Genomic DNA, 288,358 nt, shown 5'->3' with positions numbered 1-288,358 from the left:
GCCTCACTTACAGTACTTTATCCGGGGTCTTCTTTTCTACGCTAGCTAAAGTCACTCCTTTTTTTTTATTTGTAATCCAAAGGTCATGGAGGATTAAGCTGAAATGCTCCTGGCGTAACTTCAGTAACTTATTTACAAACGCTGAGGCGCCAAAGTAGATGGGCCTCAAGCCTGCTCAATGTCGGTTGCTTTGCTACGGCTCCGTGGAACTACAGGTTCCAGTGAGGCCTGTATGTGAGTCTAACTGCGTGCAAAAGTTAAAAAACGGTAGGCCGCATCCCGCTCACCAACTGGATCAGAGTTCCACGTGATCACATTGGTCTGGTGACTGTAGCTTGCCTTTCCGTCAGCTGGGCCAGATGCTCTGTATCAATCCAATTCTCTGCTGAGTGTCTTTGGACCTTCTCAATCCAGCTACCGTCTTTCAGGTCACCTCACAAAAACAAACAGGCTCACACCCTGCAATAGCTGTCAGCTACTCTCTCTCGGGGAAACCTCTCCACAGATCTGCACAGGCAGGCAGCGTGGTCCCAGGAGACCTAAAATGGTCACTCGGGTCCCTTTTTTTTTTTTTTTTTTTTTTTTTTTTTTTTTTATCCCCTACCTAGCATCCACTGCGTAAGTGTTCATGGGTAGGTCACACGGACTCCTGGGTAACAAGGTCAACCTCCAGAATCCAAAACAAACAGTCACTTCCTGTACAAGTCTTTGGACTGTTCTGAGGTCATAATAAACAGGTGCGTTACCCATATTTGGTCACTAGTGGTATGAAACCACAGTAATGTCCATGTACCTTACATTAAAGCATGCATAATCACATCAATAATCAAAGATGTCAGCGCTACATATGGAAAAATTTCCCCAGGATATTTTTAGGCAGCAAAAGATTAATTATGTTAAAGTCTTGATTAGATAAAAAAAAAAAAGATGATAAATATACAATGAATTTGATTTTAAAAGACAAGCCCTGATTTTCGACAAACAAACATAAAACATTGCTCATGCCAAAAAACACCCAAAGGGAAACATGATTTGCCAGTTACATTTACCATATTACTATCCACATGAATACCCTAATGCATTTCAACCCTTTTTTTGTTTCTGGTCTTCTTCAGGGGGATTTCAATTCTAGGAAAATATATCAAAGTTCTAATTAAGACATTTAAAAGTATACAAAACATTGTTACAACATTTCAAATTATGCAAAAGGTATATCTCCACACACAGGTATATTTACCACTGGGCAGATGAAAGCGTGCAGGATGTTTCGCACAAACCAGATTGCTAAAAAAACTGTGATAACATAATCTCTGCACATCCCCCTCCATGACCTCCAGGTGAATCCACAGTCCCCTGGGCTTGCAAGGGGCCACGCTCTTGTACCTGGGGAGAGGGCGGGTGGTAAAGCACCTGCAATGGGATATTCAGAAATCTCACTAGATAGTCCTCAAATGTTCTGTCAGTGTCAAGTACTGCTTTGCGACTCTAGACTGGCTGGTACTAAATCAAATATGAAATCCATGTTTGTTTGAGTTGCCTATTTATTTTATTACATAGTTTATTAATTTAATTCATTTGTGAAATTGGTTTTAATTGACATTAGAAAAATATAATAAATTATAAATTAGAATGAAAAGGAAAATTGGGTACTGTTACCCAATTAATAAAAATATAAAGTGGATGTGCATGAGGTAAGATGGTGTAAGTGATGATGAAAAGGTGTTGGTGTGGGAATGTGATCAAGGCGTGATGCAAAACACTAGAAAACTGGTGTTAAAAAGAATATATAATGAATACTGAAAATGTTTGAAACTTTAATAGTGGGCATATGGTGCATAAGGTAGTGAAAAAGGCCATTTGTTCAGTGAACAAAAATATGGAGTACCAAACCAACAATAGGTGTGTGTGTGTGTGTGTGTCACTATATACAAATAAGTGTTTAGGGGTGAAACCTTATCTATATTAAATTAACAGTATTTGTAAAAAAAAAAATCCCAAAATAGGAAATATGAGTAAATGAAGTGATCATATGGAGTGTCAAACAAGCATGAAGTGTATGACACTAAATGGGAAAATTCAAAGTATTTGCAAAGTAATATACTCTTTTAAATTCCATATACCTAATGGCTTTACTCTCAAACAACCCCAAAATGGCAAATGTAAGTGAATGAAAAATACAAAAATCAGCCGGTCTGGTGTGTTCAAAACACTGCTTACTTGGTACTCCATTCTTATTAGGCATATTAGCAGCACTCCAGAGATGTGGTGAGAAAGGGGTCTTACTTGCCCCTTGCTTGCAAGTGCTCAACCCCCCTCCACTCCTCCTGCACTTTTTGTAAGACAATAAGTTTGCTTCTTAGTGATTTATCCGTTATGGACCATCATGTCCTGCTCTGTCCCTTTCATTAGGGCCACTGTGGGTAGCCTCTTGTGCCGGTGGTGTCCCTTGATCACAGCTGGACTGTCAGTGACGTCACGTATGCGCGGGTTCCCCAATTGCAACGGAGGTGACAGCAATTGCCGTGGCTCGCGTCTTCCGGAACACCGAGGGGACCACGCGGACGCTGGAAGGGCTGGCAGGGGAGGGGTTGAGCAGCTGCTAGCAATGGGCAATATAGCATAGATAATATATAAATTTACAGCTCCCAGGCGATCTTGATGTGATGTCTAGAGTGCTGCTAATATACCTATTAATGATGGAGTACCAAGTAAAGGCAGCGTTTTGAACACACCAGACTGGCTGATATTTGTATCCTGTGATATTTGTAATTTTTAATTTACTTATATTTCCCATTTTGGGGTTGTTTACAAAGTATTATACTATTTTAATTCCATATACCGTATTTATCAGCATATAACACGCACTTTTTTTTCCCCCTAAAATCAGGGGCAAATTGGGGGGTGCGTGTTATATGCTGATCCCCCCCCCCGCTGCTTCTATCTCTTTCTGCCGCTTCCAGGTATTTTCGGCCGCACTCTGCGGCTTTCGGAATGCCGCTGAGACCGACCGAGTGTGTCCAAAAATAGCCGATAACGACCGAGCGGCGCTGAGATACACAGGACATCCGCTCTGTATCTTGGTGGCGCCATTTTAAAAGGCAAAGACAAGGCTGCAATGGAAGGCTGCAAATGACTGACAAGGCTGCATTGATGGGCATTTAAATGTAACTTTTTTTTCCTTTAAACTTCCCTCCTAAAAGTTTTTTTTTTTTCTTCTTTTAAATTCCCTCCTAAACTTGGGGTGCGTGTTATACGCTGATAAATACGGTAGATATGGCTTTACTCTCAAGTACTTTGCATTTTCCCATTTAGTGTCATTCACTTCATGCTTTGTTTGGCACTCCATATGATCACTTCATTTACTCACGTTTCCTATTTTGGGATTTTTTACAAATGTACTGTTAATTTAATATAGATAAGGTTTCATCCCTAAACACTTTTAATATTTGTATATAGGGTTACACACCTATGGAGTGCCAAACAAAAAACGACAATTTTTCGTTACCTTATGCACCCTATGCCCACTATTAATATTTCAAACATTTTAAAGTATTTATTATATATTCTTTTTAACACCAGTTTTCTAGTGTTTTGCATCACGCCTTGATCACATTCCCACACCCTAACATCTTTTCATCATCCCTTACCTCATCCACTTTATATTTTTATTAATTGGGTAACAATACCCAATTTTCCATTTCATTCTAATTTATTATATTTTTCTAATGTCAATTACAACTAATTTACAAATTCATTTAATTATGAGTTGCCCATTTTATTAAACTAACATGAATTTCATATTTGATCTAGTACCAGCCAGTCTGGAGTCGCAAAGCAGTATTTTACACTCATAGAACACTTGACGACTATCTAGTGAGATGTCTGAATATCCCATTGCAAGTGCTTTGCCACCCATCATCTCCAAGTCCAAGAGCATGGCCCCTTGCAACCCCAGTAGACCGTGGATTCACCTGGAGGTGGCGTACGGAGACAATGGTATCGCTGAACGCAAATGTTTAGATTTCTAAAAAAGTTTGTGCGATACATCCTCACTCTTTCATCTGCCCCATGGTAAATATACCTTTATGTGTATGGAGATATATCTTTTGCACAATTTGAAATGTTGTAACAATGTTTCGTATACTGTTAAATGGCTTAACCACTTGCTGACTGCCTCAGGATGATATACGACGGCAGAATGGCACAGTAAAGTACCGGTACGTTACTTGCCTCCTGTGGGCAGAGGGTGCGTCTTGCCCCCCCCCCCCCCCCCGGGGTGCCAGAGGCGGTTGGCATCGTTCCACTGATTCATAGCCACCCCCTTGCAATCATTCCCGGCGAATGAGAATCTTTCTCTGTTGCTGTACTGTAAGTAGAGGAAGTGATGTAATCTCTCCTTGAGTCGGTCTTTTCCTTCCGGCGCCGAAGAGAGAAGACATCCACGCGAGTTGCACCGACACTACACATACAGTAGAACACGCAGGCACATTTTGCACCCTCTGTCACAGTGACACCAATAGCAGTTTTTTTTTTTTTTCCTGATTACTGCATTGGTGCATTGTGACAGTTATAAGTGGTAGGGCAGTTAGGGTTGGCCCCCTTTTAGGTCTAGGGTACCCCCACCTAATAAAGGGTTAACCCCGTGATCAACCCCCTGTCGCCAGTGTCACTAAGCGATTGTTTTCTGAACACTGTATTAGTCACAGGTGTCGCTAGTTAGGGGCAGGTAAGTGTTTAGGTTCGCTGTCAGCTTTTTATAGGTACCCCCATATACTACCTAATAATAAAGTTTTTAACCCCCTGATTGCCCCCTAGTTAACCCTTTCACCAGTGATCACTGTATAACTGTTACAGGTGATACTGGTGAGTTTGTTTCTTAGTGTCGGCGCCCACTGTTTATTACCTAATAAAGGTTTAACCACTGATCACCTGGTGGGTGATATAAGTTAGGTTTTAGGGTCTGCGTTGCCCCAGGCAGTGTCAGGTTGGTGCTAGTACCGCTAACACCCACGTACACAGCATACACCTCCCTTAGTAGTATAGTATCTGAACGGATCGATGTCAGATCTATACTAGCGTCCCCAGCTGTTTAGGGTTCACAAAAATGCAGTGTTAGCGGGATCAACCCAGATACCCGCTAGCACCTGCGTTTTTCCCACCCCACCCAAGTGCAGTATTGATCGATCGCTGTCCCTTACAAAACACTAAACACACAACTGCAGCGTTAGCAGGGATCGGGCCTGACTCTGCAAAGTTTTTTTGGTAGCATTTTGATACAGTCGCTAACAGTCAGGAGCTTTTTTTTTTTTTTTTTTTTTTTTTTTTTTTTTTTTTTTAACCTGCGAGTCTCACTAGTGTACCACTAACTTTAGAGCCCAAAATGGCAAATCGAAGGTACACTAGTGAAGAGGCCTACACATTTCTGAGCATGGCAGATAATGAAGAGAAGGTCACTTATCTGTCAGATTCAGGCTTGGAATAAGATCCTGTACACAACAGCATCTTCATGACAGATGGCTCTGCCAATGGAGTTGTGGTCCCTGCCAAAGTCAGGCGTACCAGACCCCGATCTTCTTCTGTTGTTGAGGTGCAAGAACCACAGGTCCCTCGTATGGAGCAGAGCAGCACTAGTGCCGCTCATCCTTCTGGTGAACTGGCAAGCACCATCGGCCTAGTACACCCTGGTCGTAGTCAAACCAGCAATGCAGTATCACGTGGTGATGGGGCGAGTCCCATAAGTTCAAGCTGGTGAGGTGGCAAGCACAAGTAGTGTCCCGCTGCCACCAAGAAGACAAACACAGGCCCGTTGTGCCCTTCCTGCTGCATTTGCCAATCCTAATTGGGAACCCACCACTTCTGCAGAACCCATTACTTGCATACTTCCCCATTCACTGGCCAACCCGGAATTCAGGTGGAAACAGTTGATTTTACGTCACTTGATTTTATATTTGCTGTTTTTCCCTGAAGAACTCTATAGATCTATTGTGGACCAAATCAATTTGTACGCTGGTTCAACACATTGCCACTATTCCCCAGTCCTCCCTTGCCAGAGATTGGAAACAAATTATGGTTTCTGGGCCTTTCCCTCAACATAACTAAAAAGAGTGAGTTGTGGTCATATTGGTCCACTGACCCAAATCACCATATGCTCTTGTTCTCTGCTTCCATGACCAGGGCATGATGCAAGCAGATCTTGCTGTTCATGTATTTCAATGATAATGAACTCTGTCGTCCTAGTGGAGGCTCTACAAAATTCGGGCCCTTGTAAACCACTTCAACCAACGTTTTGCAGATTTGTTTACTCCCCATCAAGTTGTCGGCATTGATGAGTCCCTGATTACGTTTTCTTTTTTTTTTTTGTACTAATTTCTCTTTATTAAATTTTTAAAGGATTTACAATAGCTTTCACAATTCACAAGAACTCATCATCTCATGCATATATAATAAAGCCAAAGCCATATACAACACTCAAGTTACCATAGGCATAACGGCATAAATATCCCCCAACCCCCCACCCTACCCGCCCCCCACCTTGAACACACGCTGCACGCCCCAGCCACCTCAATCATGGTTGGCTGGTTGGAAGATTATGGACGCCGTCGGGGTCAAAAGAAAAAAAGAAGGAAAAGAGGGAGGGATGCACCCATAGGGCAATCCATCGAGGGGGGTGCAGAAGAGAACCCCCCCCCCGACCCGACCATGAGCCGGGCCAACGGATACCAAATCTATCCCTTAGCAACCCCACTCAGGGGGTAACCCATATCCCTCAGCCAAGGATTCCATAGCTCCCTGAATTTCATTAAATTATTTTGCTTTATAAGCTTCACACGTTCACACCAGATTGTAGAATTAATTGCGTTTACCCATGATTCTAGTACAGGGGGGATTTTAGCTTGCCAATTTATTGCTATTAGTCGCCTAGCCTGGTACAGGCACCTTAATATGGATGTCCTTATTAGGGAGGGAATTCTACCTTCCTCTAAGATCCCCAATAGGCAGGTCTTGGCTTCTGGTTTCAGAGTGGTCTTAAAAACCCTATTTATTCTGTGTACAATTTCTATCCAGTACCTGTACAGTTTTGGGCATTTCCACACCATATGGAGGAGATCACCTGATGCCCCACATCTGGGGCAATCATCACTGGGTTTCCTACCCATTTTCCACATCTTTTGGGGGGTATAATATGCCCTATGGATAAGAAACAAGTGAGACACTCGCTGTGATGGAGATATAGATACTAAACTCCCCTGTTCAAGTGTCTCCTCCCATTGCTCCTGAGTTATCGGTCCTACATCCCCCACCCATCCCCGCCTACTCTTATCTGGTCCCTCCCCCTTCAAAATTTAGTCCCTAAGTTTTATAGATAGCCTAGAGATCTGGCCTTTTACTTGTCTACGGTCGATGAGTCCCTGGAACAAAGGAGTTTCAGTCCTCTCAATAACTAGTGACCCGTACTGTGCTTGAATTCCATGCCTCAATTGCAAATATTTATAAAACGTCTTATTAGAAATACCAAATTCCTGCCTAAGGTCTTCAAATGATTTCATAAGATTCCCTTCATATAGTTGCACTAGCCTGCTAATACCCTGCCTCTCCCATTCCAAGGATCTATCTATGCCATTTAATTCAGCCAGGTTTCCATTATTCCATAGCGGGGTATAATCGGTCACTCCCACGTATCCCATGAGTTGCTTTACTGTCTGCCACACTTTCCTCACTAATACATTGGTAGGGCACCTATGGGCAAATGAATTGGCTTCCAAAACTCCAACCAAGGATTTATGGGGTGCTTTGTCAATCATCAGTTTGTGGTTTGGGCACCCTCCACTTTGGAGCCCGGCCCCAGCTAAATGCTGGAGCTGGGCTGACAAAAAGTATGATCTAGGATGAGGTATCGCCACTCCTCCTCTCCCAACGGGGAGCTGCATTGTCTGCAGCCTAATCCGGGCTTGCCCTTTCTTCCAAATTAGGTCGCGAAACAATGATTCCAGTTTCTTGAACCATTTCTGGTTGATCCAGACTGGAGAGTTATGCAAGATATATAAAATTTGTGGCTGCCAGATCATTTTAATTAAGTTGCAGCGCCCCGCCACGGAGAGAGGGAGGCAACACCAGTTGTTAACCTTCTGTTTCAATTTCATCAATAGTGGTGCTAGATTCTCGTTGACGTACTGATTTACTTCTCCAGTGATCCAGACACCCAAGTACTTCAACTTAGACACCACCTCTAAACACCTAATAATAGGCGGTAATAAATCCCCAGGTCTGATCATAGGCAGAAGGGCTGATTTGCTCCAGTTAATTACCAGGCCTGATTGTTGCCCAAACTCACCCATCATCTGCACTACATTATTCAAAGTAGCATTTATGTCCCCAATAAAGAACAAAACATCATCCGCGTATAGGGCGATTTTGTCTTCCAATCCACGTCGGAATCCCTGAATGTCCGGGCATAATCTCGTCAGGACAGCCAGGGGTTCCATAGCCAGTACAAACAGGAGGGGAGACAGTGGACATCCCTGTCTCGTCCCCCTCTCCAACTGGAACGCTTCAGAAAATGCAGCTCCCATCTTAATTTTTGCCCTAGGTCCATTATACAGTAATTTTACCCATCGAATGAATAAAGGGCCAAAACCGAAACGCTCCAGCACTCCCCATAAATAACCCCATTCCAGGCTGTCAAAGGCCTTGGTGGCATCTAGGGCTAATATAGCTCCAGGTCCATCATTGTCCCTGGGTGTTTGTATATTAAGAAAAACCCTCCTAATATTGGTGCTGGTTGTCCTGCCCGGGATAAACCCGGACTGGTCTGGGTGTATTAATTTATGGATACAGTTATTTAAACGGGTCGCTAAGGCCTTAGCTAATATTTTAACATCGGAGCATAACAAAGATATTGGCCGATATGATGAAACTTCCTGTTGATCCTTCCCCTCCTTAAGTATTAAGGTGATATTGGCCTCCAGCATGGAAGCGGGGAGTTCAACCACTTCCAATGCATGGTTTAGCATTTCCAGGAGTTCCGGCAGCAGCAATTCGCCATAGCGTTTGTAAATTTCTATTGGAAGCCCGTCTGGGCCTGGGGATTTATAGTTAGGCATTTCGACCACTGCGTTTTTTAACTCTTCTAGCGTTAGTGGTGATTCAAGGCTCATTTTGTCATATTCTGATAGAGTTGGGATTGCTGTTTGATGTAAAAAGTCGATAGGATGGCCCTGCGCAGCTGATTTATATAAATTTTTATAATAGTCACCAAGTACCTTCATAATAGCCGAAGGGCTGGAGACCAGGTCGCCATTCGGCGTTTTAATCACTTGTATTGCTGTAGAGGAATTATTAGTTTGGACCAAAAGGGAAAGTGCACGACCCACCCTCTCCCCCTCGCCAAAATAATGTTGGCGTTGAAATATGCGTCTATTCTCTGCCTTCTTCAGAAGTGCCATTTTATATACTTGTTGGCTATCCACCCATACCTTCTGCCTATCAATCGATGGATCCTCTATATACTCTCTCTCCGCCTGAGTGACATTGTTTCTTATTACATTCTCCTGTTCTCGGGTTTCCCTCTTGATTGTCGCAATTTGCTGTATTAGTATACCTCTAATATAGGCTTTTAAGGAGTCCCAAACTATTCCAGGTGCCGCTGAGCCCTTATTAATTTGGAGGAATTCCCTGATCCTATCCGCTGGGTAACTAGATCTGCCAAACAATTCCAGCCAACCAGGGTTTACCCTCCACTCTCCTGGGCCCCTTCTATCTCCCATACACACAGTAATAGACAATGGGGAATGATCTGAGATCCCCCTTACACCATACTCTATGTCCTGTACCAACCCTGATGCTTCCTTATTCCCGAGAACCATATCTATTCTTGATAGGGTATGGTGAGTATTAGAAAAACAGGAGTACTGCTTCTCCTGGGGATGTCGCATTCGCCAAAGGTCACTCAGTCCTACTTCTGATAGGAATCCCTGCAGTCGGCCTACTCTATTCCTATCAGGACAAGGGAATCTATCCAAACTCCTATCCAATGTTTCGTTGAAATCCCCTAATATTACCCACGGGACACCTAGTTTATCCAGGCTAAACGCAAATAATTTATACATAACCTCCAGCTTAAAGGGAGGAGGTATGTAGATATTAGCTAGGATATAATGTTGTCTACCAATCAAGCAATACAGGAAGACAAACCTGCCCTCCTCATCTATAGAAGACTCTTTACATAAAAAGTCCGTTCCCCTCCTTACTAAGACACTCACTCCCCTAGAGTATGAAGAATGGAAGGAGTGATAGTATGCCTGAAATTTCCGGTTGTTTAGCTGCAAAGCTGTATTTGGGGTTAAATGCGTCTCCTGTAAGAAGAGCAAACCAGGTCCCCTCCCCTCTGTTTCTAGCATGACCGCCGCCCTCTTATTTGGGTCTCCCAAACCCCTCACATTCCATGAAATAATACTCACTCTACTCATTGAAGTCGGTAATTGCTAGACCAAAAGCGATAAATGGCGGGGGGAAGAGGGCTGCCCCCCTCCCCCGGAGACACCCCCTCATGCCCCCGCGTCCACCACTCTCCCAATACGTACAGCGTGTGTTCAAAGACCTACCCACCCAACCCTGCCCATCAAGGCGTCCCCTAGGGGTCTCCATTGTGGCCCTCTTACTCAAAACACAACCAAAGCCCAAGGTGCCCCACCAACCCCCCACGACCAACCCCTAAGCCTACCCTCCCTGACTCTAAGGAAGATGTCATGAACTTATTGTGGCATAAAAAATGGACCCTTCTCTTCCCTCAATGGGTAAGGAGGGGAATGGAGAGAGAGGGAGAGGGAGAGGGAAAACACACCCACTCCCCATACTTCACTCCTAACGATCAAGTACAATGTTATTTATGTATTATTTATACTATAGTAGTATCCACATTTTGTGCCCCCCCCCACCCCATAATAAGTGCCAAATAGTAATATAGCACACTTTGTCATATCTATTCACCTCCGAAAAACAGTGCTAATACTTAGTGCATCCCTCTTCTTAAAAAGAAGGGGGGAAAAAAATAAATAAATAAATTAATAGAAAAAAGAGAAGGGGGGGGGGGCAACAGCTCCCCACCATTACCTTCCTAATAATCCTATCTAATAATATTTATGCTATAATAGTGTCCTCATTTTGTTCCCCCCACCCCCCCTCTCCAACAATAAGTGTCAGTTAATAGCATAACACCCTTTATCTAGTTAGTTGCATCTATATATAAATACAATATTGCAAATTAGTGCAAATTAATACAAATTAGTGCTTCATTTTGTACAAATTTCATCACAAGAAGGAAAAAAAAAAAAAAACCTGTAATTTTTTAACCCCCGGAGTTAGGGGGAGCAATCCCTCACCCTCCTCAATCCATTCCTCAACCCAATCTCCTCCCTCCCTTAAAATTAAACTTATAAACATAACAGTCCTAAATAACTCTACAAATCCCCCTTATGTTCCTCCAACCACCTTTCGACCTCAAGTGGAGTATTAAAAAAAAAAAGTTGACCCCAAGGCAGTCATTCGTAGTCGGGCAGGATATAGTAGTGCGTAAGTTATCTTGTATTTTTGAAGAATACGTTTGATAGGGATAAACTCGGCCCTCTGCTTCTGCAGGTCCGGTGAAAAATCCGGATAAAATGATACTCTAGTCCCCTTATAAAAAAATATCCCTCAATTCTCTAGTTCTTCGCAGCAGGGTCATTCGATCGTTGTAGTTGACAAATTTCAATATTAGTGGTCGAGCACGTTCCTCCGATGATCGGGCTCTCGAGGGGACTCTGTGAGCCCTTTCTAAAGCAAAAAGTGGAGAGAAAGAAGTGTCCCCTAAAAGCTCCCTAAACCAACTCTCCAAAAAAGCTATGGGATTAGAGCCCTCACTTCCCTCTGGAAGGCCAATCAGGCGCACATTGTTCCTGCGATTTCTGTTGTCCATTTCATCTATTTTTGATGTTTGTGTAGCTATTTGTTTCTGTAGTCCAGTTATTTTTTGTTGTAATGGGAGGAGCTCATCCTCCACCACACTTAATCTTCCCTCAAGTACAGTCGTTCTTTCAATAGTGCTGCTTAGTAATTGACCCATAGAGTGTAATTCGTTTTTTATGTTACTCAGCTGTTTATCAAGTCCAGAAATACAATCCTTACATTCATTAACCGCTTGCAATATATCTCGCAGTGTGGGTTCGCCTTCCCCCAACACAGGGGGTTCTAATGAGTCTACTGAGCTATATATTGCCTTGCCCTCCTCTGGGGTTAGGTTATTCCCCTTTCCTCCTACAGTTTGGAAAGGAGAAGCACTAGCCACCTCGCCCCAAATCCAGCTATTCAAAGTTGTCCCCTGTGGCTTTGTTTGTCCAGCTGGCTGATGATGTCCTCTCCTACTTGGGGAGGTTACATGGGCATAGCGTTCAAGTTTTGTGGCTGCTGCTGCCGCAGAGGCCTGATTTAGTTTTTCTCTGGCCGCTCGGGTTTTATGGTTCCCCTCGCCATACGGCGTATCCTCCATAGCCCTTTTACTAAGCATGGTCTACGCCCTGGTATTGATGTAAACTTAACCAGCAGTGTGACAGGGCCCAAAAAAAAAAGGGGGGGGGGGAGGAGAAGAGGGGGACACTATCAGCGGTGGCGAAAAAGGAGCCGAGCACTCTATCGAAAAGGAGGAGGGGGGGACACAATGCAACACAATGCAATGGCAGTCTCTCTTCAATTCTGCTCAGTTTATCCTCCCTATAGTCAATAGAGTCAATATATCATAATGTCCACAATCCAGGGATCCAGCAATCCGGCTACTTAGAGTAAGAGAGGGAGAGAAGGGATTTCACCGGGGGAGAGGGGTTTATTAAATCATCTCTCAGCGCTCAGACCTTCCAACTTCTGACAGCAACATCAAAAAGTATCCACAATCCTATGTCCACAGTCTAATCCCAGCCTTTTCTCTCTCTCCCCCCTCCTCACTCTCACTCTCCTATAGTACCGTTTAACTAAGCCGTTACCTTAGGGCTATTCAAGTGCTCCTCTATTCCTGGATCAGGCAGGGCTCAATGCAAGGGCTGAAATCCACACTGACCTAGACTCCGTAAAGGTGGCTTCCTTTGGCTTGCTTCAGGCGTCCCCACGCCGCTTACTATGCTGCTATACCTCTCGGGATCTCGCGATAGCCCAAGCCGGCAGCGAGATCTCCTTCGGCCGCACCAGCTGGTTCCGAGGCGATGGACGCTGCTCTCCCGACCTCCGCTGCCAAACACCACTCGGGATCCCGCAATCACCCGAGGTGCCCTCAAGCACCGCCCCGGCTTCTTCCGCGGGGATGAACAGCGCTCTCTCAAGCCACCACCCGGCCCAGAGTTCTCAAACCTCAGCAAAAGAAGAGGGTAAGGTGGTCAGGATACGGAGAGACAATTGCTGAGTTCAACACACATTTCTCAGCAGCTTTTCTCATCAGGGAGGCGGAGGGAGGCACAGGTGGAGCACCTGAACATTCTCACACTCACTCACACACCATTACGGCCACCCCCCCCCCCCCCCCGATTACGTTTTCTAGCTGCTTGTCATTCAAACAGTACCTTCCCAGCAAGCGTGCCAGATAAGGGGTCAAGATGTATAAGCTCTGTGACAGGGCCACAGGCTATACATGTAGTTTTATGGTTTGAGGGCAAAGATGGTCACGTAGAGCTGACAAACTGCCCTGACTACATAAGAAGTGATGTAGCAATCTGGCTATATGCTATGCACACAGCCACATCTACTGTGCTCATATAAGCACCCGTTTCCATCTTAATGATATAATTCTTTAGCTTACCTTCAAACCCACTCATCCAAGTATTCAAACATGACACGCATTCCTACATCCTCATCTCAGCCTGACTGCTCCTCAGCCAGGCCCCCCTGGTTCCCCATTAAAGAGACATCACCAGAATTCTTACATTCTCCAAATGGTCGGCATGTCTGTGCTCTCTGACCTCGACCAATCTTTTATTTACCTTTCCACAGGAAGCCACACCCTGGATGGTTTGCCTCCAACCAGCTGAACACCTCCTACAAAGGTTGTGACCTCACAGCAGCAACACAGGATGTGAATGTCCATATAAGGACAATACAATGCAATACAATACAATACAGTAGAAAGTACCAATCACAGACATGTATACATTCAAATAGTCAGTGAGGCAAACTGACTAAATGCTTTCAATGATGGAAACCATACAAAACCAATGAATGAGGACTACATTTCCATTGATAGAAATCCTTAATATACATTGTTCCAGAGAACAATGTATAGCTAGATTATTCTATACCTCCTTGTGGATGGAAGGTTATCCACAGATGTGCACTGCCCATCTCCATGTGCTGATCAGACACAACAGAGACAATGAGTGCACATCCGCACACAACCAATCCTTGCAGAGCAAGCACATGCCCCCAGACGATCGTCTGTACAGTGTACAGGGGCCCTTTTGCTGGCGGACATACCCCCACTCCACAAACACCTCTTTCCAATCCCAGGAAGTTATCCACTACCTAACGGATCTCAACCAGCATCAGTCGGCTCTTTTAGAGCGGGCTAGGGGAGAAAGAACACAGGGGGACTCTTATGACAATACTTATAAAAATACATCTAAAATTTTCCACAACAGAAGTGCTGCCATGATTGTGTGGAACTTGGTGTCACTCTTATTCGGAAAGGGGTACCACTTGTACGTGGACATTTATTACACGAGTGTGCCACTTTTTAGTCACTTGTTTGATCATCAGATTGGAGCATGTGGCACCATGCGATTTAATCGCCAGGGCTTTCCGCAGTGGCTTGTAGTTTCCTGTCTTAGGCTGGGGGAGAGAGCCTGCTTGAAGTGTAATAACTTGCTTGCTATGAAGTGGAGGCATAATAATGTTTTCGTTCTTACCTTCCTTCATGCAGGCATGACGGCCCAAATTACTACAGCGACTGGTGTTGTGGAGAAACCCCTCTGTGTCCACGAATATAACCAAAATATGGGAGGGGTAGACCTCAACGACCAGTTGTTGGCACCATACCTAGTTACCCGTAAGGCCAGATGCTGGTCCAAGAGTGTCTGTATACTTATTTCAATTGCCTTTGCTGAACGCTCATGTGCTATACAGAGCTTCAGGACAGACTGGATCCTTCCTTAAATTCCAGGAAGAGATCGTCAGAGCCCTTCTGTTTCCAGACGGTGATCCACCTCACCTTCCCCAACCAAATGCAGTAAGCCAGCTGCATGAGAGGCATTTCCTGTATGTCCTCCTGAGTACCCCTACTGAAGCGAAACCCACCCCCGCCCCCCCAAAAAAGATGTTGTGACTGCAGCAATCGTGGATATAGGCGTGACGCTTGCTATTTTTGTCCCTCCTGTCCTGACAATCCTGGTCTTTGCATTGGTGAATGTTTTGAACACTACCACACACTAGTTGAGTTTTAGCGTAGGGTACAGCACTGCACAGACTAGGCACACTTTCACAGGGTCTCCCGAGATGCCATTGCATTTTGAGACCCAAACTGCTGGAACCATTACAAGTGTCAAAAAAAAAAATAGTTTTGTTTTATTGTCCCTTTTTTCTTCTCTTTTATGTTTTTATTAACTATTTTTTGTTTTCAGGTATGCCATTCAGCTGCAGAGTGGATTTATTTATCTTGTCACATTTTCCTATTGCAGCAAGCGAGAGAAAGAAGCGATAATGTCGCCTCTCTACTAATAAAACCGGCATGGGTTCATACCAGGGCCTTACGTCTGGTATGGACTTTAAGGGGAACCCCTACGCTGAAAAATCGCGCATGGGGTCCCCCCAAAATTCATACCAGACCCTTATCCGAGCACGCAGCCTGGCTGGTTAGGAAAGCCCCCCCCCTCCCCCCGAACCATACCAGGCCCCATGCCTATATAAGTTGTTGCGCACCTCGCACATGGTATTACAGCGGGAGAAGAGGGAAGAAGGACCGAGAAGACCAGGCCAACGCTAGTAAAAGAGCTGGAAGAAGATCACGGAGGAGCCTGGCAGAAGAAACAGAGAATGTGGGGAAGAGGCCGGAGAGAGCGGAGAAGAACCGCAGAATGGGACAAGAGGCCGGAGAGTGCGAAGGAGTCAGAAGAGACCCCCGCAGCTGCCTAATAAATTACTTTAAAAACCTGTCTAGTGTGTTTTTTCTTATTGACACCTTTTTTCCCCAGGTGAATGGGTAGGGGTATGATGTACCCCATACTCATTCACATAGGGTGGGGATCTGGGGGCCCCCTTATTAAAATTACCCTCAGATTTACAGCGACTGCACTTCCAAGTGCACTTGCAGTGCAATTTCAATTGTAGTTAGCACTTGTATTGCAAAATGAATGTGCCTTTTGTAAATAACCCCCATGGTCTTTTGACATGTACCTGCCTACTCACAAACAAACTGTGGTTTTGGAATAAAAACACATATTACATTATTTGTGGAAAATGAAATGTCCATTTATTCTGGATAAAACAAAATAAAGAGGAAGGCAACACTGGAGACACCTTTGGAGCTTGTAAAGCCTTTTGTCCCCCAGGGCACACATTAAGTCACTGGCCAACAAAATTGGGATTGTGCTTAGTCAATAAAATACAGAGCACAAAATGGTCTAGGAATCCCACAGACCATAGGGCTTCCCCTTTAAGTCAATACCAGGTGACGGGGCCAGCGAGGTGTCAATCTCGCCAATGGAGGTGGCGACATTGACTTCCTGTGCTAGTCCCCTCTACCTGGAGCCACGTTCAAAATTAACTGACTTCTCCGTGTGTGGGCAAGTCCGTTCATTTCAGAAGTGCGGCGGACTCCCGCCATAGTCTGGCAGTTTGTCCGCCGGAAAAGTCCGGTCGTGTGTGGGCAGGTCCGCTCATTCGGAAAGTCCGGCGGACCTCCGCTGCAAAGTCCAGCAGGTTTTTCGCCGGACTAGGTCCACCGTACTAAGTCCACGGATAGTCCGATTGTGTGTACGTGGCATAAGTCTCCTTATTTACACAGGAACAAGGTGGTTCTCCATTTGTGTCTTCGAAGGAGGTATCCACTTTCACCTGAATGAGGACATTTGTACTTCCATTCCTGTGTCTGCACCCTTCACCTCCTAAGGAGTTTGAGCTGCAATGTTTGGATGTGGCCCAAGCAGTTTGTGCATACATGTCTGCTGCTATAGCCTCTGAATTCTTTTGCAATTGCAGACTGCCCATGAAAGAGCCTGGCGACCTGCTCTGCCACTATTTCTCAATGGATCCGGCAGATGGATGTCCAGGCTTAGGCCACTGTGGCACACTATACAGTACCAGGGTGATTTAGTACCTCCTGGCCGTTCTAAAAGGCATATATGTGCAAGGTGGCTACCTGGTCATCTGTACACACCTTATTACCATGTTTTTTTACAAAGCTGATATTTTGTCATCTTCAAATGTGTATTTTGGCCACAAGATTTTGCAAGTGGATTTTTTAGGTTTCTTGTTCCTCTTTGTGTGTGTGTGTGTTTAATATGGAAAGTAGTGTCCATCAAACTCAGAGAAAGGGATCTTACGGAGTACAAAAATCCAATTTTTCAAAGCATTTGCAAAATGTAAATCTCTACTACGTTCATGTCTATGTGGTCAACTTGCTTGATAAAGCCCCCATTTTAAACACACTCTTGCAAATTTTTCCTTTTACTGTTTATATTTTCTCTGTTTGTTTTCGAGATTGCTTTTGGTTTCAAAAGAAAGCGCCACCTTCACATATCACTGAATTGACAGCGAGAGAGAAATACTGACTTTATACTGCCATCTGGTGGAGAAATAGCAGTTGACATGTACTAGTGTATTGGGAAGAATGAAAAACAAAAGGATTTTTTTTGGGGGGGGGGGGGGGGGGGTGTTAATGTGTATAAGTAAAATATTTGTTTGTGTTTTCTTTAATCTGCTAACAATTTTTCACGCGATGGGCTCTCTTCTTGTCGAGCTTTAATTACATTGTCTCATTCTTACCCGGTACTAAGAATGTAAGGGTTGATGCCTTGTCACAACAATTTTACTCCACTTCCAAGTCGTAGCCTGTTCTGGTTCCTATGATTCCTCCTGATCGTATCTTGGCTACGGTTCACACCAGTCTTACTTCTCCTTTGGGTGACAAAATTCTTGCTGCTCAGGTCCATGTTCCTCTTGATAAACCTTGTGCCCGCTGCTTTGTCCCAGAGAGTCTCCGTACTGCAGTGCTCCAGACTTACGATTCTCCCAAGGCAGCTGGCCATCCTGGGAAGAATCAACTCATTTGGGCCATCTCCCAACAATTCTGGTGGCCCAGTCTATCGGCTAATGTTACTGCTTTCGTAGCTGCCTGTCCCGTGTGTGCTCAGAGTAAGACTCCACGACACCTTCCAGTGGGCCTCCTACAACCCATACTCAATGGAGAGAGGCCCTGGACTCCCCTGTCTATGGATTTCATTGAAGAATTGCCAAACTCCCAAGGAAACACTGTTATCCTTATGGTGGCGGACCGGTTCTCAAAGATGTGTCATTGTATTCCACTTAAGAAGTTGCCTACCTCTAAAGAACTGGCTTCCATTTTTGCTCGGGAGATCTTTCGCTTACATGGGCTACCCAAGGTGATTGTCTTGGATAGTGGCAGTCAGTTTGTCTCCCGGTTCTGGTGAGCCTTTTGTGCACAGTTGGGAATCCAGCTTGTGTTCTCTTCTGTGTATCACCCGCAGTCTAATGGGGCCGCAGAACGAGCCAATCAGTCCTTGGAGCAATTCCTACGTTGCTATATTTCTGACCATCATAACAACTGGTCTGACCTATTACCTTGGGCAGAGTTTGCTCACAGCAGTGCCTTGAATTCTGCCTCCCAATTGTCTCCATTTATGGTGAATTATGGTTTCCAACCTTCCATGTTGCCTGACTCGTTTGTTCCGCAGAGTATTCCTGTGTTAGAGGAGCATCTCTGTGGTCTTCGTTCTACTTGGGTACTAGTCCAGGAGGCTTTGCATCATGCTAATGATAGGTACAGACTTCATGCTGACCGCAGACACCTGCCTGCGCTTTCCTACCAGGTTGGGGACAGGGTCTGGCTGTCATCTCGCAACCTCTGGCTTCGTGTTTCCTCACTGAAGTTTGTACTTCAGTTTATTGGACCTTTCCGTATCCTTCGCAGGATTAACCCAGTAGCTTATGCGTTGGACCTTCCTCCGAGTATGCGCATCTCAAATGTGTTTCATGTCTCCTTATTGAAACCGTTGGTCTGTAACCGATTTACCACCTCGGTGCCACGTCCTCACCCTATTCTGGTTGAGAACCATGAGGAGTATGAGGTAAAATCCATTGTTGACTCCCGTAGGTGCAAACAGTACCTGGTGCATTGGAAGGGATACGGTCCGGAGGAACGCTCCTGGGTTTCATCCTCTGACGTACATGCCCCTGTCCTCCTCCGCAAGTTCCATAGACGGTTTCCCCTCAAGCCCGGTGGCCCTTCGAGGGAGAGGGGTCATTGAGGGGGGTGTACTGTCAGGGCTGGCTTAGCCCTTCCTCCTCTGGGCTGGCCGCTCAGCTGTTGGCTAATTGCCAGCTCTCTTCTGTTTCCACAGTTACCAGCTGTTCCCGATGATGCTCATCTGACCTGCCCATTTAAAGCCTTCCAGCTCACTTTAAACTTTGCCTTCGCATTGGTCACATCACAAGGAACCATCTCCTGCTGTTTGTTTCAAGACTGGCTTGCTGACATCTCTCCTGGCTTCTTATCCTGCTTGCAGTTGCTCTCCTTGGATCCCTGGCTTCTGGCCTGGCTGATTACCTGATCTGGTTAATGAACTTTGGACTGGCTGACTGCCCGATTTGGCTACTGGACTCTGGCTATGCTTGACTACGCTTTTTTTCTATTTACCTTTTTATTTTTTATTAATAAACAAGTGTGATTTGATTGTACTTCTGTCTCAGTCTGTTTCATGGTTTCTGACAAATAAGCTATATAGGGATGAGAGAAGGTGCCTGGGCGTTTCCTGAAGGGAACACAGATCTTCAAAACCAGTATATGTATGGTGTATTTGGGAGGAGGAGTGTAAATGTTTGGTGTATGTAGACATATTTAGGGCAGTGAGTCAGTCACTAGGACCCTCCGGAGGAACCGGAGTCCCCTGTGAGAGGTGTACAAAGGAGTAAGCTTGAGGCCATTCAGAGCATTTGAAGGAACCCAGGGTTGATGCTCCTACCCCCTGTGGAAACGTGGGATTGTCAAAAAGAGAAGTCAAGGGACCAAGGTCACAAGAAAGAGTGGTGTGAAGGCCCCTATTGTACCAGAGTTTAAGGGAGGCCAAGGTTAATAGGCAGAGGGAGGGCAAGCGAGTATAGTCATGTTTATAACCCCAGAGAAGGGCCCGGAGGTCAACAGGGGAAAGGTCTTGCTCTATTGATACTGAAGCCTTCTGAAATGGGTGAGGAAACCACTCCAGGACACATGCCATATGGGCAGCTTTATGATACATCTCAAAATCGGGGAGGCCTGCCCCACTCTGAATCTTCGGGAGAGTGAGTAGATTAAACTTAACTCTTGGGGGGACAAGAGTGTGGCCAGAACTTTTGCAAACAGCTTAAGATCAATGTTAAGTAAGGAGATGGGCTGATAGCTACTACATTGGGATGGGTCTTTGCCTGGCTTAGGTATAATGGAAATATTGGCCGATAGAAGTCCTTTAGAGGGGAGGTTGGAGTTTTCAACCGAGTTAAAAGCTTTCATTAGAAGGGGTGCCAATTGGGGGGCAAAAGTTTTTATAAAACCGGGGTGTATATCCGTCAGGCCCAGGGCATTTGCCTATTTTCAGCTCTTTAATGGCTTGTAAGAATTCAGAGGTAGATAGGAGCTTATCGAGCTCTAGAGCGTCTGATGTGTCAATGGATGGTAGTGCTGTCTCTGCGATGTAGTCCCGCATGGGGTCGCCAGGGGCGGAGGGCTGAATGTCCGGGGCTGCGCAATAAAGGGGATGGAATGACGAGGCAGTCTAGGTGTATAGTCCTCACCAGGTGTTTACCGCATTTGTTTGCCAATGTATAATAGTGATTGCCAGTGATGTAAGTAACTCAGTTAAAATAAACCGAGTTACTTAACGCAGTTACTTTAGAGGGTAACAAGTAATCTAACTGATTACTCTTCCCCTCATGGTAACTCAGTTGCCATTACTTGTGCAGCCTTACCGCAATTACATCTACCGCCCGGGAGGCCCACCGTAGCCACACTGCCTGGCCGTTTGTTCCACCGCGGGGAGGGGGTCTTTCGACTGCTGAGCTGAAAAGAGGCTGAGGCTCAGAGAGACTGTCTGGACCGCCCCATCCCACCCCGCCTATCCAGAGAGAGAGGATGTAGGGAGGTGGGGCAGACACTGAAAAATGAAGTCAGCTGACCAGCTGCCACCAATCGATTGAAGGGGAGTGTCTCACTCTATCCCCATGAGGAAAGGCATTCCTGGAGGCATTCAAGTAAGTGACTGTCTGACGATTCGAATTGCAGTGCATTCGAACCATTCCCAAGTCCTCCACCACCTCTGCTTCTTACTGATCCCATCCCTACCCACCCACCATCACTTCTACAACAGAGGAGATGGGGGGGGATAGGGTAGCGATGAGATCAGTGGTGGCGGGGGATGGGATCAGTAAGAGGCAGAGGTGGTGGTGAAAGAGGATGGCACCACCACCGCTGCCACCCCCCCCAAGTACCACCGCTGCCTGCCACCCCCCAAGTACACCACCGCTGCCACCCCCCAAGTACCACTGCTGCCCCCCCAAGTACTGTACACCACCACCATTGCCACCCTCCCAAGTAGACCACCAGCACTGCCACCCCCCCAAGTACCACCGCTGCCACCCCCTCAAGTACCACTGCCACCACCCCTGTCACAGTTACTTTGCTGAATAACTAATTACTTTTCCAATGTAGTAACCAAGTTACTAACTCAATTACTTTTTGGGAGAAGTAATTTGACCAACACTGGTGATTGCGCGCTTTATCTCTAGCAATCAAAGAGTGCGAGTCTAGAAGTTGGAGTAGGTCTCTACGGCATTAGAGAGCTGGATGAAAGTAGCAGAGTCCAGGTCTCGTTTGTGAATGGGTTTGAGCTCTGCAATCATGGCAAGGAGTCTGCGTATGTCGTCAGCTCTAATTTTCTTGAGGCGAGAGCCATGTTTTATGAGAATTTCCCGTGTCACGCATTTCAATGTTTCCCATTGGTTGAGGGGGGAGGTTGTGTCCGAAGAGTGATCAACTATGACATTTTTAATGGCTTTAGAGACTTCGGCGACGCATACGGAGTCCCGTAGTAAATTTTCGTCTCCAATTCGTTCCCCTGCGAATCACAGGAGGGCGGGCCGAGGTCAGGTAGACTGGGGCATGGTCTGACCAAAGTATGTGACCGATCGACACTTGGAGGGGGTGTCCAGTAAGGATTGTGAGATGAGAAAGTGATTTAATCTACTGTAGGAGTTGTGTGCAATAGAGAAGTAACTGTAGTCCCTCTCTGTGGGATGCTGGACCCGCCAGACATCCACCAGATGGGCAGGGGCGGATCCAGGGGGGGGCAACGGGTCAATTGCCCCCCCCGAGAATACCGGCAGGCTGGTTCCGCGGGTCCAATCGCGGCCGGTTCCGCGGGTACCAGCGGGCCGGTTCTGCGGGTCCAATCGCGGCCGGTTCCGCGGGTACCCGCGCGGCCGGTTCCGCGGGTACCCACGCTGAGTGGACGGTGAGGGGGGGGGGGCAGCTGGGCGGCTTTGGAGGGCTGCTGGCCAATCAGGAAGCCAGCAGGCAGGGGAGCAGGGAGATGACATCATCTCTCACTGCCCTGCATCCCTCCAGTTCCGCCCTCACTGTGTAGGAAGCTGTGTGCAGCAGAGAGATTGCAGAAAAGTGACACAGTAGGTGACAATCCGCAATGTGTGGCAGGCTACGTGGCAAGTGGCAATCCGCAATGTGTGGCAGACTACGTGGCAAGTGGCAATCCGCAATGTGTGGCAGGCTACGTGAGAAGTGGCAATCCGCAATGTGTGGCAGGCAACGTGGCAAGTGACAATCCGCAATGTGTGGCAGGTGATGTGGCAAGTGGCAATCCGCAATGTGTGGCAGGCTACGTGGCAAGTGGCAATCCGCAATGTGTGGCAGGCAACGTGGCAAGTGACAATCCGCAATGTGTGGCAGGTGACGTGGCAAGTGGCTATCCGCAATGTGTGGCAGGCTACGTGGCAAGTGGCAATCCGCAATGTGTGGCAGGCAACATGGCAAGTGGCAACGTGGCAAGTGACAATCCGCAATGTGTGGCAGGTGACGTGGCAAGTGGCAATCCGCAATGTGTGGCAGGCTATGTGGCAAGTGGCAATCCGCAATGTGTGGCAGGCAACGTGGCAAGTGACAATCCGCAATGTGTGGCAGGTGACGTGGCAAGTGGCAATCCGCAATGTGTGGCAGGCTACGTGGCAATCCGCATCTGGTGGCAGGCGACGTGGCAAGTGACAATCCGCAATGTGTGGCAGGCTACGTTGCAAGTGACAATCCGCAATGTGTGGCAGGCAACGTGGCAAGTGTCAATCCGCAATGTGTGGCAGGTGACGTGGCAAGTGGCAATCCGCAATGTGTGGCAGGCGACGTGGCAAGTGGCAATCCGCAATGTGTGGCAGGCAACGTGGCAATTGACAATCTGCAATGTGTGGCAGGTGACGTGGCAAGTAGCAATCCGCAATGTGTGGCAGGCAACGTGGCAAGTGACAATCCGCAATGTGTGGCAGGTGACGTGGCAAGTGACAATCCGCAATGTGTGGCAGGCTACGTTGCAAGTGGCAATCCGCAATGTGTGGCAGGCAACGTGGCAAGTGACAATCCGCAATGTGTGGCAGGTGACGTGGCAAGTAACAATCCGCATTTGGTGACAAGTGACGTGGCAAGTGACAATACACATTCGGTGGCAGGCGACATGGCAAGTGACATCCTCAGGGTTCCCACTGATTCTGCAGTATGGTGAGTTGAACCATTTAATTTTATATTACAATGCATTAATAGAAATAATGCGCTTCAATCATCCTGACACCATAACAACCATGGTGCCGTAATGATTGAAGCGCAAATACCAGCCATTTCCCATATAAATTGCCCCCAAAAAAACATATTTTATAGCAGTGCCCCTCCCGAGATTAGACTCTGGATCCGCCCCTGCAGATGGGAGGAGTGTAACAGTGATTTTATACATGTCAGTGTTGAGTAGGGAACAGAGGACTTACCCGAGGATGTGTCTGCGGACGGGGACAATGTGACATTAAGATCTCCGCTAATGATGAAGGATGGATCCTTGAAGGAGGACAGTCTGGTGAGGACAGAGGAGAGGAACCGGGCCTGGGCTAGGAACATAGATGTTAGCCACTGTGAAAAGAAAATTGTTTAGTTTCAGTTTCAAAAATATGTAACGACCTGCATCATCTATGAGGGAATCTAGTACCTCTGGGTTAAAAGATGTATGAAAGTCAACAGTTATCCCTTTGGATTTAGGCTGGGGATTAGTACTATGAAACCATTGTGGGTAATACCTATTGCACAGGAGTGGTATAGCACCTGGACGAAAATGCATTTCTTGCAGAAGCTAAATTTTAGAACGCATTTTATGAAAGTGATAGAGTGTCTGGCTCCGCTTCTCAGGCGTATTAAAATCCCTACAATTAAAGGGTGCTAAGGCTATTGGTCTGTCATTCACCATAGGGAGTCTAAGGGGGTGTGGAACGGCACCTGTATGGCGGATGGGTCAGGAAACAGATTCTCTTGAGGAGGGGGACAGAGATAATCTGTATTCAAGGAGGGGGGGGAAGGGGGGGAGAGGACAGGGGGATGTAGGTAAAGTAAAAAGGCAGATGAGGAATGAAAAAAGAAGAGTGAAAAAGGGCAGATGACAGAATGGCCTTATATATGTAGTACAGATAATAGCAAGCATGGCCACATTTCCTCACTTCAGAAATCAAAGAAGCAAACAATGTGAAGTTTACATGTAGTGTCTGTGGGGAATGACATGACGTAATTACGTCACTAGTCAGGGCGCATGTGTACATTGATAGACCCTTGGATTGGCCCTTGTGCTGCTGGCCACGCCCAGTGGCGTGTGACGCTGTCCATGTGGGAAGTTGGCGCCAGATTGAAAGGCTCTTCCTTCTTCCACATCTCACACGCCCCCTTCTGTTTATTTAGTCTCTGCACGAATACGCAATATGTGACGCTCGTATGCACACGCCCCACTTCGCCGGCATGCACCTATAGGCGTTCATTAAAGTTTGCTGTGTTCTGCAGCATGGAACGCATAATAATGAGTAATTTGGCGCCAAGCTTTGAAAGATACCTCCTCCTCACACTTTTGCCCAATGATATGCAAATATACACGCCCCTACTTCACAGACTTGAGCTTTTCTCAACCACTCCCACATCTAACCACATGACACACGCACTTAGTGATTGGTTCAGTCCTTTCTGTGTCATCTCATGTTATGACAGTTTAGATTATCTGATCTAAACTTTACTAAACTGATCATCACGTATCAAGTTTCACCATGATTACTTATACACATCTCCAGGTCACACATTGCTGGCATAACAAGTAAGAGACATTTAATGATAGAGCTCTATTAGATATCACCGCTGAGAATTTCATAGCTCTGTTTTTGTTATAATATATACAAATCAGCTTGCTCTTGGGTTGGTATAGTGCAGCTTATGTACAATTGACAGTGCAGATCTGATCGTTTGTACCATGACTGGATGTGTTTTTTTGTATGCGCTCTGTATGAGCACTAGGGCTGTTTGCAATTCATAAGTCTGATGAGACTGTGAACTATGCAAATACAAACTGACAGTCTCTGGTAAATGTTTAATGTATTTCATGTATACTAACAATGCAGGTGTTACCTTTATGTATTATTGCTTGATGTGTCCCTTGCATATGCTTCATAAGTGATTAGTATTATGTTGCATCCATATATCTGATTAAGCTATGAATAATGTAATCTATTTAGTGTTATCCATGCGTGAGCATGGTTGCTTATTTTTATATTTTTTATTTATTTTTTAGATTTTATTGTCATCAATACCCAGCTAACATTCTGCATGTGTGGTATTTTGAGATGTTATTTGCATTTGCTTATAGTGTCTGAATTGGTATACTTTGGTTTGACTGAATTGTATACTGTCGCTTTAAGAGGTTGTCTGAGATTGGATGTCCCGCCTCTTGATAGGCGGAACCTCTCTCTCATTCTCTATATATTTGTTAGCAATGTGGTGGGTTCCAACATGCCCCAGTTGAAGACACATATGTCGAAACGCGTCGGGCGAGCTGTTGGTACCCCACATTGCTTTTAAGTTCATTTTGTTTTTTTATGTGATCACTAAGTCATTTGTTACCTCTTGACTTCAATAAACCAACGTTTTTATATCGTTTGACCCGCACCATGTGGAGCCTTTTTTTCTTTTCCCTTCTTTCTATGGTTTTGGTTTAAAACCTCACAAACACCCCCCTCCCCATTCGGGGGAGGCTGGAGTATTGGTCCAACGGGCTGCGTTTGAGCTTGACCATTTCGACCTTTGATGTTCCATCTGAAAGGACCCATCTTTGAGTCTACAACCGCCTGGAGCTCCATCACCAGCTCAACTGACCTCTCTCTTCACACTCTTTGGTCCTTGACTGTGACCCCAAGCCTTCTAGACTCAGCCGTCATATGATTGCGTGAGTCCAACTGTTCCGGTAAGAAGTATTTATCTACTATTGTTACAATCAAGTCTACCTGCATGAACATATTCGTCTAGCACACCATTCTCCTTCCATGTGACGGTTTGGCCACTCCTATGCCATCAACATAGTGGAATGAGTGCCTTATGTTGGACTTTTACTTTCAGGCATCTAGTTCTGTGCGATTCTTTGTCCTGTTATTTTTTTAATTTGTGTTGATTACACTTATTATTATTGAAGCGCTACACTGTTTTTATTATTCCATCTGTTGAACTTTGTTTGTTATTAGTGTTGGCGGCTGTTTTGGCTGTTGTGGCCACTTTTTACAAACCATAGCGCAGTGTTTTCCCCTTTTCTACTTACCTTTGTGACTTATTATCCACTGCAGCTTCTTTTCGTTTTCAGTTTTGTTGCTCTCTATATAATTTTTGGCAATATTGTTTTTCGTACACAATGGATATCTTTGAATATAGGACCTCTAGATCCTTCAACACTGATGGTGTGTTTACATCTAACTCCACTAATACTGAAGTTAGTGGTCTCTTCACCAGACTCAAGAACGTGATGGTCTCAGAAGTTCACCTTCAATGGGACATCGCCTTCTTGAGGCAATATATTAAAGAGAAAATGGTCCCTCGTGGTTTACGTTGGGACATACATCCTCAACAGGGGGAGGTTGAGTTTGATGCCTGGTTCATCTTCTTCAATGAGATGGGTATTAAATTGTTAAATTTCTTGATAGATAAGAAGCAGGCCAGGCTACCCCTCATTGACAAAGAAATCAAAGATATCAAAGAAAAACTTATACCAGCATTGGGTACACCAGAGTATAATACGTTATCCTCCAATCTAAGAAACCATCTGGAGAAAGAGGAAAAAGATCAACGTACTAAAAAACAAAAAAAGTATAATCGTGATGTTAACGATTATAAATCCAATGCTGTTTTTAATTGGCAGAAAAAAATTGGTTCAGAACCGGGTAATGATCCGCCATCAGATATTATGCAACCCGAGGCTATGGAGACCGAAAGAAGGTTAACATATGAACCTCCCCCACCCCCGCCTAGGCCCAGCGGACCTCCTAGAACAAATAACTATGCATATAGATCCCCTGCCCAAGCCCAATACCCCAACCTCCAAGGGAAAGGCTCTAAACCTTGGCATAAGGGTAAAGGGAGAAATAATCAGGGTTATGGCCCAGATAGACATCATGGAAATAACAATGGTGGTCACCAATACACTTCCCGTGAATATAGTAGAAATCGGAGGGATGACAATTATGGCCACAGTAGGGAGGACTACTCACATAGTACTCCAATTCGCACTTATAATCGTTATCTACCCCTTAGGGAAGAGGACCATTTTGATTCTCAACGCGACCCTCCTCCTTACATGACTTACAATGATGAACCTCCGTTTAGACCCCCATATAACCGCAACCATCCATCAGGGCCCCCTTATTATCAGGATTTTCACAGGGATACCCCCATACGTGGAGGAAACCAAAAACCAAACGAGGCACCAGAGGGGGGAGGCGCATCCAGCACAAAAAGAAAAAGGACACAGTAGGTGCGGGCATTTTTAATTTAAGCACAGCAATATTATCAGCAAGTGAAAAAAGTATTCTAGATAAGGGCCTTAAATTCGTCCCACCTAGAAAACTCAACAAATTTAACACATTCATTGATGTGCATAAGTTCATCCGTAAGCTACACATCCAGAGACACTTTTTGTCCCTTCCAAGTGTAACCAATAAAATTTCTCATCCTACATCAGTTAGACACTCTGGTTTGAGCAATCCATCTTTGTTCAACCCAGGTATCTTACCTCCATCTATTAATGTTTTTAAAAATCTCGTTTTAAACGATTTAGACCAGTTACCCATAAAAAGGACACATCAAGACCCTTCTATAGCACAGGGCCTTAAATCTTTATGTGAAAGGAAAAATCTCATCATTCGCCCTGCAGACAAAGGGGGGGGTATAGTGGTCTTAGACAAATCTCGTTACATAGGGGAAATGAATAGATTATTGAGCGATGTCACTACTTATAGCCCTCTACCAGGTGACCCTACCCTTAAATACAAAAAAACACTTATACAGATCATAGATGAAGGTTTTTCTCTGAATATTCTAAATAAGAAAGAAAGAGAATTTATGATCCCACTGGCTCCACGCATTCCGACAATATACCAACTTCCTAAGATACATAAGGACTCTGCCAATCCACCTGGCCGCCCTATTGTGAGTGGTATAAATTCCATCACCTCGCGAATAGGGAAATATATAGATTCCTATTTACAGCCCCTAGTAAGGAATATACCTTCCTACTTACAGGATACATGTGATACTATTCGACTACTTGAGAATATTGAGTACCATGATGATCTTATTCTTGTTACAGCAGATGTTTCTGCACTATATACTTGTATTCCACAAGATTTAGGCCTTAGAGCTGCTGAATTGTTTCTTTCCAGGGATTCTACACTTCCTGTGATACACAGGAATTTCCTTATGCAGCTATTAGAGTTCGCTATGTCTCATAATTATTTCTGGTTCCAGGGTACCTTTTATACCCAGAACAGAGGGGTTGCCATGGGGGCCAAATATGCACCCAGCCTGGCCAATCTGTTTATGGCCCAGTGGGAGGAGGATGTCGTCTATGCCCTTAACAGGCCTGAACTGGTGCTGTGGGCTAGGTATATAGACGACATCCTCCTCCTATGGAGGGGCAGCCGGCCCTCTCTTGACTCCTTCATGGCAACCCTCAATGCCAATGATCGTGGCATTCAGCTGACCTTTGAGGCCAGTACAACTAACATCCACTTTCTTGACTTAGAGGTTACTATAGTGCAGAAACGCCTGGTCCTGAAGACTTTCTTCAAACCAACGGATCGGAATGGTTATATTCCTGTTGACAGCTGCCATCATCGTCAATGGCTTAATTCCATCCCACGCAGTCAGTTTCTCAGGCTCAGGCGCAACTGCACAAATGTCAGTGACTATATTTCCCAATCTTACACCATCCGTAAGAGGTTCTTGGACAAGGGTTATGATCCACGTACTCTTGATGTCGAGATCCAGGCAGCTTTACACACCGACAGGGCCTCTCTTACACAGAAAAAAGTCAAAACAGTAACAAGTGATAAATATAAATGGTCTTTCTTTACAACTTTCTCCACACAACACAATGACATAAAGCGAATTATTAACAGGCACTGGAAGGTACTACAAAGTGACAAAATTTTGGGTGGAATGATTCCAAATAAAGCTGGAACTATCTACAGGGGAGCTCGATCCATACAAAATGATATCGCTCCTAATGTAATAGATATCCCTAAATCAATACAATTTTTCCCCCAGAGTAAGGGTTACTTTCCCTGCAGAAAATGCAATGTCTGCCTACATAATATGCTGGGTAAGGGCAAAAGTGACTCCTTTACATCTTCATCCACTGCACGTAGATACCTCATGAAACACTTTACCACTTGTGTCACGAGGTACATTGTTTATTTGATCACCTGTCCTTGCAACCAACAATATGTTGGCCGCACTATTCGTAATTTCTCCATTAGAGTCAACGAACATCTTAGTAAAATCAAAAAAGGGTGCGATAAACACCCTGTTCCGAGACATTATCTTGAAAAACACAACAGAGATCCTACGGGCACCCGTTTTCAAATCATTGACAAATTTGTCCCAAACTGGAGGGGAGACTCATGCCTGAGGGGGGTTTCGCGTCTCGAGACATTTTGGATCTATGAATTGAGGTGTTACTCCCCCTTTGGCATGAACACAGATTGGGACATTAATAGCTTTATTAATCAGGCCTAATCCATCTTATTATGGATCACTAGTGCCATATATTATCATTTTTATCATTGATTTGTTTTATACTCCTAACTACTCCTTTAGTCCTCCTTTTCCTCGGTATTATACACCAATGTACTTATTATCCATTCATCGGGCACTTTACTTTTCACTTTCACTTCCTAAATCCGCGCTCTCTGTGACACAGTTCTCAATTCACTGTACACACCTTGCGTCCCCATCATATATTTTTTCTTACAAAAAATTTTTTTCTTTCACATATCTCCCTTTCAGATCTCTGCTTGAATCTGGTTATATGCGTTTATTACGCATTTTTCTAGATCATGTGGGATCTGGGATCGAGTTCCTATCACATTCTCACTTTTATGTCCAACTTCACTTTTGGCATTAGTTGAGAATATGCCATTTTCATTATATTTTAAGGTCCTTCTTTTTGGGTTTCTGGTACCTCAAAATTTAAATTTATATCTTTCAGGTCAATATGTGCGCAATTTGGGCGCTTTACATCTGACCCATGCGATTATTCCCAATTTTCCACTTCACATAACCTTTGGCTATTAGTGGCAAAATTTTCACAGTAAGAAGTATAATCTGACTGTTTAGTGATATTTTCCTTTTTTTTATATTTGTGTACTTGCGTTCCGTTATTTGCGGTATTCTTTTGCCTTTAAAAGCGGTGACACTTCCGTGGTTACCACGGTTACGTCGGGCTCTATTATTGGATGTGACGTGATATCGTCACATCTCCCATAGTCCCCGGGATCATCTCGTTGCCCCCACCCTTGATCCATCACTGCGCATGACATGACGTAATTACGTCACTAGTCAGGGCGCATGTGTACATTGATAGACCCTTGGATTGGCCCTTGTGCTGCTGGCCACGCCCAGTGGCGTGTGACGCTGTCCATGTGGGAAGTTGGCGCCAGATTGAAAGGCTCTTCCTTCTTCCACATCTCACACGCCCCCTTCTGTTTATTTAGTCTCTGCACGAATACGCAATATGTGACGCTCGTATGCACACGCCCCACTTCGCCGGCATGCACCTATAGGCGTTCATTAAAGTTTGCTGTGTTCTGCAGCATGGAACGCATAATAATGAGTAATTTGGCGCCAAGCTTTGAAAGATACCTCCTCCTCACACTTTTGCCCAATGATATGCAAATATACACGCCCCTACTTCACAGACTTGAGCTTTTCTCAACCACTCCCACATCTAACCACATGACACACGCACTTAGTGATTGGTTCAGTCCTTTCTGTGTCATCTCATGTTATGACAGTTTAGATTATCTGATCTAAACTTTACTAAACTGATCATCACGTATCAAGTTTCACCATGATTACTTATACACATCTCCAGGTCACACATTGCTGGCATAACAAGTAAGAGACATTTAATGATAGAGCTCTATTAGATATCACCGCTGAGAATTTCATAGCTCTGTTTTTGTTATAATATATACAAATCAGCTTGCTCTTGGGTTGGTATAGTGCAGCTTATGTACAATTGACAGTGCAGATCTGATCGTTTGTACCATGACTGGATGTGTTTTTTTGTATGCGCTCTGTATGAGCACTAGGGCTGTTTGCAATTCATAAGTCTGATGAGACTGTGAACTATGCAAATACAAACTGACAGTCTCTGGTAAATGTTTAATGTATTTCATGTATACTAACAATGCAGGTGTTACCTTTATGTATTATTGCTTGATGTGTCCCTTGCATATGCTTCATAAGTGATTAGTATTATGTTGCATCCATATATCTGATTAAGCTATGAATAATGTAATCTATTTAGTGTTATCCATGCGTGAGCATGGTTGCTTATTTTTATATTTTTTATTTATTTTTTAGATTTTATTGTCATCAATACCCAGCTAACATTCTGCATGTGTGGTATTTTGAGATGTTATTTGCATTTGCTTATAGTGTCTGAATTGGTATACTTTGGTTTGACTGAATTGTATACTGTCGCTTTAAGAGGTTGTCTGAGATTGGATGTCCCGCCTCTTGATAGGCGGAACCTCTCTCTCATTCTCTATATATTTGTTAGCAATGTGGTGGGTTCCAACATGCCCCAGTTGAAGACACATATGTCGAAACGCGTCGGGCGAGCTGTTGGTACCCCACATTGCTTTTAAGTTCATTTTGTTTTTTTATGTGATCACTAAGTCATTTGTTACCTCTTGACTTCAATAAACCAACGTTTTTATATCGTTTGACCCGCACCATGTGGAGCCTTTTTTTCTTTTCCCTTCTTTCTATGGTTTTGGTTTAAAACCTCACAAACACCCCCCTCCCCATTCGGGGGAGGCTGGAGTATTGGTCCAACGGGCTGCGTTTGAGCTTGACCATTTCGACCTTTGATGTTCCATCTGAAAGGACCCATCTTTGAGTCTACAACCGCCTGGAGCTCCATCACCAGCTCAACTGACCTCTCTCTTCACACTCTTTGGTCCTTGACTGTGACCCCAAGCCTTCTAGACTCAGCCGTCATATGATTGCGTGAGTCCAACTGTTCCGGTAAGAAGTATTTATCTACTATTGTTACAATCAAGTCTACCTGCATGAACATATTCGTCTAGCACACCATTCTCCTTCCATGTGACGGTTTGGCCACTCCTATGCCATCAACATAGTGGAATGAGTGCCTTATGTTGGACTTTTACTTTCAGGCATCTAGTTCTGTGCGATTCTTTGTCCTGTTATTTTTTTAATTTGTGTTGATTACACTTATTATTATTGAAGCGCTACACTGTTTTTATTATTCCATCTGTTGAACTTTGTTTGTTATTAGTGTTGGCGGCTGTTTTGGCTGTTGTGGCCACTTTTTACAAACCATAGCGCAGTGTTTTCCCCTTTTCTACTTACCTCTGTGGGGAATGGGCCCAGCAGGTCAGGTAGGAAAAGAAAAGAACCATAACAAAAAAGGCCACTAGGTGGCTCTAAAGGATCAATAGTAAGGAATAAAAAAAAACCTTCCATCGAGGTAAACATCAGTGTACTCCACAGTGACCATTATGGCACTGAGGAAGCAAAACCACAGAACAGAGCAGCCCCTTGCACCCCGGCTCCACAGGGAATCAAAAAGTTAGTCATGACCTTCTAGAGAACAAAGTAGCAGTAATATCAGATTAAACATTAAAGGTCATAAGAGGTATATAGTAAAACGAGCAAAATGGATAACATATAATCAAGCTTGGGGTTATTATTATGCATTAGGCCCCAAGGGGAAGATCTGACTGAGCATATCAACAACTTTCAAACCTTTATGAGAACAAAATAAAAGGACCATTGCAAAAGAGTGTGTGAAATCAAATTCTGGAACATATGGATGTACAGTAGAACATAAGGAATTATGAAGTCACACGCCATCTGTAATGAAAAAATAAAAAAAAGAACACAACAATACCAAAAAATAAAAAGAAGAGGAGTAATCAGTAGTCAGTCAGACGCTCACAGGTCTAGGCATGGCTCGGGGGGGGCTGGGGTCCCTGGTAGAGAAAAAAGAAAAATAGGGCAAAATAGCCCTCTTAGATAGTTCAATCATTAGGATCCTGTTGCTGGGAGGATCTGGAGTTACATTTGTGGCCTTGTTTCTGCCATTGCGGGGTAAAGGGCAGACACGGGGTGGTCGGTGAGAATGGCCAATCTGGTAGTGCGACTTGAGGAAGTTCCAGTGTGCTGAGGAAAGAAGGTAGGTCTCCCATCGTACGAAAGATTGCGGTTTTACCCTCATGGTGTACTCGCAGGTGGAACGGAAATCACCATTGGTACTTAAAATCTGTTTCGATTGAAGGAGTTGTGTAAGAGGCTTCAAAGCTTTCCTCATTGCCAGTGTTTAGAGGGAGAGATCAGGAAGAAGCATAACAGGTGCGTCATTAAAAAGGATTGTGTGCTGTGTACTGGCAGCCCTAATAATGTTCTCCGTTATCTTGTAAAAGTGGATCTGGCGCAATGTATCACGCACTGTTGGCAAGAGAGCTGCTGCAGCATGACCGTGTGGGTGTTAAGGATTCAGTCATGCGTCTGCACAGAGTCATGCAGGCCATCTGCAATGCCCTCAATGTCTTCAAAGCATGTCCCCATGTCCTTTTCTAGGTCAGAAATCTCTTTCTTGTAAGTTTTCTCAATCCTGTGTACACAGTGCTCAAAGTCTGCTTTAGCTGGCAGGGACCTAATGTAGCTGTGGAAGGATCTAATCTGAGCCTCCATATCCCAGCCTTCCCCTGATCCCAGTGTAGCACTGACCCTGTCCCCTTGGCACAGCTGTGGTGCAATAATAATACAATACAGTGTAAACAATATAATGTACCTGTGTCTATCCCTCAGGATCCTCTGGCTCCACCTGGTGGGGAAAGACAGTAAACCACACACTTGTACTCTTAAACAGGAATACTTTCACTAAAAATATAGCAAATAGGTGGTTACAGAGTTTGCACTGTCGTTCCAACGTAGAACGTCAGCACAGCATAAATCAACAGTCAAATATAAAATAAACAGCATGCAGGTATGTTACTATCTAGACCTGGGAGCTCCCCTTATTTAAAGTTTAGCGTGAGGCCTCACTTAATGTATTTCTTTCTTTGCAAGCTTAAATAGTTTCTCAAATAATTATAATCCAAAGGGGGTATGCAGAGAAAGTTAACTTAGAACACTCCAGGTGTAACTCCAGAAACTTGTAATCACACTTAGATACCAAAGTGTAATGGGCCTTGGGCCTACTAAGTGTCAGTTGCTCAGTTGCACTTCCGTGAAACAACAGGTTCCAGCAAGGCCTATTAGTAAGTCTAAGTACATGTAATAGATTAAACGGTGGGCCGCAACCCGCTCACTAATCGGATTAGAGTTCTGAGTGATGGCTTGAGTCCTGTAGCTTGCTTCCGCTGACTAGGCCAGATTCTCTGTGTCACTCCACCGACTGGATCCAGCTCTTCGCTGCTCCAACAAGCATCTCCGATCCCTGTCGTCTGTTAACCAGCTCTTGGCTCCGACCAGTCACCCAGCAAACAGTCCGGTTTGCACTCCGCGGTGACTATCTACCAATGCGGCCAAGAACCTTACACACAGTTCCACACAGGCAGGCAACGTGGATCCAAGAGACCTAAAATGGCCGCTGCAGTCCCTTTTATACCCTACCCAGCACTGCATATCAAAGTGTTCATGGGTAGGTTACACAGACTCCTGGGTAAATGAGGTCAGATGACCAAAGTAAACACAGTCACTTGCTGTTATCTTTCAACACCATAGAAAAGAAAAATAGCTAAGCGTATCCTTCCCCATTAGTCCGTTTTTGGCTGGTTTACTGGCCGTTATGAGATCCGTGGAGCTGAGGGAGCCAGGAGCTGTGTGCAAGCATGTCTCACCTCTCCATGCGTCAGGCCACGCCCCTCTGGTACTCCTGTTTAGTACTGGGTTCATAGACAGGTACTGGGTTTTTCTTTGGTCCGACTCTCCGCTCTGTATGCTAAAAAAAGAGACAAGGGCTCGGATCCTCAGGGGGAACTCGCATACACAGGGAGGGATGCTCTGCCTGATGCCCTTGCGGGAGTCTGGATGGCCTGTGTCCTGCCTGAGTTAATTTCCATATATGGACTCAACCAATATTCGACTTTTGCTTGAACAGGTATACTGGGGAAACTACAAGCCTGTAGTTGGGGACTAGGGATGTTAGGGGGAATGTTTGCACTTTAGCTTGGACTGTCGATTTTCGTCATCATGTTAATTTATTTATTTATTTTCTGTATGTCTACACGTATGTTTATATGATGAAATGATGACGCGTTTTTTGTTTTTTTTTCTGTGGAAGGTATAATATCACAAGTTAGGGGTCAGGAGGAGGTCTAATTTTTTATAGATTTTTTATTTTTCCCCTTTGCTTCCATTCTCAAAGTTTGTGGAAGGTATATTATCACATGTTAGGGGTTAGGATGAGGGTTTTTTTTTTATTGCATGTTTATATGTATGTTCAGATGATGATATGGGGTGCTGCCTTTTTTTTTCTCCTCTTTTCTTTTATCTCTCCCCGTCCTCCACCTCTCCCCTCCGTTTAACATGTTAGATATAATAGGGGAGGTAAATATAGAAGGAAGAAGAAACACTAGAAGAGGGGAAGCACGTACTAGAAGGTAACTTGTAAAAATTTACCCGGGCGGGGAGATACCAAGATCAGGGGGTGGGGGTAGGGAAGAAGAGAGGGGAAGGAAAATGATAATTTACTCAATTAGGATAGGTCCGATATATAGGACTGGGACTCTCCGAGGCTGCAGAAGGGGGGAGAGGTCGAGGAGGGGAGTTTTTTCTCCTTATGGACGACTCCCTCAATGGGTAGATAACCCAGATGGAAACACCGGGTTGTGGGAAGGGGTGGGTGGGGTGGATATTTGGGATCTTTTTTCCTTTTTTTTTCTCCTCTCTTTTCCTCCCACCCCCCTTTTTTTTTTTTTCCTTTCTCCCGCCCCCTCTTCACCTCCGTCGCCACATTTATGGAGTTATGTAAAGAGATATGGCAGGATCCATTAACGTAGTATCGTATAATGGAAGAGGCCTGAATTCAGCAAAGAAGAGAAGTAGGCTCTGGTTAGAACTATGCCAATATGCAGCTGATGTGATTTTTATACAGGAAACACACTTTAGGGAGGGAGACATACCAAACTTGCCTCTATATGTATTCAATCAATGGTTCCATGCATCATCACCGATTAGAAGACCAAGAGGGGTGACAATAGCATTTAGAAAGGCATGCCAAATCAAGGTTGTATCCTCCCAGGCGGACCCCGAATGACGATATATTTTTGTAAAAGTAAGATTGAATGGCTATTGCTATACTTTTGCATCAGTTTACGCGCCGAATACAGGAACAGTGAACTTTTTGATAAAGACTTTGAAACTACTGGAGGGTTATAGAGCGGGATTCCTGATTTTGGGGAGAGATTTTAATTTAGTATTGAATCCAAATATGGACAGGTCGACAGGTAAAACCCCCATATCCTTCAAAGCTCTAAATCATTTAAAACAGCTTTTACAATCCCTCCATCTGCTAGATGGATGGCATGCAACACATAATGAAATAAGGGACTATAGCTACTACTCTACAATACATAATATGTATTCTCGTTTAGATCTCTTTATGGTGGACCAATTCTACTTGGAAAGGATCAGACAATGTACGATAGAGTCAATAACAATTTCAGACCATGCTCCCATAACTATGACCATATACCCAGTTTCAAAAGATTATTTAGAGCGAACATGGCGGTTAAACGAAAATCTGCTAGACGATAGGCATACAATCGAAGCAATAACACTTAAAATGAAAACATATTTTGAACTGAATGTGCCTGGAGAAACCTCTGAACAGGCGGTGTGGGAAGCCCACAAATCTGTGATTAGGGGAGACTTGATAGCTCTAGGGTCTAGGACTAAAAAAGAAAAACAGAAAGAAATCACATATTTGTTGGAAGAAATTAATGATTTAGAGACAAAACATAAAAGATCTCTAGGCTTAGTAGATGCTGAAAGACTGATAATTCTGCAAGAAAGACTGACACAATATATGGACTGTAAAATTCAGAATAAGTCTAGATTTTATGCCCATCGGTTCTATGAACAGGGTAATAAGTGTGGACACCTATTAGCCAGACAGCTTAAAAAACAACAGGACTCCAGGCACGTTCATAGTTTAATAGTACAAAATAGGAAAATTATGGAAACCCAAGCTATAGCGACAGAGTTTCATAGATTTTATGAATCTCTTTATAATATCCAGTCTAGTTTACTGAACGTCACCGAGGAACAACGATCAATGGAGATTATATTATGTCTTCAGGAATACCCTCCTTATCAACGGAAGTAAATGAGGAAATAAATAGGCCAATTACGGTTAAAGAGGTGAATGGTGTAATAGCGAACCTGGCAATGGGGAAAAGCCCAGGACCAGACGGCTTCACAAACTTATATTATAAGAAGTTTGTGTCAGTTCTGGGTGCTCCAACGTGTAAATACTTTAATGCAATTAACACATCAAATACATTACACCCTGAAGCCCTATTGGCCTATATTACAGTGCTTCCAAAAGCAGGAAAAGATCCACAACATTGTTCCAACTATAGACCAATATCCCTGCTAAATTCGGATACCAAAGTTCTGGCAAAGATTTTTGCACAGAGGTTACAAGACCATGTTGCAAGACTAGTTCACCCTGATCAAACAGGTTTCATGAAGGGCCGGGAGGACTGAGACAATACTATAAGGGCCTTAAATAGTCTTTCATGGATGGAAAATGGACCGGATAAAACATCCAAAGTAATAATTTCAATGGACACCGAAAAGGCATTTGACAGGGTGAGCTGGGGTTTTATGACTGAAGTCTTGAAACTAATGAGGGTGGGGGAGCGTATGATGGGCTGGATATTGGCATTGTATGTAGCACCAAGAGCCACAGTTAAAGTAAATGGTACCTTGTCAAAACACTTTCAGATACATAACGGAATGAGACAGGGGTGTCCCCTGTCCCCATAATTATTTGATATGATATTAGAACCTTTCTTATGTAAAATAAGAAGAAATTTAGAAATACGAGGGACATTTATACAAGAGCATAAGGTATCGGCATATAAGATTGACTTATTATTCTATCTGTCCTCACCACAGGCCTCTTTAACAGCATTAATGGTAGAAGTGACTAAGTTTGGAGCATTATCTAATTTGAAGATTAATTTTGAAAATTCGGTAATCCTGAGAAGTCGTGTGCCTTTTGACATGACCAGGACTTTGCAGAATTCCTACCCTTTTGTATGGAACAAAAAGTCTTTGATGTACCTGGGAATACATATCTCAGCAGATCCTAAGCTCTTGTATGATCTGAATTACAATACTTTAATGGAAGGGGTAATAGAGGAACTGAATGGATGGAAAGGACAGTTTCTAACTTGGTTCGGAAGGGTGAACGCAATAAAAATGAATATATTGCCCAAAATAATCTACACTTTATATACAGTGCCAATACAACTCCCACTGAGTTTTTTTCAAAAATATAAGGAGGGCCTTTGTTTCTTTTGTATGGAATAATAAACGACCAAGACTCACATACAAAATGATATGCAAAGGGAGGCCGGAAGGTGGTATGAGATTACCTGATATTAGGTCAGACTACAGGGCAATGGCCTTAGTTCATATTTTAAATTGGTATCATGATCAACCTAATAAAATTTGGATAACATTAGAACAAATAATGGCAGGAAGGAAATGGACAGGACTACCCTGGATTCCGAAGCCAAATCGAGGGCTTTCAAAATGGACGTCAGCATTAACTCAAAATACATTAATTTTTTTTTGATAAACTTAACCAATCAGGAGAATACGCCCCTTGGATATCCCCCTTTGCCCCATTGGAAGGGATCCCTTGGTTTATGCCGGGGGAAGGTGAGGGATCAATGGGTCCATGGGGGAAAGATGAATATACGTTATGGGGCAAATTTGCCCTATACGGAACATTATTGCCATTAGAAGTACTAGTACAGAAGGTAGGACCAAGACCAATGGCTGAATGGAGGTATCAACTGGTATGTTTTTATAATAAAATTAAAGACATGATAATGCCTATGAACACGCTGACTATATTTGAATCAAGATGTGTGAAGATAGTCAGGGCTGGCCATCTACTATCACAAATGCATACACTAGTACTTGGGACCAAGAAAAATATAAAATTATACTACATTAGAGAATGGGAAAATTAATTAAATTGCAGTTTCACTCCGAGCCAAGTTAGAAATCTTATTGAATCCACATATAAAACATCCATAAGTTCACAAATCCAGGAAATGTAATATAAATTTCTAACTAGGTGGTATAGAACCCCAGTAAGAATGGCACAGATCTATCCAACAGTATGGTGGCTGTGCCCTTTGGTCAAGGGCTTCTGGCAGGAAATTGCCCCTTGGGTAGAGAAATTATCCCCTGGAAGAATTGAACTAACGCCCTTAAACTTTCTATTCCATGGGACAATGACATCAGCTAGAACATACAAGGAGAGTATAAAACCACACTTATTAAATGCTGCAAACCTACTAATACCCAGATTATGGAGACAGATTATACGACCAACTTTGATAGAATGGAAGAAAGAAGTCGATAGGATAAAGGAGGCTGAAAGATGGAGATATACGGTACAAAATAGAAAGGAGGAATTTAATGGACAAAATGGGAGCTCTACTCACTAGAGATTGATTAAAGTGAGTTTCCTTCTTTTCCTTTGGAGTGGGTGTGGAGGAGAGGGGGTGGGGGGGAGTGACGGGAATGGAGGAGATGAGTATTTTAATTTTTTTGGGGGGGAAGATATAATATGGTATATGTAAATGAAAAGCTGGAAACGGTATATTGTTTTGAATTTTGTTTGTTTTAAAAAATTAATAAAAAATTTGTATTATAAAAAAATAATACACCACTATATACCCGCTACACCAAGGAGACATTAAATCGGCTTCTGGTGAGTCTGGGTGTAAAATCAGGGTCCTCAGGGAGTGAGAATTGGCTGTGTGAGCTCACCTGACTGTGTAGAGCTGATTCAGAGCGCGCTGGGGACGGCGGGGACGGCGCCATGTTGGATTCTGGCCAGCGCTGTGAAGAGGATCTAAAACGTCCAAAATAATCATCTAAATCACTCCCCCCCGGACGGTGTCCGCCACTGCCTTGAACTTATCCTTCCCCATTAGTCCATTTTCGGCTGGTTTATTGGCAGTTATGAGATCCATGGAGCCGAGGGAGCCGAGGGAGCCAGGAGCTGTGTGCAAGCAAGTCTCACCTCTCCATGCGTCAGGCCACGCCCCTCTGGTACTCCTCTTAGTACTGGGCTTGTAGGCAGGTACTGGGTTTTTCTTTGGTCCGACTCTCCAGTCTGTATGCTAAAAAAAAAAAGGACAAGGGCTCGGATCCTCAGGGGGAACTCACATACTCAGGGAGGGATGCTCTGCCTGATGCCCTTGCCGAAGTCTGGATGGCCTGTGTCCTGCCTGAGCTAATTTCCATATATGGACTCAACCAATATTCGACTTTTGCTTGAACAGGTATGCTGGGGCAACTACAAGCCTGTAGTTAGGGACTAGGGATGTTAGGGGGAATGTTTGCACTTTATCTTGGACTGTCGATTTTCGTCATCATGTTAATTTATTAACAAAGTAAAGCTTTTGAAACATTGCCTTTGCCTAGTCTGAAGTTACTAAATGGGATGCAATGCAAATAACCAGTATATACACAGTGGAGAAAATAATTGTTTGATCCCCTGCAGATTTTGTAAGTTTGCACACTTACAAAGAAATGAAGGCCACTCCCCAAACTTGGATACCCTACCGTAGCATGCACCACTGGAAAGAACTTCCTAGTGATAGCCGAAGAGGACATAAATGCTCAATAGCACAAGCTTGTGATACCTCCCATAATGATTGCACTAAATGCCAGTGCCACCCAGTGGCAGCAGTAGGGAACTGCAACAATCCTAAACATGGGGGAGAAACCAAATAATAAAAAATACAAATTGCCCTGAGCAAACTACTGACCAAGAGAGCTATATTTATTGGACAACACTGAAGACAGGGTGGCTACATAAGGGATTGTTTAAAATCTCTGGCAGGCTATTATTACTGTCTTCCTGTCCAAACGACAACCCCTCCTCCTGATTTCTTTCTCTTGCTGTCACAGGGATAGGAAGTGAGGTGAAATCTCCACAACTTAAAAGAAGAGAAAATGGGGTGGAGTTGGAACTTAAGGTTAGTGTGTAGATAAATAATTGTGAGATGCAAAAATGTATTTTCCATGGTGGTTTTCTGCTGATGCAGCACCACTTCTTGGTGCCTAGGTTCACGCATTTAAAATGCGTTGCCCTTTAGCAGATACACAGGGATGACATGCATTCTTAATGACACCCCCACGCATCAGTAAATGAAGTGTGTTCTGTGTGACTGCCCTGCGGATGCATTTCAGGAAAAGGGTCTGTAACCTTTTCCCTGCGTTTCCCGCAGGTAAAGAAGCCCATTCAACTGAATGGGCTGCTGTGCCCACATATAGATGCACCTGCACAAAATGAGGATTTGTGAACCTAGACTTATGGAGACTGAAACTGGTCTCCCCCACAGCACCACCTCTGCTTGTAGAAAATTCAGGACTCCAGCCTTATTGGTCCATAATATTTACCTGTCATCATGGCAGTATTGCTAGGCTTAAAATCGAACTCCTGGCACCCTAGACCTGGCTCGTCCTGCCATGTGCATCATTTAACTGGCGCAAAAGAAAGTGTATACATAACTGTAGCTCCGGCTCCTGACAAGCACGTGCTATATGTTTTTGAAAATTAATATTCCTCAAACCACAGTTGGGTTTTAGGGCACATTTTGCTAAATTATGGTTTCAGTGCCAGTCTAGCTAGATAGTTCTCCTTGGCTGCAGGTGTCGCTGTCACCGCTGGCAAGTCGAGAATGCAGTTTGGCTGGGCGTATTGAATGCCATTCTTCTCTCGAAGCCAGCCCAGTGGGAGTGTACTCCTGCTGTGCCTTCTGGGAGGGGTTATTTAAGGTACTGACATCACGTGTTTTGGGGCTCCGGTCCAGAAGATATTTTCTGTCTGTTTGGTCCTGGTCCTCCTGACCAGCCCTCATGGCCCTCCTGGCCTGGGGTGCGGATCCATGCAATTCCAAGCCTCGGGCGGGATAGCCCATGGCGAAGCAACTGCAGGGACAGGCCTGAATGGATATCGGGCCTAAGGATTCAAGAGTGGTTCGGTGCTGCCTCATCTAAGGAGAGGCCCAGCATTCTTGCAGTCCAAAAGTACCTGAACTTTCCCTTAACCCTCTACCCTCAATTGGGAGATTGTTTTATCTTTCAAATATATAACCCAAAAGAAGATTCTTAGATTAGATCAGAGCACTCCAACCACATGTACCAGATTCCAATATCATCTGCTAATTATTCCATGAATGTATTATGGCTCTAAAAATATTTTCCTGTAATGTTAAGGGCTTGAATTCCTTAAGAAAACGCTGGCTAGCCCTGCGGGAATTCAAATCCTCAGGGGCTGATGTGATAATGGTTCAGGAGACGCACTTCCGCCCGGAGGGCTCATTTAAATTTGCCTCCAAGCCGTACCCTACTGTTTTTATGGCCTCCAGCCCATCTGGGAAGGCTGGAGTAGCCATTTTGATTAAACGTTCATGCCCTATACGGATCCTTGCTTCGATCCTAGATCCCCAAGGTCGGTTTATACTCCTGAACTGTTCTCACCTGAACACCTCCTTTACCTTAACTAATATTTATGCCCCTAATACGGGACAAATTGGCTTCCTCCCTAGAGTATTGGATCGGCTGCGCTCCTTCTCTCAGCCTTTCGCAATCATAGGCGGGGATTTCAACATGTGTATGTCCCCTGGTAGGGATAGATTAGCACTCTCTCAACAAACCCCGTCCCTCCAAACTCTTAAACTGTCCACCTCCTTTCGCAAACTAATCCGCTCCCACAATCTCTTTGATGCATGGAGAGTGAAACATCCCACCCATCGCCAATACACCTTTTTATCCCCCCCACATAAATTGTATTCCCGACTGGACCACTTTCTAATAACTGCACCCTTGCTACCCAATGTGGTATCTTCTGAAATAGAGCCTATCACGTGGTCTGATCACGCTCCCATCACTCTCAATGTGACGCTCCATAACGCATCACCTAAAACTTGCCACTGGAGACTGAATGAGTCTCTATTGCGACATGCTGAAACCAAAGATAGACTGCTCAAGAGATTGGAGGAGTTTTTCCATCTCAATGTAGGCTCCATTTCAGATATATCTACTGTGTGGGAGGCCCACAAGGCAGTTTTTAGGGGGGAGTGCATCTCAGCTGGCTCACGTCTGAAGCGGGACTCTGTTAGGCTGAGGGTGGAGCTTGTGGCCCAGCTGCAGGTCGCGGAGGCGCGGTTACTCCGCTCCCCTACGGTGGATCGCTTGCGTGCAGTGACTACTATTCGCAACCACATTAAGGCTATAGACGCAAAAGACATTTCAAAATCAATGTTATGGTCTAAGCGAAAGTTCTATGAGTTTGCAGACAAACCACATAGGATGCTTGTCCACAAACTTAAGCCCCGGCCCTTTTTATCCATTCCTGATTATATAATGCAATCTGACGGTACACCAACGCACTGCCCTCAGACCATGTCCGGAGTATTCAGAGAATATTATAACAAACTTTACAACTGCCTGGACACGGGCACACAGGATCAGTTCCCACAAGACAGGTTGGACTCCTTCCTATCATCTATTCACCTCCCAAAACTCTCACCAGAGCAACGCTCCTCCTTAAACCAACCTATCTCCAATGACGAACTAGTTGACGTAATTAAACATCTCCCCACACATAAGGCCCCAGGACCAGATGGCCTTCCATACTCCTATTATAAGACGTTTCTAGAATCCCTGTCCCCACACCTGCTGACCCTATTCTCCTCACTGCTCCAGGGCACAATACCACACCCCTCGTTCCTACATGCAGTCATAACCACTATCCCTAAACCAGATAAGGATCCTTCCCTCCCTGACAATTATCGTCCCATAGCCTTATTGAACTCTGATTACAAAATCTTTACCAAGATTCTAGCGAACAGGCTCTCTCTACTGCTGCCAGCGTTGATCCATAGAGATCAGGTGGGTTTCGTTCCCACAAGACATGCGGGGGACAATACCCGCCGCACAATTGACCTTATAGACCTGCTTACTAAAACTAAAAACCCCGCTTTGATACTCAGTTTAGATGCCCAAAAGGCATTTGACCGCCTTAGCTGGCCATTTATGTTTGCGATACTAAACCACTTTGGATTTTCAGGCCCCTTTATTCACGCCCTCCAAGCCCTATACTCGAAGCCCACCTCCCAGGTACAACTCTCCTCCCATCTGTCCCGTCCGTTTTCCCTTAGCAACGGTACGAGACAGGGTTGCCCTCTATCGCCATTGCTCTTTATCCTCAGTCTGGAACCCCTAGCTGCGGCTATACGGGAATGTTCAGATATTAAAGGAGTCTGCCTCCGCAACGCAGAATATAAAATATCCTTATTCGCGGACGATGTCCTCCTAACTCTCACCCACCCGCACACATCCCTACCACACCTTCACCACCTACTATCCACTTTTGGTAGCCTCTCGGGTTTCAAAATTAATGATACTAAAACCGAAGCATTACCTGTAAACATAACCCCGTCCCTCTTATCTTCGCTTCAAAGTAAGTATAATTACCACTGGTGTCCTCACTCACTTAAATACCTGGGGGTTCGCATTACTGCTTCCTATGATACTTTATATAAGGCCAATTTCCCCCCCTGTTCTCAGAAATTAATCGCTTGCTGACATACTGGACATCTCTCCCCCTATCCCTGTTGGGCCGAATTAATGTCCTTAAAATGTCTATCCTCCCTAAGTTATTATATTTGTTTGAAACTCTACCTGTGGCTATCCCTATGTCACAGTTGAAATCCCTTCAAAGGAGAAGCCTCCGTTTTGTTTGGAATAACGCTTCCCACAGGTTAGCGGGGACAGTGGTCCTGGCTCGGAGGAATAGGGGGGGGCTCGGAGGCCCAGATTTCATTAAATACTATTATGCCACACACCTGAGAGTTCTTACCTCCTCGACCTCCCGGAAGGCCCCAAATAGATGGTCAGAAATAGAAATGAGTGTTACAGCCCCGGTACATCCTTGCTATATGCTTTGGCCTTCTACTGCCCTTCATATGCCCCAATTACGACACATATGCCTAGCTCCCATGTTGTTCACGTTGAATATCTGGAAAAGGTGCAATGACCGCTTTTCCCTATCCTCACCGTGTCCACCGCTTTTAAATATCCTATTTAACCCAGACATCCCAGATAGCCTGTCCTATGATCGTATGCTACCATGGACCCAAGCGGGACTCTTTCAACTCCGACACTTTGTTAACCCGGCGACACGCCATTTATTGACTTTTCCCACCTTGCAAAAGCAACACCAGATCCCCAAAGGCTTCTACATTCATACTTAAAGATCAGACACTTTTTCTCTATCAGGTCCCCCTCTCTGACTCTGGACAAACCCACAGACTTTGAGAGCCTATGTGCTAAGGGTTCTTACGAACCCAGACTGATCTCTACTATTTACACGATATTACATGACGCCATACCTATGACGGTGAACACCCACCACTACATGAGGAAATGGTCTCAGATTCTACAACACGATATTTCCCTGGTGGACTGGGGGAACATATGGGAGCACACTTCCAGAATATCTCGATGTGTGACCCACAAGGAAACTGCTTACAAAGTTCTAATGCACTGGTATAGGACTCCAGATATTCTACATGCCCGTAACAGGTTAATTTCGAAACAATGCTGGAGATGTGGTGGGGAAGTCGGCTCTCACTACCATATTTTTTGGGACTGCCCCCTAGTCCACCAGTTCTGGCTCCAAGTCCAAAATCTGTTAGAAACACTGGCTGGCACTCCTATTCCCCTGACGCCCATGCATTATCTGCTAGGCCTCCCTTTCTCTGGTATTTCTAAGGCCTTGCGCAGATTTTTGTCCTTTATCTTATTGGCTGCTAAAAGGGTCATACCCAGGTTATGGTTGTCCACCTCTCCACCTACACTTCCGCAATTGATCACCACTGTAGCTGACATACGCAGAATGGAACACTTGACGGCCGTAGTGGAGGATAAGATGCAGAAATTTTCTAAAATTTGGTCAACATGGGATGAGTCTACATATGATAAACCTGGATACATACATGTCCCCGAGAGAAGGTCTGAAATCTATTTTTTATTTTTTCCTTAAAGCTCTCTTTGATGTTACATAGTCTGTTTACAGATTCTGTCTATAACCCCCTTAAAGATACGGTGGAAGATCACTACTTTAATCACATCGCTATGCCTCTATATGTTTAGATTTTGTATGCCTTGTAATCAAAGTATACCTGCATTCTTGATACGTTAATATTCATATCTCATGTATATTTTCTTCTGTATGATGTTGAAAATTTAAAATAAACAATTACAAAAAAAAGAAGATTCAGTGTATCAGTTTCTACATTACTTTGGGCCATCTACCACGGGAAACCCTACATGGAGACAAGGTCAAGATGGTAAGCATAATAAAACCAGCAGCTCCTTCGGGGGTCAGTGCTTTTTTCTAGGCATGTGTGGTTCAGTCATTTGGTGTCCTGGATATCGTTCACCATCTTCTGCCTGTGGCTGGATTCTGAATGCTGCAGAAAGCAGCATAATGATGGGGGACACTCTGCAGAATTCTCTTGTGAATCTTGGATGGGAGCAGCTCCTTGACAAGCTCTGGGCTCACATGAAGTGGTTGGAATGATGCTGGGTGTTACTCAAATCAGAAGAGGAGCAGCAGAGCATCGCTGGATCAGCAAGTCTACAGGAGACTGTGACAGACAGAAGGCGATTGTTTAAAGCCCATCTCCAGGCAACTAAAATATATCCCTTGAAGTGTGGGTGCACCTCCACTGCAGGTGTTAATTGCTTGCTTATGTCTAGGGCAGTGATGACGAACCTTGGCACCCCAGAAGTTTTGGAACTACATTTTCCATGATGCTCAACTAAACTGAAGAGTGCATGAGCATAATGGGAAATGTAGTTCCAAAACATCTGGGGTGCCAAGGTTCATCATCACTGATCTAGGGGAGCAATAAAAGCAGATTTACTAGCCCCATCATCCATTCCTCCCTACAGTAGACCAGTTCCCGTAGTTTCTTCTACCCTATGTTCTAGCAATCTTATGTCTTGATGTCATCAAGACCAAAGCATTAAGAAGTAATGACAAACAGAAGAGGGCACCTCCACCTAAATGCAGAATGTAATAGAAAATATCATAATAAATAAAAGTTTTGTACTCACTGGTACACAGATGGTAGTTTGCATATCATCCTCAGAAGTGTGGGTATCAGAGGAGCTGCAGAGATTGGCAGGTAAGCAGCTGGAGTTGGCAGAATAATGTTAGAAAGCGGCTGGGTGGTAGAGCCTGAAGAACGCTTAAATGCTACATGATGGAGCGTCAAGTAGGCTGAGAGGTCCCGGAAGCCACCACACAGCTGAATAGCTTGCGTTCCATCATCTAGCATCCAAGTGGTCTTCAGGCTCTTCCATTTAGCCGCAGACTGACTGACATCTAGCTGCTTCCTACTGCTCAACTACCAATCTCTGCAACTTATCTGGTACCCAAATGTCTGAGAATGATATGCACACTACCATTGATTGCAATACTTTTATTTATAATGACATTTTCTATAACATTCTGCATTTATGTGGAGGTACCCTCTCCTGTTTGTTTTCTTTATGTGTATTAGGCAGGGCTTTTTTTTTCTCAGAGAATATGTGCAGGAACTCCACCTTGCTGAATCAATTCCTGTCTCTGCCCCATCTCCGAGCACCGTTTCTTGATTCCACCCCCCATCCACTTCTCAGTATTGCTCCTTTTAGAGAATACAGAACAAAGTATCATTTTGTGGTGCTAAGTAATTTGTATGGAATTCGTTAATATTAATAAAAGCAGTAAAATAGATCCTCAGCAGCAATAGACCCTCCCCAGCAACAACAGATCTTGCAGCAGCCAGCATCAATGGACCCTTCCCTCAACAGCAGATCTTTTTCAGCAACAATTGACCCCCGGGCAACATAAGCCACCCCCCCCCCCAACAAACCAGCAACAATAGGTCTCTCCAGCAACAATAGATCCCCCAGCAGCAATAGACCTTGCAGAACACCTCAGCACCCCTTGCCATTACATACAGTGCTGGAGGGGCCTGCGTTCCCGCTGAAAAAAAAGCCTTGGTATTAAGTACTCGGGACCTGTTTTGGGAAGCGGCCATCTAACTTATCTTACATTCCTTATACACTAATTCACACTTCCTTACCATCAATTGGCTGTCATTAGGTTTTCCTGTAGCACCATTGTTTTTTCAATTTCTTTCATTGGACATGATGATGCCAAGGGATAGTCCACCACCGGGGGCGGGGCGCTATCTGTCAGAGGAGTGGAGGATCAGGTAAGTAAAAAATTTTCTCTTCTCCCTTTGCAGTTTGGGCGCAGGATGTTTTTTTATAGTTGCCCAGATTTGGGCTTTGAGCTAGAGTAGCATTTTCATCTTTTTAATTTTTAGGTTTTTACTAATCTTATGCCCTGTACACACGGTCGGAGAATCCGTCGGAATGCGTCTTATCGGACCGTGTCATCAGATAATCCGACTGTGTGTGGTATGCATCGGACTGATTCCATCCGAATCTCCGTCGGACCCAATTTTCCAACATGTTGGAAATATTTCCCGACCAACTGGGCCGGACGGGCCTAATCCGATTATGTGTAGAGCATTTTGATCGGACCAAGTGCCACGCATGCTCAGATCAAATTCCTACATCAAAGCTATTGGCTACTAGCCTGAATGTAGTCCCATCGTAACGAAATTACGTCATCACGTTCTGAAAGATCGGATTTTTCGCCAACTTGGACCGACCGTGTGTATGCAACAGTTTCGGACACAATCCGTCGGACTAAATGCGACGGACAAAATCTGACGGATTTGGTTGGCAAAATCTCCGACCGTGTGTACGTGGGCTTAGAGTTAGGCTTTAAACTAAAGCTTTGAAACCTAACTTTAGCCACTCTAATTTTGATTAGAGCGGGGAAGGTTTTACCCTAACTTCCTGTCCCGGAGACAAAAAATAGGGGGATGAACAGAATACAGCTGGTGCACTTATCTCTTCTAGCCTCAGCCTTCATAGATTTATTTTTGGTGCTATGGTACAGGTGTGCTTTAAAAGGAGGAGTGGTGGCGGTAGCAGACACATGGGACTGTTGTTACAGGATTAGTGAAGTGACTTGGAAACATAATTTAGAATAAAGGTTCCCCTGCATAGGGGAATTGTACATGAGACTGTGCCAATGTGTCTGCTCCACCCAGCTTTGTTGCCAGTGTCTATAGAAACCACAGTGATCTGATCTTATGGCACAGCAGAAGGAGCAAACCAAGCATAATTCACCACATCGCATTGCTTCTCATCAGGTATGAGTTCAGGAATCTCTATCAGTCTCTTAAAGAGCATCAGTTTCAACTAGGCTTATGCAAAGGTCTGAATATTCAGCCATCTGTTAGAACAGACTTTCACCGTAGAGTTTGACTATTCAGCTCAAGAGTCTGACAGGTGCTGCCTGGCCCCACACCAGGGGCGGACTGACCATTGGGCCACTCGGGCACTGCCCGAGGGCCCCATGCCACTAGTGGGCCCCAGCAGCCTCAGTAAAACCAGGGACAGTATGTAAAAATTGGTGTTTTTTTTTTTTTTACATCTGTCTCTGAAATGTCCCTTACCGCCATCCTTTTGGTCTAAAAATCCTGAGATTATAGCTGTCCCACCTCTCCAGTACCTTCTCAGCCAATAGAAACATGTCTGTGTATACTGTGTGATTGTATACTGTGTGATTGTATACTGTGTGTGTGTGTTTGTTTGTGTCTACTGTGTTGCCCCATAATCTCTGATTGCCTGGGGGCCCCATAATCTCCTATTGCCCGGGGGGCCCCATGAGTTGTCAGTCCGCCCCTGCCCCACACACTGGGGTTGAATTACTAAAGGCAAATGGGCTTTTTACTTTGTTAGGGAATTTACACTTTGCAAGGGAATTATTCTCACAACTTAGTGAATATGGTGAAGCTCTGCTACCGTCTATCATCCAAATATGTGCAGGCATGTGTTTATTTTCCTTGGATGTGATTGGGTATTCTTTGCAAAGTGACATTTTAATACATCCACTGAGTACAGGGGAAATTATCTTTCAAAGTGCAACTTACCTTGCAAACCGAATAGCTTATTTACCTTTAGTAAATTAACCCCAGAGTCTCCACTCCTGAGAGTATGCAGTGGTGTCAAACAAGAGTCCCACAATGAGGAGGAGGAGTTGAAGGAACTCTAGAGATTTGTTATTTGATGTAGTTATGACATCTGAGAAGCTGGAAGCCAGTATGTGGTCAGGCAGTTGACAAGGTAGCTAATGCTAATTTTAGGTGTTGCTTGGTCCACATTTGGGAATACACAGATTTCTTAAGAGACAGAATCACACAAAGCAACCAATCAAAATTGAGTTCATGCCAGTCCAAGCTGATTCTGATTGCTTGCTGTGGGGTACTACACCGAGCAATTGCATTTAAAGCTGAAATTATGTAAATTTTTACATATCTACATCCAGATTGGACCAATGTAAGTATATATATTCCATACCTCTGGGATGCCTGTGAAGGCTGGAATTACTGTAATAGGCACCATTACTACAGCAATCGCCACTAACTTTCAGGTCTCAACGTGAGCTGCTGCCTTGCTGTTTACTGAACGCAGGAGATCTTTCACTTGGTATGGGCGCCATTCAGAGAACAGATTGCATTTTCTCAATGAATGCAAAGTGTTCTCTGACTGGACGAGGTGGAAATTGGGATGTCACCGCGTGTAAAACCACCGATTATAATAACATACATAAATAATTTATATTTGTGAATTTTGGGCGTATCTCTTACATTATTGTAATTGCTCTTAAATTTGTTAATTTGTGGAATCTTCTAATTATTAGTTTTACTTGCTGGCAGGTGTGAAATTATACTCCTTTATATGGAAGAGCCCTGAGGCCATCCTAAAAAAAAACGATTTTTTTACAGAATTCTAAGTTTGAAAGTCAGAATTCTGAGAATTAAAAGTCAGTTTCAAACTCAGAATTTTGACTTTTAATCTCAGAATTGTGTTTAATAAATGTTAGCATGGCCCAAACCTGGAATCTCAGAATTCTGACATTCAAACTCAGGATTCTGTAAAAAAAATAAATAAAAAATAATTAGTATGGCCCCAGAGTCATCCTAAAAAATCATTTTTTTTACAGAATTCTGAGTTAGAATTTCTCTGAAATTAAAAGTCCGAATTCTAAGATTGAAAGTCTGAATTCTGACCTTTAATCTCAGAATTGCATTTATTAAATTTTAGCATAACCCAAACCTGGAATCTCAAGCCGCGTACACACGGGCGGACTGTCTGGCCAACTTAGTCCGTCAGACAATCCGACGGACAGTCCGTCATACTTTCGAATGAACGGACTTGACCACACACACCACTTTTTGAGCGGACTAATACGGCGTACTAAGTCCGCCATACTATCCCCCCTACTTTTGAAATGAACGGACTCGCCCACACACGCAGAGGAAAGTCCGCTCATTTCGAGCACGTCTCCAGGTAGGTGGGGCCCACGAAGGAGACGTCGCTGACCCCGCCGCCTGGTATGGACTTAAAGGGGAACCCCAACGCCGAAAAAAATCGGCGTGGGGGTCCCCCCCAAGTCCACAACAGACCCTTGTCCGAGCACGCTACCCGGCCGGCCAGGAAAGTGGGGCGAGCGAGCGCCCCCCCCTCCTAAACCGTACCAGGCCACGTGCCCTCAACATGGGGGGGTACCCTGGGGAAGGGGGGGGCCGCGCGGCCCCCCCACCCCAAAGCACCTTGTCCCCATGTTGATGAGGACAAGGGCCTCTTCCTGACAACCCTGGCCGTTGGTTGTCGGGGTCTGCGGGCGGGGGGCTTATCGGAATCCGGGAGCCCCTTTAATAAGGGGGCCCCCGGATACCGGCCCCCCACCCTATGTGAATGAGTATGGGGTACAATGTACTCCTACCCATTGACCTGTAAAATAAAAGTACCAAAAAAAACACAACACACGAGATAAAATACTTTATTGCACAGCTCCGGGGGTCTTCCGTCTTCGGGGGTCTTCTCGCCGGACTCCTCCGCTATCTTCTTGTAGCTCTTTTGCTAGCGGAGGAGTCCGGCTTTCTTCCTCGCCGCCGGCCTCTTCTCCGGACTTCGTGGGTCTTGTCCCCCTCTTCGGTTCTTCTGCCGGGCCACCGCGCCTTCTTATAGCTCTTTTACAGGCGGTGGCCCGGTCTTCTGTCGCCGCCGCCTTCCGTTCTTCTTCTTCTTCTTCTTCTTCTTCTTCTTCTTCTTCTTCTTCGTCTTCTTCTCCAGGAGATGTTGCCTCGACGATCTCTCCGGCCGGAATGCCAGGGACGCACTGCGCGGCCACTTATATAGGGACAAGGGGCGGTGTCACATGGCTTTATGTCACATGGGTTGGTGTCACATGGTGACCCCGCCCCCTTAAGGTGTCATAGTCCTCATGTGACATCAACCCATGTGACCAACCCATGTGACATAAAGCCATGTGACACCGCCCCTTGTCCCTATATAAGTGGCCGCGCAGTGCGTCCCTGGCATTCCGGCCGGAGAGATCGTCGAGGCAACATCTCCTGGAGAAGAAGAAGAAGAAGAAGAAGAAGAAGAACGAAAGGCGGCGGCGGTGACAGAAGACCGGGCCACCGCCTGTAAAAGAGCTATAAGAAGGCGCGGTGGCCCGGCAGAAGAACCGAAGAGGGGGACAAGACCCCCGAAGTCGGGAGAAGAGGCCGGCGGTGAGGAAGAAAGCCGGACTCCTCCGCTAGCAAAAGAGCTACAAGAAGATAGCGGAGGAGTCCGGCGAGAAGACCCCCGAAGACGGAAGACCCCCGGAGCTGTGCAATAAAGTATTTTATCTCGTGTGTTGTGTTTTTTTTGGTACTTTTATTTTACAGGTGAATGGGTAGGGGTACATTGTACCCCATACTCATTCACATAGGGTGGGGGGCCGGTATCCGGGGGCCCCCTTATTAAAGGGGGCTCCCGGATTCCGATAAGCCCCCCGCCCGCAGACCCCGACAACCAACGGCCAGGGTTGTCGGGAAGAGGCCCTTGTCCTCATCAACATGGGGACAAGGTGCTTTGGGGTGGGGGGGCCGCACCCCCCCATGTTGAGGGCACGCGGCCTGGTACGGCTCAGGAGGGGTGGGCGCTCGCTCGCCCCCCTTTCCTGGCCGGCCGGGTAGCGTGCTCGGACAAGGGTCTGTTGTGGACTTGGGGGGACCCCCACGCCGATTTTTTTCGGCGTTGGGGTTCCCCTTTAAGTCCATACCAGGCGGCGGGGCCAGCGACATCTCCTTCGTGGGCCCCGCCTACCTGGATACCCGCTCGAAATGAGCGGACTTTTCTCCAGGCGGGAAAAGTCCGCTCATTTCAAAAGTACGGCGAACTGGCATACACACGGGCGGATTGTCCGCCGAAATGCGAGTACGACGGACAGTATTTCGAACATTCCGAAATACTTAGTCCGCCGTACTGCACGCTGAAAAAGTCCGCTGAAGCCCACACACGAGCGGACTGTCCGCTGAAATGTGTTTCGGCGGACTAAGTAGGCCATACAGTCCGCCCGTGTGTACGCGGCATCAGACTTCTTTCTGACTTTCAAACTCAAAATTCTGTTCTGAGTTTGAAAAAATAAAATAAAAATTAGGATGGCCCCAGGACTCTTCCATACTTTTTAAATACTTTAAAACAGTTGAAAAAAATAATTCAGTTTCTGTTTTATGATGCTCCTGTCAAGTGGTAATATTTAAAAAGTGTATGTATGTATACAGTGTGTTTATACATTTTTATGTCCATCGTAAATACCAATTTATTATATTATTATTTATTTTTAACTTATTTTATCGTATTCTAATAATTTTATCGTATTTTATCGTATTCCCCCTTAAGAAGATATGAGGAGACAGCCAAGGAGCAGAATTCATGGTGGGAATGTGACATTGTGGAATGTAACATCAGATGAAGAGATTAATGAACAGGAAGAAGCAGAGCTGACTTCTACATTGGAAGGGATACCATTCAGTGAGTGATCATTACATAAATTCATTTTAGGGTAATAGATTTTTCTGTCATAGGGTAGCTACGCTCACTCCTCTAGTGAATCCATGGTGGGAGCTATGATTGTCACTCAGGCTAGCACACACTTCTCCATCTTAATCTCCATTACATGGGGGGGGGGGGATTAGTAGTATACAGAAGAAAGATAACATTGGCGTTCTTTCAGCCAGTCTGGTGACCCAGGCATTCTTTTCAAACAGCACAGCTTTGTTGGTGACCTCACTCTTTTGTGCTGCAGTTAAAGACTACAGATTAATCAGTGCCCTGCCCTCTGCCAGCTGATTGGACAGTGAATGGGGCATATCGCACTAATGGTCTCCCTTTTGCTTTATTGGCCTTATTGGCTTACAGGGCTGTCCTTACCTCTTCCATTAGGAGTTCCACTCTGCAGAAGATTGCAGGGAGTGAATTAAAAAACAGATTCAGCATCATACAGAATTTTTATAGACAATCGGTATATTTTTAATGAATACATAACTGGATTGAACATATTTATATCTATACAATTTTACTGGTGTTCATAGATTTAAGATAGCTGGGAAGTTTCCTGGTGGGTAAAGATGACTATGCAATGTTAGGGTATGGTGCTAACCACCTTGGCACCACCCTTATCTCCAAGGAACAATAATGATTTTCATTAAAGTGTAACTTTACTTTTGTGGGAAAAAATTTGCAAATAAAAAAATAATACTATAGTATATACAATTGCAGCTGAAAACATATTGTAGCTGCATTTCATTACAAATTACCTATCCTTTTCAATCTGCAGCTCTTTAGTTTTCTGTAAAATGCAATGCAATATGGCTACCTGGAGGTGTTCTGGACACAGAATGTCATTTCCTGCTTGTGTGATTGGCTCACTGATTTTCCCCGAAGTCTGCACTACAATACAAGTTAGATTTCTGTCATCCCAAAAATATAATTTGTGGTGAGATACTCCCAATAGGAAATCACATCTAAGGGAATGCAGGCCCTGCAATTTTCCATATTAGAGCTCTGAAGTGCAGCAGCTGATTGATAAAAATAAACCACTCCCATTAGTTACTTTCCACATGGACACATATAAACACACAGTCATTTCTTCAGAATAACAAAAGGTAGGACTCTGCAACAAAATTTGTTAAAATCCTTGTACTGTAAATAGATCACCCAGAGGGGATTTGTTTTCTCAACAAAAGTGGGGTTACTATTTAACCATTACAATACAGGGCACTTTCGCCCCCTTCCTTCCCAGCCCAATTTTCAGCTTTCAGCGCTCTCGCACTTTCAATGACAATTGCGCGGTCATGTTACGCTGTACCCAAATGAAATTTTTATCATTTTGTTCGCACAAATAGAGCTTTATTTTGGTAGTATTTATTCACGACTCAGTTTTTTTATTTTTTGCGATATAAGCGAAAAAAGAGCGGAAATTTGAAAAAAAAAACAATATTTTCTTCTTTCTATTTTAAAAAGAAATCCAATAAAATCAAATTTTGTCATAAATTTAAGCCAAAATGTATTCTGCTACATGTTTTTGATAAAAAAAAATCTGTTAAGTGTATAATAATTGGTTTGTGTGATCACGGACATATGTATGCAAATGATTATGTACAGATGTGTGCAGGTGATCACGGACATATGTGTGCAGATAATCATTGGGACATGTGATTTTAGTGGGACATATGTGGGGGACATGTGTTTTTATTATTTGGGGACATGTGTTTTTATTATTTGGGTACATGTGTGGGGACATGTGTGTTTTATACTAGACTGGTGATCAGTGAGTAAAAAGCTGTAAAAAACAGCTCATACTCACTGATCACCAGCCGGCTGCAGCGATCTGCTCTCCTCTCCTCAGCGACCACTTCCGTGTGAGGAGAGGAAAGCCGATTTCCTAGCAACCGGCTGTTTGTTTACATCACATGACGGCTGTGATTGGACACGTCCGTCATGTGATCAGGAGGGCCAATCACAGAGCCCTCCTGCCGATCCGAGATGCGCCGTGTCCGGGTGAGACAAGCGCATCGGGATCTCGCCGCTGCGCTGGCATGCGCGTGCGATCACCCACCCCCCACCTTCTGAAGGACATTCCTGAACGTCTAGTCAGAAGAAGAAGGCTCCCACCCGACCGTATATATATACATTGGCCGGGTGGGAAGTGGTTAAAGTCCTTCTAAGCCAAACAATTCTGTAAGTGAGATCCATGGGCCCTGGTATTGCCTATAGTCATATGATGTCTATCTTGAGAACTTCAACCTAAAGACAGTCATAGACGGTTCAAATCTTGGCCGGTTCAGCAGGGACTGGCCAAGATTCAAACCATGTATGGGCAGGCTGATTGTACAACTAGTATATTGGATTTTTCATGCGATTATGGCCAGTGTCTATAGCCACTAGCAACAATCACTGTGTGTTCCCCTGGCCGGGATAGCTCCCCCTGCTGGGGAGGGGAGGCCACAATAGCTCAACAGGAGGCATTCCCCCATCAACACAGTGTTTGTAGGAAAGAACATCTCTCCATCTAAGGCCAGCTTTAAACTGGCTGTACAATAGTAGCTTTTTGGTTGAAATTTTTCAGTTTAAGATCATTAAATTTTCTATTGGTTAGTGGGGGTCAAATCCACATTCATTTTTGTCCACAGTGATTAGAAATTTCAGTGAAGCAGGACAGAAAATGTTTCCTGAACAAACAAATTTGTAATAGATAATGTGTTTTTGGTTTGGGAAACTTAATTAATCCCAAAATTGAATGTTAAAAGCAAACATTTTTAAGTACTTTCAAACAATATTTATCAAGTCATCTGATGAGCATTTTCGTACATTTTGTAAAGATAGTGAGCTGAAACACTTATGCCCTGTACACACGGTCGGACTTTCCGACGGAAAATGTGCGATCGGATTGTGTTGTCGGAAAATTCGATCGTGTGTGGGCTCCATCTGACTTTTTCCGTCGGAATTTGCGACACACAAAGTTTAAGAGCTGGATCTAAAATTTTCCGACAACAAAATCCGATCATTTAAATTCCGATCGTGTGTAGACAATTCCAACAACAGTGCCACGCATGCTCAGAATAAAGTACGAGACAAAAGCTATTGGCTACTGGCCTGTTTATAGTCCTGTCATACGTCTTGTATGTCACCTCGTTCTGAACGATCGGATTTTCCGGCAACTTTGTGTGACCGTGTGTATGCTAGACAAGTTTGGGCCAAAATCCGTCGGAAAAAATCAGACGGATTTTGTCGTCGGAAAGTCCGACCGTGTGTACAGGGCATAAGTTTGTATAACGTGATTTATGTTTTAAAATGTGTGCACTACATTCAGCTGAAACTGCACTCTTGTCTACAGGAAAGCATTTCTTTTATGTTGGCACCCCAAAAAGGATCCAAGAGATTACTAAGGAAGAGAGGTTCCTACAAAATGATGAAGTTCAGGTTCCACCTGGTAAGAACAAAGTTAATTGCCAAATCCTTGGGGGAAAGGGGAGATTTGGGACTGTATATGAGGCATAGGACCCGTAGGTACAATGCCTCCAACCCTGTTTGACAATTCAGTAAAGAAGGAGGTTTGGGACTTTGTATGAAGCATACAGCTGGGGGGGGACCATGATGCAAATTGTGTCTGACCAGTTTATTATGTAACTGTAATTACTAAATTTCAATACATTGCACATAAAGAGTATAATAGAATAAAAATGTACTCCATCTATGATGTGTACAACCAAAACATCATAATACGATAGCATAATAACCCATATTAATAATAATAATAATGTCAGACAAATAACCCATGCATCACACAATACATATATAAAAGTGCATGATTGTTGCAACATATTGCAATAAAACAGAATAAAATTGATGGAATGATCATGACTGTAAACATGATAGTGGCATCAACATATGTCGACACGTTTCATGGATGACCTCCACTCATCAGGAGCAGATGCTTGATATAAATGTATAATTAATAAGCTGTACACATTAATAATCATTCTCAATTTAAGAGAAGGGAGAGGAAAAACAAAAGTAGGGAAAATATCCCCCCCATACTTACAATATAGCTATGAGTCTGAGTGATGAGAGCTGCAGGCCACTACACATAACCGATGTACATGAAAACTGATGTTAATGTGCATAAAAACTCACTGAAACGGCCATGAAAACTGATGTCGCTGCAAGTTAAGTGTGCAGTTTTTCCATCAGTTTTCCTGCATGAATAGTGTGAATGAGCCCCTACAGCCAAGGAAGCTGCTTCTGTTTGACCTGTAACTGCCATGGTGCTGCACATGTGATCAGTTATGACACTAGCCATTTGATTGGTTTGACAGTTTGATCGAGGACTAAAGCAAATGTGACAGTTAGCAATCCCAGCATTCCAGGAACTGTTTTTTTTTTAAAATCTGTTAAATCAATGGGTTTAGTTCCGCTTAAGATTTTACTGCTGTTCAGGGGCTCTGGGCTTCAGCAAAATGACAGCCTCCAGCAAGAAGATTCAGGAGCAATGCGGGAGGCAATTTACAGCACAGACTCAATTCTGTAGCATAGTTATTATTATAGCATTATAACATTATAGTATATATATATACATATATATATATAATTATTATAGCATTATAACATTATAGTATATATATACATATATATATATATATAATTATTATAGCATTATAACAGTGGCGGCTGCTGGTATATTACTATTTTTTTTTGGGGGGGGGGGTGCAATCTGCTTCCTGAGCCAGGATTGGCTGGAAGAAGAAGCAGAAGGACAATAGGGAATATTAATTTGCTTTGGTCACACAAGTAGGTGGGCTCACCCTTTTTGAAGCCAATTATAGCCTCAGGCTCTAATTATGTGCTTCTTAAAAAAAAAAGGCGTCCAGCGCCTTGCATGTAAATTAAGGGCCGCACCTGGATGGGCCGCCCCTGATATAGAATATACAGTGTTTCTTGTTAAAGAACATTATTTTGATCAAATTATTATTGGTGAAGTTCCAATTCAAGAAGGTTATCCAGTATTCATGATGATTCTACTACAGTATTGTGTGCCCCCCCATTCTAAGGACTGCAAGACAGTATTTTCTGATAGATCAGATCTAACTTGTCTAGGGGAAGCAAATTTGGCTAGGAACAGGAATTATTTTATTTTTTTCTTGTAAACTAAAGAATTATGTTGTGGTTGTGTATCTTGCTTTGTGGTTTCCATTATATATATTGAACCGTCTAGGCAGTTCAAAAGATTTATGAGAAGATTTGTGCTAAACTTTATCAAGCACTCTTATCTCTTGCAATGCAGCTTTATCTTTGATGGACTGCTAACCATTCTGCAAGTGAACATTTTGTTAACTACACAAGATCATTTTTCTCAGTACTGTTAGGTGATACTTGGGGACCCAAAACCAGTGATTTTCATCAGAGGGTTTATTGTAGAGGTCCTTGACAATTTTTCTGTTGAGTATTTATACTCATAATTAGTACATATACACTTGATAATAACCAGTGTTGATCATAACCTATATATTAGTATGTAATAAAGTTCATTACATCTTAAAGGGAAACTTCAGTTAACAACAAAAATTAAAATCAGCAGCTACAAATACTGTATCCAGGGCTGATATTAGAAACCACTGGGCCCCATACAGACAACCTGACATGGAACCCCATACAGCCAACGCTTCACTTATGAATGAACACAGTAAGTGATCGGTATCGGTCACTCATTATGTTCATTCAGAAAAGAAAGGAAGGGGCTGGTAAATATGACATATTTACCTAACCCTTCCCCCATTCTCAATCTCAAAGGATCCTATTGTGTGCTTGCAGTTGCCAGTGGAAAGAAGAGAAGGGAAGCCAGCAGCGCTGTGGGGGCAGGGGCACACAGAGGAGCCTGGGTAGCAGGAGGAAATGCATGTAGCACAGGGAGGGTGATCGTGTGGTGGGGGGGGTGGGCGATTCCTAGAACAAATCCTTTGTATGGTTTTCGCTGCAGCAGCTGAGCCAACAGGAGGAAGAGGAGAAGAAGCCAGTTTGGGAATTGGTTCCAGTAATTGCCCCCCTGCTGTACTGATTATCCTGGCTGCCCACATCTGATTCACCCTGCTGTTTGGGCCCCCCTTCTGGCCCAGGCCCCGTACAGGAGGACTGGTGGTACCCCCTTATCTGTGGCCCTGACCAGCGGTGGCCCATCCATAGAAGGCGCACAGGTGCAGCCTCCCCTATCCATGCGTCCTGCCACCTGATCTACATATCAATGGTGCCGGGCCATGGATTCCAATGCAGGGTGGGTTTTATGTTGAAGCACCTGATTAGAGCCAGAGGCTCTAATAGGCTTCAAAAAGGGTGAGCTCAGAGCACAGAGCATTGCACTCTGAACCCACCCAGTTGTGTGGCCATAGCGATCTGTTTCCTGATCCTATTGGATGCCTAGCGCTTTGGTGGAAGACACACAGTGGAGGGCACCTGCGCTGCCCGCTCTCCAGGAGAGCACACCAAGCCCCGCCACACAAGCAGGTAAGTGTCACACCACCCACAGGTGTGGGGGGGTTGCTGTTTCAGTGACGTGCTACGTCACCAAGGGGGTGATGTTTGCCACCTCTCCAAAAGAAGAACCCACCAGCTGCCACTGGCCCTGGCTGTACATAAAAAAAAAAAAAATTTTACACTGTCATTTTACATTTTTATGTTTTTAATCTCTGTTACTGTTGTCACAAAGAATGTTTACATTCCCTTGTGACAGTAATAGGCATTGGCAGGTACTCTTTATTCTTTATGAAGAGATCAGGGTTCTATAAGACCCCAAACCCCTCTTTTGCACTTCAAAGTATTCAAAACGTCAATATCGACCTTTTTGAATATTTTATTTTTTAAAACTAGTGCCTTTAACCACTTACAGACCGGACCATTTTGCTGGTCAAAGACCAGACCACTTTTTGCGATTCGGCACCGCGTCGCTTTAACTGACAATTGCGCACAAAATTGATGTCCTTTTTTTCGCACAAATAGAGCTTTCTTTTGGTGGTATTTGATCACCCCTGCGGTTTCTATTTTTTGCGCTATAAACAAAAATAGAGCGACAATTTTGAAAAAAACGCATTATTTTTTACCTTTTGTCATAATAAATATCCCCCAAAAATATATAAAAAAAATGTTTTTCCCTCAGTTTAGGCCGATGCGTATTCTTCTACATATTTCTGGTAAAAAAAAATCGCAATAAGTGATTATTGATTTGTTTGCGCAAAAGTTATATCGTTTACAAAATAGGGTATGGTTTTATGGCATTTTTATTACTAATTTTTTATTATTATTTTTTTTACTAGTAATGGCGGCGATCAGCGATTTTTATTGTGATTGCGACATTGCGGTGGACACATCGGACATTTTTTAAACATTTTTGGGACCATTGTCATTTATACAGTAATCACTGCTATATAAATGCAGTGATTACTGTGTAAATGACACTGGAAGGGGTTAACCAGTGGGTGGCAGTGTAGGGGTTAAGTGTTCCTAGGGGTGTGTTACTAACTGTGTGGGGGCTGGGCTTTCATTTAGTGAACACTGATCTCTGCTCCAATCACATGGAGCAGAGATCAGCGTCACTAGTTGCTAGGCAGAATGGGGAAATGCTGTTTACACGGCATTTCCTCCATTCAGCTGCCCCGTGAGATTATCGCGGGTATGCCCGCGGCAATCGAGTCCGCGGGACCTGTGACCGGACTCACGGGGGTCCCGACCGATGGCAGGGCGGCATTGAAGATTGGATGTACCTGTATGTCAATATGCCTGCCCGTGTGATTCTGCCGACGTACATCGGCATGCGCTAGTCGGGAACTGGTTAAGATGCCAGTAATCCAATGCTTTGTTTGGGTCTTCGGCCAGCCATTGGTTGCTGGTTGTGGGAGGCTGGTTGCTTGAGCCTTCCAGTGAGACAGGAGAGCCTGGGCAGGCACCGGAAGGCGACGGTCCCCTCCCGTTGCTTTTAATAACAGCCGAGCGGTTGTCATTACAATATAGCCGACCGTCTGCTCTAAACAGCTGTATGCAGCTGTATGCATCACCCTGGTAAAACCCCTTAAAGCAATATCGGTCTAGTCTGAGACCGATACCGGCTTTTCAGAAAATGGCGATATCGGCCTTCCTGAAAATCGGCCGATCTCTAATATAGTTGTATATAAAATGCACTGTCTATCTTTCAAAAAGTGTTTCCAAGTGCTAAACCTTTCATCATTCAATTTCTAAATTGCTGCCTTTTATAAATTTCAAAAGCCAATATAAAGGAATAGTAATAGTAAAAATAAAATCACTTGTGCGTTTAACTAATCATTTTTTGTATAATTCTTCTATAAGGGGGTGTGGCAGGAGGTCCTATGCCTACAAACTTTTGCTGATAGGTGTCCCTCATCCCCATCTCAAAAAGTTGTGAGGTATTTTTTAACTGATAGCCATTTGGGATGGGAGAGGTGTGTGGCCACTGGGCTATCTCTTCCTATTTCTGCAGCATGCTTAGGGTCTGGATGGACTGGAGCCTGCACCCTCACCAGTCAATGGCATCCAACTCATCAGACCTTCATAGCCTGAGACAGGACCCTTAAAGTGATTGTAAAGTCACATAGTTACATAGTTAGTAAGGTTGAATAAAGACACCAGTCCATCCAGTTCAACCTGAGTGAGTGTCTACAATTGCACACTCACATCGGTCCCTACCCTCAAGGAGTCCATGATCCAAGGTCCCCATTCATATACTAGGGCCAATTTTAGACAGAAGCCAATTAACCTACCTGCATGTCTTTGGAGTGTGGGAGGAAGCCAGAGTACCCGGAGGAAACCCACGCAGGCACAGGGAGAACATGCAAACTCCAGGCAGGTAGTGACGTGGTTGGGATTTGAACCAGCAACCCTTCTTACTGCTAGGTGAGAGTGCTAACCACTACATCACTGTGCCGCCCAAGTCAGAAGTTTTTTTTTTTATCTTAATGCATTCTATGCATTAAGATAAGAAAACCTTCTGTGTGCAGCAGCCCCCCTCAGCCCCCCTAATTTTTGTTGTGCAGAGTATTGAAATAATGTACTGGAAGCTTCTTGTATACAGCAATACACTTTACTTTCATGGAGGATTGCAAAGCATGTCTTTACAGCATGAGAAGCATGAAACAGGAACAAGGAGCATACAAGTATACTGTGAAGAAAAACAAACACTTCTTCTCATCACATTACCATAGAATACATACTATAATAATACAGCGCCACCTGCTGCATAGATAAGTATAATGCAGTATATAGTTGACAGTACTTTACATGCTGTTGTCCTTCCAACACCCCTTCTCAACAGCATGTGCTTTGTCAAATTATATTCAGCTTCTTCTGGAAATAACTGACATTCCTTCAACAAAGGCTTGGTGAGTACATCAACATTCATCTCCTCTGATGGAAAGTATTGAATGTCAATAACACCTTGCTCTTGGTTATCCCTCGGTAGGTGATACTTGACGTTGATGTGTTTGGTCCTAGGATTGACCCTTTCTGATTCCGTAAGCTTTATACATCCCTGGTTGTCTTCAAAAATGGGAACTGGTTTTGGCATGTCTATCCCAATGTTCACAAAGAGTGGATGAATCCATAATGCTTCTTAACATGCGTGTGCTGCTGCAATGTACTCCGCTTCAGTTCAGGATAGAGTGACAGTTTCTTGCTTTCAACTAGACGGTATTACGGTTCCTTCCCCATACTGGAAGATGAATCCAATTGTGGATTTGCAGTCTGTGCAGTCCCAGGGCATTCACATATCCGACCAGTTTTTGATCTGATGTTGCTGGTAACCGTAACTTCATCTGAATTGTTCCCTTGAGGTACTGCATCACTCTCTTCACTGCGTTCCAGTCACACTGACAGGGAGCCAAAACATTCCTGCGTAGTATGCCCACTGCTGCAGCTATGTCTGGTCTTGTCACAGTGGCAACATATAGCAGCTTACCAATTGCCCTGCCATACATATAATTGTTGGGTAACAAGTTTTCTGCTTCATTGCTCTTTAGATTTAGCCTGGTTCCATAGGAGTTTTCACTTCCTTTGCATCTTGCATATGGAATTGTTCCAAGATTTTGGAGATTTTCTGAGGTTGGTTAAGAGGATAACTTCCGTCTTCTTCTTCTCTCTCTCTATTTGGATACCCAGATAGTAGCTAATGTCTCCTAGCTCTTTGATTTCAATATTTTCTTTCAGCTTGTGAACTGTCTGACTGTAATCCCCTTCTTGTTCAAAACAAGTTATAATTTTATCAACATAGATAAGGATGTATCTCCATCTGTCTCCTTGATTCTTGGAATAGAGACAGGGGTCTGCTTTACTTCTTCAGAATCCCTCTCTAGTAAGCACTTCATTTACTCACTCATTCCACATCCTTTCAGATTGCTTAAAACCGTAGATGCTCTTCTGAAGTTTACATGCAAGGCTATCTCCTTCTTCAAACCCTGGTGGTTGCTCCATGTAGAGGTCTTCCTTAATGTGTCCATATAGGAAAGCAGTTTTACCATCTCAGTGTTTGACTTGTATGCCTTTCCCAGATGCAACGCTAAGAAGCGCTCTGATGGTGGAGTGTTTTATGACGGGAGCAAATGTTTCATCGTAAACTTCACCAAATTTCTGGCAGTAACCCTTGGCAACTAGTCTGTCTTTTTATGTGTGAATATTCCCTTCTGCGTCTGACTTTACTTTGAAAGTCCACTTACTTCCTATAGTTTTGAGGTAAGGAGGGAGCTCTGTGAGTGTCCAGGTTTTATTTTCTTGAAGTGACTTTGATTATTCTTCTGCTGCCTTTCTCCGTTTATTGGCTTCATGTTTTGGCAGTTTTTCTATGTCTTCCAAGGATGTTGGTTCAAGTATGCTGTGTGTTTTGACAGGGTATGACAACTTGCGTGGTGGTATCCCCTTTGTAGTGTGAATGGATCTTCTGATTTCAGGCAGTTCAACAGGATCTGGTAGGGAACTTGATTTAGGTATTGTGAATTCCACCTCTTGTTCTGACTCCTGCACAGGTTTGTGTTGGTAGACCTTTTCTTCTGTTTTTTTGGATATATTCACTTCACAGCTTATATGGATCAGTGTTTCTGGTGATGGGCTTGCATCAAAATAAACTCTATGGCTTATTGTCACTTTGTCAGTCTTTGGGTGTAGGATTCTGTAAGCCTTTGCTGACTGTACCCTACTAGAATGCCCTTGATGGCTCTGTTCTCCAGCTTGTATCGCTTTTCACTTGAAATATAAGAATATGCTTTACATCCAAACACTCTGATGTGCCCTATGTTAGGCTTTGATCCATGCCACATTTCAAATGGAGTACTTTTAATGGCTCTTGAGGGTAATCTGTTCTTTAGGTAGGTTGCGGTCATGACTGCTTCTCCCCAGTACTTGTGAGGTAGGTTGGCATCCAACAACATGCATCTGCCCATTTCTATAACAGTACGATATTTCCTTTCCAGGAGTGTATGGTGATGTTGTCTGGTGTACTATTCCTTGTCTCTTCAGGTATGAGGCCACTTCTTTGCTTATGTATTTTCCTCCATTGTTGGTGCATGTTATTCCTGGTTTACATTGGAATTTGTTGCTAGACATGGCAACAAACTCTTGAAGTTTCTCTGTTTCATTCTTGTGTTTCATAAGATAAGTTGTTGTGCCCCTGGAATAATCATCAATGAAAGTCAGTAGATATCCGTTCCCGTCTGACGTGGGAGTTTTCATTGGAACGCATACATCACTGTGCTTGAGCTGCAGGGGGTGGGTGGTTTTTCTTTTGAGAAGCCTGTGGAAGGGGAGCACATGTGGCTTTTGCTTCAATACAGCGCTTGCATTTCATGAGCACTTTGGAAGGCACTACTGTCAATCTTCTGACAAACCTCTCTTTAAAATGTCCTGTATAGCTTCTGGACTTCTGTGCCATAAGTGAATGCATTTGTTGTGTAGATCATTAGAGACTATATTGGCTTACTGGTCTGTGGTGATGGGCCTGTATACGTGACCATTAGTGATGGACGAACTTCCGACGGGACGTTTCGCGAACGCGAAACGCGAACGGACACAAACGTTCGCGAAAACGACCGTTCGCCGCGGGCTCCATTGACTTCAATGGGAGGCGAATTTCGCAAACCTTTAGGTCGAATTTGCGGCCACGGGGTAATTATTAGGGGGTAGCACGTAGTCCCACCACCTGGACAATAGCATAATACATGTATGAGGTGAATTTGGGATCGATAACTACAAGCATTTTTTTTTTATTTGGGAAATTGTTCTGACAATTCAGGACTATGGAGCTAATGAAGGCAATGGAGGAGAGGGAAGGTCAGGGACCAGGGTAGGCAAACAAGAGGGTGCAGGAGATACAGAGCACTGACAGCAGCACCGTAATACAGAGCACTGACATCAGCACCGTGACATACAGCGCTGACAGCAGCTCCGTGACATACAGCGCTGACAGCAGCTCCGTGACATACAGCGCTGACAGCAGCTCCGTGACATACAGCGCTGACAGCAGCTCCGTGACATACAGCGCTGACAGCAGCTCCGTGACATACAGCGCTGACAGCAGCACCGTGACATACAGCGCTGACAGCAGCTCCGTGACATACAGCGCTGACAGCAGCTCCGTGACATACAGCGCTGACAGCAGCTCCGTGACATACAGCACTGACAGCAGCTCCGTGACATACAGCGCTGACAGCAGCTCCGTGACATACAGCGCTGACAGCAGCACCGTGACATACAGCGCTGACAGCAGCTCCGTGACATACAGCGCTGACAGCAGCTCCGTGACATACAGCGCTGACAGCAGCTCCGTGACATACAGCGCTGACAGCAGCTCCGTGACATACAGCGCTGACAGCAGCTCCGTGACATACAGCGCTGACAGCAGCTCCGTGACATACAGCGCTGACAGCAGCTCCGTGACATACAGCGCTGACAGCAGCTCCGTGACATACAGCGCTGACAGCAGCTCCGTGACATACAGCGCTGACAGCAGCTCCGTGACATACAGCGCTGACAGCAGCACCGTAAGCAGCCCCAGGAGGAAGTCAGCACAGCACAGGGATGGTGTGATCCCCTCATAATAAGAACCCCCAGGAGGAAGTCAGCACAGCACAGGGATGGTGGGAGCCCCTCATAATAAGAACACCCAGGAGGAAGTCAGCACAGCACAGGGATGGTGGGAACCCCTCATAATAAGCAGCCCCAGTAGAAATATGACACCGCTCAACCTCTTCAAAGAGGAGGGTAGGGGCATATAGTACGGTGTGCTTTTTTGGGTCAGGGAAGTGAGCCAAATGAATTAAGAAGGTCTGTGTGCTTGATTCCAAAAATTGTTTATAGACATATACATGGTCTACTGATCACATGTGTTGAATTCCTCCGAGATCCATGCCTCATTCATTTTTAGAAATGTGAGGTAGTTAACACTGTGGTGAGCTAGGCGAGTACGCTTATCGGTCACAATCCCCCCTGCTGCGCTGAACGTCCTTTCGGACAGGACACTGGATGAGGGGCAAGCCAACAGTTCGATTGCAAATTGGGCAAGCTCTGGCCAGAGGTCAAGCCTGCCCACCCAGTAGTCTAGGGGTTCATCACTCCTCAGAGCGTCCACATCGGCCGTTAACCCAATGTAGTCGGACACCTGACGGTCTAGGCGTTCCCTGATGCTGGATCCGGATGACACCTGTCGATGGGTCGGCTGAAAGAATGACCTCATATCCGAAGTCACCAACACATCTTCAAACCGGCCTCTTCTTGCAGGCGCTGTTGGATTGGTACCCGCAAATCCTTCTCTGGGAGTGGGAATTGCTCCTCTGCCAGCGCACGCAAAAGCAGAATGCAGCATTTCTCGAAGCAAGGCCTGGAAGTGCTGCATTCTGACAGCCCTCTGCGACGGCGGTAACATTTCCGCCATTTTGTGTTTGTACCGGGGGTCTAAGTACGTTGCCACCCAGTACTGGTCCTTGACCCTCATGCTTTTTATACGGGGGTCCCTATTAAAACACTGGAGCATGAAGGCCCCCATTTGCACTAAAGTGGAAGCGGTGTGGTGGCCTGGCTCCTGCTCATCATCCAGGATAATGTCGTCCTCTTCATTCTCCTCTCCCCATCCTCGCACAACAGGGATCCCAGAAAGGTTTAAAGCATGCTCTTCTTGCTCCTGCTCATCCGCCCCGGCACCATCCTCCTCTGACTCCTCATCAGACTCCTGTTGTTGACTTGTCTCAGATAGAGTAGCCCCCCCTGGGAATTCATCCAGCATTGCGACTTCCTCATCTTCCCGCTCCTGCTCCTCCACAGCCTGATCAATGACACGACGCAATGCACGCTCCAGAAAGAAGGCATAAGGTACCATGTCACTGATGGCGCCATGGCTGCGACTGACCAGTTTGGTGATCTCCTCAAATGGCCGCAGAAGTCTGCATGTGTCGCGCATGAGCAGCCACTGGCGCGGTGAAAAAAAACCCAGCTCCCCAGAACCGTTTCTTTCGCAGAGTTCATACAGGTAGACGTTAACTGCACGTTTCTGCTGGAGCAGCCTATCAAGCATATAGAAGGTTGAGTTCCATCGCGTCGGGCAATCGCAAATAAGACGTCTGACCGGCAGATGGTGTCGCCGCTGAATGTCAGCAAGGCGAGCCATGGCCGTGTAAGATCTTCTGAAATGGGCCGAGATTTTCCTTGCCTGCCGCAAGATGTCCTGGACCCCAGGGTATTTGACAAGGAATCGCTGCACGACCAAGTTTAAGACGTGTGCCATGCACGGCACGTGCGTGATTTTGCCCTGTTTCAATGCGCTAAGCAGATTGGCACCGTTGTCACACACCACTTTACCAACTGTCAAATTGAGCGGTGTTAGCCACTCATCTGCCTGTGAACGCAAAGCTGAAAGGAGTGCCGGGCCAGTGTGGCTCTTTGCTTCCAGGCACAACAGACGCAGCACGGCATGGCAACGTCTCACCTGGCATGTGGAATAGGTTCTGGGGAGCTTGGGCGGTGCAGTGGAAGAGACGCTAGCAGCGGAAAAGGAGGAGGCAGCTGAGGAGGAGAGGGAGGAGGATGGAGTAGGAGGAGGAGAAGAAGAGTCAGGCCTGCATGCAATCCGTGGCGGTAAAACCAAATCTACACGGGTGCCACGGGTTACATGCTTGACGGCCGTCAGAAGGTTCACCCAGTGGGCAGTAAAACTGATATACCTTCCCTGCCCGTGTTTGCTAGACCACGTGTCTGTGGTCAGATGTATCTTGGCACCGACACTGTGTGCCAGAGATACATTCACTTGCCGCTGAACATGGCCATATAGCTCTGGGATGCCCTTCTCTGAGAAATACTTCCTTCCTGGGACCTTCCATTGTGGTGTTCCAATGGCCACAAATTTGCGAAAGGCCTCCGAGTCCACCAGTTTATATGGCAGTAGTTGGCGGGCTATGAGTTCTGACAAGCCAGCCGCCAACCGTTGGGCAAGAGGGTTATCCGGCGTCATCATTTTTTTACGCTCAAACATTAGGCCCACGGAAGCCTGCCTTTTTGCAGAAAAATGTGAGCTTGGCGTGATGGAAGGTGGAGTGGAGGACAATTGTGAGGAGAGAGGAGAAGGAGAAGTAGAAGACGAGGCTGGACGGTGAGAGCCTGCAGTGTGGCTTTGTGTGTTCCGTTGCTCCCACTGGGCTCGGTGATGGCTGCTCATGTGCCTTCTTAAGGCGGTCGTCCCTAGGTGAGTATTGGGCTTACCGCGACTAACGCGTTGACTGCAAAGATTGCAGATGGCAACGCTATTGTCAGCAGCGGACACGTTAAAAAAAGCCCACACTGCGGAGCCATGTGCCGGTGTCCTGGGAGCGCCAGATGTGACCGTACATGGTCGATGACTCGCTCCTGATACATTTGCAGTCTGCTTTGTCCCTGCTGTGCAATGTAAGTCATTGCTGCTTCTCCTCCCTATCTGCTGGTCCATATCTCCCTCTGAACTCCCCTCCTCTTCCTCTCTTGTGGGCACCCACGTGACATCACTAGACACGTCATCATCAACGTCACCTTCCCCACCGCTATAAGTAGAGTAGGCAGCAACACCGGGGACCAACCTCCTCCTTGGGCTGATCTGGGTACTGGCGTCAGACTGCTGAGTAGCGCTTGTTGCTACCTCCTCTTCCTGATCCAATACCAAGAGTGGCTGCGCATCAGAAATGTCCTCTTGATATGGATCGGAAAATAATTCCAGTGACTCAAGCGGAAGGTATGTGGTGGTGGTGGTGGTGGTCGTGTTGTTGGTGGTAGTGTCTTTGGGGGTGCACATAGCAGAGAGTGAAGAAGAGGGTGCAGATCGAGAGGATGAGGAGGGTGCAGAAGAGTAAGGCTGAGCGAGCCACTCAACCAAGTCTGGTGCATCCTTTAAAGTAATTGAACGCACCTTCTGCAACTTCCCACTTTGGCTCAAGCCTGTTGCTCCTGCCCTACCCCTACCACCCCTGCGGAAGGGCCTGCCTCTTCCTCTGCATGTCATTTTTTAAATGACCCTGTGACAAAACTCTTAGTCCCTATACCGCTGAAGGACTGCTGCAGTATAGGTGAGCGGTCAGCAGTGGTGCACGTCAACCCTATCTATTGTGGACCTATAGCGGTCCTTACAGAACAGCAGACTGTACCGCACTCAAGCCTATGTACCGTAGCACCCTATACCAAGTTACCAGTCCTTATAAGAACTTTTGTGGACCAAGCAGGTTGTGTATTAGTGTTTAGCAGACTGTACGTCAGTCCCTATACCGCTGAAGGACTGCTGCAGTATAGGGCAGCGGTCAGCAGTGGTGCACGTCAACCCTATCTATTGTGGACCGATAGCGGTCCTTACAGAACAGCAGACTGTACCGCACTCAAGCCTATGTACCGTAGCACCCTATACCAAGTTACCAGTCCTTATAAGAACTTTTGTGGACCAAGCAGGTTGTGTGTTAGTGTTTAGCAGACTGTGCGTCAGTCCCTATACCGCTGAAGGACTGCTGCAGTATAGGGCAGCGGTCAGCAGTAGTGCACGGCAACCCTATGTATTGTGGACCGATAGCGGTCCTTACAGAACAGCAGACTGTAACGCACTCAGGCCTATGTACCGTAGCACCCTATACCAAGTTACCAGTCCTTATAAGAACTTTTGTGGACCAAGCAGGTTGTGTGTTAGTGATTAGCAGACTGTACGTCAGTCCCTATACCAATGAAGGACTGCTGCAGTATAGGGCAGCGGTCAGCAGTAGTGCACGGCAACCCTATGTATTGTGGACCGATAGCGGTCCTTACAGAACAGCAGACTGTAACGCACTCAGGCCTATGTACCGTAGCACCCTATACCAAGTTACCAGTCCTTATAAAAACTTTTGTGGACCAAGCAGGTTGTGTGTTAGTGTTTAGCAGACTGTGCGTCAGTCCCTATACCGCTGAAGGACTGCTGCAGTATAGGGCAGCGGTCAGCAGTGGTGCACGTCAACCCTATCTATTGTGGACCGATAGCGGTCCTTACAGAACAGCAGACTGTACCGCACTCAAGCCTATGTACCGTAGCACCCTATACCAAGTTACCAGTCCTTATAAGAACTTTTGTGGAACAAGCAGGTTGTGTGTTAGTGATTAGCAGACTGTACGTCAGTCCCTATACCAATGAAGGACTGCTGCAGTATAGGGCAGCGGTCAGCAGTAGTGCACGGCAACCCTATGTATTGTGGACCGATAGCGGTCCTTACAGAACAGCAGACTGTACTGCACTCAGGCCTATGTACCGTAGCACCCTATACCAAGTTACCAGTCCTTATAAAAACTTTTGTGGACCAAGCAGGTTGTGTGTTAGTGTTTAGCAGACTGTGCGTCAGTCCCTATACCGCTGAAGGACTGCTGCAGTATAGGGCAGCGGTCAGCAGTAGTGCACGGCAACCCTATGTATTGTGGACCGATAGCGGTCCTTACAGAACAGCAGACTGTAACGCACTCAGGCCTATGTACCGTAGCACCCTATACCAAGTTACCAGTCCTTATAAGAACTTTTGTGGACCAAGCAGGTTGTGTGTTAGTGATTAGCAGACTGTACGTCAGTCCCTATACCAATGAAGGACTGCTGCAGTATAGGGCAGCGGTCAGCAGTAGTGCACGGCAACCCTATGTATTGTGGACCGATAGCGGTCCTTACAGAACAGCAGACTGTAACGCACTCAGGCCTATGTACCGTAGCACCCTATACCAAGTTACCAGTCCTTATAAAAACTTTTGTGGACCAAGCAGGTTGTGTGTTAGTGTTTAGCAGACTGTGCGTCAGTCCCTATACCGCTGAAGGACTGCTGCAGTATAGGGCAGCGGTCAGCAGTAGTGCACGGCAACCCTATGTATTGTGGACCGATAGCGGTCCTTACAGAACAGCAGACTGTAACGCACTCAGGCCTATGTACCGTAGCACCCTATACCAAGTTACCAGTCCTTATAAGAACTTTTGTGGACCAAGCAGGTTGTGTGTTAGTGATTAGCAGACTGTACGTCAGTCCCTATACCAATGAAGGACTGCTGCAGTATAGGGCAGCGGTCAGCAGTAGTGCACGGCAACCCTATGTATTGTGGACCGATAGCGGTCCTTACAGAACAGCAGACTGTAACGCACTCAGGCCTATGTACCGTAGCACCCTATACCAAGTTACCAGTCCTTATAAGAACTTTTGTGGAACAAGCAGGTTGTGTGTTAGTGATTAGCAGACTGTACGTCAGTCCCTATACCAATGAAGGACTGCTGCAGTATAGGGCAGCGGTCAGCAGTAGTGCACGGCAACCCTATGTATTGTGGACCGATAGCGGTCCTTACAGAACAGCAGACTGTAACGCACTCAGGCCTATGTACCGTAGCACCCTATACCAAGTTACCAGTCCTTATAAGAACTTTTGTGGACCAAGCAGGTTGTGTGTTAGTGATTAGCAGACTGTACGTCAGTCCCTATACCAATGAAGGACTGCTGCAGTATAGGGCAGCGGTCAGCAGTAGTGCACGGCAACCCTATGTATTGTGGACCGATAGCGGTCCTTACAGAACAGCAGACTGTACTGCACTCAGGCCTATGTACCGTAGCACCCTATACCAAGTTACCAGTCCTTATAAAAACTTTTGTGGACCAAGCAGGTTGTGTGTTAGTGTTTAGCAGACTGTGCGTCAGTCCCTATACCGCTGAAGGACTGCTGCAGTATAGGGCAGCGGTCAGCAGTAGTGCACGGCAACCCTATGTATTGTGGACCGATAGCGGTCCTTACAGAACAGCAGACTGTAACGCACTCAGGCCTATGTACCGTAGCACCCTATACCAAGTTACCAGTCCTTATAAGAACTTTTGTGGACCAAGCAGGTTGTGTGTTAGTGATTAGCAGACTGTACGTCAGTCCCTATACCAATGAAGGACTGCTGCAGTATAGGGCAGCGGTCAGCAGTAGTGCACGGCAACCCTATGTATTGTGGACCGATAGCGGTCCTTACAGAACAGCAGACTGTACCGCACCCAAGCCTATGTACCGTAGCACCCTAGACAGACCAAGTTACCAGTCCTGATAAAGAGCTTTGTGGAACAAGTGAGTTGTGAATGATTAGCAGACTGCAGCAGAAGGGCAGCAGTCAAGTATAATATTCTTTCTATATTTGGAAGAAAGAATATTATACGTGTACAAGCCTATTACCGTACCACTGATACCAGTCCTGAAAAGAACCTTTGTGGAACTAATAGTAACAGCAAGTCTTTAAAATTATCCTCACTGCCTGACACACTGCTTCCTGCCTGTCCCTATACAAATTGGCAAAAAAGAGTAGGCTGGAACGATTAGCTGGAACAGCTCTTTTGTGGACCTGATAGTAACAGCTAATGATGATGATGATGATGATGATGAAGAAAGACTAATCTGGCTGAGCTGTCCCTAAAATAGCAGCATACAGCGCTCTGTCCCTTTATCTAAACTGACAAAAGAAACTCAGGCTGCTGACCTAACACCTATACCAGTCCTGAAAAGAACTTTTGTGTACCAAATAGCTAGCGTTTTCTCTGTCCCTACTCCACACAGGATCCTTTCCCTACAGTGACAGAAGAAAGAATGTAAAATGGCCACCGGATCGGGTGTATTTATAGGTTAGGGGGAATGTCCAAGTGTCCATGAGCTGTCATGTCTCAATTGGTTGTCCTGTAACACATGATAAACGTGTCACGAAAGGTTAAAGTTCTTGTATACATTAAACACGTAAGTCCGCCGGGGCGAACGACGGAAAAAGGCGTTCGAACCCGCGGACGGCGAAAGTCGGAAATTCGCCGCGAAACGACCGCCGGGCGAACCGTTCGGCCATCACTAGTGACCATCCAGTTTTCCTTTTGGGAGGAATCACTTATTGTGAATTGTGCATTCATCACCCTGGATCTTAACTGTAGGACATTTGTTTGCAAGACTTTTCACTGATAGAAGGCTGCCTTCTAGTTCTGGAAAATACAGCACTTTCTTTACAAGGATACTATGCTTGCCTCCTTGTGGTGTAATGCGGTTCAGGAAGCCCTGGCCTTTACATTCGGATGTGATGCTTTTACCGTTTGCTATGAAAACTTTGTATTTTGCACTGTAATCAATGTTTGTGAAGAAGGTCTCACCGCTTGTGGCCTGAGTCTATGCACCAGCCGTGTGGCTTTCCGCTTTGTGTCACTTTAAAGGTGCCACTCCATGAAGTGTCTGCAGTTTCCTTTGTGATTGCTTTGACTCTTTCTTTTGTGGATAGCTCTAGCTTTCGCTGCTCGGTTTTCCAGATACAACAGTCCTTTTTTAAGTGACCGGTCCTTTAACAGTGAAAACAGGCTCTGCTTTCTTTGTTGTGCTTTGTGAGTTTGTACATCTTAAGAGCTTTGTCATCATAGTGCGCGTTTTCTATCTTTTGTCATATTCATTGATTAATTTGCCCTTGACATATTGCAGTGTCAGCTCCTGCTTGGGTCTAAAGCATTAATAAGAGCAGTATATGTCTCTGGAAGCCTGCAGAGGAGCAGGGCAACAGTATGGGTATCTTTTGATGTCCTCTGATAGTTCATAGTTACCCTATTATCTCTAGCATAGCTTTCACGTGGTCACACATTTGCTGGCCTTCTTCTTCTCTCATCTTATACAACTTTCTTAGTAGAAACAGCTTACTGTTGAGGCTTGAATGCTCATGCAGTTTTTGTAATAAAGTCCATATACCCTTGGCTGTTTTCTCTGTTCTTATGTGGATAAGCTGGTCATCTTCCACTAGTAAGCTTATAGTTGCTTTTGCCTGTCTATCCTTCCTGCCCCAGTATGGTAAAGGAAAGAATTGCACATAGAGAATGGATAAACTTCCTACACACCACTGGACATATAGTGTGAAAATATAACAAAACAATAGTGTGGCTCTAAATAATGAACAGTTAAACATACATTGATAAAAAATACAGTGAAAAACAACCAGTCTGCCAGAAGGCAAAAGTGGGTAATAGCATGAAGGAGTAGAAAATTATTAAGATGACATCAAACTAAATAAAAAGGCATCCTAAAGAAGTCCATCTTAGGAATTAAACAAATATGTGAAAGTCCTTCTTGTGCTGTTCAACTTGGTCATAAAGGTGTAATCAAAGTGATAAGGTTGGCAAGCTTACTGGACACTCGTACCGTACAGCACGTGTGTCAAATGGGCAGTCTCAGCCGATTCCACCACAACAGGAACAATCCTTGGACATGAAATCCACCAGATATTGAGCAAAGTGTTTCAAGCATCATGGAAACAAACTCCAAAGTGTGCGATAAATCACATTAGATGTTGTAGTGATCCATGGTGAAATGCATGAAAAACAGATAACTGCACATAGTGTGACTCTGTATGGTAGGTTTATTAATAAAAAGGGGGGTTTAAACTTACAGCAAATCCAATAAAAACAAGCTTGTCAGTAAAATGTAGGCAAATGCAACGATTCCATGAGCGTCAATCAACGCCTTTCATCCTATTGGACATCATCTGGGGCATGTCCCAGTCCTTTGTCTCTCCATTTGTGGGTCTGTCTATATTCAGCACTTGGATAACCCCATTGCAAGCTGCTTGCTCTGAGGGGTACTCGGAAGGAGGGAGGGGCCAGGAATGACGGCGGGGGACCCGAGAGGTGAAGGGTCTGGGCTGTTTTGTGCAAAACCACCGCACAGAGAAAGTAAGTATAACATGTTTACAAGCCGACCTCAATACACTGTCTAATTGGGCGACTATGTGGCAGATGAGGTTTAATGTTGATAAATGTAAAGTTATGCACTTGGGGCCTAAGAATATGCATGCATCATACATGCTAGGGGGAGTACAACTGGGGGAATCCATAGTGGAGAAGGATCTGGGGGTTTTAGTAGATCATAAGCTCAATAATAGCATGCAATGCCAAGCTGCGGTTTCCAAAGCGAGCAAAGTCCTTTCTTGTATTAAGAGAGGTATGGACTCCAGAGAGAGAGATATAATTTTGCCCCTGTTCAAATCATTAGTAAGACCTCACCTGGAATATGCCGTTCAGTTTTGGGCACCAGTTCTCAAAAAGGATATTGGGGAACTGGAGAAAGTGCAGAGAAGGGCAACCAAACTGATAAGAGGCATGGAGGAACTCAGCTATGAGGAGAGATTAGAGGAACTAAATTTATTCACTCTTGAGAAGAGGAGATTAAGGGGGGATATGATCAACATGTACAAATACATTAGGGGTCCATATAGTGAACTTGGTGTTGAGTTGTTCTCTGTACGGTCAACTCAGAGGACACGGGGGCACTCTTTACGTCTAGAGGAAAAGAGATTTCATCTTCAAGTACGGAAAGGTTTCTTCACAGTTAGAGCTGTGAAAATGTGGAATAGACTCCCTGCAGAGGTGGTTCTGGCCAGTTCAGTAGATTGCTTTAAGAAAGGCCTGGATACTTTCCTGATGGTACATAATATAACTAGGTACTAACATAGGTAAAGTTGATCCAGGGAAAATCTGATCGCCTCTTGAGGGATCAGGAAGGAATTTTTTTCCCCTGTTGTAGCAAATTGGAGTATGCTCTGCTGGGTTTTTTTTCTTTCGCCTTCCTCTGGATCAATTGTGGGCATAAAATTGGGTATCTGGATTGTACGATTATATTTTATTTATTTGTTTTTAAGGTTGAACTGGATGGACTTGTGTCTTTTTTCAACCTGACTAACTATGTAACTATGTTTGTTATTTTTTTTATTTTTTTAATGATTGCCTCTATTATCACTTTAATCCAACCTAGTTTTGCTTCTTAAAATAAAGTATATGGGATGTTCAGTTAACAAGTAAAAAGGCGCAAATGCCACAGTACCTCAATATTTATATAGTTCCTTAATTGTCCAATGGGGTATAGGAAATAATATCTGTGCAACCCGTACAGTCAGGGCTGCCTTAGACAGGACCAGAAGCCAAGTCCAGAAGAAACTGACTCATTCATTAAAGACTGAGACACTGCAATATATAAAATTTTGTTCTTTGGTTTACATAGCCTTTAACACGTTTATTCAATTCCAAAAGTCCTTTTTAATATTTTTAAACCTGAATATTTCTTTAAAATAATACTTGGTGATAATTTCATCATAGTCCTTGTTCAGGCAATTTTTTTTATGGGATTGCAGCTGCCTCTTTATCGTGCTCCTGAATTGTCCGTTTTGATATGCGCCCCTGGAGAAGTCTACAAAAGGCTGTGGCCACACATACTGCGGAGACATATTCCACCATTGTTCCTAACAGGAATGAGGTTCTGGGTCGCCACTACCATGGGGAGTTTGTAGATCTAAAACACTTTAATACCGGGCACTTTCACCCCTTTTCTGCCCAGGCCAATTTTCAGCTTTCAGCACTGTCACTCTTTGAATAACAATTGCGTGGTCATGCAACACTGTGCTCATATGACATTTTCATATTTTTTTACACACAAATAGATCTTTCTTTTGGTGGTATTTAATCACCATTTTTTTTTTTTTTTTTGCTAAACAAACAAAAAATACCTACATTAAAAAAAAAAAAGTCTCTTAGTTTCTGTTATAACATTCTATAAATAAGTATTTTTTCTCCTTCAATGATATGAGCTGATGAGGCTGCCACTACTCACATAAGAGGACAGACCTCCCATGGTCTGTACCACCTTGCCTAGGGTTTCAGTCCTGCAAAGAGCCCTTCAGATCAATACTGCAGAAGATTACTGTGATGGGAGTCACTTTGGTTGGGGGGCCCTTGGAACCCAGAATCCCTTGGAGAGGTTGGGAAACCCTTGTTTCAGCTCCCCATGCACCTCCTATGTGTAAGCTACCTTGTGTCCATTCGGGGCACAGGGTGACCAAGAACCCTCAGTCTGATCTGTACTAGTCAGACTCACTGTACAACCACACTGGAATACTGCATATGTGTGTGTGTATGTGTGTGTGTGTATATATATAATTTGTATGTTGTCTCATACTGTTGTGGCCTGTTTTCTGGGACGTTTGGAGTGTGGCTGTATTCCATTGTTCTATTGTTTGAATACCTGTGTGTTTCATTATTGCTGATTGGACAGTTTAACCCGCCCTGAATCCAAGGGAGGGGGCATTGTCCCTGAGTGGATATCTGTTACATGTGTTTCAATAAACAGTTCCAGGTTCAAGCTGTGTAACTGAGCTAGTCTCGTCTGGTTCTTAGTTGCAATATATGGGCTGTAATATCTGATATGTGAAGGTCCAGACTGGGGGAAGCAGTATATGATGAAAGCATTCAAGCGGAGTGTGGGACATTTCTTTACAATTACATCTTAGCAGCTCTGGGGGTGTCTGGCTCCCATGCCCCATCTACTAGGCCCCTTCCACACAGGCATTTATATAGGCTCTAAACACACACACATAACACCATGAAAGGAGGGTCTATTAGTCCAAAGTACTAAGTCTGGTGTCTTTCTGTTGCTCCTTTCTTCTGTTATCAGCATGATCACTTCTGACAAGTTCTCAGACAACTGAGATAAAACCAGCCTGAAATTTGTGTCAGGGTGGGTGCTATAGATTAGCAAAGAGCTTGTCTATTCGCAGCACATTCCTTCCTTCCTTTGCCTAAGTGGAGTGGTGCCTTTCCTCCAATCAGCTGTCACAGTGTGTCCCAAGACTTCACTCCCAGTGCTGAACAGGAAGAGAACAGTCTAACACGGTCTGCATTTCTAAAGAATGTAGAAAGCTGAAGACAGCAGATATATAGTACATGTAAAACTTATGTAGGGAGATTTGTTTAATCTCTGTGTATAATCTGAGGCTGTTCACTTCACTAGGAATATGTGAGGGTTTGCATCCACTTTATCACAACTTTCCCTTTACCGTGCAATAATCGGAACAAAGCCATCTAGTGGCAGGCAAGCTAAATGCACCTGCCAACATGTTTGTAGTATTTTACCATATTTCTGGGAAAATGGAGTCGGGGCACTGGGAGGACCTCTTCTCTATTGTTGGATGATTCCTTTATATGTCTGAACTGTTTGTTGTTTGTGTATAACATGCCTGAGAAATGGTCCCTGCAGGCTACTGAAATGTTGCTTTTCTATATGATTACACAAGAATAAAGAGCTTTGCACTTTGAAACAAGCTTATCAGAGTGCTGGCAACATATTTCACTCATGTTGTACACCGTGACCAGTTGGGAGTCCTTGCAGTACCCTTTTAGTAACATGGTAGATTACAGTAGGGTGTGCCAGAATACACCATGTCATAAGAACTTGTCACCTGTTCCTCTTCATGACAGAGTTAAACTTTTTCCACTTTGAGATACAAGGGCCGTTGAGCGATTTGTGGCACTCGGTTCATTATCTTCCGTAGCAGAACCAAATGTTAAAAACAGCTTTGCTGAAAAAAAAAATGGTTCTGATGGGATATGCTGCTAGGAATACCTACTCAGGTCTATGATTATCTACAGCAGTTTCTCCTCTAATATCCAAGCCACCAGACCGCAACTTTCTTGTAAAAATTAATGAGCTGAGAACTGTAAATCACTGAACTGCAAACTCTTTATCCCATGAGGAAGCAGAAAGAGTTTAAATCTTTCCTGAAGAGCCTTTCATTCCATTTATCTTACTCTTATTACCAATCTGCTAGTAAAAGTGAGATAATAAATGTGAATGGGAGTTATATTTTAAAAAAAAAAGAAGCAAATCCTCCTCTAAGTCCCCTCTAGCAATTGGTGGATTGTGTAGAATCTCTGTATGGAGATCCTATTCATTATCAGCAATGCATTAGACGTGGAACAAGAAAGTTTGTGAGATGGGAGAAGATAATGATTTAAAGAATGCATAGAGCTACCTAACAACTTTCTTCTCATTGTTTCATCTTTAAAATCTGAATGTTCTCTGAGATGTCATCAATATTCCCCCCAATCTAGGCTTGGCAGACTATATCATTCTGAAAGGATAATTCAGTTTTGCATATTCCTAATAAAGGGAGCAAAAGAAGAAAAACTATGTGTTCGCTAGTTTTTTTTTAAAGTCACACACTAGCATGAATGTGTTTGATAAAGTCAGTAAGAGAACCTTTTTTTTTGCCATGTCCTCATTGGAGAGATTTACGCTCACTTTCTGTACACCAGGGAAAGAAGTAAAAAGTTTTGGCAAAAACTGTGTTTAGGGAAAAAAAACTCTAGCCTAATTAAAAACATTAATCTAACATCTAATTGCAGAGTTTTTTAGATTTTAGAATTTTTGGTTCTCAGTTGCCAATGGTGTAAGATCTGAGATTATGCCCATGATGAATTGTGATCTCCTTACCCCGACTCCTCTAATCTCCTGCTCCAAGATCTGTTGTGACCCTGTGAAGCCTGCAAAAATCCTACAAGCTCCCTACAATAGAAGAAATAATATAATCATCTCCCTGGTGGCCTGTGCATCTCCCTGCCCCCTCTGTTCCAGCACTGCAGCCTCCGCCAAAAGTCTTCCTTTAACACTGTCAGGAGTGCCTAATGACAGAACGCCATCATCCTACCCCTACATCGCAGGACAGTGTTGACAGTGGGGTCGCTTGATGGAGTCACAGCGCATGGAGGTGTACACAGGCCTCGGACATTCACAGAATAGTCATACACTGAAGATTTTGATGGGGCTGCAGTACTGGAACATAGAAAAGGTAGGAGGTACAGGCAGAGGCGTAACTAGAAACCTCAGGGCCCCGATGCAAGAAATCAGGAAGGGCCCCCCCCCCCCCGAAAAGCATGATTTTGATACTATATTTTTTTCCACTGTAGAACAAAGTAAAACATTTCTGTGCAGCCTGTGTCCCGAGTGAAACCTGTGGGGGATGGTGGTCCTGGAGGTGGGTGGCGGTGGTGGTCCTGGAGAGGGGTGGCAGTGGTACTGGAGGTGGGTGGTGGTGGTGGTACTGGAGGGGGGCTGATGGTGGCACTGGAGGGGGGTGGCAGTGGTGGTACTGGAGGGGGATAGTGGTCCTGGAGAGGGGTGGCAGTGGTACTGGAGGGGGATGGTGGTCCTGGAGAGGGGTGGCGGTGGTACTGGAGGTGGGTGGCGGTGGTGGTACTGAAGGTGGTAGCGGTCCTGGAGAGGGGTGGCGGTGGTACCGGAGGTGGGTGGCGGTGGTACTGGAGGGTGGGTGGTGGTACTGGAGGAGGGTGGTGATGGTACTGGAGAGGCATGATGGTCCTGGAGAGGGGTGGCGGTGGTACTGGAGGTGGGTGGCATGGTGGTGGTACTGGAGAGGGGGTGGCGGTGGTACTGGAGGTGGGTGGTGGTGGTACTGGAGGTGGGTGGCGGTGGTGGTACTGAAGGGGGGTGGCGGTCCTGGAGAGGGGTGGCGGTGGTACCGGAGGGTGGGTGGTGGTACTGGAGGAGGGTGGCGATGGTACTGGAGAGGCATGGTTGTCCTGGAGGTGGGTGGCGGTGGTACTGGAGGTGGGTGGCATGGTGGTGGTACTGGAGAGGGGGTGGCGGTGGTACTGGAGTGGGTGGTGGTGGCACAGTCTGGAGGGGTGGTGGCCTGGTGGTACTGGAGGGGGGTGGTGGCACTGGAGGGGGGATGGTGGCATTGGAGGGAGGGGTGGCACTGTAGGGCGGTGGTGGAACAGTCTGGAGGGGGGGTGGTGGAACAGTCTGGGGGGGGTGGTGGTGGCACAGTCTGGAGGAGTGGTGGTGGTGGCACAGTCTGGAGGAGTGGTGGTGGTGGCACAGTCTGGAGGGGGGGATGGTGGCATTGGAGGGAGGGGTGGCGGCAGTCTGGAGGGGTGGTGGTGGTGGCACAGTCTGGAGGGATGGTGGTGGTGGCACAGTCTGGAAGGGTGGTGGTGGTGGCACAGTCTGGAAGGGTGGTGGTGGTGGCACAGTCTGGAGGGGTCTGGAGGGGTGGTGGCACAGTCTGGAGGGGTGGTGGTGGCACTAGAGGGGTGGTGGTGGCACTAGAGGGGTGGTGGTGGCAGTCTGGAGGGGTGGTGGAGGCACTAGAGGGGGGGTGGTGGTGGCACAGTCTGGAGGGGTGGTGTTGGCAGTCTGGAGGGGGGGTGGTGGGCTGGTGGTACTGGAGGGGGGGTGGTGGCACTGGAAGGGGGATGGTGGCATTGGAGGGAGGGGTGGCACTGGAGGGCGGTGGTGGCAGTCTGGAGGGGGGGTGGTGGAACAGTCTGGAGGGGTGGTGGTGGAACAGTCTGGAGGGGGGGTGGTGGTGGCACAGTCTGGAGGGGGGGTGGTGGTGGCACAGTCTGGAGGGGGGGTGGAGGGCGGGTGGTGGCACTGGAGGGGTGGTGACACAGTCTGGAGGGGTGGTGGCACTGGAAGGGGAGGATGGTGGTGGCACTGGAAGGGGGTGGTGGGCTAGTGGCACTCGAGGGGGGGTGGTGGCACTGGAGGGAGGTGGGGGTAGCGGCACTGGAGGGGTGGTGGTGGCAGTCTGGAGGGGGGTGGTGAAACAGTCTGGAGGGGTGGTGATGGCACTGGAGGGCGGGTGGCACAGTCTGGAGGGGGGGTGGTGGCACTGGAGGGAGGTGGGGGTAGCGGCACTGGAGGGGTGGTGGTGGCAGTCTGGAGGGGGGTGGTGAAACAGTCTGGAGGGGTGGTGACGGCGGGTAGGTGGGTGGTGGTGGCACTGGAGGAGGTTGTGGGCTGGTGGCACTGGAGGGGGGTGGTGGCACTGGAGAGGGGGTGGTGGGCTGGTGGCACTGGAGGGGGGGTGGTGGCACTGGAGGGAGGTGGTGGCACAGTCTGGAGGGGTGGTGGTGGCACTGGAGGGGGGTGGTGGCACTGGAGGTGGGGTGGTGGCACTGGAGGGAGGTGGTGGCACAGTCTGGAGGGGCGGTGGTGGCGAACAGTCTGGAGGGGGATGGGGTGGAACAGTCTGGAGGAGGGGATGGGGTGGAACAGTCTGGAGGAGGGGATGGGGTGGAACAGTCTGGAGGGGGGGATGGGGTGGAACAGTCTGGAGGGGGGGATGGGGTGGGACAGTCGGGGGGGGATGGGGTGGAACAGTCTGGAGGAGGGGATGGGGTGGAACAGTCTGGAGGGGGGGATGGGGTGGAACAGTCTGGAGGGGGGGATGGGGTGGGACAGTCGGGGGGGTGGGGTGGGGTGGAACAGTCTGGGGGGGGATGGGGTGGAACAGTCTGGGGGGTGTGGTAGAACAGTCTGGAGGGGGGGGGGTGGTGGCACTGGAGGGGGGGTGGTGGGCTGGTGGCACTGGAGGGCAGGGGGTGGCACAGTCTGGAGGGGTGGTGGTGGCACTGGAGGGGCGATGGTGGGCTGGTGGCACTGGAGGGCAGGTGGTGGCACTGGAGGGGGGTGGCGGGCTGGCACAATCTGGAGGGGGGGTGGTGACTTACCGCCAATCAATCGATGATGATGATCGATTCCCCCTCGATTCCCCCTCCTCAGAATCCTGCAGAGTGACGTAAAGTTCCTCCACGAAGCGTGCCTCCGCTCCTCCGGGAAAGCCTTGCTTCAGAGAGTGCCTTCACTGCATTGGCTGAAGGTTTTTTTGTGTCCGCCCCGCCTCCCTTACAGACGCTCTGGATAGGCGGGGGCGGAGCCAACCGAGCACTTCTCTCACGCTGGCGAAGGACGGCATGAACCCGACATTACGCCGCACATGCACACCCCCGGCCGGACAGTCAGGTGGGCCCCTCGGGTGGAGGGCGGCGGGCGGGCTGCCGGTGGGCCCCCTGAAGTGGCCGAGAATTACAGGGCCCAGTCGCACTTGCGACTGTTGCGACCCTGATAATTCCGCCACTGGGTACAGGCCACCGGATAAGTGAGTATATAGGATTTTTCAGGGAGCTGTTAGCGTTTTTTAAAGATTTAAAGCCGAGCTTCCGGACTGTTAAAAAGAAAACAAAAAAAAAAAAGTAGAACCCCTGCACTGCAAGGGTTAAATGCTTGTTAAGTCTTGCTTTAGCCCTTGTACACACGATCGGAGATTCCGATGACCAAATCTGTCTGAGTTATTTCGACGGATTAATTCCGGACGAGGCCCGGAAGTGATGTTGCATACACAGGGTCCGAGCAAGTTGTCGAAATTTCGGGTTGACAAGAACGCGGTGACGTAAGCCGTGTACGGCGGGACTAGAAAAGGGAAGTTCAGCACCATGTCCGGCACCCTTTGGGCTCCTTCTGCTGATCTCGTGTGTATCCCGTGTTAGTAGAAGTTTGGTGAGAGATGATTCGCGCTTTTCAGATTTGTGATTCAGTTCGGTACTGCTCTTCAGTTTCTGCTTGTCTTTGCGTATCTGATAATCCAGTGTGTGTAGTTAGTAAGTATTTGTTTCTCATTGTGGACTATATCTTGGTATAGTACGCTTTTCATTTGCATTGCTTATTGTCTGCTTGCTTCTGCTATTCAGTTCGTTCTTTCAGGCATTGCTGTTTATCGGTGCTTTCTGTGGTCCGTTCTGACCAGCCGACCGTTTTGAAACCATGTTTCGTCTACGTACTCGTCGTAGAGTTTGTGCTGTGCAGGGGCTTCGTGTTGGGGTTCTTACTTTGACACAAGCCCGGTCCATGAACAGGGAGGGGAGGCGTTTGTGGACCAAGAATCCAGCGTGACCAGTTCTCGCACATGCCTTTGCTCCGTGAGATCCGGGAGAATAATCCTGATGATTTCAGGAATTATCTCCGGATGACGGACCCCGTTTTTCACCGTCTGCTGGCTTTGCTGACCCCTTATATCACCAGGCAGGATACCTGCATGCGGCAAGCCATCACTCCGGAGCAGAGGCTCATCGCCACGTTGCACTACTTGGCGACTGGGAGAAGCCTTCAGGACCTCAAGTTCTCTACAGGCATCTCCCCCCAGGCTCTGGGGATCATTATTCCAGAGACCTGTTCTGCCATCATTCAGGTCCTGCAGAAGGACTATATGAAGGTAAATTTTATCCTTTAACATCACATTCTATGTATTTCATGATTGCTAATGTCTTGCATTTCTTTCCTCATTCTCTAATTACCATCATTGCAATATGCTCTAATTCATATACTCGGCCCCTTTGTCCTCATGCATATTTGGCTCACTAACTTCCCCACCATGCTCTTCTTGGCCCATAAAACTATAGTCTAGTCACTTACCAATGTCTTTTGTCAGCTCTATAGTATTGCTTTCCTCTAAACACCCCCTAAAATGTCTACAAATGTTATGTGTGTGCTTCAATTCATGCAGTCACATTTTTTTTTTGGTTGTGCCAAACTCATTAGGAACCCCCCTCCCCCCAACTGCTAGCTCAGCTGATAGCAATCCTCTATCTGCTGACTTTACCAAACCCAATACACACTATATCTACCTTTTTGATGGTCACATTTATGGATGAATTCACCAAAGCATGCAGTGCAAGGGCCTGCCTCAATACTTTCAAATGCTATATTTTAAAAAAAAATTCCCCCTATTATCTTGATATGTAATAGCAGAATGTCAAAATGTGCTTCCATTTTGTTTTCTTTTTGTTATTATGACACTTATTACCTGTCTGGTGGGCTGCCAATAGTGTAAGTAAGGAGGGGCTTCCCAAAGTATCACACATTATTTAGCTATTCAGCTCTCAATCAAGTGGAGAGGATTACCTGTCCAAAACATCCCCCCCTCCTTTTTTAGCAAGGGCCTATCAGATGGGGGGGGGTGGGGGGGGGTGCTGACTTGATAAGGGGACCTTATACTTTAACCTTTAAATACTCAGTTCCCAAAATGTTATACTAATCTTGGCCAAAAATGTTTGTGTCTAATCTGCTTGCAATGTTGATTTTTTAAATTACTAATTTTTGGTCTTGTTTCACTCCACAGTGTCCTTCAACGCCACAGGAATGGCAGACTGTGGCCTCCCACTTTGCCAGTCGTTGGGACTTTCCCAATTGTGGAGGAGCAATTGATGGGAAGCACGTCCACATCGTCCCACCACCCAACTCGGGGTCGTACTATTTTAACTACAAGGGGTTTCATAGTATCGTGATGTTGGCGGTGGTATCTGCAACCTATGAGTTTTTGTATGTGGACATGGGGCAAAATGGACGGATGTCGGATGGTGGAGTGTTCTCCCGGACGGAGTTCTACTGGTGTCTCCAGAGTGGCAGTCTGGGCCTGCCACCCCCAGAGGAAAATCAGGAGGGACTCCCGTTCGTCTTCGTCGCGGATGAGGTGTTTGCCCAGGCAAACCATCTGATGCTGCCTTTCCCGATGAGGACCCTCACCCCGGACCAGAGGATTTTAAATTTCCGCCTGTCCAGAGCCCGAAGAGTGGTGAACACCTTTGGAATACTGGCCAGCCAGTTCCGCCTTTTTTTAACACCTATCCACATGGCGGAATACAAAGTATATCACATTGTGCTGGCCTGCTGTGTTCTTCACAATCTTCTAAAAAGACATTCTGCAAACTATGCGGTCTCAGTTGTCCAACAAGAAGCAGACTTGCTGGAAAATGATAACCTCATGGGCCTTGAACCTGCTCATCCTGGCTTGCCCCCCCAAAGTGCCCGTGAGGTTAGAACCCAATACATGGAATACTTTGTGGGTAGGGGAGCAAAGACAATGTCTAAACGGCATTTTAAGAAGACATTTTTCTTTGAAACTCCTTCATTTACTGCTTGGCTTGCTTTTAGGTGTCTCCTATGTAAATTTATCTTTTTTCTTGTTGTGTCTTTTTCATCAATAGTGCAAACCCAAGTTCTGAGCGAGATGAGGGGACAGTCTCTTCTTCAGATAAGCTTATTATGTTGTGGGTCTGCTACACACACACCTTGTTTTTGGTAACTAATGTATGTAGTGCATTACTGACCAAAATCGTGCTCATTTTCAGCACCATGGCAGGAAAATGGCATGATTGTGAAAATTAACACATCACTGTGGGTGTTATTTACTAAAGGCACATCCACTATGCACTACAAGTGCACTGTAAAAGTGCACCTGAAACTGCACTTGGAGTGCAAAGTGGAGTTACCTTTAGTAAATAACACCCATTCTCACCGAAAACAACAATTTTACTCCAAATACATCATTTGCGCAATGAAAAAGGAAGCCACACATTGTTCATAATTTGAATTTTTAATGAAAGCACACTCACATGTGCATTTAGAAAAGGGTTTTACAACAAACCAACAAATTGGGTGTATCAAAAACATTATTTCAGGTAATTTTTGTTTCCTTGGTGTTTTTGTGTAAATGGGCATGTATTAAAGCGTAACATACAGAACTCAGGAACTTACAAAGTTCAACTTTGAAAAGTGAAGACAATATCAGACATGAGTATGTACAAACTGGGCTGATATTGCCTTCATCACATGGGGTGTCACCCCTGGAAAATCCAAATGTGGAAGATGCACACAGTGTGTCAACATGTGCTATCTCCCATCATGGGGGATCAATGTACATGTTTTGGGGCTGCAACCCCTTCATCTCAGCCACTTTCCACAAAACACGTCCATTGATCCCCATGATGGGAGATAGCGCATGTTGACACACTCTGTGCATCTTCGAAATTTGTATTTTCAAAAAATACAAAAGTTGTGGATTAAAAGCCAAAAAATAAAACCCTAGCTAGTTTGGGCTGTTACACACTCTCCCCAAAACATCAATGATGTTCTTCATTTTATTTTTAACATCATTGATGTTTTGCTGTATATTTTCTAAATCCCGATTGCACCCCATTATCTCCCCAATCAGGATCTGGGCACTTTCACTGGTAAAATGGGATTCTTCTTCCACATCACCTACAAAACAAAGCAAAAAAACACACCATGTATTATAAATATGATGACATACATTGATGAGCTTACCGGAAGCTGTGTTCTCCGACACTCACCTGTTGTGGTGACAATTTGTCCAACTTCCACGATCTCTCCTTCCTCCTCCTGCTCCTCTGCTTCTGGTTTTAGAATTTTGGCTTCTTTGGGAGGGGTGGGGTCCCTGGTGTCATCATACTTGCCGAGTCTTCTCTCCCCTATGAGAATGTAAAAAAAGAATAATTAGCACACACAGAGGGCAGAAAAAGGAATATGAAACATTGCTTGGAAGTGTTGTACAATTGTGTTTTTTGGCCGAGTTCCAAGGTGAGAACATTATTGTGGACACTTTGTTAAGCTGGAATACTTACCTGCAGAACGATGTTTCTTACGAACGAATGAAACCGTGAACTTGAAAGTGGCTATTTTAAAATGCACAACATGAAATCAAAGCACATGGAGCATGTATGCAAGCAAGAATAATCATATGAACACACGACAACTACTTACTTTTTTCAAGAACACGCTTGATCCTTATGTACTGCTCATGCTCCCTCAGTTTCAGGTCTGACCAGCGTGTCATGAACCAGATGTGACCAGAACTGTGTGACTGCGACAAGTGAACCAGACACAAATAAGTGAAGGTAAATTTATTAAGCAAATGCATATAAATGTGAACACACCACCAATACAAACTAAGTGAACAAACTAACAACCAAACCGTGCAGATAAGCAAGTAAACCAGTATAATGTAACAAAAGGGAGAACCAGAATCGTAGTCAAGCCAGGCCGGGGTCATAAATAGGAGGTAAGCAGAATAGGGGGACAAGGAGAGAGGGAACAAGAACAAGAGGCAGGAAACAGGGATCAGGAATCAGGTAACAGGTAACAGGTATCAGGTATCAGGTATCAGGTATCAGGTATCAGGTATCAAACAGGCTGCAGGTCAGGGCTCAAGGACAATACCAAGGCGAAGTGTATATGAACTTGCCGGGTATTTATAATGGCTGCTGTCAGTCATGTGACGCCTGACTGCAGAGGGCAATACCTGCTCCATACTGCCAGGATCCCTCCGCTGGTGGACACCAGTACTGCGGACCAAAGATGACATAATTCCAGCAGGAGACACCTGCTGGTGGATCGCAGTACTGCATGCCAAATGATTGATATTACCAGCGGAGGGAACCTTTCCTGACACAGCGTTTTCTCAGTTGATCCTTGGATCGGCGTACCCTAAAATTCTTCTGAAGACTCTTCACAACTTTAGTCATAATCTTGGCCTTTCTGATATTTGAGTTTGGGTAAGGTCCATACTTCTCATCATTGTCGGTCCTGTTTAATATGTCCACCATCTCCAACATCTCTCCAAAAGACATATTTGAGGCCTTAAATCTTCTCTTCCTGGATCGGGACGTTTCAGGCTCCGGGCTTTCCTTGCCCTCCTCCTCATTAGTGGAACTCTGATTGCGCACCTGCGTTCTCTCCGCCATGTGCTCTCCCCACTGTGCCGAAAGCGAAGGGGCGGGGAATAGTCTAGAAAGAACGCCAGGGGCGGGTGGAGTTTCACGCATGCGCACTGTATGTAAAACGCAACACGCGTGTGTCGTCCGTACGATCTGTGAACAGAGGGAGAAGCTGAGGCGAAGAAAGGGGAAATGAAGGTACAATTTTGAACTTGGTACATCACTAGGCTATACTGTTTCTAGATTGAGGCCTACATTAGTGGAGTTTAGCCTGACATTAGGGTTTGTCTTGTGTTGTGTCTTGCAGACATTATGGACGGGTTCAATGATCATAGCTTCCTCCCTCTGTTCATCGATGAATACAGAGAGCTGCCCTGCCTGTGGCAAGCGACACACCCTCAGTATAGTAACAAACTTAAGAGGCAGGCAGCAATGGACAAACTGGTTGAGTTTGTGAAGCTGGTGGTCCCCAAGGCAGATGTCAAAACTATTTAAGAAAGAAAATCGGTGGCCTGAGGAGTACATATCTGAAGCAGAGGAAGAAGGTGCTGGACTCCATGCAATCTGGTGCTTCAGCAGATGACGTTTATGTCCCCAGGCTGTGGTATTATAACAGGATGCAGTTTTTGTCAGACCAGGCTGAGGCCAGAGAATCACTCTCTACTCTTCCTTACATGCGTCCTATGCTCCATTCCACACCCGCTGAGTCTTCCGACGCCCAACCTGGGCCTTCCACTCAGGAAGAACTGGGGGAGCCCAGCTTGAGCCAGGTATAGTATTGTTGTACATATTTTGGGAGTAAAAATGAATGATGTTAACTTGATTTTTGCTCACTAATTGGTGATTTTAGAAAGTGATCCACATATCAATAGACAGTAGTGGCCAAAACCTTGGGGACAAGAAAATGCTGGGCTCTGAATGATAGTCTTTTCTATTGGTTAACAATTTACAACAGTCTTGATGTGAAAATTGTGTGTGTTTGATGAACCAAAAACTAAAACTATGTCCCTTTTTCATACACAGGAAGACCTCAGCCAGGAACAGGAGGGTGTGGAATGCAGCAGCCAGGAGGTGGCTGTGGAAAGTGGCAGCCAGGAGGAGGCGGGGGTAAGCGGCAGCCAGGCGGTGGGTGGGAAAAGGAGCCTCACAGAATGCCAGGTCCTTCCCCTCCGCCTTCCACGCAAAAGGGCGAGAAAGGGGGGGAATGTGGAGGAGTCGGCCCTGAGGCTGATTGGACAGGCATCAGTGGCCCTCCAAGCCAAACCCACCTATCAATAGGCCTTTGCCGCCTTGGCTGCATGCAAGCTTGAGAAAATGGAGGAGGGGCAACAGCTCTTGTGTGAGGAGGTAATTATACACACCCTCAACAAGGGTCTGTTGGGCCAAATGACACCAACAACACACTTGTGTGATTTGGCCCATGCCCCTCCTCCTCCTCCTCCTCCTCCTTCTGCCACACCTCCAGCACCACAGCCACAGCCTAGAAGGAAGCGTGGAAGGGAGACCAGAGAGTGATGACCTGGGTTCAGTCTGGTCTGACAGAAGATGCAGCCTGTTGTAGTACCACAGCCTGGGAACATAGATGTCATCTGCTGCTGTTCCGGGTTGCTTGGACTTCAGGACCAGACTTCTCTCCCTCAGATATGTACTCCTCAGGCCACCAAGTTTTGCGTTTAAATAGTTGATGTCTGCCCTGGGGGCCAAAGGCTTCGCTAATCTCCCCAGTTTGTCCATTGCTGCCTCTCTCTTTATTTGTTACTGACACCTAAATAAAGGTCTTTTTTGTTTGAAGAAATCCTTGCGTATGTGTTTTACTTCAAAAAGGACAGTTTATTTTGTGAGCAGGCAGGTACATTTCAAAAATACAAAGTGAAAAAAATAACAAGGGGTACCAACACTAAACAACCTCCTGTAGATCAAAAAATAAAATATAAAAAATATAATAATGTTGTTGTGGTAAGTTTACACACAAAACACACCCCAAAAAATGGAAAGATGAGCAAACTGACAAAAAAGGAGATGTTTATGAGAAAAAAAAAAAAATTCACCCAAAAAAGAATAAACAAAAAATAAAATTGTGTAGATGTGACGATTTCAAAAATTGTATTGCTGAAATGTGTAAAAAAGAGTCAGGAAATACGTTCGGGAGAAGTGTGTGTGACTATGAGCATCAAAAGAAGTTCCTTCTTGCAGCATTGTAAAGAACAAGAGAATGCGCTTCAGGAAAGAATTTTTAACATTGCAGCGTGACGAATGTGCTATATCGCTTACGAGCAGTAGTTTTACCTGAACGAGCGCTTCCGTGTCCGAATTGGATTGTGAGCATGCGTGGCACCTTGTCCGTCGGAGTAGGCTACACATCATCGGAGTATGTCCGATCAGAGTATTTTGTCGGAAAATATTTCCGGCAAGTTGGAAAAGTTGGTCCAATGCAGACCACACACAGTCGGAATATCCGACAAAACGCTCCGATCAGACACATTCCGACGGAATCTCCGACCGTGTGTACAAGGGCTTAGAGAAGAGGCATTGGTGGTCCATTAGCACAGCGTGGAGGAAGCCTGGCAGAGAAAGGAGTAAGGTTAAAGTTGTTTTTTTTTAAACAATAAACAGGTTTATACCTGCTTGCTCCGTGCAATGGATGGTTGGTTAGGGGGGATACTACTGCCTAAACATTTTTTATCTTAATGCAAGAAATGCATTAAGGTAAAAAGTGTTTAGGCTTTATAACCACTTTAATGTGTGTGTTCACCTTTACAAAAAAAACTGTATAGGTAAATTAACATTGCTCATCTCCCTCTTCTCCTGTAGTGCTTCTTCCATTGACCTGATGGCGTCACATTGACAGTGCTGACCAGTCAGAATCCATGTGGTCTTTCCTGGAAGGACTAATGGACAAGAGGGAAAAGAGCAGTAATCTAAAAAATCCCTGGATACTAGAATGGCTGTGCGGGTACTGGAAACTTGGCACAGCAGGGGCTGCAGGAGTAGGGAGGGTGGCCAATGTTAGCTCACCTTTTACAGTTTTCATTTAAAGGTGAACTAACCCTTTAAGCTGGCTATACTCTATAGGAATTTGATCAATGAATGACCCTGTCACCGTCCTGACCCTCTCTGATTGAAAAGAAAGCAGTCGAAAGAGCTAGGTTAAAAATTGTAGGCCAAACAGCAGCTGAATCCGATAGGATGCAGCCATTGTTTGGGTATTTTGACAGCTGCTAGGGCCAGCTGTTAATATACAATAGCTGAAGCTGGAGATTTGTCCAGCCACCCTGTTTAGCGTTTAGCCTTCTGAACAAAAAAAATCTTTGTGTATGGCCAGCTTACCCCTATACAAACAAACATGTGCAGTGGGGTGGGGGGCACTGCAAGGGAAGATTTTTTCTTTCTTTCTGGAGTGGGGTTTTAGGCCTCGTTCACACAGGGCGATTACATCCGTGCCATGTGTTGCATACATTTCCATGCCAGCAGTCCCATTCATGTATATTGGGACCTAGTGCCTACAATACGTCCCAATATAACATGCCCTCCTGGGGTGCATTTGAGGCTATGCAGCTATAGCTGCATCCGTATGGTAATATTGGGAAACAGTGGCTGTGTCCGTGCAGCCGCCGTGTCCCAAATAAACATGAATGGGGCTGCCAGTAACACTTGTTCATCCCCATGACAGCAAAACGCAGCCCTGCATGGGGCACAGATTTATTGCTTTGTGTGAACGAAGTTTTAATATTTGCCCCTCAAATTTTTTCCATGGGCCCTACGGCTTGTAATTAAACCCCTGTAAGCAAATACTCATTCCAGTTTTACCTTAACTCATGGAAGATTCATAGATGCACATGAATTGCATGATTATTACACTGCGTGTCACAAAACACTTTGCACTTCTACTTGTTTACAACATAGCCGCACAGCTGCTCCCTTGAGCAAGTCTCCTAAAGTGGATGTAAACCCAATTTATGAAATTTGAGCTGGGCACATATATCTGCCATGTTTTCTTATCTCTCTTCAAAATCCTGACTCCTGTGGCTTTCTCCTGCTCCGTTCTTCTGTTATCAGCATGATAACTTGTGACAAGTTCCCCAACAACTGAGATAAAACCAGCCTGAAATTTGTGTCAGGGTGGGTGCTATAAATAGATTAGCAAAGAGCTGGTCTATTCACAGCACAGTGGAGAGGGGGGTGTGTGCCTTTCTTCCAATCAGATGTCTCACAGTGTAAAGCAAAATCCACACCCACAGATGAATCAGGAAGAGAAAATTCTAACAGGGTGTGCACTTTCTTAACAGTATAAAAAGCTAAAAATAGAAGATATATACCGTATTTATCGGCATATAACATGCACTCCAATTTTAGGAGGGAAGTTTAAGGAATAAAACGTACATTTTAAATAAAGAACTTTGAAGCAAAATTAGGTTCACAGCTCATCAATGCACCCTGTTCAGTGGCCATCTGCAGCCTCTAAATTGCCCATCAATGCACCCTGCTCAGTGCCCATCTGCAGCCATTAAATTGCCCAACAATGCGGCCTGTTTAGTGCCCATCTGCAGCCTCACATTTCCCATCATTGCAGCCTCGCCACTGTTGGATTATCCCTGCTGTCTCCTAGGGAAGAGGAGGAGCGAGCGCCACTGAATTACACAGAGCCGCGATCTCCTGTGTACCCAGCGCGCCGTCACTCACAGCCACGCTTCCTGGCCCTGCTCATATGATAGACAGAACACTGGCCCAATGCGGGGCCAGGAGGCATGGCTGTGCGTGACGGAGCGCTGGGTATACAGGTGATGGCGGCTCTATGTAATTCATATGCACTTGCTCCTCTTCCCTCAGAGACAGCAGGGATCGGCATATAACACACACCCAATATTTTCCCCCTGATTTTAAGGGGAAAATGTGCACGTTATACGCCGGTATGTAAAACATATGTAGGAGGATTTGTTTCATCTCTGTATCAGCTGAGGCTCTTCACTTCACTGGGTATATGTGAGGATTTCCATCCACTTTAAGTAAGAATAGAAAGTTTGAAAGTCTGATTGGGAACATCTTTGACATGCGGGTTGTTTAGCTGTCAACATCAATGCAATCAGAGCTATTTTCTTTTCAATTAAACAAATTAATAATGAATCAAACATTGATAAAAAAAAAAAAAAAAAAGTGTGAGGGAATTACATGATTTTACTTAAATGCACAAAAACCCAATTTCTTCAAAAAGCTTTTTTTTTTAGGTTGGATGGGCCTGAAAAATGTAAATACTCATTGTCCATGACAGAAAGATGTAAAAATGAGGATGGGGGTCATCACTGGGCAAGGATATTCAACAGAAATAATAACCCAACACAGATACTAACCCTTTTCTGTTTTTCTGAAAAAAATGTATTGTTTTGTGCAGACCTCTGGCACTGAATGTATGAAATAGCAGGGTTGCTAGAGTGTGCTGAAAGGGCTATTGTTTTTGGCTGGCGAGGTATCTATTCTCTCTGCGGGGGATCTATTGTTGCAAGGGGACTATTGTTGCTGGGATGGATGTACTATTGGGGAGGAATCTATTGATGCTGGCTGCTGGGGGATCTATTGTTGCTGGGGTGGGTCTATTGTTGCGGAAGGGAGGTATTGTTCTTGGGAGGGGGGGTCTATTGTTTGATTGGGGATATCTATTGTTGCTGGGGGGTATATTATTTGTGGGAGGGTCTATTGCTGCTGGCTGTAGGGAATCTACTAATTTACTGTCTTCCTTGTTATCATTAACACATTCCATACATATTACATAACACCACAAAATGATACTTGGTTGTGTGTTTTCCAAAAAGGGTGATAATGGGAGATGGGTATGGGGTGGAACTAAGCAACAGTGCTCAGAGGTGGTTAGAGGGTGGAGAAAAGGGGTGACTAGTGTAGCTCCCTCTACTTTAGGTAGATGTTAGAAGTAGGATTTTTGTGAGTGCAGGTAACTTTAATCAGGCCCAGTTGTAAGCTAGGCCTGTTTGTTCTGTGTGGACTAGGAGTGGCTCAGTGTAGGCTGGTGACTCACAGATAGCATCATCTTTTTGGTTACCTCCATATGGCTTCTAGAGAATTCTAGAAGGGAGGAGGGGAAGAGAGGTGGAGCTGTATAGAAGGTGTCTGAGGAAGCCCTGACCAATCCCCAGCTAGGATTGGCAGGGGACAGGCCTCCTTGATATACCCAGGGTCAGCCCAGTTGGAGTTGTTGGGTGGAAGAAGCTGGAGATGAAGCACTAGGTTGTTGGGGCCTTTGAGGCACTCCCAGTCTGGGGGAGGGGGGCGGGCTTGGGCCTGATGGGTTAGGGTTTAAGTCGGAGCTTTCCTTAATAACAAAGGAGGATCTGGACAGGAGGCACAAAGAGGGGCTGAGAAGGACAACAGGAACTAGTGTTGCCGAACAAGTCTCCAGGAGGGTCCCATCGGAGTGCTGCCAAGAGGGCTTGTGAGTGACAGGCACAGTTGGGAAAGCTTGGGGAGGCATGCCTGAACAGACTGGGAGTATGCAGTCTGAGATGGATGTAGAGCCAGCAGGAGAGACTGTGATGTCATGGGCAGTGAAGTTAGGCAGCTGCAGTCAGGAGAGCTGTCAAGGCCTGAAAAGGACTGACAGGGAGCAGTAGTCCACCAGAGGACAGCTAGCACTAAAAGACTTTTCTTCCACTATTTGTTGCTACACTAAAGGGACCCGCGGTCTCTGCCTGCAAATGGCAGTTGCTAAGGCCTGACAGAGTCTGAGTTGCGCCTACCATGTGCTAGCTGTACCTGGAACCAAGTATTGTACAGGAGAGAGAGATAGTCTACAAATAAGTGTTGTGCTGGAGGAGACTGGAGCTCTAGAAGTGTAAATAGAGGTTCCAACTGATCATCCCATTGATTCCATTATTGATTCTAAACATCTCATAATTTCCCTTACCCTATCCATGTTCAAAATCCCTCAATAAAAATACAAAACAAACATACAGAATGTTCCTTGTCTCTAAGGTGAATAGGAAGTGAATGCCGGGCTGGGTGGGCACGGCGACAGGTGTACCACAATATGCAGCAGCCCCTATGGGGATACCAATACACTCAGAAGGGGAGAGTGCCTGCACCTATTTTCTGAAAATAAAAGCTCTGGTTTTGTGGTAGTCTGTGACAGAAGGGAGCTTCTTAGCAACGTGGATACCCCAAATATTGATTTGACTTTGTAGGTTTGTGAGTTGCCTGAAGCCTTTGCACAGCATCGTAGGCATCTCTTATATCAGGGACTTTGATATGAGGCTGAATTGGTAATGCAGGCCCTGAATCCCTGAAGCCATCCCCTTGTCCCCAAGAGCAAAAGGTAACCTGAGGGCAAGAAGGAAGAGAGAGCCTTATCTAATTGTAAATCTAATATTAACTGAGAATCATCTCACCTTTCTTCACAGTGAGAAAGACCAGACTGGAAAACCTGTAGCAGAAGGCAGATAACCATCCATTCTGCAGTGGTCTGCACTTTTAATTCTCGCTACACCAAAGATGAGCTATTTCTTTAATCTATTCCCTCCCAAATCAAATTGCAATGCTATCCGGAGAAGAAAACAATAGGAATTTCACACCGATAACATTACTTCACATTTATTTTTCTCTCTAGTAATGCAGCTGGACAGAATTTTGCAAAGTGAGAAGAATATGAGATCCTTTAATCCGGCCGTTCTGCCTCGGAACAGCTTCCTGACGCAACCCGACAATTACTCCAGACACCGGGGAATCAAAGGTAAGTGTAACTCTTTCTCTGCTAGACTTGAAAGTATACCATTAATGCTTAAAGGGTAACTACACTTTTGTGGAAAAATTTAAAGGAGAAGTAGGGCCAAAGCATTATTGGCCCTACTTCTCCTATGGATCACAGGTATGCATATTTTTCTGTACTCCTGTGACCCATTTTCCCTCAGCCTGTTGAGGCTCTGCAAAGATCACAACTTTACATTTGGGATCCACCCAAAAGCCAAGACAGGCAGCTGGCTCGGCCTCTCAATGAGCCACTGCTGCTCCCACCCCCTCCACAACCCAGTGCTCAAGTGGGCGCTGGAGGGGCACAGCAGAGAGCCGGTGACTGATAGTCACCAGCTCTATGCTGACTGAAGACTGAAAGAACTGAGTGATCAGTGGTCTTTGATTGCTCAGTTCTCAGTTTTAGAAGCAGCGGAGGACAACTGTAGCATTGGACTGATGCAGCATCCATCTAGGTGAGTAGAATGTTTTTGTTTTTTTTAAAGAACCCCATACTTGATCTGGAAGCCTTGGATCGCCACCTTCATCTCCCTTCGTGATAGTTGCCCTTTTTCGTCCCCTTTAACCACTGCCTCTGTGTCGCCAGAGGTTCCCCACGCCAGGCCCCCTCCCTTACCTTCTCTCCCTCTCTCCTCTAGTACGAACCTTACACTTTCTTTCTTGCTTCTTTTTTTTTTTCTCTTTTTTACTTTTTCTGTCTTCTCTTTTCACAATGCCTTTTTTTCCTCAGTAGACCATCTCGGTCTAATCTGTCCACATGCACGATGTGACTTGATATCCACTGTTGTGATTCGATATTCTTCGCACTGGTCCAGGTTATGCTCCAGAAATGACGTCACATCTTTACTCTTTGTTCTATTGTGTTTATTAGACACCTGTTTGACATAACGTTGATCCTTCCATTTAGCTTGTTCTTTTTATATCCACAACACGGATTGTTCGATCTGTACCACTTGCTTAACCACTTTCAGACCAGACCATTTTGCTGGTCAATGACCAGAGGTCTTTTTACAATTTGGCACTGCGCTGCTTTAACTGGTAATTGCGCGGTCATGCAATGTTGTACCCAAACAAAATTTGCGTCCTTTTCTTCCCACAAATAGAGCTTTCTTTTGATGGTATTTGATTGCCTCTGCGATTTTTATTTTTTGTGATATAAACGTAAAAAGACCGCAAATTTTGAAAAAAAATGATATTTTCTACTTTTTGTTATTAGAAAAATCCAATAAACTCAATTTTAGTCATACATTTAGGCCAAAATGTATTCAGCCACATGTCCTTGGTAAAAAAAAAAGTCAATAACTGTATATTTATTGGTTTGCGCAAAAGTTGTCACATCTACAAACTAAGGTACGTTTTCTGGAATTTACGCAGCTTTTAGTTTACGACTGCCTATCTCATTTCTTGAGGTGCTAAAATGGCAGGGCAGTACAAAACCCCCCCAAATGACCCCATTTTGGAAAGTAGACCCCCTAAGGAAATTGATAAGTGGCATGTTGAGCCCATTGAATATTTTATTTTTTTGCCTCAAGCGATTGAATAATGACAAAAAAAATTTATTTATTTTTTTTACACAAAGTTGTCACTAAATGATATATTGCTCACACATGCTATGGGCATATGTGAAATGACACCCCAAAATAAATTCTGCTGCTTCTCCTGAGTACGGGGATACCACATATGTGGGACTTTTTGGGAGCCTAGCCGCGTACGGGGCCCCGAAACCAAGCACCGCCTTCAGGCTTTCTAAGGGCGTAAATTTTTGATTTCACTTCTCACTACCTATTACAGTTTTGAAGGCCATAAAATGCCAAGATGGCACAAAACCCCCACAAATGACCCCATTTTAGAAAGTAGACACCCCAAGCTATTTGCTGAGAGGCATGTTGAGTCCATGGAATATTTTATATTTTGCCACAAGTTGCGGGAAAATTACAAACTTTAATTTTTTTTTATTTTTTTTTCACAAAGTTGTCACTAAATGATATATTGCTCACACATGCCATGGGCATATGTGAAATGACACCCCAAAATAAATTCTGCTGCTTCTCCTGAGTACGGGATACCACATGTGTGGGATTTTTTGGGAGCCTAGCCGCGTACGGGGCCCCGAAACCAAGAACCGCCTTCAGGTTTTCTAAGGGTGTAAATATTTGACTTCACTCCTCACTACCTATTACAGTTTTGAAGGCCATAAAATGCCAAGATGGCACAAAACCCCCACAAATGACCCCATTTTAGAAAGTAGACACCCCAAGCTATTTGCTGAGAGGCATGTTGAGTCCATGGAATATTTTATATTTTGCCACAAGTTGCGGGAAAATTACAAACTTTTTTTTTTTTTTTTCACAAAGTTGTCACTAAATGATATATTGCTCACGCATGCCATGGGCATATGTGAAATGACACCCCAAAATAAATTCTGCTGCTTCTCCTGAGTACGGGGATACCACATATGTGGGACTTTTTGGGAGCCTAGCCGCGTACGGGGCCCCGAAACCAAGAACCGCCTTCAGGTTTTCTAAGGGCGTAAATATTTGACTTCACTCCTCACTACCTATTACAGTTTTGAAGGCCATAAAATGCCAAGATGGCACAAAACCCCCACAAATGACCCCATTTTAGAAAGTAGACACCCCAAGCTATTTGCTGAGAGGCATGTTGAGTCCATGGAATATTTTATATTTTGCCACAAGTTGCGGGAAAATTACAAACTTTTTTTTTTTTTTTTTCACAAAGTTGTCACTAAATGATATATTGCTCACGCATGCCATGGGCATATGTGAAATGACACCCCAAAATAAATTCTGCTGCTTCTCCTGAGTACGGGGATACCACATATGTGGGACTTTTTGGGAGCCTAGCCGCGTACGGGGCCCCGAAAACCAAGCACCGCCTTCAGGCTTTCTAAGGGCGTTACAGTTTTGAAGGCCATAAAATGCCAAGAGGGCACAAACCCCCCCCAAATGACCCCATTTTGGAAAGTAGACACCCCTAAATTTAGGGGTACACTAGTGAGACCAGGTAATAAATGGTGGGTGCCCTGAAACTATAAAAAAATAACTAACCAACCAGCGTCACCTGTAACAGTTATATGGTGAAAGGGTTAACTAGGGGGCAATCAGGGGGCTTTATGCGGTAGTATATGGGGGTCCCTGGCGCTATAAAAAGCTGCGGCGAACCTAAATACCTACCTGCCTAACTAGCGTCACCTGTGACACTAATACAGCGATCAGAAAAACGATCGCTTATTAGGCTGGGTTCACACTGGAGCGATGCGGCAGTTCACACTGCCCTATGCAAACTGCTGGGAGTGTCAGTGAAATGTTAATGACACCCCCAGATCAGTTTGCATATCGCAGTGCGATCTGCAAACTCGGATCGCATGGTGTGAACACCCATGCGATCCGATTCTGCTGCGGACCAAAAAAAGGGTCCCGTGCGAGTTTGCGGCGGGTGCGACACAAATTCAGCCATACTATCTGTATGGCTGAACTCGAATCGCACAGAGATCGGATGTGATTTGCACTGCAGTGCGGTGCGAATCACATCCGTTCTCATAAACCGCTGCAATGTGAACCCAGCCTTAGTGACACTGGCGACGGGGGGTGATCACGGGGTTAAACCTTTATTGGGGGGGTTAAGGGGGTACCTTAGAACTAAAGGGGGCTAACCCTAACTGCCCTAACAGTTATTACAGTCACAAATGACACCCGCCGGGTGATCAGGGGGTTAAACCTTTATTAGGTAATAAATGGCGGGTGCCCTGAAACTATAAAAAAATAACTAACCAACCAGCGTCACCTGTAACAGTTATATGGTGATCACTGGTGAAAGGGTTAACTAGGGGGCAATCAGGGGGCTTTATGCGGTAGTATATGGGGGTCCCTGGCACTATAAAAAGCTGCGGCGAACCTAAATAACTACCTGCCTAACTAGCGTCACCTGTGACACTAATACAGCGATCAGAAAAACGATCGCTTATTAGGCTGGGTTCACACTGGAGCGATGCAGGAACGCCACGAATCCGCGGCGGGTTCCCGCATCGCATGCCTCCCGGCGGCAGTTCACACTGCCCTATGCGAACTGCTGGGAGTGTCAGTGAAATGTTAATGACACCCCCAGATCAGTTCGCATATCGCAGTGCGATCTGCAAACTCGGATCGCATGGTGTGAACACCCATGCGATCCGATTCTGCTGCGGACCAAAAAAAAGGGTCCCGTGCGAATTTGCGGCGGGTGCGGCGCGAATTCAGCCATACTATCTGTATGGCTGAACTCGAATCGCAGAGATCGGATGTGATTTGCACTGCAGTGCGGTGCGAATCACATTCGTTCTCATAAACCGCTGCAATGTGAACCCAGCCTTAGTGACACGGGCGACGGGGGGTGATCACGGGGTTAAACCTTTATTGGGGGGGTTAGGGGGGTACATTAGAACTAAAGGGGGCTAACCCTAACTGCCCTAACAGTTATTACAGTCACAAATGACACCAATGCAAAAAAAAAAAAAAAAAATGACATTGGTGTCACTGTGACTGGGGGGCAGGGGTAATTGGGGGGGTGATCGGGGGGGTGTGAGTGTGCCTGGCATGTTCTACTGTGTAGTGTCGTGTTGGTGCAACTCACCGATCCTCTCTCCTCGGTGTCGGAACGAAAAATACCGACACGGAGGAGAGATTACATCACTTCCTCTCCTGTGTTTACATTACAGGAGAGGAAGTGATGTCACGGAGCATTTCCATTCGTCGGGAGCGATCGCGAGGGGGTGGCCATGAATGAATGGCCGCCCCCTCATCCCGGATCGCTCCCGAACGAATACCGACCGCCGCAGGCACCGGGGGGGCCCCCCACCCGCGGGAAGGCAGGGACGTGTATATATATACGCCCATATGCCTGCCCGTGCCATTCTGTCGACGTATATCGTCGTGCGGCGGTCGGCAAGTGGTTAAATCAGAAAACATAGTGAAAGAGAAAGAACCCCATACTTTTATGTTAATAGAAATTACATTTCCTTTTTCAATCTGCAGTACTTTAATTTTCTGTAAAAATTCAGTGCAGCTTGGCAACTTGGAGGTGTTCTATACACGTTTGGTGCACAAAATGACTCCACAAAATTTAATTTCCTTCTTAAGTGATTGGCTCACTGATTTTCCCAGAGGTCTTCACTAAGATACAAGTCAGATTTTAGGCATCCCGTTAGGCCCCTTTCACACATGCGAACATTATGTCTGTATTTCATCCATCCGTTTGCGGATTAAATACGGACATACATGCATTCCTATGGGATAGCGGGTGTCTGCGGATGAACATCCTCAGACACCCGATATCGTCCGCCTCCGCTATTGTCCGATTCTGCAGACGGAGGAAAATCCTATTTTTCTATGCGTCTGGAGAGCGGATTGGATGAACACGGACAGACGGTCCGTGTTTCGTCCGATGCCCCATTGAGGAGAATGGAGAGCTGACAGGGCGGTCCCTGCACAGTGTGCAGGGACCGCCCTGTAATCCGCCGGCTCAGCGGGGACAACGGAGCGATCCCCGCTGAGCAAGCAGATCATCACGAGGCGGAGCATTACTGATCCTTCCCGTGTGAAAGGGGCCTAATAGAGATTTCAATTTTGCTAACACTTGTGTCTCAGCAGTGCAAGCAGACTGTTAAAAGGTCACCATCTTTATTAATCACCCAAACGTCCTGCTCCAACTCCTCCTACAATCTCTTAAAACAGAAATGCCATAACATTTTATTTAAAATGACAATACACAGAAATTAAGAAATACACAACACCCCCCCCCCCCCCCCCCTCTGTTATACTACCAAACCACATGCTCTGTGGCATCTAGATGTTTGTGGCTCTGTGGTAGGGCTAGATGCATCATCCCATGAAAGCAAACTAGGAGTAGTGTCCTGCCTGACCAAAAGATCTTGAACAGGTTATTGCCTGATCACATGCCAAGCTGATCGATCCTCCAGCCTGTAAGTCACTGGTCCCAACTGGCTGTAAATTTGTGCAGAATTAGATAGACTGGGGTTAAACTTTGACTTGGTTGGCAGCTTCCTTATCCTCACCCACTGGCCAGGAATGTTGGTAATTGACTTTCCGGCAGAAAAAGTCAGACAGAATCATTTCATCGCATATTCTGATCGTGTGTATGCCTCATCTGACTTTTTTTTTTTTTTTTTATTTCTGACGGACCTAGAAAAAGAACATGTTTTAAATCTTTTCCTGTTGGGAAAACCGTTCGTCTGTATGCTGTTCCGACAGACCAAAGACAACGCATGGGCAGTTATTGGCTACTGGCTATTGAACTTCCTTTTTCTAGTCTCGTGCTGTAGTCACCACGTTCTAGACGATCAGACTTGTGATCGTGTGTAGGCAACACCATTTCAGCGGAACTCTGTCGGAAAAACCGTCAGAGTTTATTCTGACGGAAAACCGGTCGTGTGTATGCACCATCAGAGTTTCTTTTTACATTACTTATGTTTTTCTTTGACCTGATACCTCTACACTCTAGTTCATAGGTTTAGGGGTTCTGCTACTTTATTTGGTGGCTTCAAACTTGTGCGTGGGTTTTGTAGATCATGATGTAGATCAGTTTTGTAGGCAATTCCCCAGTGGCACTATGAGGAACTGACCTGTAGCGTTGTAGAAAAGTTATAGCTTTGCTGAAGAAGAGTCCTTCATGCAGATGCGTCTTTAGGCTACTTTTAACTGTCTGGTTAAAATGTTCCACACCTCAATTGGGGATGGTATTGTTGTGTTAAGATGTGTTTTATTCTCTTTGACTTCAGGAAAGTCTTTGAAATAAATTGCAGGCTATTGTCAGTAATAATTTCCAGTGGTAGTGCCTATAAGGGACCTGGATTGGACATTGGCTCACACCAAGCTGGCCCAGACCCCGCTCCGCTTCTTCTCCAGATGGAATAGTCAGGTACCTGCCTTTTGTAGATACCTCTCCATCTTGTGCTACTTACTCTCCTGGCCTGAAGCCCACCTTCCTCATATTCCCAGCCTGAAACCTGTTGCCCAGAATAAAGATTGTTCAGTCCAGATGCTTCCCCATGGTTTACTGTATCAACTTATGCACACAGAGCAATACATCCTTTTCATAATTCATGGTCTTAGTGCAGAACACTTAGTACTGTTACACAGTATTATAACATGCAACCATCTTCCCAGTTATTTCCAGTCAGTCCCCCGTAGGTGGTTCCACACACAAGGTTTTCCTCAGTCCTAGGCCCCGAAGACCTTAATAAACGGAACCACAGACCTGCCAATCGAATGGGTGGTGGGTTCATCCACTGTCTCCCTTGGGTGTTCATATTTAATCCTCCTGGCAGTCCAGCCCTGCAGAGGGCTCCCTCCCACTCGTGCACAGACCTTAGATCTACATGGTTTTGGACAGGGATTTCCTGTTCCCATACTCAAACTGCCAGGCCACGACCACAGCTGGTATTAAATAGGGCACATACTTCACCCATTACATCACTGAACAGGGACAAGAACTAAAGGCGATTACACCCATCAACATGCCCACCTTTAGAACCACCCCCCAAGTTGGTGTAACAGCTTTAGAGGTCCTGACTTCTGCTTTTGCCACCTCTGGCAATTTCAAGTAGAAATCATAAGCTACAAAACTGCATCTTTAATGTTTTGGTGCTACTGTGTTTTCTCCACATGCATGCATGCATTCAATTGGATTGTATCCCATAGGCTTTTTGGGAAACGTTTAATGTGGCAGCTGTTTTTTCTGATTTTCGCCACTAAGCAGGCATGGTTCACAATTGTGAACTAAAGCTTCTATTTGGTTGTCTAAACCAGGTGACCACTCTACTGCTCTGAAAAGTTGTTGTTCCTGTACCACACCTAGATGACCTTCATGAGCTATTTTCCGAACTGATTGTTGGGAATTATTTCTCTGTGTCCTCTCAAAGGGGAAACATTTTTGCAAGGTGACAACTTGGTTCTCACTTGGTAATATGGCCTAAGATGACCTGGAAAGACAGTTGCAAGGCACTGTGCAAGTAGGTCAGTATTTCTTGAATCACTAGATTATTCAGAATTGTGGTCACCAGGTATTGTGGTGTAACCATAGAGACTAGTAAATTGGATATCTTTTTCTTGCTATTCCTGTTCCTCTATTAAATTGAGACCAACACAGGAAAAATAATCTGGTACTTGATTTGACTTTCCTGGCCTATAGCAAATGTCAAAGTTGTCCTGAAACAGTCTGTCTGACCATCTATATATATGAAGAGGACGGTGGTACATTTGGCAATAAATTGGCAAGTATTAATGCATAATGCTTTACGGTGTTTCAAGGCATATACAGCCTTAGAATAGGCTTGAGTCTCAGCAGTGCAGACTATTTACAGGTCATCTTTATTAATCACACAAACATCCTGCTCCAACTCATCTTACTATATCCTAAAGCTCTTAAGGTAAACGTTTAGGTGGGGTGCAGCATGGTTGCGGAGGAATAAGACACTCAGTGCCAGTATAATGATAGAAATTGTATTGAAATATTGTAGAGACAGGCCACAAACAACACAGTGGGAAGGCAGCCCAACCAAGAACACTAACGGTTCCAGCAGCGTATAGAGAGCAGAACGTAGCCAAACTGTCAGCATCAGTTGAGAGAGGAAGAATGTGGCTTGACCATCTTGTGCCCAACAGAGAAGTTGCAAGTCCTAAGCTTTCCCTCCTTGTACCAACTCGGCCTCTACCAACTCGCAAATGCACGCCAAATCTGGGAGCCAGGGCCTTTAATATGCACTGCCTGACCCAAGATGGCTGCCAGTAACATGAGGTGGCAGCAGCCAATTAGATGCATCCCAGTCACCAAGGAAACCATAGAGGAACTATGTTCTGTTGACTTGCAGTGGAAAAAGCAGACTGCACATGCCTACACATTTGCTTATGGTTTGTAGTATTCAAGAAGTGTAGGCCAATGAGTATCCCTTTAATTTAATAGAGAGTGAAGACTGATTATCCCATTTTCTTTTGAAACCTTTCGATTTATTTTAGACGGTGCTTGAATTGGTGTCCCAAAAATCTTTCTTAAAACAGTTGTTGACTATTTTCCACTCTATTATATGAAAAAAGAATGAGCGAATATTTTGTGACCATCTGTACATCTTGACCTTGTGCTTATTAATTTTGCTGACCCCATGCTAAAGATGCTCACATTTTAGATTTAGTAAGGTACTGAGTATTTGACTTGCTGTGCTTTATTGTACTGCACAGCACATGTGCTGCTAGAGCCTGCCAAGCAAATTCAGTAATAGAATAACACCCTTTTAAGTGGATATGACAAATGCAATTCTACCTGCAGACCTAGAAAAGAAGCCATGTGGTGTAATAAACCAGTTTGTCACAGTTACATAGTTAACCAGGTCACTCAAGTTCAGTGTGACAAACCTGGCAGCAACTTTGGCTCAAAGGAAGGGAAAATAAAGAGCACATACTGTGGCCAATTCTGCAGGGGTCAAAAATCTTCCTGGCCTCACAACACAGCCACTACTACTTCCTCTCGCAGCCACGGTGCATTGCTGGTAGCCTCAATCAACACTGCTCCATATGTAAGCCTCAGGGCATGGCTGGTAGCCTCAGTCAATACTGATCCCTCTGTCAGCCTCGGTGCATTGCTGGTAGCCTGATCAATACTGATCCCTCTGTCAGCCTTGGTGCATTGCTGGTAGCCTCAATCAATGCTGATCCCTCTGTCAGCTTTGGTGCATTGCTGGTAGCCTCAATCAATACTGATCCCTCTGTCAGCCTCGGTGCATTGCTGGTAGCCTCAATCAATACTGATCCCTCTGTCAGTCTCGGTGCATTGCTGGTAGCCTCAATCAACACTGCTCCATATGTGAGTCTCAGGGCATGGCTGGTAGCGTCAGTCAATACTGCTCCCTCTGTCAGCCGCAGTGCATTGCTGGTAGCCTCAGCTAATACTGCTCCCTATGGCAGCATAGGGCATTGCTGATAGCCTCAGTTAATAATGCTCCCTCTGTCAGCCTCAGTGCATTGCTGGTAGCCTCAGTCAATACTTCTCCATATGTCAGCCTCAGGGCATTGCTGGTAGCCTCAGTCAATACTGCTCCATGTCAGCCAACCAGCAGGACCAGTACCCACCATCCGTACCAGCCAGCAGTACCTGTAGCCGCCAGCAGTACCAGTCATCAGTACCAGTCCCAGCCAGCAGTACCAGTACCCGCCAGCATTACCAGTCATCAGTATCAGCCAGCAGTATAAACCAGCAGTACCAGTACCAGCCAGCAGTACCAGTACCAACCAGCAGTACCAGTAGTACCAGTCATCAGTACCAGTACCCACCATCCTTACCAGTCATTAGTACCAGCCAGCGGTATAACTCAGCAGTACCAATACCAGGTGGCAGTACCAGTACCCAACAGCAGTACTAGCCAGCAGTACCAGTCAGCAGTACCCACCAGCAGTACCAGCTAGCAGTACCAGTCAGCAGTACCAGCCAGCAGTACCAGTACCAGCCAACAGTACCCGCGAGCAGCACCAGCCAGCAGAACCAGTACCTGTCAGCAGTACCCCCCGGCAGTACCAGCCAGCTGCAGGAATCCTGAGGAAGAATGAAGATTGAGGTCAGTTGAGGAGCAGGTAAACCGCCATGCATCAGTGTGAAAGCAGCCTTAGGTCCCTTTCACATGATCAGTCCGATCAGGTCTGCATGTCTTTTTTTCAGGTGGACTCAATCTGACTCTCCATTCACCTCTATAGAGTGGCATATGTAAACTGACTTGCGCCCATTTACACCCGCCTATCTGCAATCCGATCTCCATAAAAAAACAGAAGGGGATCTGTCCCCTTCTGTCTGGGTGGATCGGAGGGCCCATGGTGTAGAGCGGGTTGCATCTGTGTCTGCTCTACATATGCAGAGTGGACACAGACCTGCTATCCCCGCTTTATGCTCATTGTGGCCCGTGACTATTTATCAGGGCAATAAAGTGGCCCTCGCTCCTCAAAAGGTTGGGCACTCCTTCTCTAACAGGAACTCAGATCACTGTAGCAAATATAAAGGAATTTGGAGCAACAGAAGGAACTTTTTTGAGTTAAGAATACATACTCGAATAACATTTTTATATTTGTTTTAGGGTTTTATGTGCATCTAAAAAAGCAATTGGCAAATCGACCACCAGAGGGTAGCAGAGCACAGAAAAACGCACGATTCACCGTGTTCTCGGATACAAGTGCAAACATCTGTAGTCTGCTTTTAGAGGTCCCTTAAGAAATCGTTTTCAGTAACTGAAAAATTGTTCAGGGAATGAAGATTGAAAATAATCCTGTTTTGTGGCTATTTCAGGTTTCTTAGTATAAGAAATATCCTTCAAATATACTAGTGTGTACCATCAAGAACAGTGATTACAGCAATATTCTGTACTTATAGGGAGAAACCACATCAAAAATAAATGAAGAAAGTCATTTTGGACAGATGTAAAGCTTTAAAGTGTATCTCCACTTTTGCAGTCCAATTTAAGAAAACCCTGTTATATGTTTGATATGTATTTCCATTCACACAGCACACCTAAATATATATATATATATTTTTCTTACTTTTTAGATATTTCTTAGGAGAAGGTGTTCAGTGTGAGTTTGTTTCAATAGAAAGTCTCAATAGAAAAACTCAGCTTCCTCTCATTAACATTCAATGCAAGATGCCCAACTTCTAAAGCCTGCCATAGACAGTTCCTGCTGGAGCGGCCAAGATTCAAACCATGTATGGGCAGATGGAATGAACCCAAGTTGATCGGTCCATCAACTTGGGTACAACCAACCTGCCGGTTTTTAGATGCGATTATTGCTAGCGGCTGTTAATACCTGCTGGCAATAATTGTTTTGTTCTCCCGGCGGGGACAGTTTCCCCTGCCCCCATGCTGGGAGAACACAGTTACTCTGTGGGAGGGTTCACCTGTCTGTCTGTGTGTTGATGGGGGAATCAAGCAAATTGCTTTCCTGCAACCACAGGCCTCTGGCTGCAGCTTGCAACTGAGAGAAGAACCAGAGCACACACTTGGCTGCACTCGGCTCTGGCAAAAAAAATGCCAGAGCGGGGTACAGCCAAGTGTGTGCTCTGGTTCTTCTCTCCTCCTCACTGTACTGCTGTTCTGTGGTTGGTCATAAGCTGCGGCCAGACCCCCCCAAGATTCTTACTCTCTTGGATCCAACACATGCTGGAGAGCCCTGCCTGACCTGCTACCCTATTGGCCCTGGAGCCTCACGCATGGATACACTGCTGCTGCTGGCTGGTGAGCCCATAACCACGTTAGCCCCAGAAGAATTTGCCCCCTTAATGACAGGCCATTTTTTTTGCAATATGGCACTGCGTCACTTTAACTGAGAATTGCGCTGTCGTGCAATGCTGTATCCAAACAAAATTTACATCCTTTTTCCCCCACAAACAGAGCTTTCTTTTGGTGGTATTTGATCACCTTTGTGGTTATTTTTTGCGCTTTAAAAAAGAGTGACAATTTTGAAAAAAAAAAATTTTTATGCTATAATACATAGCCAAAAATATATATATATATTTTTTTAAAAAGTTATCGTGTCTACAAACTATGGGATAGATTTAGGGACTTTTTTTAAAATTGTTTTTACTAGTAATGGCGGCGATCTGCGATTTTTTAGCAGGACTGCAACATTGCGGTGGCCAAATCTGACCCCAAATGAAAATGCACTGATCAATGTAAAAATGACATTGGTAGGGAAGGGGATAATACTAGGGGGCGCTCAAGGGGTTAACTGTGTTCCCTGGGTGTGTTCTAACTGTAGGGAGGATGGACTGCCTGTGACATGACAGAGATCACTGTTACAGAGTTTGGCACCTGTTATAGACCACAAGCGCGAGCCAGCATATGCAATGTCATCAGCGTCGTTGCCCCGCCCTAAGTCGGCTCCGTCGTGTGACGTCTTCAAGGATGCTGATGACCTCGCATATGCCGCCTCGTGGTTATGATCTATGACCGGTCCAGAGGCGAGTGGCTATTATAAGCTGAGCGTGTTACTCCCTAGTGCCGGGTAGGCACTCTTCAAATGTGAGTGGATTTTTTGAGAAAAATGTTTGTGAGATTTTTTAATTTGCCTATGAGATGTTTTTACGCTATGGGAGCCTCCTTCTTTCTGTTTTGTCTTCCCCATGATTTTCCGTGACCTGTGTAAGGGGCAGCGCCTAGAGGCGATTCAGTTCGCATTGTGCGCTATATAAGTATTTCATTCATTCAATCTGACCATAAAACGGTGATTGGTGATTGTTTGGAGATACTGTGGTCTTCTTGCTTGTTCATAATTTTACAATTTTATCGATCTGGTGAGTCCATTTTGGTGAGTGCGGTGAAGGATTCACACAGCAGTGGAGCACTTGATGCACTTATAAGCAGATCTTTTTTTTATAAATTGAATATTTTGTGACTTTTATATTTTTGCTGTTTTATCATTAATTTTTTTGAGTTTTTTTTAGCACTTTAATGATATTGCACAATACGATTGTTTGCACTGCACACTACTGTAACGTTAAATACTAAATTTAACCTGTCTAGGGAAAAGAACTATATATATAACCCAGCCCCTCTGAATTTAAAGCCCCGGTAAGCTGGCATTACCTTGTTTAATATTAGGGGACTCAATTCTTAGAAGTATAGAGAGGGCAATCTGTAACAAAGACCTGAAGTCCCGAACTGTATGTTGTCTACCGGGCACTCGGGTTCGGCATATCACGAATCTGGTGGACAAATTACTGAGAGGGGCTGGGGAAGACCCGGCTGTCATGGTGCACGTTGGCACCAATGACAAAGTCAGAGGCAGAAGGAGTGTCCTAAAGAACGATTTTAGTGACATGGGAGCTAAATTGAGGAAAAGGACCTCCATTGTAGTATTCTCAGGAATACTACCGCTACTTTGAGCCACAACAGAAAGGCAGAGGGAGATTAGGGGAGTAAACAAGTGGCAGAGGAGTTGGTGTAGTAAGGAGGGGTTTGGTTTCCTGGAGGACTGGGCCGACTTCTCAGTCGGTCACCAGTACTATAGAAGGGATGGACTGCATCTACATGAGAAGGCTGCAGATCTGCTAGGAGTGAAGATGGACAAACATTTAGAGGGGTTTTTAAACTAGGTGACGTGGGGGAGGGTCCAGAGGTAAAAATAGTCAGTGCAGAACATATTCTTGAGGGTAGTATTGGGGACATTAGTGGTAGCTTGACTAAAGCACATAAACCCAAGGTAAGTATAGTAACAAGTCCTAGTTGCAATCTCAGAACCCCTAATAAGAGGACAACTTCCCTAAACTACGAACCTTGCTAGAAGGCATACATTGGGATAAAATCTTAGGAATAAAGAACATGGAGGAGAGATCGGTTTGCTTTAAGAGCATATTAAATAAGGGCATTCGCCAATGCATCCCAATGGGTAGTACATTTAAAAGAGCAAACAAAAGTCCTGGATTGTTTAACTCCAATGTAAAAATGCATATAAAAGCAAAGGGAGAGGCCTTCATAAAATACAACGTTGAGGGATCATCATCAACATTCAGACTTTAAAAAGAATGCAACAAGAAGTGTAAGGGTGCAATTAGAGCGGCTAAGATAGAACAGGAAAGACACATAAGGGAGGAGAGCAAAAAAAAATCTCAAGAAATTCTTCAAGTATGTAAACAGTAAAAAGAGGAGGACAGACCATATTGGCCCCATAAAGAATGAGGAAGGACATCTGGTTACAAAGGATGGGGAGATGGCAAAGGTATTGAATTTATTCTTCTCCTCAGTCTTCACAAGGGAATCGGAGGGCTTCAGTAACCAAAACTGCAGTGTTTATCCTCATGACACATTACAGGAAGCACCTCCTTGGTTAACAGAAGACAGAATTAAAATTAGACTTGGGTAACATAACATTAATAAATCACCAAAACCAGATGGCTTGCTCCCGAGGGTACTTGGGGAACTCAGTCAAGTAAATGCCGACCATTGTTCCTAATTTTTACTGACAGTCTACTGACTGGAACGGTACCAGTTGTTTGGAAAAAAGCCAATGTAGCACCAATATTTAAAAAGGGCCCAAAATACATCCCTGGGAATTACAGACCAGATAGCCTAACATCAATATTATGCAAGATCTTGGAGGGGGTGATAAGGGACTATATACAAAGGTTTTGTAATGAGAACGGTATCATTAGCAGTAATCAGCATGGATTCATGAAGAATCCTTCTTGCCAAACCTCAGACATGGACAGAGCTTTGCTCCCCCATAATTGGTGTATTACCTAGTACCCCTATAGGAATAATGTTCCCTTCCTTGTAAATAGAGTATTACAGGATCACATGCTGCACAGAGTCATCACATGCTTCACAGAGTCATCACATTTCATACAGTATCATTACATGTTGTACAGAGTCATCACATGCCGTACAAAGACATCCCAGGTCGTACAGTGGCATTCATTGTCGTATGGGGATGATGGGACTGTATAGGAATACAGTGACAAAGGGATGATTTGTATGTACAACAAAAGAGACTCTGGGGACATATCAGGGGTCACTTTAGATATGGGGGATTGTCAGTCTCCCTCTCCTATGTACTGTACACAGGTATTCTCTCTACACATAGCACTGTGTACATTTCAGAGAACATACTCAGGACACAGGTCACTATGCTCCTCACCATGTCTCCTCTTCTCAAATAACACAGTGCTATGTGTAGAGAGACCTGTGTTCATTGCTGAACATGAGAAGTGAGGGGGAGGGAATTTAGAGAACACAGGAACATTAAATCCCAGGAGAGAGGTGTTGGAGACTTGCAGATGAGAGTTTGTAGATAACAGCCACAGAAAGGTGAGGAGACTTCACTGTTTGTATCACACTGTCTCAGGGGACACACTGCCATGGAAACAGAGGCATGTGAAGAACGTGCTCCTTCTAGATAGCAGCCTGGGTGTGTACCTCTTCACCAAACACACCCACATGGGAGTGAAGAAGTGGCTGGATTGTAGAGATGTTTCCACCCCCTGGAAATGTTTGAACTGAGAAAGAACTGTTAGAGGCTGATTCTGGGATCTTCAAAAGACTATTCTGCAAAAACGAAAGGACTGGGGAAAGAAAGAAATGTGATGCAGGTATGAGGTTAGCATGTACTACCTATTTTTGCATTCCCATACTTTTTAAATTTCTTCATAAACGACCTGGAGGATGGGGTGAACAATTTATTCTCTGTATTTGCAAACAACACTAAGCTAAGCAGGGCAATAACGTCTCTGCAGGATGTGGAAACCTTGCAAGAAGATCTGAACAAATTAGTGGGGTGGACAACTACATGGCAAATGAGGTTTAATGTAACAAAATGCAAAATAATATATTTGGGTGGCAAAAATATGAATGCAATCTATACACTGGGGGCAGAACCTCTGGGGGAATCTAGGATGGAAAAAGACCTGGGGGTCCTAGTAGATGACAGGCTCAGCGATGGCATGCAATGCCAAGCTGCTGCTAACAAAGCAAACAGAATATTGGCATAAGTTAAAAGGGGAATAACTCCTGAGATAAAAATTATAATTCTCCTGCTCTACCAGACTCTGGTCTGGCCGCACCTAGAGTATGCTGTTTAGTTCTGGGCACCAGTCCTCAGGAAGGGTGTACTGGAAATGGAGCGAGTACAAGGAAGGTCAACAAAGCTAATATAGGGTCTGGAGAATATTAGTTAACAGGAAAGGTTGCGAGCACTGAATTTATTCTCTCTGGAGAAGAGACGCTTGAGAGGCGATATGATTTCAATTTACAAATACAGTACTGGTGACCCCACAATAGGGATAAAACTTTTTCGTGGAAGTGAGTTTAACAAGACACATGGCCATTCATTAAAATTAGAAGAAAATAGGTTTAACCTTAAACTACCTAGAGGGTTCTTTAGTATAAGAGCGGCAAGGATGTGGAATTCCCATCCACAGGCGGTGGTCTCAGCGGGGAGCGTCAGTAGTTTCAAATAACTATTAGATAAGCACCTGCGTGACCACAACATAGAGAGATATGCAATGTAATACTGACATATAATCACACATAGGTTGGACTTGATGGACCTGTGTTTTTTTTTTTTCTACCTCACCTATGTAACTATGTAATATTACACAATTGCCTAGGGCATGACTTTTTATATGGCAAACTTTATCTTAAAAAAAAAAAAACACTTCCCCTATAATTCATGAGTCGAGATAATCCTTTTACAAAATTTAAAATGCTTAGGGTGGCTGAAATTTTTGTCACAGAGTGTCCTAATTTTAGCTGTCAAAATTCTGCAAGCCTTGAGCTGTACAGCAGATTGACTGTGTCTGGCCATGATTTCTGTCTTTTTCTTGGTTATTAAACAGGTTTTACTGTTAGCTGAGTAAACAGGTAAGACAGATCTGAACACTGTTATCAATGCCCACGTAGTATTTAAAAGCAGAAATGGTAAACAATCCAGACCAACCCTATCTTCCAGTTGAGCAGAGCGTGATTGTATGCCCCCAGGCCTTATGACTATAACTTTTAGATATATACCTTGCAAAAACAAACAATGAACACCTTTTGCATGTGATTAAACATTATATCCCAAAAGCTCTGGTTGTGTCAAACGTTTTTGTTCTTTGGTTAAGACTGATAGAACAAACAAACCACAGATGCACGGGACTTTAAAGATAACTTGTACTCTGTCAAACACATTTGTACATTATGTAATAATGCAAAGTGTTTCAGATTTTGGGTTATCTTTTTTGTTAAATAAAAGATCATGTCTAGTTTGTTGGGGTGCTCTTCTAAATAATTGCTCATCAATGCTGCCTATCAGTGCCCATCAGTACCTCCTCATCAGGACTCTGAGCTGAGAGTGTCTCTCTCATACAGCCCAGAGCCTGCTCTGACAGTTCCCCCTCCCTCCTCCCTCACACAAGTGGGAGAGGATAGAGCCGATCTGCTCCTTCTCCTCCCGCCCCTCTCTTCCTGTGTGTGCACCATGGGAAATGGGAAATGTGAAGCTCAGCAGTTTAGAAGGGCCAGCTGTAGTCCCCAATCAGCAGCCCAGTTCCCTATTATATCCAAAACAAAGAAGAAGGTTTAGGAAACCATCAAATAGAGTGGGACTTACAGCACTTACATCTCAGCAGGCTGGAACTACATCAGGAGCTCCACTAATTCCAGTATGTAAACAAGTATATATGTCTAATATAGAGGAACGCCATCATAATGGGGGTGGGGGTAGTTTAGTCTAAGAAAACAAAATATATAACCTAATGAACCTTTTTAGGTTTATTGTGTGCAGAGTTATGCTTTAAAAAGTTTATTTTTATTTTTTTCTACTTTAGTCTGTTTAGTCATTAAGCTTTGGACCAATTGTTAGAACTGACAGTAAAAGTTGTGAAGTCCAAGTGCAGTATACATGGTGGTGAACCAGTGACAGGTTCATTTTTGCCTGCCATTCCCAGCTGAACATACCTCTCGTTTTCTGCCCCACCACTTCTTTTGCCTAACAAAGTAAAACAAACTTGGTACTTTTGGGTATGGCAAGCATGTGATTTGCTACCCTTCCTTCCATTTGACAGTGCTTATGCTTGCTGTTTGGCCCTTTAATTGCCCAATGCTGTCACTTGGAGATAGGAAACCATGACTTTGAGCCAATGCAGTACTCTGTCACTTTGCTTTTGGTAGCCAAATAAATCGACAGAGGAGAAAAGAGAAGGCGAGTATGTGCAGATGGAGAGGGCAGCAGATACAGCAAGTAAAACTTGCACATTGATCCATCGTTCCCCTTCCAGTTTGAGGTATTGGCAGGGGCGTTGCTAGGTGGCAAAAAAAACACGGGCTTCAGGGCTTCAGCCCGAAGTCCGTGCCCAGCACCGGGGGGGGGGGGGGGGGGGTGGGGTGTTACCTACCCAACGCCCACTGATCTACCTAACATACACTGACCATTACATTCACCTACCAGACACGCATTGACCCACCTGACACACACTGACCCACACTGACATGCACTGACCTACCTGACCAGACTTCAGGCAATGTGACCTCCTCCTGTAGCTCAGCCGTAGTGCAGCACGCCCATCACAGTATCGTAGACAGCAGGCACTCCAGGCAGCCAGATCCATGATAACAGGAGAGGAGGGTTGAGCCGCCCGCCTGAGCGCTGAGTTGGGATCTTCTCTCAATGGCGCAGCGGCCGCATTGTAATTCCCGCCTTCTGGAGCATGAGCTATGATTGGCCACAGGCATCCTGTCTGTGGCCAATCATGGCTCTCCTCGCTGCCGGCGCTGTGATTGGCCAAGCATGCGGGGTCACAGTGCATGCTTGGCCAATCATGAGCCAGCAATGCACTGTGCCATCGCAGTGCATTGTGGGCCATGAGCGCCACACGAATTTGGTGCGAACGGCCCATAACGTTCGGAATTCGCCGAACGGGCGAACAGCCAATGTTCGAATCGAACGTATGTTCGACTCGAACACGAAGCTCATCCCTACTGCTTACAATGGCCCTGCTGCTCATTGTCTACTTTCTATTTATCTCCCATAAACTCAGAGCCCACAACACCTCTCACCCCTGTTGTGAATTCATTAAGAAAAAAATTATAATAATACATTTAATATTTACTGTCAGAGAGATGAGAGATTTCAGTAGGCCTAAAAAAAAAGATGGATGAACTATAATGTTGATATTATTGAACTATGACCTCTTGGAGAACGTTAACTCAAAATACATGATCTCAGGTTTACTACATCAACTATTGAAAACTTTTACAAGCATGCATTGAGACAGAAACTCGCTGGAATAATGGTGTATCTCGTCACAAGACAAGGAGATATTTACCTGGTGTTAGTGGATAAACAGAAGCAACAAATAACAGCCATGAAGACAAAAAGGTTAAACTATCGTGATAGAGTAGCTAACACAACTCATTGTGTGAATTCTTAAAAAACTGTTTGACAAACATAAGTCTCAAGCTGACTAAGCCTGACGCCGCAATAATTTTTAATCCAAGGAAGACTTAAATAAATAAACCTATTATCCTAAAGTCAACCTCAATATGGACTCAGATGTCAATGAGACAATGACTAAGATACGAAGTGGAGATCTACTCCAACAGGGCAAATAAGACACCTCCATTAGAAAAGTAAACAATGGGAATGTATCCTGAATGTTCAAAGTTCGTTTGAGACACTGTAAGGAAACATTGAAAATTGTGTATATTTTTACATCATGAATATACGTATATTAGAAGCAGGGATATGATATCTTACTACAGTACAAATGTCTCAAAACATGGTGTGAGAGGAAGATACAAATCAGACATATTTCAAAAATACTTCAAGTGATTAAAACTGTATGTGATATTTGTGGGTCAACAAGGAGATATTGTGATTTGGTACCTAGTGATCTGGGGAACTTTGTCATGGAGAGATTATATATGAAAGTGTGATCATAAGTAGAAGTGTTTTAGCAACAAATTAGTATTATGAAAAAACATATAATTGTGATTATAACTGTATAAGAATTTAACCTATGTTTAGATAAACAAATATTGATTGGATACCCAAATTATGCATGTATCCATATAGATAATAATTGTATGTGATATTGTTTGATATATATCTAACCTGTGTCCTTTAGAAATGGACTAAAGATTAACAGATATACATTGATATGCATATATATCACCATTTTATGCAAGTGATTATTCAAAATTATGTTAAGCGAATTTTATATTATACTATCATTCCTGAACACGCGAGATATATTCGTTAGAACATATATAAACAGCGAACGCATATTATAGAAATAAAAATACTAACTTAAAGAGATAAAACACCAAACACATGTGAGACACCTGGTGGTTGAAGGTGCTATTACATTAAAATCACGAGACTACTGGGAAAGGTGTTCCCATAAGTCTGCCTGCCAATAGGAAAGGGACACATACCCTCTGGGCAGAACTTAGTAAATTTTATGATCTTTTTGTTTAAGAGGATATTTAAGAAACGAGAAAGATGGCCATAAGAGGAGGAGGAGAAAAAAAAGCTCGGAGGAGAGCTGGGGGGAGAGAGTCAGGGGGAAGCTTAGGGACCCCCCCTGAGAAGGAACACAAGAAGACATGCATGAATACACATTTTTACATTCATGAAGATCCCTGCTCCTTGGAACTCGGAGGTCACACAAAGTAATTCCTCTGTAAAAGGATCCATGTTGAAGCCACGGCAGCCATCTTAAAATTCCTGGTAACCAACACTCCACACTAATAGCCATATTGGAAATGGGTAAATATATGTTTATCATTTATTCTATGTTCTCTTAAATATTGTTTTTTTTTTTTTATATTCTATTATTGAAAAATTTCTCCCGAATCAATAACCGCCTTTTAGATTTTTCTCTAAATTTAATTTTTCATTATAAATTTCTTTTTGCATAGATGCCAATTTTATTGACAAACTAATGTCTAATTTATTTCACATTGTTAACCACTTACTTACCTGCAGTATAGTAACGGTTGGACGTGTGAAATACAGACATTCTGTTTAATTGTCAAGTATCAAAAGGTTATTGATTCTACCGAGAAGTGATAATGGTGATAATGGTGTCCAAGGTACTACTACGCCCAGTTTGAGGGTGTTTCCAGTAATTGTCAAAATGATCAAGTAATATAATCTGTATTTTAATATTTCATGTAAATATTTGTTTTCTGTCAACCAATAAATGTAGCTATTTTGTATGATCACTCGTCTCCGTGAATAAGTTTCACATATATAGACTGTGTCATATAGACTGATTCTGTATCTTAAAAATATCTTCGTTAAAAATTACTTAGTAAATATTGTGCGGGAAATAGTCCTTAACCACTTCCCACCCGGCCAATGCATATATACGGCCGGGTGGGAGCCGTCTACTCCTGATAGGACGTTCAGGAACGTCCTTCAGGAGTAGCGGGATCGCGCGCGCGCGTGCCCGCGCAGCGGCGCGCTCCCGATGTGCTCGTGTCACCCGGATCTCAGATCGGCAGGAGGGCTCTGTGATTGGCCCTCCTGATCACATGACGGCCGTGTCCAATCACGGCCGTCATGTGATGTAAACAAACAGCCGGTTGCTAGGCAATCGGCTCTCCTCTCCTCACACGGAAGTCACCGCTGAGGAGAGGAGAGCAGAACGCTGCAGCCGGCTGATGATCAGTGAGTATTGGCTGCTTTTTACAGCTTTTTACTCACTGATCATCAGTGTAGTGTAAACACACAACACACCACACAGTACAAACACAGTCCCCACATATGTCCCCAAAACATACATGTCCCCAAATAATAAAAACACATGTCCCTAATAATAAAAACATGTCCCCCACATATGTCCCACTAAAATCACATGTCCCAATGATTATCTGCACACATATGTACGTGATCACCTGCACACATATGTACATGATCATTTGCGTACATATGTCCGTGATCACACAAACCAATTATTATACACTTAACGGAATTTTTTTTACCAAAAACATGTAGCAGAATACATTTTGGCTTAAATTTATGACAAAATTTGATTTTATTGGATTTCTTTTCAAATAGAAAAAAGAAAATATAGTTTTTTTCCCAAATTTCCGCTTTTTTTGCGCTTATATTGCAAAAAAAAAAAAACGGAGTCGTGAATAAATAACACCAAAATAAAGCTCTATTTGTGCGAACAAAATGATAACAATTTCATTTGGGTACAGTGTAGCATGACCGCGCAATTGTCACTGAAAGCGCTAGAGCGCTGAAAGCTGAAAATTGGGCTGGGAAGGAAGGGGGTGAAAGTGCCCTGTATTGTAGTGGTTAAAAAGCACAACACCCCTCTCCCCTTCCAGGCAAGCACTCTCACCGGTAGCAATTATTACCACCGGCGTCATCCGTATGCTCATCTCGTTGATGCAAATGTGAAATTATCTGTACTCCTTCACAGCCTGTAACACAACTTTATGCACTACTCTCATGTACCTGTAGACCGTAGACCTGTTCATATGTTTTTTCTTTCACGTCATTTTATTTTGCACATGTTTCCAGTATAAAACTTTCTAAAAACCTAATTAAAGCGGGATTCCGCTGCTTTTTTTTTTTTCTTACCTGTGTCACTGGTGGGCAATTGCTACCGTCGGTTAGCATTCACGATCGGCGTGTTTTTGACCCCCGGCGTGACAATTCTTTTGCTTCGGATAACTTTTAAAAAAGTAGTCAGGCGTTTTCCATTTTAAGTGTGGGCGTCTGAAGCCCACAGGCATTTACTTCCTCTATTCTATGGCGCTCGGCTCCCAGCATGCTCCGTGGTAATGGCAGATACAGCTGCCTGCCCACTTTAAAAATGGCAATTTCGGACACGCCCTCGTCACGTGACCCTCATTGTCCCCCATGGATTCTTGGGAAATAGCTTAGAAATTTCCCAGGGACCATTGCGAGGATGATAACCATGCCTACTCCGACGGGAGGACAGCCCGGAAGTCAGCACAAACATCTGAAATATAAGGTAAGTACTGAATTTTTTTTTTTTTCAGGGTTCATTTAGGTAAGTATGCTATCATGTGCTTTTAATAACAAGAAGTTAAATTTTTAGGTACAAAACCGCTATAAAATACTTTTGTGAAACACAATGGCCCTGCTGCATATTAACTCTGGCCCAGGTTCATTGATGAACTAAAGCCATTGTACTGGAAAATGTCTAATATCACTGATCACTTTGGTGTGGTGGATGGAATAAGAAGAGACATTACTTCAAAGGATACTTTTGGACACTCTCATGAACTTTATCTTAATTTTGTTTTGTTCTGTGACACATTTATTTGGTTCCCTTATCACAGGGTGATACAATTGTTCTCACACATGTTGTTCATACCTAGGGATGAGCCGAACACCCCCCGGTTCGGTTTGCATCAGAACTTTCGAACGGACCCCGAATTCGAACGAACTTTAGAACCCCATTGACGTCTATGGGACTCGAACGTTAGAAATTAAAAGTGCTAATTTTAACGGCTAATATGCAAGATACTGTCCTAAAAAGGGTTTGGGGACCTGGCTCCTTCCCCTGGGGACATGGGTCAATGCCTAAAATGTTTTTAAAAATTGCCGTTTTGGCGGGAGTACTGATTTTAATGATGATTAAAGTGAAAAAAAAAGTGAAATATTCCTTTAAATATGGTGCCTGGGGGGTGTCTGTAGTATGCCTGTGAAGTGCCACGTGTTTCCCGTGTTTAGAACAGTCCCTGCACAAAATGACATTAAACAGAAATAACATCATTGAAAACTGCTTGCGGTTGTAATGTTATTTCTGGTTCCTGCAATATGGTTGAAAACCATTGAGAAAAATGGCATGGGTAGCCCTCCCTGCCCATTACCAGCCCCTTTGGGTCTTGTACGCATATCAAGGGGAACCCTGTACCCATATTAAAAAAAGGAAATGCGTGTGGCCCCCAGGCCTTATATACTCAGAACAGCAGTATACAGGCGGTGCAAACAAGACAGGGACTGTGTAGGTTTGTTGTGTTAAGTTGAATCTGTTTGTAATTTTCAACTGGTACATTTTTAAAATGTAGCTCCAGTCAAAAAAACAATTTTTAAGCTTTTTGGAAAACATAGGGAAGGGTTATCACCCCTGAATAATTTGTTTTGTCGTCCATCTTTTTTCATCTCACTTGCTGTTGTCTCCTTCCGTTTGCAAGTAGGAGATGTTTGTAAGTTGGATGTTTGAAAGTAGGGGCCTGCCCTATATGCTCTGCAGAAGTGGCGGAACAAGGTGTTGGTTTTGCCACAACATTGTAAGCCCTCAAAGTGACTCTTGCTGGGCACTGGAGCGCCCTGCTGTGAACGATTATATCAAGAATTGTAATTACATGCCATTGTTGAACAGTGGTAGAAAAATTGAGCTTTGGTGGTTGTGGTGCTGGTGCCACAACACTATAAGTCCTCACAGTTACTCTGGGTGGGCCCAGGAATGGGCCCTCCTGTGAAATATTATATCAAGAATTGTAATTACATGTCCCTGTTAAACAGGGGCAGAAAAATTGGGCCTTAGGCACTGGTGCTGGTGCCACGACACTGCAACCTCTCCCATATACTCTAGTTTTATTGCAGGAATTATCCCTGCTGCAAAGCATTGCATCAAAAATTGTACTTAAACGCCCCTGTTAAACAGGGGCAGAAAAATTGGGCCTTAGGCACTGGTGCTGATGCCACGACACTGCAACCTCTCCCATATACTCTAGTTTTATTGCAGGAATTAGCCCTGCTGCAAAGCATTTCATCAAAAATTGTACTTAAACGCCCCTGTTAAACAGGGGCAGAAAAATTGGGCCTTAGGCACTGGTGCTGGTGCCACGACACTGCAACCTCTCCCATATACTCTAGTTTTATTGCAGGAATTAGCCCTGCTGCAAAGCATTGCATCAAAAATTGTACTTAAACGCCCCTGTTAAACAGGGGCAGAAAAATTGGGCCTAAGGCACTGGTGCTGGTGCCACGACACTGCAACCTCTCCCATATACTCTAGTTTTATTGCAGGAATTAGCCCTGCTGCAAAGCATTGCATCAAAAATTGTACTTAAACGCCCCTGTTAAACAGGGGCAGAAAAATTGGGCTGATGGCATCACCCAGAACCAGAAATGTTCTTCCAACATATCAGCGGAGGAGGAAGAGGATAGACAATCAACATAACAGGACAGTCACTCAGCATAGGCAGTCTTGAAGGGATGTGATATTTAAAAAAAAAATATTCGGTTACATCAGCTTCAGGTGCTTGGTAGCTGTGGGTGATCCAAGACTGATTCATCTTGATGAAGGTCAGTCGATCAACTGATTCGGTGGACAGGCGCACCCTGTGATCGGTAACAAAGCCACCAGCAGCACTGAAGGTGCGTTCCGAAAGAACGCTGGATGCAGGACAGGCCAGTAGCTCAATTGCATACTGTGCAAGCTCTGGCCAGTGATCCATCATCAAGACCCAGTAAGCCAGAGGATTTTCGGTGGGAAAGGTGTCCAAGTCTGACCTTGCCCCTAGGTATTCCTGCACCATGTAAATCAGACGCTGGCGATGGTTGCTGGAACCGATCATACCTTGGGGCTGCGGACTAAAAAATTGTCTGAAAGCATCAGTCAGACGGCCACCTTCTCCACCGCTCCTTCTGACCGATGCCTCAGCAACACGTTGTCCAGGACCAGGAGTTTGTAACCTCCCAGTCTCTGGGAACGCGTTGCACAGACCTTTCTGCAAGGCCTGCCGGAGATGTCTCATCCTCTGCTCCCTCTGCGATGGCAAGATAAGGTCGGCAACCTTACCCTTGTACCGTGGATCAAGGAGAGTGGCCAGCCAGTAATGGTCCCTCTCATTGATCCGAAGAATATGAGGATCCTTCCGCAGGCTTTGCAGGATCAGGGAGGCCATGCAGCGTAGGTTAGCTGAGGCATTCGGTCCGGAGTCCTCTGGGTCACTAAGGGCAACATGATCCGCAGCTACCTCCTCCCAGTCACGTTCAAGTCCACGTGTTTCTTGGGACTGTAAATCATCCCTACAAGACTGCTGCTGCTGCTGCTGCTGATGCTGATGCTGAGTGCCAGCCTCCACCTCCATGCTGACACAATCATCCTCCTCCTCCTCTTCCTCCTCCTCATCCTCTTCCTGTGTGATGGGTGGCACAGCAGGAACACTGTCTGGATAAAGGGGGCCTTGAGAGGCAAGGAAGTCCTCCTCTTCCTGCCTCCGTTCTGCCTCAAGTGCCCTGTCCATTATTCCACGCAGCGTATGCTCCAAGAGGTGGACAAGAGGTACAGTGTCACTGATGCATGCACTGTCATTGCTCACCATCCTTGTGGCCTCCTCAAATGGTGACAGGACAGTGCATGCATCCCTGATCATGCCCCACTGGCGTGGTGAGAAAAAACCGAGCTCCCCTGACCCTGTCCTGGTGCCGTAGTCGCACAGGTACTCATTGATGGCCCTCTGCTGCGTGTGCAGCCGCTGCAGCATGGCCAACGTTGAGTTCCACCTGGTGGGCATGTCACATATAAGGCGGTTCTTGGGCAGGTTCAACTCCTTTTGGAGCTCAGCCAGCCGAGCACAGGCATTAAATGATCGGCGGAAATGCACACAGACTTTCCTGGCCTGCTTCAGTACATCCTGTAAGCCGGGGTACCTGCCCAAGAACCGCTGCACCACCAGGTTAAGGACGTGAGCTACACAGGGCACATGGGTCAGTTGTCCCTGTCGGAGGGCGGAGAGGAGGTTGGTGCCATTGTCACAAACCACCATTCCTGGTTTAAGCTGGCGTGGCGTCAACCACCTCTCGGCCTGCCCCTGCAGAGCTGACAAAACATCCGCCCCAGTGTGGCTCCTGTCCCCCAAACAAACCAGCGCAAGCACGGCATGGCATCGTTTTGCCTCCGTACTTGCGTAGCCCCTGGAACGCCTACGGAGCACCAATGGTTCTGAGGACAGAGCACTGGAAGAGGCCATGGAGGAAGAAGAGGAGGGGGTGGAGGAGAGAGGTGTGTCACAACCAATAGTAGCATTTTGGAGGCGTGGTGGCGGAACAACCTCCAACACTACTGCACCTTGTCCTGCATCCTTCCCAGCTGCCAGAAGAGTGACCCAATGGGCCGTGAAAGACAGGTAACGTCCCTGTCCATGCCTGCTGGACCATGAGTCAGCGGTAATATGCACCTTACCGCTGACCGCCCTGTCCAGCGAGGCAAGGACATTGCCTTCCACATGCCGGTAGAGAGCCGGAATCGCCTTCCGTGAGAAAAAGTGGCGTTTGGGGACCTGGCACTGAGGAACCGCACATTGTACAAACTCACGGAAGGAGGCCGAGTCTACCAACTGAAAAGGCAGCAGTTGAAGTGCTAGCAATTTAGCCAAGCTAGCATTCAACCGCTGGGCATGTGGATGGCTGGGAGTGAACTTCTTTCGCTGGTCCAGCAGCTGGGGCAGGGACATTTGCCTGCTATAATCGGACGTGGGTGTACCGCTAGCAGAGTTCCCGGAAGCACTTGGCTGCGACACACCTAATTCTACACCTTCATTCCTCTCAGAGCAGGTTTCAGAGAGGACTGAAGGTCCAGTGGGGTTGGAGATGCCAGCTGATGAGGAGCAAGGAGAGGTCCGCTTTGTCCTTTGGTGTGGGTCTTTGAGGTACGCTTGCCAACGAGCTGCATGGCAGGTCAACATATGTCTGGTCAAGCATGTGGTGCCCAAACGGCTGATGTTTTGGCCACGCGAGATGCGCTTGAGACATATGTTGCAAATAGCAGCGGTGCGATCTGATGCACTCGTCTCAAAAAAGGCCCACACCAAAGAACTTTTAGAATAACGCGCAGAGGCAGCGCCCTGCACAGGCGGAGCTCTGCGGTGTGATTCAGTCAGTGTGCTGCCCCTAAGCTGGCCCCCGGAGGGCATCCTGCCTCGTTGGACATGTGCCTCCTCCTCCTCCTCCTCCTCTCTCCTACCAGGCACCCACGTGGAGTCAGTGCCCTCATCATCCCCTCCCTCTTCATCGCTGTAGCAAACCTGGCAGTATGCTGCAGCTTGTGGAACATGACTGCCAGATTGCTGTGCTTCTTGAGCATCCCCTCTCTCTGCGCTCACGCTACTGCCTTCCTCTAGCTGAGTATCATCATCAGAGCCCACAAAACACTGGGCATCCTCCTGGAGCATGTACCCAACACTGTGCTCAAAGAGTTCAGGAGACTCCTCAGGAGGACGTGGTGGGTCTAGGGAAGGAGTCACTGATGATGACATTGAGAGGAGGGAAGACGATGCGTTGTCAGCTGCTTTGCTAGTACCCTGAGACTGGGTGAGAGAGGATGAGGAGGATGAAGAGGGCTTGGTCATCCACTCTACCAAGTTGTTGGCATGTTGCGGTTCAACATGTCCAGCTGCCGAAAAGAAGGACAAGCGTGTCCCATGGCCACGTGCTGATGACAATGCACCGCATCCACGACCAGCACTGTTGTCTCTAGACACAGAGCCTGCTTGCCCTCTTTTATCGGCTCGCGCCTGTCTGCCTCTCCTTGCTGGCCTTCCAGACATGGTAATGGCCTGAAGGGAGTTGGGTAAAACAGCAGTGTAATGGAGTCACACAACACCCACTAAGCCCCGCAGATGGCTCTATTAGAGAACAGCAATAAACGGTAGATACAGGTGTATATTGTGCTGGAGTCACACAACACCCACTAACTCCTGCAGATGCCTTTATTATAGAACACCAGAGATAAAGGGGTATACTGTAATTGAGTCACACAACACCCACTAAGCCCTGCAGATGCCTCTATTAGAGAGCAGCAATAAAGGGTAGATACAAGTGTATATTGTGCTGGAGGCACAAAAAACCCACTAACTCCTGCAGATGCCTTTATTATAGAGCACCAGAGATAAAGGGGTATATACAGATGTATACTGTGATGTGCTGGAGGCACACACAACTTCCAATAACTCCTGCAGATGGCAAGTGGGCTCAAATAGAGAAGAGCTATGTAGGTGGATATAGCGGTGTGTACTGGGTACAGAGCATGCAGACAGCACGCACAAGCTCCTACACGAATTTGGCGCGAACGGTCCATAACGGTTGGAATTCGCCGAACGGGCGAACAGCCGATGTTCGAGTCGAACGTATGTTCGACTCGAACACAAAGCTCATCCCTATTCATACCATTTAATTGTTGTCATGTTTCTTGGAGTTAGTTTTAATTTATAGATAAGCGCCACTATTTTTCCTTTTTTCTGATTTTAGTTTTAAAAGGTAAAATACGATTTGCACTTTACATTTTTTCAAGTGGCAGCTCTAGTTGAGGGAGAAGGCTTTGTCTAGGTGCAGCGGTGGGTATTTAGGTAAAGGGTGGAAATTTTTGGAATACCTGCAGTTTTTGCCATAGTAGTAACTATATGGGTTATAGAGGCCACATTTAGGTGATTGACACTGGCACACCCTAGACAGACAGGAAGTTTTACTCCCTATATAACCCCTTCCCTTACCGGAAGTACCTCAGTTTTTTTCACCAGTGTCTAAGGTGTTGGTCACAAGTAAAGATGTGCTGTGCTGAGCTCCGCTGGACTAAACCTTGCTGGGGCAAGCTATGCAGCCGGATCCATTCAAAGTGTCTTTTTAGGTCAAACTGAATAGTACCCGGGCCTTGTGATGGAAGAAACAAGTTTTAGCCTGTAATGTTTCTCTTTTTAGAGAGCTGGACCCCGAGATCCAGTGCTTTGGTTTTTTCAGCCATATCACTGTGAGGGGTGAAGATTGGGTCTGTTTGGTTTACCACAGAACCCTGTGGCAGGATAAGGTAAGTGGAGATTCCTAAAGAATTTTTAAGTTCTTGTGGGTTTTCTCCTTTAAGTAAACGTTGTCATGACTAAAGTCACCACCGAGGGCGGTTAAGAGCATGTACCTATTCCATGCTTGCCAGAGCTTGTTTCTGTGTCAGCAGAAGTTGCAGGCTTCCTCCAGTCCCAAGCTGCTGGTAAGATATTGGATTTTTTTCTTCTGAATACATCCCGCACCAGGGCTCCCCTCTCCAGGAGGCAGAGGGAGCCCGGAGAGATCAGCAGTGTGCCCCTCCGCTCCCTCTTACACCGCTGCAGATGGCGGTTCTTTCCTTTTCTGTCCTTCCTTCAGATTTGGCTCTCTTCCTCTCCACCCCCCCCCCCCCCCCCACATGCCGAGCCAGTCGATTGGAGTACACTCACTCGGGAAAACAATCTCTTTTAAAAAGAGTGGGGGGGCATGGAAGACGGAGGAGGAGGGGGAGGGGGCATGGCTTAGCATGGCGTTGGCGTGTTTCAGCATTCACACGCAGGACTAGGTAGGCTATAAATACAGAGTTTGCAGGCTGCGTTTGCCTAATGGCGGGACACAGAGCAGATGGGGGCATGTGCATGTGGTGACACAGGTTTTCCCCAGGCAAGTTTACTTTGCATCAGGCTGAGTGTTAATAGCAGTGACAGTTGCTGTATTTGTGTTTGGCACTATGGTTGGCAGAAGGGGAGGTACAAGCACCCCAAAAAAGAACCCAAAGGTGTTACCCTCGGGCTCTGGGGACCCTGGTCTTCTGCAGCACCATCCTCCCCTAAAGGAAGTGCGGAAGCCGGTCAGAGTGAGCCATCGGGTTCGGCAAGTGCCAGTTACCTGGAAGGTGGTAACAGATATCAACCTTTCAGGTTGAGGAGCAGTCCTGGAAGAAGTGACTGTCCAAGGAAAATGGTCCAGGATTGAAAGGACCTTGCCCATCAACATTCTAGAAATTCGGGCAGCCCGTTTAGCCCTAAGGGCCTGGATGTTCAGGTTGTGGAATGCCACAGCCGTGGCTTATATCAATCACCAAGGGGGCGCCAGAAGTCATGCAGCCCAGGGAGAGGTAAACCATATCCTAGCTTGGGCAGAAGAACATGTGCCATGCATATCGGCAATCTTCATTCCAGGGATAGAGAATTGGCAGGCGGACTACTTGAGTCGCCAACAGTTGTTCCTGGGGGAATGGTCCCTTCACCTCGACATCTTCCTGGTCATATGCCAAAGGTGGGGGGTCCCGGATGTGGATCTGTTTGCATCCAGGTTCAACAACAAAGTCGACAACTTTGTGGTGTCAAGAACAAGGGATCCACTTGCGCGGGGAACGGACGCCTTAGTGAACAGGTGGGATCGGTTCTCACTGATTTATGCATTCCCTCCTATTCTGATGCTATCTCATCTTCTTCACAGGACCAAGAAGGAAAATAAGTCGTGGTTCTTGTGGCCCCAGCATGGCCCAGAAGTTACTGGTATGCAGAGATCGTAAGGATGGCAGTAGGGGACCCATGGACCCTACCACCACATCCAGACCTGCTCTCGTAGGGACCAGTTTTCCATCCTACCTTACAGATGCTAAATTTAACGGGTTGGCTATTGAAACCCACATTTTGAAGAATCGTGGGCTTTCAGGTTCAGTGATATCTACCTTGATTAATGCAAGACAGCCAGCTTCCTGAGCCATTTATTATAGAGTGGGGAGGGCATATGTTTCCTGCTGTGAATCCAGGGGTTGGCATCCTAAAAAATATGTATAGGTAGAATTCTTGCCTTTCTGCAAATGGGGTTAGAGATGAATCTGGCCTTGCATACCATCAAAGGTCAGGTCTCGGCCTTATTGGTATTGTTCCAACGACCACTTGCTTCGCATTCTGTGGTACGTAATTTCATACAGGGGGTAACATGGCCTAATCCCCCGGTTAGGTCACCCTTGAAACCTGAATCTAGTTTAGTTTTGTCGACTTTATGCCGCGTACACACGATCAAACTATCTGGCGGAAAAGTCCGACGGACTCGAGTCCGCTGGACAATCCGCCCGTGTGTGGGCTCCGGCGGACTTTTTTTTACCCAAAAGTCCGGTGGACTTAGAAAGTAGTTTTGACTTAAAAATTGTCTGGCGGACAATATGGCTGTGTGTGTGCTAGTCCGCCGTACTTTTGAAACGAACTGACTTTTCCCGCACGGAGAAAAGTCCGTTCATTTTGAGCGTAGCTCCAGGTAGCCGGGACTAGCGAAGGAAGTCAATGTCACCTCCTTCGGCAGCGAGATTGACACGTCGCTGGCCCCATCACCTGGTATGGACTTAAAGGGGAAGCCCTACACCGAAAAAACAGCGCGGGGGTCCCCCCCAGGTCCATATCAGACCCTTATCCGAGCATGCTACCCGGCCGGTCAGGAAAGGGGGTGGGGACGAGCGAGCTCCCCCCCTCCTATTTTCTTTATTGTACATCATGGGACACAGAGCCATAGTTACTACTATGGCTCTGTGTCCTGTGATTTACGATAAAGAAAATAGGATTTTTATCACAGATTACCTGTAAAATCCTTTTCCTGGAGTACATCACGGTCCCTCCCCTCTTATGGTATACACATGTATTGCTTTGCTACAAAAACTGAGGTACTCCCGATAAAGGGAGGGGTTAAATAGGGAGTAAAACTTCCTGTCTAGGGTGTGCCAGTGTCCATCACCTAAAGGTGGCCTATATAACCCATATAGTTACTAGTATGGCTCTGTGTCCCGTGATGTACTCCAAGAAAAGGGTTTTACAGGTAAGTTGTTATAAAAATCCTATTAGGGTCCATAGTATTGGGATGCCTGCCTTTCCACACATCCCAGTCTTAGTCCGTAGGGTTCAATATTGCATTGTTCCACACTTTGTAGCTATAACAGTTTCTACTGTGTCCACAAGGTTTAGGAGTGTGTCTATGGGAATGTTTGACCATTCTTCCAGAAACACATTTGTGAGGTCAGGCACTGATGTTGGACAAGAAGGCCTGGCTCGCTGTCTCCGCTCTAATTCTTTCCAAAGGTGTTCTATCGGGTTGAGGTCAAGACTCTGTGCGGACCAGTTAAGTTCCTCCTCCTCAGACTCGCTCATCCATGTCTTTATAGACCTTGCTTTGTGCACAGGTCCAATTATTTTGGCGGAGTGGGGATTATGGTATGGAGTTGTTTTTCAGGGGTTAGGCTTGGCCCCTAAGCTCCAGTGAAAGGAACTCTTAATTCGTCAGCATATCAAGACATTTTGGACAATTTCATGCTCCCAACTTGTGGGTTTGGGGATGGCCCCTTCCTGTTCCAACATGACCGTGCACCAGTACATAAAGCAAGGTCCATAATGATATGGATGAGAGAAATTGGGGTGGAGGAACTTGACTGGCCTGCACAGAGTCCTGACCTCAACCTCATAGAACACCTTTAGGATGAATTAGAGTGGAGACTGTGAGACAGGCCTTGTCCAACATCAGTGCCTGACCTCACAAATGGGCTTCTGGAAGAATGGTCAAACATTCCCATAGACACACTCCTAAACCTTGTGGACGGCCTTCCCAGAAGAGTTGAAGCTGTTATAACGGCAAGGGGTGGGCCAACTCCATAATGACTAAGACTGGGATGCCATTAAAGTTCATGTGTGTGTAAAGGAAGGCATCCCAATATTTTTCACGATATAATGTATGTTACATATTAAATTAACTAAAGCTGCATTTGCCAGTTAAAAGCTTAACATGTAAAATTTGAGTTGTATGAGGTTAACAATGCATATTGTAACTGCTAAATTTAACCTGGGCATCAAGGTTTCAATGACCTAGTCAATAAAATGGTAAATTGAGGGCATTCTGACCTTAGTACAATTGCTGTAGTTCCCGAATGCTGTTTGAATTAAATTGTTATATTCAAGATCTGCTGCCGAAGGCAATAATGCCTGATGGACTACATGCCAAAGCTTCACCCATTTTGTTGTTTTATGAATTTTTATAAGGACTAGTTTAAACTAGTGTAACACCATTGAAGAGTAATCTGGGGCAGTGTTTGTGAAGCAGAGTGGAGGCATTATGTGGTCTTACTGGCTGTTTTAGGTTTTGTGCTACCCTAGGCCTGACTAAATTCATGCACCCTATAATTTAAATACGATCCACCCCTTCCTGTCAAGTCCACACCCCTTGCTGTTTAAGACCCGCCCTAAAAATTTTGATTGGGAACACTAGTTCTGAGGGTGTAGTGTCACAGTTTGCTGCCTATCACAGGATGGTGCGGAAGTGACGTTGTTGCGTACTGCGCATGCGCGATGCGTTCCAAACGCTCGCGCCGTGCGTTCCAACATAGTTTCGGCAATACAGTTCAGCGAAACCATCACATAATGTTACGGAAGTGAAGTTACACACAACACAAACACTGGGCCGTTCGTTACAACACTAATACTTCCCTTGTTACCTAGTAGGTTTTGCATTGCTGGGACTTGTAGTGCCTATCCTGAGCTACATGCTTCAATGTTCAGTGTCCTCATCCCTATCCCCGAGCTTCAATGTTCAGTGTCCTCATCTCTATCCCCGAGCTTCAATGTTCAGTGTCCTCATCCTTATCCCCGAGCTTCAATGTTCAGTGTCCTCATCCCTATCCGCGAGCTTCAATGTTCAGTGTCCTCATCCTTATCCCCCTGCTTCAATGTTCAGGGTCCTCATCCTTATCCCCGAGCTTCAATGTTCAGTGTCCTCATCCCTATCCCCCTGCTTCAATGTTCAGTGTCCTCATCCCTATCTGCGAGCTTCAATGTTCAGTGTCCTCATCCTTATCCCCCTGCTTCGATGAGGACACTGAACATCGAAGCATGGGGATAAGGATGAGGACACTGAACATTGAAGCTTGCGGATAGGGATGAGGACACTGAACATTGAAGCACAGGGATAAGGATGGACACTGAACATTGAAGCTCGGGGATAGGGATGAGGACACTGAACATTGAAGCAGGGGGATAAGGATGGACACTGAACATTGAAGCATGGGGATAGGGATGAGGACCCTGAACATTGAAGCAGGGGGATAAGGATGAGGACACTGAACATTGAAGCTCGCGGATAGGGATGAGGACACTGAACATTGAAGCAGGGGGATAGGGATGAGGACACTGAACATTGAAGCTCAGGGATAAGGATGAGGACACTGAACATTGAAGCACAGGGATAAGGATGAGGACACTGAACATTGAAGCTTGCGGATAGGGATGAGGACACTGAACATTGAAGCACAGGGATAAGGATGAGGACACTGAACATTGAAGCTCGCGGATAGGGATGAGGACACTGAACATTGAAGCATGGGGATAGGGATGAGGACACTGAACATTGAAGCACAGGGATAAGGATGAGGACACTGAACATTGAAGCTCGCGGATAGGGATGAGGACACTGAACATTGAAGCACGGGGATAAGGATGGACACTGAACATTGAAGCTCGCGGATAGGGATGAGGACACTGAACATTGAAGCAGGGGGATAGGGATGAGGACACTGAACATTGAAGCTCAGGGATAAGGATGAGGACACTGAACATTGAAGCACAGGGATAAGGATGAGGACACTGAACATTGAAGCTTGCGGATAGGGATGAGGACACTGAACATTGAAGCACAGGGATAAGGATGAGGACACTGAACATTGAAGCTCACGGATAGGGATGAGGACACTGAACATTGAAGCATGGGGATAGGGATGAGGACACTGAACATTGAAGCACAGGGATAAGGATGAGGACACTGAACATTGAAGCTCGCGGATAGGGATGAGGACACTGAACATTGAAGCACGGGGATAAGGATGGACACTGAACATTGAAGCTCGGGGATAAGGATGAGGACACTGAACATTGAAGCACGGGGATAAGGATGGACACTGAACATTGAAGCATGGGGATAGGGATGAGGACACTGAACATTGAAGCATGTAGCTCAGGATAGGCACTACAAGTCCCAGCAATGCAAAACCTACTAGGTAACAAGGGAAGTATTAGTGTTGTAACGAACACTTCCGTAACATTATGTGATGGTTACGCTGAACTGTATTGCCGAAACTATGTTGGAACGCACGGCGCAAGTGTTTGGAACGCATCGCGTATGCGCAGTACGCAACAACGTGGCCCGTGTTTGTGTTGTGTGTAACATCACTTCCGTAACATTATGTGATGGTTTCGCTGAACTGTATTGCCGAAACTATGTTGGAACGCACGGCGCGAGCGTTTGGAACGCATCGCGCATGCGCAGTACGCAACAACGTCACTTCCGCACCATCCTGTGATAGGCAGCAAACTGTGACACTACAAGGGCATGGGGGGGGGGGAATGGATAATTTGCATAGATTTCCTCTCACTTCCTGTTTGGCTATGGGGCAGGAAGTGAAGGGAAATCTATGCAATGGAACAGGGATGGTAAAAAAATAAACTGACAGGGGCTATAACCCTCCCTTACTCTATCCAAAATGAAAAAAAAAAAAGTGTTGCCTATAGTTCTACTGTAAGCACAAATTATTGATAATTTTATGGAGAGGACTAAGAAGATATAACCATGCCAATGGTGCAACAGAAATCATATAGCACAGTGAGGAAGGTTTGTGGCCCAGGATGATAGGACAGTCAAAATTAGAAGCGGCGCTCCCCCCCTCCCCCCACAGTTGCGGAATGCTGACTGCCCGCATACCGGAAGCAGTGCGGCCGCTTTATGGGGGCACTAGACTAATTTGCCTCTCAGTTCAGTCCACCCCATAAGACTGGCGCTACACTAATGCCACGTACACACAGTCAGAATTTTTGTCGGAAAAAGCTCTGATGGTTTTCCCGATGGAATTCCAATGGAATTCGGCTCAAGCTGTCTTGCCTACACTCGGTCACATCAAATTCCGATAGTTTATAACGCGGTGACGTACAACACGTATGACGGGACTAGAAAAAGGAAGTTCAATAGCCAGTAGACAATAGCTTCTGTCTCGTAGTTGAATCTGAGCATGCGTGATTTTTGGCATGTCGGAATTGCATACACACGATCGGAATTACCGATAGAAAATTTTTCCATCGGAAAATTGAGAACATGCTATCAATTTTTGGCTGGCGGGAATTCGGACAGCTAAATTCCAATGGAGCATACACATGGTTGCATTTTCCAATGAAAAGCTCTCATCTGTCTTTTTCTGGCCAGAATTCCAATTGTGTGTACACGGCATTATAGTGTAGCACAAGCCGACAGGGACTCGTTCTGTGCTGCCCCCCTGCAAATTGCTGCCCTAGGCCTGGGCCTTGTCAGCCTAGGCCAGGATACAGTGTTGACTACAACCATGTGCGCAATGCACAATTGTAGCACGGCCTCATTCAGGTGAATAAGTTGTGTTACCAGAATGACCGCCGAGCACAACAGCTGAGGTGATTCTTTTCCCCGCATGTGTACACCCACATCTGCTGTCTTTGGAGCCTAAAGTGGAATAAAAGGCTAGCTATAACTATTCTTAAAAATGTCCCTCTCCCTTCCTCCTACCTATCCTGCTTAAAGCGGGGTTCCACCCTAAAGTGGAACCTCCGCTGATCGGAACCCTGCCCCCCTCTGGTGTCACAATTGGCACCTTTCAAGGGGGAGGGGGGTGGAGATACCTGTCAAAGACAGGTATTTACACCCACTTTCGGGCATAGACTACCTTGGGAGTCTACGCCATTTCCTGTCCTGCCACGCTGTCTGCTGGGACACACACGGGTCTCAGAGACAGCGCGGAGAATTCCTATTGCGCTGCGCGACTCGCGCATGCGCAGTAGGGAACCGGGAAGTGAAGCCGATTCGCTTCACTTCCTGATTCCCTCACCTAGAATGGTGACGGCAGCAGCCGAGAGCCGAGCGATCGATCGGCCTCGGCTGCTGGCATCGCTGGAACCCGGGACAGGTGAGTGTCCATTTATTAAAAGTCAGCAGCTGTAGTTAAGCTGTGTAAAAAAGATATACAGTGGGGGGAAATGACTTTTTGATCACCTGATGATTTTGCAAGTTTTACCACTTACAAAGAAGAAGTGAAGGGTCTATCATTTTTATCATAGGTGTATTTTAAATGATAGAGACAGAATATGAACCAAAATCCAGAAAAAAAAAACACATCATAAAAGTGTCATAAATGGAGTTGCAGTTCAGTGAGTAAAAAAAGTATTTGATCCCCAAGAAAAACATGACTTAGTACTTGGTGGAGAAACCCTTGTTGGCAAGCACAGCGGTAAGATGTTTCTTGTAGTTGGTTACCAGGTTTGCACACATCTCAGGAGGGATTTTGGTCCACTCTTCTTTACAGATCTTCTCTAAATTCTTAAGGTTTCTTGGCTGTCACTTGGCTACTTGACGTTTCAGCTCCCTCCAAAATGTTTCTATAGGACTGAACTGGATGTAAACCCACACATATACCTAGTGAAGTGAACAGTCTCAGATGATACACAGAGATGAAACAAATCAACTTACATAGGTTTTACATGTATACTTCTTTACTTACTGTTTAGAAATTGTACATCAAGTTGGGATATATTCTCTTCCTGGTTAACACTGCAGTGAAGCCTGGACATACAGCCAAGACAGCTGATTGGAGGAAAGGCAAAAGCCCCCTCTCCTCATAGGTAGAGATGTTCAGCTCTGTTTGTTGAATCGTTCAGCTCAGTGCTAATCTATTTATAGCATCCACCCCAACACAAAACTCTGCCTGCTTTTATCATATGTGATGGCGAACTTGTCAGAAGTTATCAGGCTGATAGCCGATGAACGGAGCAGGAAATAGCTACGGGACACAGTGCTTGAAGAGAGATAACAAAACACTGTAGATAAATGTGCCCAGGTCAAATTTCATGAATCGGGTTCACATCCACTTTAAGGTCTGGAGACCGGCTAGGCCACTCCATGACTTTAATGTGCCTCTTCTTGAGCCACTACTTTGTTGCCTTGGTGGTATGTTTTGGGTTATTGTCATGATGAAAGACCCATCCACGACCCATCTCCAGTGTTCTGGCTGAGGGAAGAAGGTTTTCATCCAAATTTTACAATACATGGGCCCATTATTTGTCCCTAAATACAGAAGTCGATCTGTACCTTTAGCAGAGAAACGGCCCCAAAGCACAATGTTTCCACCTTTGTGCTTGACTGTAGAGATGGTGTTCTTAGGGTCATAGTCAGCATTTCTCTTCCTCCAAACATGGCAAGTCAAGTTAATGCCAAAGAGCACAATTTTGCATCTGACCATAGCACTTTCTCCCAATACTTTGCTGAATCATTTAGATGTTAATTGTAAAACTTCAGATGGACCTGTACATGTGCCTTCTTGGGGGGGGGCTTGCAAGCACTGGAGGATTTCATTCCATGGTGGCGTATTGTGTTACCAATGGTTTGTTGGGTGACTAATCCCAACTGCCTTGTGATCATTCACAAGCTCCTCTCGTGTATTTCTGGGCTGAACCCTAACTTTTCTCGTGATCATCCTTACCCCACGAGGCGAAATCTTGCATGGAGCTCCAGACCGAGGGCAATTAATGGTTATTTTTATTTCTTCCATTTGAGAATAATCACTCCAACAGTTGTCTTCTTCTCACCAATCTTTTTGCTGATGGTCATGTAGACCATTCCAGCCTTGTGCAGGTCTACAATCTTGGCCCTGATGTCCTTTGACAGCTCTTTGGTCTTGCCCATGATGGTGGGCTGGAATGGAAGAAAGATTCTGTGGACAGGTATCTTTTATACACACAATGGGGGCTATTTACAAAAGGCAAATCCACTTTGCACTGAAAGTGCACTTGGAACGCAATCGCCCTAAATCTAAGCGGTAGATCTGAAATGAGTGGAAGCTCTGCTGATTTTATCATCCAATCATGTGCAAGCTAAAATGCTGTTTTTTATTTTCCTTACGTGTCCCCCTTGGATCTACAGCGACTTTACTTCCAAGTGCATTTGCAGTGCAAAGTGGATTTTCCTTTACTAAATAACCCCCCAATAAGTTGTCGTTATAAGCATCTTCTTAAATTGACAGGGCTAATCTGTGTACCACATGAGCTCATACTGTAGCCAGTCTGTGGGAGCCATAATTATTGTTGGTTGGTAAGGGATCAAATATTTATTTTTACTCACTATAAACTGCAACTTAATTTATAACATTTGTATCAGGATTTTTCGTTGATATTCTGTCTATCCTGCCACGCTCTGTGATCAGCGAGTCTATGAGACTCAGCGATCACAGATCGGAGTAAGGGGTCGATTCAGACCCCTTACCATGTGATCAGCTGTCAGCCAATGACAGCTGGTCATGTGATGTAAACAGAGCCGGTAATTGGCCAATCACCGATGGCTGTGAGAGTGACATCAGTCCCGATCGTGGAGAGTCTCTGCAGAGGCTTCTGTGCCCCCCTGTGCCACCTACCAGTGCACAACAGTGCTGCCTACCAGTGCCCACCAGCACCACCTACCAGTGCCCACAGTGTCACCTATAAATGTCACCAATCAGTGCCTCATCACCAGTGCTGCCTATCAATACCACCTACCAGTGCCCATCAGTGCCACCCATCATTGCTTATCATCAGTGCCACCCATCAGGGCCCATCAGTGCCATCTTATCTGTGCCCATCAGTGCCTATCAGTGTTGCCTTATCTGTGCCTATCAGTGCAGCCCATCAGTTCCCATCAGTGCCCATCAGTGCAGCCTCATCAACAAATATCAATAAAGGAGAGGAATTACCCGTTTGCAAAATTTTATAACAAACTATGAAACGTGTTTTTGTTTTTTAATTTCTGTCTTATTTTGTATGTTTAGCAAAAAATAAAAACCCAAGTGGTGATTAAATACCACCAAAAGATAGCTCAATTTGTGTGAAAAAAATTATAAAAATTTAATTTAAGTACAGTGTTGTATGAACGAGCAATTGTCATTCAAAGTGTGACAGCGCTGAAAGCTAAAAATTAGTCTGGGCAGGAGGGGGGTTTAAGTACCCAGTAAGCAAGTGGTTAAGAATAGGCATAGTACACACGGGCGGACTGTCTGCCCAACTTAGTCCAATTTCAGCGGACAGTCCGCTCGTGTGTGGGCTTCAGCGGACTTTTTCAGCGGACTGTCTGACGAACAAAGTCTTACGGAATTTCCGTAAGATTGTCCGTCCAAACTTGGTTTGAGCGGACAGTCCGCCCGTGTGTGTGCCAGTCCGCTGTACTTTCGAAATGAGCGGACTTTTCCCGCCCGGAGAAAGGTCCGCTCATTTCGAGCGGGTCTCCAGGTAGGCGTGGCCCGCGACGGAGACGTCGCTGGCCCCGCCGCCTGGTATGGACTTAAAGGGGAACCCCAACGCCGAAAAAAATCGGCGTGGGGGTCCCCCCCAAGTCCACAACAGACCCTTGTCCGAGCACGCTACCCGGCCGGCCAGGCGAGCGCCCCCCCTCCTGAGCCGTACCAGGCCGCGTGCCCTCAACATGGGGGTGCCTTGGGGAAGGGGGGGCCACGCGGCCCCCCCACCCCAAAGCACCTTGTCCCCATGTTGATGAGGACAAGGGCCTCTTCCCGACAACCCTGGCCGTTGGTTGTGGGGGTCTGCGGGCGGGGGGCTTATCGGAATCCGGGAGCCCCCTTTAATAAGGGGGCCCCCGGATACCGGCCCCCCACCCTATGTGAATGAGTATGGGGTACAATGTACCCCTACCCATTCACCTGTAAAAAAAGTACAAAAAAAAACACAACACAGGGTTAAAATATTTTATTGCACAGCTCCGGGGGTCTTCCGCCTGTAAAAGAAGGCGCAGTGGCCCGGCAGAAGAACCGAAGAGGGGGACAAGACCCCCGAAGTCGGGAGAAGAGGCCGGCGGCGGGGAGGAAGAAAGCCGGACTCCTCCGCTAGCAAAAGAGCTACAAGAAGATAGCGGAGGAGTCCGGCGAGAAGACCCCCGAAGACGGAAGACCCCCGGAGCTGTGCAATAAAATATTTTAACCCTGTGTTGTGTTTTTTTTTTGTACTTTTTTTCACAGGTGAATGGGTAGGGGTACATTGTACCCCATACTCATTCACATAGGGTGGGGGGCCGGTATCCGGGGGCCCCCTTATTAAAGGGGGCTCCCGGATTCCGATAAGCCCCCCGCCCGCAGACCCCGACAACCAACGGCCAGGGTTGTCGGGAAGAGGCCCTTGTCCTCATCAACATGGGGACAAGGTGCTTTGGGGTGGGGGGGCCGCGCGGCCCCCCCCTTCCCTAAGGCACCCCCCATGTTGAGGGCACGCGGCCTGGTACGGCTCAGGAGGGGGGGCGCTCGCTCGCCCCCCTTTCCTGGCCGGCCGGGTAGCGTGCTCGGACAAGGGTCTGTTGTGGACTTGGGGGGGACCTGGAGACGCGCTCGAAATTAGCGGACTTTCCTCCGCGTGTGTGGGCGAGTCCGTTCATTTCAAAAGTTGAGCGGATTGTATGGCGGACATAGTCCGCTGTATTAGTCCACTCAAAAAGTGCCCTGTGTGGGCAAGTCCGTTCATTCAAAAGTTTGGACGGACTGTCTGTCGGATTGTCTGACGAACTTAGTTCGGCAGACAATCCGCCCGTGTGTACGCGGCCTTAGGGTTTTCTTCCACTTTAAGAGCAGTAAAGCAGGGTAGCAGTAAAAACAGGACTCAACTGTGTGTTTTAGCTGCCCCTCAACTGCGAGTGTAAACAAGTCCTAACAGAGTTCTTTCATTTACAGTGAACACCTACCTATAGGTGATGCTCAGGATGCACAGCTGTCATCTGCGATAAGTACTTCAGACCTTGGTGAAAAAAAAGTCTGAGATTTGCTTCCCTATGTAAATCACGTTGTATTTGCTGAGAATTTCCCAGCGCTCATATTTTACTATAGAATATGAGGGAGACTCCCCTCAGGCAGATTTTTACTCCTTATAAATATTCCAATTGTGTGAGACAATAGAGATTATAGTGAGGCTTTCAGCACACATCATTTCCAGCCGCTTATCAGCCTCGCAACTGCAGATGGGGACAAAGTTTGTGGTTTATGCACAGAAAACGAATGACGTGAGGTGCGTGTTAGGCTGATCGACTGTCTGCCCACTAAATGACACAATGCTGTGTTCACCGCCATATGAAAAAGGAAGTAAAAATATAAAATGTAACCTAAATAAAAACTCCAGAGATAAACACATTCTGTGTAACTCCGGTGCCGGCTGCAAGCCAAGAAATACAGTATGTTTCAACATAACCATTATTGTATTAGGAGGACCTAATACAATAATATTCGCTATATTTTAAAATTAGGGCTGTTACTGATTAAAATTTTCGCGTTCGATTAAACCATTTTTTAAAAATCGATTAATGGACTAATTTCGATCAATTATAACGCACATACAGATCCAATTACTTTCAGCTGATCTCCTTGCATTGCAACTCTGCATTAGTCAGTGGTAAATGTGGTATACACTATATACAATCACCCAACACTAGCCACAAAACTTCCACAATCCATGACTTAACTTCACAGTTCACACAAATATGTTTTTAATTCAAACTGTAGCACTGACGTAAGTTTTTTTTCCACAGTAGCGCGACAATCCCTCCACCTCCGGTCTAACTAATCACTCTCACCTTATGGCATGGACCCCTGTGCAAACAGGTGGTTATGCAAGCGAGTATCAAAAGGGTTAAGACGGACCATAAACTTCTCTCTCCTTAGATCTCAGCAAGGACGCCAGGTCATGGGTAGAAAGAAAACATCTAAGTGCTCACCGCTTAAGTATAAGATTTCATTTTTGAATCACATAAAGATGATAAAAACACAGCACGTAAAGCCAACAATCGTGTTAGTTCCGCAGGGCAACAGAGGGTGGCGTCATATGTAGCTCCTCCCCCGTACGCGCTACGTTCAATCAGAACTTCAACGTCACCAGACTCCTCCCCCCTTCCCTTCGTTAGCAGACAGAGGCACTTGGGGAAGGGGGGAGGAGTCCAGTGACGTTGATGTCCGTGATGTCACCAGATCTCCAACAGAACTCCCCGAAGACCCGGAAGCCGGCGGAGATGTGAGTACCGATCAAAAGAATTTTGATCGATCAAAAAAATTAATCGATTAACTGAGGAATTAATTTCCACAGCCCTATTTAAAATGTTTTAAAAATTATTTTTAAAATGCAGTGCTTTCTGCAAACCATGTTAGGGGGTGTTGTGTGATAAGCTGCTGTTCTATCTGAGTAGCATTAATATCGTTTTGGCGAGTGACAGCAGAGCGTAAAAAAAGGTGATCCACTAGGGGAACCTTGCAGGGAACAAAGATGTCCTTTGCGCTGGGCTCCTGGCACTATCTTGGGAGAGCCTGTGTCTGATTGGACGCCAAGTGCTCCTGAGCGTTGGGCATTTTTACATGCCCTGCGTGTGAGTAGTATATTTCAGCGGGGGAATTCTAGCTAACTTAGTGCAGGGAAAGGTTCCTGAGGAGCAGGGACAGAATAGAAATGGTCCAGAGAAACCCTGTATATTATTGGAGTTTGGGGAAGGACTTTGTTGTCCTGCCTGTATATGGAATGGCACATCCTTGAACCCCCAGTGGCGGTGCGTCCATAGAGGGCGCAGGAGCACCGCCCCCTCTCTCCTGCACCGCTCTATCACCAATAGATAGATTCATGCACTGCATGAATCTATCTATTGTCGCCGCTGCTGCCCCCTATTCAGGTGTTCGGCCCCTTGTTGGGCGCCGGGCATCCGAATTACAGCGGTGGGGTTTCTTTGGAAGCGCCTGATTAGAGCTGTTGGCTCTAATAGGCATCCTGATTAGAGCCGTGGGCTCTAATAGGCTACCAAAAGGGTAAACAGCAAGCGCACTGCTGTGCGTTCGCTGTTTACACAGTGTTGTGTTAGAGAAGCGAATACATCGCTTCACTAACACTGGCCCGCCTCTCAGCCAATCAGGTTGCCGGGTCTGTGTTACCTGTCATCTGATTGGCTGAAATCACAGGTGCTGTGATTGGACACCTACCAGGCGTCCAATCATTGCAGAAGATGAGAGGAGGAGGGCGGTTGAAGACATCGGGGTCGGTGAAATGGAGGACACCGGACACTGCTCGCCGCCTGCCGTCGTCACCCGCTACACACTAGAGACAAGGTAAGTGCCGGGCAGACAGCGGGCAGGGGGCACAGTGGCAGCACTTGGGGCACAGTGGCAACATTTAATGGGCACAGTGGCAGCATTTGGGGCACAGTGGCAGCGTTCGATGGGCACAGTGACAGCGTTCGATGGGCACAGTGGCAGCGTTTGATGGCACAGTGATGCTGCAATTGATGGGTTTTTTTTTCTGAATTTTTCAGTTTGTTTGCTCCCCCCCAAAGATTTTGAGCACCAGCCGCCACTGCCTACATCGCCAGCACAGCACCCCATCTAGGAAGCCCACTGTGTAATCTTAAGGGGATCTATTCTCGAGCTACCGCCTCATTTTCTCTACATTGTGTGTACAAGTATTAGTCAAGTTGTATTTTTGAGGATTAATTTAATTATTGAACAACTAAAGTGCTCTCACTCAATCCAAAATGTTAATAAACCTCAGACCGGAATATTTAAAGAGGTTGTATACTCATTTTTTTTACTTTTACCTACAGGAAAGCCTATAATAAGGCTTACCTGTAGGTCAAAAAAATATCTCCTAAACCTGTAAACCCTCGGTATGCGCCGCTGACTGCAGCGGCGCATGCGCACAAGGGGATTCTCGGCTGAAAGTCCGGCAGTGGCCGGCCCGGCCAGGATGAAATCTCGCACACACATGCGTGGAAGTGACAATATCGCGGCTCCGGCCACTCACAGCGCCGGAGCCGCGATACCCGGAAGAAATCGGGCCAGATGTCGGGCCTCGTTCTAAGGTATTTCATAATGAGCTAGTATGCTGTGCATACTAGCTCATTATGCCTTTTGCTTTGCAGGTGGTTAAAAAAAAAAAATTAGCGGGTTTACTACCACTTTAAGAAAGTAAAAATTGAGGTACTTGTACTTCTGGGCACTCCAGGTAGGTTGCAGTTCTGGAATATGACAGCACTGGAGGATAATGGCTTTCTGGTAGCTTTATGTTTGATTCTTCTAAGATCTTTGGCAGTTTTTTTTCTCAACACGTTTCTTGTGACTCTGTTTATTTGCAACAAAATGTTTGATGGTTCTGTGATCACAGAGCACTTTCCAGGTTCTTCTCCTCCCTCTCTGTCCCTCTCATCATTTGTAGAAAATAGAAATATACAGAGAGCTTCAATTTCCTAAAAAATTGCTGTTATCTACTGACCCCCGGAACATTATCAACTTTGCTTGATGACTTCTCTGCCTGGCTACCCTACTTTCTCTCTTCTGAAATTCCCATAATCCTTCTCTGTGACGTCAACCTCCCTGTTACATACTTACCAAATGTCCAGAATTTCCCAGGATTTAGAACTTTTTCACGGTTTTCGTGATTCCCGGGAAACGTCCCAGCAAATCCTTGTTTTACCGTCTTTTCGCCACTGCTAGAGATCCGTGGCCGGCGGAGATAATGTCTCCACCGGCCGCCATTTTACAGAATATCAGAACCCTGAGAACAAACAAGAGGCCGTATGGCTGCCAATAGAAATTGAGCTGCGGTTCTGCCCACCCTCCGCCCTGCTGCCGGTCTGTCTGCAACCTGTTGTGGGCGGCGCCACAGCTCAATTTCTATTGGCAGCCACCCGGCTGGCTCCGACTATTTTATTCTACTCTGTTCTGGTGTTCTGTAATGGCGGTGAGAGAGTCTCCGCTGCTGGGGGATACCTGATGTAAGGGGGACTGCTTCAATGGGGGATACCTGATGTAAGAGGGGCTACTCCACTGGGGAATACCTGATGTAAGGGGGGCCGCTCCACTGGGGAATACATCAGGTATCACCCAGTGGAGCAGCCCCCCTTACATCAGGTATCCCCCAGTGAAGCAGACCCCCTTTACATCAGGTATCCCCCAGTGGAGTGGCCCCCCTTACATCAGGAGGTAAGAGGGGGCTGCTTCACTGGGGGATACCTGATGTAAGGGGGGCTCCACTGGGGGATGCCTGATGTAAGAGGGACACCGCTGGGGGATTCCTGATGAAAGGGGAACACCTGATGTAAGGGGGGGCTCCACTGGGGGATACCTGATGTAAGTGGGGGCTCCGCTGGGAGATTCTTGATGTAAGGGGGGCTCCGCTGGGGGATACCTGATGTAAGGGGGCTCCGCTGGGGGATACCTGATGTAAGGAGGCTCCGCTGGGGGATACCTGATGTATGGGGGCTCCGCTAGGGGATACCTGATGTAAGAGGGACATGACTGGGGGATACCTGATGTAAGGGGGGCTCCACTTGGGGACACCTGATGTAAGGGGGACACTGCTGGGGGATACCTGATGTAAGGGGGCTCCACTGGGGGACACCTGATGTAAGCCGGATACCTGATGTAAGGGGGACACCGCTGGGGGATACCTGATGTAAGGGGGGACACCGCTGGGGGATACCTGATGTAAGGGGGGGCTCCTCTGAGGGACACCGGATGTAAGGGGACATCAGATGTGACCATTAGAAACCCCCTTTACATTAGATGTCACCATCAAAGACTCCCTTTACATTAGATGTCAGCATCAGAGTCCTCCTTTACATCAGATGTCACCATAGTCCTTGCTCATGCATGTCTTTATGGATCTTTCTTTGCGCACTAGTCCAAATCATTTGGTAGAGGGGAGATTATGTTGTGGGGTTGGTTTTCAGGGGTTGAGCTTGTCCCCTTAGTTCCAATGAAGGGAACTCTTAAGGTGTCAGCATATTAAGACATTTTGGACAATTTCATGCTCCCAACTTTGTGGGAACAGTTTGGGGATGGCTCCTTCCTGTTCCAACATGACGGCGCACCAGTGCTAAAAGCAAGGTACATAAAGACATGGATGAGCGAGTTTGGGGTGAAGGAACTTGAACAACCTTCCCAGAAGAGTTGAAGCTCTTATAGCTGCGATATTGAACCCTATGGACCAAGACTGGGATGCCATTAAAGTTCATGTGTAAAGACAGGTGTGTGTTGCTGGGGGTAGGGGATGAAAGCCAACTTTGTCACTATGAGCCAGAAGATGATGCGGTAAAGTAATAGCCCATGCAATAAGCTCTAAATCTGAGCGTTGCAGATGTATGGAAATTTAAATACACTTTTTTTCTGTCTTAGGTCCTCCAAGAGTTTCAAACAACAGCTCGCAGAAGGAAGGTAATTATTTGCTTGGAAATAGTACACTGAGTTTTAGTGGTTGTCAGGCTTACAGCCAGGGCTGGGGGGGCAGGTGCAAGGATTTTTGTCTACTTAGGCGAAGGTGCACTCCCCCCCCCCATCCTGGTGCCCTAAGGCAGCAGCTTGTGCTGCCTTATGTTAGCACCAGCTCTGTTTACAGCAGCGTTAACACCTTTTCTATAGGGATCAGACAGTTGAGTCCTGTATGAGCTCCTAAACTGCAAAACCAATTTTCAAATTACTAAAGTGAACACATCACAAATCTATGCAATGCAAAACAAACTGATGAAAAAACACCTACACATGAGTGGGTTACCTAAGCATAGCTCCCAGCTGTCCCTGATTTTGAAGGACTGTCCCTGATTTGGAGCAATGTCCTTCTTCACTCTTCCCCCCCTTATTTTGGTCTGATCCATATAGTTGTATATAAAATGCACTTTTTACCTTTCAAAAAATGTTTCCCAGTGCTAAACCTTTTTTACACATTCTAAATTGCTGCATTTGCACATTTTAAAAGCCAACATAAAGGAATAGTAGTGGTAAAAAAAAAAAAAAAAGCCCTTGGGAATTGAATTAACCTATTTCTTGGTTTAATTCTCCTTTAAGGGGGTGTGGCAGGGGGGCGTGCCCCATGCCTACATACCTTTGCTGGTAGGTGTCCCTCATTCCCATCTCAAAATGTTGGGAGGTATGCCTAAGTACTGTACCAATGAAGGCATTATTTGCTAAAGCTTTGTGTTCAAAAATCATTTGCCATGTTTTTTTTTTTCTTAAAGTACTAGTTTTACCTTTTTATTCTATTTTTTTGTACTGTTTTTGCATCTCATAAAGCAAGGTAAAAAGTGTACATCCTGAAACCATGTACTGTGTGTAATTACAGAATTCAGACGTAGTTCTAAGACAACTGTCAGCAGAAAGGAAACATCCAACTTTCAGCCTGCGGATAATCCATAATTTGGCCCAAAATAACCAGACACAATAATAGGGGTCTGACAAGTGTGCCTTCTTTGCTTAAAAACGGTATTGTTGGCTTGGAAGCAGCCTACTGTCCCGAGAGGAGACAACACATCTTCATTTGCCTACTTTATTTTTTATTTTTATTTTTTTAAAGATCGTAAGAAAAAAAAAAAAAAAGTTTTAACAAGAATTGGGCTTCACTTGGGACCTTGCACTTCAGGCAGGATCCACTTGTTCAATGTGTCACCTCCATTCCTCTTCTGTTAATGCTGCATGAAAGGGCAACAAAAGAACCCGTGTATATTAATAATATATTCGCCTTTCCTCGACTTCCATCGTACGGTGGGGAGTGACTTCATTCCCATGCAGGGCCGGAGCTACCACTAGGCAAACTAGGCAGACGCCTAGGGCGCCCTGCTGCCTAGGGCACCTGGCCACTGCTGTTCCTACTCTCTTCTCTCTCCAGTAAGCAACTTATGCCATGTACACATGACCGGACTTTGCGTGGGAATGAACTCTGATGGACTTTTCGACGGAGTTCCAACGGAGTTCCGCTGAAACAGACTTGCCCACACACGATCACACCAAAGTCCAATCGTTTAACGTGATGACATACGACTGGACTAGAAAAGAAGTTCAATAGCCAGTAGCCAATAGCTGCCCTTGCTTTGTTGTTGGTCGGTCAGACCTGCATGCAGATGAGTGGTTTTCTCAATAGGAACTGGTTCTGGTGGAAAGATTTGAAACATGTTCTATTTCTAAAGTCCGTCAAATTTTTCGACAGAAAAGGTCTGATGAAGCCCACACGCGATTGAATTGTCTGACGGATTCGTTCCATCGGAACTTTGCTGTCAAAGTCCAGTCGTGTGTACACGGCACGTCTTAGCAACAGCAGCCAGCCTCCACTCTATTCACACATAGTCTCAAAGGCGCAGTGACGGCGAAGGACTGTGTCTGTGTCTCGACTCCCAAATGAATGGAAGCAAGCGGACATTAATTCAGGGTCGCTGGTGAGGCTGCATTTCATGGGCGCTGGTGAGGCTGAATTTCATGGGCACTGGTGAGGCTCCATTTCATGGGCACTGGTGGGCTGCATTTGATGGATGATTTATTAAAAAAGGTGGGGTATACATGGACAGGGCAAATGGGGTGGAGTCAGGGGTGGAGCCAGGGGGTGGCAAAATGAGGTTTCTCTTAAGGTGTCAAAAATCCTTGCACCAGCACTGTTCTCATGCCAAAAACATTTTTAGCAATACTGAGTAGCCCAAATCTTGCAAGAAGAGTATCATGTGCTCCTTAAACTACCAGAGGTGTACCAAGAGGTTGGCCAGACTGGCGCCCACCAGTGGTGCGGGTCGAGGGGGGGCATATTGGCAGTGTTTTACTGCTCTTCTAACTTGTTCTCACACACACAGCCCACCTTCACATCACCTCACATGCTTCAGATGCAGATGCATGTCTCCCGTCCCTGCAGCCCTTCTCACACACACAGCAGAACAAAGCTGTCTCCTCCCCCTCCCCCTTCTCATTCAGATCTGTATACACACAAGAGGAGGGGGAGGGGGAACACACGCCGACTTCAGGTCCGTACAAACTTTTCTATGCTTTATAGATAGGCAGGGAGGAGGGGGAGAGAGTGGCTGAGATTGGGAAGGAGGAAACGAAAACGTTGTACAACCTGTACATGCCGTGAACCCTGGGATAGAACTACAGGTCCCAGCATGTTGTGCACCTCCATTACAGCCTGTGATAGGACTAGAAGCTCCAACATGCCTTGCTCCTCTATTTCTGCCTGTGATAGAGCTACAGGTCCCAGCATGAATGATCTGCACTTTTATTGTAGACTAGGTTCCTGTGTGACTTGGCTAGAACTAAAAGTCCCAGCATGCTCTGCACCTCTCTTGCAGCCTATGATAGAACTACAGGTCCCAGCATGCTCTGCACATCTCTTGCAGCCTGTGACAAAACTACAAGTCTCAGTATGCTCTGCACTTTCATTGCAGCCCACGATATAGAACTAAGACCCCTTTCACACCAGGGCGTTTTGCAGGCGCTATAGCGTTAGAAATAGCGCCTGCAAAACGCCCTAAAGAAGCTGCAGCATTGTGTGTAGTGTGAAAGCCCCCAAGGGCTTTCACACTACAGCAGTGCGCTGGCAGGACGTCAGAAAAAAAGTCCTGCCAGCAGCTTCTTTGGAGCGGTGAAGGAGCAGTGTGTTTACCGCTCCTCCACCGCTGCTCCCCATTGAAATCAATGGGGCAGCGCTGTAATACCGCCGGCAAAATGCCGCAATTGCGGCGTATTGCCGGTGGTTTTAACCCTTTCGTGGCTGCTAGCAGGGGGTAAAAGCGCCCCGCTAGAGGCCGAAATGCGGCAGTATAACGCCGCTAAAAATAGCGGCGTTTTACCGGCCACGCTATCGGCGGTATGGTGTGAAAGGGGTCTAAAAGTCCCACTATGCTCTGCAGGAGCATTACAGCCTGTGATAGGACTACAAGTCCCAGCATGCTTTACAGAGGTGGAGCAGAAGACCAGGGGGGTACAGAGTAGGGTTGCCACCTTTTCTTCAAGTCAAACCCGAACACTTTAGCGGCGCACAGAATTATTCTTTTTTTTTTGTTATATAAACTATACATATATTTTGCTATTAAATAGCATTTCTAATCATATGAAGTTAATAACAAGAGTCCCGATTTAGATCAGAGTCCACAGAGTTCTCCTTTTACATTTGAACTCGCAGAGTTCCCTTTCACTGTAAGGGGGGGATTCTGCAGACTCTGATGTAAGGGAGAACTCTGGGGACTCTGACATGAGGAATGCTCTGGGAACCCTGATCTAAGGGGGAACACTGAGAACTCTGATATACGGAGAGGACTCTGATGTAAGGGGGAACACTGTGGCTTTGGTGTAAAGGAGAACTCTGATGTAAGGAGTGCTCTGAGAATCCTGTTTTACCTTAGTGTACTCACTCAGAGGCAGGAGAGAGAAGGTGGGAGACTTCAGTCACAAACGGGGATGGATGGTGAGCTCACTTACCCCTTGGCAGTCAGCAACTTTCATCCAGATGTCTCTGAGGCTGCTGGACTTCAAATTTCCAGCCCCCACTTCCTTTTTCCGAGGCACATCCCTGGGGACTGGAGTGTGGACAGAGGGGTAGGGGCGGGAGGAAAAGGTGCAGATCGAGCCCTCGCTCCTCTCCCATCTGTACATGTATTTGGGGGGGATTGTTAATAATGGCTTTGGGCAGTGTGAAATAGAGTGTAACACACTCTCAGCTTAGACAACTGCAGCCAGCAACCCTTCTGGGAAGCCATAGTCCAGTCTGAATAATGTGTCCGGGTTTCAGGCAGGCTGAAACCCGGACGTATGATGCCAAACCCGAACTGTCCGGGTGAATCCTGGACAGGTGGCAACCCTAGTACAGAGGTGGGTCTGAAGACCAGGGGGGTACAGAGGTGGGTCTGAAGACCAGGGAGGTACAGAGGTGGGGCTGAAGACCAGGGGGATACAGAGGTGGGGCTGAAGACCAGGGGGGTACAGAGGTGGGGCCGAAGACCAGGGGGGTACAGAGGTGGGGCCGAAGACCAGGGGGGTACAGATCTGGGGCCGAAGACCAGGGAGGTACAGATCTGGGGCCGAAGACCAGGGGGGTACAGATCTGGGGCCGAAGACCAGGGGGGTACAGATCTGGGGCTGAAGACCAGGGGGGTACAGAGGTAGGGCTGAAGACCAGGGGGATACAGAGGTGGGGCTGAAGACCAGGGAGCTACAGAGGTGAGACAGATGTGCAGAAGGTACAGTGTTGGGGAAGAAAAGCAGGGGGTGTAAAGCAGTGGAGCAGATGAGAAAGCGGGTTACATTGGTGGGGCAGATGGGTTCAGTGTTAAGACAGATGAGAAGGTGATTCAATAGTGAGACAGAAGAGCATGGGGATACGTCTGTTGGAGCAGATGTGCAGGGAGCTAAAGCGGTGAGGCAGATGAGAAAAGGGGTACATTGATGGGGCAGATGAGCAGGGGGTTACAGTGGTGGGACAGAAGAGCAAGGGGTACAGTGGTGGGGCAGATGTGCAGGAGGTACATCGGTGGAACACATGAGCAGGGGGTTACAGTGGTGGGGCAGATGAGCAGGGGGTTACAGTGGTGAAGCAGAGGAGCGGGGGGACACTAATCTGAGGTGTGAAGGTGCAGGATGTTAATTTCTCACTACGAAAGTAGTTTTAGAGCATTTACTGTATAAAAAATCCTTTTAGTGATTGAGAATGTGAAGTTGACATTTTTTGTTATAAAATTGGCACTCTCAATTTATTTGAAAACATTTATCCGCACACTGTGCTCAAAACGTTGCCTACCCCTGTACTAGAACATTTATTACTATTATTATTATTATTATTATAATACAGGATTTATATAGCACCAATAGTTTACGCAGCACTTTAGAAAAGAAAAGGGAGACAATACAGTTATAACACAACAATAACATACAAGAGGATTAGGAGGGCCCTGCTCCGAAGAGCTTACAATCTAAAAGCATTGCATTTTTTATTTAATTTGGGTAAATAAGATTTTTTTATTTACAGTTTTTTTTTTCTCTTTTTTACCGACAGCTCAACACTAATTCTCATACACTGTCAGGAGAATATGAACAGGTGATGGTTCAATAACAGTGGCAGGTTTTATGGTGCTGCTGATTGTATAGAACACAGGACATTCTAGATTGACATCTACATGTGCTGGGAAAGCCCATCGCATGCTTTCCCAACACACAGGGAAATGCACTGCACTTGAGTGGTGGTGCCACTAATTGTCAAATGCACCCCCCCCCCCCCATGCATCTGCAAATACATCCTATTCTGAATGGTGCTGCAGCAGAATGCGGTTCTATGCAGTATGTTTTTAGAAAAGAGCCGGGGACTTCTTTTCCGCGTTTTTCACATGTAGGGGAGTGCATTCAAATGAATGGGCTGCCCTATGCGCAAGAGCATGCAAAGAGGCACCCACGCAAGCAATAGTGCCAACCAAGCCCACTCCCACCACCCTGCATTGAGCTGTGATGTGTAGCGGATGGACGGGGCAATTTGCTTTGTGTGCCGTGTGTTCAGTTCACACCACTAAAGTGAAACCAAGTAGGATGTTCTTTATCACTATACTGTTTTTGGCGCACTACAACACTGTGTACAGCGGTGCATAAACAGGAATGATATGTCAGTTTGTTACATTTCAAAAAGCTGCAAAATGAAATGTTGAAAGAGTTGAATATTGCGATGAATTGTAATAAACACATCACTCTGTTCCCTTCCCAGCGCACACCAGGGACCTCTTCTGATAGGAGGTCACGTTGAATTTTAGATAGCCAAGCTAAGCACAATATGAAGCATAAGCATAATATGAATACAAATTCTTATCTTTTAGTATATTTAGCACCTTTAAAAATGTAAAATAAGTTATATTAGAAAAAATAGAAAACCTATTAAGGTTTATAAGGTTTTATACTTCTGAATGTGATACCACGTGTTTATCCTAAATCTCATCTGACTACTATGTTTATATGCAATATCTTTTTTCAAAAGTCAAAACCATTGAAAAGGGACTGTATAGCCTAAACATTATCTTTAATGGATATGCAGACAATTAAAAATGAAAGGAAATTGTTGTAAAAAAACAAATTGAAATTCTAACTCTTTAATGAAGGGGGGGGGGGGGGGGCGATACTGATTCTCGCCAAGGGTGCTGGAGACCCTAGATACAGCTCTGTAAACTACTCAACATTCTCCAAGATTTTTGCGAGAAGGATGATGACATCACCATTGTATATACACACACACACAAAAGTGTCCTTTTCTTGATCATACATCACGGGACACAGGAGCTCATTACATAGTGGGTTATATAGGCACCTCTGGTGATTGGACACTGGTTAACCCCAATTAAGGAGAATTCCTCCCCTATATAACCCCTCCCATATGGGAGGCACCTCAGTTTTTTCGCCAGTGTCTATGGTGGTTGGACGTAAAACATGTGCTATGAAGAAAGCTCTGTGCAGGTCCCTGCGGGGGCCTAAGGGCTACAACAAACCGGATCCATATCTCGGGCCGATATTTGACTCCCAAGATGGTATGGTACCCGGGCCTCGTCATCCGAAGAAACGAGGTTTGGCCTGTAAGTCCTCTCCTATTGGAAGACTGGGCTCTGGGAAAACCAGACTTGGTGTACTATTTACATAGTGGCATGAAAGTTTCTGGCAGAGTCTTTTACAAGGTCCAGGTAGGAGGTTCTTCTGAGAAAGAACCCCAAAAAAACCTGAAGGTTGGCACAACTCTGCCCGCCGTGATGGGTGAAGGCTGGGATCTGTCTGTTTTCAGCAATTCCTGCGGCGAGGACAGGTAAGGGAAGTTAATCCTATATATAATTATATTATGGATTTCTTCATTTGAGTAGTTGTATGTCTTACCTGGTTTCCACCACTAGAGGGAGTAAGAGCAGCCTGATGCATACTTGCATGCCTTTCAGTACACACGCTCAGTGAAGCCTGGTTCTCCAGAGGTCTCACGTCTCCACTGCAATCCCTGCCACAATAAGGTAATACAGGGGTCCCACGTAGTCTGGGGGTCCCACGCAGCTCTGATAGAGATTCCCTTTCCCCCCTGGATTCCGGCGGTCCTCGTGCACGTGTGCACGCACGCCGAGCGCACTCCCGGGCTAATGGAGGAGGGGGGGTGTGGTTGTGAGCCGTGCACGTTGGTGTGCACGGCGCTGTACTGCGCAGGCGCCAGGTGGCAGTTTTAAAAAGCCCAGAGCATCAGGGGGCTGTAAGTGTGAGACACAGGAGCTGTGGGCAGTAAGCATCCCAAGGGATTGGATCCAGGCAAACCTTAGACACCTACTCAGCATCAGGTTGTGCAGTTTTAAGCATATATATTTATTGTTAGACTTTAAGCACAACAGTGATTGCACTTTGTACTAGTACCTCTGCTTTGTAGCTTAGGACTATGTCTCCTCGCAAGAGGGTCTCAGGGGGAGGTAACAAGGGCACTGGTAAATCACCGCCTAGGTCCAGGGGTTCTAAAAATGCCTGTAGGTTACCATCCCCCCCTGCAGGACCGGAGCCAGCCTCACAGGATGAGTCAGTGCCCCTGTCAGGTTTTGCAGCCTCTCCTAATGTCTCAGTCCCGGTATACGTCACTGAGGACTCCTTTAGGGCTACATTGGAGGGTTTTGAAGGGAGAATCATGAATTTTATTTCAGCTTCCCTGAAAGATAGCAGGAAAAGGGGTAGATCCCCTCCCTCTGCTGAGATTCCTCTTTCAGATGATTCTTCTGACAAGGAGGAGAGTTCCCTATCTTGGGACAGGGATCTTGAGCAGTCGGAGGAATCAGAGGAAGAGAGAGTCCCCTCCTCCCAGGCGCTCAGAAAACAGGTGCAGTATTATACTGAATTGGTGCGTACCACATTCAGAATGCCTGCTGCTGAAGTCGCTACGTCCTCTGTTTCTTCCCTGGGAGTCAGGAAAGTCCCACAGACTGCTTTTTCCTTTCCAACTCATCCCTTAATGGATAAATTGATGTATGAGGATTGGGGACATCCCGATAAACTGTTTGCTCCTCCTAAAAGGTTTTCTGTGCATTATCCTCTGGAGGAAAGTTTCGCCAAGAAATGGGGGGGTCCCATCTGTCGATGCGGCTGTTTCTTGCGTGAATAAAAACCTGACCTGTCCATTGGATAATGCTCAGGTATTTAAAGATCCAACTGATAAGACGTTGGAAACATTATTAAAAGCCTCCTTTTCCAGGACTAGCGCTGTAGTGCAACCTACAGTCGCAGCCGTGGGGTTGTATCAGTTCCTCAAGGAACAGGTTAAGCAGATGCTTGGCCTCCTTCCCAGTGAGGAAGTGGAGATTAATGCAGAAATACCTCAAATTCTGTGTTTCATGATTGATGCGATTTTGGATTCTGTCCAACAAGCATCTCGTTTGTCTCTCCTGTTGGTACACATGCGAAGGGCCCTATGGCTAAAGAATTGGGCAGCTGAGCTATCATGCAAGAAGCATTTGCTTGGGTTCCCGTTTAAAGGGGAACGTTTGTTTGGAGAAGAATTAGACAAATTCGTCCAAAAAATTTCCGGGGGTAAATCTACTCTCCTTCCAGTCAAAAGGAGCAAACGTCCATCATTTAGGTGTTCTCTCTCTCCTGGAGCATCAAGCTCTAAGCAGTGGCGACGGCCTTCTCAACCCTCCTCTACAGGAAAGGCTCAGGGCCGGGCCCAGGGGCAGAAAAAGACTTGGGGGCGAAAGCCTGCCAAGCAGAGCCCAAAAGCTCGGCCGAGTGGGGGGAAGGCTTCTGCAGTTTGCGGAAGCTTGGCGGGAAGAGATCCGGGACAAGTGGGTGATCTCTTCGGTATCTCTGGGCTACAAAGCTAGAGTTTCAGGAGATTCCACCTTCTCGCTTTCTAAGGTCAAGGATCCCCTGGGACCCAGTAAAGCAAAAACCGCTATTTCTGGCCTTAGATCACTTACTATCCGAGGGGGTGATAGTAGAAGTGTACCCAAAAGAACAGGGTTCAGGGTTTTACTCGAATCTCTTCACCGTTCCGAAGCCAAATGGAAGTGTCAGACCTATCCTGGATCTGAACCGGTTTTTACGCATCCGGTCCTTCCGAATGCAGTCAATTCGCACTGTGGTCTCCTCCCTGCAAGGGGGAGAGTTTATGGCATCAATAGACATCAAGGATGCATATCTCCATGTGCCAATTTTTCCCGCACACCAAAAGTATCTAAGGTTCGCGGTAGAGCGGCGCCATTTTCAATTTGTGGCCTTGCCATTCGGGCTCGCTACGGCCCCTCGAGTCTTCACAAAGATTCTGGACCCTCTCTTGGCAAACCTAAGAGCTCAGGGTATAGCCGTCATGGCTTATCTAGACGACTTGCTTCTCATGGAGAAAACAGTAGCGTTCCTGAACCACAGTGTTTCCAGAACGCTAGAACACCTGGAACGCCTAGGTTGGATTATAAACCTAGAAAAGTCGTCCCTACAGCCTGCTACCAGGTTGGAATACCTGGGTATGGTTATCGACACCGCTCAGGGGAAGGTGTTTCTTCCAAGGCCAAAAGCCTTGGCCATTGGGGATCTGGTGCGCCTAATTCTGGGCAGGAGATCTTCTCCCATTTGGTTGTGCATGAGACTGTTAGGGAAAATGGTCGCCTCCTTCGAGGCCGTTCCATTCGCCCAGTTCCACTCAAGGCCTCTGCAAAGATGCATCCTTGCGGCTTGGAACAGGAAGCCCCAATCCTTGGATTTTCCTATGCGTCTATCCCCAGGGACACGCAAGAGTCTCGTCTAGTGGTTACAAACCGAGAATTTGCTGAAGGGCAAAACTTTTCTTCCTCTTCCATGGAAGGTTATTACGACAGATGCCAGCCTGACAGGCTGGGGAGCAGTGTGAGAGGAGACGTGCTCGCAGGGGAAATGGTCTGTGATCGAGAAGCTATTGCCCATAAATGTCTTGGAAATCCGGGCAGTTTATATGGCTCTCATAAAGTGGTCTTACAGACTACGGGGTCTCCCGGTTCGGGTTCAGTCCGACAATGCCACAGCAGTGGCCTATATCAACCACCAAGGCGGTACGAGGAGTCTGGTTGCGCAAAAAGAGGTGAATCGCATACTTGTCTGGGCAGAAAAGCATGTTCCATGCCTTTCTGCAGTCTTCATTCCAGGAGTGGAAAATTGGCAGGCGGATTTTCTGAGCCGCCAGCAGTTGTGCCCAGGAGAATGGGCTCTTCCCCCCCGACGTGTTTTTGGACATATGTTGCAGGTGGGGTACTCCAGACGTAGATCTGTTTGCGTCCAGGTTCAACAGAAAACTGGACAAATTTGTATCAAGAACAAGAGATACACTTGCTCAGTGGTCAGATGCTCTGACAGTTCCCTGTGATCAGTACAATCTGATTTATGCCTTCCCCCCATGCCCGCTTCTGTCGCGGTTCCTGGGAAGAGTCAAGAGGGAAACAAAGTCGGTGCTTTTGGTAGCCCCAACTTGGCCCAGGCGACCTTGGTACGCAGAGATCATGAAGTTGGCAGTAGGCAGGCCATGGATCCTCCCTCTCCGGCCAGATCTGCTCTCATAGGGTCCAATTTACCATCCTGCTTTACACAGTCTGAATTTGATGGTTTGGCTGCTGAGACCCACATTCTGAGAGACCGTGGGCTTTCGGGGGCCAGTCCTTTCTACTCTGGTTAATGCCAGAAAGCCGGCCTCCAGGCTTATTTACTACAGAATATGGAGGGCATATGTTTCCTGGTGTGAACTCAGGGAATGGCATCCTAGAAAGTATGTCATTAGCAGGATCCTGGCCTTCCTCCAGTCAGGCCTAGAAATGAATTTGGCCATAAGCACTATCAAGGTGCAGATTTTGGCCTTGTCAGTGATTTTTTCAGAAGCCACTTGCATCGTATTCCCTGGTGCGGGCTTTCATCTATGCGGATAAGGCCGCCAGTCAAACCTCCGGTATGCCCATGGGATCTGAATTTGGTTCTCTCGGCTTTGCAGGGGCAACCTTTTGAACCTTTGCATCTGGCTTCATTAGTTCTTTTGACCAAAAAATAGTTTTTCTTGGTAGCCATATCCACGGCTAGAAGAGTGTCAGAACTAGCAGCTCTCTCCAGCAAAGAGCCGTATCTAATTGTTCATAAGGACCGGGTGGTCATGCGTCCCAACAGGTCCTTTCTACCTAAGGTGGTTTCGGGATTCCATTTGAATCAAGATGTAATCCTACCATCCTTTTTTTCGGACCCACAGTCCGCAGAAGAAGAATCTTTGCACACTTTGGATGTGGTTAGAGCAATCAGCATCTATCTTCAAGCAACTGCTTCGATTAAAAAAAACTGATTGCTTATTTATTTTGCCGGAAGGCCCTAGGAAGGGCCAGGCGGCATCAAAATCCACTCTCTCAAGGTGGATTAGACAGATTATTTCTCAGGCCTATAGTGTTAAAGGGAAAATCCCTCCTTTTCAAGTGAAAGCGCACTCTACTAGGGCTGTAAGTGCTTCTTGGGCAGTGCATCACCAGGCCTTCCTGGCTCAGATCTGTAAGGCTGCAACTTGGTCATCAGTCCACACATTCACCAGATTCTATCAGGTGGATGTCAGAGGGCAAGAGGATATCGCCTTTGGGCGCAGTGTACTGCAGGCTGCAGTTTAGGTCCTCTGGTCCATGGCGGTCTATAATTATGATCTGTCTCCCTCCCCTCAATCTGAGCATTGCTTTGGGACATCCCACTATGTAATGAGCTCCTGTGTCCTGTGATGTATGATCAAGAAAATAGGATTTTTATATACAGCTTACCTGTAAAATCCTTTTCTTCAGAGTACATCACGGGACACAGGGCTCCCGCCCCTCGTGGGTTTTATGGGGTTTCCTATTGCTTTGCTACAAAACTGAGGTGCCTCCCATATGGGAGGGGTTATATAGGGGAGGAATTCTCCTTAATTGGGGTTAACCAGTGTCCAATCACCAGAGGTGCCTATATAACCCACTATGTAATGAGCTCCTGTGTCCCGTGATGTACTCTCAAGAAAAGGATTTTACAGGTAAGCTGTATATAAAAATCCTATTATTTTCAACACTTTTAGGGAAGGGGATAGGTGGCACCTTATATAAGTGGACTTTGCCTTTAAAGTGGAACTTAAAGAGATTGTAAAGATTTGTTTATTAAAACAAAAAAAAAAACTAATCATACTTACCTTCACTGTGCAGCTCATTTTGCACAGAGTGGCCCCCGATCCTCCTCTTCTGGGGTGGCTCCTCCCCACATCAGATAACCCCCTAGGAGAAGCCCTCTCCCGGGCGGTTACCTTGCACTCCCGAGTCCAGCATTCGGTGTCCATAGCCGCCGAATGTATGACTCAGCCCCGCCCCCGGGCGCCCACACCATTGGATTTGACAGCAGTGGGAGCCAATGGCTGTGCTGCTATCAATCTATCCAATCAAGAGCTGAGAATCCCCCCCCCCCTCCCCCTTGGGAAGAGGAAGAGTGCGTCCCCGCCAGATGAATTTCCAGGGCTCAGGTAAGTAAAACTGGGCTGGGAGGCCGGTCACTGCCAGGTGTTTTTTCACCTTAATGCATCCTAGAAAAAAAAAAAAAATGTAGATTTACAACCCCTTTCACTCCAATCGACACTGATTATTTTTAATCCTCATGCTGCTAGCATTAGTACATAGATAGGGAAGTGTATTATATTTACTTGTGTTAAACCTTTTTTTGTTACATTTATTCAGTTACTTCCTGGTTTCTTGCCTAGGTACACTCTCCTGCATGTATGCTTGAGCTAAGGGCAGATGGAATCCAGGAAGTAAATACTATATGAATCGTTTACCCTTACTAAAGATGGCCACGGCTATATCTGCTAGGGGGGTGTTTTTCAAAGTGATTTCTCAAGAAAATAAAGCATGGATGCATAAATGGATGAGGGAGTTGGCTCTGAATATTAAAAAAATGAATGATATTGTTGTTTGGTTTGTAGGGCTCAGATACAATGAAGATCTACTTTAAGGTGCAAGGTCTGCTTTAGAGTCTTGCCGCTGACTTCCTACTGTCCTTCTCAATTTTTGTATACGATACAGCATTTGTTTTTTGTAGAAGCGAGGAAGGTTCAGAACCTCTGTAAGGTTTTTATTGCCATCTGTTCATCCCAATAACATACGTTCCACTCATTTTTCCTGGTGTCACAGGAGTAAAAGAGAGACGTTTTTGCCAATGGCGTTGCAGACAGCAAGAAAAACCTGACAGAACATCGAACTATTCTTCCCAATCTGAAAAAAAAAAAAGCATGTTTTGACGGGAACAGTAAAAGTGGGGAATTGGAAAAGGGTTATAGATGCTGAACACATGGAAGTGCTGGAACATACTATATATAAAGATATATACTCACCGGCCACTTTATTAGATACACCTTGCTAGTACCGGGTTGGACCCCCTTTTGCCTTCAGAACTGCCTTAATTCCTTGCGGCAGAGATTGAACAAGGTGTTGGAAACGTTCCTCAGAGATTTTGGTCCATATTGTCATGATAACATCACACAGTTGCTGCAGATTTCTCAGCTGCACATCCATGATGCGAATCTCTTGTTCCACCACATCCCAAAGGTCCTCTATTGGATTGAGATCTGGTGAGTGTGGAGGCCATTGGAGTTCAGTGACCTCATTGTCATGTTCAAGAGACCAGTGGTGAGATGATTGGAGCTTTGTGACATGGTGCATTATCCTGCTGGAAGGAGCCATCAGAAGATGGGGAGACTGTAGTCATAAAGGGATGGACATGGTCAGGAACAATACTCAGGTAGGCCGAGGTGTTTAAATGATGCTCAGTTACTACTAAGGGGCCTAAAGTGTTCCAAGAAAATATCTCCCACACCATTATACCACCAGCCTGATCTGTTGATACAATGCAGGATGGATCCATGCTTTCATGTTGTTTACACCAAATTCTGACCCGGCCATCTGAATGTCTCAGCTGAAATCGAAACTCAGACCGGGCAATGTTTTTCCAATCTTCTATTGTCCAATTTTATCTGATTCTGTGTGAATTGTAGCCTCAGTTTTCTGTTCTTAGCTGGCAGGAGTGGCAACCGGTGTGGTCTTCTGCTGCTGTAGCTCATCTGCTTCAAGGTTCAATGTGTTGTGTGTTCAGAGATGGTATTTCAGAGATGGTATTCTGCATACCTTGGGCGTAACGAGTGCTTATTTAAGTTATGTTGCCTTTCAATCATCGTCTGACCTCTGACATCCGCATTCTGCCGCTCGGTTCGAACTATCGTCTTCACCACATCTAGATGCTTAAATGCACTGAGTTGCTGCCATGTAATTGGCTGATTAGCAATTTGTGTTACCAAGCGATTGAACTGGTGTCCCTAATAAAGTGGCCGGTAAGTGTAAATGCAGAGGTTAGTATGCCAGAAAAGCATCAAAATGCTACTTTACTGGTCCTTTATCAAAATTCCTCCTAATATTGAGGGCTGTATTGCTCCTGAAACAATATTCCTAATCTAATTTTCAAGATACTGTCTTCGGGTGCTGCAGGGACTACTACTAAGAAAATAAATAAAAAAATAAAAAAAATTACATTTTAAACATTAATGTTTTCTTAAAAATCTTTCAAAGTTTTCATTTTTTTTTTTTAAGGTGCAGTGTATATCTCTAGGTCACCGATCTGCCATGCCCATAAATAAGGATAGGGTGGGACAGCGTTGGGTTCTGAGCAAGTGGGCTTTACTGCTTATTTTGTACTTTATATACACATAGAAATCCCCATTAAAATTGCCTAGATCTCATTCTCATGGGATCATAGAGATAACATTTACTATCCAGGCATATACCTAACACTGACCTTCTTTACTAGGAATAAAGTTGTATTCTGTCTCAGCCAACTGAAAGCTGATCTAACCTTATCTCTTAACATATACAAAAGCCTTTGTAAGTTACGGAATACACAAGAGAACTCTCGCAGCCAATTCAGTGCATGCGTGTTCTGTTCCTGTGTACACAGTATGGGCATCTTCTTATTTTTTATACAACAGACAGCATCTACTTTAACAGGTTCTTAGGTTATAAGACTGGCTGCACAGACTAAAGGCCCATACACACGATGCAAATTTCAGAAGGGAATTGTAATTTGACGGCCTGTCGTCCAAAATTCTTACCGTTACCCTGTTTCCCCGAAAATAAGACCCAGCGTGATTTTTGGTGATGGCTTCAATATAAGCCCTACCCCCCAAATAAGCCCTAGTTAAAGTCCTTGTAGGTCTTATTTTCAGGGTAGGGCTTATTTTCAGGGAATCCGATTCTGCAACCGATTTTCATTTTTCGTAAGAAAAAAGCTGGATGAGCAGACTAGTTCATTTTTGTCGAACGACAGCTGAACGTTTGATTTTCGGATGGTCAGTACAGAAATCGTCACACAAAAGTCGAAAGTACAAACACGAATGATTGGAATCAAGGAACGACCCTGAAGAGTTTGGTCTTGTAAACTCAAGTCTGTAATCTAGAATTAACATTCGTGACACGGCACTTGATGAAAAGTCGAAATGCAGCGCACATTCTCTTCTTCTGTAATGGGATAATAATGAAGCTGCTTTGCTGGTGTTACTGATGGAGTTATGCCAAACGGTTTTTTAAAAGGCTTTTGTTTTGTAGTGATATAAATAATATTAATATTATGGCTGTTTGATTATTTTTTTTTTTTTTTGGGGAAGTTACCACAACACTATTATCCCGTAGTTTTTAAGATTAAAGATACAACTATGTTGGTGTCCCTTGTTAATTTTCCATTGTGTTGTTTTTACTGTAACTGCCTACTCCCAAACTGTCATTTGAAGATCAGGAACAATCTGAGAATCGCAAATCAGCGATCACCAAACTTCTACTAAGGCCGCGTACACACGCGGGGACTGTTCGCTCAACTTTGTTCGTCAAACAGTTTCAGCGGACAGTCCGCTCAAAATTAGCATGGACGGACTTGCCCACACACGACGAACGAACAGTCCGCTGAAACCGTGCGCGATGACGTGAACGGCACATACGACGGGACTAGAAAACGACGTCCTATACACTGCAATGCAACCTTCGGCGTGTAAATTCTTTCTGAGCATGCGCGAGACTTAGTTTGACGAACAAGCCTACACACGGGCGGTCTGTCCGCTCAAACCAAGTTTCAGCGGACAGTTTTTCGGAATTTCCGAAAAACTTTGTTCGTCAGACTGTCCGCTGAAACTGTCCGCTGAAGCCCACACACGAGCGGACTGTCAGCCGAAACACTGTTCAGCGGACAAAGTTGAGCGAACAGTCCCCGCGTGTGTACGCGGCCTAACACAAAATTAGCAGAAGGGGCCCAAAGGGTGGCACGCCAGAAAAAAAAACATAGTAGGTGAGGTTGAAAAAAGACACAAGTCCATCAAGTCCAACCTATGTGTGTAATTATATGTCACTATTACATTGTATATCCCTGTATGTTGTGGTCATTCAGGTGCTTATCTAATATTTTTTTGAAACTATCAATGCTCCCTGAGGAGACCACCGCCTGTGGAAGGGAATTCCATATCCTTGCTGCTCTTAGAGTAAAGAACCCTCTACGTAGTTTAAGGAAATTAACTTCCTCTTTATACTCTCGTACTACGTCACTACATTTTTGTTTCTCGAACGACAACTTGCGGATAGTTAGTATGTTACACAAAATCCTGCACGTACGACAATCGAACCGTGTGTACGAGGCTTTAGCCATGCTTTCCCTTGCCATGTTTTTCTTATAGTGAATATCTGGACAAAATGTAAAAAATAAAAAATAAAAAACATTTTTAGTAAACCTCTACAAGCACAATTTTACATTTTAAAATGCCAACAAGTGCAGAAAAACACTTGACGAGCTACCAAAAATCTAGTTTGCAGGGTTCAGGAGTAGGGATGAGCTTCGTGTTCGAGTCGAACATACGTTTGACTCGAACATCGGCTGTTCTCCAGTTCGGCGATTAGCGAACGTTATGGGCCGTTCGCGCCAAATTCATGTGTCGCTCACGGTCCACAATGCACTGCGCCATTGCAGTGCATTGCTGGCTCATGATTGGCTAAGCATGCACTGTGACCCCGCATGCTTGGCCAATCACAGCGCCGGCAGCGAGGAGAGCCATGATTGGCCACAGGCAAGAAACCCGTGGACTTGTACGTGGCAGGGAGGAGGTAGCTGCGGATCATGTTGTCCTTAGAGGACTCCGGACCGAATGCCTCAGCTAACCTACGCTGCATGGCCTCCCTGATTCTGCAAAGCCTGCGGAAGGATCCTCGTATTTTTTCGGATCAAGGAGAGGGACCATTACTGGCTGGCCACTCTCCTCGATCCATGGTACAAGGGTAAGGTAACCTTATCTTGCCGTCGCAGAGGGAGCAGAGGATGAGTCATCTCCGGGAGGCCTTGCAGAAAGGTCTGTGCAACGCGTTCCCAGAGACTGGGAGGTTACAAACTTCTGGTCCTGGACAACTTGTTGCTGAGGCATCAGTCAGAAGGAGTGGTGGAGAAGGTGGCTGTCTGACCAATGCGTTCAGACAATTTTTTAGTCCGCAGCCCCAAGGTATGATCGGTTCCAGTAACCATCTGATTTACATGGTGCAGGAATACCTAGGGGCAAGGTCAGACTTGGACACCTTTCCCACCGAAAATCGGGAGAGGTTGCAGTGTCGTGGCACCAGCACCAGTGCCTAAGGCCCAATTTTTCTGCCCCTGTTTAACAGGGGCATTTAATTACAATTTTTGATGCAATGCTTTGCAGCAGGGCTCATTTCTACACTACAATTAGAGTATATGTGAGAGGTTGCAGTGTCGTGGCACCAGCACCAGTGCCAGCAGCCCAATTTTTCAGCCCCTGTTTAACAGGGGCATGTAATTATAATTCTTGATATAATATTTCACAGGAGGGCCCGTTCCTGTGCCCACCCAGAGTAACTGTGAGGACTTATAGTGTTGTGGCACCAGCACCACAACCACCAAAGGTCAATTTTTCTACCACTGTTCAATGGCATGTAATTACAATTCTTGATATAATCGTTCACAGCAGGGCACTCCAGCACCCACCAACAGTCACTTTGAGGGCTTACAATGTTGTGGCAACACCAACACCTTGTTCCACCATTTCTGCAGAGCATATAGGGCAGGCCCCTACTTTCAAACATCCAATTTACAAATGGAGGGAGACAACAGGAAGTGAGATGAAAAAAGACGGACGGCAAAACAAATTATACAGGGGTGATAACCCTTCCCTATGTTTTCCAAAAAGCTTAAAAATAGATTTTTTGACTGGAGCTACACTTTAAAAATGTACCAGTTCAAAATTACACACAGATTCTACTTAACACAACAAATCTACACAGTCCCTGTCTTGTTTGCCCCGCCTGTATACTGCTGTTCTGAGTATATGGGGCCTAGGGGCCCCGCGTCTTTCCTTTTTTTAATATGGGTACGGGGTTCCCCTTAATATCCATACAAGACCCAAAGGGGCTGGTAATGGGCAGGGGGGGGCTACCCATGCCATTTTTCTCAATGATTTTCATCCATATTGCCGGAACCAGATATTACATTAAAAACGCAAGCAGTTTGAAATTTATTTTTTTCCGTTAAATGTCATTTTGTGCTGGGACTGTTCTAAACACGGGAAACACGTGGCACTTCACAGGCATACTATAGACACCCCCCAGGCACGATACTTAAAGGAATATTAAACTTTTTTTTTCACTTTAATCGTCATTAAAATCAGTGCTCCCGCCAAAACGGCCATTTTTAAAAACATTTTAGGCATTGACCCATGTCCCCTGGGGCAGGAGCCAGGTCCCCAAACCCTTTTTAGGACAGTATCTTGCATATTAGCCATTAAAATTAGCACTTTTAATTTCGAACGTTCGAGTCCCATAGACGTCAATGGGATTCTAAAGTTCGTACGAATTTTCGGTCCGTTTGAAAGTTCTGGTGCGAACCGAACCGGGGGGGTGTTCAGCTCATCCCTATTCAGGAGTGCGTTAAGCAAAGAATGCAGGCATCAGAAGTGCGCTGCGCTCAGAATGCAGGGTTCAGGAGTGCGTTACTCTCAGAATGCAGGTATCAGAAGTGCATTGCGCTCAGAATGTAGGGATCAGAAGTGCGTTGCACTCAGAATGCAATGATCAGAAGTGCGCTGTGCTCGTAATGCAGTGATCAGAAGTGTGCTGCGCTCAGAATGCAGGGATCAGAAATGCATTGCGCTCAGAATGCAGGAATCAGAAGTGCGCTGCGCTCAGAATGCAGGGATCAGAAGTATGCGGCACTCAGAATGCAGTGATCAGAAGGGGGTTGCTCTAAGAAAGCAGGGATCAGGAGTGGGTTAAGCTCAGAATGCAGGGATCAGAAGTGCGCTGTGCTCAGAATGCAGGGATTACAAGTGCGCTGTGCTCAGAATGCAGGGATCACAAGTGCGCTGCGCTCAGAATGCAGGGATCACAAGTGCGCTGCGCTCAGAATGCAGGGATCACAAGTGCGCTGCGCTCAGAATGCAGGGATCACAAGTGCGCTGCGCTCAGAATGCAGGGATCACAAGTGCGCTGCGCTCAGAATGCAGGGATCACAAGTGCGCTGCGCTCAGAATGCAGGAATCAGAAGTGCGCTGCGCTCAGAATGCAGGGATCAGAAGTATGCGGCACTCAGAATGCAGTGATCAGAAGGGGGTTGCTCTAAGAAAGCAGGGATCAGGAGTGGGTTAAGCTCAGAATGCAGGGATCAGAAGTGCGCTGTGCTCAGAATGCAGGGATTACAAGTGCGCTGTGCTCAGAATGCAGGGATCACAAGTGCGCTGCGCTCAGAATGCAGGGATCACAAGTGCGCTGCGCTCAGAATGCAGGGATCACAAGTGCGCTGCGCTCAGAATGCAGGGATCACAAGTGCGCTGCGCTCAGAATGCAGGGATCACAAGTGCGCTGCGCTCAGAATGCAGGGATCACAAGTGCGCTGCGCTCAGAATGCAGGGATCACAAGTGCGCTGCGCTCAGAATGCAGGGATCACAAGTGCGCTGCGCTCAGAATGCAGGGATCAGGAGTGGGTTACGCTCAGAATGCAGGGATCAGAAGTGTTCTGCGCTCAGAATGCAGGGATCAGATGTGCACTGCACTCAGAATGCAGGGATCAAAAGTACGTGGCGCTCAGAATGCAGTGATCAGAAGTGAGTTGCTCTCAGAAAGAAGGGATCAGGAGTGGGTTACGCTCAGAATGCAGGAATCAGAAGTGTGCTGCGCTCAGAATGCAGGGATCAGAAGTGTGCTGCGCTCAGAAAGCAAGGGATCAGAAGTGTGCTGCGCTCAGAATGCAGGGTTCAGGAGTGTGATGCGCTCAGAATGCATGGTTCAGGAGTGCATTGCGCTCAGAATGCAGGGATCAGAGGTGCGCTGCGTTGAGAATGCAGGGATCAGAAGTGCGTTGCGCTCAGAATGCAGGGATCAGAAGTGCGTTGCGCTCAGAATGCAGGGATGTTGGGGAGGATGATGTGAAGGGTGGTAGAGGACACTGTTATGGGGGTGGCCCTGTTCATAGCAGTGTCCCCTTCACATCACCTCCCCCCAGACACACACACACACAGTAGTGTCCTGCCCCCCCCCCCCCTTATCTCCCATAGCATTGGCCACTGTGCCTTTTACATTACACTACACCACACACACACACACACACACACACACACACAGTAGTGTCCTCACACACCCCCCCCCCCCCCCCCTTCCCGAGTTCCATAGCATCTTACCTGTGCACATGAGAAGAAGCATTGTTTTGAACAGAAAGCGGGGGAGCTGGCAGAGCGACTTTTCATATTAACATGCTGGTGATTGGTTGCTTAGGACCTAGCAACCAATCACCTGTGGGTTAACTAGAAAAGTCAACTTGGCCAGCTCCTCCACCCACACTGCATCCTGTGCTGCCTCTGGCTCTCTGCTGTGTACTGATGACAGAGGCAGAGGAGGTAGGAGGGGAGGGAGAGAGGAAGGAAGACCAAAGGCGCATAGGAGGCTGATTGCGAAGACCAGTGATGTATCAAATAGTGTCCCCCATCGGATAGTGTCCGCCCTGTACTGCGCTTGCTCAGTACGGAGGATAAGGAGAAGCTGAACATATCCAAAGATGAACGGCACCTGCACAGCGAGTCCAGGTTCAAGCCCCGTCATCCAAGTGAAGATAGAATTAGAATAAAAAATAGCCGAGCGAAGCAACCGTATGTCCACTTGGATGGTGGGGCTTCAACCTGGACTCAGTGCGCAGGCACCATTCTTCTTCGGAGACTTTCGGAGTCTCCTTCTCCTCCGTACTGCGCAAGCGCTGCACGTGCGCATTACGGGGCGGACACTTTTTGACAGAACACCGGCAGCTAGCAGTAGGAGGCGGGGGGTCGGTGGGGAAGACCTGTTCCCGGTCTACCTGTCACCAACCCCCGCTGTAGAGTGTATCTACAAAAAATTCACAGAGCTGTCCATCCTGCGAATCTGCATGCACATTCATTTGTTCAGTGCAAATGCTGGCAGAATTCAAAGTTACTAGACTATTTTTTCTCCAGCTTGGGATGTTCTTCATTCCTAAAAACAGCATGAATCAGGAAAATACTGCATTATGACCACTAGATGGAGTTGATGATCAAAGTAAATAATAATTATTTTTAAAGAAAAATGGGAGTTTTAGAAAATTGGAGTTTTAAGGTGCATATTAATCAAATTGAAAACAGAAATCGAATTTCGAAATTTTATTTAAAGCGGAGGTCTACCCTAAAGTGGACCTTCCGCTCAATGGAACCCTCCCCCCCTCCGGCGCCACAATTGGCACCTTTCAGGGGGGAGGGGGGTGCAGGTACCTGTACAGTACAGGTATCTACACCCACTTCCGGGATAGATTCTGCAGAAGGTACACCCCTTTCCGCAGAATCTACGCCCCTTTCCGAAGGTCCCCCGCTGCCTGCTGGGAAACACACGGATCCCAGAGACAGCGGGGACCATCCTTATTGCGCAGCGCGACTCGCGCACGCGCAGTAAGGAACCGGGAAATGAAGCCGAAAGGCTCCACTTCCTGATTCCCATATCCAAGATGGCGGCGGCAGCACCCGAGAGACGATCAAGAGATCGGCTTCGGGTGCCAACATCGCGGGCGCGCTGGGTGGGTAAGTGTCATTATTTTAAAAGTCAGCAGCTGCAGTATTTGTAGCTGCTGGCTTTTAAAAAAAAAAAAAAAAACGGGCCGGACTCCCGCTTTAAGCACTGCAATACCGGGCTATAGTCATATGACGTCCGCAGATGGGATCTCCCATCATGGTCGGGCATCATATGACGTCCTCGGTTTTTCGCCGCTACTGCTGTGCTGGTCACGTGTACTATTCACGTGAACGGCGCTCGTGCATGCCCCTAGGATGCATTCAGAGCGGCGATTGGGGACGAGGCTTGTCACCCTGACACAGCCCAACCCCATTCACAGTAAGGAGCTAATGAAAATGGCTCTTTACCATGTGACCGGCTGTATCCAATCACAGCTGGTCACAGAATGTCAGCAAACTGAGGTAACGAGATGTTACCAGGTTGTCCTCCTCACACACCGATATAGCGTGTAAAAAGGAGATTGTGGTAACATCTCGTTGCCGCTTACAGTGCACCCCAACACACTGATTGCAGCCCCCCCCCCCCAATAAAGAGGACCTGTCACCACCTATCAAAATACCTTGTCACCAGCCATCAAAGTACCTGAGTACCTGTCGGTATATCTGAGTACCTGTCACAGCCCATCTGAGTACCCGGGTACATTTGCATTATTATCTGATAAACTGAACAACGCTTACCTGAAGCTTACAGGCTGTCATACAAGTGTCAAACAGGGCAAGCAGCCACAACAAATACACTGCCACCCTGAGGGTCCTTAAATACCCCCTCCATCCCCAAGGTGTCTGACATCACCGCAGCGATGCGGACGCCTATTGGTTGTCTTTGGTGTATTAGTTGCGGCCACTCGCCCTGTTTGGCACTTGTATGACACAGTCTTTAAGCTTCAGGTAAGCGAATCCATTGTAGTGAGATAGTAACTGAACCTGTCTGTTCCATTTATCAGATAATAATGCAATCGTACTGTTGGTTATGGGGGACTATCCTTACCCTAAGACATTTTCTGCCTCTTTGGGTCTACTTTGCCCTGGCTGGACTGCACTGGTTTATGGGAAAAGGGGAACTCCTGTCTTATATTGAGGGATTGTCAACATTGCAGTAAGATGGCTATAATACAAGCCTTTATGTATTTATCATGCTTGATTTGCTGAACTAGATCCTCACAGCTGTTTTATGTTTTCCTAGATTAAACTGCCTTTTCTTCTATCAAGCTGTATATTAGCCTTAAAGCATCTTTCCCCTTATTAGTGCCAAGTTTATTTGCTGAACTTCCCTGTACCCATGATGACCATATGCTTGAACATGGTAGGTATAGTGGAACAGACAGGCAACATTTGTACGCTTAATTGGACATTATTAATTGTGTCCAAGTATAATTAGTTTTATGTTCCTGCAGGCTCAATTGAGGGGTTTACCCTGTCTATGACACACTGATACTGTGCTGGGCTATCTGTTTGGGGGCTTTGCTAGTCCTCTGGAGTTGGGGTGAGATTTCATTCATCAGATGACCTATATACATATGATAGTATTTTGGTATATATAAATATATATATATATATATGTGTGTGTAAATTAAATATTTTGAGGTTTTTATACCTTAGCATGGTCTCTGTGTGTTATGAATTTATAAAATTATATATACATTTTTTGTTGTTGTTTACTTATATATTTTTTGCTTACCTATGGTGATATTGTACATAAAGTCTTGCAGAAGCTCCTGAGGAAGCCATCATCTTGGCGAAACATGTAGAGTGGAAAAACGTTTGTACAATGACCGTATGAATTTATTCATGTTGGTTCTGATATTTGTAATTTTAATGATGTTTATTAACCACTTGCTTACTGGGCACTTAAACCTCCCTCTTGCCCCGACCAATTTTCAGCTTTTTCAGCTTTTTTCCCACAAATAGATCTTTCTTTTGGTGGTATTTAATTACAGCTGGGAGTTTTATTTTTTGCTAAACAAACAAAAAAAGATGCAAAAAAAAAAAAAATCATGTTTAATAGTTTGTTATAAAATTTTGCAAACGGGTCATTTTTCTCCTTCATTGAAATGCGCTGATGAGGCGGCACTGATAGGCTGCACTGGTGGGCACTGATAGGCACAGTTAAGGCGGCACTAATAGGCACAGATAAGGTGGCACCGATAGGCACAGATAAGGCGGCACTGATGGGCAAAGATGGGCACAGATAAGATGTCACTGATGGGTAGCATGGATGGGTGGCACTGATAGATGGGACTGATGGGCACTGATAGGTGGCACTGATAGGTGGCTTTGATAGGTGGCACTGATGGGCACTGGTAGATGAAACTGATGGGCATGGATAGGTGGCACTGGGGTGCAGCACTGTTGTTGAGGTAGATTGTGGGCACTGATGGGTGGCACTGTGGGTACTGAGGGGTGGCACTGTGGGCACTGATGGATGGCACTGTGGGCACTGATGGGTGGCACTATGGGCACTTTTTTATTATTTGGGTGGCACTGGCAGGGGGCAGGTGGGCACTGATAAGCTGGCCGTGAACGGGACTGATGTCCCGATCACGGCCGCCGGTGATCGGCTTTTTTTTTTTCTCCTCGTGCTGTCAGCGCGAGGAGGAAAAATAGCCGATTACCGGCTCTGTTGTGTCACATGATCAGCTGTCATTGGCTGACAGCTGATCACGTGGTAAGGGGTCGGGATCGACCCCTTGCTCCGATCCGTGATCAGGCGAGTCTCATAGACTCGCTGATCACAGAGCGCGACCCTCAGGGGGCGCGCAGGCCGTTCGTGCATGGGACGACGTCAATAGACGTCGTCCCGGCAAAGCAGGTCCACGCTGTAGCTGTCATTCGGCTATAGCGCGGATCTCAAGCGGTTAAATAAAATGTATAAATTTGATGTCTGTTTTCAATTTGATTAATATGCACCTTAAAACTCCCATTTTCTACATTTCCCTTTAAAAATGTCTATTATGGGGAGGTTTGATCAAAGATCGTATGGCTCAGAGCAGTGGGAAACAAAGTCTTACATTGGAAGTTTGCAGTCAGGGTGTCCAAGCTGAGGTGTCCTCCCACACACCAATAGACAAACGGTCATCGAATAAAAGCAGCCGGCAACTCCATACCATCAAGCGTATAATTTTAAGTGAGTACAGTCAGCAGCAGACTAGTTTCGGTGATAAGCCTTGTTCACAGCACTCACAGCATGGGGAGGTGGTGCATGTAAATGAGACCTTGTATCCTTGGTTAAATTAAATGTACTAAATAAGCATTCATTTCCTATGATCATCAGCTCCATTTAGTGTTTACTAAATTTACTATTTTCCTGATTCACACTATCCTTATGATTGAAGAACATTTGACATGGAGGGAAAATAGCCTAGTAACATTTAACTTTGCTGGCATTCCGACAGAATGAATTTACATGCAGTTTTGCAGGACTAATAGGTCTGAAAATATTTTATAAGCACACCCCTATGGGTAGGGAAAGGGCTCTTGGGCTATGTAGTTCTGGGGGATGAGAGTGATATGCCTACATAGATAGGCCCTTGCCGCTACAGGAATTTTACAAGGCTGGTGATGATTCCATAGGGCATAATGGAAGCTGTTTTCTTGCTACAGAAACAAAGTAAAATAAACAAAATTATGCAGAGACATGCTATAGAGGGGGATAGAGAAGTATTGGGGTTACATTCGGGTAATGCCTGGAAATACCCTTTAAACGCTTAATATACACATATACGTCGGCAGAACGGGGCGGCTGGGCACAAGCACGTACATGTACGTTGCTCTTTAAGTGCCCAGCCGTGAGTAGGGATCGCGCCGCCAGGGGCACGCTCCCAACCCGGTCCTGAGCTCCGTGACCGTGGCCATGGGACCAGCGGACCCGATCGCCACTGGTGTCCCGTGATCGGGTCACAGAGCTGAAGAACGAGGAGAGGTCTGTGTAAACAAACCTCTCCTCGTGCTTCCTACTGAGCCTGTCACTGATCGTCTGTTCCCTGTTATAGGGAAAGACGATCAGTGACGTCAGACGCCAAGCCACGCCCCCCTACAGTTAAAAAAAAAAACACACACACACACACACACTTAACCCCTCGCTGCCCCCTAGTGGTTAACTCCTTCACTGCCAGTGTCATTTACACAGGAATCAGTGCATTTAAATAGCACTGATTGCTGTATAAATGGCAGTGGTACCAAAAATGTGTCAAAAATGTCCGATGTGTCCGCCATAATGTCGCAGTCACAATAAAATTCGCTGATCGCCACCATTACTAGTAAAAAAAAAAAAATGTATAAAAATGCTATAAAACTATCCCCTATTTTGTAAACGCTATAACTTTTAACAAACCAATCAAAAATCACTAATTGCAATTTTTATACCAAAAATATGTAGAAGAATACGTATCGGCCTAAACTGAGGAAAAAAAACTTTTTTTAAAATATTTTTTGGGGATATTTATTATAGTAAAAAGTAAAAAATATTGCATTTTCTTCAAAATTGTCGCTCTATTTTTGTTTATAGCACAAAAAATAAAAACCGCAGAGGTGATCATATACCACCAAAAGAAAGCTCTATTTGTGGGAAAAAAAAGATGCCAATTTTGTTTGGAAGCCACTTCGCACGACTGCGCAATTGTCAGTTAAAGCAACGCAGTGCCGAATCGCAAAAAGGGGCCTGGTCCTTTGGCTGCAAATTAGTCTGGGGCTTAAGTGGTTAAATAAGGCCAGCACATATTCAGTCACTCTCAGATAATACAGGTATATAAAGATGTGACACTCAGCTTTTTTTTCTGCAACTCACCGATTTTTATGAGATAGCGAGACCTCAGTCTCACCCGAAAAGTTTAAGTTTATAAACTCTGTGTCATCACATTTTGCTGAACTGGCAGCGGAGCGGTGATCTCTCTCTCTCTGTGGCTGCAAGTGTTCTTCAGTTACACTGAGACTGAGAGTTATTGATGCAGAGGGACCAGGGGGATCTCAGCCTGACAATTTCATCAGGTAGAGTGCAGCTATGAGCCTGTGGAAGCACATCTGTGCATTTAAATAATTAGCTTGCCATACCATCTACTTGCATACTAATGAGATGACCGCTATTTCCCACCGCTCCTTGGACGGCTGCAAAAACTCATTTTCATTTATATCTGAATGCAGGGCACTTTAAGATCTTAACAGGCTCTGGGCAAACATTGCGATGGTCAGCACTTTCTTCAGTTCCCAACACCTTTGCAATATAAGATTTAATCTATATTTTATTACATTTCAAACATGTACCAAGAGAGGGTACTTACATTATAGATTTTTATTTTTTTTAAATGAACTATCACAGCTCTATTAGGACTCATAAACGTCTTAGTATTAAAGCGGTACGTCGGGAAGAGATAAAAATAAAGGCTGGTAATAATTATGCTCCCAGTATTTGTTGTGCCATGTTCTTTTATGTAGCGATGTACTTCTCTAGTGTGCAGAATGTTTCTGTTTTCTATTTGGATAGTGACATCAAGAGTCTCCTTTTTGTCACCAGGACTTTGCCATAAGACTTTACAAAAGGAGGTCAGCACTGGCAGCCCCCATATCTAATTAAAAAATATTGCCTATTCTTTGCCACCCGATTAGCAAACCTAGATTGTGTATTCAAAGCAGACCACCATGGAATACAGCATCTGATAAAGTAGGTGAGTGTTGTTTAACCACTTACTTACTGGGCACTTAAACCCAGGGCCATTTGAAGGAATTTGGGGCCCCAAGCAAATGGACATGGAGGCCCCCCCCCATCAAACGATAATAATGAAATGATAAGTGCAAAGTCCAAAGAATGCTATGTGCAGGGGCGGACTGACAACTCATGGGGCCCCCAGGTAATCAGAGATTATGGGGCCACACAGTATACAATCACACAGTATACACAGACATGTTTCTATTGGCTGAGAAGGTACTGGAGAGGTGGGGAAGCTATAATCTCGGGATTTTTAGACCAAAAGGATGTCCATAAGGGACATTTCAGAGACAGGTGTAAAAAAAACACAAATTTTTACATACTGTCCCTAGTTTTACTGAGGCTGGCGACCCTGACGGGGCCCCCTAGTGGCATGGGGCCCTCGGGCAGTGCCTGAGTGGCCCAATGGTCAGTTTGCCCCTGGCTATGTGTCACATGAACTAAAAAAAAAATGCATGGGCAACAATAAGGCAGCAAATCCTGGTGCAAAGTGCAATGTAATCCGTGTGAACACAGTGGCAAATGCTGTATATAACTAGACCAGCATATATTCACACAATCCATGAAATAAGTCCAAAAAGTGCAATATGCAAAGGAAATCCAACGGTGTCTAATCAAGCTGTGAGCAACAGGTCTTGATGACTGCCTCCCCCCCCCCCCCCCCCAATGTTCTTTTTACCCCACCTCCCCCCTTACCACGTACCACACGGCAGGAGATTCAGTTTGCTGTTCCTGGCCGGCCGGACTGAAAGGAAGTGAGCACTCAGTGTGTGCACTTCCTGTCAGTACGGCCGGGAACAGGAAACTGAATCTCCTGCAATGCACGGTACCTAGCCGGACTGCAGGAGGAAGGAACAGGAGCTCGGCCATGCTACAGGCCACAGCATTTATAGGAAGCGGCGGCGTGGCAAGGGCCTGCCAGGCCGGCTCGGGACCCCAAGCAATTGTTTGGTTTGCCTGTCCTGTTGCAACGGGCCTGCTTAAACCCCCCTCCTGTCCAGACCAATTTTCAGCTTTTAGCGCTGATGCACTTTGAATGACAATTGCCCAAATTAAATTTTTGTCATTTTTTCCCACAAATAGAGCTTTGGTGGTATTTGATCACCTCTGCAGTTTTTAATTTTTGATAAAAAAAAAAAAAATGTAAAAAGTCAGAATTTAAAAAACTTTTTTTATTTTTTTTATATATTTTGTTATATAATTTTAAACCGGGTAATCTTCCTCCTTCATTGATGTACGCTGATGAGGCGGCACTGATGGGTGGCAATGATGGGCACTGATCGATTACACTGATAGGCAGCACTGCTAGGTGGCACTAATTGGCATCACTGGTGGGCATTGATAAGTGGCACTCATGGACATTGATAGGTGGTACTCATGGGCACTGGCAGGTGGCACTGTCAGGGGGTAGTGGTGGGCATAAATGAGGCATAATTGCCTCTTCCTCTTTGGGACCGATTTCCCTTTCAGATAAGCCGGTGATCGGCTTTTTTTTCTCTTCAGGCTGTCAGCGTGAGGAGAAAAAAACAAAACGATTATTGAGCTTTTGTTTACATCATGTGATCAGCTGTCATTGGCTGACAGCTGATCGCATGGTAAGGGGCCAGGACCGGCCCCTTACTCGGATTGATGATCACCCGAGTCTCAGTGACTTGCGATCACATCGCTCCCTGCATGCGCCCTGCATAGGGGAGGCCGTCATATGACGGCCTCCCGGAAATTCAGGTCCGCTCTGTGGCTGTCATTCGGCTATAGCGTGGACGTCAACTGGTTAAAGAGCAACTTTTTTTTTTTTTTGTTCCCATTGGAAGATTTCCCATCTAGTCCTGTTCTGGTGATACCCCAAAATGTGATATTTTATTTCACTTTCATGACGTCATTTATGTACAGCGCTGCATGATCACGCAATTGTCAGTTAAAGTAGTGCAGTGCCGTATAGCAAAAAATGGCCTGGTCATGAAGGGCGGTAAATCTTCCAGAGGTCTAATGATTTTAAAGGCAGAAGAATTTTTATTTTAATGCATGCTATTCATTAAGATAAAAAACCCGAAATTCCACCAGCAAAAGTCCGATGTAAGCTTCTGCTCGGAAGTTCCGACCACGTGTATGCTCCATCGGACTTTTGCTTGCAGAATTTCTGCCAGCAAAAGATTGAGAGTAGGTTCTCTATTTTTCTGACAGAAAAAGTTCCAAGCATCTGTAGCAATTCCGACGTGCAAAATTCCTACGGAAATAATTTGACGCATGCTCGGAAGCATTGATCTTAATTTTCTCGGCTTGTCGTAGTGTTGTTCTTGATGGTCAAAAGTTCTGAGAACTTTTGTGTGACCGTGTGTATGCCAAGCTTGAATGGAATTCCATCAGAAAAACCATCCAAGATTTTTCAGACGGAAATTCCATCCATGTGTATGGGGCATAAGAAAGCCATTGCATGGTTCCGAAGACATGCCACTGCATCCCAGTTTGCAAGAATGGGACTGCCTGCACAGGGAAGTACAGAACACATGTGCATCCCTGTTCAGGTGAACAAGGCCCTCACACAGGCATACGCTGTAGTACGCCCATGTAATCGAGGCCTTACTCTGATTCTAGAATACAAAGGGAACCATTTATGGGAGAAATCTATGTTTTTGAAACGGCAGACCTTTTCATTACCCTTGCTTATTATTTAGTACAGTCGTGATCAACATTCTTAATATAGGGGACCTCAAATGTGGCCCCCAACATCACCATAGGGCCGCAAAAGGGCAATAGGGAAACATGGGGGCCCTAAGGGCCGCACAAAAAGTGTCAAAGGGCTGCATGTTGGGCACCAGGGATTTAGTGAGTCTGACCAGCAGCAAGCATGTGTGGATCAGGTGTCCTATTGCCTTGTATAGAAATGTTTGTTCCAGGTCCATAAAACCCAGAGTGATAAAAAGACGACTTGTACCTTCAAAAAAACAGGTTAGCAATGGCAGCTACTACAGTTCTCTCCTGGCAGATATAGAATGGATACGGAACAGATATGCTGCTTCATTCTAACTGTAATGTGTATGCTAGCACCCAGCTGGTGAATAATAAAAAAAGAAAGTATTCCAGAGCCCAGTGACCTCATGAGCCTGGGGACAGTCACTCCGTATCGTTACTCCTGTATTTCATCATACATTGTAGATTGGTGTCTAGAACTGAGATCATATAGCTTTGCATTGTACAATAGAATACATGACATTATTTTTGTGTGGGTTCACGTTTTACAATCATGTATTCACTTTCTGAAATCTGCCAGTTTGCCTTTTGGTAGGCTCTCCCACGTATCGTTTTACATAAGATGACATCTTAGTGAAAGGAATGGGATTTGTCCTTTCCTGAACTCGTATATCGTTGGCAAGAAGTCCTCTAGAGCTTTTACATACTCCTCTGTAGACTCTCTAAGCCAGCATGTACCCAATGCCAGGTTATCATTGCCAAAAATTTTAATATATATCCTATTAAAGTGTATACAATCCCTAATAATGAACTCTTCATATTTGCTTCTTTTTTAGTCTATTAAATATGCCATTACCACTTGCTGATTGCTGCACGCCGATATACGTTGGCACAGTGGCAGCGGTGGGCAAATGGGAGTACCTGTACATCCCCTTTAATTGGTGGGGTTAGCGGGGGCCCACGCTACTGGCGGGGCTAGTGTATGCCCGCCTCATACAGCATGACCGTGCCTGCGGGACCTGTGGACAGGATGTCCACCGCTGTCCCAGTGATCGTGTCACGGAGCCGCAGAACGGGGAGATGTAAATAAGGCATTTCCCCGTTCTGCCTAGCAGCATGATAGAGATCAATGCTCCCTGTCAACGGCAAATTAGAATTTGAGTGCATTTCTGGCACATCAACAGGTATTTTTCCACACTTGTAGGCAGCGGTGTATTTTAATTTTTTGCTGCCCTAGGCAAGACTAAAATCAGGTGCCACCCATCTAGATTTGTCGCACCCCAGCCGCGGTTTACCGTTCTTATCTAAAGGTCTGATGAGGAAGATGCACCCGTTCGCAGTGAACAGCTGTGGCTTTCTAATCAGACCCTGAGACATGATTTATCCAAGTGCCACATATGTGGTCAGTGGGACATAGGATGAGGCAGCACTTGTGGGTACTGATAAAGCCGCATTGATATGTGGCACTGATGGATACTGGTTGGCAGTACTGATGGGCACTGATTGGCATTGATTGGCAGCAATGATGGGCACTGATAGGCAGCACTGATGGGCACTGTTGGGGCTGCACTGATCATCGGAACACATCAGATGATCAGTGCCTTGATTATCAGGGTGGGTGTTCCCTTTCACACTGGCCGGTTACCGGCTCTCCTCTTCTACGCCGTGACAGTGCGAGGAAAGGAGTGTCGATAACCGGCAAGTGTGTTTACATTGTGATCGGCTGTGATCGGACAAAGCTGATCACATGATAAACAGACGCTGTGATTGACTCTTTACACCCATCTGTGATCACCTGTGTCTGAAGGACTGTGTCTGCAGTGGGGGGGGGCATAGTTTTGAGAGGACTTCAATAGACGCCCTCCCAGAACTGGACAATCGCACTGTAGCTGTCATTCGGCTATAGAATGGTCGCCTGGGGGGCAGTGCCAACCCCCTGATACACTCCTGCTTGTAGGGTCTTTAACTGCTTGCCACCCACCCACAGTACATGTACTACGGCAGGGCAGCACAGGCAGGCTGGATCACGTACATGTATATCATCCAACCTATTCCAAGATAGGGGCGTACATTTGTGTGCCCGATCCTAATCTGCACTGTCACTGGCTACAGCAGGAGTTTGTCAGCGAGTCCCGGCCAATGACTTATGTCCGAGACCTGCTGATCGGCTGTAGTCAATCGCAGTACTCACACCCAGGATTCTGTACACACATCAGTGATCTGGCTGTTTCTTTACCCTGCAAAACAGGGAGAAAAAACAGCCAGATCTGTTAGTAAAAGCAGCACATATTACACACATTACACTTGTTAGGCACATAGTTGACCCCTTTGTTGTCCCTAGATGTTAACCCCTTCCCACCCAGTGTCATTAATACAGTGTACAGTATTATATCTAATCCCTGTATTATTGCCACTATTAATGTCAGTGCCAGTCAGTTAGTGTACCTCCCAGTGAGGGTCTGTTAGCGCCAGATTTTCCGCCGCACTATAAGTCGCTGACCATTGTCATTACTAGTATAGCATCATAGCTGCGTAATATCCAGTATATATGCCATAGTTTGTAGATGCTATAATTTTGACAGAAAACAATTCATGTATACTTATTGGGATTATTTTTTATTTTTTTTTTAACCAAAGATGTGCAGAATACATTTTGGCCTAAATTCATGAAGAAAGTTGTTGTTTTTTTGGATTTGTAGAAAATATGTTTTTTTTTTTTTTTTTTTCTTTATATAATAAAAAATAAAAACCCAGTGGTGATCAACTACCACGAAAAGAAAGCTCTATTTGTTAAAAAAAAAATGATATGCATTTAATTTGCGCACATGGTTGTCTAACTGAGCAATTGCCAGTTAAAGTAGCAAAAAATGGTCTGGTCATGAAGGGGGTAAAACCTTCTGTGAGAGGAGGTGCAGGTGAATGTCATGATCTCTCCTCCTCTAATCACAGATCACCTTGAGCTCACTGAAAAGAATGCAAAGATGTTTTTAAAATAGAGAAGCTGCAGAGAGTGACCCGCTGTTATCTGTATACTCTAACTGAAACGGTAATTCTCAGCACCAAATGTTTGGTGCTGACTGTACTGTAAGGGGGGGAATGAAAGTAAGAGTGTTACTGAAAAACAATAGCAGGCACACATTGCACACAATGCATCAGTGTTAATTTATTTTTACATTGTAAATGGCTAAATATTGTTTTTGGCCAGAGATCAGCTTTACATAGATAAAACATGTGAGAATATACATGTATTGCAGAGATCTACTGTATATACAGTATATCAGCGGTGGCTGGTGTTTAATAGAGGTGGCGGAAAACCAAAATGCCCCCCCCCCCCACGGGAGACAGATGCCAGCGATCGGTCCCCCCCCACGGAGACATATTGTGGCGATCAGTTCCCCCCCCCACCATGGGAGACGGATGGCAGCATTCGCCCCCTCGGAGACGTATGGTGGCGATCTGTCCTAACCCCCCCCCCCCCCGTGGGAGACGAACTGCCGTGATCAGCTGCCTTACCTTAGGAGGCCGAGGCTGCTCTCCACTCCAGGGAATAGCCGGGGCCGTTGCTTCTCCTCCCGGCCAAACAGCAAGTGGGTCATGAGTGTCCCTAGCCTATTGGGTCTCAGGACCCGCTTCCTGATTTGACAAGGAGGAGAATCAGGAAGACAACAGCAAATATTAATTCGCTGTTGTCACCCAACTGGGAAGGCCAGGGCGCATAGCAGCCTGCCCTTTTTTGAAGACAATTAAAGCCTTAGGCTCTAATCATGTGTTTCTAAAAAAAAAAAAAAAGACCCTATTGAAATCCATGCGTCCTGCATGTAGATTAGGGGCAGGGCACATGGATGGGCCGACACTACTGTATATTCTTTTGACTTTTTTTTTGTCCTGATAAATGCTTTAAAACCTACATTTTTCATTGGATTCAATCAGAACAATTGATGGCACTTGAATAAATGAAAAGTGTCCCTTGCGCTGGTAACTTCTGTCCTAGTTGAAATGTTCTGATTCCTAAAACCGCCCCCCTCCCACACAAACACCCACCTGCACCCTGCAGTGGTTCTACTGCTCCGGTTCTGTGGGGGTTAATACAGGACATTCGCCAAGAATGCTGACTATGCCCACCCGTTCGGCCCCTTATCCATTCATTGAAGCTGTATTTTAGCTTCCATCAATGAAAAGCACTCTATGAATGGAGGAAGGGGCGGGTGAATGAAAAGTTTGCCTCCTCCATTTATAGAGCACTTTTTTACATTCTTAAGCCTCATACACACGATCGGACTTTGTACAAAGGGATTTGGCTGTAAATTTTTATTGCATACACACGATCTGACTTTTTAGGCAACAAACACAAACGTAGTGGCGTTTCAACATACTGACGACACTTCAAAAGAGGACGTTCAATTACTCCGGCGCCACCCTTTGGTCAACTTCTGCATTGGTGTCTGAACTTTTGCATTGATTCTGAGCATGCGTGTACACACGATCGGACTTTGCTCCATCAGACTTATGTTGTCAAAAAGTTTGTCAGTTCGCACAGCCAACAAAAGTTAGATGAAAACCGAAAAAGTTTGTCCGATGGAGCGTACACGCGGTCGGATGTTGCCTTAAAACAGCTAATTCGCGTGTTTGTTGTCAAAAAGTCTGATCATGTGTATGGGCCTTTAAACCAGGCTTAGAGGATTGATCAATGTTCTCTTCACCCCAAACTGCAAAACACTGGGGTGGAGTTCCATTTAAAAAAACACAATGAGAATGCTTTGTGGCAGTACACGTTTTCCCAGAGCACAAAAATATTATTCATAGACAACTATTCCAATGCCCCATAATACCCTATAATAAGTTTACAGCCACAACAATAACTGGAATAATGATTTCTTTATGAGACAAATAAAGAACACACATTGGATAAAAATGCTTGAAAACAGCAAAAATCAGCAACAAATCCCCCGTTTATATTGTCAGTATAGTAAATTAAATATATCTAGGTGAGCATGAGCTAATCCCAGTAAGGAAATGTAATATTTAGATAATTCAAAATCTGGATGTGTACTGATATAATACAGGAAGGAACAAGAGATCATATAAAGTGCATAGTACAATAGATGAATCATCACATGAGTAAACAAATACCCGTTCATATGTTTGTACATCCCCATACATACCTCCTATCCTGATTGCTAATGTTCATATGTAGAACGTTTAATTCTCTTACTGGGATTAACTGGTAATGAGGAAATCCTTATCTAAAATATTGTTGTGGTCGTAGTCTTTTTCCAGGGTACTGCAATAATTGATTTTGCTGTGGCAGTACATTGCCTGTTCACACCTTCTCAGATATGAACCCTCATAAGTAGCATATCTACCTTGCCGAGAGCTATGTCACATTTCTCTATAAAGGAAAAAAAGATTTGTAAGGTGATGTACTGTATATACTCTTGTTATCCTCCACCTGTGCACATATCAAAAGCTGTAATTGTAAAAACAATCCATACCATTGCCATCCTGTACACTCCATACCACTGCCAACTTATATTCGTCATACAACTGCCATTCCTGTAGACTTCATGCTACTGCTGTTTCTAGACACTTTTCCCGGACTGAAGTGCCGGGGATCTCAACCACCAGAGTAGGGAGTCCCTGACTGACTGGCTCACCTGAATCTGCTGATCCAGGGATAAAGGGGATTTATCCCATTTTGTCAAGCTCTCCTTCTGCAAGACTCTGGTATGAAACTGCCGCTGCCATCCTGTACCCTTTATTCTACTGCCATTTCTGTAGACTTCATGCCATTGCTATACATTTGACTGCCATCATGTATACTTCATGCCACTGTCATCTTGTACACTTCATGTTACTGCCATTTCTGTAGACCTCATGCCATTGTATCATATATATTTTATAAATTCATAACACACATAGAGACCATGCTAAGGTCTAAAGATCTCAAAATATTTAATTTACACGAACACACACACACATACATTATATATACAATACATACAATATATATATACACTACCGTTCAAAAGTTTGGGGTCACATTGAAATGTCCTTATTTTTGAAGGAAAAGCACTGTACTTTTCAATGAAGCTAACTTTAAACTAGTCCTAACTTTAAACAAATATACTCTATACATTGCTAATGTGGTAAATGACTATTCTAACTGCAAATGTCTAGTTTTTGGTGCAATATCTACATAGGTGTATAGAGGCCCATTTCCAGCAACTATCACTCCAGTGTTCTAATGGTACAATGTGTTTGCTCATTGGCTCAGAAGGCTAATTGATGATTAGCAAACCCTTGTGCAATCATGTTCACACATCTAAAAACAGTCTAGCTCCTTCCAGAAGCTACAAAACTGACCTTCCTGTGAGCAGATTGAGTTTCTGGAGCATCACATTTGTGGGGTCAATTAAACGCTCAAAATGGCCAGAAAAAGAGAACTTTCATCTGAAACTCGACAGTCTATTCTTGTTCTTAGAAATGAAGGCTATTCCATGCGAGAAATTGCAAAGAAATTTAAGATTTCCTACAACGGGGTGTACTACTCCCTTCAGAGGACAGCACAAACAGGCTCTAACCAGAGTAGAAAAAGAAGTGGGAGGCCGAGTTGCACAACTAAGCAAGAAGATAAGCACATTAGAGTCTCTAGTTTGAGAAACAGACGCCTCACAGGTCCCCAACTGGCATCTTCATTAAATAGTACCCGCAAAACACCAGTGTCAACATCTACAGTGAAGAGGCGGCTGCGGGATTTTGGGCTTCAGGGCAGAGTGGCAAAGAAAAAGCCATATCTGGGACTGGCCAATAAAAGAAAAAGATTAAGATGGGCAAAAGAACACAGACATTGGACAGAGGAAGACTGGAAAAAAGTGTTGTGGACGGATGAATCCAAGTTTGAGGTGTTTGGATCACAAAGAAGAACGTTTGTGAGACGCAGAACAAATGAAAAGATGCTGGAAGAATGCCTGACGCCATCTGTTAAGCATGGTGGAGGTAATGTGATGGTCTGGGGTTGCTTTGGTGCTGGTAAGGTGGGAGCTTTGTACAGGATAAAAGGGATTCTGAATAAGGAAGGCTATCACTCCATTTTGCAACGCCATGCCATACCCAGTGGACAGCGCTTGATTGGAGCCAATTTCATCCTACAACAGGACAATGACCCTAAACACACCTCCAAATTGTGCAAGAACTATTTACAGCAGAAGCAGGCAGCTGGTATTCTATCGGTAATGGAGTGGCCAGCACAGTCACCAGATCTGAACCCCATTGAGCTGTTGTGGGAGCAGCTTGACCGTATGGTACGCCAGAAGTGCCCATCCAACCAATCCAACTTGTGGGAGCTGCTTCTAGAAGCGTGGGGTGCAATTTCTCCAGCTTACCTCAATAAATTAACAGCTAGAATGCCAAAGGTGTGCAATGCTGTAATTGCTGCAAAAGGAGGATTCTTTGACGAAAGCAAAGTTTGATGTAAAAACAATGTTATTTCAAATACAAATCATTATTTCTAACCTTGTCAATGTCTTGACTCTATTTTCTATTCATTTCACAACGTATGGTGGTGAATAAGTGTGACTTTTCATGGAAAACACAAAATTGTTTGGGTGACCCCAAACTTTTGAACGGTAGTGTGTATATATATATATATATATATATATATATATATATATATATATATATATATACACACACAGTATCTCACATTTTTGTAACTATTTTATTCTATCTTTTCATGTGACAACACTGAAGAAATTACACTTTGCAACAATGTAAAGTAGTGAGTGTACAACTTGTATAACAGTGTAAATTTGCTGTCCCCTAAAAATAACTCAACACACAGCCATTAATGTCTAAACCACTGGAAGCAAAAGTGAGTACACCTCTAAGTGAAAATGTCCAAATTGGGCCAAAAGTGTCAATATTTTGTGTGGCCACCATTATTTTTCAGCATTGCCTTAACCCTCTTGGGCATGGAGTTCACCAGAGTTTCACAGGTTGCCACTGGAGTCCTCTTCCACTCCTCCATGATGACATCACAGAGCTGGTGGATGTTAGAGACCTTGTTCTCCTCCACCTTCCGTTTGTGGATGCCCCACAGATGCTTAATTGAAGTTAGGTCTGGAGACATGCTTGGCCAGTCCATCACCTTTACTTTCAGCTTCTTTAGCAAGGCAGTGGTCATCTTGGAGGTGTGTTTGGGGTTGTTATCAAGTTGGAATACTGTCCTGCGGCCCAGTCTCTGAAGGGAGGGGATCATGCTCTGCTTCAGTATGTCACAGTACATATTGGCATTTATGGTTTAGTCAATTAGTGATGTACGAACTTCCGATGGGACGTTTCGCGAACGCGGCCGATAGTTCGCGAACCGGAACGTTCGCGGCGGGCCCCATTGACTTCAATGGGAGGTGAACTTTGCAAACCTACAGGTCAAATTTGCAGCCACAAAATAATTAATAGCTGTGCAAACATAGTCCCACCACATGGCCAATGACATAAAACATGTATGAGGTGAATCTGGGATCGACAACTACAAGCATTCTTTTTTTATATGGGAAATTGTTGTGACAATTCAGGACTGTGGAGCGCATGAAGGCAATGGAGGAGAGGGAAGGTCAGGGTAGGCAAAGAGGGTGCAGGAGATGATCACCAGCAGCGTGACATACAGCAATGACACCTGCACCGCGATAGAGTCATCTGACAACAGCACCGTGATAGAGAGCACTGACATCAGCAGCGTGACATAAAGCACTAACACCAGCACCATGATATACAGCACTGACAGCAGCACCGTGATAGAGAGTACTGACATCAGCAGCGTGACATAAAGCACTAACACCAGCACCGTGATATACAGCACTGACAGCAGCACCGTGATAGAGAGTACTGACATCAGCAGCGTGACATAAAGCACTGACACCTGCACCGTAAGCAGCCCCAGGAGGAAGTCAGCATAGCAAAGGGATGGTGGGAGCCCCTCATAATGAGCATAGCATAGGGATGGTGGGAGCCCCTCATAATGAGCATAGCACAGGGAGGGTGGGGGCCCCTCATAATGAGCATAGCACAGGGATGGTGGGAGCCCCTCATAATGAGCATAGCACAGGGATGGTGGGAGCCCCTCATAATATGCACAGCAGAGGTACAGCCCCAGGAGTAAGTCAGCACAGCACAGGGATGGTGGGAGCCCCTCATAATAAGCATCCCCAGGAGGAAGTCAGCACAGCACAGGGATGGTGGGAGCTCCTCATAATGAGCATAGCACAGGGATGGTGGGAGCCCCTCATAATGAGCATAGCACAGGGATGGTGGGAGCCCCTCATAATATGCACAGCAGAGGTACAGCCCCAGGAGGAAGTTAGCACAGCACAGGGATGGTGGGGGCCCCTCATAATAAGCAGCCCCAGGAGGAAGTCAGCACAGCACAGGGATGGTGGGAGCCCCTCATAATAAGCAGCCCCAGTAGAAATATGACACCGCACAACCTCTTCAAAGAGGAGGGTACAGGCATATAGTACGGTGTGCTTTTTTTGGACAAGGAAGTGAGCCAAATGAAGAAAGAAGGTCTGTGTGCTCGATTAAAAAAAATGTTTATCTACATATACATGGTCTACTGGTCACATGTGTTGAATTCCTCCAAGATCCATGCCTCATTCATTTTTAGAAATGTGAGGTAGTTAATCCGTGATGCTGGATCCGGATGACACCTGTCGATGGGTCGGCTGAAAGAATGACCTCATATCCGCAGTCACCAACACATCTTCAAACCGGCCTCTTCTTGCAGGTGCTGTTGGATTGGTACCCGCAACTCCTTCTCTGAGAGTGGGAATTGCTCCTCTGCCAGCGCACGCAAAAGCAGAATGCAGCATTTCTTGAAGCAAGGCCTGGAAGTGCTCCATTCTGCCAGCCCTCTGTGACGGCGGTAACATTTCCACCATTTTGTGTTTGTACCGGGGGTCTAAGTACGTTGCCACCCAGTACTGGTCCTTGACCCTTATGCTTTTTATACGGGGTCCCTATTAAAACACTGGAGCATGAAGGCCCCCATTTGCACTAAACTGGAAGCGGTGTGGTGGCCTGGCTCCTGCTCATCATCCAGGATAATGTCGTCCTCTTCATTCTCCTCTCCCCATACACGCACAACAGGGATCCCAGAAAGGTTTAAAGCATGCTCTTCTTGCTCCTCCTCATCTGCCCCGGCACCATCCTCCTCTGACTCCTCTTCAGACTCCTGTTGTTCACTTGTCTCAGATAGAGTAGCCCCCCCCCCCCGGGAATTCATCCAGCATTGCGACTTCCTCATCTTCCCGCTCCTGCTCCTCCACAGCTTGATCGATGACACGACGCAATGCAGGCTCCATAAAGAAGGCATAAGGTACCATGTCACTGATGGCGCCATGGCTGCGACTTACCAGTTTGGTGATCTCCTCAAATGGGCGCAGAAGTCTGCATGCGTCGCGCATGAGCAGCCACTGAGGCGGTGAAAAAACCCCAGCTCCCCAGAACCTGTTCTGCCGCAGAGTTCATACAGGTAGACGTTAACTGCACGTTTCTGCTGGAGCAGCCTATCAAGCATATAGAAGGTTGAGTTCCATCGCGTCGGGCAATCGCAAATAAGACGTCTGACCGGCAGATTGTGTCACCGCTGAATGTCAGCAAGGCGAGCCATGGGCGTGTAAGATCTTCTGAAATGGGCCGAGATTTTCCTTGCCTGCCGCAAGATGTCCTGGACCCCAGGGTATTTGACAACGAATCACTGCGCGACCAAGTTTAAGACGTGTGCCATGCATGGCACGTGCGTGATTTTGCCCTGTTTCAATGTGCTAAGCAGATTGGCACCGTTGTCACACACCACTTTACCAACTGTCTAATTGAGCGGTGTTAGCCACTGATCTGCCTGTGAACGCAAAGCTGAAAGGAGTGCCGGGCCAGTGTGGCTCTTGGCTTCCAGGCACAACAGACGCAGCATGGCATGGCAACGTCTCACCTGGCATGTCGAATAAGTTCTGGGGAGCTTGGGCGGCACATCGGAAGAGACGCTAGCAGCGGAAAAGGAGGAGTCAGCCGAGGAGGAGAGGGAGGAGGATGGAGTAGGAGGAGGAGGAGAAGAAGGGCCAGGCCTGCATGCAATCCGTGGCGGTAAAACCAAATATACACGGGTGCCACGGGTTACATGCTTGACGGCCGTCAGAAGGTTCACCCAGTGGGCAGTAAAAGTGATATACCTTCTCTGCCCGTGTTTGCTAGACCACGTGTCTGTGGTCAGATGTATCTTGGCACCGACACTGTGTGCCAGAGATACATTCACTTGCCGCTGAACATGTCCATATAGCTCTGGGATGCCCTTCTCTGAGAAATACTTCCTGCCTGGGACCTTCCATTGTGGTGTTCCAATGGCCACAAATTTGCGAAAGGCCTCCGAGTCCACCAGTTTATATGGCAGTAGTTGGCGGGCTATGAGTTCTGACAAGCCAGCCGTGAACCGTTGGGCAAGAGGGTTATCCGGCGTCATCATTTTTTTTACGCTCGAACATTAGGCCCATGGAAGCCTGCCTTTTTGCAGAAAAACGTGAGCTTGGCGTGATGGAAGGTGGAGTGGAGGACAATTGTGAGGAGAGAGGAGAAGGGGAAGTAGAAGACGAGGCTGGACGGTGAGAGCCTGGAGTGTGGCTTTGTGTGTTCCATTGCTCCCACTGGGCTCGGTGATGGCTGCTCATGTGCCTTCTTAAGGCGGTCGTCCCTAGGTGAGTGTTGGGCTTACCGCGACTAATGCGTTGACTGCAAATATTGCAGATGGCAATGCTATTGTCAGCAGCGGACACGTTAAAAAAAGCCCACACTGCGGAGCCATGTGCCGGTGTCCTGGGAGCGCCAGATGTGACCGTACATGGTCAATGACTCACTCCTGATACATTTGCAGTCTGCTTTGTCCCTCCTGTGCAATGTAAGTTATTCCTGCTTCTCCTCCCTATCTGCTGGTCCATATCTCCCTCTGAACTCCCCTCCTCTTCCTCTCTTGTGGGCACCCACGTGACATCACTAGACACGTCATCATCGACGTCACCTTCCCCACCGCTGTAAGTAGAGATCTTGGAGTAGGCAGCAACACCGGGGACCAACCTCCTCCTTGGGCTGATCTGGGTACTGTCATCAGACTGCTGAGTAGCGGTTGTTGCTACCTCCTCTTCCTGATCCAATACCAAGAGTGGCTGCGCATCAGAAATGTCTTGATATGGATCGGAAAATAATTCCTGTGACTCAAGCGGAAGATATGTGGTGGTGGTGGTGTTGTTGGTGGTAGTGTCTTTGGGGGTGCACATAGCAGAGAGTGAAGAAGAGGGTGCAGATCGAGAGGATGAGGAGGGTGCAGAAGAGTAAGGCTGAGTGAGCCACTCAACCAAGTCTGGTGCGTCCTTTAAATGAATTGAACGCACCTTCTGCAACTTCCCACTTTGGCTCAAGCTTGTTGCTCCTGCCCTACCCCTACCACCCCTGCGGAAGGCCCTGCCTCTTCCTCTGCCTGTCATTTTTTAAATGACCCTGGGACAAAACTCTCAGTCCCTATACCGAATGACTGCTGCAGTATAGGGCAGCGGTCAGCAGTAGGGCACCTCAACCCTATGTATTGTGGACCTATACCAGTCCTTATAGAGTAGCAGACTGTACCTCACTCAACCTCAACATGTACTGTAGCACCCTAGACCTTGCCAGTCCTTATAAGGACCTTTGTGGAACAAGTAGGTTGTGACTGATTAGCAGACTGCAGCAGAAGGGCAGCAGTCAAGTATAATATTCTTTCTATATTTGGAAGAAAGAATATTATACGTGTACAAGCCTATTACCATACCACTGATACCAGTCCTGAAAAGAACCTTTGTGGACCTAATATAGTAACAGCTACTGATTAAACTGACCCTCACTGCCTCACACACAGCTTCCTGCCTGTCCCTATATAAACTGACAAAACAGAGGCTACTGGAACAATAACTGGAATAGCACTTTTGTGGACCTGATAGTAACAGCTAATGACTAAACTGACTGTCCCTGCAGCACACACTGTCCTGTCCCTTTCTCTAAACTGGCAAAAGACACTCAGGCTGCTGCAACAATCAGTAGCACAGCAAACCTATATCCTGAACTACACCTAACACCTATACCAGTCCTGAAAAGAACTTTTGTGTACCAAATAGCTAGCGATTTGGGTCACTGCAATCTCTCCCTGCTCCACACAGCAACCTCTCCCTATAGTGACAGAATAAGAATGTAAAATGGCCGCCGGATCGGGTGTATTTATAAGTTAGGGGGAATGTCCAAGTGTCCATGTGCTGTAATGTCTCAATTGGCTGTCCTGTACCCCATGATGGATGTGTCATCATAGGTCAAAGTTCTTTTACACAGTAAACACGGAAATCCGCCGGGCGAACGGCGGCAATAGTCCGCCGATTGGGCGGACCGCGAACAGCTAAAATTCGCCGCGAAGCGACCGTCTGGCGAACCGACCGCCTGGCGAACCGTTCGGCCATCCCTATTCGTCAATGAACTGTAGCTCTCCAGTGCGGGCAGCACTCATGCAGCCCCAGACCATGACACTACCACCACAATGCTTGACTGTAGGCAAGACACACTTTCCTTTGTACTCCTCACCTGGTTGCCACCACACACGTTTGACACCATCTGAACCAAATAAGTTTATCTTGGTCTCATCAGATCACGGGACATGGTTCCAGTAATCCATGTCCTTAGTCTGCTTGTCTTCAGCAAATTGTTTGCAGGCTTTCTTGTGCATCATCTTTAGAAGAGGCTTCCTTCTGGGACGACAGCCATGCAGACCAATTTTATGCAGCGTACAGCGTATGGTCTGAGCACTGACAGGCTGACCGCCCACCCCTTCAGCAATGCTGGCAGCACTCATACATCCATTTCCCAAAGACAACCTCTGGATATGATGCTGAGCACGTGCACTCAACTTCTTTAGTTGACCATGGCGAGGCCTGTTCTGAGTGAACCCGGTCCTGTTAAGCCGCTGTATGGTCTTGGCCACCGTGCTGTAGCTCATTTTCAGGGTCTTGGCAATCTTCTTATAGCCCAGGCCATCTTTATGTAGAGCAACAATATTTTTTTTCAGATCCTCAGAGAGTTCTTTGCCATGAGGTGCCATGTTGAACTTCCAGTGACCAGTATGGGAGAGTGAGAGTGATAACACCAAATTTAACACAACTGCTCCCGATTAACACCTGAGACCTTGTAAAATGAACAAGTCACATGACACTGGGGAGGGAAAAAATGGCCAATTGGGCCCAATTTGGACATTTTCACTTGAGGGTGTAATCACATTTGTTGCCAGCGGTTTAGACATTAATGGCTGTGTGTTGAGTTATTTTGAGGGGACAGCAAATTTACACTGTTATACAAGCTGTACACTCACTACTTTACATTGTTGCAAAGTATCATTTCTTCAGTGTTGTCACATGAAAAGATATAATAAAATATTTACCAAAATGTGAGGGGTGTACTAATTTTTGTGAGATACTGTACATGCTACTGCCATCTTGTATAATTCATCTCACTGCCATTCTGTACACATCATGTGACTGCCACTCCTGCAGACCTTATGCCACTGCTATACTGTACACTTCATTCTACTGCCATTTATGCAGACTTCATGCAGTTGTCATCTTATAATTGGTGTAATAAGGAAATAATTATCTAAAATATTGTTATGGTCAAAAACCAAGGTCCTGGAATAGTTGATTTTGCTGTGGCAGTACATAGCCTTTTCACACCGTCTCTAATATGAATCCTTATAAATAGCATATTTGCCTTGCCCAGAGCTACATTATATTTGCCTATAAAGGAAACATATTTATAAAGCGACTGCCATTTTTTTTAGACGTCATGCCATTGCCATCAAGATCATGCTGCTGCCATCTTGTACACTTCATGTCACTGCCATTCTGTACACTTCATGCGACTGCCATTCCTGTAGACTTCATGACACTGCCATCCTGTACACTTCATGTTACTGCCATTTCTGTGGGCATCATACCATTGCCATCATGTACAACTGGCATCATTTACATGCTATCGACATCTTGTATACTTCATGCTATTGCCATTTTTTATACTTCATGCGACTGCCGTTCTTGTAGACATCATGCCACTGCTATCCTGTGTACTTCATGCAACTGACATTTCTTTACACTTCTTGGCACTGCAGTGTGACATCATATTGCTTTCTTTCCTGCAAAACAGTTTACAGGTACTCCTCCTGCAGGGCTAATGTCAGCTTTCAGCTGGTATGTGAACTCAGTATAAAGACAGATTTCTGATAGTAACAGCAGCTGAGGAAACCTGCACTGAAAGAACATATAGGATGCCATTGCTGGCCTTTCCATTCTGAAAATACGGTTTGACTGTAGGGTTGCCACCTTTTCTTCAAGTCAAACCCGAACACTTTAGCGGTGCACAGCAAATTTTTTTATAGTATAACCTATACATATATTTTGCTACTAAATAACATTTCCAGTCATATTAAGTTAATAACAAGAGTCCCCCTTTACATCAGAGTCCACAGAGTTCCCCTTTAAGTCTGAACTCACAGAGTTCCCATTCACTGTCAGGGGGGACTCTGCAGACTCTGATGTAAGGGAGATCTCTAGGGACTCTAACATAAGGGGAAACACTGAGAACTCTGATGTACAGAGAGGACTCTGATGTAAGGGGAAACACTGTGGCCTCTGATGTAAAGGGGAACTCTGATGTAAGGGGTGCTCTGAGAACCCTGATTTAAGGGGAAACACTGAGAACTCTGATGTACGGAGAAGACTCTGATGTAAGGGGAAACACTGTGGCCTCTGATGTAAAGGGGAACTCGGATGTAAGGGGTGCTCTGAGAACTCTTATTTTCTTTAGTGTACTCACTCAGAGGCAAGAGAGAGAAGGGGGCGACTTCAGTCACAGACAGATGGATGGATGGATGGTGAGCTCACTTGGCAGTCAGCACCTCTCATCCAGATGGATCTGAGGCTGCTGGGAAGCCATAGTCCAGTCTAAATAATGTGTCCGGGTTTCAGACAGTCTGAAACCTGGACGAATGATTCCAAACCCGAACTGTCCGGGTGAATCCTGGACAGGTGGCAACCCTATTTGACTGGCTGCTATACTGATCCATTAGCTTCTACCCTGAAACAAGCATGCCAATCCGGAATTCTGACTTCACTAGCTGCAAGCTTGTTTCAAATCAATAACTCATCAAGTACCAAACCCAGTAATAACCAGGCAACTTAATAAATGGATGGTATGACTTTTAATGGCGCCCACAAGTGGAATAAATTTGTTTTTTTATATACATGCCCGCAGCTGTTCTTTAATTAACCATAATTATTGCTGTAAATTTGTGTTTAAGCTGCGGTTTAGATATTTTAATCTTTTCAACCAGACATATAAATGTTTGTACCAAACAAAAGAAAACTCATTACCAGACTGATGTATATTAAAAAAAAAAAAAAAAGTCAAATAAAAGTATATTTGTTGCCAATAACAACCAATTAGATTCCAGCTGCTATTTGTCTAGTGCAAGTATGAAACAACAAGATCTAATTGGTTGTCACGGAAACCACTCTTTTTTTTTACCATCCAGTTTAACACAATACATCAGTCCTGTTCTGTATTAGAAGTGTGTTGTTCTGCTCTATCGTTAGTGGCAGAGGCAATGGATTTGTACTGGAACATCTGCTACACCATTTTGTTACAAGTCTTTATTGGACTACACATTATACCCACTGTCAGAGGTCCCCCCTCCGTTCCAGACTCTAACCTGAGAGATGCATGGATATAAAAGTATAATGAGCCAGGCAGTAGAAGAAATCAAAGGGAAATAAATATATATTGCGTTCTCACCCTTTGAACAGATGGCGCTAACAGTACGCACTGGCCTCGGAAACCGCTGATGAACCAGCCGAAGGCCCGGATCAGCAGGGACCCTGAAGATGTGCCTCATCCGTAGTGTGTTGTCAAAGCTTTTTATGACGCTCGCCACATGTTTTTGTGTTAGCAGATGCTTTTTTAGAATGTAACACCTTTCGCCGTTTCTTTATAGTGCTTACAGTGTGAACTTACAATGGCAGATGATATAACGTAATAATAAACGACATCTGCTCTGATATGGAACAACCCAAAATAGCCATCCATAGGCTTGGTGAACAGTAATAATTGTTTTTTGTTTTTTTTAAATACAATAAAAAAAAAAGGAATAATATTCATAATACTAACAACAACCTAAAACGTCTCCCACAACCCTTCCCCAGAGCTATATCACCAACCTCATCTCAAAATACCAATTAAACTGTCCTCACCGCTCCTTCCAAGACCTCCTGCTCTCTAGCTACTTCGTCACCTCTTCCCATGATCACCTTCAGGACTTCTCCAGAGCCTCTCCCATCCTCTGGAACTCCTTACCACAATCTGTCAAACTATCACCTACTCTATCTGCTTCTAAGCGATCCTTGTAAACCGTAGGCAGTTAATACACATTTTTATTGCCCCGACTGCTTAGCTGCTTTACAGTTGTCAACAGAAAAGGAGATGGAGGGAAACTTACAATTGGGGCATTCAAAGGCACAAAAAAACAAATCATGAGGACTTATAACAAAATTGATGTGGCTCCCTGGTGCCCTTTCTCTGTGGCACCTGGCAGTATCAACAACACTGTCACTGATCATCATATAATGCGGGGATCTCCAAACTTTCTAAACAAAGGGCCAGTTTATAGTCCTTCATACTTTGTGGGGGCCAGTGTGAGTAGAAAATGCCCTGGTGTCCAAAGGATTAAACCATGCCCCATCATTAGTATTAGTGGGAGGATGATTGTCCCATTGTTGGTATCAGGGGAAGGAATAGTGCCACATGATTGGTGTCAGGATAAAACAGTGTCCCAATATTGGTGGTGTCAGTGGGAAGAATAGTGCCCCGTCATTGGTGTCAGTGGGAACAATAGTTCCCCATTGTTGGGGACAGCGGTAGGAATAGTGCCCTCTTGTTGGTATCAGTGACAGGAAATATGCCCCCATGTTGATGTAAGTGGGAGGAATAGTGCTCCAAGGGCTGGACAAAGGCAAGCAAAGGGCCACAGTTTGGAGACCACTGATCTAATCCATGCACACTTTAGGACAGGTAGAAGGGAAACTATTACACTAAGTCCCCCTACCAGAGTGCTTTGTAACTCTGCCTTGCATTATATGAGTTGGTTAAAGTAGACCTTCAGGCTAAAAGTAGACACTACACTAATGGTCTTCCACATCCCTGTGGTTCACAGTTAAAAATATGTTCTGATTTTGGTCATGTGGTTAAACTGGATCCCGAGACAGGCTTCCCAGGCAGAACTGACCTATTAGTGGTCTTTTGGGATCAGAACCAGTTGACTTTCTTGGCAAGAGATAATGGGGTTGATTTACTAAAGGCAAATAGACTGTGCACTTTGCAAAGAGCAATTGCTCCAGAGCTTAGTAAATGAACAGAAGCTCTGCTGACTTCCATCATCCAATCATGTGCAAGCAAAAATGCTGTTATTTTTATTTTCCTTGCCCGTGATTGGGTATTTTTTGCAAAGTGAAGCTTTACCCCATTTACTAAGTTCTGGATCAACTGCACTTGCAGAGTGCACAGTCTATTTGCCTTTATTAAATCAACCCCAATGTGACTCGTGTGTCAGCGCTGTTCACCTAAATACCCAAGGGCGATGAATTACCTGTTTCTGGTTAAGGGGACTTTTTTAAGTGAACTTTACAGAGATGTACTTTTAGAATACAGATTGGCTTAATGAGGCAAAGAGCAGCATGCAAACTGCTCTATAAACAGTTGCAGTAACATTATGAAAGAAGTCTTTACTTTCTCCAAGATTATTCAAACCATCATTGTGAATGTCATTGATATTCATACATTACTTTATCAAACATCAAGAAAAAACAGTAGTTACATGCACATTCCTTCTACATTTTGTAGGCATCTTGAATTAATACTAACATACTACAGGGGTTTGTTTAGTTTTCATAGTTCAGAATAGAATGTTAAATAGAAGAAGCAGGACCATGTGTCACATAAGATGGCACCCTATTATGAGAAATGCATATAGATCCACTATAGGGCCTTATTTATGCAGCTGCGCGTATGCACTCTGATTTCCACATGCAGTAAGCAAAAGCAAGCCAAGGAGAGCTTATTAATTAATTCCTTCAGGTCTTCTGGATGAAGATGTTGTTAAAAGGAAGTAAATCAGATGTATACCATGTGCTGTACATTGCTCTATGGTTGGCAACATGCAATACCCCCTTTCAGAGGGCATCTACTACATAATGGGGGGGGTTACAAAGGCAAAGCAATATCCTAATAGAAAGAAACAAGAAACACCGCTCAGGTGGGTGAATCCAGATAAATAGGTGAGTAAAGTGAATTGAAGGACTCCTCTCAAAGGTGCTAGCCATGGCTCGCCATTGCATCATTGCAATGATTAAGCACATTATACTGTGTGAAACATGTCTACCTTGATGCCTTGATTGTCATTTTTCCTGTGCTGTGTCACTTGGATGGATCAATAAAGGACTCATATTCATCATTGTGGAGTGCAGCTGTTTCTTCCTATTTTAAAGCAATGTCCTAATCAATACACCAGATGCTCTCCGGTATCACCTCACGATAGCAGTGGCGGATAAGAACTATATATCCCAGGGCCACACTATTTCACTGATGTGCACCACTCAGGCTTCCTATCACCAATCCACTAGTACCTCTTAAGGGCAGACAGCAGGAAGTGGGGATTAACATAATGCTTATCAAAAATTTCCAAAAACATCATCAGATCTAACCGACTGCATCCCCATTTCTCTTTGCCTTCATCGTCTTAGGCTTCAACCAACCATGCATCCCAATCTCTCCTCAGCCTTTGTCAACCCCTTCCTCTTGTTCTTGCCCACATTACTTTTAGAAAGTTTGTATTTATGTTGTTAAGGCATTAATGGTGTCCATACATCATTTAAAATGTTTATTTTCTAAACCATTTTTGCCTTGTTTGCCACAAAGGTCAGGAACTTGTAACCTCATAATTTAGAGTAAAGTCCAATACCACAACTGGTAGCCAAAACAGGCGCATTTTCTCTTTAGGCCATTCACTCTGCAAGGTGCATCAAGAACTTTTCCTCCTCACCTCAACACTGCTGAGTATGCTTATTGGAAACCCTCCTGGGGAGAATGCCCAGTGATCTCATAAGGGGAACCCAACAACTGGCTACATGACGATTTGTCAGATAAAGGAAGACGATATATTTTTTTTTTTCATATGTCACTTTATTGACCCTCACATTTTTTCTAGAAACCCTGTAGATGTCTTTAATCACACACATAACCATTCCTAGGGACCACCACCCTTTGGAGTTCTGTCCGCCCGGGTGTTGTCATGTGGGGATTTTGCGTGCGCCGGACGCCAGCACAGATCCCAGAAAAGATGCCCCTTGGGGAGCCTCCAGCTATCACTATTGCACTCTCACTGCACGGTAGCTGTAAGTATTTTTATAACCAGGGTTAATTCCTAAGTTATATATTTTTTATATATATATATATATATATATATATATATATATATATATATATTTTAAAGCATTGACCTGAAACTTATTATGCTTAATTTCAGATAACACACATTGTTGCTCCTGAAGAATGGATATAAATACTCCACCAAACGCGTAGAGCCTCTGTACATGCAATGTGTAATACTGATACAATATTGATATATGTAATATAGATGGACTATGAGCCTTTGTATATGCAATGTGTAATACCGATATATTTGTATGTAATTTTTCATCATGTTTTATAATAAATATATCATTTCTTGACCCCCTCACTATTGACTGCATGCTTCATATAAAGTCCCGCCTATTTTCTTTTTCTCATGAAGATATAAAATCTAGCAAAGGAGTCTGCAACAACCATTTATTTGGTCAAAAAACACTTCCCAGGTAGGGTTTTTATGACTGAATATTCCCTGGTTGTCTCTTCTATCATAAATGCTTCTCTGTGCTATGATTAAGTGACCCCTATGCACATGTACAAGAATGATGTCATCGCGACCTGGCCATTTAGGAGGCGAAACAGAGCAAACCCACAAAGAAGACCCAGAGAAGATGGAAGCTCTTGGGACCAGTTGGAGCAGCTGACATCGCAGTGCTGAACGGTTTCCTTTGACAGGTAAGTCCGATGTACATGGTAGCACATTATGGCATAAACCATATTTAACCACTTGGGTACCGCGCTATTGCCGAATGACGGCATTAGCGCGGACCTAGATTTCCAGGACTACGTCTATTGACGTCGTCCTGGTTACGAGCGGCCTGCGCGCCCCCTGAGGGGCGCGCGCGGCGCGCTCTGTGATCGGCGAGTCCGTGAGACTCGCCTGATCACTGATCCGTGTAAGGGGTCGATCCCGACCCCTTATCACGTGATCAGCTGTCAGCCAATGACAGCTGATCATGTGATAGAACGGAGCCGGTAATCGGCTATTATTCCTCCTCGCGCTGACAGCGCGAGGAGAAAAAAAAAAAGCCGATCACCGGCGACCGTGATCGGGACATCAGTCCCGATCACGGCCAGCAATGAAAGGCACCACATGCCACCTGCCAGTGCCCACCTGCCTCCCGCAGTGCCATCCTGAAATATAACAAAGTAAAAGTAAGTGCCCCCCGTCTGTGCCCATAATGCCCACAGTGCCACCCCACAGTGCCACCCACAGTGCCACCCCACAGTGCCACCCACAGTGCCACCCACAGTGCCACCCAATCTGCCTCAAAGGTGCTGCACCCCAGTGCCGCCCAGCAGTGCCGCCCATCAGTGCCCAGCAGTGCCACCTATCAGAGCCACCTATCAGTGCCACCTATCAGTGCCCATCAGTCCCATCTATCTGTGGTACCTATCAGTGCCCATCCGTGCCACCCATCCGTGCCACTTATCCGTGCCACCCATCCGTGCCATCTTATCTGTGCCCATCTTTGCCCATCAGTGCCGCCTTATCTGTGCCCATCGGTGCCGCCTTATCTGTGCCTATTAGTGCCGCCTTAACTATGCCTATCAGTGCCCACAAGTGCAGCCTATCAGTGCCCACCAATGCAGCCTATCAGTGCCCACCAATGCAGCCCATCAGTGCCCACCAATGCAGCCTATCAGTGCCGCCTTATCAGCGCACTTCAATGAAGGAGAAAAATGACCCGTTTGCAAAATTTTATAACAAACTATTAAAACATGATTTTTATTTTTTTTTTTTTTGCATCTTTTTTTGTTTGTTTAGCAAAAAATAAAACTCCGAGCTGTAACTAAATACCACCAAAAGAAAGCTCTATTTGTGGGAAAAAAATGATAGAAATTTCATTTGGGTACAGTGTTGTATGCCCGCGCAATTGTCATTCAAAGTGCATCAGCGCTGAAAGCTGAAAATTGGTCTGGGACTGAGGGGGGTTTAAGTGCCCAGTAAGCAAGTGGTTAAAAAAAATATATATTGTGGATTTAATTCCACTTTAAATACATTAATTTGTTCCTATAGCAAATAAAAAACAACCTCCTCCGGTTGGAAAAATATACTTCCCTCCTAGTGTGTTAGACCTGGGTCTGTGCATACATTTCTTCTATTACATAGTCTATAAATTATAAGGGTAAATAATCAGTATAAAGTGATTGTAAGGCCTGGCACAAAGCAGCCCCTATTCTCCTCTTCTGGGGTTCCTGCCACTGCTTCTGACTCAACCCCCCCCCCCCCCCCCCCCCCCCGCCAAGTGCTCCCATTGCAAACGGTTGTCTATGGGAGCAATCATGCATGGATCATTACACACAGAGGGGGGCTTGGCCCGGCCCCCCTACTCTCTTCGCTGGCTCTGATTGACAGCAGTGGGAGCCAATGTCTCCTGCTACTTTATCTGAGCCAGTCAGGAGCAAGAGACCTGGGAGAGCCTCTGCTCTCATGCACATTGCTGGATCGAGATCAGGAACAGGTATGTATTTAGGGGGGCTGCAGGGGAAGCTGGCACATTTGGTGGGGACCTGTGATGCAAGTGGCTGTAAGTTATTGCCCATGTAATCTCCTATCTCACTGGTGACCTTAATTCCTAGGTACATGGACTCCTCCACCCATTTAACCACTTGCTTACTGGGCACTTAAACCCTCCTCCTGCCCAGACCAATTTTCAGCTTTCGGTGCTCTGACACGTTGAATGACAATTACTAAGTCATGCAACACTGTACCCAAATTAATTTTTTTCCTTTTTTTCCTACAAATAGAGCTTTCTTTTGGTGGTATTTGATCACCTCTGGGTTTTTTATTTTTTGCTCTATAAATGAAAAAATAACAAACATTTTGAAGAAAACGCATTTTTCTTTGTTTCTGTGATAAAATTTTGCAAATTTTTAATTTTTCTTCATACATTTTGGCCAAAATTTATACTGCTACATATCTTTGGTAAAAATAACCTAAATTAGTGGATATTATTTGGTCTTTGTGAAAGTTAGAGAATCTACAAGCTGTGGTGCGAATCATACAAAATTGATCACATCTGATGTACTGGTGGCCTATCTCATTTCTTGTGACCCAAACAAGCCAGGAAAGTACAAATACCCCCCAAATGACAACTTTTTTGAAAGTAGACATTCCAAGGTATTTAGTAAGAGGAATGGTGAGCTTTTTGATGTTGTCATTTATTCCCACAATTCTTTGCAAAATGAAGATTTTTTATTTTATTTTAATTTTTTCCACAAAATTGTCATTGTAATAGGTTATTTCTCTCACGTGGCATGTGTATACCACAAATAGTGCCCCAAAATAAATTCTGCTACTCCTCCTGAGTATTACGATGTGTGGGACTTTTCCACAGCCTGGCCACATAGAGAGGCCCAACATGCAGGGCGCACCATCACATGTTCTAGGAGCATAAATTACACATCTAACTTGTAGAGTACCTATTACACTTTTGAAGGCCCTGGAGCACCAGGACAATGAAACGTGACACCGACGTGGCACTAATGACAGATGGCACTGATACGTGGCGCTGATGACAGATGCCACTAATACATGGCACTGATGACACGTGACACTGACAGATGGCACTAATATGTGCCACTGATGACAGATGGCACTTATACGTGGCACTGATGACACATGGCACTAATATGTGGCACTGATGACACATGGCACTAATACGTGGCACTGATGACATGTGACACTGATGACAGATGGCACTGATACCTGGCATTGATGACACATGACACTGATAACAGATGGCATGTGACACTGACAGGTGGCACTGATGACAGGTGGCACTGATGATTGATGGCACTAATATGTGGCACTGATGACACGTGACACTGATATGGCACTGATGACAGATGGCACTATGTGGCACTGATGACATGTGGCACTAATGTGGCACTGATGACATGTGGCACTGATGTGGCACTGATGTGGCACTGAAGACAGATGGCACTATGTGGCACTGATGACAGATGGCACTTATACGTGGCACTGGGGACAGATGGCACTGGGGAAAGGTGGCACTGATGACAGATGGCACTGGGGACAGATGGCACTGACAGATGGCACTGGGGACAGATGGCACTGATGACAGGTGGCAGTGGGGGTAGATGGCACTGACAGTTGGCAGTGGGGGGCAGATGGCAGTGGGGACAGGTGGCAGTGGGGACAGTTGGGCACTGTATTTTCAATCTATTTTTGATTTTTTTTTTACACTGACTGCTGCATCTCTGCAGCGGTTCATCTCTCCCTCCTCACACGCTGTGTGAGGAGGGAAAGCCAGCGATGAGAGATGATCTCATATGTTTACATATGAGATCATCTCTCATTGGGCAGGCCGATCATGCTGTAAACGGCCACTGTGATTGGCCGTTTACAGCGATCTGTGATTGGCTGTGTCCGGGGGACACGGCCAGCACAGAACTTCCCCGATGCGCGCCCGTGGCGGCGCACAGAGGGGAAGTTGAAGGGAGGACGTCCAGGGACCGCCTTCCGGCAGTTAGCGTCCGCGCTGCAGCCATCTTTTGGCTATAGCGCGGGCGCAAAGTGGTTAAGCTGTGTCTGGGTATCGGGTCTAGTGGGTGAGGAGTGCAGCAAGAAAAGTACAGACTTATCTCAGTTGACGCGTATGCCCGAGTAACCACTGAATTGATCAAATAAGGACAGCGCTGTGCGAAGAGATGTGGATGCATCAGCTAGATAAAGCAGAGCATCATCCGCATAAAGAAACAGTTTTTCTTCAATTGACCCAACCTGTATATCCCTTACTTATAGGATGAGCACAGGGAGGGGTCCTGGCTTAGGAATCACTACTATGAGAGCCTCTCCCATAGATTTGGGAAGGCTCTCCAATTCCAACGATGTAACCATCATGGCATGAAATCTAATGGCAAGGACATCCGCATACTGTTTGTAGAGCTCTACAGGCATACCATCGGGGCCAGGGGTCTTGCCTAATTGCAGCGTTTTGAGTGCCTTGAGTTTTTCCTCTACCATGATAGGCCCATCTAATCGGTTCCTATAAGTGGCAGTCAGAACGGAAATATCTATGTCCTCTAAATAGGATGTCAGTTCGTCCTCCCTATAGGTCACTCGGGAACTATAGAGTGATTGGTAGTATGAGGCGAAGCATCGGTTAATCTCTTTAGGGATATAAAGGAGGTCTCCCCTAGGGCCAAGAATGTGGGGTATACTAATCCCACCTGACTGCTCTTTAGAGAGCCAGGCCAGACATTTCCCTGATCTCTCTCCCTGCTTAAATATGTGTTGGGATTGTGCAAGTAGCTTCTTCTGAGTAAGGGAGGTACAGAGGGAGAGGACCTCCCCAGTCAGAGTCTGTAGTCGGGTGTAATGTTGGGGTTCTCGAGATCTAACAGATTCAGCTTTAATCAAAGTGGCCCTTCTCTCTTTGCTAATCTTAGCAATGATGATCTGGTATTGCCCTCTTGTGAATGTCTTAAAGGCATCCCTCACCACTGTGGCCTCCGCTGAGCCTGGGTTGACCACCCAGTAGCCCTCCAACTCTCTCCTAAATTGTGTGTCTACCTCTGGTTCCGAGAGCCAGAATCTAGAAAGCCTCCAGAGTTTGTCTGTGGGAGAACCCGGTGGGTGCCTAAGCCCAAGAATAGATGTGCTTGATCCGATATGCCTCTGGGAAGTATCTTGACCTCTTGGACCCTAGACAGGCCTGACCTCCCAGCAAAAATTAGATCAATGCAGGAAAGACCTGTGGGATGCAGAGTGGAAAGTATAGGCATGAGATTGAGGATGTCGCTATCTCGATACATCTGTCAGATCATAATTCTATGTCCATGTCACCAGACCAGAGTAGTGGGGGCCAGCAGCTGCCAGTCTGTCCATGCCTGAACCAGGAGCCATATTAAAGTCACCTAACATCACTACATGGTCTGAGGCAAACTCTGTAAGCTTGGCTGTTATTTGGTTTAGTAGCTACAGTGATGCTGGTGGAGGCAAATATAGACCCACAATAGTCCATGTCTGGGAAAGAATTCTAGCATATATGATATATCTGCCATGCGGGTCCAAAGCCAAGTCCAAGTGTCTTAAGTACCAGCATGCTAACACCCCGTGCAAAGTTGGAGTAGGTGGAATAATAGTGGTAGCCCACCCACGGTTTTTGAGGGCTAGTGTCCTGCTGCCCACCAGATGGATTTCCTGTTGTATGCAGATATGAGGGCTATATTATTTAATAAATTGGAACACCAGTGACCTTTTGACTGGGGAATTCAACCCCCTGGTGTTCCAAGATAGAATGTTAAGGACTGACATAAGTGCTAAAGATTCAGGAGAGTTAGGATTATGTGGTTGAGACTGTGGTGGACTTTGCAGTTGGAACTGGATGGAGCAATCGCAATGCCAATGCAATGCTGAGGTATTTAATATGGTAGTTAATAAATAAGCAATCATACATCTTAAAGTGTATCCATAAAAAACAAACAAACCAGCCCTTAAGTGGCAACAATTCCCCCCCCACCCCGCCCATTCCCCCAAAACTGAGAAGGGCCTCCAACCCAAAATCCCAACTCAGTACGCTGGCTGCACGGGGGGGGACCCATACAAGAAGTGAGCTGGAACCCTCCGGATCTTATTGGGGGACTCAATGGAGCACATCAGTTCTCCACTCTGTTAACCTCTGCTAGTCATCATGAAGGCTGATGGGGGGTATGGTAGAGTCCTAAAAAAAAGATCAGTCATTTATGATCACCACAGCAATAAGAGTATAATCCATCAAGGAAACGTGAACTCTGCTAGGTAGTCTTCTGTTGCCTTGGACAACAAGGGGGAGAGAAACTAGCTGGGTCTCCTGACCATGTCAGGGGCACAAACTTGTGTTGCGGGAAAAACAGGAACAAGCTTAAGCCTAGTTATAATTGGGCAGACCATCCCCAACAACCTGCTCCACATTCCCAGTGAATGCTACCCAGGGGCTCTCCAGTGCCCCAGCTGGACAGTCAAAGGAGAAGGGGTAACGGGGGGAGAACTAGGAGGAAGTCTGCTTAGAATGAAGGTCCCAGCGGGCAGGTTAAAGGCATACCCCAGGGGGCACAACAGGTGCAGGGAAGTGGACCGGTAGGCCGCAGGCCGGGGGGACTCAAAGTGTAGTGTTGGGAAGGGAGAAAAAACTCACTGATACCCTGATCAATGGATCAGTGGTAGGGAATCCAACCAGGCAGAGGCTTCCCTTGGTGAGTTGAAGGAGCGGATCGTCTCTCCATCCTGGAACCGAAGGCGTGCCGGGAAGAGCACACTATAAAGGATATAGCGGGTCCTCATTGCCACTTTCACCGAATAAAACTATTTGCTGAGATTTTGCTCCTCGACAGAGTAGTCCGGTAAGATCATCAATTTTTTGTTTTGGAAGTGTAAATCAACAAGCAGCCTGGAGGCATGGAGAATTTTGTCCTGAAAGTTCAGCATGCGGAGGATGAAGATTCTCGGGGAGCTCCTAGAGGAACAGGCTTAGGTGGGACACGGTGGGTCCTCTCCACGGTGTAGTAGGGGGAGAAGCGGGCATCCAGAAGAAGAGTGCGCAGCATGCCCTCCATGAAGCTTGTCGGGTTCCCCCCTCAACTCCCTCAGGCAGGCCAATAATGTTGTTCCTTCTGTTCCGGTTCTCTGCGTCCTTGCCCTGTACTCAAGGGCCTTCACTTGAGTTTTCGTCCTCCATCTGACCAATCTGCTGCTCGGTCTCCATCACTCTGGAGCAGAGTTTGTCCATATCTTGACGTATGAGGCCGACATCCATCGGTACTGCCTTAATCTTGGCAAGAAGGGTAGATTGGCAAGTAGCGATTGCCGCCATCACCTTCGCAAGCCACGGTGGCCTAGAGTCAGTCAACTCCATGGGGTTTGTCTGCGAGGCCACGTGAGAGCAGCACCCAATCATGGAGATCATGTCTCCACATGTGCACAGGGAGACGGCGGTGCAACTTCTGCGATCGGAGGGAATTTAAGCCTCGGACTGCATGCCTGAGGATGTGCGCCTCATCCAGGTGTTGTCAGGGCAGAAATTAGGACATTATATCCCGTGGATGCGGATTATTTACAGAAAAACAGTGGAGCTTGTGGAGAAATCATACACTCACGTCGCAATCTTGGACACACCCTCTCATGCTTTGCCTTCTTAATTTTCTCTATTACATTATTACTTTTTTCTCTCTGTTTCATGCTTCACTTTGCTGTGCCATCCCATTTTTGTCATATTTGCCATATTGTGCAGCCCCTGGTAAACACAAATAAACCCTTCTTAGTACTGAAAATAGTTACTGCAGGTCAGCTTAAAGTTGAACTCTTATATTTTGCTTTTCCTGGTTCCTTACTCCCCTCTTCATCAACATGCTGATAATAAGATTAACCACTTTAGCCCCGGAAGGATTTACCCCCTTAATGACCAGGCCATTTTTTGCAATACGACTTTAACTGACAATTGCACGGTCGTGCAATGTTGTACCCAAATAAAGTTTATGTCCTTTTTTCCCACAAACAGAGCTTTCTTTTGGTGGTATTTGATCACCTATGCGGTTTTTATTTTTTGCGCTATAAACAAAAAAAGTCTGACAATTTTGAAAAAAACATTTTTAACTTTCTGCTATAATAATTCTTTTTATATTAAAATACTGCCACTATATACCTTTTTGGATGATCTGTATACCACAGTCAGTGATAAACTGCAGAGTTTCTTCAATGCTGAGAGATCAGGAAGGAGGAGATTTTCTCTATAGCCTGCATACACGCCCACATGTGTGATGTCAATATCATGTGACCCAGCAATCAATGGGAAAGGGTAACTGTTCTCTCCAGCATAATTTACACAACTGAGCATGTGCAGGTTGGCTACCCTGTCTGTGTTAGCTGGCCTTCCCCAGATAGACAGTGCAGGAGGGGGAGGATCTGTGCATACAGGATAAAACAGCCTTTTTACACAATGCAGAGGATTAAATCCTTAAATTCCACAATGAGTATAACAAGTGTGCTATGCTGCATATACAGACTGATTTTACTGTTGTGGGTTTAGTAACACTTTAAGAATGAAAGGGGCAGGCCAGAGACAATCAGGCTGGGGAGGAAAGGTAAAGATGCTGAAGGAAATAAGGCAGGCTCTATCTAACATGTCACAGCTCCTAATGCACACTTTGAGAAGCTCATGGTGTACATTGCAATCAGAGAAAGCATTTTCAGTACAGGAGAGGAGCCTGTACAACTGTGCAAGACTGAGAGCATATTGAAACCCAAGAAAAATGTATTTTTAATCTTTTGCAGCTTATTGGTTAATTAGATGTGGTGGCTGCATTTGTATTATATTTTTGGGCTAAGTACTTTTTCTGCACAGTACAAAAATACATGTTTATCCTGATATAAATCCTTTATTCTTGTGTAGTGCTACCCCCGAAGGAGCCTGCTGGTAGCTTTGGGTCCTCTGCTCTTCTCTTAGCCCTAAACGGCGCCCCACTCCTGCTGACACCACCAAAATAGCTTGACTCTGTAGTCTCCAGTTACACAAAAAAGAAACACACCAACTATAATAAAAGCAGGGCTTTTTTTCAGCGTGAATGAAGGGGACTTTAGCTCCGGCACCTACAGGGCTGACTGTATGTAATGGCAAAGGGTGTTGGGGTGTGCTGCATCCATCGATGCTCGCTGCTGGGGGATCTATTCTAGCTGGGATTTTTGCAGGGGGTCAATTGTTGCCGAGGAGGTCTATTGTTGCTGGTGGGGACCTATTGTTGCTGGGGGTGGGTCGTATGTTGCTGGGGGGGTCAGTTGTTGCTGGGAGAGATCTACTGTTGTTAGGGGGATCTATCATTGCTGGCTGCAGGGGATCTATTCTACTGCTTTGCCTGTTATCATTACCAAATTCCATACAAAGTACTTAGCACCGCAAAATGATACTTGGTTCTGTATTGTCTAAAAGGGAAGTACTGGGAGGTGGGGCAGCAATGCGATACTGCCGGCAAAACGCTGCTCCGGCTGCGTTTTGCGGGCGGATTTAACCCCTTTTCGAATTATTATTTTAATTATTATTATTATTATTATTTTTTTACATTTATTTTATATTTGTATTTATTTCTTTTTTTTTACAATTTTTAACTGCCCTTTTGGAGGGCTTTGGTAAAATATCAGGGTTCTAAACAGTCCCCGGATGTCCTATGAATTAAGGTGAAAAACACCTGGCAGTGACCGCCCCCCCCCAGCCCCCCTGTTTTACTTACCTGAGCCCCGTATTTCTGTCGCCAGAGACGCACTCTCCCTCTCTCCCTCTCTCCACGTGGTCCCACCTCCTGATTGGATAGATTGATAGCAGCACAGCCATTGGCTCCGGCTGCTGTCAAGCAAATCCAATGATGCGAGGGACGGGGAAGAGTCCGGCATTCGTGTCTATGGATGCAAATGCTGGACTTGGGAGAGCGCCCGCAAGGTAACCCCATGGGAGAGAGCTTCTCCTAGGGGGTTATCTGATGTGGGGAGGAGCCATGAGAGCCGGCGGGGGACCCCAGAAGACGAGGATCGGGGACACTCTGTGCAAAACAAACTGCACAGTGGAGGTATGTCATGTTTGTTATAAAAAAAAAAAGGGTGGAGGCGCAGATGCTAGAATCAATCCCCCTACAGCGCAGCCAAAGAGAGGGAGAGGAGGATAAACCGGGAGCACTGCAATGGGAGGAACAAGAGGATTGATATCTGCAATAAGGCAGTACAGCTCGTCCTCCTGCTCGGGAGGTGACTGGACCCCCCTTTAGAGCTAATAGGGCATGGGCCTGGTAGAGAAGGGCAGGCTGTACTGCCTTTTCATCGGCCCTGGCGCACAGGGTGATTAGGGTGTGTGCACACCCCCTGCGCAAATGCCTATGGCTTCTATTCCAAAGGTGCCCCCTGTGCTTCTTCATCCAGAGTGCAGGCACTCTAATATAGGAGGTGTGTTACTGGTTTGATTACCAAGTGAAAACAGAGGGGAAACAGCCGAAAACAAATGCAGCCACCACATCTAATGATTGGTAAGCTGCAATGTATTCAATTATTTGTTTTGGGTTTAATGTTGCTTTAAGGTTACATTTGACCAGCAGTGAAGACAGCGCTGGACTCCTGGGCTGGTGTCTGTTAAAAGTCAGAAACTACAGTATTGTAGCTGCTGACTGTTGAATTTTTAAAGTAGGAGTGAAGTTCCTTTATACATTGATAAGTCTGCGGTATATTATATGATAAGTGAGTACACCCCTCACATTTTTGTAAATATTTTATTCTATCCTTAAATGTGACAACACTAAAGAAATGACACTTTGCTACAATGTAAAGTAGTGAGTGTACAGCTTGTATAACAGTGTAAATTTGCTGTTCCCTCAAAATAACTCAACACAGCCATTAATGTCTACACTCTGTTCCAAATATTATGCAAATTCTATTTCACTGTCACAAAGATTAAATATTTAGTTTTTCAGTTTTAGGCTGGGTTCACACTGCTGCGGTGAACGAGATCGGATGTGATTCGCACCACACTGCAGTGCAAATCACATGCAATCTCTGTGCGATGCGATTTCAGCCATACAGATACACCGCCCCGGGGGAGGTGTTAAGTGTGTCCTGGGGAGTGATTTTAACTGTGGGGGGATGGGATAGCAGTGACACGTCACTGATCGCTGCTCCCAATGACAGGGAGCAGACGATCAGTGTCCTGTCGCTAGGCAGAATGGGGAGATGCTGTGTTTACATCGGCAACTCCCCATTCTTCAGCTCCGTGACATGATTGTGGGCACGCAGTGGACATCGTGTCCACTGGTCCCGCGGGCACGGTCACGGAGCTTGCGGAAGGCCTGCGTGCACGTGCACGGCAGGAAATTCAAAGTAGCATACGAGTACGTTACTTAGCCCAGCCGTGCCATTCTGCCGATGTATATCTACAGGAGCCGGTCAGTAAGCGGTGAAGGATCTCTTTGCTGCCGAAAAGAGTGAAATAGTTCAATGTCTTGGATGAGGTATGAAAACGTAAGCGTGATCATCGCACTAGAGATTTGTGGTTGACTCAGAGCACAGACGGGTTTCGTGCAGATAAAGGCACATTGAGGAAGATTTCTGCCAGATCCATGCATCGGATCAAGAGAGCAGCTGCTAAAACACCATTACATAGCAGCAAACAGATATTTGAAGCTGCTGGTTCCTCTGGTGTCCCACAGACATCAAGGTGTAGAGTCCTCCAGAGTCTTACAACTGTGCATAAACCTTCCATTCGGCCACCACTAACCAATGCTCACAAGCAGAAACAGCTGCATTAGGCAGAAAAATACATGAAAACTAATTTTCAAACAGTCCTGTTCATTGATGAGTGTTGTGCAACCCTGGATGGTCCAGATGGATGGAGTAGTGGATGATTGGTGGACAGCCACCCTGTTCCAACAAGGCTGCGACGTCAGCAAGGCAGTAGTGGAGTCAAGTTTTGGGCCGGAATCATGGGAAGAGAGCTGTTTGGGCCCTTTAGGGTCCCAGAAGATGTAAAGATGACCTCTGAAAAGTGTGTGGAGTTCCTGACTGACCACTTCCTTCCCTGGTACAGAAGGAAGAACTATGCTTTCCATAATAAAATAATCTTCATGCATGACAATGCACCATCTCATGCTGCAAAGAATACCTCTGCATCAATGGCTGATATGGGCAAAAGGAGAGAAAGTCATGGTGTGGCCTCCATCCTCCCCTGACCTCTATTCTATTGATAACCTTTGGAGCATCCTCAAGCAAAAGATCTATGTGGTGGGAGGCAGTTTACATCCAAACAGCAGCTCTGGGAGGCTAGTCTGACATCTTTCAAACAAATGTAAGCAGAAACAAATGTAAGCAGAAACAAATGTAAGCAGAAACTGTCCAAAAACTCACAAGTTCAATGGATGCAAGACTTGTGAAGCTGCTATCAAATAAGGGGTCCTATGTTAAAATGTTCAAAGTTTGATTGAAATAGCTTTTGATTTCAGTAAATATGCTGCAAAGACAAAAAATTCAAATTTTAAGTTCTTTACAACCTATAAAGTGTTTTGAAACTTACTGTGCGTAATAATTTGGAACAGTGCATTGGAAGTTTTTTATTTTGAAAAATAAAATTTGAATTGTACTCTTAATAGTTGATAACAAGAGAATTATGCTGATTGTTGTTTACATCAATTATTTAGGTAAATGAGAAAAATATCATTGGCAAAATAATTTGGAACAGGGTGTAAACTGCTGGCAACAAAAGTGAGTACACCACTAAGTGAAAATGTCCAAATTGGGCCCAAAGTGTCAATATTTTGTGTGGCCACCATTATTTTCCAGCACTACCTTAACCCTCTTGGACATGAAATTCACCAGAACTTCACAGGTTGCCACTGGAGTCCTCTTCCACTCCTCCATGACGACATCACAGAGCTGGTGGATGTTAGAGACCTTGCGCTCCTCCACCTTCCGTTTAGGATGCCCCGCAGATGCTCAATAGGGTTTAGGTCTGGAGACATGCTTGGCCAGTCCATCACCTTTACCTTCAGCTTCTTTACCAAGGCAGTGGTCTTCTTGGTGGTGTGTTTGGGGTCATTATCATATTGGAATACTGTCCAGTCTCCGAAGGGAGGGGATCATGCTCTGCTTCTGTATGTCACAGTATATGTTGACATTCATGGTTCCCTCAATGAACTGTAGCTCCCCAGTGCCTGTACCACTCCTGCAGCCCCAGACCATGACACTCACACCACCATGCTTGACTGTAGGCAAGACACACTTGTCTTTGTACTCCTCACCTGGTTGCCATCACACACTTGACACCATCTGAACCAAATATGTTTATCTTGGTCTCATCAGACTACAGGACATGGTTCCAGTAATCCATGTCCTTAGTCTGCTTGTCTTCAACAAACTGTTTGTAGGCTTTCTTGTGCATCATCTTTAGAAGAGGCTTCCTTCTGGGATGACAGCCATGCAGACCAATTTGATGCAGTGTGCAGCAAATGGTCTGAGCACTGACAGGCTGACATCCTACCCCTTCAACCTCTGCAGCAATGCTGGCAGCACTCATATGTCTGTTTCCCAAAAACAACCTCTGGATATGACGCTGAGCATATACACTCAACTTCTTTGGTCGACCATGGCGAGGCCTGTTCTGAGAGGAATCTGTCCTGTTAAACTGCTGTATGGTCTTGGCCACCGTGCTGCAGCTCAGTTTCAGGGTCTTGGCAATCTTCTTATAGCCTAGACCATCTTTATGTAGAGCAGCAATTATTTTTTTCAGATCCTCAGAGAGTTCTTTGCCATGAGGTGCCATGTTGAGCTTCCAGTGACCAGTATGAGAGTGAGAGCGATACTAAATTTAACACACCTGCTCCCCATTCAAAGAGACCTTGTAACACTAACAAGTCACATGACACCAGGGAGGGAAAATGGCTAATTGGACTCAATTTGGACATTTTCATTTAGGGGGTGTACTCACTTTTGTTGCCAGCAGTTTAGACATTAATACTTGTGTGTTGAGTTATTTTGAGGGGACAGCAAATTTACACTGTTATACAAGCTGTACGCTCACTACTTTACATTGTAGCAAAGTGTAATTTCTTCAGTGTTGTCACATGAAAAGATATAAAATATTTACAAAAATGTGAGGGATGTAATCACTTTTGTGATATACTGTATATAACAAGCATGAAAAGTGTGAATGATGTTGGGGTGAAAAGGAGGAATTTTCCTTTAATTAGACAATGCCATGGGCAAGCTGTCCTATATAGCACACTGTAGTCACCTGTATGTTATTACGTGTCCTAAGCAGCAGAGAGACATCAACACAGCGGGCAGCTGTGTGTGTGCTATACTTTATATACGCCAACAGCTCCATGACCCACATTTATCCCAACAACCCCCATGGTTAACAAGTGACATCCCACTGTGTCTCCTATCATTAAATCTCTCTTCTCACCCACCTAGGTCAGCCTGCCCCGGCTCAGTATAATGATAAGCTAGGACAAAGTTCTTTACAGCTACTTGGCAATTTAGAAGGATTTTAAATGGTAATGCACCTTGGAAACCAATTTAATCAAGAAATAGATTCAGGGATATTTCTACTTCTTTTCTTAAAAAAAAAAAAAAAAAAAAGAAGCTTTTATGTGTTCAGAATTTGTGAAAAGAGCACCTAATGGGACACTTTGTGGCTGAATTCATTGCTTGATGGAGCACAGCTGGCTCCTACGGTGATTTAGCAGCAGTCTCTGGCTACCTGAAAACACTTGCTAAGTCTCTAACTTACTGTATGTGTAAATGTACAGTATATCTACAGACCTGAGAAATGGTTGGATTTCACAATCAGTAGCTTATATAAATATCTGTTGATTTTCATGTAGCTCAGCGGCTCCCAAACTTGGGTACTTGAAAATATATATTTTTTTAATGGTGGCAGAGGGGAGCCAGGGACTTAATTCTTAATTTGTTTGGTCCATGGAGTAATAGGCCGTGGCAGGGGAAAGTGTGGAAGGTCTGCACAGTAATCCTGGGGCCTTGTTTTCCAACAAGGTCCTGCATTGTCCTTCCTGCTAATGCCGGGCTGTTAACCCTGAAGTGTACATGGAGGACACAGGAGTACGATTGGTGCACCTTAGAGAGGAGGCAGCGCCAGACCGGTTGCACATATTGAGCAAGCCTGCCAGAGCGGGCAGTAAGGTAAGTATTCCGGCACTCCTAGAGGCTATGTTTATTTTTATTTTTTTTGTTATGTATCAATATATTAATAATGCACTCCCTAGCAAAAATGGAAAAGCATTCCCTATGTTCTATGGCTGTCTCGCCTCAGCCTCCAGTTTCTTCTACAGAAAACCCCTCCATGACTGTCTGGTATCCATCCTGTAGGACAGGAAAACTGTTAGTAGGGTGTGGATGTTCTCTGCATCCTCAGCACGTGTTCAAACACATCCACCTCCTGCCCACTGCTCTCTTGCATCAGAAAACTCACTCACCACTCCAGGAGAAAACTCCTCCCCAGTCCCCGCCCACTGCTCCAGTGCTAATGTATTTTACCCTTTGCTCCTGGCTGCATGAAACCTAGGGTTGCCACCTGTCTGGTTTTTGAATGATGTGTTTGGGATTCCATTTACCTGAGACCCAGACACAATATTCAGACCGGACTGCACCAAGGGTGACAAGTCTGCTCTGGATCAGATGTGTGTCTCCCCTCTCCACTGACAGCCTGTCTCATAGCTCAATAGATCAAAGCTGCCTCCTCCTTCTCGGCTCTGCTACTGCTTCATGCTGTAGCACCCTGATGTTTAGGCAGGGTTGCTATCAAATTTAGTTGCCAGGCGATAGTTGATTTGGCTAATTGTTAGGAGATCAATTGATTCCTCTCTAAATCTGGACTTGTTGCACCCTTTCTCTTCTGTCACTTGGTGGCACTATGCTAGTGACATTAGATAAGACGGGGCTTTGCAAGCTCGGACATTAATGGATGGGGTGCCTCAGCCAGGGATGTTCTTTGGTCCCTTGGCCTGCTGGGAGAGCCTATTTATTTGGGGGGAGTCAGGTGATCAGGGTTCTGTGCCACCTGGATGACTGGGTGGACGTGTGTTAAGCTGCCCCAGGCTGCTACGCTGGAAGCCTGAGGCCTATTCCGGGGACACCTGGCTGCTAGGCTGCATGAGTCCAATCCAAGTGCAGGAGAAGCAGCATAGGGTTGGGGCTACTGGCTTGTAGTCCAACTAGGAATAGTGGTTCAGCCGGACAGGGAACCAGCTGTGGTCAGAGGTAAAGGGAAAGCTGTCGCCACTAAGGGACCACCCACCATGTTACCGGAGACTATTGTGAGTAAGCTGAAGCCGGTACCAGAGTAGTCTTTTTACTAGCCGGGGACGGTGAAGAAGTGGCAAAACTTCAGCGAATGCCAAGCCAGGGACCCAGCGGGACAGCAGAGGTAATGCTTGCGGAGCATCAGTGAGTGCCAAGCCAGGGACCCAGCAGGGAAGCGGGAGTGAAGCTTGAGGAAGATACTGAGCACTGAAGAGGAAGAGCACAGGATATCCAATGGCTATTGGATCTGAAGACTAGTGAAAGAATGGGAGTTTATGTAGTGAAGATCCACAGTGAGTAATTGTGGAGTAACAACTGTTTGTGTTGCCAATACCATTAGTAACTGCTACTAGATTGTTGCCATAGGAGACAGCGGTCCTCTCTATACAGAAGTGGTGTCCGGCTGGAGGCATTCACCTGTCTACCTGTCTACCTATATAAGTCTCTGAGTCTGCCAGTTATTATTGCATCTACTCAAGGGTGTCCTGGCCCTGAACCTCTCTCCCACAGTTCTGTTCAGGAAACTTTAAAACTCTTTGCATTTAAAAAGTGTCTGGGGCCCACCATTTCATCTTGCATTACACCCGCCATGCCTTGTAACCCACTCTACACTGAAGGATGTCAGCTGTCCCTAACTCTGGAGGTCACCATTAGGCCTCAGGGGCCCTGGGACTTTGCTACAATAATATGGCCCCAGCCTGATGTCTTTTATGCAGCGTCTGTTCCCATCCACCATTCTTGTCCTTATAAATTCTGCCAGAGCTGACAAATTTGTGCTTACCCTGATCTCTGCTGCAGCCCATTTGTTCCATTTGTATTGCCTTGTGGTCCTGTCCTCCTCTCAAGGCTCTTTATACCGGAGGCAGTCCAGTGCATTTACCATCTGCATCAAAAAACGTAAGCACAGAATTTTTTATGTAACCCTTTGAACCTAGATCACACCAGTGCAAGGGGACACCATAAAAGTGACCTAGCTTGTCCTAACCAGGGCCTTCTTCCAATCAACTCCTGCCTTGCCAGTAACAAATACTGGGTCTTTTCCAAGAGAAGTTCCCTGGTGTGTAGAATAAGCAAGCTGACCACAGAGATAATCTCTTTTCCATTCATTTACTGAACTAATAGCTAAAACATACCAATTTAGTCACCCATCAGTGCAGTGGCACATTGCTTTAACCACGGCACAGAAAATGAATGATAATGTAAGCAGGGTGCAGCCAGCAGCAAACAAAGGGAATGTGTTGTTGTTGTTCAGTTGTTTAGTCATGTCTGACTCTTTGTGACCTCATTGACCATAGCACACCAGGCTTTTCTGTCCTCCACTGCCTCCCGGAGCTTGCTTAACTTCATGTTCATTGTTTCAATGATACTATCTTTCCATCTTGTTTTCTGTCATCCTCTTCTCCTTTTTCCTTCCATGTTTCCCAGCATCAGGGTCTTTTCCAATGAGTTCTCTCTTCTCATTAGGTGGACAAAGTATTCGAGTTTTAGCTTCAGGATGTGGCCTTCCAGTGAATATTCAGGGTTGATTTCTTTCAAGATTGACTGGTTTTATCTTCTTGCCCTCCAAGGGACTTTCAAGAGTCTTCTCCAACACCATAGTTCAAATGCATCAGTGATTTGGCATTCAGCCTTCTTTATGGTCCAACTTTCACAGCCATAGGTTACTACTAGGGATGAGCTTCGTGTTTGAGTCAAACATACGTTCGACTCGAACATCGGCTGTTCGCCCGTTCGGCGAATACCAAACGTTATGGGCCGTTCGCGCCAAATTCGTATGGCGCTTACGGCCCACAATGCACTGCGTCATTGCAGTGCATTGCTGGCTCATGATTGGCCTGTGGCCAATCATAGCTCAGACTGTGTAGTACACGCCCCACACTATATAAGGCCACCAGGGCGGCAGCCTTGTGTAGTGTGTTGGCGTCTGTAGGAGTTAGTGGGTGTTCTGTGTACCTTCAACACAGTATACACCGTTCGTTATTGGCTGATTTTGCGTTCTTGCTCTTCTGTAGTGGTTGTTGTCTGCGTGCCCTGACCGCAGTATACACCGTTATATCCACCTACATAGCTATCTATATTGCTCTTTTTAAATAGAGCTTGCAGTCAGTTGTAGGAGATTGTGTGTGCTGTCTGCGTGCCCTGACCGCAGTATACACCGTTATATCCACCTATATAGCTAGCTATATTGCTCTTTTTTAATAGAGCTTGCAGTCAGTTGTAGGAGATTGTGCGTGCTGTCTGCGTGCCCTGACCGCAGTATACACCATTATATCCACCTACATAGCTAGCTATCTTGCTCTTTTTAAATAGAGCTTGCAGTCAGTTGTATGAGATTGTGCGTGCTGTCTGCGTGCCCTGACTGCCCTGAATTCTTGATATAATACTTCACAGGAGGGCCCGTTCCTGTGCCCACCCAGAGTAACTGTGAGGACTTATAGTGTTGTGGCACCAGCACCACAACCACCAAAGGTCAATTTTTCTACCACTGTTCAACAATGGCATGTAATTAAAATTCTTGATATAATCGTTCACAGCAGGGCGCTCCAGCACCCACAAAGAGTCACTTCGAGGGCTTACAATGTTGTGGCAACACCAAAACCTTGTTCCGCCATTTCTGCAGAGCATATAGGGCAGGCCACTACTTTCAAACATCCAACTTACAAACGTCTCCTACTTGCAAACGGAAAGAGACAACAGGAAGTGAGATGAAAAAAGACGGACGGCAAAACAAATTATACAGGGGTGATAACCCTACTCTATGTTTTCCAAAAAGCTTAAAAATAGATTTTTTGACTGGAGCTACACTTTAAAAATGTACCAGTTCAAAATTACACACAGATTCTACTTAACACAACAAACCTACACAGTCCCTGTCTTGTTTGCACCGCCTGTATACTGCTGTTCTGAGTATATAGGGCCTGGGGGCCACACGTCTTTCCTTTTTTTAATATGGGTACGGGGTTCCCCTTAATATCCGTACAAGACCCAAAGGGGCTGGTAATGGGCAGGGGGGCTAGCCATGCCATTTTTCTCAATGATTTTCATCCATATTGCCGGAACCAGATATTACATTAAAAACGCAAGCAGTTTGAAATGACTTTTTTTCCGTTAAATGTCATTTTGTGCAGGGACTGTTCTAAACACGGGAAACACGTGGCACTTTACAGGCATACTATAGACACCCCCCAGGCACGATATTTAAAGGAATATTTCACTTTTTTTTTTCACTTTAATCGCCATTAAAATCAATGCTTTTTAAAAACATTTTAAGCATTGACCCATGTCCCCTGGGGCAGGAGCCAGGTCCCCAAACCCTTTTTAGGACAGTATCTTGCATATTAGCCATTAAAATTAGCACTTTTTATTTTGAACGTTCGAGTCCCATAGACTTCAATAGGGTTCTAACGTTCGTACGAATTTGCGGTCCGTTCGAAAGTTCTGGTGCGAACCGAACCGGGGGTGTTTGGCTCATCTCTAGTTACTACTAGGGGGAATTTTGCACTCTCCTTACCATCCTTACATTGGGAATGTACTATGTAAGTAAACAAACTAGTCTGCCCAGGGTAGGGAAAGGTTAATGCTAGTTCTGCAGTTCCAGTGCTTTCTGGGCTCTGCCTCTCTCAAATGTGCTGTAAATAAAAGGTGGGGAGGACACTGCACAATGAGCAGTCTGCATGGGAAGAAGAGAGAGACAAGCCATAAAGATGTAATCTCAGGTGCTTTACAGAGAAGGCTCTGCTCCAGCTCCAGCCACATGGGAACAGAAGCATGAGGCTAACAGAAGAAGATGTAACCCCAGTGGCATAACTATAGGGGGTGCAGCAGTCGCGACCGCAACTGGGCCCTGTGCTGCAGGGGGCCCATGCAGCCCCCTCTACATACGGCCGGCAGCAGCATAGGCAGCTAGGGGTACCAGTTCACCACGCACACGGGTGGTTGGAGGTGGAGGGTGACTAGCAGAGCTCCATGCTCGACTATCGCACTGGCTGCTTTTTAGTTGTGCATTCTCCGCATGACCTGTGTCCTCGGCCTGCTCCTCAGAGTACCCCTCTCCTGCTCAATGCATTGCCACTCAGTCCGATGTCTGTTCTCCCCAGCCAGAGTCCCGCCCCCCCCCCCCCCCCCCCCGAGTCCAGCCCACACTGCACTGCATACTTCTCCCAGGTAAACAAACTTTAAGCACACAGATGCAGTGCAGCCCTATGAGAGCCGGCTCCCGGAGGACACTGCAGGCTTGTCTGCCAGCCCCCCTCCTCCCCCGTCATACACAGATGATGAAAGGTCTTTCTGGGAGATATGCTGATCGCCTGTCCAGCACACTGGATGAAGCCCAAGCCAACTTAGATGAGTGCGCGGCCTACAGCTTGGTCATGGTGAGAGGACCCCATCCCCCACACAACATTACTTACCCCCTCCATCTCCCCCTGGGGACAGGGGCCCCTTCTCACGTGCGGACAGGGACCCCCATCTCCCCTGGGGTCAGGGACCCCTTCTCACCTGGGGGCAGTAACTTCATATGCCCTGGAGAAAAGGACCTCATCTCTTCTGGGGACGGGGACCCCATCCTGCCTAGGGACAGTCCCCCAATGGGGCACCTAAAAAAAAAAAATAAAAAAAAAAAAAAAAAAACTACTGATGCCAGTGGTGGAACTACAGGGCTCACAAAGGCCATACCTGTGACCACGCCCTGGAGTTACACCGCTAGACTCAGAGGGAAGGGCCCTGGCTGGGGTTCAGGGGGGCCCTTCATGGTTTCTTGCATCGGGGCCCTGAAGGTTCTAGTTACGCCACTGTGTAACCCTTTACAGCCAGAAGCCACCCAGGAGCCCACTGGGGCTCTCTTGCCACAGCATAGACTTGTACCAAGTAATGGACTCTTACCTTTGCAAGGGATGCCTGGTCAGTCACACTTCTAGCCACTTCAGCCCCGGAAGAATTTACCCCCTTCCTGACCAGAGCACTTTTTGCGATTCGGCACTGCGCTGATTTAACTGACAATTGCGCGATTGTGCGACGTGGTTCCCAAACAAAATTGACATACTTTTTTCTCCCACAAATAGAGCTTTCTTTTGGTGGTATTTGATCACCCCGCGGTTTTTATTTTTTGCACTATAAACAAAAAAACAGCAACAATTTTGAAAAAAAAAGCATTATTTTTTACATTTTGCTACAGTAAATATCTCCCAAAAATATATAAAATAACTATTTTTTTCCTTAGTTTAGGCCGATACGTATTCTTCTACATATTTTTGGTAAAAAAATCGCAATAAGCGATTATTGATTGGTTTGCACAAAAGTTATAGCGTTTACAAAATAGGGGATAGTTTTATGGCATTTTTATTAATATATATTTTTTTAAATGGCGGTGATCAGTGATTTTTATCATGACTGCGACATTATGGTGGACACATCGGACATTTTTGACACATTTTTGGGACCATTGTCATTTATACAGCAATCAGTGCTATACAAATGCACTGATTCCTGTGTAAATGACACTGGCAGTGAAGGGGTTAACCACTAGGTGGCAGTGTAGGGGCTAATTGTGTCCTGGGGAGTGTTTCGAACTGTGGGGGGGCGTGGCTGTGTGTGACACGTCACTGATCTCTGCTCCAATTACAGGGAGCAGAGATCAGTGACACTGTCACTAGGCAGAACGGGGAGATGTCGGCAAGCGGCTAGAGTAGCTAGTTAGGGATGAATGCATTGATTTGTGCTTGCACTCTGTTATGCTGCAGAACATTCAGTAAAGTTCAGTAAAGTTTGTTAACTGTATCCTGAGCCTGGTCTGAAGTCACCAAAGAGTAAGGATGAGCTCTGGCGTGTTTGAACACCCCACGTGCAGAGCCCGACAGGAAGTTGGCGCAGCGCTGGGTTAATCACAGGAAGTGAGATATTTCCCGATGTGCGGCTGCAGAGATCAGGAAATGTATCACTACCTATGATTAGCGCAGTGCTGCGCCGACTTCCTGGTGGGCTCTGCATGTGGAGTGTGCAAACACGCCGGAGCTCATCCCTACCAAAGAGGTGTATGAGTGTAAGGCAGATACACAACACTACACTGGGTCAGTAACGCACATATAGGATATGAAGCAGGTCCATCACAAGGGGTTAACTCAGCAGGACAAAGAAGAGTAAAGCCGTTGCTAAGGGTAACCAAGTGCAAATTCAAGACACAAAGTAATCAGCCGGTGAGTGTACCTGGTAAGGTGACAGGTCCTCCAGTAGAGAGGGGGTCAATGTTCTGGCTCGCTACCTAGTGGTCAGTATCCCATAGCAACAAGTTCCGAACCCACATTACAGAGATCTATGGCCTAGTCACGAGGTACATAAAGTGGAAGAGTTAATAAGTGTATGCATGAAGTCAGCGATAGGTGCACGGCGGGACCCAATTCTGTTACTGGGAGTAAGTGAAGCTTTATGAACATTGCCAAATGTGTGTTGTGAAGGATGGCAATTATTTTTAAGGCCAATGAGGGTAATTTGTTTGTATCTTCTGTTTTGTTTGTTTTCTTAAACCAGTCACCAAACCTTTTAGACACACCTTGTAAATGTTTGCTTTTGGGTTTAATACTGCTTTACAATAAAACACTGTTCCACCCTCCCTAATCCTTCTAAACTAAGCTATACTAGTTATTTACCTCATGAAGATTAACAAAATCCTTTCCAATGCTGACTTTATGTTGTCAGCCCTCCCAGAAAAGGGCCATATCTTGAGACTGGAGGCATCAAGGAGATGGCCTGATAGAAATCTATAAGGACATGGCAAACATTGCCAGCTTTAACCGGGATTTTAATCAAATGATGAAAACAAAGTGTTGTAATATATTGTTCATATATTTTTGTGCAACAACTACATCGGCCAGTAAATGGCAGTATTAATAAGTTCGTAGCTGCATCTATGGTACGCTCTATGTCTTTTCTCTGTATAATAAATTTGCTGTTTTTCTGTTTGCCGGTAGAGTATAACTAAAAGCCAGTATAGTTTAACCGCTTAAGGACCGCCTCACGCCGATGTACGTCAGCAGAATGGCACGGCTGGGCACAAGCACGTACAGGTACGTTGCTCTTTAAGTGCCCAGCCGTGGGTCGCGAGCGCGCCGGCGGCGACGTGCTCGCGACCCGGTCCTGAGCTCTGTGACCAAGGCCACGAGCCCCGCGGACCCGATTGCTGCCGGTGTCCCGCGATCAGGTCACAGAGCTGAAGAACGAGGAGAGGTCTGTGTAAACAAACCTCTCCCCGTGCTTCCTACTGAGGCTGTCACTGATTGTCTGTTCCCTGTCATAGGGAAAGACGATCAGTGACATCAGACCCCAAGCCACGCCCCCTACAGTTAAAAAAAAACACACACAAACACACTTAACCCCTACACTGCACCCTAGTGGTTAACCCCTTCACTGCCAGTGACATTTTTACAGTAATCAGTGCATTTTTAATTGCACTGATTGCTGTATTAATGCCAATGGTCCCAAAAATGTGTCAAATTTGTCCGACGTGTCCACCATAATGTCGCAGTCACATAAAAAATCGCTGATCGCCGCCATTACTAGTAAAAAAAATTATTAATAAAAATGCCATAAAACTAACCCCTACTTTGTAGACGCTATAACTTTTGCGCAAACCAATCAATAAACGCTTATTGTGATTTTTTTTACCAAAAATATGTAGAAGAATATGTATCGGCCTAAACTGAGGAAATTTTTTTTTATATATATATATTTTTGGGGGATATTTATTATAGCAAAATGTACAAAATAATCCTTTTTTCAAAATTGTTGATCTTTTTATGTTTATAGAACAAAAAATAAAAACTGCAGGGGTGATCAAATACCACCAAAAGAAAGCTCTATTTGCGGGAAAAAAAGGACACAAATTTTGTTTCGAAGCCACGTTGCATGACTGTGCAATAAGTTAAAGCGACACAGTGCCGAATCGCAAAAAAGGGGCTTGGTCCTTTAGCTGGAAAATGGTCCAGGGCTTAAGTGGTTAACAAGACAACCGTTAGCATGGTTGCCAACAGTTATAGATTGCCCGGGACATTCACAAAAATCAGACCAATGTCCCGGTCTGAACATGTCCCAGGCAGAATCCTGAAAATCTGTCAATATCACGGACAACGGGAGTTTGGCAGTGGCACAGAGCAGGGGCAGACTGATTGGATGTCCATGCCTGTCACTCTCTCGCTGCCAATGTATAACAGAGAGGAGGAGATCACAGCTCTGGGATGGACACAGCCCCCTGTAGTGCTCCCTGGTATTCTCCAATAGTGGTGGATCCAGTGCTGGCACAGTGCCCCCTCCCCCATTTGGTGGGCCTTGGTACTGCACACAGGGATGAAGTACACTGCATCAGTCCGTATTCACGTTGGCTAAAAAAAATTCCTGCCTGCTGCTGACCCTGCTCAGGGATATCCTGGCTCACCCACCTCCCCTGCAGCTTTCATGCTTCCTGTCCCAAAGTGGCTCCTTCAGCTCCTGCACCTGGCTGGACCTGGAGAGCGGGGGCACAGCCAGCCCCAGTGACCAGTCACTGAATCAAGAGGATGGTGTGTTTGGCTGAACTACTACTGCTACATCAATGTGCTTTGGTGGGGGCCACCGGTCTGGGAAATGTTAGCCAGATGAGACCCTTCAATAATTTTTTTTAATTGTCATGTGATCAGCTGGAAACACTGATCAGTGGCTCTTATCTGGGGGGTGGAGCTGTGATTTAGGCCCCTTTCATACCAGCAGACTGATTGGGTTCATCTGTCTGTTTTTAAGGTGGACCCAATCAGATTGCCCATTGTTCTCTATAGGGAGGTGGATATAACATGTGTCCACCTGCATCTGATCCTGGCCTCAAAAAACAGACAAATGTGTTCCCCATTTGTCTAGCCGATCGGAAGACAGATTGGAAGGAAACAGACATTCAGTCTGTTTCCATTTCCATCTGACCATCCCATAGAGAGCAGTGGAGTGGACAAGGACATCCGCTTGCTCAACAGGGATCAATGGACAGATACCACACTGAGCAGGCAGACCCGTGTGAAAGGAGCCTTAGAGGCCCCTTTCACATGAGTGTTCAGTTCTGCGCATACTACCCACCCCTATCCTGCATATACTACCCACCGCCATACACTCCTGTACTATGCCTGTGGTCTCTGACTCTCTCCTGTACTACACCATCAGTCTCTAACCCTCTCTTGTACTACACTTGCAGTCCCTGACCCCTCCTGTACTACACTTGCAGTCTCTTACCCTCCTCTGTACACCAGTAGTCTCTAACCCTCTCCTGTAGTACGCCAGCAGTCTCTAACCCTCTCCTGTAGTACGCCAGCAGTCTCTAACCCTCTCCTGTAGTACGCCAGCAGTCTCTGACCCTCTCCTGTAGTACTCCAGCAGTCTCTGACCCTCTCCTGTACTACACTTGCAGTCTCTGACCCTCTCCTGTACTACGCCAGCAGTTTATGGCCCTCTCCTGTACTATTCCAGCAGTCTCTGACCATCTTCTGTACTACACTTACAGTATCTGACCCTCTCCTGTAGTACTCCAGCAGTAGCACTCCAGGACCCGAGACAGCGGCTGGAGCTGGTGTGCTCATTCCCGTCGCTGGAAAGACCAGATTCAGGTAAGTAAAAGGGGGGCTCTGGGGGGAGTTGCATCACATAGTATGCATTAAGGTGAAAAACCTTGAGGGTTTACAACCCCTTTTAAATACACCTATGATAAAAATGATAGACCCTTCCTTTCTTTGTAAGTGGGCAAACTTACAAAATGTACAGGGGATCAAGTAATTATTTTTCCCACTGTGTGGATCATGTTTAACCACTTCATACCCCACCCATAGTCAAATGACGTCCGCAGGAGGGATCTCCCATCCTGGGCTGGGCGTCACATGACATCCTGGGCTTGCCAGCCGTCTAGGGGGAACGCAGGTTCCCACCACATCACTCAGGAGCTGGTGCGTGAGCTCGGCGCCCGCAATGTCAGCCGGGCACCCGCGATTGCCAGTAAAGAGCTGGGACGTGGATCTGTTTATGTAAATACGTCCTGTCAAGGGAGAGGAGACTGATCGTGTGTTCCCAGTACAGAGGAACACTGATCGGGCTCCTCCCCTTGTGAGTCCCCTCCCCCTACAGTTAGAATCACTCCCTAGGTAACACATTTAACCCCTTGATCGGCCCCTAGTGTTAACCCCTTCCCTGCCAGTGACATTTACACAGTAATCAGTGCATTTTTATAGCACTGATCGCTGTATAAATGTGAATGGTCCCAAAATAGTGTCAAAATGTGTCCGATGTGTCCGCTGCAATGTCACAGTCACGATAAAAATCGCAGATCGCCGCCATTACTAGTAAAAAAAAAAAATAATTATAAAAATGCCATAAATCTATCTCCTGTTTTTTAGACGCTACAACTTTTGCGTAAACCAATCAAAATACGCTTATTGTAATTTTTTTACCAAAAATATGTAGAAGAATGCATATCGGCCTAAACTGAGGAAAATATATATATATATATATATATATATATATATATATATATATATATATATATATATATTTTTTTTTTTTTTTTTTTTTTAATTGGGATATTTATTATAGCAAAAAGTAAAAGATATGGTGTTTTTTTCAAACTTGTCACTTTTCTTTTGTTTATAGCACAAAAAATAGAAACCGCAGAGATGATCAAATACCACCAAAAGAAAGCTCTATTTGTGGGAAAAAAATATATAAAAATGTAATTTGGGTACAGTGTTACATGACTGCGCAATTGTTATTCAAAATGCGTCAACGCTGAAAACTGAAAATTGTCCTGGGCAAGAAGAGGGTGAAAATGCATTGAAGTGGTTAATTGTGCAAGTTGACTCTTATTGATTTAAGAGTCATGGGAGACACACAAGTTATTTTTCTATCTGGAATTTTTTTTTTTGTTCACTCTGTATTGTTTTCTTTTTTTTGTTTATTCATTATACAAATAAGAGCAGCACGAGTGCTGCGTAAACTGTTGGCGCTATATAAATCCTGTATGATAATAATAATAATGATATTTGATATAAAAAAAGCCTACTACCTAAGCGTAAAAACTACGATTATGAAAAATGAATAGTGGTATATCTCATATACAAAAACTAAAAATAGCAAACACGTGCTAAAATAAAGTGCTAGCAAACCAGGGCTAGTTTAACCACTTTAGGACCGCCGCACGTAATTATATGTCGGCACAATGGCACGGACAGGCACAAGCACCTTCCTTCCAGCGGGTGGAGGGTCCGATCACCCCCCCCCCTCCCAGTCACAATGTCACTGATTGCAGTGATCATTTATTTACTGATCACTGCATTTAGTGTCAGTTGTAACTGTAAAAAGTGTCAGGGCAGTTAGTGTTAGGTCCAGGGTAGCCCCCTACCCCCCCCCCCCAATAAAGGTTTAACCCCTTGATTGCCCCCCAGGTAACCCTTTCACCCCCTTTTGCCAGTGTCACTAAGCAATCATTTTTCTGATCGCTGCATTAGTGTCACTGGTGCCGCTAGGTAGCTAGTTATTTTTTAGGTTCACCGCCAGGTTTTTATAGCGTTAGGTACCCCCATATACTACCTAATAAAGGTTTTAACCCCCTGATTGCCCCTAGAGTTAACCCTTTCACCAGCGATCACCGTATAAGTGCCACTGGTGACGCTGGTTAGCCAGTTAGTTATTTAGGTTCCCCGTCAGGTTTTTATATAGCGTCAGGGACCCCCATATACTACCTAATAATGGTTTTAACACCCTGATTGCCCCTAGTTAACCCTTTCACCAGTGATCACCATATAAGTGTTACGGGTGATGCTGGTTAGTTAATTTGCTTTTTATAGCATCAGGGCACCCACCATTTATTACCCAATAAAGGTTTAACCCCCTGATCACCCGGCAGGTGATATCAATTAGGTTTTAGGGTCAGGGTCTGCGTCGCGCCAGGCAGCGCTAGGTTAGTGCCAGTACCGCTAACACCCACGCGCAAAGCATAAACCTCCCGTAGTGGTATAGTATCTGAACAGATCAATATCTGATCTGATCAGATCTATACTAGCGTCCCCAGCAGTTTAGGGTTCCATTGTTGCATTGTTTGCCCAGATACCTGCTAGCACCTGCGTTTTGCCCCTCCGCCCAGCCCACCCAAGTGCAGTATCAATCGATCACTGTCACTTACAAAACACTAAACACATAACTGCAGCGTTCGCAGAGTCAGGCTTGATCCTTGCGATCGCTAACAGTTTTTTTGGTAGCGTTTTATATTTAAATCCTGAAGGCGGTGCTTGATTTTCGGGGTCCCGTACACGGCTAGGCTCTCCCAAAAAGTCCCCCACATGTGGTATCTCCTTACCCAGGAGAAGCAGCAGAATGTATTTTGGGGTATAATTTCACATATGCCCATAGCATGTGTGGGCAATATATCATTTGGTGACAACTTTGTGCAAAAAAAAAAAAGTTTGTAATATTCCCGCAACTTGTGGCAAAATATAAAATATTCCATGGACTCAACATGCCTCTCAGTAAATAGCTTGGGGTGTCTACTTTCCAAAATGGGGTCATTTGGGGGGGTTTTGTGCTATTTTGGCATTTTATGGCCTTCGAAACTGTGATAGGTAGTGAGGAGTGAAATCAAAAATTTGCATCCTTAGAAATCCTGAAGGCAGTGATTGGTTTTCGAGGTGCCGTACGCGGCTAGGCTCCCAAAAAGTCCCACACATATGTGGTATCCCCGAACTCAGGAGAAGCAGCAGAATATATTTTGGGGTGCAATTCCACATATAACTATGGCCTGTGTGAGCAATATATCATTTAGTGACAACTTTTTGTAAACTTTTTTTTGTTTTGTGTCATTATTCAATCACTTGGGACAAAAAAAAAAATATTCAATGGGCTCAACATACCCCTCAGCAATTTCCTTGGGGTGTCTACTTTCCAAAATGGGGTCATTTGGGGGGGGGGGGTTGTACTGCCCTGCCATTTTAGCACCTCAAGAAATAAGATAGGCAGTCATAAATTAAAAGCTGTGTAAAGAAAATGTACTCTAGTTTGTAGACGCTATAACTCTTGCGCAAACCAATAAATATACGCTTATTGACATTTTTTTTACTAAAGACATGTGGCTGAATACATTTTGGCCTAAATGTATGACTAAAATTGAGTTTATTCAATTTTTCTTATAACAAAAAGTAGAAAATATCTTTTTTTCAAAATTTTCCATTTATATCGTAAAAAATTAAAATCGCAGAGGCAATCAAATACCATCAAAAGAAAGCTCTTTTTGTGGGAAGAAAAGGACGCAAATTTAATTTGTATACAACATTGCATGACCGCGCAATTACCAGTTAAAGTAGTGCGAAATTGTAAAAAGACCTCGGGTCCTTAGGCTGACAATTTGTCCTGGGCTTAAGTGGATAAAGTGCTATAGCAAGTACTCATAAACTAAACGTGCACTAACTGCAATAAAAATAAAATAAATATATACATGTGCAAATTGCAAACAAAGTGCTAGAAAATTGCAGCTGGATCTAATAGTATTCACATAATACCAAAATAAAAATAGAGTCCATAATGATCCTGCGCAACCGATAAGTGTATAAAATATTAATAAATCTATAAAATGATGGGAATTCATTTTAGTCCTTCTGGTGTAATTTAAGTCATCAAGAGACTGATTTATATGGACATTCTAATGGTGCTTGCTTTCAAATTTTTTATCACATATATTTATTTATTTTATTTTTAACAGCACTTGTCACTTTATAGATTTATTAATATTTTATACACTTATTGGTTACGCAGGATCATTATGGACTCTAATGATGATATTTGGCTGTGATAAATATCTCATGGTTTGCAAGCAGCTTTTTTTCACACATTTTTCAAATTTTACACATTTATTTGATAGTTACCACATTTGCAGTTACTATATTGGACACATAATTTGCAAAAGAGATTCTATGGCAGAAGAGGCTTATAAAGTCAAAACACCTCTACCTGCTGGCCAATTTTTGTGTGGTTTGTTTAGTTCCACTTAAAGCGGATCTTCAACCAAGAGGGGATGTTCTGCTCGTCCTCCTCTCCCCCCCTGCCATATTTGGAAACATATTTTTTTTGATTTAGTTTTGACAGGAATCCACTCCCACTTCTACTTGGATCGCCTAGGCCAGTGATGGCGAACCTTGGCACCCCAGATGTTTTGGAACTACATTTCCCATGATGCTCAACTACACTGCAGAGTGCATGAGCATCATGGGAAATGTAGTTCCAAAGCATCTTGGGTGCCAAAGTTTGCCATCAATGGCCTAGGTGATCCGAGCAGAAGTTCTCCTCGCCCCCTCCCAGGGATCACTGGATCCTTAGACACGTTAGTGTGTTTATAAAAATATTGCACTCCTTCTGGTGTGTGCAGTGATATGTAACATGTATTGCAAGCAATGTTTTTGTGTGTCGGCACATTTATGTTTATGTGGGCATGGAGGTGTGGACAGAGTGAGCACTACATTTTCTTTTTTTTGAGGGGGGGGGGGGGGGGGGGGGGTTAGTGCTCACGTGTACCTATTTAATGTCTTTCACTACAACTTTATTTATATCACATAGAGGACGAGTTCTCCTTAATGAGACATCAGGGGTCTTTTATACCCCTGATGTTTTCATCTGTCTTTTTTTTAAGCTAATGGAGTGCAGATCAAACTGACCATTGGAGCTTTGCCACATGCATACACCATCCATACCGCCCAACTTTTTGAGTTGGGAACGAGGGACACCTATTCAGGGCTGGTGCAAGGATTTTTGACACCCTAGGCGAAACCTCATTTTTCCACCCCATTGGCTCCACCCCCTTTGCCCTCCCCATGTGACAAAAGGCGGCGCTATAAAGGAAGTATTGGATCCTCTAGCGTGGCTCCAGTGCTGTGCTGTGCTGCACTGCGCTGTGCTACTAATTACACTCCCGGCCAGACGGAGCAGCTGCTTGAGACTGAGTTAGTTACATGCTGCATCCTGCAGGCTGCAGAGCTTGCAGAAGCAGAAAGAAATCAGATGCTGGGTGCCCCTAGGCAGCAGTTCACCTTATGCCGCATACACACGACTGGACTTTCCGGCAGACTAGGTCCGACGGTCTTCCCGACGGATTTTCAGCGAAATTCCGACGGACCTTTCGAACGAACAGACTTGTCCACACACGAACGGACTAAGTCTGTTCGAAAGTCTGTTCGTTTTGAACGTGATGACGTAAAACGGGACTAAAAAAGGAAGTTCAGTAGCCAATAGCTTCCCTTGCGTCATATTTGGTTCGCCGGACCAGCATACAGGCAAACGGTTTTCCTAATAGGAATTGAGTCCGTCGGACAGATTTGAAACATGTTCTATTTCTAGGCCGTCAGATTTTTTATGTGAAAAACGGATTAGCTCACACACGATCGGATTGTCCAACGGACTGATTCTGTCGGACCTAGTCTGCCGGAAAGTCCGGTTGCGTGTATGCGGCATTAGGTGTTTGCCTAGTGGTAGCACCGTTCCTGCACCTATTTCCAAAAGTACGTATGTATAGGACACACACCCCCTTATAGAAGAATTATACAAAAAAATTATTAGCTTAACCCATATGTTTTTTTTTTTTAACAACTATTATTCCTTTATATTGGCTTTTGGAAATAAAATAAAAATTATTATATATTATTATATTATTATTATTATAATTAAAAATGCAGCAATTCAGAAATGAGATGAAAGGTTTAGCACTGGGAAATACTTTTTGAAAGCTAGTGCATTTTATATACAACTACAGTATATAAATCAGACCAAAATGAGGGGCAAATGAGGAGGACAGAGGGACAATGTTCCAAATTAGTGACAGTCCCTCCAAATCAGGAACAGTTGGGAGCTATGCACCATCCCATTATCCAATGAGACAGCCAGCATTAGCAGCCTAGATGCTTTTATTAGGTAGTGGAACAATGGGTGACCCTAGCTCCAAGAGTGCCCCTGGTTTTGTATCATGGTGCACCCTTCAGAAACATGAACTTAAAAAAAAAGGAACCTGTAGGCACCTTGTGTAATTTGTTCCTGTTGTGGGTTAGCAAACCTAGAGGGAACATGAAAGGTTCACGTTAAAGTCTTCCAAGCCACAAACTATGGCAGCTGGGGTTATGAACTTGGAAAATGTGATGTTTTCAAAGCAAATGACTGTGATGTGCAAACCAGTTTCCAAGTTCATATGTGCACAAAAGGCCTTTGTTGAAGCAATGCAATGAATTTCCATGTTTTATTACAAACATCTGCCTAGGGATGGCTCTTTTGTCTGTCTCCAAATTCCCGTTCCTGTTCATACTCATTAGAATCGTAATCTTTTAATTGCAACGTAAATGTTTCATTGTTAATTATTTGTGCGCTGCTGTTTGCACTCCAGCGATAAAATAAAATAATTATATAAATTGCCCATTTTTCTAATGGTGATGAGAAGCTGGAAGATATCATATTCAGCTAATGATAGAATTAAGGATGTGCATGCGGAATGCTAATGTTTCATAATAAATGTGAATTCTGGAAAAAGGAAGGAATATTTTATTTGCAATGTGTGCTTCTTGTAAAAGCAGGATTTCCAATCTCTCTCCATACCAGACGGGCAACTGGTGAGGATCTGGTGGCCCCAGACCTCTTCTAAAGGTCCTTATGTGGTAACATTTCTAAATGTGTTTATATTTTTGTCATCTAAAAGCAATAGGGAAGCTATTAAAACAAAATCCTTTCATTTGCCGGTAGATGCATTTAAAAAGCAAATTGATGAATTTTAAAATTGTTTCATTTCATAACTACTTGAAGCCTGCAGTGGGTAGAGAAAAAAATAAAAGAAATATTTCAGTAACGTCACAAATCAGCATAGATAAATAAACTTTTTCATCAAAGTGTTACCTTTCATCATTAAAAAGAATCTTTGGACTCATTGACACTTGTAAAGGCTGCCGCTCCTCTGAAAAGAGATTTGCACTTGGATCACTTTTAAGAAGCTTTTGACATGTCACCTCTTCACTGCCTATTTTAACTACCTAAATGCCATACTACTGCACCACAAACATGTGTTTTGTGTTGTAGTATTTGTTTTGTGTGTATTATTTACATACACGCTCAAGCTTGATTTCCATCACTGGAAATTAGGGATACACCAATACCATTTTTTACAATGAGTACAAGTATTGATACCTTTCTTTTAGTACTCACCGATATCAATTACTAATGCCTACCGCAACTGTTTTGTTTACACTTCAGCTGTCAGAAATGGTACAAACCATTGAAAAGATATTTACAAATGAATAACATTTTGGTTTTTTAATTTTGCAATTTCTTTCAACGTGAAACATGTAAATATATGTTTAAATATGTAAAAATATGAATAAAGCAGCAAACAAATAAAATGTTTTAATTATTAATAGTTTATAAAATAGACATGGACAAAAAAAAAAAAACAGGAAAATAATTAAATGGAGAAGGAGAATAAGGAGTTAACTAAGGCTGATTAGAGTAAATTAAGGGTTAATGAAGGGTTAAGCAGGTGAACATTCAATAAAAACACTAAAAATGTTTTTCTTACTTGACAGGTTGCTTTAAATGTACTTCATCTGCAGACTGAAGTTCATCTGTAAATGAATAAACAGAAAGGTACAAAAAGAACAAATGTTTCTTTTTATCTTTCTGTTTCAGGCTGAGCAATGCTTTTGATAAACATTGCTGGCTGTTTTGTTTTTTTTGACAACTCCAATTGCCGGGAATTTGTTTACATTTCAACTGTCAATAGGGAAACCCCACAGACAGCTGAGTCATTAGTTGTTAAGGACTCAGCGGTTCCACTCCTTAACAACTGTATCTGAAAGTATTGGTATCAGGTATTGGAGAATTTGAATGAGTATTGAAACTCATGCAAATGCTTAGTATTGGCACTGATATCAATATCGGTGCAACCCTACTGGAAACTACTCAAAACATCAACCTTCAATTGGAATCTTGTAACATGGTTTAGAGCAGGGATGGGCAACTTTGGTACTGCAGCTATTGTGGGAATACAAGTTCCACGAGGCATTGCAATACTCTGACAGCCACCTGCATAACTCCCAGAGGCAGGGGCTTTGTACTTTCAATACAGCAGGAGTGCTGTGGTTGCACATCTCTGGTTTAGAGCAACGGTCTCAAACTGTGGCCTACAGGCCAGATGCTGCCTGTATCCAGCCTGTAGGCAGGTGCCTACGTGTGGTGAATGTGTAAATTCCTATTGAGTCTGCCCGGAAATTAGGAAGGGATTAATGTTCCGGCTCCTGAGTGTGCATAACCCTTTGTTGCGAGCTATGAATAGAAAGGTAGGCAACCTAGCTGGGTCCATGGATGGGGAATTACATGGAGGACTGCTGCCACATGTAACTCTGTTCTCACTTTTGGGGCTCCCCTTGGTGGGTACCCATTTGGGGTACCAACCATATTCTATGGACTTGCACTATTTATAAGGTTTGATCTGGGACAGCCTGAATTTCAAATGAACTAGAGCAGCCTTTCTCAACCTTTTCAACACAGAGGAACCCTTGAAATAGTTCTCAGATCTCAGGGAATCCATGCTAAAAATTTGAAATCTACAACTCATGATGCAGTCTGATGGTCAGTGAGAAGAATGCTCCTTACACTTGTGGTCATTGGGAAGAATTACCTCCTTACAGATAGCTAAAAAGATCAATGGTGTCAGTGGGAACTTATCTGAGAGGCAGAAATTGCCCAATGCTGAAGGAACCCCTAGCAACCTTTGGAGGAACCCAAGGGTTCCACGGAACCAGGGTTGAGAATCACTGAACTGGAGTCATGTAAGGAGGAAATCCGAGTGAGCCTATTTCACACTAGCTTGTAATGGAAAAAGTTTTCAAGTAATGTTCTGAAGTTTCAACATGGTTCCTGGTCATAAGCTGCTTGAAAAGGTGTGCATGCATGGTGTATTAAAGAACAGTGCTTAGTGGGGGGATGAAGAGAAGTCAATGTGGATAAATTCCAAAGGTCCAACCTTCGGTGGAAGGAGAATAGGTTATAGTGCCATTGCTTGGGGCAACTGAAGAAATGTTGGGTGCTTAAGCAGTCAGCCAGCAGGAGTTGTAGTGACATGGCATGGATGCTGATAGTCTCTGGTAGTAAGGGGATTTTTGAGCTAAGCCCCCTCCCACATACAGGGACTGACATTGCGGCACAGGACATCCCATTTACCTCATCTGAGGTGTCACAGAAGAGAAGAAGAGAGAGAATGAGAGACCTCACTGGAGCAGCTCGGGAACAGGTAAGGAGATGAGCTCTTGAGTCAGGGAGATGTCTCGTGATGTCACTGGGAGTGAGGTCACATGTCATGCTGTGCTGGTGGAGTGGGGTACAGGCTCCATGGTACCCACTCGGAAATGTGGACAATTTACAGAGCAGATTAATATGAAGTGTGTGTATTACATAAGAGGATTGTACAGGAAGGGTTGCTGTGCAAATGAAGTGACACCAACAATGTGGCACTATTCCTCCCGCTGGCACCAACTACAGGACATTATTCCCTCCACTGGCATCAACAATGGTGCATTATTCCTTCCACTGGCATCAACAATGGGGAATTTGCAGGGGTGGCTGGTGTCGGTGTCCTCCACACTGTAATGTGCAAGGGACACTGATATAATGGGGACGGCACTGTAAAGTGGCACTGTAATGATTACAGTGCCCCTTTACAGTGCCCCTGCAATTATCCAATCACCCCCCCCCCCTTCTCTGTAATCACAGTGCCCCCTTTTACTCTCTGCTCACTGTGCAGATCTCCAGCTCCTCCTGCCCCCTTACATCAGAGTCCCCAAAGACCCCTCTTACATCAGATCCCCCTTACATGAGAGTCCGCACAGAGGTCCCTTTACATCAGAGTCTGCACAGAGGTCCCCTTACATGAGAGTCCACACAGAGCCCCTTAGAGTCTGCAGAATTTCTAACTTACTGTAAGGGGGAGCTCTTATTTAAGGGGGGATCTCATGTAAAGTGGTGTTCTGAGAACCCTGATTTAAGGGGGAATGCTGTGGACTCTGGTGTAAAAGGAAACTCTGATGTAAAGGGGTCTCTGGTCATTAAAGCCCCCCTCTTGCATCAGAGTCCACAGAGCATCCCTTAAATTAGTTTTACACACTAGGAGGCAGAAGGCTGTCTGTAGCATTTATCTTCTGAGTTAAAACTTCCTTTACATCTCCCCGAGTCTGTGGACAGGACAGACACAGAAGTAGAGGGGGGGAGGAGGAGGAGCAGTCCGTCGGATGGAAGAGCAGAGAGATGAACTATCAGCCTGGGCTCTGAGGCTGAGCTGTGTGTGTGAGAGAGACACACAGCTCAGCCCATGCAGCCGCTAGCATCATTTGTAGTTCCGCCGGTGAAGACACAGGCATGGCCACATAGCGGTTGGTGAGCAGTGGCCACGACCTGTGTTAACCCTGTCCAGGCTGCGGTCGTCGCTTACCTCCCGTTGTATGGCCTGGACATCAACAGGCCACGGAGCAGGTGCCCCTCGTGGTCCCGGCCCACTGGACAAACGCTCAGTCTGCCCTATGGCCAGTCCGGACCTGCTTCCAATGACAACCAAGCCTCAGGCATTGTTGACTCCCTCTGACGCTGGGGAATTTTTGACTTCACAAACAAATGGCAACCACCTCGACCTATAACTAGCCTTTGCAATCAGGAGCACATGGAAGGGCAATGCACATCAAAAACAAATAAAAATTCCCAGCTCCCTTACCAGCCAACCTGCAAAAAAATGAATTCATCCTGTCTAACAGTTCATGTTAAAAACAAGGGGTTTAGTAGCGCACATTTGCAAATATATGTAAGCTATGGTGTCAACGTCAAGGCAACCCAGTTTACTGTGGTCCTAACTCGATTATTCTGAGAGTCTCTCAAATTGGAGCCTTGCGCCCTTGCTGGGTGTCCCGTGCGTTCCTATATGGTACCTTTAAGGAGGGGTGGGCTCCCTCCAGGCAAACCTGCCCTCACTCTATCCAACTGCTATATATATATATATGCTCCAGTTTGAGAAACTTTAGAATATTCTGATAAATTTGTTTAGAATAGTTTAGAATAGTTGTGTTTCTGATCATAGGAAAGTTTAAGTGATACCCTTTATTGGCTAATTTAAAATGGCATTAAATCCAAAACCAATAAAGCGCTTCAAAAGAAAAAAAGCCACCAACTACATAGAGAAAATCCAAAACGGAACATGGGGACATGGTGTACACTACAAAAGAAATAGATGAATACCTAAAGAATGCTAGACTCCCTAAGATTGATGAGACAAATAAAAACAACTTAGAAAGCCCCATAACAGAAGCGGAAATAAACAAGGCGTTAATGGATTCAGCCCTGGGTAAAAGCCCTGGACCTGACGGATTGACAATTGGATACTATAAAAGGTTCAAGGATATTCTGATACCGAGACTATGTAAATATATGAACGGAATCGGGACAGAATACGAACTGAGTAAAGAGGCATTGTCAGCCTCAATTACTGTCATCCGGAAGGAAGGAAAAGATGAGACTAGGTGTTCCAGTTATAGACCAATATCACTGTTGAACGCAGATACTAAATTATTTGCCAAGGTATTGGCAAGTAGGATGAAGACAGTAATGAATTCACTGGTACACCCTGACCAGGTAGGGTTCGTCCCTGGAAGGGAGGGCAAGGATAACAGGGTTAGAACCCTATTAGTGCTAGATCAGAGGGAGGAGACGGAACCCCCGGCCTTACTACTGTCGACAGATGCTCAAAAGGCCTTCGACAGGGTCAATTGGGGATTTATGTTTCAGACACTTGAAAATATGGGTTTCGGGCCAAGGATGGCCAAATGGATTAAAACATTGTATCACCACTCGACAGCAACTATAAACATAAATGGGGTTCCCTCTCCTCCTTTTGAGATGGAAAACGGGACTAGACAGGGCTGCCCACTTTCACCCCTTCTCTTTGTGCTCTCACTGAAACCCCTACTCTCGACGGTCAGAAACAACCCAGAGATAACAGGAATCATGGCGGGGCAGGAGGAGCATAAACTGGCAGCATATGCGGACGACATAGTGTTTTATATAAGTAAACCTACAAGCTCAATGCCCAAGATAATTGAGGCCCTTGACGACTATGGGAAACTGTCAAATTTTAAAATTAATCAAACGAAATCTGAAATTCTCAATATAAATGTCAGTAAACAAGAAGTACAACTAATCCAAGAGTATTGTAAATTTAAGTGGGTGAAAAAATTGAGATATCTAGGAATAAAACTGACCCACACCTTAGGTAAGATCTACCAGCTAAATTACATCCCACTATTAAACTAAATTAAAACTGAACTCAGTAGGGTAGCTAATAGACCTCTATCCTGGCTGGGTCGGATAAACGTGTTCAAAATGTTTATTCTCCCGAAAATCTTATACAAATTCCAGATGATGCCGATCGAAATACCCCCCAGTTACTTTCTTAAGTTAAAATACCAAATTTGTAAATATATATGGATCAATAAAAAATCAAGGATCTCCCACACGGTTTTAAGACAAGAGAAAAGGCGAGGGGGATTGGCAGTCTCAGATTTGCAATATTATTATAAGGCGGTAGTGTTATCTAGAATTGCCGAATGGGTGAGGGGGAAAAAGGATGAGAAAAGGTGGGTGAATTTAGAATGTATATATAGTAAGGCACAACTTAGTAAGATACAGTAGTATGGAATCCTCCAAAATTTAGGGTATTAGACCCGGACATTATCTCCAGCTGGCTCACTTCATAGAAGGGTTGCCTCAGCCAATTAGATCTGAGGACGAGCTGACTGGGCTGGAGCAACTCTGTATTTCGGATAAGGTTAAAGGTACAATTTCAAGGATGTATGGGCTGTTGATATCGGCCAGTCAGCTGGAGGAGCCGCCATATATAAAAAAGTGGGAAAAAGAATTAGGAGCACAAAAAGATAAAGAAACAATAAATAAAATACTGAAATTAACACATAGTTCGGCAATAGATAATAAAACCGCCGAGATGAACTACAAACTTTTATCTCAATGGTATAATACCCTGGATAAGACTGCTAAATATCAAGAGGCAAGATCGGCCGAGTGTTGGTGAGGCTGTAAAACATTAGGAACTATGACACACTTATGGTGGGGATGTTCAAAAATTAAGATATACTGGGGAAGGATCTTGCAAATGATAAAAGAAATAACCAAAATAACGGTGAAGGCGGACCCCTGGATAGTACTTTTTCATGGTATAGAGGGAAGGGTTAAACAATATCAAGATACAATTATCCCCCATCTCCTGAACGCGGCTAAAAAACTGATTCCCAAGAAATGGCAGGACGTAGATTGCCCAACGATATGGGAGTGGGTGGATGCGGTGGTGGAAATATTTAATATGGAAAGTTTAAGGACTGGAGATGAAGGTGAAAGAGCAGTATTTATTAAAAAATGGAGAGGTTGGAAAGATTTCAAATGAAAATGGAGTTATATAGCACAATTAAGACCATAAAGACCTTTTCATAGATGAAATATGGAAGAGGAAAATTACTGACATGAAGGGGTGAGGGAGGAAGGGATGGGGGAGGGGGAAAATAATTATAAGGGGTGGGAGAATAAAGTATTTCTAATTAAAACAAAATAAATTTAGATAAAAACTTTTTATTATATAAAAAAAAAAAAAAAGAGAGAGAAGTAAATAAAAGATATAGCTACAATGATATGAAGATTAATAATAAGAGACAGTGATGAACGTAAAGTTGATTTAAGTCTCTTTTGGTGATTCGCTGATGTGGCTTTAAAAAATAATAATAAATAAATAAATCCAAAACCAAAAACATAACATATTGAAAGAAATTTTTAGGCCTTTTTCCTCTCTGTTTTCACCTGGTGATCTGGCCAGTAACATACGTTCTGTATTAGAGTGCCCCTACTCTGGAGGAATGAGCACAGGGGCACCTTTGGATAGCAGATTGTCAGTTTGGGGGGGGGGGTGCTAGATGTACTAGCGCCTGCATAGCACCTGAAAAAAGCCTTAGTTGCAAACCCAGTGTGAATTGCTTTCCCAATGGGGCACTGCACTGGCAGGGCATCACAAAAAGTTCTGCCAGCAGCTTCTTTGCAGCGGTGGAGGAGTGGTGAGCACACCGCTCCTCCACCACTCCTGCCCATTGAAAACAGTGAGGCAGCGCTGCCATACTGCCGGGAAAAATGCCTCTGCAGCGGCAGTTTGTGGGCTGATTTAACCCCTTTTTGGCCACTAGTGGGGTGTTATAACCATCCCGCTAGCGGCCAAATAGTGCCACTAAAATGATGGTAAATCTGTGCTAAAAATAGCGGCGCTTTACCGCTGACGCCCGGGGTGGCTCAGTGTGAAAGGGGTCTAACTGTCACTGGCCGGATCGTCAGGTAAAAATAAAAGAAAGACAGCCTAAAACAGAAAATGAATGCATCCATCACATCTAAGAATTTGTAAGCAGGAATATAGTAAATGTTTGCTTTTGGGTTTAATACTGCTTTGAGTTAGTAAAGATTTAAGATTTTGGGATAATTGAGATCCCTTAAATTGCCTAATCCTGATAGTAGCAAAATACTGTGCAGCTGGTATCTATGGATAAGTGCCCATTTGCCCCTGCAACCCATAAGCATCAGCCTATTTTGCCAAATTGTACATCTGGTATTCAGGGCCGGACTGGCCTACCGGGATACCAGGAGATTTCCCTGTAGGCCGCCTGCTCTGGGGCCGCTTTTAGATGCGGCTGCAGTGCTCCCCTCTCTCCTGCGGATCACAGAGCTGGCTGGGTCTGTGTTTGGCGGCCTCGCTGTAACACGGTATCATCCCCCCAGACCGGCTTGTGTGAGAGGCGGAACACTGATTCTATCTACTATCACACAAGCCGGTCTGGGGGGGGGGGGGACCGTGTTACAACGCGGCCACAGACCCAGCCAGCTCTGTGATCCGCTGGAGGAGATGCCCACCCATACAGTCCACCTTGTGTGCCTGGATAGGAGGATCGGCAGGGGGGGGGGGGGGCGCATATAGAGGAAATTACCTTTCTATATTTTTCCATGCAGCCGCTGAATGCTTGCAGGAGGGAGAGGAGGAGAATGAAGCATTCAGCGGCTACATGGAGGAATATAGAAAGCTCATCTCCTCTATATGCGACCCCCCTGCCGATCCTCCTATCCAACTTGTTTTACTGCCCCCCAGTTCACATTGTGCTCCCTGCCCCCCCCCCAGTGCTCTCCTCCCCCCACCACACTCTCCAGCCCTCCCCCCCCACAGTTTTCTCCACCCCTGTTCTACCCTCCCCCTCTCCAGCTCTCCCCATCCTTCTCTAGCCACCATCCCAGTGCTCTCCACCCCTGTCCCCCCCCCCCCAGTGCTCTCCACCCCTGATCTTTCTCCCCCCCCTTGCTCTCCACCCCTGTTATTTATCCCCCCGTGCTCTCCACTCCTGTTCTTTCTCCCCCCCAGTGCTCTCCAGCTCTCCCCAGCACTCTCCAGCCCCCACCCCAGTGCTCTCCACCCCTGTTCTTTCTCCCCCCCAGAGCTCTCCACTCCTGTTCTCCCCCCCCCCGTGCTCTCCACCCCTGTTCTTTCCCCCCCAGTGCTCTTCAGCCCTGTTCTTCCCCCCCCTGTTCCCCCCCAGTGCTCCCCCCCTGTTCTTTCTCCCCCCAGTGCTCCCCACCCCTGTTCTTTCTCCCTCCCCCAGTGCTCTCCACCCCTGTTCTTTCTTCCCACCCCAGTGCTCTCCAGCTCTCCCCATCACTCTCCAGCACCCACCCCAGTGCTCTCCAACCCCATTTCTCCCCACCCTTGTTTTTTCTGGCCCCCGGTGCTCTCAAGCTCCACCTATCCCTCTCCAGCCCCATCAGTGCTCTCTACCTCCCGTGCTCTCCACCCCTGTTCTTTTTGGCTCCCCCTCCAGTGCTCTCAAACTCCCCCCAGCACTCCCCACCCCTGTACTCTCCACCCCCCTGCATTTTGCCCCCACCCCTGTGCTCTCAAACCCCGCCAGTGCTCTCCACCCCCCATAGTGATCTCCAGTCCCCCGTGCTTTCCACCCCTGTTTTTTCTGGCCCCCACTGGTGCTCTCAAGCTCCCCCCCATTGCTCTCCACTCCCCCCTACTCTTTGTACCCCCCAGTACTCTCCACCCCTGTTTTTCTGCCCCCCCCAGTGCTCTTCGCACCCCCACACTCTTAGGCCCCCCCTCCAGTGCTCTCAGCCTGCCGTGCTCTCCACTCCTGTTCTTTTTGCCCCCCCCCAGTGCTCTCAAGTTCCCCCCCCCCCTCCTGGGGTCCCCCTTGATGATTGACCACTTTTAACTGGAATTTGCATATATATATATATATATATATATATATATATATATATATATACACTCTTCAAATGTGCTTTAAAACGTATAGTTTTCCCTTTCATGAACAAGAAAAATAATGACGTTATGCTGTTGCGCTGGTTTAATAATGCTGTGGGGCTGGTGTGAAATTTTTTCCAGGGCTGGATTTTATTCCCAGTCCGGCCCTGCTGGTATTTGTTGGCACTATTTACATACCAGAAATTAATAATATAAGCCGGGGAGCCATGCAGACATCAACCGCTGGATTTCATATTAAATCACATAATGCATATGCTAATGGTTTGCTGATGCAAGACAACACTTCTTTGATTTAATACAATATCCTACTTTTTAATTAAACTAGAGTTTAGTTTATTTACTTTATTGATTTGTGTAGTGACAATAAATTCCACAGCTCTTTACAGAATACCCAAATCATTCACACTAGTCCATTGCAGCAATAGATCTTACAGTCTAGGATGTGCAAGAAAATTAGAGAAAGCAGAACAGTTTACCCTCTCTGATGTGATTAGGTTTAGACATTAATGGCTGTGTGTTGAGTTATTTTGAGGGGACAGCAAATTTACACTGTTCTACAAGCTGTACCCTCACTACATTGAAGCAAAGTGTCATTTCTTCAGTGTTGTCACATGAAAAGATATAATATAATTGTAAAAAAAATATGAGGGGTGTACTTACTTTTTTGAGATACTGTATATTGGGGTTGATTTACTAAAGGCAAATAATCTGTTCACTTTGTACTGATGTTTTTACTTTGAAAACAATACCCAATCATATATAAAGAAAATGAGAGAAAAAAAAAAGTATCTTTGCTTGGACATGATTGGATGATGAAAGTCAGCAGGGCTTCATCTCATTCAGGGATAATTCCCTTGCAAACAGCCTTTTTGCTGTTAGTAAATCAACCCCATACGCAGGCTCTCTGTGGGGGAACATAATCTGATCAGCCATAACTATATGACAGCTGACAGGTTGAATAACCTTTAACCACTTCAGCCCCGAAAGATTTGGCTGTTGAATGACCAGGCCATTTTTTGCGACTCGGCACTGCTTCGCTTCAACTGACAATTGCGCGGTCGTGCGACATTGCACCCAAACAAAATTGGTGTCCTTTTTTTCCCACAAATAGAGCTTTCTTTTGGTGGTATTTGATTGCCTCTGCGGCCTTTATTTTTTGCACTATAAACAAAAAAAGAGCGTCAAATTTGAAAAAAAAACACAATATTTTGTACTTTTTGCTGTAATAAATATCCTAATTTTTGATGCAATGCTTTGCAGCAGGGCTAATTCCTGCAATAAAACTAGAGTATATGGCAGAGGTTGCAGTGTGGTGGCACCAGCACCAGTGCCTAAGGCCAAATTTTTCTGCCCCTGTTTAACAGGGACATGTAATTACAATTCTTGATATAATATTTCACAGGAGGGCCCCTTCCTGTGCCCACCCAGAGTAACGGTGAGGACTTATAGTGTTGTGGCACCAGCACCACAACCACCAAAGGTAAATTTTTCTACCACTGTTCAACAATGGCATGTAATTACAATTCTTGATATAATCGTTCACAGCAGGGCGCTCCAGCGCCCACCAAGAGTCACTTTGAGGGCTTACAATGTTGTGGCAAAACCAACACCTTGTTCCGCCATTTCTGCAGAGCATATAGGGCAGGCCCCTACTTTCAAACATCCAACTTACAAACATCTCCTACTTGCAAACGGAAGGAGACAACAGCAAGTGAGATGAAAAAAGATGGACGACAAAACAAATTATACAGGGGTGATAACCCTTCCCTATGTTTTCCAAAAAGCTTAAAAATAGTTTTTTTGACTGGAGCTACACTTTAAAAATGTACCAGTTGAAAATTACAAACAGATTCAACTTAACACAACAAACCTACACAGTCCCTGTCTTGTTTGCACCGCCTGTATACTGCTGTTCTGAGTATATAGGGCCTGGGGGCCACACGCATTTCCTTTTTTTAATATGGGTACAGGGTTCCCCTTAATATGCGTACAAGACCCAAATAGGCTGGTAATGGGCAGGGAGGGCTACCCATGCCATTTTTCTCAATGATTTTCAACCATATTGCAGGAACCAGATATAACATTAAAACCGCAAGCAGTTTTAAATGGTGTTATTTCCGTTTAATGTCATTTTGTGCAGGGACTGTTCTAAACACGGGAAACACGTGGCACTTCACAGGCATACTACAGACACCCCCCAGGCACCATATTTAAAGGAATATTTCACTTTTTTTTTTTCACTTTAATCGTCATTAAAATCAGTGCTCCCGCCAAAACGGCCATTTTTAAAAACATTTTAGGCATTGACCCATGTCCCCTGGGGCAGGAGCCAGGTCCCCAAACCCTTTTTAGGACAGTATCTTGCATATTAGCCGTTAAAATTAGCACTTTCCATTTCGAACGTTCGAGTCCCATAGACTTCAATGGGGTTCTAACGTTCGTACGAATTTGGGGTCCGTTCGAAAGTTCTGGTGCGAACCGAACCGGGGGGTGTTCGGCTCATCCCTAATTCCTATAGTATATTGCCAAAAGTATTGGGACACCTGCCTTTACACACACATGAACATTAATGACATTCCAGTCTTAGTCCGTAGGGTTCCATATCGAGTTGGCCCACCCTTTGCAGCTATATCAGCTTCAACTCTTCTGGGAAGGCTGTGCACAAGGTTTAGGAGTGTGTCTATGGGAATGTTTTACTATTCTTCTAGAAGCGATTTGTGAGATTAGGCACTGATGTTGGACAAGAAGGCCTGGCTCACAGTCTCTGCCCTAATTCATCTAAAAAGTGTTCTATCGGGTTGAGGTCAGGACTGTGTGCAGGCCAGTCAATTTCCTCCACCCCAAACTCACTCATCTACGTTTTTATGGACCTTGCTTTGTGCACTGGTCCAAATCATTTGGTGGAGAGGGGATTATGGTGTGGGGTTGTTTTTTAGAGGTTGGGCTTGGCCCCTTAGTTCCAGTGAAGGGAACACTTAAGGCATCAGCATACCTACACATTTCAGACAATTTCATGCTCCCAACTTTAAGGGAACAGGTTAGGGATGGCCCATTTTTATCCAACATGACTGTGCCCCAGTGCACAAAGCAAGATTCATAAAGACACGGATGAGCAAGTTTGGGGTGGTGGAACTTGACTGGTCTGCACAGAGTCCTGACCTCAACCTGATAGAACACCTTTGGGATAAGTTAGAGCAGAAACTGCGAGCCAGGCCTTCTCATCCAACATCAGTGCCTGACGTCACAAATGCACTTCTGGAAGAATGGTCAAACGTTCCCATAGACACACTCCTAAACCTTGTGGAAGCCTACCAAGAAGAGTTGAAGCTTTTATAGCTGCAAAGGGTGGGCCAACTCAATATTGAACCCTACAGACTATGGTCTAGTTCACACCTATGCAGGTTTCAGTTTGCATATTCTAGGTGCATTTTGCATTTTTCAATACACGTTTTTGATTCATTGATGGCTGTAGAACCAAAAATCTGAAAAAAGTCCCTGGCCCTTTAAAATGCACAAATGTGAACGTGACCCAAAGGAAACCATGTTTAACCACTTCAGCCCCGGACCAATAAACAGCCTAAGGACCAGAGGTCTTTTTACAATTTCGCACTGCACTGCTTTAACTGGTAATTGCGCGGTCATGCAATGTGGTACCCAAAAGAAATTTGCGTCCTTTTCTTCCCACAAATAGAGCTTTCTTTTGATGGTATTTGATTGCCTCTGCGATTTTTATTTTTTGCGATATAAATGGAAAAAGACCGAAAATATTGAGAAAAAATGATATTTTCTACTTTTTGTTATAAGATAAATCGAATAAACTCAATTTTAGTCAAACGTTTAGGGCAAAATTTATTCAGGCACATGTCTTTAGTAAAAAAAATGTCAATAAGTGTATATTTATTGGTTTGCGCAAAAGTTATAGCGTCTACAATCTAGAGTACATTTTCTGGAATTTACACAGCTTTTAATTTACGACTGCCTATCTCATTTCTTGAGGTGCTAAAATGGCAGGGGAGTACAAACCCCCCCCCCCAAATGACCCCATTTTGGAAAGTAGACACCCCAAGGAAGTTGTGGAGAGGCATGTTGAGCCCATTGAATATTTTTTTTTTTTTGTCCCAAGTGATTGAATAATGACACAAAAAAAAAGTTTACAAAAAGTTGTCACTAAATGATATATTGCTCACACATGCCATAGTTATATGTGGAATTGCACCCCAAAATATATTCTGCTGCTTCTCCTGAGTACGGGGATACCACATATGTGGGACTTTTTGGGAGTCTAGCCGCGTACGGTACCCCGAAAACCAATCACTGCCTTCAGGATTTCTAAGGGTGCAAATTTTTGATTTCACTCCTCACTACCTATCACAGTTTCGAAGGCCATAAAATGCCAAAATAACACAAACCCCCCCCAAATGACCCCATTTTGGAAAGTAGACACCCCAAGCTATTTGCTAAGTTGCAGGAATTTTACAATTTTTTTTTTTCAAGTCATCAGGCCTGACTCTGCGATCGCTGCAGTTACGTGTTTAGTGTTTTGTAAGTGACAGTGATCGATACTGCACTTGGGTGGGCTGGGCAGAGGGGCAAAACGCAGGTGCTAGCAGGTATCTGGTAGCTGATCCCGCTAACAATGCGTTTTTTTGGAACCCTAAACTGCTGGGGATGCTAGTATAGATCTGATCAGATCAGATATTGATCTGTTCAGATTCTATACCACTACGGGAGGTTTATGCTTTGCGTGTGGGTGTTAGCGGTACTGGCACTAACCTAGCGCTGCCTGGGGCGACGCAGACCCTGACCCTAAAATCTAATTGATATCACCCGCCGGGTGATCAGGGGGTTAAACCTTTATTGGGTAATAAATGGTGGGTGCCCTGATGCTATAAAAAGCAAACTGTGTGTGCCTGTGTGTACCTACATGTCAGTGTAGTGTTGGTGCACACTTACTTTCTGTTTTCTCCTGGTAGTCCGGTCAAAAAGACCGCCCCGAGGAGAATGACATCACTTCCTCCTTCCTGTGTATACAATACACAGTGGGAGGAAGCTTCTCATTGGCCAGGAGCGATCGAGAGGGGGTGGCCAGAAACCAACGGCCATCCCCTCATCACGGATCGCTCCTACAGCGAACCGGACCGCCGTATCCCCCACCCACTGGAAGGCAGGCACGTACATGTACGTGCTTGTGCCTGCCTGTGCCACTGCAATGACGTACAATGGCAATACGGCGGTCCTTAAGTGGTTAATGGACTACAGTGTGTTGCTGCAAAACTGAAAACAAACTAAAAAAATGCATAGGTGTGAACCAGGCCTAAGACTGGGGTACCATTAAAGTTCATGTGTGTGTAAAGGCAGTTGTCCCAATACTTTTGGTAATTTATGCCCCGTACACACGATCGGACATTGATCGGACATTCCGACAACAAAATCCATGGATTTTTTCAGATGGATGTTGGCTCAAACTTGTCTTGCATACACGTGGTCACACAAAGTTGGTCGTAAATTGCGAACGTCAAGAACGTGGTGACGTTCAACACATATGGCGAGCCGAGAAAAATGTTCGATAGCCAGTGCGGCACTTCCGAGCATGCGTGGAACTGTGTACAAATGATCGGAATTTCCGACAACAGATTTTGTTGTTGGAAAATTTGAGATCCAGAGCTCACATTTTGTGTGACGAAAATTCCGATGGAAAATGTCCAATGGAGCCTACACACGGATCGGAATTTCTGACAAAAAGCTCCCATCGAACATGTTTCGTCAGAAAATCAGACTGTGTGTATGGGGAAATAGTGTATATCCCCACAAAGGATGTGGATAAGAGGGGTGCCCTCTGCCGTGACATTGTATTCTGACAGTAGTTCAGCAGCTCCTGCTTTCTCTGGCTGATTGAGAAAACTTTTCCAACTTGTCTGTTCATCAAACTTTAGACTTCTGTTGAACAGGGAAGGCCATACATCAATCAAAATTCCTCCGGTTCCTGCTGAACCAGCTACATTTCAATCAGTCAATGGCTGGCTTTAGTCATCCCCTTTTAAAATCACCCGCTGAACCATAGAAGTACTTTCTATCCCACCATGTGTTCCACTTTCCCAACCCGAAGCCTTACATACACAAAGAAAATACCTTTGCCGTGTTTTAGTTGCTAACACAACAAACACTTTGTCTTATCTCGTTGGTTTCGTTTAATCAATCGTTCTCTTGTAACGATTGAGCGTTTCAGCCAAAAGCTGCCAGCAGCTGTCCGCCGCTCCTCTTAACCCGAAGGCTCAGAATCCCTCGAGCCCCCGTTGCAGCTCATTTAAAAAGTTCTCCTGTATGGCAGTCACAACATTTCGTCGGCATGAAAGTGTTTTACCTGCCACAGCACAATTACCAGCGGCATGTATTATTAATGAACAGTGCTCCGCTCCGCACATCCAGGTCACTCGCTGCTGTGCTGACACAATACACAATGAATTCTTCCTTGCTCGTTTTAGCAAAGCAAACTGTTTTTTTAATGTAACAAAAGAGAAGAGATGTAGGTGCCGTTTAGAGATCTTGAAATCAAATGCACACATCTATCCGCCATGAAAAGGCCATGGTCTGTGAAAGTACAAGGAAGACCTCCAGCTATAAAACAAGCCTGTTCAACTAGTCATAAAAGGACACTATCTCTGAAATCGATTCCACTCTTGAGCCTAATCTGGAGGGTGAGAGGGACGGTCAGGGAGGCTCATTTGTTAAAAACCTAACTATGTGAAGTATAACTTTCAAACGGGCGCAGAATTAAAGAAAGTAGGGCAATTAGAAAAAAAAAGAAAAAACTTTAAGGGGTTGTAAAGGTTCGTTTTGTTAATTTCTAAATAGGTTCCTTTAAGCTAGTGCATTGTTGGTTCACTTACCTTTTCCTTCGATTTCCCTTCTAAATGTTTTTTTTTTGTTTTCTTTGTCTGAATTTCTCACTTAATGTTCTTCCTCAGTAAGCTGTTCTGGCTGACTAAACACCGCTCGGATGATGGTCTGAAGTTTACTGAAGAGAAACCGGAAGTGAGAAATTTAAAAACATTAGAAGGGAAATCGAAGGAAAAGGTAAGTGAACCAACAATGCACTAGCTTAAAGGAACCTATTTAGAAAATAAAAAAACAAAGCTTTACAACCCCTTTAAGTTTCTGAACAAAAGTTGTCATTCTTTATTTAAAACAGTGGTTCTCAACCTCTAGGGCCGTGACCCCTTGATAATATTTGTGACCCCTAACAATAAAATTATTTTCTTAGCGTGGGTTGTCAGCACACAAGACAAGACAAGTAATTTGCACCCTTAAAGCGGGACTAAACCCGCTGACTTTTTTTTACACCTCTAAAGGAAAAGGCATAATAAGCTAGTATGTACCACATACCAGCTCATTATGAAATACTTACCTTAGAACCAGGCGCCAGCATCTCACTAGGTCCACGCCGAGGGAGCTGACATGTGCGCGCTGGAGTTTTCTTCCCGGCAGGGTCTGGCGTCTGCCGGACTTTCACCCGAGAATCCCCGGTGCGCATGCGCCTCTGAAGTCAGCGGCTCCTTGCGAGGGGAATATCTCCTAAACCGTACAGGTTTAGGAGATATTCTTTTTACCTACAGGTAAGCCTTATTATAGGCTTACCTGTAGGTAAAAATTACAAAAATGACTATATCACCGCTTTAACCCAAGCTTTGTGGTGTCTCACAACAGTGACACCTATGCTAAAATCCGGAGATAGGGTGTCCTCCAGCCCCTCCCACTTCATATGCCTCCCCAGTCAGCTGACTTCGAGTCTCTGCCCCCTCAACCATGCCGTGAACTGAATGGGCAGCTGCGAAGAGGCTGAGTAGACGGCCATGGGCTTCAGGAACAGCCCAGCTAGACGGCAACAGGCTCCAGGGACAGCCCCACTTGGTGGCCGTGAAAAGGCTGGGAGAGCAGTGCAGGATTTTGGAACAGCCCAGGATTCGGCGACCCCCTGGCAAATCATCATTCGACCCCCCCCCCCCAGGTTGAGAACCACTGATTTAAAAAGTGGTAACAATTTTGGTTCCCCAATGAGCTCCAGGCTGACCTTCTTCTCTCTTTATTTCTTTCTTGTCCCCCTTTTTTTTTCCTTCCATTACTTTTTCCCTTTCCTCTGTTATCTACATTTAACATATACAGTAAATCCTTGGATTGCGAGCATAATTAGTTCCAGAAACATGCTTGTAATCCAAAGCACTTGTATGTGAAAGCGAATATCCCCACAAGAAATAATGGAAATTCAGATGATTTGTTCCACAACCATTTATTCATAGGTTCTTCAGTTTAGTCCATATAAAAAGATTATAGCAATGTGATAGGTTGTGTAACGGTAAAATGTCCATCCACAAATGGAAGCCTCCACAAGGGGATTAGAAGCAAAATCCAGCAGGAGCTACAGAGTATAAAAGAGAAGAGAGGCGCCTCTAAGCGTATCAATATGTTGCTAAACGTTGTACCTTCATTAAATGTAACCATATTTCTATACTTAGAGGCGCCTCTCATCTCTTTTATACTCAGTTGTTACATGACGCTACTCTTATATCGACATCGCTTCTATAGCAAGTCAAAACTTATTTAAAAATGTTGCTTGTCTTGCAAAATGCTCTCAAACCAAGTTACTCTCAAACCAAGGTTTCACTGTATTAGGTTGTCTTTAGAGCCTTATAAAGTTCTATGTTCAATAATAGTGTCAGAGATTCGTGTCAGGGGTCTCCCCACTTTTTCTTACCCATTATTTTCCTCCTACTCCCCTCCCCCCTATTCCCCTGTACCATATCTTTGCTCCCGTCTTCCATTTTATATAGCTGCATTCCTGGTAACTGAGGAAATATTTACTCCCTGATCCCTTGTAGATCAGGTTTACGTCCTTTTGTATTTTTCGACAATGACTAACTTTTGAATATCAACCTGAGACCATGTTTGACTAATGTATGTCCTTTTTTCTGATGTTGGATTTTTCATATTTTCTCTGTTCATATGTTATTTACCTGTGTCTTGCTATGGTGACAACCTGAGATTTGGCTTTGTTCAAATGGTATTCCTGTTGATACCAGATCTTTTCAGTAAAAATATTGAAATATAAAAGGTGGTAACAGAGTACAACCCATTGTGATAAAGAGTGAGAAAAGGGTTAATATTACAAATTCCAGACAATACAGGTATTAAAAACATAACCCATGAGAAGAACACCCCTCACACCTCCACAGGTCTCTACTTAGCTCCACCAATGCTTCTGGCCTCACTTGCTGTCAGCCAGCAGAAAGCTAGTGCTGAGATACTGCCATCATCGTCTATAGATTTGGATTATGTTTGCACAATTGAAGCGCCACACCATTGCCAAGAGGTCCAGATACAACTTTATTCCAATTAAAGTCAGGGGGACAAGCCATAAGGTATCCAACATGTCCTCTGGTGCAGTGGTTTTCAACTCCTGTCCTCAGGACCCACTAACAGGCCAGGTTTGCAAGATAACTGAAATACATCACAGGTGATATCATTTTCTGCTCAGTGATTGCAATATTATAATCTGCATCTCCCCAAGGTAATACATAAAACCTGGCCTGTTAGTAGGCCCTGAGGACAGTAGTTGAGAATCACTGCTCTGGGGTGTAGAAGCTATCTGCCCGGGAACCAGATAATTTACATAAACATCAAGAGATTAACTCAAGAGATAAAGCGATAATTCTCCCGCTCTACAAGACTCTGGTCTGGCCTCACCTGGAATATGTTGTCCAGTTCTGGGCGCCAGTCCTCAGGAAGGATGTGCTGGAAATTGACCAAGCACAAAGAAGGGCAACAAAGCTAATAAAGGGACTGGAGGATATTAGTTATGAGGAAAGCTTGCGAGCACTGAGCTTGAGAGGGAATATGATTTCAATCTACAAATACCATACCGGTGACCCTACAATAGGGATAAAACTTTTCAGCGGCAGGGAGTTTAACAAGACTCATGGACATTCATTACAATTAGAAGAAAAGAGGTTTAACCTTAAACTGCGTAGAGGGTTCTTTATTGTAAGCCCACGTACACACGGTCAGGCATGTACTGGCCATTGGGACTACCGGGAGTTTCCCGGTGGGCTGATGGCTCAGTGGACCACTCTGATGTAAGGGGGTGCTGATGGGACACTCTGATGTAAGGGGGCTGCTGATGGGACACTCTGATGTAAGGGGGCTGGTGATGGGACACTCTGATGTAAGGGGCTGCTGATGGGACACTCTGATGTAAGGGGGTTGGTGATGGGACACTCTGATGTAAGGGGGTGCTGATGGGACACTCTGATGTAAGGGGGTGCTGATGGGACACTCTGATGTAAGGGGGCTGGTGATGGGACACTCTGATGTAAGGGGGCTGCTGATGGGACACTCTGATGTAAGGGGGCTGCTGATGGGACACTCTGATGTAAGGGGCTGCTGATGGGACACTCTGATGTAAGGGGGTTGGTGATGGGACACTCTGATGTAAGGGGGCACTGATGGGACACTCTGATGTAAGGGGGTGCTGATGGGACACTCTGATGTAAGGGGACTGCTGATGGGACACTCTGATGTAAGGGGGTGCTGATGGGACACTCTGATGTAAGGGGGGTGGTGATGAGACACTCTGATGTAAGGGGGCTGCTGATGGGACACTCTGATGTAAGGGGGCTGGTGATGAGACACTCTGATGTAAGGGGACTGCTGATGGGACACTCTGATGTAAGGGGGCTGCTGATGGGACACTCTGATGTAAGGGGGTTGGTGATGGGACACTCTGATGTAAGGGGCTGCTGATGGGACACTCTGATGTAAGGGGGTTGGTGATGAGACACTCTGATGTAAGGGGGTGCTGATGGGACACTCTGATGTAAGGGGGCTGGTGATGGGACACTCTGATGTAAGGGGGCTGGTGATGGGACACTCTGATGTAAGGGGGCTGGTAATGGGACACTCTGATGTAAGGGGGCACTGATGGGACACTCAACATGTAAGTGGGCCGGTCTGGATGAAGTCCAGGGCCAAATTTCTGTCCCAGTCCAGCCCTGCACACGGTCGAAGATTTTGCCAACCAAATCCGTCGGATTTTGCCCGTCGGATTTAGTCCGACGGATTGTGTCCGAAACTGTTGCATACACACGGTCGGGCCAAGTTGGTGAAAAATCAGATCTTTCAGAATGTGATGACGTAATTTCGTTACGATGGGACTACATTCAGGCTAGTACCCAATAGCTTTGATGTAGGAATTTGATCTGAGCATGCGTGGCACTTGGTCCGATGAAAATGCTCTACACATGATCGGATTAGGTCCGTCCGGCCCAGTTGGTCGGGAAATATTTCCAACATGTTGGAAAATTGGGTCGGACGGAGATTCGGACGGAATCAGTCCGATGCATACCACACGGCGACATGGTCCGATAAGACTCATTCCGACAGATTCTCCGACCGTGTGTACAAGGGCTAAGAGCAGCAAGAATGTGGAATTCCCTTCCACAGGCGGTGGTCTCAGCGGGGAGCATCGATAGTTTAAAAAAACTATTAGATAAGCACTTGAACGACCACAACATACAGGGATATACAATGTAATACTGACATATAATCAAACACATAGGTTGATGGACTTGTGTCTTTTTTCAACCTCACCTACTATGTAACACTTTATGATACCATTACCAGTGAGATAACCCTATGGGTCCAGCACTATTTTTCCACTTTCCTCAACCATTCAAATGTATGAGCGTTGTGCATGGGCTAGGCTGCAGGCAATGCAGAAGGATGCAGGCATCTGAGGTGCTAAGTGTGTGTTGGTGGGGAGTTGGGGGTGTTAGTACACCTCTTTTCCTCATATTTTTTGTACCTGGGAGGGGACCTGAATGTTTGAGGGGGCTGGTGGTAATAAAAAAGAAGGGACTTGTAGTTTAAAGGGACTCTGTAACTTAGCCTATTTAGGCCGAATTGACAGGTTCTTTTGAAAATGCAACCCTTCATCAGCTGATATTCACCTTCACAAAATTCCCCAGCCTCTCTTTTTATTGGTCAGAGTTGGAAGACTTAACCCTGTGTAAACATCATGTCAGATAGTCCTGGCACACTCGGTGGTTCCATCCTCCAACCTTTATTTCGCTAAAAGAGTGGTGGTGTGCAGTGGTGTAGGAGTTGGAGGAATGCATCGCAATGCGTTCCAAGAGACACAGACACTCCTGGAAGTGCTGAATTCTAATGGAGGCTGCAGTGCTGGAACATAAGGAAGGTAGGAGACACAAGCCACCAGAGGGAACTTTCACTTAAATTTTTTAAGAACCTGACAAGGTCACTTTAATGCCCAACTGAACCTTCAGTTTAAAGAATAATTCCAGGCATGGCTTTTTTATACTTAGTTACATAGGTCCAGCTTGGACCAATGTAACAATGTATGAGGTGTGTCTAAAAAGTTTGGGGAATGGTGCAATAGCTCAACAGCAACATAGGCCAGGTGCAAGGGCATGCACATGGCTATCCAGAGACACACGTAGAGAAATGCCACTTAGTATGGAGTACACGTGGCCGTCAGGGTAAACCCGCTGCAGGCAGTATGTACTCAGTGGGTCACAGTGCAATAAAGCAATGAGTGAACATCAAGTTCTTCTACAAATTGGGGAAAATGGCAACGGAGACGCAACATAAAGCAAATCCGACCGTGTGTACACGGCATAAGACTTTGCACACATTTTTTGTTGCACCTAAAATGTAATTAGCTAATTTAAACTAGTTTTAATGCTCACTGCAGGACACAGACAACAATCAATAGCTGACAACCTTCCCTACTCCAAAATGAAAGGTTCTGCCTTTAGCTACACATTATTGTTTATTGGCAGAATTGATTGGCAGACATACCAAATGAGCGCTAGGAATGGCAAAGGACAATCACTGTTCAGCAAGCAGGAACATAGTCTGCAATTGTAATTAGAAAATGACTGCCCCATATATATACTGTATATATATATATATAGAACTATTTTTTTTTCACAAGCATTGATATGAGTTTATTAATATTTGAATTGATTTTGATATTTATTTTTATTGATATTTTTTTTTGATATTTTATCAATATTTATTGATATTGATCATATATATATATATATATATATATATATATATATACAGTGCCTTGTGAAAGTATTCGGCCCCTTGAACTTTTCAACCTTTTGCCACATTTCAGGCTTCAAACATAAAGGTATAACATTTTATTTTTTGTGAAGAATCACCAACAAGTGGGACACAATTGTGAAGTGGAATGAAATCTATTGGATTTTTGAAACTTTTTTAACTAATAAAAAAATTAAAAGTCGGGCAATCAAAATTATTCGGCCCCCTTGCGTTAATACTTTGTAGAGCCACCTTTTGCTGCGATTACAGCTGCAAGTCGCTTGGGGTATGTCTCTATCAGTTTTGCACATCGAGAGACTGAAATTCTTGCACATTCTTCCTTGCAAAACAGCTCGAGCTCAGTGAGGTTGGATGGAGAGCGTTTGTGAACAGCAGTTTTCAGCTCTTTCCACAGATTCTCAATTGGATTCAGGTCTGGACTTTGACTTGGCCATTCTAACACCTGGATACGTTTATTTGTGAACCATTCCTTTGTAGATTTTCTGTATGTTTGGGATCATTGTCTTGTTGGAAGATAAATCCCCATCCCAGTTTCAGGTCTTTTGCAGCCTCCAACATGTTTTCATCCAGAATGGTCCTGTATTTGGCTGCATCCATCTTCCCCTCAATTTTAACCATCTTCCCTGTCCCTGCTGAAGAAAAGCAGGCCCAAACCATGATGCTGCCACCACCATGTTTGACAGTGGGGATGGTGTGTTGAGGGTGATGAGCTGTGTTGCTTTTACGCCAAACATATCGTTTTGCATTGTGGGCAAAAAGTTCGATTTTGGTTTCATCTGACCAGAGCACCTTCTTCCACATGTTTGGTGTGTCTCCCAGGTGGCTTGTGGCAAACTTTAGACGAGTCTTTTTATGGATATCTTTGAGAAATGGCTTTCTTCTTGCCACTCTTCCATAAAGGCCAGATTTGTGCAGTATACGACTGATTGTTATCCTATGGACAGACTCTCCCACCTCAGCTGTAGTTCTCTGCAGTTCATCCAGAGTGATCATGGGCCTCTTGACTGCATCTCTGATCAGTCTTCTCCTTGTCTGAGCTGAAAGTTTAGAGGGACGGCCAGGTCTTGGTAGATTTGCAGTGGTCCGATACTCCTTCCATTTCAAAATGATCGCTTGCACAGTGCTCCTTGGGATGTTTAAAGCTTGGGAAATCTTTTTGTATCCAAATCCGGCTTTAAACTTCTCCACAACAGTATTACGGACCTGCCTGGTGTGTTCCTTGGTCTTCATGATGCTCTTTGCGCTTTCAACAGAACCCTGAGACTATCACAGAGCAGGTGCATTTATATTTATCACCATCAGTCATTTAGGACAACATTGGATCATTCAGAGATCCTCGCTGAACTTCTGAAGTGAGTTTGCTGCACTGAAAGTAAAGGGGCTTTTCAGTTTTTTATTTGCTAAAAAAGTTTAAATTATCCAATAGATAATATAAATTAAAATTTTATATCTTTATGTTTGAAGCCTGAAATGTGGCAAAAGGTTGAAAAGTTCAAGGGGGCCGAATACTTTCGCAAGGCACTGTATATATGTATATATATAATACTATAATATATGTGCAGTGCCGGTACTCCTAAAGAGTACGTGCTATGTTTGTAAATTTCGTTTTTTCCTGAGACTATAGTTTGGTCTTGGGGTTATTTTCACTAAATTGTGATTCTGGCATCAGTTTGGCTGGACTGTACTATGTTCTGCCTGGTCATAGGTGCATGCATCATCTCTGACAGGCATTGGAACGCAGTTTGGTTGGACGCATTGGGTATCAATCTCTATCTCTGAGCCAATCAGTGGGTGCGTTGTCTCGCTGTGTATTCTGGGAGAGGATACTTAAGGTGCTGAAGTCACGTGGTTCTGGGTTCTGGTCCAGAAGTATATTCTGACTCCGTGGTGCTGGTTCTCCTGACCAGCCCCCAGAGGCCCTCGTTGCCTGGTGTGCGGATCCATCTGTTTTCCAAGTCTCAGGCTGGCTAGTCCGAGGCGCAGTAACTGGAAGGAGGATTTCAAGGTGGTCAGGTGCTGTTTCGGGTTTGGAGAGTCCCAGCAACTCAAAACGCAACCAGGGGAGGACTCTTCAGAAGAGGGCCATGCATGAGGCTGGCTGCTCAGTAAGAGCCTGGAAGCTGAGCTGTAAGGACACCAAGTAAATCCACATTCTTATGGCATCACCCGACCGGCTGCAAGATACTGGTACTGTAAGAAAGTTCCTAATTTCATCCTTCGGTTACAACTAAGTTCCTGTGAGAGACTTTCTGTGTTCAGCTAAAGTTTTGAATCACTTGTCGGCTGCTAAATCCATAAACCAGGATTTATCCGACAGTTGAAGTATCCAGTTGCGAGCGGCTATTCCCTGGATCATCTAGAGAGAGACATTTCATGTGTCAGCAGTTTTCCAAACAAGTATCTGACCTTTCCTACCCATACCCTCTATTCCCAACTGAGAGACTGTGTTCTGTTCAACGTTTTATGCAAATAAAAATTCCTCAAAAGGGATTTAAGTGTCGGTCTCTACAGTTATTGGGCCATCAACCTCGGGAACCCCTAGACAAGAACAACAAGGTGGAGAAGGTAAACGGTAAGCCCAGAAAACCAGCCGCTCCTTCGGGGGTCAGTGCTACATATGATATTGTTATTTATTGATATTTATTGAGTATTGATATTAAGATGTTTATCTTTTCATGCCTATATAAAAAAAAATATATGACTTTAAGTGCCCGTTCACACAGGGGCGACTTGTCCAGGCGACTTAGCCGCCTGACAAGTCGCGCTCCGTTCTGTACTATGGAACCGTTCTAATAGGAGCGACTCAAGTCGCTCCGACTTAGAAAAAGGTTCCTGTAGTATTTTCGGGGCGACTTCAGGCGACTTGCATTGACTTCTATACAGAAGTCATTTTGCAAGTCGCCGCTGAAGTCGTGTGCAGGTCGCGTCTGTGAGTCGCGCTGCAAGTCGCGTCGCCCCTGTGTGAACGGGCACTAAGGCCTAAACAGCACCGTGTTTTGTACATTTTTTAATATTACTGATCTGTGAATTTGAACGTTTAAATAATTCATGGTCAAATAAATCTGCCTGTGAGCTCTGAACACCCACCATAACATCAGCGCTGTTTGGGGGCACGCATATTTTGTCCCTAATGGCAATTTGGGAGACACGAGACACATTCTACAAATGCTTCACTTGCTGATAATAAAAATAGACAATGCATATTGTGGCACCATCAGCTACTGGTTATGTGTAATTAAAATTTATATCCATCAAGAAGCCTGTATTTGCCTCGTAAAACTGGACATGTGCGGAGGAGACAGCTTCTCTGTACAATGCAATTTAGGACCTTGTGGCTGGTAATTTTTCTAGACTGAGTACTTGTAAGCTGCTGATTATAAATTCTCTTGTATCACTCTAGAGGCCCGATGTTCTCATTATTTTCCTGCTCTCTGAATTCTGGGTGCATTCTGCTACTAAAATTAGCAGCTTACTCTGAATAGGTGATATGGGCTGATGATGAATACATAAAGGGAGGGCAGTGAAAGTGAAAATGGGATGTTAAAGGAAACCTGTACTGAGAAATATGAGTATCGTCATCGCTGAACGCTAAAAGGGAATGCTAGTTGCATGTCAGTCATTTCGTCCTAGTGACCTGAAACAAGCATGTAGAAAGTGAAGTCAGGGTGAAGCTAGATTAGAACTTCTGGCTTGCATACTTCTTCCAGGTCAACGAGAATGTATTTTAAAGGCCAATTGAATTGGAAACACACATGGACCGGACCTTATAGCTGAAAACCACCCTAGGTGTCTCACAGAATTCGTAGCTGTACTTCAATGGTATACTCAGAATGGGCTCAGAAGAAAGAAAAACTGACTATAGCGTGATACAGTTTTAAACATTTAATAAAACATTTTGTATTGCACTTACATGTTGGTAAATAGAAATCGCATATAAAAACAAATGCCAGCTGGCACACACAGGAGCTCGTCCACCTCTTGAGCAACGTGGTGACGTCAGTACATGCCCTCCCGGTGCTGACGTCACCACATTGTTCGAGAGGAGGACTGGCTCGCCGGACAAGATGACATGACGTCCTGGATCAAAAAGTACACTTAGTACTTCAGAAAAAGAAATAAATAATGTTTTTTAAATATCCAAAAACAAGGGATGGAAGAGTGGTCTTTAGTTTAGGACCACCTTTCAAATGTGTGTGGAACTCCGTTTTAACGTCTTATGCCGCGTACACACAATCGGATTTTCTGACGAGAAATGTGTGATGACAGGTTGTTGGCGGAAAATACTACCGTTTGTACGCTCCACCGGAAAATTGTTGTCGGATTTTCCGCGGACAAATGTTGGATGGCAGGCTTTAAAATTTTCCCCCAACAAATGTCTGTTGTCGGATTTTCCGATCGTCTGTAGACAAGTCTGTCAGACACAAGTCCAAAGTACAAACACGCATGCTCGAAAGCAAGGACGAGCCAGAACCGATTGGTCTTGTAAACTAGCGTTCATAATGGAGAATTAACATTCATGACGTGGCAAATTATGAAACCTCCAAATGCAGCGCACATTCTCTTCTTCTTTAATGGGATAATAATGAAGCTGCTTTGTTGGTGATACTAATGGAGATATTGCAAACAAATTTTCAAAGGCTTTTTTTTTTCTAGTGATATCAAGAAAAATATTATTATGCTTGTTATTTTTTTTTCTGGTGCAAATGTTGTGGATACAACATTATCCCGTAGTTTTTAAGATACAAGATACAACTATGTTGGTGTCCCTTGCTAATTTTACATTGTATTTTTTTTAAATGTAACTGCCTACTCCCAAATTGTCATTTGAAGTAAAACACATAGCCAAGTATTATTCTACACAATTTTTTTTATTGAGCATTAAAAAATAAATAAATAAAATTAGAATCTATCTCACCCTGAGGGACACACTTTATGTTTGGACATTTTTTTTGTACCAAATTCTAAAACACCCTTTTTTATTATGCTTTTTCATACAGCTCAGGGGATACCCAGAGTACCCATCACCATTTAACTCCTGGCTACCCACATATTAAGAACACCTACTAAAACTAAATGTTCGAAGCCCCACGGGCTCAACACATTGTTGAAGTGATCCCACCAACTTTAAACCCATATTTGTATTTATTGTCCAATTTCTATTCTTCTCCCCCCCTTTTCCTTTTTGGAAAAATGGGTGTTTGAAAATTGTGCCAACTTTTCTACCCTCCTCCGGGAACGGTGGTTCCCTATCTGGGACACATTTTATGAAGGAATGTAAGTATTTATGGCTTAATATTATAAAATATGAAATAAGAATGTTGTATCCGCCCCCACACTGTGCCCCCCCTTTTTTTTTTTTTCAACTCCAAGGCCAATAATAAATAACACCTGATCTCCTCCGATTCTGCAACATGTCTGGTTGATAAACGGCTGTTCAAAAACAAACTGAAAAGCGTGAAATGAAAAGCGCAAAATGAAAACCGCAAATCAACACTCACCAAACTTCTACTAACACAAAGTTAGCAGAAGGAGCCCAAAGGATGGCTCTAAAGAGCTGAAAAACCACGTAGTACGTTCCTACGTTTGTGCTTGTTGGCCAACAATTCCTTGCCGTTTGCATGCAAGACAAGTTCCTGGCCCACGTCCTTCAGACAAAAGTCAGAGGTTTTGTCTGCAGAAAATCCAATCGTGTGTATAAGGCTTTACAGTTAATTTACTTACAGAAGCAATGGTCTCTCTGTAGAGGTCTGGTGCACAATCTCTCCTGAATCAAACCTAGAGCTCTGCAATTAGCAAAGCAGATATTACCCACTAATTGAAGATCTCTAGCCCTGACTCAGTTGGGGATGTGTTGGACCTTTGCAAAGAGATTACGTCTTCCACACAGGGAACAGAGACTCTACTCAGCAGCATAATGTCAGGAGACAGGCTTTTCTAATCAGGCTATGGCTGATTTTTAAAGAAAACAAACTAAGATTCTGCACACCCATTTGGCGAATTTAAACTGAGAGTTCAGTAGAGCTTTAGGTAGAACCATAGCATGGGCATGGTTAGGCAGATTCTCCTTCAGACTGTGGCAAGACCATGGGTAGGCAGCTACTTCAAACTGAAGCATGGCCATGTGTAGGAAATATATTCTTCAGTGGTAGCCCATCCATAAGGGGCGCAGGGGAGTCATGCCCCTAATCTATGTGTCTGGCCCCTAATATACATGCAGGATGCCAGACGCATGGATTGCAATTTTTTTTTATACAAGTACATGATTAAAGAGGCTCTAATTGGCTAATAAAAAAGGGTGGGCTCGGGGGGTGCAGAGCATTGCGCCCTATGCCCACCCAGTTGTGTGACAATAGCGAAATAATTTTATAAATATAAACATTAACAGGGAATGGGGAATTGGGGAGAAAAATAAAAAATATGAATAAAAGAACCTTCACATAAAAGACCTCAAAAGAAAAATTGTGGGTTCAGTTGGACTTTTTAGGCATAAAAATGTTAAATGTTAAATGTTAAAATAAGTCTGCCTGCTTGGTTCCCCCTCTGCCTTCCCCCTTTACCCAGTGGGAACTTGGTTCGCTATATCTGTGGAGGGGATCACTGCACTTAAAGGTAATTGGTCTGTATAATTGTATGTTTCCTTTCCTTTCTTTACTCTTACTGGATGTACTTTTTTAATCCCCTCCAAACTATTACGGCGGGTTTCCCCTAGAGCACTGGTAATATTCTACTTTTAGTTTCTATTGTATAATATTTTCTGCTGGCTCTGTTTCTCATCTTCTTTGGTGTTGCTTAAACAATTGGTGTTTCACCTGACCAATGGGTTCTAATCTATCTCACCCTGAGGGACACACTTTATGTTTGGACATTTTTTTTGTACCAAATTCTAAAACACCCTTTTTTATTATGCTTTTTCATACAGCTCAGGGGATACCCAGAGTACCCATCACCATTTAACTCCTGGCTACCCACATATTAAGAACACCTACTAAAACTAAATGTTCAAAGCCCCACGGGCTCAACACATTGTTGAAGTGATCCCACCAACTTCTCCCCCCCTTTTCCTTTTTGGAAAAATGGGTGTTTGAAAATTGTGCCAACTTTTCTACCCTCCTCCGGGAACGGTGGTTCCCTATCTGGGACACATTTTATGAAGGAATGTAAGTATTTATGGCTTAATATTATAAGATATGAAATAAGAATGTTGTATCCGCCCCCACACTGTGCCCCCCCTTTTTTTTTTTTTTTTCTCCCCCCATGTCCCCCCCTCTTTTCCCATTCCCTAATCCTATGAAACACCTTAGCATTTTGACAGGTGGTATAATGAAATATGTTATGTTTATTTGGATACATATAGTTTATATTTATGTTTGTATATGCTTTTAGTATTTTATATACATATATGTTTTCTTTCATTTATTTATTCTTTCTCCTTACAATATAGAACACTGTTATCAGCTCCTGAAGAAGCGTCATCTAATAGACGCGAAACATGTAGAGCACCAGAATATATGTAACTGTCGACTGTATGGTTGATATCCTTGATTCTATATTTATATAAATATGCACTTTGTTTTTCCTCTTTGGAAATTTTGAGTGGACTTTACTACCTTTGATAGGATGTCAATTAGGTCTCAAATGTGTAGTTATAAGGAGGAAATAATTTTTTTGTGTTTGTAAAAATAATTTTTATTTATTATTATTTTTTGTTTATATTTTGTTTTAATAATAAATAGAAATAATTCCTCTTGAATATATTGGTTGTGTTCACAACTTTTTTTTATGCCTAAAAAGTCCAACTGAACCCACAATTTTTCTTTTGAGGTCTTTTATGTGAAGGTTCTTTTATTCATATTTTTTATTTTTCTCCCCAATTCCCCATTCCCTGTTAATGTTTATATTTATAAAGTGATAACCAGGACGTGGCATTTTGTTTAATCTTTCTAGTGTATCCACAGACACCACCCTGTGACAGATGCACATTTTTTCATTTAAATAGCGAAATAATATTCGCTATTGTCTTCCTGATTCTCATCCAGGCCAATCAGGAAGCAGATCCTGAGACCCGAGTGGCCGAGAAGAGAAGCGATCGTATTGGCAGCGGAGGAGGAGAAGATGCAGGGGAAGCTGTCATGATGGCAGGGAGGAGGAGGTGCAGGGTGAAGCCTACAAGGAGGTTTTTGCCCACGACCTAGATGGAGTAAGTGTGGGGATGGTGGGCTGACAAATGAGCGATGGGGGGGTGTCTACCCGACCGACTGACCGACCTACCGACCTACCACCCTGGAGGGAGGGGGGTGTCAGGTGGTTTTTCTGGCCCCCCCTCCCCAAAATAGAGCACCAGCCGCCACTGATAACATGACCAGGAGTAGGCGGCTAATTCTTCTTCAAACTGTAATATGACCATGACTAAGCAGCTTCCTCTTTGAACTATAGTATGATCATAGGGTCTATGACTAAGCCCCAGTGGGTGGGGCGAAATGTATAAAGGTGTGTGGTGGAAACATGTAGGCTGAGGTCACTCCTAAACGTTTATTCACCTGGGCTGGTCAGGAGTAGCGGCAATCCTTTCCTCTTTACAGCAGTAACATAGTCATTCACTCACAGCTGGGGAACATGAGATTTCCAGAACATTTTTCAGAACATGTACAGTTAGACGGTCTACAGCAGGGGTAGGCAACCAGGGGCCCTCCAGCTGTTGCGTGACTACAAGTCACATCATGCCTCTGGGGGTAATTGTAACTGCCAGCCTTGCAATGCCTCATAGGAAATAGGTTTATGACTGGGGATCATGAAGTAGCTTTAGCACAAGTACAGGTAGACTTGCACAGTCTATATGTTTATGGCTGGGGACCATGAAGTAGCTTTCAGGTGCAGCACAAAAGAGAGGCTCCACTCACACAATCCTGAGACAAAGTCAGTTCATAGGTATAGGTGTAGCCTCCTGTAGACTAACTCAGCATCTAGTCTAAAGGTGTTACATACATTGTGGCAGAGCCTGACATGTAGAGCGAGGCCTCTCATACAGCCCCAGCTCTGAGACCACTGATGTTGCGACAGTGGCCTCAACAGTGCAGTGAGGTATGAGTGCCTGTAAGATGCTCTGTCAGCTGCACCAGGTGCATCACCAGGAGCAGATCACTGGAACTGTGGATAGCAGCAGACCCTGGGCTAGGCAGACAGCAGACAGCAAATGCTTGATGGGCAGCAAGCAGATGGCTGGTGTGGTAGGATTGGTAACACTCAGGAGGTGAAGAACCAACAGGGACCAGGTAGCATGCAGAGCAGTGCTGTAAATAACTGGATGCAAGGTCAGACAAGCCAGATTGCCAACAGATGGTCAGATACAGGCATAGACAGCAGGCAGAGAATTGTCAGGGTACAAGCAGAGCTTGGCAACATTGGAATCAGGCAGATGAACAGGAGACAGAGCAAATACAAAGACAGGCCAAGGTCAGGGCAGGAAGTGTTCAAGCAAGGTCAGGGCAAGCCAGGCCAAAAACAGGAGTCAATACAGGAACAGATGCAGGAACACGGATAATAGCTGCAGATCAGACAACAGTGGCTGAAAGCACTGCTGCATTTTAAATAGTGTCATTGGCACCAACATTAGTGACGAGAGTGCGGGTTCACAAATATGCATTCACACACGATTATGCACAGGCAAATGGCACCTGTACATCTGCGCCTGCTCACTCATGGACGTCTAGAAGCTTAAGCTGTACTAGTGCCAGTGCCTTCCTGACAAAAGTGCCATGGGCAAGCCACCCCTCCTCCTCTCAGTTCACAGATCCATTCCCTCAGAAGTAAAAAAGACAATCTCCACAAGGCTCCGGACTATTTAACAGCACCCCAGCCACCAAATGAGCACTTGGCTTTTAACCAACATGAATTCTTACACTTGAACAATGTCAGAGATTTTTTTAGGATTAAAGTCAGATGTATGATTAACCAATTATACCAAGCAGGTGCTTATGATCATCAACTTCATATGTAGGGTGAAACACAGTCAATACCTGAAAAAGAAACAGCCTAAAACTGGGTGGGGAACAACCAAACTCTGCAATAGGGTGAGGTTGTGAAAGACAGTTGGAAGTCACAGGCCTTACAACTTGGGAAGACTGTGCACAGCAACAAGACACAAGGTAGTTATCTTGTAAGGCCTCTCCCAGGCAAACATTTCAAAGAAGACTGTGGTTTCAAGATGTGCTGTTCAAGCTCTCATAAAGAAGCACAAAAAATAGGCAAGGTTGAGGACCACAGATGCAGTGGTCAGCCAAGGAATGCAACAGATGAAAGACTCATCATGCCTACTTCCCTTCAACATTGGAAGATGTCCAGCAGTGCCATCAGGACAGTGGGACCCAGGTCAGAGAAGTCCTGCCAGAAGTGCTCTTCATGGAATTGTGTCCAAAAAGCTATACCTCTGCAAACAAGGATAAACGACTCAACTATACACGGAAACTGGTGAACTGGGGTGCAAAAAAAAAATGGCAGCAGGTGTTCTGGACTGATCACACCATCGGTGAGGCGTGCCATTGGCCTCAAATTCATTCTTCAGCAGGACAACTTTCCCGAAACATACGGTCAATATCTTTCAGAACTATCTTCAGCCTAAAAGTGTCCAGGAAGTGACGATTCGGTCCCCATAGAGCCCTGATCTCAACATCATTGAGTCTGTCTGGGATTAGATGCAGAGGCAGGTGTACATTTACTAAAACTGGAGAGTGCAAAATGTGGTGCATTTGTGCATATTAGCCAATCAGCTTCTAACTTCAGCTTGTTCAGTTAAAGTGTTACTAAACCCAGGACCTTGCATTCACTATATCTGGTTTCCCACAGTACACAGAACATGGAAATGCAATTATTCTAGTAAAAAAATAAAACCTCACTGATTTCTATGCAGAACTGCACCAGATATTTGCACTCTCCAGTTTTGTCAATTCAACCCAAAATTTTTTTTGAGGCAGCTTGCATCCACACAAGTTCTGTGGCTAGTTCTCCAAGATGATTGAAACAACCTACCTCCCGAGTTCCTTTGAAAACTATGTGCAAGTGTACCTAAAAGAATTGATGCTGTATCGAAGGCAAAGGGTTGTCACACCAAATATTGATTTGATTTGGATTTCTCTTCTGTTCATAACAATAAACTATTTACACTTCTATTTCTGAAAGCATTCTTAATTTACAGCACTTTTTCAGACCTGCCTAAAACTTTTATGCCGTAGTGTATATCACCATATAGAATATTGCTTTTAAAAAATAAATGTTTCATCTACAAACGGATTATGGTTCCATAGTTAGCAGCTGGCTCCAGGACAGAACTTTCCAGCTTTCATAGGTAAGCTCCGACAGTGTGTGGAACTGAATTACTAGAGCTTGGAGCTCACATTCTTCAGCTGATCCTCTCAATGGTACCTTACATCACTGCATGACTGCCATCCATTTAACAGGATTTTGCAGGTCAGTACGCAATTCATCTTGTAGTCGCAAAACAAATGCACTTATATTAAATGTCTGAGTGGTTGGAATACCGTAATGGTCTAAAACATTTCCATTTTGTAATCCAAAAGTCCAAAAGGTTTGTTATATAATCTTAGTGCTTGTCTTGTGAAACAACTCAATGTGAAGAAATTCCATTTCTACATTTTATCATTGTACTTATATCAATTTTATGCATGCAATACCTGAAAAGGGGAAAGATTGTAAATTATTGTTTTATGTGGATTTGTTATCCTGAATGATCTTAATGTATCGTATTTTCTCTTTGAGAGATAAAGAGACTGCTATATCTATATTAAACTAAAAAAATCAAGAAAAATTATGTATTTTCTTTTGTATTCTGTTTTTTTGTTTGTTGCACCCACAGAGCTGATATAACTGAAAAATTATCCGTAGCAGAGCAGAACTGCTTTATCACTGATTTAGAGTTGTAATTATTCCTGCAGTAGTTTTAAACTGCAAATGAGTCTTCAGATGCATCCTGGAACTAGACAGGAGGATTTGTTTAGTATCCGTCTGGAACAGGTTGGGCTCATCTTCACCTGTGGAGTCATTTTAGAGCTGGAGTTCTCAAACATGGACCACTGCCCATCCTAATCTACAGCTTTGCCTTTTGGTTTTGCTGCAGCATATGATGTCTTTAAAACCTAACTATTGAAGATTATTACCTGTCTTGAGGGAAAGACTATTCCATTTGTCCCTTACGTAGATAATATTTTAGATGTGGTAAAAACAATGGGTATGCTTCAGGTTCATCACAGTGCAAGGGGGTGTTAGGGCAGGTTTTTGTTTCTCCACTAGTTGGTGCCCCCCAAAGCTATATATAAAATGCTGTATAGAAAAAGGGAAGAGCCTGGGCAGAAGGTTTGAGAAGAGACAAGACAAAGGTTGGAGCTGGCATCTATGAGGTCAGACAGGTCCCTTCTACAATTGTTATGGCCATTCAGGCCCTGGAGCACTAAAAAGGACTAGTAATAATGGGGACAGGACAAAGGATGCCCACTAGAGGGAAAGCGAGGGAAAGTACAGAATTAGTAAGAACTTGTATGTTTTGATGTTTGTGCAAGTAAAGCATTGAAAATTAACCAAACTGATCTCTGATTTTTGTGAGTGGCCTATTCCAAAATTGGAACCCAGTTCAGTCAGGGAGGAGCAGGGTGAAGGTATTTATACTGACTATTGTGAACTGAATACGCTTATGCTTCTTCAGGGAGTGGCGCCCTCACAAACGTAATTTAGGTGAGATGCGTGTTTGTTGGTACCTGAGAACACAATGGCCCCATCTACAGATCTATTATCAGGCCATTTGTAGGATGGCCCATAAATAAATAAAAAAACCCTTGATCTTGACATTTTAAAGGATAATTTTAGATGAATAATAATGTCTATCATAATTTCCAGTTTCTCAGCTTCTGGCTGCAGACCTGTATTATATACATAGTTACATAGTAGGTGAAGTTCGAAAAAAGACACAAGCCCATCAAGTCTAACCTATGTGTGTGATTATATGTCAGTGTTACTTTGTATATCCCTGTATCTTGTGGTCGTTCAGGTGATTATCTAATAGTTTTTTGAAACTATCAATGCCCCCCACTGAGACCACCGCCTGTGGAAGGGAATTCCACATCCTTGCCACTCTTACAGTAAAGAACCCTCTGCGTAGTTTAAGGTTAAACCTCTTTTCTTCTAATTTTATTGAGTGGCCACGAGTCTTGTTAAACTCCCTTACGTGAAAAAAATGTATACCTACTGTGGGGTCACCAGTACGGTATTTGTATATTGAAATCATATCCCCTCTCAAGCGTCTCTTCTCCAGAGAGAATAAGTTCAGTGCTCGCAACCTTTCCTCTTAACTAATATCCTCCAGACCCTTTATTAACTTTGTTGCCCTTCTTTGTACTCGCTCTATTTCCAGTATGTCATTCCAGAGGACTGGTGCCCAGAACTGGACAGCATACTCTTAGGTGCAGCCGGACCAGAGTCTTGTAGAGCAGGAGAATTATTGTTTTATCTCTGGAGTTGATCCTCTTTTTAATGCCAATATTCTGTTTTCTTTCTTAGAAGCAGTTTGGCAGTGCATGCCATTGCTGAGCCTATCATCTACTAGGACCCCCAGGTCCTTTTCCATCCTAGATTCTATCTATGTCATTTGGAAGTTTTTCATTTATTCAGGTCACGGTATAGATAGTAGTGCTTAGTCACATTAAACAGGGAAGAAAGTCACCAGTAACTAAACACAAAACCTTTTTAGTTTTGGAAAGAGTGGAGAAGGATTAGACCAGATTCGTTTTTTTGTGGTCTGTGCCCCAGATAAGTAGATTCACCCTCTCTATTTTTCCTGTTTACCGTTATCATCAAAAGTGGAAGTACAAAAAAGTCCCAAATTTTTCTTCGACATCAGAACAGTAATAGAGGGGAAATGTTCCATAATGCCACGTACACACGTAGCCGTCTATCCGACGGACTTAGTCTGGCGAACTTCCCGCCAGACTGTCCGTCGGACTTTCCGAACGGGCTACTTGCCCACACACGGCACTTTTTCAGCGGACTAATACAGCGTACTAAGTCCGCCGTACTATCCGCCCTACTTTTGAAATGAACGGACTCGCCCACGCACGCGGAGGAAAGTCCGCTCATTTCGAACGCGTCTCCAGGTAGGCGGGGCCCGCGAAAGAGACGTCGCTGGCCCCGCCACCTGGTATGGACTTAAAAGGGAACCCCAACACTGAAAAAAAATCGGCGTGGGGGTCCCCCCCAGGTCCACATCAGACCCTTGTCCGAGCACGCTACCCGGCCGGCCAGGAAAGGGGGGACGAGCGAGCGCCCCCCCTCCTGAGCCGTACCAGGCCGCGTGCCCTCAACATGGGGGGTGCCTTGGGGAAGGGGGGCGGTGCGGCCCCCCCACCCCAAAGCACCTTGTCCCCATGTTGATGAGGACAAGGGCCTCTTCCGGACAACCCTGGCCATTGGTTGTCGGGGTCTGCGGGCGGGGGGCTTATCGGAATCCGGGAGCCCCCTTTAATAAGGGGGCCCCCGGATACCGGCCCCCCACCCTATGTGAATGAGTATGGGGTACAATGTACCCCTACCCATTCACCTGTAAAATAAAGTACAAAAAAAAGCACAACACACAAGATAAAATAGTTTATTGCACAGCTCCGGGGGTCTTCCGTCTTCGGGGGTCTTCTCGCCGGACTCCTCCACTATCTTCTTTTAGCTCTTTTGCTAGCGGAGGAGTCCGGCTTTCTTCCTCGCTGCCGGCCTCTCCATTGCTCTGGAGTGTTGTGTGGCAAGAAAGAGCAAAGACCAACCCATAAAAGGTAGAAACCTGAACAATCATCCACCAAATCCCTCAGGAAATAATGGCATAGGAGGCCACCAGGCCATTTCGGTACCTCTCCATGATCACAATAAAAATAGAGGGAATCTGGCTTCCGAAAGGAATCTGTAGCAGCCAGGCATACACGAATGGGTCAGATAATAAGAACGCAGCACAACCTCTTGAGGGTGGGAAGGTAGGGGACACAATGCAGAACAATGCCCTCAACCTGATGAAAATCTGACCCCATCTTTGAAAGAGAAGAGAGGTATGGATGGAGAACCCCTTAAACTCTGTGTAAGACCAAGTAGAGAAAAAAACATACAGGATAGGGCCTCCGGCGCAGACACTCACCCTGTGGGAGTGAATGTGACCCAAAAAAGATTTTCCAGAGAAAGCATAAGTAGAGGAACATCCTGAATACTCTCTGGCTTGCCTATATCAGAGAGGGGGTTTATACCAGCTAAGACTGCCCATAGGCAGTGCTGTGTTGTTTTTCTGGCTATTGTCCTACTCCTGTAGGCGACACTATAACCCTATGGTCAAAAATAGTGCTGTTTTCATCAATGAATGTAAGAGAAAAATATTTTTAAATAAGCCAAGTAAAAAAAAAAAAGGTGTTGCTGCTCTTACGGGTTGAATGATGTCTAGTATAATTTATTCCACTTTCTGTGAGCCCAGGCTGTCATGCACACACTCCTGTGGGCATATAAGGGATGCCTACTGCCATTTGTAGGGTAAAGTGGTGGGGAAGACAATGTTAGAGGGAAAAAAAAGTTTAAAAATACATATTCAATATTAAATACTGAACTATTTTTATTATTTATCCCTGACTATATTAAAGAAAGAAAATATATACATAAACATTATATTAGGTGTGCCTTACCTTCCAGTAGAATTAAATTAATGTCACATTCATGACTAGAGAAGATTGTATATGACAATGTCCCTTGAATTTAGTTCATATTCAGTATATGTTACATTATAACTCAATTCATGCAGCGATGGATTAGTCTTGACAGCTAAGAGTTATGAGCTTTACTGAATAATGAATTGATTTTAGCTTTAATTCAGCTAATCATGGCATTTTAGAATTAATTATTTGACATACAGCAGCAGATGTAGACTATTTTGTGGTGTTCATTTATAACATTTACTATGTAATGTAGAGGTCTCCCCAACTTCCAATGGCCTACAGGTTTTCCCCCAGGAGAACTGACATTCCTCTTCAGGGTGAGGGTAAAGCCTCATACACACGATAGGACTTTGTACAAACTTTCCCTTGGATTTTTGTACAAAGGGCGTCGGCCCTGAACTTGTATTGCATACACACAGCAGGACTTTTTCAGCCAACTTTCACCAAATCATGTGGTTTTTCTGCTCTTTACCGCCACCTTTGGTCAACTTCTGTATTGTTGTCGGATCTTTTGCATTGGTTCTGAGCATGCCTGTTTGTACTTTGTACAAAAGTCCTATGGTTTTCTGTACACACGATCAGACTTTGCTCCATCGGACTTTTGTTGCCAGAAAGTTTGTCCGTTCGCACAGCCAACAAAAGTCAGATGAAAACCAAAAAAGTTTGTCCGATGGAGCGTACACACGGTCAGATGTTGCTCCAAAACAGCTAATTTGCATGTTTGTTGTCAAAAAGTCTGATCGTGTGTATGGGCCTTAACAAGTAGGGTTGTCCCGATACCGATACTAGTATCGGTATCAGGACCGATACCAAGCATTTGTGCGAGTACTTGTACACATGCAAATGCTCATGAGGCCTAATCCGATACCTGCAACCGGAAGTCGGCGGTGGAGAGGGCGGAGTGGAGATTGGTCTGGTTGCAGTAGCACTAAGGGTAAGCTGGCCAGGGTAGGGACGCAGGGTGCCGCCCCATATTCTGTCCAAAACGGTGATCGGATCCATCACATTCGGTAAAGGAAGTGAAGTTCCGTGTCTCAGTCGGAGGGTAAACATCACGATGCCCATCTTGGTACACCCTGGACACGGCTGCAGTAAGCCAGCAATGGACATCTTGTTACAACCAACCCATTAAAGTTAGGGCTGGGTGTAACAAGATGTCCGCTGCTGGCTTACTACAGCCGAGTGCAGGGTGTACCAAGATGGGCATCTCAGCATAATTACTACATGATAAATGTTACATGACATGAATGATGAGAGGCAAATAAGGATTTTGCAATGCAATATGCCATATAGCATTGCAAAATTCTTCCTTTCCTCTCATCATTCATGTAATTTATTATACAATTGCCAACCAGTGCTGCTTTTAACTTCCCATCAGTGCCTGCCCATAAGTGCCACCTATCAGTGCCTATCAGTCAGTGCCGGCATCACTGCCAGCCACCTGTCAATGCCACCTATCAGTACCCATAAGTGCCATCTATCAGTGCCCATCAGTAAGTGCCATATATCAGTGCCAGTCATCAGTGCCAGCCACCTGTCAGTGCCCTATCAGTGCCCATAAGTGCTGCCTATCAGTGCTATCTATTAGTGTCACCTGTCAGTGCCCATCAGTCAGTGCCTATCTGACAGTAAAAATGTATCGGTATCGGCGAGTACTTGAAAAAAAGTTTCTGTAATTGTACTCGGTCATAAAAAAAAGTGGTATCAGGACAACCGTAATTACTAGGCATAGTAGGTGTGGTGCAAGGTGAAAAGATTGGGTGCCAGTCACTTTTTGTAAAAATTAACAAAGAAAGAGTTTTATTTCTCTTAACAGGAACATTGGGGAGAGAGGGTCTAGGGCACAGGACACCCTTAGGCAAACTCTGCAGACAAAAAAGAAACTAGACAGACTTAAGCTGACTTGCAGCAATCTGTATCTCTGTATCACAACACCAATGGAGATTTAGATAAAGGTTTCAAACAACTCCAACATGATATAGAGAAACAAATTAGGTAATGGTGGGATATTGCCTCATTGGAGATGTACATAGGTAAAAACCTCACACCCAGGAGACTCAGATGGGACGTAAGCCCCAATGATGGTGTGGATTTATTGGATGAATGGTACTAGTTCTTCAACTCTTGTGAAAAAAGTTAATGCAACTTATGATTAGAAGGAGGCAAACCAAAAATACATTATTGGAATCTAAAATTGCAGAGTCAAGGGACATTATTGTGCCATTCAAGGATTCCAATGAATATCAAGAGAAAGCCCAAAAATTACAAATGTATTTATCCAAATATGATGGTGAAATAAAACAGAAACAAATGAAAAAATATCAAAGGGACCTAAAGGATTTTAATGATAATAAAGTATGTAAGTGGCAAGAAGAACTAATTCCCCCAATGTGTAAATAATCCTCAGTAGAGAGGGAAATAGAAATTTGAAAAAATTTTGTAGCCCAAATGAGTACCAACCATAGCTCCAATCCCCAAACAACAAAAAAAGACTCCAAACCACAGAATAAACCTAAATCCAACTAGCCAAACAACTACCCCCCGTACCCTCCAATATTCTGTACGCACACAAAATAGGTTTGCCTTGTTGGCAAACAGAACACCAGAATATCATGAATATTATAACTATGATAGGAACCATTATCTCCCAGACCACCTAGGGGTGGACATAGGGGACATTTTGGAGAAAGACCAGCACCATATCAAAATCAATACTAAGAAGGAGGGGATGAAGGGGTTGGAAGGAGCCCTACAGAATTCCACCCCCACTACCACAGTACTACCAAAGAGACAATTCAGAAAGAGGGGAACTGGAGGAGGAAGGGGAAAGAAAAAGAAAGGGAGACAACTAAAACTTAGGGTTATTTAACTTAGCAGGGGTAGAATTTTCAGAAGAAGAAAGAGAAGTCCTAGCACAAGGACTCAAATTAGCACCAGATTAATATAAAAAATATATAGACATTGAAAAGTACATAAGAAAATGAAATATATATAAAAAAAAACATTTTTGTGGACAGCCGCCCAGTTCTCAACCCGTCATGGGTTTAGAAGTATATACAGCGGGCTCAAAAACAACTCAATATTCAATCCAAAAAATGGGAGCCATCATTTTATTGAAGTATTTAAAAATATGGTCCAGGATGAAGTTAAAAAATTAAAAACAAAAAGGTAGAAAAATAACAAACGGATAGGGGAAGGCATAAAAAAAAGAAACAGAATTTTTTTTAAATGTGGTAATTAGACCAGCCAATGGGGGGGTTAGTTATACTAAGCAAGGATAGTTACAACAAAGAAGTGCTCAGATTTCTTAGTGATAAAACCACCTATAAAAGATTGAAAAGGGAATTGGTTCCCTGTTTTCAAGGGTGGGGGAGTATCTGGATATATTCCTCCAGCCCTTGGTCATACAGGGCCGATCCTACCTAAAAGACAGTAAATAACTTATTAATCTACTCTCCAAAGTGGAAACAAATGAGAACACCATCCTTGTAACAGTGGATGTGGAATCCCTGTATACAAATATAAAACAAAAATATGTTTTATCAGCAGTTAGATGGGCTTTAGAAAAACAATCCCAGTTAACACAAGCTCAAATTAAGCACATACTGGAAGGATTACAACTGGCCATAGGGAGTAATGTTTTCTGGTTCCAGGGGTTATATTATGACCAGATAAAGGGAGTCACAATGGGGGCACATTATGCCCCAAGTGTGGCCAACCAAGTGTTAAACAAATGGGAATAAGTGGGAACAAGGAACAAATTAAAAAAAAAAGGTATATTGAAGGCATTGTATTACTATGGGAGGGTTCCCAAACTGATCTAGAATCATTCATGGGTGCCATGAATGTCAATAGATATGGTTTAAAATTTTCAGCCACATGGAGTAGGGAAACTGTAAATTATCTTAATTTGGTACTAAAAATAAATAAACAACAAAATTACCACCAACACATTTTTTTAAGGACACTGACAGAAATGGTTATGTGCCCATTCAAAGTTGCTACCATCCTAAATGGCTAAACAATCCCAAAAGGTCAATACATATGGATCAAGAGGAATTCTGATAGCATAGAGGATTTTAACACCCAATCAGCTATCCTCACCAAAAGATTTTTAGAAAAGGGATACTCTCCGTGGGTGTTAAATAAATGTCAGAAAAAAAGGTCCTCTCTATGAATAGAGAATCTCTTTTGAGTAAGAACAAAAAAATACCTTTTAAATCAGATGTAGCCTTTATTACGAGCTTTAATTGCCAATATAAAGAGGTTGAAATGATATTTAAAAAGCACTGGCCTATTGTCATGTACCTGAGATGTTCCTGGTCCCACAGCTGCAGATCAAATTGTCCGGAGTACTTAGTCCGCCAAAACGCATTTCACCGGACAATTCAATCGTGTGTGGGCTTCAGCTGACTTTTCCAGCGTAAAGTCCGGCGGACTTAGAAAGTATTTTTGCAGTCCAATCTTTCCGCCTGACTTGGGTTTCAGCGGACAATACGTTCGTCAGTATGCTAGTCCGGTGGACTAAGAATGACTCATGCTCAGAAGCAAGTACGAAAGGGAAGTTATTGGCTACTGGCTATTGAACTTCCTTTTTCTAGTCCCGTCGTATGTGCTGTACGTCATCACGCTAGCAAATGCCGGACTTTCTGTGTGTGGCCAAGTCCGTTCGGTAGAAAGTCCGCCGGACTATCCGCCGGATTGTTTGCCAGACTAAGTACGCCGGACAATTCGCTCGTGTGTACGTGGCATTACTTGTTGTGCCACAGAAGAGCTCTGGAGTTATTCCTATGTTTTCTCAGTTTGATGCATTACCTTGGACTCACTAGCCCCACCTGCTGCCAGCTGTGGACAATCTACAATCAAAGCAGCCCATAAATAGCAGCACTTCCTATCTCTCAGTGTCCGTTTATGTGGACTAGCTCCCTGGGTGTTGTGACTGCTTTGTGACTCTGAATACCGTATATGAGCTTTTGCCTGAATTCCTGACTCCTCTCTAGCCTGCTGATTTTGTACTTCACCGCCAACTCGTGTATGACCTTTGCCTGCCTGACCATTCTCTGGATTTTGATCGTGTACCGCTTTGCCTGATCTGTTACCAACCTGATCTGCCTGACTAAGTTTTTGCCTGAATCCTCAGCACACAAGCTCCACTTCGGACACTACCTATCACTATACCTTACTTTACAAATGGGCCACAATGGCAGTGGACCCTGCTGAGATTGTTAAGGCAATTTCAGGTCAGGGACAATTGATTGGAGCTCATGAACAGCGTCTCTCTTCCCTGGATGCCAAGTTAGATGAACTTTGTACTATGCTTAAATCTTGCTTGCCTGGTACTTCTTCAATGGTCCAGACTCCTGCTCCAATCCAAACTACCTCTTCTAAACCACCCAAACTTCCCCTGTCTGAAAAATTTGGTGATGATAATGAGGACTGCAGAGGCTTTTTAAATGTTTGCCGTTTGCATTTCCGCAACAACCCTGGGACTTTTAACACTTCGTCTGCCAAAGTGACTTTTGTAATTTCCTTGCTAAAAGGGAAAGCCCTGACCTGGGTCTCCCCTTACCTGGAACGCAATGATCCTGTGCTGCAAAACACTGACAAATTTCTGGCTTCTCACCAGACTATATTTGGCAAGCCAGATAGAGCTTCTTCAGCTGAGTACTCAATTTTTTTTTTTTTTTTATCACAATAAAGTTTCTCAATTTTGGACATACAACAAGGTACCAGGTCGATGGCACAATATGCTATTGCGTTCCGTACCCTGGCTGCTGAGACTAATTGGGCATTATGTGCAGCCTTCCGAAAAGGTCTTACAGATTGCATCAAGGACAAATTAGTCTATAAGGATTCCCCAGAAGACCTTGAGAAATTCATAGAGCTGTGTGTTCGTCTGGATGTCCGGTATCATGAAAGGTGCCAAGAGAGACTTAGAACTCGCAAGTTTCCTAGGCCAGTTTACCGTTTGGCCCTTAAATTCCAAGCACCAACTCAGCCAGAACCTGAAATCTCAGTTGAACCCCAGGCACCTGTGGAACCCATGGAAGTAAGCCATCTCCACATAACCGAGTCAGAGAAACAAAGGAGGCGTGTATTGGGCATATGCCTGTACTGTGGACTTAAAAGACATTTGTTATCTGTCTGCCCTTCCGCCCAGTAAAAGGCAGGGTCTAACCAGTGTTGGAGGAACTGGGTTAGACCTTACAGGTATATCCTCCAAGACCAAGATTACCGTTCCCGCAATTATCCATTTACCTTCTAAACTTGTCTCCTTGTGGATTCTGGAGCCACTGGCATATTCTTGGACTACACTTTTGCTAAAGAAAATAACATCCCATTTGCTCCAAAGTTTAGACCCCTGAACATCACCACCCTGACTGGGAAACCCTTGGGAGATGGCATTGTAAAATTTGAGACTACGAAAATCACCTTTTAGGTACTCCACAAACATGAAGTTGTCTTGTCTGTTACTGATTCTCCACTCCTGCCCGTTATCCTTGGTTACCCATGGTTACAACAATTGCAATTTCTGCCTGTCATGGACAATAGTGCCCCAGCCACCTGTACCCATTAATCTCATTTAAAGATCTATCTGTGGCTGTGTTGTGGTGTTCGCTCCGGGGGGATCCTTGTGAGGGCTGTTCTGAGCTCAGGCGGTGTTTATTGTCCCATGGTGCAAAAAACAAGAAAAATAGCCCTGGGACTTTAAATGAGGTGAGAGAGGTTTAACCATGTCCACAACAAACACTGAAACAAAATCAATTTAGTTGTTTCAAAATGTTATGTAACAGAACGGCAACAACAATGATTGTGAGTTACCCGGCATAATAGCCAATGTGCACAACACAGGTGAAAGTAAATATACAAAGATTTATTACAAATGTTGTACATCCATGAGCAACAATAAAACGTAAAAGTTGCTGGGTCAGTAAATACTCATACCCAGCATGTACTGGCATAAAACAAGCATCAATAGAGGGCTGTATTGATGCTTGTTTTATGCCAGTACATGCTGGGTATTATTGATGTCTGCATTATGTTTATATATTTCCTGTGCACATGTATGTACATTTTCATTGTTGTTGCCGCTCTGTTACATAACATTTTGAAACAAATACGGTAAATTGATTTTGTTTCAGTGTTTGTTGTGGACATTGGCTAAACCTCTCTCACCTCATTTAAAGTCCCAGGGCTATTTTTCTTGTTTTTTGTGCATTATTAGGGATGGAGGTGTCAGAGGGGTCACACCAGACCTTAATCTCCCTTCATTGTCCCATGGTGGACAGACAGCAGCAAATTTTCCAAACCTTTTGGAATATTTTAAGCACGCATACAATATATGTTTCTATATAAATTCAGCATTGAATATACTTACAGAATATACTTACACTCTCCTAAAAAATGCCTCTGAATAAGGGATTCTATCCTGAAACATGTCATGTGATTGGAGTATTTTTTGTATTCGTTTTTGAATTTGTCATAAATATATTGTATGTGAACCTTTTCGTGTTCTATATAGAATGTATTTTATACATATTTAAAAAAAAATGTTTTTCAAATAAATGATATTTTATTAAATAAGTTTTTTTCTGTTCGCCTTTAAAGTCCCATTGTACCATGGGGGTACTTGTGTCAAATGGCAACTAAGACATCAGTTCAAAGGTTTAGAATAAATCATTACCTTCAGGGAGATTGGAAAAGCACACAGCGTCCTGACATCCAGCTACTGTGGAGCGGATGCCATGACTGGGATGCCATGTGCTAATAACTACTTTCTAATTACGTAATTGAAACAGCTGACTGATGTCCGCCATCCCTGGATTCCTGATGTATGTCCAACATAGAAGCAATCACCTTTGTGGGGTGACCAAAATCGTTTCATGAAACACAACTTTTTTTTATTTTTGTTTTTATATTATGGAATGTTTCATCTGTGACACCATTTCAGCACATGTAAGTACATCCAATATACAAAAATTACACTTTTTATGGATATATATGTACTCTATGGAATAATGCTTATTGATATTGCATATCTCTAATAATGTTATAGATGCACATGTGTGTTTCCTGGAGAACACCCCTGAGGAAAGAATTTAACTGAAACGCGTCGGGTGAAGGATCACATTTGACCGTGTGTTGCCATATTGGTGTTTTCATACACAGATTTGTATGCATTCCAACCATTTTCTGTCTTAAGTCACCATGCTTTTAAAATGTTTTGTCAAATAAATATTTTGTAATACTTCAAACATTCTCTAATACTTTTTTTTGTATGGATATTAATGCCTTTAAAGTCCATTTAGGGGTACATATTATTTTGTTTCCTATTCAGATTGTAGTCTCTGGAGAGTTTTGCAACCACAGAAGACCAGTGGCTTTCATGTTACTAACTGGACCTCAAACATAAAAGTGTAACGTCCAGTGAGTTGTCAAATATAAAAACATTTACTATTCTATCCTAATTTTTGGGAGTTCATGTAATTTATTAGGTCTAAAGGCCTAATTTTTTTTTGTTGTTTTGGATTAAATGATAAGGAGATAAAACCCCTGGCAGATTTTTATTGTTGTGCATTAGGAAGATTTAGCCTCTGTTTTTGGCCTGGTAACTATTGTCATCAGGATAGCAAGTGATAGAAGAGATTGATGGAGACAGCATTGCTGAATTGAATTGGTCATACAGTAGTAGATTTTCATATGACTGTACAAAAATTTGTATTAACACTTGTTTAAAAATTTCTCAGTACATTTGATGACTTGACGGAACTACATTTAAACTTTGTTTCCTTTTTACCATGTGATTTGGAAATGAATGAATTTTCCCAAATGCAAACCACATACACTGTTAGAAATGTATTAATTTCAGAAACAATTTCAATCTTTCTATGAATTTTCACATCACTGCAGCTTAACATGAACATTGGTTTGACCCCACTAACAATAATAATAAAAAAAAAAAAAACATTCTTAAAATAAAAAAGTTTGAACAAAATATTACTAGGGTATAGCCAGCTTTAGGTGTCATGGGTTGCTGGAGAGGTGGGTACACAATCTCTTTTCTTGCAGTACAGAGAGGGTGCCTTGGATGTCACACTTCAAGATCTACATACTGATTAGAGAATCCACTCATCTGTGCCAGGTCCTGATGGCAGTCAAGAACCCCTTGTTTTTTGTCTTCTTCTTGTGGGATATAGGAAAATTGGAGCTAAGCATTACACTATTAGTCAATGAGGCTTTTTTAAGAGTTCCTCGTGATGTGGGGCATCTGAATCAAGAAACACTTCAAAGGTACCCAGGTCCCTACACTACAATCAGCACAGAAGCTTAAAATAGTATCCTACTGATTTATGTAATGTTTTGATGGATGGGGTAACCAGGGCACCATGTGGAAGAGATGCATTGTAAAAATATTGTAATTTATGGATGTACTAATGCCCTAACAGGCCTCCCAGGGAAAGCTGTTGTATATGGAATTTTGTGAGTATTTCAATAAAATTAAAGATTTTTAATGACATATAATGTATATGTGCAATGCATGTATGTAGCACCTGAAAAGTCCCAGAATATTTTGAACCTATTTGATATTATTTTATTTTTTTTGCAGCAAACTAGACCTTTTACAGATCTGAGAGGATCTCTCTATGGCCAAAGTTTTCAAGGCAAAGGTGGAAAAATCTGTAAGGCCCCTTGCACACTGCAGCTTGAAAAAAGCTCAGTCCATTTTATTTTTTTACTGAGCTATAATATGGCCCATTAATTGTATGGTGCCTATGCACACAGAATAAACAGAAAAAACTGCACTGGACAAAAAGACTAATTTAAATAGCAGCAACACAAAGTGAGATACACAATAAATAACATATAAAACATAAAAGGTTGCGCTCTAAACTGTAACATAAAAATAACCAGTGAATAATATAAACATGAAAAATATTGTGATCCTGAAGTATCCAAAAGAAGCACTTTCTGTTAAATAGAGTTATCAAATGAGATCAATGAATTGTATTAGTGTCCAGAAGTGATCCAAACAATATCCAGTATCTGTGCAATATTAGTGACAATAAGTGAAGACATCCACAAACGGAGTGACTTTTACTGAACAAATCCCACCACCGTACGAAGTGTGCCCTTACCAGACGTAAGAAAATGAATGCCTGTAGCTTACACCCAGCCAGGGTCTTTTGCTCAGTTGGTATCTGGAAGCGATTTGATTGTCACATCTATGGAGGGATCCCCCCGGCCCATCTGTATCCACGAGCAAAACCTCCACTGGCGACAGTTGGTGTTGCAAAAGATTGATTGGATGCAAAGTAAGCTCAAAAAAAGAAGGATGAAATGGCCATAGGTAAAACACATAGGGTGTTTATTAATATAAAAATCACTACATTCGCTTAAAACAAACAAAATGTAAATAGACAAAAACTTGCGGCCGGCCGGCTGCAGTACGAGCGCCCGTGCTTGCAAACAGTGGGACGTAGCGCGGGGTGACGCCGGTACATCGCTTCTCTATGCACACAGGCCTGTAATCAAGCGCTGTGCATTTATCAGTAAAAAAAATTGAAAATCCAGTATGCAAAAATGCATGCAAATTACCATTTACATATTGTGCAGAATGAGAACACAAGAATACTTTTTCCTGGGTTTAGAATAAAATTGGTTTGGGAATAAAAATATTTTTTGCCCCATGTCTAATTGTTTCCATCACTCTGCCTTTTTTGGCCTATTACCATTGACTGTACCTTAGATATATCCCCTTCTGTGGCTTTACCTGATTTTCATATCCCTATGACTCTGGAGCCTCAATTTACATACAAAAAGTTTTTGAACATACAGGTAATCAATATGACCAATTGTGTTTCTGGTGCTATACATTTTGCCAACTGATGAATGTTTTCAAATTTGCTAATTTTTGTTATACACTTCTGATGTTGTGTGATTGTTCGTTGTCCTATTTTTCTAAAATTCTTTTTATTCTAAGCCCTTGTACACATGGTCGGAGATTCCGTCAACCAAATCCGTCTGAGTTATTCCGACGGATTAATTCCGCGCGAGGTCCGGAAGTGATGTTGCATACACACGGTCGCACCAAGTTGTCGGAATTTCCGGTTGCCAAGAACGCGGTGACGTAAGCCTTGTAGGTCGGGACTAGAAAAGGGAAGTTCAGCACCACGTCCGGCACCCTTTGGGCTTTGATTTGCATTGCTTATTGTCTGCTTGCTTCTGCTATTCAGTTCGTTCTTTCAGGCATTGCTGTTTATTGGTGCTTTCTGTTGTCCGTTCTGACCAGCCGACCGTTTTCAAACCATGTTTCGTCTAAGTACTCGTCATAGAGTTTGTGCTGTGCAGGGGCTTCATGTTTGGGTTCTTAGTTTGACACAAGCCTGGTCCATGAACAGGGAGGGGAGGCGTTTGTTGACCAAGAATTGGTTGCGCCAGCGTGACCAGTTCTCGCACATGCCTTTGCTCCGTGAGATCCTGGAGAATAATCCTGATGATTTCAGGAATTATCTCCGGATGACGGACCCGGTTTTTCACCGTCTGCTGGCTTTGCTGACCCCTTATATCACCAGGCAGGATAACTGCATGCGGCAAGCCATCACTCCGGAGCAGAGGCTCATCGCCACGTTGCACTACTTGGCGACTGGGAGAAGCCTTCAGGACCTCAAGTTCTCTACAGGCATCTCCCCCCAGACTCTGGGGATCATTATTCCAGAGACCTGTTCTGCCATCATTCGGGTCCTGCAGAAGGACTATATGTAGGTAAGTTTTATCCTTTAACATCACATTCTATGTATTTAATGATTGCTAATGTCTTGCATTTCTTTCCTCATTCCCTAATTACCATCATTGCAATATGCTCTAATTCATATACTCTGCCCCTTTGTCCTCATGCATATTTGGCTCACTAACTTCCCCACCATGCTCTTCTTGGCCCATAAAACTATAGTCTAGTCACTTACCAATGTCTTTTGTCAGCTCCATAGTATTGCTTTCCCCTAAACACCCCCTAAAATGTCTACAAATGTGATGTGTGTGCTTCAATTCATGCAGAGTGACATTTTATTTTTTTATTTGGTTGTGCCAAACTCATTAGGAACCCCCCTCCCCCCAACTGCTAGCTCAGCTGCTAGCAATCCTCTATCTGCTGACTTTACCAAACCCAATACACACTCTACCTACCTTTTTGATGGTCACATTTATGGATGAATTCACCAAAGCATGTAGTGCAAGGGCCTGCCTCAATACTTTCAAATGCTATCATTTTTTTACCCTATTATTATCTTGCTATGTAATAGCAGAATGTCAAAATGTGCTTCCATTTTGTTTTCTTTTTGGTATTATGACACTTATTACCTGCCCGGTGGGCTGCCAATAGTGTAAGTAAGGAGGGGCTTCCCAAAGTATCACACATTATTTAGGCATTCAGCTCTCAATCAAGTGGAGAGGGTTACCTGTCCAAAACCCCCCCCCCCCCATCAGATGGGGGGGATGGGGGAGTGATGACTCTGATAAGGGGACCTTATACTTTAGGCTTTAAATACTCAGTTCCCAAAATGTTATACTAATCTTGGCCAAAAATGTTTGTGTATAATCTGCTTGCAATGTTGATTTGTAAAATTACAAATTTTTGGTCTTGTTTCACTCCACAGTGTCCTTCAACGCCACAGGAATGGCAGACTGTGGCCTCCCACTTTGCCAGTCGTTGGGACTTTCCCAATTGTGGAGGTGCAATTGATGAGAAGCACGTCCGCATCGTCCCACCACCCAACTCGGGGTCGTACTATTTTAACTACAAGGGGTTTCATAGTATCGTGATGTTGGCGGTGGTGTCTGCGACCTTCGAGTTTTTGTATGTGGACGTGGGGCAAAATGGACGGATGTCGGATCGTGGAGTGTTCTCACGGATGGAGTTCTACTGGCGTCTCCAGAGTGGCAGTCTGGGCTTGTCACCCCCAGAGGAGAATCAGGAAGGACTCCCGTTCATCTTCGTCGCAGATGAGGTGTTTGCCCTGGCGAACCATCTGATGCGGCCTTTCCCGATGAGGACCCTCACCCCGGACCAGAGGATTTTTAATTTCCACCTGTCCAGAGCCCGAAGAGTGGTGGAGAACACCTTTGGAATACTGGCCAGCCGGTTCCGCCTTTTTTAACGCCTATCCACATGGCGGAATACAAACTAAATCACATTGTGCTGGCGTGCTGTGTTCTGCATAGTTTCCTAAAAAGACATTCTGCAAACGATGCGGTCTCAGTTGGCCAAGAAGCAAACTTGCTGGAAAATGAGAACCTCACAGGCCTTGAAGCTGCTCGTCCTGGCTTGTCCCCCCAAAGCGCCCGTGAGGTTAGAACCCAATACATGGACTACTTTGTGGGTAGGGGGGCCATTGATATGCCAGACAATGTCTGAGCGGCATTTTATGAATAAATTTTTCTTTGAAACTCCAAGATTTGTTTTCATTTACTGCTTGGCTTGGTTTTAGGTGTCTCCTATGTAAATTTATGTTTTTTCTTGTTGTGCCTTTTTCACCAACAGTGCAAACCCAAGTTCTGAGCGAGATGAGGGGACAGTCTCTTCTTCAGATAAGCCTATTATGTTGTGGATCTGCTACACACACACCTTGTTTTTGGTAACTAATGTATGTAGTGCATTACTGACCAAAACCGTGCTCATTTTCAGCACCATGGCAGGAAAATGGCATGATTGTCAAAATTAATACATCACTGTGGTTGTTTTTTACTAAAGGCACTTCCACTATGCACTACAAGTGCACTGCAAAAGTGCACCTGAAACTGCACTTGGAGTGCAAAGTTGAGTTACCTTTAGTAAATAACACCCATTCTCACCGAAAACAACAATTTTACTCCAAATACATCTTTTGCACAATGAAAAAGGAAGCCACACATTGTTGACAATTTAACTTTTTAATCCAAGCACATTCACATGTGCATTTAGAAAAGGGTTTTACAACAAACCAACAAATTGGGTGTATCAAAAACAGTCTTTCAGGTTTTTTCATTTTGTGTTTTTGTGTAAACAGGCATGTTTCAAAGCGTAACATACAGAACACATGAACTTTGTTCAAATTTGAAAAGTGAAGACAATATCAGACATGAGTATGTACAAACTGGGCTGATATTGCCTTCATCACATGGGGTGTCACCCCTGGAAAAGCCAAATTTGGAAGATGCACAGAGTGTGTCAACATTTGCTATCTCCCATCATGGGGGATCAATGTACAGGTTTTGGGGCTGCAACCCCTTCATCTCAGCCACTTTCCACAAAACACGTACATTGATTCCCCCATGATGGGAGATAGCGCATGTTGACACACTCTGTGCATGTTCCAAATTTGGATTTTCGAAAAATACTAAAGTTGTGGTTTAAAAGCCAAAAAATAAAACCCTAGCTAGTTTGGGCTGTTTCACACTCTCCCCAAAACATCAATGATGTTCTTCATTTTATTTTTAACATCATTGATGTTTTGCTGTATATTTTCTAAATCCCAATTGCACCCCATTATCTCCCCAATCAGGATCTGGGCACTTTCACTGGTAAAATGGGATTCTTCTTCCACATCACCTACAAAACAAAGCAAAAAAACACACCATGTATTATAAATATGGTGACATACATTGATGAGCTTACCGGAAGCTGTGTTCTCTGACACTCACCTGTTGTGGTGACAATTTGTCCAACTTCAACGATCGCTCCTTCCTCCTCCTCCTCCTCCTGCTCCTCTGCTTCTGGTTTTGGAATTTTGCCTTCTTTGGGAGGGGTGGGGTCCCTGGTGTCCTCATACTTGCTGAGTCTTCTCTCCCCTATGAGAATGTAAAAAAAGAATAATTAGCACACAGAGGGCATAAATAGGAATATGAAACATTGCTTGGAAGTGTTGTACAATTGTGTTTTTTGTCCGAGTTCCAAGGTAAGAACATTATTGTGGACACTTTGTTAAGCTGGAATACTTACCTGCAGAACGATGTTTCTTACGAACGAATGAAACCATGAACTTGAAAGTGGCCATTTTAAAATGCACAACATGAAATCAAAGCACATGGAGCATGCATGCAAGCAAGAATAATCATATGAACACACGACAACTACTTACTTTTTTGAAGAACACACTTGATCCTTATGTACTGCTCGTGCTTCCTCAGTTTCAGGTCTGACCAGTGTTTTCTCAGTTGATCCATGGATCGGCGTACCCCAAAATTCTTCTGAAGACTCTTCACAAATGTATTCATCTTGGCCTTTCTGATATTTGGGTTTGGGTAAGGTCCATACTTCCCATCATAGTCGGTCCTGTTCAATATGTCCACCATCTCCAACATCTCTCCAAAAGACATATTTGAGGCCTTAAATCTTCTCTTCCTGGATTGGGACGTTTCAGGCTCTGGGCTTTCCTCACCCTCCTCCTCGTTAGTGGAACTCTGATTGCGCACCTGCATTCTCTCCGCCATGTGCTCTCCCCACTGCACCGAAAGCGAAGGGGCGGGGAATAGTCTAGAAAGAACGTCAGGGCCGGGCGGAGTTTCACGCATGTGCACTGTATATAAAAGGCAACGCGTGTGTGTCGTCCGTACGTTCTGTGAACAGAGGGAGAGGCTGAGGCGAAAAAAAACGTGCAAACGAAGGTAAAATTTTGAACTTGGTACATCACTAGGCTATACTGCTTCTAGATTGAGGCCTGCATTAGTGGAGTTTAGCCTGACATTAGGGTTTGTCTTGTGTTGTGTCTTGCAGACATTATGGATGGGTTCAATGATCATAGATTCCTCCCTCTGTATTTAAAAAAGAAAATCGGTGGCCTGAGGAGTACATATCTGAAGGAGAGGAAGAAGGTGCTGGACTCCATGCAATCTGGTGCTTCAGCAGATGACGTTTATGTCCCCAGGCTGTGGTATTATAACAGGATGCAGTTTCTGTCAGACCAGGCTGAGGCCAGAGAATCACTCTCTACTCTTCCTTCCACACGTCCTATGCTACATTCCACACCCGCTGAGTATTCCGACACCCAACCTGGGCCTTCCACTCAGGAAGAACTGGGGGAGCCCAGCTTGAGCCAGGTATAGTATTGTTGTACATATTTTGGGAGTATAAATGAATGATGTTAACTTGATTTTTGCTCACTAATTGCTGATTTTAGAAAGTGTTCCGCATATCAATAGACAGTAGTGGCCAAAACCTTGGGGAAAAGAAAGAAAAATGCTGGGCTCAGAATGATAGTCTTTTCTATTGGTTAACAATTTGCAACAGTCTTGATGTGAAAATTGTGTGTGTTTGATGAACCAAAAACGAAAACTCTGTCCCTTTTTCATACACAGGAGGACCTCAGCCAGGAAGAGGAGGGTATGGAATGCAGCAGCCAGGAGGTGGCTGTGGAAAGTGGCAGCCAGGAGGAGGCGGGGTTAAGTGGCAGCCAGGCGGTGGGCGGGCAAAGGAGACTCACAGAATACCAGGTCCCTCCCCTCCGCCTTCCACGCAAAAGGGCGAGAAAGGGGGGGAATGTGGAGGAGTCGGCCCTGAGGCTGATTGGGGAGGCATCAGCGGCCCTCCAAGCCAAACCCACCTATCAAGAGGCCTTTGCCGCCTTGGCTGCATGCAAGCTTGAGAAAATGGAGGAGGGGCAACAGCTCTTGTGTGAGGAGGTAATTATACACACCCTCAACAAGGGTCTGTTGGGCCAAATTACACAAACAACACACATGTGTGATTTGGCCCATGCCCTTCCTCCTCCTCCTTCTGCCACACCTCTAGCACCACAGCCACAGCCTGGAAGGAAGCGTGGAAGGAAGACCAGAGTGTGATGACCTGGGTTCAGTCTGGTCTGACAGAAGATGCAGCCTGTTGTAGTACCACAGCCCGGGAACATAGATGTCATCTGCTGCTGTTCCGGGTTTCTTGGACTTCAGGACCAGACTTCTCTCCCTCAGACATGTATTCCTCAGGCCACCAAGTTTTGAGTTTAAATAGTTGATATGTGCCCTGGGGGTCAAAGGCTTCGCTAATCTCCCCAGTTTCTGCATCGCTGCCTCCCTCTTTATTTGTTACTGACACTTAAATAAAGTTTTTTTTGTTTGAAGAAATACTTGTGTATGTGTTTTACTTCAAAAAGGCCAGTTTTTTTTGTGAGCAGGCAGGTACATTTCAAAAATACAAAGTGAAATGAATAACAAGGGGTACCAACACTAAACAACCTCCTGTAGATTAAAAAAGAAAAAGGAAATATAAAAAAGATAATAATGTTGTTGTGGTAAGTTTACACACAAACCCCCCCCCCCCCCCCCCCCCCCCGAAAAATGGAAACATGAGCAAACTGTCAAAAAAGGAGATGTTTATGAAAAAAAACA

General features: G+C 44.9%; 1 protein-coding gene across 6 annotated transcripts; it reads left to right on the top strand.

The window, feature by feature from the left end:
- The first annotated feature begins 50,497 nt into the window (after positions 1-50,497).
- On the top strand, positions 50,498-199,203 carry CUNH11orf97 (chromosome unknown C11orf97 homolog). Of its 6 annotated transcripts, none has more exons than XM_077484959.1 (6): positions 50,498-50,643; positions 55,232-55,363; positions 58,728-58,823; positions 98,663-98,785; positions 147,292-147,330; positions 195,285-199,203. In XM_077484959.1, the coding sequence occupies exons 2-6, from the start codon at positions 55,237-55,239 to the stop codon at positions 195,377-195,379; spliced, it is 480 nt and encodes a 159-aa protein (XP_077341085.1). In that variant the 5' UTR covers positions 50,498-50,643; positions 55,232-55,236; the 3' UTR covers positions 195,380-199,203. The 6 variants fall into 6 exon arrangements, with proteins under 6 accessions (XP_077341085.1, XP_077341088.1, XP_077341089.1 ...); XM_077484962.1 differs by lacking the exon at positions 195,285-199,203 and adding an exon at positions 148,232-151,921; XM_077484960.1 differs by having other exon boundaries at positions 50,510-50,643; positions 55,235-55,363.
- The last annotated feature ends 89,155 nt before the right edge of the window (positions 199,204-288,358 follow it).

Source organism: Lithobates pipiens, unplaced genomic scaffold (assembly GCF_037356315.1).
Source record: "Lithobates pipiens isolate NorthernLeopardFrog02 unplaced genomic scaffold, aLitPip1_a1.2 Scaffold_17, whole genome shotgun sequence".
In the NCBI taxonomy this organism is placed as follows: Eukaryota; Metazoa; Chordata; class Amphibia; order Anura; family Ranidae; genus Lithobates; species Lithobates pipiens.
The sequence above is the reverse complement of the archived record's forward strand: the minus strand, read 5'-3'. Positions and strand labels throughout refer to the sequence as shown.

What these genes read in the sequence shown, in the direction of transcription:
- CUNH11orf97 (XM_077484957.1), top strand. Translation starts at nt 50,584, where the DNA reads ATGGCACAGCAGAAGGAGCAAACCAAGCATAATTCACCACATCGCATT. An exon ending in ATCGCATTGCTTCTCATCAG is followed by an intron (nt 50,644 to 58,727) that starts GTATGAGTTCAG and finishes TCTTGTCTACAG; the next exon opens with GAAAGCATTTCTTTTATGTT. An exon ending in TGAAGTTCAGGTTCCACCTG is followed by an intron (nt 58,824 to 87,659) that starts GTAAGAACAAAG and finishes TTCACTCCACAG; the next exon opens with TGTCCTTCAACGCCACAGGA.